Source organism: Lacerta agilis, chromosome Z, assembly GCF_009819535.1.
Source record: "Lacerta agilis isolate rLacAgi1 chromosome Z, rLacAgi1.pri, whole genome shotgun sequence".
NCBI lineage: Eukaryota > Metazoa > Chordata > Lepidosauria > Squamata > Lacertidae > Lacerta > Lacerta agilis.
The window spans coordinates 22,268,577-22,556,934 of NC_046331.1; the positions used below are offsets into that span (position 1 = coordinate 22,268,577).

Consider the following 288,358-nt stretch of genomic DNA (forward strand, 5'->3'; position numbering starts at 1 on the left):
TCAGTCATTCTTCTATAGTGGGTAAGGCTGTGTCTTTCCATCTTTGTGTACATAGCACTCTTGCTGCAGTAATCATATTTTTCAGTAATCTTCCACAATCCTTTTTCATTAGCCCTAAAAGAAAGGCCCTTGTTTTCCAGGTCATTGAGTGGGGTTTTTTTTGTTTTTGTTTCGTGGTCTACTAAGACCCCAATATTCTTTTCACATGTACTACTGGTAAGCCAGGTGACCCTCATCTTATATTTGTGCAGCTGGTTCTTCCTGTCTAAGTGCAGAACCTGACATTTGTCCCTATTAAAATTCATTCAGTTAGTTTGGGCCAGGTTCTGCAGTCTGTTAAGGTCTTCTTGAATCCCAATTCTGTCTTCAGTGGCATTAGCTATCCCTCCCAACTACCTCTCCATCTGCAAATCGGATGAGCATGCCCTCAGCCCTTTCAGCCAAGTTGGTTATAAAGATACTGAACAATGGTAAGCCTAGGACAAAACCCTGTGGCACCCAACTCGTCCCTTTCCCCCCAGGATGACGAGGAACTGTTAGTTCCTCTTTAGGTTCAGTCAGTCAACCAGCTACAAATCCACCTAACAGTTAACTTACCCAGTTCATCTTTTACTAGCTTCTCCACAAGAATGAAGGATCCCATTGTTGAATTAGCCAGACAAGGTTCATAATAGTTTCTAAGAATGAGCTCTTAGTATAAGAAAGGAAGTTGCTCTGTGCCAGAGGGCAAATGGGTGGGCCCCCTCCCTCACTGGTTGGTTGTGAGCCATTAAGAGTCGTCAACAGGTTTTCCACACCTATCAGCTGATCACCCATTCCCACCACCCTTCTGAGTAATACCCCTCCCCACTCCCTCACTATATTTAAGGATCTGGTGACTTCTGTTTCAGTGTATCTGAAGAAGTGTGCATGCACACGAAAGCTCATACCAAGAACAAACTTAGTTGGTCTCTAAGGTGCTACTGGAAAGAATTTTCTATTTTGTTTCGACTATGGCAGACCAACACGGCTACCCACCTGTAACTGGTTGGTTGTGAGAAAGACATGGCCAGTGTTTGTGAATCCAAGGGTGTGGATATGAGAGAAGCAAGACTCAGGAGATTGGGGTGGCATGCAAGAATAGCAAACCACTGTGCTGAAAGAGGCTAGTAGCATTACCTTATCTAACATGTTACTTAATGCGGCTGGCCTCAATTTCCACAGCACTCTAATGATTATCACCAGATGATTCCACCATATCCACCATCCATAGCTACATTAATTATGAACTTGCAGTAATTAAGCTATTACAGCTAATGTAGCTATGTTGGTGCCATTAAATTAAAGCTTCGGCTGTAAATAAAGACGGAGTGATGGAATGGAAGAGGGTGCTGACAAGACTGGGGTGTCATTAAAAAGGAGAGTAGGGGAGGGAAAGCACTCCTGCATAAGCCAAAATATTGGTTTGGAACATTTGTCTGAAAGATGAGCTCTTGTTTTGTGGTTTTTGCAGTTTCTAGAAGCCAGATATTCAAAGTGAAAGAAAGTGGGGGGAATTTGTAGTGAGAATACTGTTGTTTTTGCTAAAGTGCCTATTAGCCGTCATCACTTGCTTCACTTCCTCTAAAAGCAAACTCAGCTGGTGAATGCCAACAGAAAATGTCATGGTATGGGACCTCTACAGGATTACACTTATTTTAAAAACTAAGGGAGTATCCCTCCCTGGGGAACCCCCCCCCAAAAAAATACCCAGTCCAAATAGGACTGAGCACACTAAGGATATAAAAATGTTGAGTGTCAACAGAAAAAGAGAAAAGAAAACTGAAAAAAAAAATGGTTCTCTAAATAGGCTCACTTCTGCTAGCCGGAGGGGATATGCAACAACAGTTTCTTGCAGGTCCCTCTTGTGACAGCTAAAGAGGACCCTGGTTTTCAGTTGCGGCATTACAAGTGAATACAAGTTGCTGAGGATGGCTATTTCCTTCATGATCCCTCCTTTAGCTTTTCCTGTAGTGTGGACTCAGTAAAATGCTATACTTTTCAAAAGAAAATGGTTATGCTATGCTACTGTAACAAGATAGTTGCAAAGGGGAGGGACTTTTGTCTGTAATTTACTGTAATTGCTGCAGCCCAGAGGGACTTCCAGAAGCTGGTTATTTCTGGCTCTTAATCAAATTTAGGATTGTACAACTGATTACCGGTAGTTTGAATCCCAAACTGAATCAGGCCGATTTGTACTGAATTTGGATCAGGTCAAGACAGCTACAGATTACTACAGAATGGGTCAAGAGGACTCAAGTTGATTTGTAGTCCATCCCAGAGCTCAAATTATAACTGAAAAAGCCAGACAAACTGTCTCCTAAGTTGCAATTATTAATTACAACACCATATAAGGAAAATGTGAGGCGGGGGGGAGGGGGGAGGAATTGTCTGAGAGCTCACCCTTCCAATCCAGTGCTAGAATCGCACCCAACAATCTCCATTCACAGTGGTTGTGCGTTGAAGTTTTAAAATGTTGCAAGCTCACACTGCCTTCACTCTAGCTATCTCTTAGAAAGTGTTAGGTGGCATTTGTTCAGCTTGTGTTTTGTTTCCTTCACAGTAGCTACCTAACTAATCCCAGTCCCACCCTTATACTGATAAAAAGTAGACGTTGATTGTATCTTATTATTAGTTATTTAATCAGTGTTACTCTCCTTAATCCTTCCACCAATTTTGCCCTTAGTTTTTCAGGTTAGGTTTGTGTTTTTAAATAGCTGTGTTCTGTTTTATTTGTCTGCCTTCATTACTACTTCGTCTTGTGTCTGAAGGTCAATAAGTCAAGTGAGTACATTGAACACAGGTATATTATAGATAGTCAGTACACCAGCAGCACATACAATGTAATATTACATACACCAGTGCTATACAGACGTTTTAGTTATTATTAAGAAAAAGGCCACTCTCTACAGAAAAAAAACCTGCTGGATCAAGTCAATGGTCCATCTGCTCCAAGATCCAGTTCCTAGACCCTGTTTTCCGTGGCCAACCAGATATCTGTGGAAAACTTATAAGCAGGACCTCAGCACAAGAGCCCTCTCCCCTCCAGTGGTTTTCAGCAACTGGTATTCAGAAGCATTTCTGCCTCCAGTGTTGGAGGCAGAGCAGACATCATGGTCAGTGGCCTTCAATATCCCTCTACTCCTTATTTTAAAGGTGGAAGAGGCCCAAAGACAAGAGTCACAGATTTCTCATTCTGTCCTCTCATCTATAATGACAAAACATCACAAAAGAGGCCAAGCCCTAGAAACAGACAGAGGAGTCAATTATGTCTGCAACAGAAGCTTTGGAAAATGTCTTTTACCTCCCTTAAAAAAAAAAAAAAGAGTCCAGTCCTTCATTATACGGAAGAGGAGATATTGTGTATTTTAATTAGATCACAAGAATCACTGGGGAAGGGAAACTGCTTGGCTGTCAAAAATATTTTAGTTTGGAAGAAATTATTTAAACTTCAGGACAGGGGGGGTTCCATAAATCTGGTAGAACTCTAAAAACAAAACAAAAAAAAACCCCAACCTTTGTTTTATATCAATATATCAAGATAAAAGCTGGAAACCAAACATCAATATCTTTAAATGAATGAATGAATAAAATATTCCTCACCTTTCTGGGGCTTGCTATCTTAGCCTGGTTCTCATTGAGATGGTCAACCTGTTTGCTCTTTCTTATGCTTTGCACATGTCTTCAGACATGCTCATCCATACTCTCAGACCCTCCAAGTGCCCCTATTTTCCAAGGATGTCCCTGATTTAGAGAAGCTGTGCTGGTTTCTGATTGGATCCCATAATGTCCCACTTTTCCTTAGGATGTCCCTGTTTTTATTGCAGAAATGTTGGACAGTATGGAGTTATCCAACCCCTGAACAATCTGAAGGCAATCCTGTATAGGGAAGGTTGTTGTTGTTTTTTTAAAAAAAGTTTTATGTTTTATGTATGTTTGAAGCTGTCGAGAGTGGCTGGGGCACCCCAGTAAGATCTGTGGGGTATAAATAGTAAAATTATCATTATGGAATGAAACGTCCCTATTTTCATCAGAGAAATGTCAGAGGGTATGCGCTCTGTTTGTCCTGCAATTTCAAGTCACAGGCCCGAGCGGTTTCCCCCTTTTTCTGCTGCTTTCCCCAGGAAAACACAGCTATTTCCTGTTGAATCAGAACAAACATCAGTCAGGTTTTCTACAGATTGATGTTTGTTCTGATTCAGCAGTAAACAGATTTCCCCTGAAAAGTGGCAGGGCAAACATTAAACTTCTCTGACCCAGTGAGTTGAAATCCCTTGAAGTGGACAAGCCCTAAGTATGGTTTGGTTTCTCAGGAAACGAAAAAGAAATAAAAGCTCATGAGATTAACTTTTTGGTAAGAATAAGGCAACAGAGCAAGTAAAAAGGTTGGGGCTCCCTGTTCAGTCTTGAGATTTGTTGGTGGCACAAACCAACTTGGGAATGCCAGAGTCACTCTGATTTGTTATTTGGGGTAAGCACAGAGCCAATGCATGCCTCCAATAGGTTCTGTTCAGCAGTCATAATTTTCTAAGTAGTTTAGAGTTTAAATATGAAGCTCCAAGAAAGTGGAAGAGGAAAAACCAGGCATTCTGCTAAAGAATGTTGATGTCGATGTTGTTCCAAGAGGAATGTTTCAAAAAGAGGAAGATGATGGAAACAAAATTGACAATGGAAGCTTTATATTTCAGAAGAAAAGAAAAGAGGTGCAATTACTTTGGTTTATACTCTGTTATGAGAATGCCACATGGAAGATTACTTTGCAAGAGACAAGATGAAAACAGAAGACAGCATGTTTTAACTTTTGGGTTCAGGTTTTTGGGAGGGTTGGAGTGGGTTAAAAAGGTCATGTTTTTGATATCTCTCTCTTCATATGGTTTAGACGGACAGACTTGGACGCTGGTGTAATGGAGAAATGTTAAGAATTATTAGCCAAAAATTTTGAGACCGGATAGAGGGAAGGGGGTAGAAAAATAGAAAAATTTAGGTTTATAAAATTCGTTTGATTAGGTAAAATTTGATAAGGTTTTTAGAAAGGTTCAGAAGTATTTAGAGGCTGAGGTTGAGTAAAAATTATTAGGAATTAAGTTTGATGTATGATTTTGTTAAAAAGAGAAGAAGAAAATAGATTGTGATGTAAAATTAGAATTGACTAAGAATTTGAAAAACTGCTAAATAGGTTTGTTTATGAATTCAACAGGGGGGAATCTGAGGAAGTCAGTTGATAATGAAATTGAGAAAAGCAAGAATGTTTGGCCTAGGAGAAGGGCCAGGCTTAAGCAATGATTTCCTATATGTTAATTTGTTAAATTTGAAATGTATTAATATGTGCTCCTGTGAGAGGGGGGTTTGGATAATTGCTCCCCTGGTTGGGAGAGGGGGGAGTATGGAAAAATTTAACTGTTATGAAATGTGCTTAAAATTGAAAAAAACAATAAATTTTTGTAAATAAATAAATAAATATGAAGCTCCAAAAATGGGTGCAAATGCTGAATGTTCAGTATATTCAAATGACCTGCATGCTTCCAATTCTATCACAGCAGGAAAATTCTGAAAAGGCTGAACTCTCAAGTTACTTTAGCTCAGCAAGGAAGGCTTTCCTTTTTTCCCATGTGCTATCTCTTCACTATTGACAAAATATTTTATTTTTGCAGTCAAGAGCCTGCAAACATCTGGAGGGCACTTCCTATAACAGCACCATGTTGCTTACACCTGCTTGAAGAGGGTAGGAATCAAACCAATGGAGTTCAAATTAGAAGACAGAAGATTTCAGCTAAACATTTGGGAGAACCTCCTGATAGCACGAGCAGCTTGATTGCAGAACAGAGTACTTAAGAATAAGGAGAATTGTCCTTTATTAAATGCTTTTAACCAGAGATTGGATAGCTAACAATGGGGGGGGGGGGGCTGTAGCAGCAGGTTTTCTGTTTTGGCAGGGGCTTGGACTATATAGTTTTTGAGGTTCTTTTCACTTCTTTGTTTCTGTGATCCACTTTTGCTATCACTTTAGGTATGTTTCAATCTCTTATCTATGGAACTGTCTTTCTTCCTTAGAATCTTACCTTAGTCAAAATCAAAGGTAGCCTTAACATGAGAAAAGCTGAGTCATCCATCTCAAGCAACAGATTTTGTATGGCATTAAGGGAAGCAAAGTGAGAGGCAGGCAGATCATCCCTCTTGGGTTTAATTCACAGGACATTCTCCTGCACAATGGAATGTTTCTCACCCAAGTTAATTTATTAACATGACAGAGGTAGAGGCTTGTTATTTATAAAGAAAATTCTTTTTTTAAAAAAAAAAATTGAGGGGGGGGGAAATGCTCCACTGATGTTTAATGATGAAACAACTGACTTGGAAAGAGATAAGCTTCTGCCTGCTGTTCTTAAACTGACTCTTAAAATCACCTGCTCACATATATTTAGAATGAGCTTTGTACCTCAAAATAAAAGGATTAGACTTGCTAATCCCTAAAAGGTAAGAGAAAGAACAGCAAGCTTTGGAATTTTGTATATTAACATCAGCCTTAGCCTGTGTTAAATATAGAGGCACATGAAAGCTTGTGTAAAGCATGGCTAAAATACCCCACTTGGGATGGAACAATGATCTGAGCCATGGTAATTTTAATTCTGATTGGTTCAGACATACTTTAAACTTCACTGAAGGGTGACTGAGTCAGAAATGATCCATCAAGCAGTGTTGGAGTAGACCAATGTTCTTCAACTTTGGACCCCAGAAAGTGGTAAATTACAACTCCTATCACACTCAGCCATTTAAACTACTGGACAAGGATGGTGGTGGTTGTAGTCCAGCATCAGGCGATCCTTGGTTGAAAAACATTCATCTACTCCAGCAGTGTTTCCATAGGGTCTGAGAGGGTCTTTCCAAAAACCTACTCCTTTTAACTGGAGACACCAGGGTTTGACACTGGGACCTTCTGCTTGCAAAACATATACTCAGCCGCTGAACCATGTTTGCTTGCTCCATTTTATATAAAGTAAAGGGTTGGGCTGGGTACATGTAGGTATCATGTTCCAACTTAGAGCCTGCAGAAGGGATGTGGCCCTTCAGATGTTGTTGGGCTCCATCAGCCCCAGGGATGATGGGAGTTGTAATCAAACATTCTCTGGAGGGCCACAGGTTCCCCATTCCTGGCCTACAAGATAGGGTACAGTACTTCTAAGATTTACCTGAGTCCAGGCTAATTCATGGGAGATCAGGACCATGGTCAGCTCACTGCCAAACTGGGTAAGGAGTCCTTCTGTATTCAAGGCAGCAAAGATTGGCAAGCTTTAAATGTTGATCCAGCATAGGAAACAGCCAGCTGGGAGCTTAAGTAGTCCTGCAGCCAAGTTCATGTTCCCTTCGCAGTGAGCTAGAAATTTGTCCTGAAGTGCAGAGAAGTGTGTATGTGTGTGTATAGGATTCGGTTACACCTACCCACATGTCCATTTTGGCATAAAAATAAAACACCCCCCACTTCCCACTATATATATGAATGGGTCAGATATACAAATAAGCAAACATGGCTACCTACATCACATCTAATGTGTTTCTGGGTATGTGTCTAAATGCATCTGTGCATATTTTCCCACCTCCCCTGACTTACTCTCCTTTGCTAGTTTTCCTCCTCTAGAAACTAAATTTTAAAGAACAGCGCTGAACATTTTTTTCCTGTTTCTCCCCCCCCCCGCTCCAACCATATTCCATTAATTAATAATTAATTAATAATAACATTAATTAATTATGTTAAAATTAGGTAGGGGGAGAAAGAAATTCATTGGAATTTTCATGGGTGGAGTGTAGAGCTTTGTTATTTTTCAAGGTGAGAAAAGGGTTTGTGAATGTTCTTTCGTTGCTGTTGTTTATTCAACAAATCATCTTTTGGGGGGGGGGTCTGCATTGTGCAGCCTTTTTTCTGTGCCTTTGCTCACCAAAACCCCCATGACTTCCTGTAACTGTGTGAATGCAAATAGGTTGTATACATTGAAGCCCTGACACAAGCACAATCCTCAGCTACCATAACGTAAGCTCAACCCGCTAACATCTGAAGTAATTTCTAAAGCACCATGTAACTGAGGGAGAAAAATGGAAGCTTCTTTCACAGGGGGCGGGATGGGAGACAGATTTCAGCACAATACAACGTAACATCCAACTTACAAGTTAGATGTTAAGATCTTCATGATAGGACAGAGACCAATCTATTGCTTATGGTATGTGCATTGGTGGTGCAAGCATATGTGTGTGATTTTATTTTTTTGTACAGGGTTGTGGCTACTTGGCAAGTAGAAAGGAAGAGGCATTCGTACAGGTGGGAAAGAGTCCCTGCCCTGCAACAACTGGAAGCAGATTTTCATGATTTCATACAGGAATCTCTCCCAGCCATGCCTGGAGATGCCAGGGATTGAACCTAGGACCTTCTGCATACAAATGGATGTTCTACTACTGAGCTACATCCCTATCCCCCAAAAATCCTTGTTTTTCAGAGGCAAAGGGAGTACCACTCCCCTACTTATACCTAATGATTTATGATGCCCTCCATAATTTCATGATTTTCACAGGAATAACAGGTCCACATTTTGCATTGCATTCATTTTCTTTTTGGTCATACCCAAGAGTTAAACCTTCATGAAATCTGTATAGCTAAGTTGGGTTTAGAACTGATTACAAGGATACCTGGAGTCAATTTACACATTACATGGTAGACCCATGATTACTGTTTAAAAACAACACACCGCTGAAAATGCAGTTTCGGAGTGGGGTGGATGACTGAAAAATTAATCAAAACAGTATTGTTATGAAGGGGGTGCTTAACCCTTCTCCCAATGCCATATTTGTAATCAGAATTGCCCCACTTGCTTTCCCACCTGTAGGAAAAATATGGCAAATCTGATTGCAAAAATGGCACTCAGGGAATGAACTCCACACACACACACACACACACACACACACACCCCAACTGCTTCTGCAATCAAATTTCTTCCTTCTTGTGTTTCAGTAGTGTTGGGATATATGCAAAAGCATTTGGAGACCAATCAAGGTGTCTAAGCATAATGTGGTTTTTGGCATGAAATCTATGCAGCTGAAATGTTCTAATTTTCTTGTTAGATGTAGAAAGATTTATTTTCCCAAAGTGTGGGGATAGTACAGTAAACCTTTGAGCCCAGAATGGTATTTGCCACATTGCATTTGTGTCTTGAGCCTCAGAGGGAGAAATTATATACTACTGGCACCACTCACCCAGACATCAAATGATACTGTTAATATGGAGCTTAAAGGTCCCAAATACCAAGTGGTGCATGAAGCTTGATGGCAGCTGTGGTGTGACTCTTTGGTGTGAAGTTGGTTGCTGTCAGCTGCTAAGTAGTGTGAGCTGATTAAAAAATAATAATGAAGAAGAACCTATTGTGCTTATCTTCACTTATCATTTCTCTGAGCTGATGAGTTGACTTAGGGAAACATGGAGGGAGCTGCTGCATTCTTGCATGAATCGAGTTCCTGAGTGGTTCTGTCCCTCAGCATCTTTGATGAGCTCACTTCCAGGGTGGCAAGTTTTTTCTGAGCATGAAGCCTTGTTTGCCAGTTTAACTGCATCCTTCTGTCAAGAGCAAGTCTCTCAGCTCAGAGGTAGCTTCAGAATTAAGGTGTACCAGACATCTGCTAGAAACTGCACCTAAGCAAAACTGTGAACAGAGGTTAGGAAAATGATTACCGGTACCTGCCTGATACGGAGTCAGGTTGCTGGGCCATCTATATCAGTACTGTCTTCAAAGTGATAAACAGCAGCTCCTCGGGGTTTCAGTTGGAAAGTGGGCATTCCCAGCTCTTCCCGGAGATCACAGGGATCAAATCTGGGACCTTGTGCATAGAAAGCATGTCCTCTACCACTGCTCTAGGGTCCTTAAAAGATGTAGATTTTCAGCTGTGCTTTTGAGAGAAAACTACCTTGATTTCATGGGGTATCACTGAGTTTTGAGTTTCACCTTTGGTTCAAATGCAACCACTTTCTCAAGCCAGGAGGCAAGTTAAGCAGAACAGGAGCTTTTGCTTTGCTGCTTTCATCTAGTTCCAGGAGCAGGTTAATGTTGTGGAGAACAGAGGATTGTAGGAGAGGGCATAGGCTTCTAAACATAACATGCTGATTTTTCTGACTGCTACTTCTATCATAGACCTGCTTTGTTAAGACCCAGAGTAGTGTATTGGTTAGAGTGCTAGACTAGCACCTGGGAGTCCAGGGTTCAAATTCTCACTCAGCCATGAGACACACTGACTTTGGTCACCACTTCTCAATTTAAATTACCTTACAAGGTTGTTATAAGAATGAAATGGGGCCAAGGGACACCAGATATTATTGCGTTGAAATCCTTAAAAGAAAGATGAGGAAGGGGCATTCAGGTGCCCCTTCCTGGCTTCTTATGAATTGACTTATATTTTTATTTGTGCAGCTGGCTTTGAATTGTTCTGATCTGCTGGTTTTCCCTCTGCTGTCTGTTTTCGCTTCTCTGTGTTGATTTTTTTTTTAAAATTGCATTTTGATACTCTTGCTTCTGGTCACCTCCGACTTCTTCAATAACGGCTGGAAGTGGGATGTGGTACCCTCCAGATGTTGCTGGACTCCATGACCATTGGCCATGCTGGCTGGGGCTACTGAGTAATGAATGCAAACAACATCTGGATGGCCACAGGTTCCCTACCCCTAATATATGGCTTCCATCCCTTACACAAACACACGCCAAAACCAACAACCATCCCCACCTGAATAACCCCTGCTATCCACATCAGGAACCTAACATGGTCTACCTATTCTTTTTAAATGTTTGGGCTGTGGTGGCTTTCTGGGGTGTGGGGGGAGTGCACTTTAAAAGGACTCTTAGCTAAGCGAGGGTTGTGGATTTGGGCTGGGGCTTGCAAACAGTCTCTTCCTCCCCTCCTGCCCGAGCGCCCCCCCACCCGCACCGTCGATGGCGTTTTCCAGAATCCCGTGAGAGAGAAGCGAGCAAACGACCGAGAGGGCTGGATCCCAGTCCCGGCGGAGAAACGACTGGAGTGGCGGGTGGGGGCGGGGGGGGGTCGTCTCTGGTGGGGAAGAGGAGCCAGCGAGCGGCTGCTGCTGCTGCGGGCGAGACTGCTAGTCAGTTTCGCGCCTCTCTCCCCCACCTCTGCTAAGGTGGTGACACGGATCGCTCGTCTTCGGGCGGGAGGGGACGGGAGTCTCACCAGCAACCCTTTGCTGCTGTCTGCTCCCCATCAAACCCGGAATCCAGGAGCAGCAGCGGAGGTGGCGGCGGCTGTGGAGGAGGTTTGGGATTGTAGCCAATCCAGAGCGCAAAGAAGCGAAGGCTGCGTCTGCCCCCCCCCCATTTCTCTCTCTCTCTCTCTCCCCCCCCCCCACCTTGTGCCCGCTTGGCTTGGGACCTGGGTTGGAAAATGAAGATGCCGTGACGTCTAAAGGTTGGTTGCCCGATGGGCAAGTTTGGTGGGGCCAAGTAAAAGAGTCCGGTGGAAGAAGGAGCCGCGGGACTCTTCTTCCCCCACCCCGCGCTCCTCCGTCTCCCCTACTCACCTCAACGGCCACGGGGGCTGGATTATTATTCCTGTTGTTGCATCCCTGCCAAAGAGGAGCGTGCCTCACCCACGAGGGAGCCTGAGGATCACAGTCCGGATCATGTAGAGCCCCAATTGTTTCTCGCTTAGGTGAGTCTGCTGGAGCTCGAGGGGTGCGAAGGGGGGGGGAGGAGGAGGAGAGGGGTCGGGTGTGGACGGAAGCGGTGGGCTTTGAACCCCTTGATGGGGATCTGCTTTGTCTGCCATGTGCTCCATGCGCTGGAAAGGAGAGCTAAATGTTGGGGTCATGGTGGGGCCCTGTAGGGATGGTTCACGCTTAGTTAGGGGTACAATATAGGGAGGGAGGTAGGGAGGGAGGAGCCCCCCATCGTCTCTCTTAGATCATGTGTCTATCCTCGTGGATCTCCTGAATCTTGTAAGGTCTGGGAGCAAAGTCAGCCACAGTCCAATGCTCTTTAAAGAGCAATGGTGCAGACAGGTGCAGATGGATTGCAGCTGTACCCCAAGAATAAGCAGTGGAACCTGGGGGAAAGTACCCCCCTCCGCACCAACCTGATATCACATTTCTCTGTGCTCCCCCCCTCGAAATCGCACCTCTGAATATGGTGCACAACAAAAAAGAAGGCAGGAGGGAAGGGGCAGGCAAACCTTGTAGGAAGCACGTTTCTGTTTTGTTTTCTTACTCCAAAGCAAATCCATCTTAATTCAACCGGACTGACTCCCAAGCAAGTGTGCAGAGGATTTACAACTCCTTTAACAGCGTGATCCTATGCATGTCTTCTCAGAAGTGAGTCCCTTTGAATTACTCCCAGGTAAGTGGGGATGGGATTGCAGCCAACACCTGCCCTTATGGAGCAGCTATATGTTTGACCTGGACTGTGGTACAAAGGCACCACTTTGCTTTGTGGGGTTGCACCTTGAAATAAAGGCTGTTGTGGTCTCCAAAAGAGAGGGGGGAGGGAGAGAGAATCAACCTGATGAAAGAGAAAAGATGTGTGCTGCTTCACATGTGACTTTGTTTTGGTGCACACTTACATCATTTATTTTGTAAGTGTGCATCCTAAAACTGTAATGTGTGGATGAGATAGAACATGTGTTTTGGAGGAACAGGTGCCATAAGGATGCACCCCTCACAGACAGAAGACTGGGTGCAGAGCCTTGCCAACTGGTCCAGCAGCAGCCCTCGATTTGCTTTTGTAGTGCTTGCAAAGGCCCTTGAGAAGTAGCCCTATTTTCTGCTGAAGATCCCTGAAAGGCCATCTAGGGTAAAAGGGAAGAGATTGGCTTGGTTTTATGATTTGCTCATAGCCTTGCAAAGACCTGGGCTTCAAAACCAGCCTCTCTCCCCACCTCCCTTTTTAAAGACCTGGTATGATTGCTTTCTGGGCTTCCCCCACCCCTTCCTTCTCCCAGGATACCGAGTGCAAGTCTCCCTCTCAGACACTGTTTTGCCCTCAGAGAACTGTAAATCCAACACCTGTCACAGCAAAGGAAGCAGGATGAAGGGGAGGCTGCAGGTCTCTCCCCCTCTCCCTTTGATATGCATGTAGCCAGAAAATATCTTGAAGCAGGGAAGTCAGCAGGGAAGTGGATTTGACTTCTTCACCAGGGCACTCTCACTGCTGCAGCAGTTTGAAAAACCAAAGTGGCCACACATTGCATTGCCAAACTGGCCTCCATTCAGGACAGCTCAGGAGGCTGCACAAACTTGCAAAGGTGCCAACTTCTTTGAATTTTATTACCAGAGAAGGGGCAGGGAATGGCGAGGTCTTAAATCTAAGTGACAGTGTTTAATTTATAGTAGGCTTAACTGTGTGCTCAATTTTTGTTTAATGTGGTGTGGATTTTATCCCTGGCACAGGTTAAATGCCAGTATAAATGCACACCTATATTTATACAAGTGAAGAATGAAGGGAGAGGTGCATTTTTCGTGTTTTGTCTCCCTCTGCGTGTGTGAGAAACACACATACACACACACTGGAATCCAAAAGGTAGACATGATGTCATTGGGAGGTATTCTGTGCTCTAAAGGTTGCACATCAGATGCAGTTCTCTTCTTCTCTACCCTCAGTTGCCAGCTGTTCAGCCATTTGTGAGCTCCCCTGACATTTTAAAATGCACACACTACTTCTTTAAGATTACAATGACTGTTCACCTCTATTTGATTTCATGATACATGGGATTTAACTGCTGCCCTCTGATGCTTCAAAAGTTTCCAAGCATTTGAACTCTTTGCTAGTGTTATTGACACAGATGATTCAAACACGTAGGCTCTTGCTGCCAGTGCTCTTATCATAATTGGTGCTCTCTTGGGCCACCTAGAAACTACATGGACTTCTTTTTGTGTCCCAGGCTGAATCCAAGGGGGCATTGGTCTGAACTTTATTTGCTGTTCTGCCTATTTCTACTGTTGCCATCAAATCTAGTTTTGTCTGAGAACCTTCCTGGAGCAGCAGGAGCCAAAGTAAACATTGCATCAGGTGAAATTTAAACCGGGCATGTTTAGTGCACTGTCCAAGTAGTGGTAATGGAGTGGAAAGTTTAGGGGGAAAGTGTAGGGGTTCATTTTATGTAGATCCGTCAAGGCCACAATATCTGTTTTCTCTTTCCAGCAAAGATCAAGACTTCCAAATGACCTCTGGCAATTCTTTTGTTTTTCAGGTGCTTTGCTATTTCTCCCCCTGCAAAATTTTTGTTGGTGTACTTTGATGCTGGCTTTCTTAATCCTCTTTCAAGAAAACTAAAAATGCCTAGACGAATGCCTCGCTAGACGAAAAACTCGCTAGACGAAGGCATTTGTCTAGCAGAAGGCTGCCCCGCAAGACAAATTTGTCTATGGGGCTGCCTCGCAAGACGAAAAATTTTTTTTTTCCATCTAGCGAAAACTGCGGTTTGCATTGGTGCTTCGCTAGACGAAAAAACCGCTAGACGAAAATATTCGCAGAACGAGTTATTTTCGTCAAGCGGGGCACCACTGCCAGTTTCGTAGGATATTTTTCTATCCCAAGTGATTTCAAGTGTAGTATGAAATTGATATGGAGTAGCATGAAACTGACACATGTACAGGTAGTTTAGGAAAGGGGTTCTCTACCCCAAGCCAATTCAAATGTTCCCAGCAAAGACATGTGTGTCATGTCAGATGAAAGGCACTTATATCCTTCTTTGGACCAGATTTTGCTGGAAAAACTACATGGGGCTTTAAACAAAAAACACCTGAAATGGGCTGACATTATCTGGTGTAAAAAAAACTGAACAGTACACTATTGGTAAGGTTCAGCTGGTTTTCTTATAATATTTTTTTGTAAAGTGGCAGAAATTCAGGGACATTATGTATTCCTGTGCAGTTGACAATAAACTAGGATGAACAGCACGGATTCCAAACTCATTTTCTTGGAAGAAGGTTTTAAGAGAAGTGCTGTATAAATGCAAAACATGCTTACTGCTGATATCAAGCTGCAGCAGAAGCCACTATGCTGTTGATTTCTTTCCCCAAAGCCTGAAATAAAAGAATCCAAAACTTGTACTATTTTTCTATATATGCAGATCTACAAGGGCTTGGAAATCTAGCTTTATTATACTGAATAAAAAAGCACAGGGAAGAAAAGAGACACGTGCTCATTTGTTCTCTCTCTGAATATTCACATCCTGTTCTTTTAATTTGGAGTGCTTAAGTAGTAGGTAAAGGAAACATCATTATTTTCCTTTCAGCTCACCTAATGAGCACTAACTGCATCTATATATGAGAGCAAGTACATGGTTCTGTTGACACAAACATGGGCTCTTCATGTCCCCTCTCTTCTCATATTTTGATTTGCAATTATTCTTAGTTATTGTTGTTCCTCTCACTATGCCAACAATAAATGGATGAGTAAGTTATCAGGGAAATGTAGCCCACATAATTTAAGATATTGTGTTGCACACACATTCCCCATAATGAAAGAGCCCAGGTGTTGGCTTGGTTTTGAGCTGTGAAAAAGTAAGACACCAAATTGTTATAATGCACCCTGCTACTGCTGTTGATTTGATGTGCAGAAGATATAGAAAATCTGGACTGCAGAATCTTGGTGTTTTCCCTAAACACTCACTTTGTTTCTATCTCAGGGGATTATAAATTTGTTTTCCAAGTTGAGCTTCCCTTTGCCCTCTACCTGAAACAGATGGTCCTCCTCCCATCAGCTTGGAGCTGGGAGGGGTATTTTTGCTCCTGCATTTGATTAGTTTTGGAGGCACCATGAAACCCTCCAAGCTGGACAAGAGGGTAAGGGGTTCATCCCTGTTGTTGTTATGAGCTTTGAAAGTCATCCAACTTTTTCCATGGCTTTCGAAGTGATATGGAGTGGTTTTAGCATAAGATCAGGGAGGAGACCCTAGTCTTCACCCTCTTGGGAAAATCTGAGCAGAGTTCTTGGATAGCTACTAAGACTAATCCAAAATTGTGGGTCGTCACTTTAAATATATATTTGCCACACATATTAAAAATCATTATAGGCTTAATATTGAAGGCATTGGGAATGCTTCCATTTTTTGGCCTTGGGGAGGAAGGGTGGGATATAAATTGAATTAATTACAATAACAACAACAGTAACAGTAACCAACACCACTGCTGTCCACTTAGTTGGTTTTAAATTAAATTTCCAAACTTATTAAACTATGTAAGAGAAGACAAAGATTACAAGTTTCACCTTTATCCAAGTAATTAACATGTTGTTTGTTTAGTCGTTTAGTCGTGTCCGACTCTTCGTGACCCCATGGACCAGAGCACGCCAGGATTTAGTCACTACCTATTTCTTGAAAGGGTTTTTAAAAAAATGAATTTCTCAATTCTTTCAAAGTCAGTTGTCATGATTTAGTGATTTTTCCATGACTTTTAAAAACTGTTCTTCTACCAACGTAGCATTTGAAGATTCCCAAGGCTTTGCTTGTTCTCTTTTAGAAGCTGTCAATAAATTTGCCACCAATTCTGTATCTCCATTTCCCTTGCAGCATAATTTAAAATATTGCATTTGATCCATCAGGCGATACCAGTTATTCTGAAGCAACATTTACTAAAAATAACAACGTGCGCACACTTATTCTTCATGAATGGCTTGTTTCACATATCCTGAAAAAGAACAAAAATGGAAATGAAATGAGAAAGAGGACTCTTTCCCTCAACCTAATATTTCCCAGAGTAAGGCTGAATATGATTTTGCAAGAATTTTCGTTATGTGCTTTTTTTTTTTACTTTAAGGTATGGATAAATTGGCAAGTCTATCAATTTTTAAAAAATAGAATTCCATGTGCTTAAGCAAAAATAGAGTGCATATTTGAGCTCTTGGAACAGTTAAACATAGCTATTCTGTGTTCTTGAGTACCAGTATATCCTCTTGTTTAAAAGCATTAATTAGTACAGTACCTTTCTGGATAGGCTGGAGTGGGGGACCTAATCTAGCATTCTTCAGAAGAATGACCTTGCAACCAGCAGGCATTTGGAGCCCCCCACTAAACAAACAAACAAACAAACAAACAAACAAACAAACAAACAAATAAATATGTGCCACAAATGGCTCACAACAAACCAAATGAACAAAAGTAAATAGAAAAATTAAAAACATATCAAGAACAATTAAAAATAATCACAATATCAAAAATGCAGAGAAAGGGGGCTGTACTCCACAGTAGACCCATTGAAAGTAATGAATATAACTAACTTGGGTTCATTAATTTCAATGGGTCTACTCTGGAGTAGGGCTAACATTGGATACAATCCTAAATCCACACAATGTTATATAAAACAATACAAACAAGCCAATCTAATTCAACAGCTTAAAACTGAATGGGAGAGAAAACAATGCCTGGCACACAAGTAAAATGATAGAATACAACAGCTAACCACACATCTCACTTGTGAAGTCCCTCCCAGGCTCTCACCTGGGTCTGCTCTCCTAATCACTTCCCCTTCTTTCACTTGCAGAGGTAAATATTCCCAGTCCTTCTTAAAGTCACACATACCCTCACAGTTTTTATATTCTTCAATCCCTCTCTTGCTGCAACCCTTCCAACACTATCCACAAGGCTGCTCCTTTGATGAGCCCCAACTCCATCTTGAAAATTAAAGCCCCAATACCACACTCGGATGAGCTGGTCTTATAGGGCTACTGTCTCTAGCCTGCTGGTTCAGTTTGAGACAGGAATGAGCAAATCTGTATTGGTTTCTCATTTTGCCAATCTTCAGTTCGGTTTCCCATATATCTGTTTGAGAATCCTTTTTATATATTAAAAAAGTTGACGTGAAAATTCATTTTAGTATAAATGTCTCTTAATATGTACATTTTGCCTTTAAAAATGTGCAAAGCAACTCCTCATAGTATGCATCATTCTTTCTACTGCATGCATTCCATATGCACACTTTACTTTAGCATGGACATTATTACATGGCTGAAGATGTACATTGCAACATTTGGAGAAGTGCACATTTCAGACGTTGGCAGTGTTTATGTTTGTGTATTGCTTCAGAAAGTGAGACTTAGGTGGTCTCACTTTTGAGTGCAACTGAGCTGAATTTCTCCCCATCCCTAATCCCCAACCCTACATGAAGGTAGCAGCAGTTCAACACTCTGGTATCAATGAATTCTGATTGACAAGCAGAATGTTGAACTGTCAGCTATCCAAAATATCATTGAAGATATCAAATAGAGAGCCAGCCGAAAAACCAGCAGGGAGACACAGCCAAGAAATTCAGAATCAGTCTAAAATATTCCAAGTGCCACAATATTCTCTCGCAGATACGCTGCTTCAGAATTCATTGTAATGTGCTAGAAGGAGAGGGTGTTGAATGACTCAGATGAATGTAGCTCGGAGTAAACAAACATGTAAATCATTTTTTGCTACAGAGAAAGGGAGCCGGGGGAGGGGTGTGTGCACCATATTCAGGGAGAAGGCATTTGTGGTGATATGATCAGCAAAGTGTCCCTCAGTTTCAGAGAAGCTGAAATAAAAATCATGCTCAAATATTCAGCAGCCAGTGTCCTTTTCATTTGCAGTTGGGATGTTGGTGCATCTTCTTCAAAAAGCTAGTTGTTGGAAATCACACACTCAACATGATGCAAATAGATTCTGGTCCAGGTTTGAATTCCTGGATGCTGATAGGAATCAGTGGTGATCTCAAGGGCTCCACTGGCCAGTGTGTCCCCCACAAACAACCACCCAGAGGGCAGTACTGTAGATGATAGGGGCAGAAGCAAATGGGCTTGGCCTCAGCACCTGACCCAGCGTAGACATGCTGAGGCCCACTGCAGCTCTCACTAGCTGCCACAGAATCCTTTCTTCTTATTTCAAAGCACCCATACCTTAGAATGTACACTTTATAGATTCAGTGTGGTTTAGCGGTCAGTGTCAGACTAGGACCTGGGAGACCCAGATTCAAATCTCCACTCAGCTACTCAGTTCACTGGGTGACCTTATGCCAGTCACTGCCTCTCAGGCTAACCTACCTCCACAGGGTTGTTGTGGGGATGGCATGAGGTGGGAGAGAACCCTGTATGCCACTTTGAGCAACTTGTGAGAAAAGGTGGCATATAAATGCAATAAATAAAATTAAAATAAATAATCAGGGGGTAGGCAGCCTGCATGTATGGCCATATATGCATTATTATTATTATTATTATTATTATTATTATTATTATTATTATCCTTTTAAAACACCTTACCCTTTTCTACAACAAAATAGTGCTTTTTTGAGCATCAGTGCATTTACCAACAGGGCAGCAGAAGCAAATCCCAATTTATGTTTATAGTCATGATGGTGCTATATGTTAAGTGAATTTATAATGTGAAACTGCACGTGCTCAGAGAAAAAAAACAGTGTTGATGAACTGCTCTTTATGCTCTAATGTATCAGGGGTGTAAAAACAATTGTAAAGCATGATACAACCAGGAAAGTGGGCAGGAAATGAGAGAAATATGAATTGTGTGCTTCATGACTAAAGCAATTACACATGGCCATCTAAAGGATAAGGCAATTAGATTTCCTAGCTGCACCACTGATAGGAATGAACTCTCCCCCCCCCCACATTCAGACTTGGGCAGTCTTTGTTTCAGTCTTTGCCAGGTAGGAGAAAAGCGTAGCCAAAGTGGATCTCCAGGTCCGCCATCCCTTGAGGCCAGGCATGTCCAAAGTCCATTTTGGGGACATAATCTGGCCCACTGGTCGGTTTAATCTGGCCCCTGTAGCAGTTTATTACCTCCTGGGATAAAATAAAATAAAAACCTTAGCAGTTGGTTAAAAATCCTCAACAACTTCAATCCTAAAAAAAGGTCAACAACTTTGGTTGGCCCCCACGGCCCTTCACTTCATCAAATCTGGCCCTCTTTGAAAATAGTTTGGACACCACTGAAGCCATAAAGTGCATGCAGCACCATATCCTAGACTTCATTTGTTGCACTGGGATGGGAAACCTTTTCAGCCTGTGGGTCACATTCCCATCTAGACAAGGTTCTGAGAGCAACATATCAGTGGTAGGCTGGGTCAGAGGCAAAACGTGTTTTTTAAAAAAGTTTTTTCACAGCGTTTTTTGTATGCGTCTAGATTCCACCACAGTCATGGTCAAGTTAGTAGTCAGATTTCAGATCAGGAAGGCAACCTGTTCCAACTGAGGAACCAATCCTGGGACATCAGTTATATGTATAGCCAGGTAGGGCATTCCTTAGGGCATTTGTCTGGTGGGCTGAGACCCATTCATGGGTTGTGACCTGATACAAGGTGGGTCACAACAGGAACACTACCACTATGTAAATATATGGCAAAGGAATAAGAAATGAGTCCACAAATAAATGCTTGGGTTAAAAGTGGGCCCTGGGTCTGAAAAGGTTGAAGGTACCTGCCTCAGGCTTCCTGTCATGGCCAAGCTGAGAAGCTGCAGTACCCTATATGGCCACTATCAGTGTGGCACTGTGATTCGGTGAAGATTGGGCCAGTAATTCCTTTAGGGTGTGAGCTGCTTTGATGTCACAGTGGGTAGGGTGCATCACACAATCCCAAGCCATTGTACACATGACTTGGCAATAGTGTACAAGAAACTGAGCCCAAGTCAGCTGCCAGACTCTGTTGGCAGAGTCCCTGGCTTGTGTTTCTTGGTGGCTTAACAATCTATGTACAGAAAAGATAGAGACTTCCTACCTCAACTGTTCCTCATAAGGCTTGGTTTCCAGACCTGTAATCAACTTGGGTACGGTTGCCATATTTCAAAAAGTGAAAATCCAGACACAAAAGTTGTCGAGGTGTTTTTTTTGTTTTTTTGCTGCCCAAGCACTGTTTCCGACAGCCGAATCCCAGCTATATCTAGGAAATTCTGGATGTATGGCAGTCCTAAACCTGGGTGCCTTCCTCTGCTCACCTTCCAACTTGTCAACATCCTTCTTAAATTGTGGCACCCAGAACTAGGCAAAGTATTATAGGAGTGGTCTGATCAAGGCAGAATAGAGTGGTACTATTACTGCTGGACACTATACTTCTGTTGATGCAACATAGAATAGCATTAGCCTTTTTTGCTGCTGCATCACACTGTTGACTCAGGTTAATCTTGTAGATCCTTTTCATATATACTACTGGCAAGCCAGGTGCCCCCCCCCACCTTATATTTGTGCAACTGGTTCTTCCTGCCTAAGTGTAGAACCTAACATTTTTCCCTGTTGAAATTCATTTTGTTAGTTTGGGCCCAATTCTCCAATGTGTTAAGGTCACCTTGAATCCTGATCTTGTCTCCTGTGGCATTGACTACCCCTCCCAGTTTGGTGTCATCTGCAAATTGAATCAGAATCTCCTCAGTTCTTTCATCCAAGTTGTTTGTAAAAACGTTGAATAACAACGGGCCCAGGACAGAACCCTGCAGCACCCCACCCATCTCTAAGCTGTTAACAAGTCCACCCACCTAAAGGTATCAATATAATAAATATCTCTAAGCAATGTGCATAACTATTTGAGCCTGCCCAGGTGCAAAGATCCTCAGGTGAGCACCTTCTCAGCAACAGACCTCACCAACTTTTGATAGCATGGATGCCTCTGGGTGGACCTATTCTGACCTGAAGTGATGTGCTGCTGAATTCCAGGCTGATCCAAATGGGCCCAGTTCAATTCAGGATCTGAAATCCAGCTGCATCAAATGCCCTGCCCTAACTCCCAGAGGCTTCCTTGAGGTTATTTGTTGTTTATTATATAACTGAGCTGCTATCACTGTGTCAAACTTCTTTTTGGTAATTGTCCTATATATTAGGAAATCTGTGTACTGATTTCTGTTGACCGTAATGAATGGATGGTGATGATGGTATGGAATGGGCTCATTTTGGGCTATGTCTGCAAGGAATGTTTTTTCTTTGCTGCCCAGGAGTGTGGCTGTTGGGGGCATGTGGATGAAACCTGCCACAAAGCATGTCTGCACTTCAGAATTTACCACTGCATGATGGTTTGGATTATCAGATGGGAGGGGGAAAGCAGAGGAAAATGCCATGGCAAAACAGAATCTATGTCTTGCCAAGACTTACATAGCTAGGTAGCTTTTTATTTTATTTTTAAAACTGATTTGTTGGTACTAATCTATAAACTACGATCAATTATCTGTTTAAAAGATGTAAGCCAAACACAGGTTTTTACAATATGGCAAAGCAGTTGTCTTAGGAATTAAATCAGCTAGGAAACAAAAATGGAACGAACCCATTCATAGTTTCACAGCTGAGGCAACATTGTTCCGTAATGTAATAATGCAGCTATTCTTACAACTGAATCGGGTACACATGAATTGGCATCTGCTCTTTTTTCTAATTTGCTTTTCAGCAACAACATTATGATGTTAGATCCTGAAACTAAATCCTGTGCTGAATTTTTTTCCTGTTGCTTTTTTGGGGGGTGGGGTGGGGTGGGATGTGTGACCGTTCATCTACCTATTAATGCAAAACAATTTGCACTCAAGAATGATAAAAGGAGATAACATTTCAGTGATATTTCTCAGGCTATATGCAAGGGTTTTAATGTACCTAACTTACATTTGAGGGGGCTGGGGGTAATTGTGAGTGTCCTTCCTTCCATTCTACAAATCATCTCACCAGTGGTTTGCACATTGCAGGCTCCCTAGGTACTTATGCTTCGATCAAAGCCCAGAGGAAGACCTAATGAGGCGACTCCTCCCATGGGCCTTTTCCAGATCAGGGAGTTCAGGCAGCTTAGGAGGCTTTGGGGTGTTGGATAAATGTTTACTGGAATGAAAAAATATATAGGCTGCCCTTGCCCACCCCATACAAACAAGGTGAGCTGAAAGCCACACAATGAGCAGAATTCTAAAGTGTCCTGAGACACAGAAAAAATGAAGTTGCTTTTGCAGAGGAATAAAACCTTCAAGAAACCGGGGGGACAGATTTCAGCAAAGCACTGAATGAAACAGCAGAGGAACAGCACTGCCCAAAACAGTCCTAGGGCAAGATGGCTAATGTGCATACTGTCCTTTGCAGGCTTTTTTTTTTTTTTGCTGGCCGCTCTTTATTGATACCTAATAAGTCTGAAATGCATAGTGTAAAGCACTAGGATAGGGTTCAGCAACTGGAGGCCCCCAGGGAACAATCTGGCTCCCTGAGGATCACATGCTTGTTTTCCAGTCGTCAATGCAAATGCAACAGCTGCATGCAGGGAAGGAAAGCAACTGCAAAACTGCAAATACACAAAAGGCAGGGTGTGTGTGTGTGTGTGTGTGTGTGAGAGAGAGAGAGAGAGAGAGAGAGAGAGAGAGAGATTTCAGGTGCTTGCAGTGAAATTGACAGTATCCCATTCATTTGGTGAGAATAGCTGCTTAGAATATGCCCGCAAAGAAGGACTTGTTTCAAAACATGCTGGGCCTGGGGGGGGGGGGGAAATCATTTGAAGCGCCTGGAGATTTCCCCCCCCCCCCATTTTGTTATTTTTGTATGCAGGGGACCCATGGAACTTGCTTGCTTGCTTGCTTATCTATCTCTATCTATCTATCTATCTATTTATGTCCTGGACCCTATGTTGTTCAACATCTTTAAAACACTTAGATCCATGATCTCCCTGTGTAAAGCCCTCAAGTTCTTTAAATCAATGATATCACACAAATATGTGAGATATAGAGGGGGCTATTCTTAAGAGAGAATATAAGTGTCAGGGTGTGTTGAAAGCTTGGTTCTGCGTTTTGCATTCATGTTAGATGTGTGATGGTCAGCAATTAGCCTGAATCAGCTTTTCCAAGTCTTGTCTATCTTCTGCATTTCAGAATGGTGTGTTTGTGTGTATGTGATCTCCTCCTGCTTTCTGAGAAGTCCCTCAGTGACTCTAGAATGATAATTTGATGTGGAGCAGAAGATGCTTCAGCACCTGTGACTCTATGAGCAACTGGTGCTTCCTGTTCCCCTTCCAAGATGACATCCTGACTTGGTTGCTCCATCAGAGCCAAACTACAGTTAGGAGCATACACTCCAACCTGATCTGAGGCCCCAGTTTGGCCACAACTGACCTGGGCTGATCCCAGAACCACTGTGTCCAACCTGGATCTAGTCCCAAATCAGTTCAAGGATGGGGCTAATCTGGGGCAGGTTCAAAATAGACCTGTCACAATCATGGAGAAAGTGAAAGGTGGCATGGTCCAATTTTGAAGGGGGGGGGAATGACAGGTGGGTAGGGAGTGTAGAGCTCTCCCCCGCCCTGATCATTGATACCCTGCAGCTCCTCTCTGCCAACCAAATACACTTTTGCTATCAAGGGCTAAAATGAGCACTTGGCATCCTTGAGCAGTTGCCAGGGTTCCAGTAAAAACTGCTGGTGCCTGCTCTGGCTCATATAAAGTTTAGTTCCAATTTTTAATTCCCTATGGTGCCCCAGTGTGGCATTGCCTGCAATGGGAACTAGATGCAACCATCTTGCACTACTCAGAAAAGTGTTGCTCTCCACTACCAAGTAAGCTCGACAAGGTCCACTGATGCAGAGGAGGGGCCACACTGCATGACACTTTGATCAGGACTCCTTCAAACCTAGAGTCAGTTCTGCTGGTATTGCTCTGGTTAAGCAAACACTACCCACAATGTGAGATCAGCCTGTGCTGAGGTGGTGGGGGAATTCTGCACCCCTTTTGTTGTTGCTAAGACCAAGCAGACCCCCCCCCTTCCACTGCATCACTTGTTTATGCAACTGGGGCAAATCATTGTTTATACAAAAGGATCTGATGCCTTAACATCCTGAGCCACATAAACAGTGAAGCTTTCGATGTTAATTAACTAATTCAGAATTAAAACACAGTTCTACTAAGTGCTCAGTTATCTGAGGAGTTCTGGCATTGGGCGAAAGGAGGTGATAGATGGAATGCTTTGTCCCTATGACACTGAGATGGTAGTAACACTGTAAGTCCCAGCTTAACTTTTCAACAGGCATCTGTAAAATCTGAGTTTGACACAGATAGGCAGGTGCTGGTCAGATGGGTCCCAAGGCAGAAGGCATGGTCGTGGATGTCCCAGAGGTTGGGTACCAAATCAAGCAAACATGAATCAAGGGTCAGTGGCCGGAGGCATGGTGACAGATCAGCTCGTGGTTAGACACCAGATTAAGCTGGAAAAGGCAAAAAATTGTTCAGAGTGAGCAGTTGGCTTGGAAAGAAAAGATTTTTATGGCTTGGCAAACCACCATTGGTTTGTGAGGTCAGTTGAACATCTGCAGCGGGGGTAAGATAACAGGGATTGGTCATGGTTCAAAACATACAAACCCTTTACACTCTAAAAGCAGGATTCCTCCAGAGGTACATTCAATTGATTATAACCTTCAATCCTACTCATTTTACCTACTACATGTAGAATGTTTGTCTCAAGTGCCCCACCCCACCCCAAAAAGATTCAAGATCTGTGGTCAGAAAAGGTTTCATTGTCACAAATTTAATTTTTAGAATACTTAAACATACTTGAAAAAGACCAAGGAGAATTTTTGTTTGTGCGGCAGGTAGAGTTTATTATGATTTGTTTCTTCTTGCTGGTTATGGGAAATTGCAGGAAAAGGAATGCCCCCCCCCCAACTGCTTTACATTCACACAGGAAATTCAGAGGTCAGACAACAGAAAGTCAATAATACTTGTTGTCAGCATAAGATGTCAAAACATACCAAGTGAATATTTTTATAGCAACAACTTATACCTGTTTGGGCAAGGCTAGAAGTGTGGCGGCGGCGGGGGGGGGGGGAGGTTTTGAAAATTCATTACCTTGGTTATCAGTAAATGCAAACGATTAGATGTGGCATAGATGAATTCAGTTTACAAAAATCAGTAGGACTTGCAAGCAAGGGCATTTTCACATGGTGCTGGAAATGGGGTGGCGCTTTGTTGTTATTTGCATTTTCTGGTCTGCAGTTTGAATAGAATGTCAACATACGCAAGAAGGCACAGCCAGATAGAAATTATTTTCCTTCTGTTCCATGTCCACAATGTTCATGCCACCACACAAGTACCGGTAATAAGAAGTGGGGGAGGGGGTTAACTTAGTTAATGGTTCTAACCATATGACTTTTTAAACATTTTGTTTGTTTGTTTTATTTAGAGCACTTGTACACCTCTCTTCAGCAAAAAAAAAAAAAAAAAGGCTTCCCAGGTGGCTTATATGCAATCAATCATGACAAGGCTTCCCGCAGGCTTACAACCTAAAAATCCCACAACACAGAAGGAAAAGGGGACAGGGAGGGAAGAGGAAAATCAAAACCAAAGTTCAGGCGCCAGTCTTTAAATAGTTGCTCCTGCCAATGGAGGGGGCCCAGCTTTTCACCTCTCCCACTGATAGCGCTGATACTTACTTATTTAATGAATTTTTTAGCTCATCCCATATTGGGACCTTTTATTCTATAAAGAAGATAGTTTTAAGAAATGAGATTTAGGAATATTGATTCTATTCCCTTTTAAAAAACACTGAGGCTCAGACTTTGAGTGGCACATTTCACTGATGCTGCACTTTAAAGTGTTTGCTTAAATTATCTACCATCTTTGTTTGTTTGTTTGTGCTTTTCCTTTTTGAAAAATAAACCACAGGGCATTCAATCCAGATTGGGGCTGTGGTGCCTGGAGGACCCATGGTGGACTGACTACCTTCTCCTGCCCTCGTATTTTGCCCAAGTAGCTTTCCCTGCCCCAGCTTCAAAATTTGAGGTGCCAGTGAAATTCTTCAGTGTCAGGTTCAAAAAACAAAATCAGAGGCTTCTTTTAAATCCCACCTCAAAGGAGAGGAAAGCTTTAGAAGTTTCTAAATCCTTCTCCATCTTAGATTGAAATCTGAGCAGGAAGAGAATTGCTGGTTTTATTTGGACTTTATTAAATTTGACAAAGTAAGAAAAAATTAAGAGGATGCAGGAGCAGAAGAAGTTGTTGAGAGGAAGGAGCCGAGAGAACAGTGGATTCAACAAATCCCCAAATTTCTTAGCTGAATCTAGCAGTGGAAAACTTTACCCTTTCTCCATTCTCCATTATATTATTTCTTGGTGAGCAATTGGGTAGAATCCTGCCTGCAGGCTTTCAACTCACTCTTTTTTATTTTCCTCCACAAATTTGTATTTTGGTCAAATTAGAGGTGGGAGAGAAGCAGTTCCTAGGGGAATGTTTCTCCTGATTGCCATAAAGACGAATCTTTTCTGCAATCTCAAGCCTTCTGATCTCAACAACTAAGCAGGCTGAATATATTCCAAGATACATACCCGGTATATCCCAAGAGCAGGGCCCTTCCCCTGTGGCTACAACCCTGAGGATGGGGAGAGAGTAATGAAGGGAGCTACATGAAAAGGGAATTCAGTTCACATGGGAAGGCGACTCAGAGGCCATAATTTTTCATATTTCAAAACACATAGCTCATTTTTAATCTAATGGAAACAAATTAGCATTGCAAATCACAGCAGTCCCTCCTGCAACAATCCCATGATAAAGCTGAGGCAGGAAGGTAAACGGCATCTCCATGTGCTCTGGCACTCGTCACGGTCCTCCATGCATCAGTAGCGATTTAGTCCTGCTGGCCACATGACCCAGAAAGCAGTCTGTGGACAAACGCCGACTCCCTTGGCTTGAAAAGCAAGATGAGCGCCACACCCCATATTCGCCTTTGACTGGAGTCCAGGGGTCCCTTAGCTTTACCGTTACTGAATTAGACCACCTGCCCTCTAGCTCAGTATCATTTCCACCAGGTGTGGGGAACCTCTGACCTATGTGCCATTCTTGACCTCCCAGGTTTCCCCATTTGGCTGCAAAGACATTTTGGGCAAGCCATGCCCACCCACCATACAACAGATGTCATGGCGGTAAGGGCAGGCCTTGACTGAAAGTGTGGGGCTTGCCCAAAGCCCACTTTGTGCAACTCCCTAAGCACCCAACAACCAGCTGCACAAAATGGGGCATCAGCGTTATTCAGGGTGGCTCTCCCTGCACATCAGCCAAGACAAAAGGACAATGATCTTTCTTAACACTGGGCTCAGGTGTGCAGGAGAGCTCTGTGCACTCATGTCCAGTGCTAAGCAGTATTTTGCCCTCCTATTGGCTGAGTTTGGGAGTGCTAGAAAGCTCCCTGCAGGAAGATCTCTGATTCTCCCCAATCTTGGCAGGATTGCTCTCACAAAATCATAGAACTGTAGAGTTGGAAGGGACCCTGAACATCATCTAGTCCACCCCCTGCAATGCAGGAATATCATCTGCCGATATTGGGTGGAGTAGGGATCCTGCTGTGCTCTGAGCTCAGGTGTGCTTCATCATTAAGCAAGTGGGAGGCAGTGCCACTGCTGCTGTCCACTCACTTAAATGAGCAGAGCAAAAGCCTGCTTGAAATAAGCGCCCTCCAAGGGAAGGAAGAGGATGCTTGCTTCAGAGGGCACTTTGCAAAGCCTCAGAGGGAATTTTGGCAGATGGGTGGCGCCACCCATTTGTGAGTCATGTGATGTCATGATGGCATCATGTGATTGACAGGTGGACAGTCACACCACCTACTTGTCACATTTGGCCTGCGAGGCTGATTCTGAGAAGGAGCTGGTCTGTGGAGCCAAAAACAATTCCAGTCCTTGATCTGTACACACTGGCAGAAGCTCTCCAGGATTTCAGGCATGGGGCATGATGTCAGAGACTGACCTTGTGAAATGCAGAGCTTGTGCTCTGCCACTGAGCTATGACCCTTCCCCAAACAGGAAGTCCACTGATCCATCTAGCTCAGTAGCATCTAGAGCAACTGGCAGTAACTTCCATTGCTTTCAGACAGGCAGCCTGACCTGGACATGGCAGGCATTGAACCTGGAACTTTTTACATGCAAAACAGATGCTCTGTCACTGAGCCATAGCCACCCTTTCCCAGTCTCATCCCCGTGTAATCTGAATCCATTATGCAGTGGACTGGACAACAAAAGTGTTCTCACCGTTCCTCCCTCTTTCTCTTTTCCTGCCTTATTTTTGAGGAAGGGGATTGCGAAACCAGGAGTGGGTATCAGTACTTCCGAAAATCACAGAAACACAGGGCCTTTGAAGGGTTCAGAAAACGATCACATCCAACCTCACCAGGGTTCTTATTCATCAATCCCTCCACAAGTTTAACTCACATAATCTCATACATTTCCAAGGGAGTTCCTCTTAACTCAGTAGAGTTAACTGAGCAGAATTGGACCCCAGAGGTTCAGTTCTGCTTTCATTAGCATCAGTGCAAATTGGGAGTAACTGGTTAGATTTTAATGGGGCTTCTACTTGCATTTGAGAAAATAGGACCCAATCTAGTGCAATTAAAGAGTTTAGCCTCTTTGTAGCTGGGCTGATGAAAAGAGCCTGCATTCATCTTGTGGTAGATTTTATGTGCAGCATTAAAAGGAAACTCCAAAGTGTAGGTGGGGGGAATGGGAAGCCAAATTAACTTCAAAAGTTGTATTGAACAGAGTTATTTGCTAAATGTGTGTGGATTTGCAATTAGCAGCATTTTTGAAATGGAGTTGTTTGAAATCTAGCAAACAAGAATCCGATAAGAAACAAAACAAAATGACTCCCACTTTTATTTCCCTCCACAAATTTGCATTTTGCTCAAATGGGAGGGGAAGCTCCTTAAAGGAATGTTTCATTTCATTGTGCAAAAGCCACTGAGATTAATCTTTTCTGCTGCCTCAAGCCTCTGATCTTCTTGCTCATATATAACTAATCATAAAAATGATCAAATAGGCAAGTGCAGCTGTATGTGTGTTAATGGACAGCATTTTCTAGAGTGGATTAATAATTCAATCCACATGAAGAAGCTAAAGAAGAAACCGGGGCTGGACTCCTGTTAATGGTGCTGCAAGCACCCCACTTTGCGCGGTCAGGCGAAGTCCCCCCGCACCCCGGGGCAGCCCCTGAGGGAAATAAAGACTCGTGACAACGTTCTATGGGATTAAATTGGCCACAACTTTATTAATATTTCAGATGTAGGAAGACCTTGGCTCAGGCATTGGGCGTTTATCCTTCCCAGCCCCCCAGCCGGGGTTCTGGGTACCTTCAGGGTTATCCAGCATGATTGGGAAGTGGGCTAGTCTGGAGAACATATGTTCAAGCAGATAGCCCACCCCCCTATGTTCGCTGCCGCTGGAAGGGGAGGGCATTGACGACCCTGGGCGTTTGGTCAATGCCTCCCCCTGAGACCCCTTTAACGGGAACCCTGTTATCGCCGCCACAATGGGGGCTGGGGTCACCGCCCCACGCCCCCCCCAATCCTGTAAATGACTAAAGGATTCCGCCCAAGGCCTGCAACCGCCAAAGTTGTGACGAATTGCTACGGGAAAGGCGAAACCTGCCAATGCAGGAAAATTCCTTTCCGGCCCTTCAACAGCGACCTTGTCATAGCAGCGCCTGCGTGCCTGTGTGGCTGTGGAAAAAAGGTGGTTAAACCTGCAAAGTAAGCATCAGTTGAGGGAGTGGGGGGTGGGGAAGCTCTGATTCCAACGGCTGCTTCCCAGGTATGACTCAAAATCTATTGTGTGTAGTGCATAATCCCTTCCTCTACCTGGCCAATCCCCCTTTGGCAACACCTCCCAGCCGGGATTGGGCGGCTGCTAGCATAGGTGGAGTCCACAGGTATCCCAACCTGGGAAGGTGAAGCCAATCCAACTGCCAGGAGCTGCCTCCGTGATTCAAAGGGACCCCTCGCAACCCCGCAATATGCGCACCCCGTTTTGATGTGGGGAACGCTCATTTAGTAATTTGGAAATTTAAGTAATATTTATCCAGGTGCCATGTAAGGCAATTTTTCCCACTGACAATGCATTAGGACACAGATTAAAGGTAAGCAATAGGAAAAGGAACTCTGCTTTAAATTTATTATGTTTATTGTTGGAATAAAGCAAACACATTTCCTACTCTTGAGCTTCTAGTTAATGCATGTGTTCCTTTAAACCACATGAGGGCATTGTTTGTATAGCAATCTAGCCAGCACTTGTTCATATGTCTCTTTGTCTAAGTTAACTCTACCCCTAAAAGCTGAGCCATTTTGTTTGCTGTTCTCTCCAGACAAGATGCTATTTCTCTCCTGTCACCACTCACCCTGTAAATAGTTCCTGCATGAATAAATCCTTTGAACTCCAAAACTGTAAGTTATTATTCAAATTTAATTCAGCCAAGCTGCAAGGCCTGTTAACAGCTGTGAGCATAAAATGAGACTCTCCCAATAATGATCTCCATTATTAATAATATGGACGAGGTGAATCTAAGTAGTTAAGAAATGCATGGAGATTTTAAAAGAAAATACAAATAGTTATTTTGCCTTCCAGTAGATGGCCAAGTCTGACAGGAACCCAACAGAGCTGCTACACATTAATGTCTGTTTTCAGTTTCTGTGCATTTCTTCGTAGTATACACATTTTCCTGGCGTCTGAATGCAATGCAGGAGTTGATTATGTAGCGAACCTAGACACATAAGCATGCCTGAAGGATTTGCAGTTTCATGGTAATACACAATGCTTACAAGTAGAGTCACCTTGGTTTCACATTTATCAAGCTTATGCAAGCTCCAACCTTTTACCACCCTGCGACAGAAATGTCATCCTCATTTGTCTGAAGGTGACAAACAAATTGCTTGACAGTCTACAGTGGAAATTGTAGAGGCTAGCCAGAAAGAAGCCTAGTGAAAAAACAAACAAAACATCTTTGAGCATTGTGCAATGCCAGGTGATAGGACAATTCCAGGTGCACAGAGTTTGTTCAGAGAAAGGAACATTCTTTTTAAAGGGGGAAAAACTTACAGGGAAATTTCTCCACCCATAGCTATGAAATCAGGATGCATATTCCAGTCAGTAAGGAGCACTGTCCGTTTCCCAGGGAATAAAATTTGCAAACATATTCCATTTCTCCTTTGGGAATAACCTGCCAATTTATTAACCTCAGTGATTTAAAAAAATGTAAATTTTTAAATCATCGTCATTATCCATTCCTTCAGAGGAGCTCATTTTTTTAACAGTAGCCCTTGGATACAACTGGTGTGTGCGTGCATGTGTGCTAAGCTGACATTATGAACTGAATCAGCTAATAGTGCACTTGCTAAATTGTGTGTATCATTAGGTTTGAACTGCATATACTACGGGTATATTCAGATCACAGTGCTCATGGTCTGAAAGTGTCATAGGATGCTGTGCTATAGTGAGTCAGATCAATGGTGCACCTAACTCAGTATTGTCTACACTGACTGGCAGCAGCTCTCCAGGATCTAAAGCAGGAAGTCTTTCTTGTCCCTACCCAGAGGTGTTCCTCTGCATACAAGGCAGGGAGCTATAGCTTTTTCTCTGAGCAATTCAGATGCAAGTGTAATTCTGTTAGAGTTCACAACATTGGGCTCTGAGTACAAAAACAATATCAGGTATTTTATTGATGAAAACACCAAGTCATCATCACTACCTAATATTTTTGCATGGCAAAGACAGTTCAGATGATATTGCATGTGCAACAGCATCCCTAAAACACAGTTGCAGGAATGCTTAGGTAGTTCACAATTCCAAACATTAATGTGACCTCTCTGTTTCCTGTTTATTGGAAGCTTTGTGTAGCAGAAAAAGGAAGTGTGGGAAGCTTTAAGTGTCTTTTAGTAGGGTGGGAAACTTCCAGCCCATAGGTATCACCAGGCCTTGAGTCTATTTTGGTTAAGCCACACCCATTTGCCCTACCCTTGACATGGATTATGATATAAGGTATGGACAAAAAGGTGTCTATTGGGACTGGTAGGGTGAAAGGCAGAGAAGCCAACAGCAGATAGTGTCAGAGCCAATGGTAGGCAGAGCCAACTCACTCTAGTTTTGTCCCCGTCCTCCTACTCCCTGCTGAATTATACAAAGGCAACACTAGTAAGGAGGAGGAGGAGGAGGCTGACAGGCAATGCTGACAACTGGTTGTTGTAAGAAAGATGGCAGGCAGGTGGGTGGTGGGTCAGTGCCCCATTCAAAGTAATGGTCCAACCTTCACTGAGTGTGGGACAGCTTGGTCTAAAGGGGGCACCATGCATGGGACTATACAAGCTCTGACAATCAGCAGACCATCAGGGCTTCCATAACCTGCATGCAGCTTTGCTCAGGGTGGCTTTGCTAAATGAGTCTCCCAATGTAATTGGGCTTTCAGGTGATCGGCAGCGTAGGTGGCCCCACCTACCTGTCAAATTTGGCCCACATGGGCTGGAGGAGGGAGAATTGATCTAGCTTGCCAGCAGGATTTAATTCCCCACCCCTAGTCTTTAACCTTTCTCCCTGAAGTTATACAGGTTGCTTGGATACTAGCAACAAAACGAATTTCCATCAGTTAGCTTGAAAGCATGTTTCTTTTTTGGTTTCCGGTTTAATGTCATTTGCTCAAGACAAAAAATAAAATAAAATAAAATAAAATAAAAATCAACGGAAGGGCAGCCTTTCTTTGAGGCAATGGTACCAAGTGCTGCACAGAAAACAGTTATAGTGGTATAAATAACAAGGCAGAGCTATAAGAGGTAAATTATAAATTTGGATAACTTTTGCTTTATTAGTAATTTTCCCTCCTTTATTCTAAAAGGGATCAATGCAGGCGCCCTGGCCATAACTGTAGTAAGAGAGTGCTAACATCAATTGCTTGTCAGTTTGTTTCCTTATTAAACTCAAGGTGCTCACATTGATGTTGAAAGTCCTAAACAACTTAGACCCTAAATATCTGAAAGACCACATCTTTCCCCCAGGACTCTCCCATTTACCTCAGTAATATCCACACTGGCTGGCAGTGGCTATCCAGGGCTTCAGGCAGAAGTTTCTCCCACCCCTACTTGGAGATGCCGGGGATTGAATCTGGGGTCTTCCATGTGTCAAGCAAAGGCTCTACCACTGAGCTATAGACGTTCCTCTTATTTATCCTAGTGTGCTGGTGCTTATCTTTGGAGCCCTCCATGGGGCGGTGCCAAGTAACCCAAAGGAATGCCAGCTGCCACATCAGCCTGCCCATTCACTGAGATTATCATCACAGGCCTACCTCCACATCTGCTCCCCTCCCGCCTCTGGTGTGTGGTGACTGCCCTGTGTAGAGAATTCTCTGCTTAATAGGCTGTTTGGTGCTTAATTTTCCTCCATAATATATTCTGATTCAGGAGCTCTTGCAAAGTGAGACTGCTAAACTAGGGATTGGGGAGGGGATTGGATTCACTTTACATCTAGGTGAATTTATCTGATTCACACTTTCTGAAACAATGCATAAAGCACATCTGTTCTTAAAAATTTGCACTTCTCTGGATTTTGCAATACAGTTCTGCAGCTAAGAAATGTGCACAAAAAGCATTCATCAGGGTAAAGAGTACAGATAAATGTATATATTAGTGAAAATAACTTATACAAATTCATTATACATCTTTAGGTGCCAGGTGAAAATGGTCCTCTTCAACCAAGCCTATATTCTTTTAAATGTGTTTCTGGGAGGTGTTGACAGAGAGGGGGTTATTGGTTTGTTTTCTTCTTGTTTTTATCATGTATCTTGTGTGTTTTATCTTGTATTTTTATGCTGTGATCTGCCCTGAGATCTATGGATGAAGGGTGGTATACAAATTAAACAAACAAACAAACAAACAATATAGGATTCCATGGTGCTGCAGGTAAACAGGTTTGCTTTATCTCCCAGTTGGATCGCTTGGTTTTACACCACCATCCTCAATGCTTAATTTAGTATCCAGTATAATGATTTACTCTCAGCCTGACTGTTCTGCCTGCATATTTTATTTCAGGTTCATTGAACACAGATTTATGTTTTAACCTTCTCTTTGTGAAGAAGTCTAGCCATCACCTTGTTTGGGAAATAGTAGAATACCTTCTCTTCCTCAAACACTTTCAGTGTCTAGTTTTGCCTCAATTTTCTGGCAAGATTCATTATCCAGATTAAGTAGAAACTGGTCGCATATCTGATTCCTTTTATGGATCTGTATTTCTGAAATAACTTAGTGAATATTAGACAATTATGTCAGTAGTACATGCAAAAATTGTTGCTTTTTCAATAGCTCTCACTTGTCCTCGTTGTAATGGGTAGGCAAATATTACTGCCTGATGCCTTTTTTGTAGCCAAGTGTAGGCAATTCTATCATACCAAACTTTAAAGGGTTTATGTATTTTATCCCAGTGTTGTGGGAACAACTCTAGGGGGGTATTGTTTTGCTTTGCTTTTGTTCTTGTTTTTATTGTGTATTTTGTGTTTTTGTCTTTTATTTTTATGCTGTGAACTGAGATCTACAAATGAAGGATATACAAATATAACAACAACAACAACAACAACAACAACAACAACAACAACAACAACAACAACAACAACAACAACTTGTACCCCACGCATCTGGCAGGGTTGCCCCAGCTACTCTGGGTAACTTGCAATAAAATAAAATAAACATCAAGGGAGACATCAAGCATTTTTTTTTTAAAAAAAACCCTATAGAGGGCTGCCTTCAGATGTAAGAAGTTAGACAGGCACTATTCCTGCTGATGTTTTTTTTTAAATTTTTTTTTAATTTCTTGAGGTTATGAGTTTTGAGGGCTTAAATTGATGTTTTACATTTTTATATAGTGTAGGTCTCAAACCAGCCTACCAACATAAAACACACTATATAAAATATAAAAATGTAAAACATCAATTTAGCCCCCACAACTCAAAACCTCAAGAAATTAAAATCTAAAAAAAAGGAAGTAAAATATCTGAAAAGCATTAAGGATGGAAAGACTTCTTGTTATAAAACAATTTTGACCAGGTATTTGAAACTCAGTGTTAGGGAACATTTGGGAACATTTTTGGGTTGTGTGTTGCATCTGGGAAGGAAAGTGTTAACCCACCCCTCTTAGATGGTCTCTAAGGTGCTACTGGAAGGATTTTTTAATTTTTTAATTTTGTTTTGACTATGGCAGACCAACACGGCTACCTACCTGTAACCAACCCTCTCAGTGTACTTTGACTCCACCCACTCAAAACTTCTCTGTCCTGCACTACAGTTAGGCATGAAGTGAAACGGGGAGAGCAGCATGTAGTGGAGGTTGGTCCATGAGAGTGAATAGGGCACTGCCCCAGCATCCACAGTCTGTTCTTCACCAGGCCCCACCTGCCTGCCTTCTTCCTTGAAACCAGCCTAGCAGGTGGCTCTGCCTGTCAGCTTCCTCAGTGCTTTTTTTTCTTCTTAAAAAAATGTTTATGGGCACTCTCATTTTCCTACTCATATTGAAATATTGCCCCTCAATAAGGCCAAACTCAGATTCACAAAATGTTAGGGGTAGGCTATGCGTCCCCCTGCATCCCCCCAGAAAAAAGCACTGGTCCTCCTTATTAGTTTCAGTGCTCCAATTATTGAACTCAGCAGGCAGGAGGATGGGGATAAAACTAGAACCAGTTGGCTCCCCCTGTCATTGGCTCTGGCTCCGTCTACTGTTTGGGCATCCTGCATTCTGCCCCACCAGTCTTGGGTCCAGCAACACTTAAAAGTTTTAACAGGGAGAGGTGGGTAATGGTAAGTACCCGTGTTATCCTTAGCACCCTTAAGAATACACAAGTGCCATTGAAAACAGAATCAGCAAGTTAGCGGGTGCACGGATTTAGACACCAAGAGTTTTCAACAAGCACAGTGCTTTCAAATATTTGCTGGATGTAATAAAGTGGAGAAACTGCAAGGCCCTATTTGTGTACAAGGACAACAGTCTTGTTAACAATGAGCTAAACTGCCTTTGTTAAGAGGGGGAAGGAAGGAAGGTAAGGCTGTGAAAATTTATTTAACTGAAGGTGATTTATTTTAGAGATTTATAACCCAATCCTTCAACATGTTTTCAGAGCATCTCATTTAAATCATTGATTGAATTCACCATGGGGGAAAAGACCACTTTAAATCAATGATTTTAATCAAGTTTCCCCCTTTGTAATTCATAATGCTTTTCAACAAATTTGTATACCAGTTGGCTCTAGTAACAGTTTTTTTGGTTTGTGCTAAATAGAGTTTTTCTGAGTCATTATTTCGGAATCTCAGATCTTGCATAATCATGCATATCTTGCATGCAAGAGGCTTGTGACTTCTATGAGACAAAGGGGAAGGTACTAAATTAAAATGCAATCTTATACCCGCTTATCTAGGAGTAAGCCCTGTTGATCCTGGCAGGACTTACTTCTGAATAGATATTAGCATTAGTATTATCAAAGGTATTTATATACTGCTTTTCAGGTATCTCACAAAGCAGTTTGCACAAGATTATTAGAATAAGCATCATTTTATTTTAAAATCACAATAAATTAGAGAAGACAATCTGTTTGTTTAGAAGAAGCTGCTACTGTGTCTTCTTCACTCCCTGCAAGATGGTTCTGCAGAGAAGCCCCTTGTTGAAAGTTGAAGGAAGGAAGGGCAACTACTGGGAGCTGAATGGTGGCAGTTCACAAGGCTGTTTCTTTTTCTTCTCAACTCACCCCACAACATGGTTCTGCAGTCACTGCAGCAACATGATTAGAATTTTGCTAAACCACATCCCTGAGGTTTGTAGTAGGGATGGGTTAATTTATAGATTTTTTTTGCATGCAAAATGCATCCTCTGTCACAGAGCTATGGCCCTTCTCCATCTGGAGAAACATAGATACCCTCTCTTTGCATTATGAGCAAAGTGTTTGTCCAAGTGTTTAAAGAATGATGTGGATGCTGGAGTTACCAGAGACAGTTCACTAGGATAGTCTCTCTCACTGCTCATTGCAGCCCTTCCATCAGCCTGGTGGTCTTCAGCCACATTTGGACTACAATTCCCATCAGCTTCAGCTAGTATAGCTGTGGGCTGGTGGGAGTTGTAGTCCAAATGTGGCTGAAGACCACCAGGTTGGTAAAGGCTGCCATACTGAAATGAATGGGAGTTGCAGAAGAATACAGCAGTGCAGTGCCAGGTGTATTGTTCCAGGATGCTCCTCTATCCCAGCAGAGTTTATGCTGGAGATTTTCCTGGAGCATTATTTCATCTGGAGCATCCTGGAGCATCATATTTCATCTTTTCAGAAAAAAGCATCTGAGATCCTGTTTCTTTCTCATTTTCTCCCATCACTTTGATACAATGTGTTGGAATCTATAGGTGAAGGACTGTTATGAGGACTTAAGTCCTATGTTTGCATTTTGTTTTCCTGAATGATTAGACAGAGGGTGCCATATGAATGTGTGATGTCAGATATTATTCTTGTTGCAAAGCATAGTGAAATCTCCTGTTTCTTTTCCCCTGTACAAACATGTTATTGTGTTGGACTAACAGCAATATTATTTGGGGTCTTTAGTAGGGTATTAATAAGAAGCAAATCCCACACCTTACCTATTTTCTTGTGCATAAGCAGCATTATTAAATGCAGAATGTGGTGGAATAATGCCTGCTGATGATTCAGGTTCATCATGGGTTAACCTATCACTCCCATGTTAGGTAGGTGTTCCCTGGGAGGCGTAGCTAGTTGGCGTTCTAAAAGGAGGGGGAACAACCGTTGAGTTGGGGGGTTGGCAGTTGGGTGTGGAGGGTTAGAGAGAGAAAAGGAGAGGTTAGGCTTTGGGAAATGTGAGGAAAGGTCATCACCGTTACTAACGGGATGCAGGAAATATTATAACGAAGCTGAATTACATGAGAAGAAGATTTGTACCAGTCATAACCCGAGACATCCATGTTTTCAAGTTACCTAATAAAGTTAAATGTGCTTAAACGTTCGTTGACTCTGGCAGTGTATCCGTACCTTAAGAGGTGTGACTAAGAGGAGAGAACAAAGCTTTCCTGTGGAAGAGGAAACTGTTTGCTTATTCTCCTGTCATACAGAGGGCTGGACAGTGAAGCCAAGTGAGCCACTTATTTGCCTAAAGGGAAGGCAAACTGCAGTAGTTGGGAACCCTGGTAGGGAGATCCAAGATGGGTGGCAAGATGTTTTCAAACGTAGAGCCCTGAGTTGCCCCAGAGACATCTCCCGTATGAACACTGAAGGATTCATCCTCGTTGTCAGTGAAACCCAGGGAGTGTCTCTGTTGTGGAAGTATTGAAGGGGGGGCGGAATAGGATCCCTCACACAGGCCTTTCTCCATCTCTTGGCTGATGCATCTCTTGCGTGGCATTTATTTTGATTGCTAAATTCCCATCCTCAAGTCTTGAGATCAGCATTTTATTATTCTACGTAGTTCTGTGATTTCCCTTTCTTTATACCTTTCTGTGAACCTTCAAAACCTCATAACTTTCTGATTTAAGCTTTTATCTGCATTTCCATTTGAATTGTGGGTGATGCATTTTAGGCTTGTTTGATGCTGTTTTTTGGTTTTTGTGTGTGTGTATATTAAAGCAAGAGCTCACTATGGCTTTGATACTGCTAGTTAAAGACAAATGGTTATCACTGGAGGCTTGATTCTCTCTTGTGTTTTTTAAAGAAAGAGCAGCAGGGAAATCCAAGTTGTCCACTCGGAGCAACCAAGGCTATCATTTTGTGGAAACCCTTTCACGTGAGAATCAGTAAAGGTTGTCTGACTTGGGTCTACGATAAATATTGGTTGTGCCAATCAAAACATCAATCATTTTCAAAAATACAATGCCATGGTGGATGTGAGCTTGCAAGGGGTTTCATAATGGGAGCACTGTCATGATAGGCATTTGCTGCATTCTAAATAACAGTAATGCTTCTGAAATGTTCTCATTCAAATTTCTCCCTAGATTTTAAGTTTCAGAATTACCTGGTCTTATGTCTGACTTAGAAATGATGCACTAGGAATTCAATTTTTCCCATTGTGTACATGTACACAATATAATTTACTCTATTCAATTCCGCCCCTTATCATTGTGTTCACCTGCATTTGTTGTGTAAACACTGCCAAAAAAATAAGCAAACTTGATGCAGTTATATGCAACATTGCATGGAAATCATTTTTGTACAATCTTACCAATACATATGGACATTTGTTGTTGTATGCATGATTGCAGCAATATTCTTTTTGTGCAGTGTTTGCTAATGTGCAGGATTGCATGGACAATTCATTTTTTCCAAGGACCTCCTGTCCCAATATGAACTGACCGGACCCTGCGATCATCATATGAGGCCCTTCTTTATGTGCCTCTTCCACGAGAGGTCTGGAGGGTGGCAACATGAGAACGGGCCTTTTCTGCAGTGGCTCCCCATTTGTGAAATGCTCTCTCCAGGGAAGCTCATCTGAAGCCTTCACCTGAAGCTCACTTGAGTCAGGTGAAATGTTCCTCTTCAGCTAGGCTGAAACATTCTTTAAAAATGTTTAAGGGAAAATGGAGTTTTGGGTTCGTTTTGTTCTTGTTTTTATTATGCATTTTGTGTTTCTGTCTTGTATTTTTATGCTGTGAACTGCCCTGAGATCTATGGATGAACAGTGGTATTCAAATTTAATAAATGAATGAATAATTTTGTATGCAATAGCAAATGTGTTGTGCAGGCGGATGATTAACAAAATCAATCCTCCTGTCAGACTGGGAATATCCCCTCACTCACCCAAGTTTAGGACATTCCACACCTTTCCTCAGCAGAGTTTCCCCTTCTTTGAGAAAAATAAGTGGCTCATGTAAATCTAAACTAAGCTTTAATAATAAAGAAAACTATAAGAAAATAACATAATGAGAGAAACTAAATACAACCACATAAGGCAAGTCTGAGGCAAGAAGAGGCAGTTGGTGCTTCTTAACTGACATTCTTAACGGAACACAGACTGAAGGGAGGGGCTGATTCCGGAGCAAAACACACAAGCCCCGCCCACCAGGTACCAAACACTCTACTGTTCAAAACAAAATAAAAAATAAAAAAATTCCTTCCAGTAGCACCTTAGAGACCAACTAAGTTTGTTCTTGGTATGAGCTTTCGTGTGCATGCACACTTCTTCAGATCTGAAGATCTGCACACGAAAGCTCATACCAAGAACAAACTTAGTTGGTCTCTAAGGTGCTACTGGAAGGAATTTTTTTATTTTTTATTTTGTTTTGACTATGGCAGACCAACATGGCTACCTACCTGTAACTGGATCTACTGTTCAAATTAGTCCCCAGGGTTTTCTTACAAAATGCAGTTGCATGAAGAGTGTATTTTTTGTCCGAAGTTTGTCAGTGCACACATGCTTTGATAACACAGATTGGAAAGGGAAAGAGGCAAATGTCAATGTTATTACATTGCTGGTGTGCTTGCTGTCCTAAGTTCTTTCAATGGGAAAGGCAGGAAAGAAAATGAATGAATGAATTGATCTGAAAACTCACAAGACTGTTCATGATTCATTTCTGAAAGATAAAAACTTGCACCACCAAATTGCAGAAGACCATTGTGAATTTGAGGAGGCTTAAGTGATATGCAGCAATACTCCTTTCATTTCTAGAAATCCCAGGGGCCTGGGACCTTTGAATGGTTCTGTCTTTTTATTTTAGTATTCCATATGTAATATGTTCAGATGGCAACATGTGGGAGTTTAAGATAGGCTTCTGCCAATCCCATGCTGGCACCTGGAATAGGGAGCCCTGGCTGGTCTTTGAAGTTATTTATGTGGGATGCCTGCCAAGTCTGAAGTAGTTTTTTTTCACTTTGATGGGAATGGATGTGTCAACTAAACACCAGATGTAGCTTATATAGCCCCATCAGTATATAAGCCTTGAGACCACCTCTGCTAGAAAGAATCTCAGCATATGTCCTAAACTGCAGAAAATGCAGTCTACTGGCCAAACTCCAGCTCCTGCTTCTGGAGCCAAGTCCATTGTTGATGGAGTTCCCAGCAACAGCAAGGTACTATTGTTTATTTCCTATAAATTCCTGTCTGTTTGCTGTTTACAGTGGTACCTCTGGTTATGAATGGGATCCGTTCTGGAGCCCCGTTCATAACCTGTGACACGCGTAACCTGAAGCGCCGCATCTGCTCATGTGCGCGACGCGCTGACGCAATTTGGCGCTTTTGCACATGCGCATGACGTTATTTGACGCATCTGCACATGTGCAAACTGCCGAACCCGGAAGGAATGCATTCCGTTATTTCCGGGTTCAGCGCATTCGTAACTCGTGTTGTATGCATCCTGAAGCATTCGTAACAAGAGGTACGACTGTATTTACACTGCCCAGTTTGAAGTTGAAGGGCGTGAACTTAGTGAGAAATGACTGACTGGTTGTCTTGTGTGCTTCCTCAGTCATGACTTTACTTTTGGAGAGAGATTATATTGCTGGTGCAGAACAACCTTGTTTCTTGCAGGAGGTGACAATTAATATTTACTGGTAACACAGGGTTAGTGTGCTGATATTTACATTCGGTATTAAAATATCAGAATATTTACCAATGATAACTACTTCTTTCAACAACCAATCCAGGAGCTGGCACAATCTTCCAGCTTCCTCCTCCTGAATCTCAGTATGGTCATCATTGAAAGCAGCAGAGAGGAGAATGGGGGCAAAACTAGAATTAGTTGGCTCTACCTGTCATTGGCTCTGGTTTCATTAACTTTGGACCATTCTGCTGCTCACCCTATCAGTTCTAATGGACATCAGCCACCATTGGATCATATGGCTAAAGTTTAGAGCATGCGGCGGGGCGTGATACCAGCTCCTACTGGAGAGTTTTGTAGCAAAATATATATATATTATATTTTAGAAATGAAGAGGGCTGATTGTGGTCCCCCAAATGTTGTTGGGTGCCCATTAGGCTCAATCAGAGATAGTGGATATTTAAATGATGGGAGTGGATATTTAAATGGATACTGCACATTTGTAGCAACAAAGTATCATATGGGAGGGGGACAGGAAAATATAGTTGGGACAGGAAAATATAGTTGGCCCCTTGAGGACATGACAAAATGATTGTGACAGTACTTCTTCTTTATTACAATTTTAAAAATTCAAATATTTCAAAAACTATAAACCCTTCCAACAACTTACAAAAATACATCAAAAGCTTAAAAAAGGAAGCAAACCTCTTAATATGACTAAAATTGACTAAAATTCATGCAATTCTTTTTTCATCAATTCACTTAGAGCAGTGGATCCCCAACCATTTTGGAGCCGCCACTACCCCCTTTTGGTTCCATAAACATATCCCCAGTATTCAGAATAGCAGTTTGCACAACCCACTAAGGAAGATAGCACAATAAAATTGCAAACAGTAACAATTAATTGCACATTTATTCAAAATTCAGTCAAACCTATTTACAGTGGTACCTCGACTTACGAATTACTCGACATACGAATTACTCGACTTACGAATGAAAAAAGTGCCCGCACGCCTACGAATTTTTCGACATCCGAAGACATCCGTTGGCGGTTTTAGATGGGGTTTACTCGACTTACGAATTTGTCCAAATTTTTCATTTCCAATGCATTGCTATGGGGAAATCGCTTTTTTCGACTTACGGATGTGCATTCGGAACGGATTAAATTCGTAAGTCGAGGTACCACTGTAGTTTAATTAATTCAACAAAGTTGATGACCCTTATCCAGTGATATCAACTTTTCAAAGTCTAATCCATGTATACCCCCAGCACCCCCTGACACCCCCTGGCTCTTAGTGCCCCCCTAGGTAATCCCACCACTCTGCAGTGGGCAGTACTGCCCACTTGGGAAGCTCTGAGCTAGAATATAAATACATAAATATTTGCTATGAAATCTGGATTTATAGGATACTCTTTTAACTTAGATGTGGCTTCAGATATGATTTCCATTAGAGTTTCCTTCAGCTTGTGTATTAAATTATGTTGATGGAAGTGTGCCATACCATTATAGGGAACAGCTATTACATTTTTTAACAGTAGCAAGACGAATGAATGCTAAGGCATGGAAAAATACCAACAACCTCAACAAACTGGACATAATCAGGAAGTAATGAGAAGAGCTGAATGTAGTAAAATGTATGACTGTGTTATGAAACAAAGATAATTATAATGAAATAGTGGACAAATGGAGGCTGACATCGGGGAATGGACTGTCTCTCAGTAGGAAAGTGCATCCTTTGCATGCATAACGTTCCAGGTTCAATCCCCAGCATTTCTAGGTATGGCTGGGAGAGAAGAAAACCCCCTGGAACAAATACTGTAGATCACTAGGAAAACTGCTGTTGCCGGCCTCCTGGGTGTCCCAGGGGCAAAATGCATGTTAGTTTAACCTTAGGTCTTTTTGTGTTCATGCAACTATTTTAATTTTAATCTATAAGCTGCTATTGTATATTGTTTTAAATGTCTATTTCACTCTTGTAAAAGCAGTCTCAGTTGTGCTTCTGAACTGGTCTTTGACCGTAATAATAAATTACTATTTATTTATTTATTAAATTACTATAATAATTACTATTACTATTGCTATCACAAGGGACCCAGGTGGCGCTGTGGGTTAAACCACAGAGTCTAGGGCTTGCCGATCAGAAGGTTGGGGGTTTGAATCCCTGCGACGGGGTGAGCTCCCGTTGTTCAGTCCCAGCTCCTGCCCACCTAGCAGTTTGAAAGCACGTCAAAGTGCAAGTAGATAAATAGGGACCGCTCTGGCGGGAAGGTAAACGGTGTTTCCGTGCGCTGCTCTGGTTCGCCAGAAAGCAGCTTTGTCATGCTGGTCACATGACCCGGAAGCTGTCTGCGGACAAATGCCGGCTCCCTTGGCCTATAGAGCGAGATAAGCGCCACAACCCCAGAGTCGGACACGACTGGACCTAATGGTCAGGGGTCCCTTTACCTTTACCTTTATTGCTATCACTGCATAAGATCCTGGAGGGCTGCTGCCAGTGAGTGTGGACAATGCTGAGCTACATGGACCAATGATCTGACTCAGTATAAGGCAGATTGCCATATTTCTATGTTTGAGGAAGGACCATAGCTCAGTGGTACAGCATCTACTTTGCATGCCAGGTTCGACCCCCAGTGTCTCCTAGTAGTGGTGGACAAGTCCACTGCTTGAAACTCTGGATAGCTGCTGGCAGTCAGTATAGACAGTACTGAGCTGGTTGGACCATGGTTATGACTCTGTAAGGCAACTTCCTCTGTTCCTAGAGCAGCTGATTAAAAACAGAGGGTGGTATTGAACTGAGTTTTGCTCTGTAGTCAGGGTTTTTTTTTTGTGTGTGTGTGTCCCCCGAAGCTTTCCTGAAGAAAACTCATTGTTTTGCATGGAATTGGAACAAACGTCAATTCTCAGAAAACATGATTGATGTTTGTTCCAATTCAGCAGCAAACAGTGGGTTTTCAAAAAAAAAAAAAAAAAAAAAACCTTTCTCAGACCCATGTTTACAAATCACAGATCTGTGCCTAGAAATCATGACACAAATGGAAGTGTTGATGAGCCCTGAAATGAATGAACCTATTAATTTCAATAGGTTTGTTGGCATATATTTGTCTTGAGAGACAATAGAGTGTGCCTCTTGGGCAGTGTGTGTAGAGATCCTGGCAAGCTTGGGCAGTGTGTGTGGAGGCCCTGGGGTGCCCAAGCTTGCCAAGGCCCCTCTCTCGGCCACGCTGATGTTATCCAAAGGAAAGCAGAGTGATACATTTGGTACCAGCTTAGCTGCAGGTTTGCCCTTAGTCCTAACTCTGGGTGGTATCAGGAGAAGGGGTGGATTTTCCACTGCTAAAAGACATAGTGGCAGTCCTTAAAGATAGACACCCATTTCTGCCAGCATCTTACCAAGTGCATTTACTGAAATAGCAAACCGCTCAACATGTTATTTGTGAACTGGCAGATGCTACATTTTGATGTCTGCTCCAGCCTGTTTACTTCAGCTTGGATGCTCACTCAATGTCCCAGTAGGCAAGGGGAGTTGGCAGGGGGTAGGGGGGGGGCTCTTGTGTATCGGATTCTGACTTTCCTTTGGTGAGGCAGATGGCTTTTATCATGTATGAGCAATGCATTTCTGAATCAAAACACATTATAAAGATGTTTCTTGCATGTTATCAAGAAGCGTTATGATGGGCTCCACCAGCTATCAGTCATCAGCCGAAAGGAATCAATGAACAAGATAAAATTGGCTTTGCTGCAGAATTTGATAAGGAATTGCACAGCAACACAGGAATCTGTTTCAATGTCTCTGTTCTCTTCACCAGTAATATCAGTGATGGAAAATGTTTTTGCATTGTTGTTCAGGCTAAGGGGTTTTCATGCATGCATCTTGGGCTGCCACAGATTTGACACTTCTGCAAACTGTGTTTTGTGCTCCAGAATATATTGGCTGAATATATTGCAGTGTTTCTGTCTTCTATGCTGCAGCTAATGATGGGGTGCCCCATGGCACACTTTTTATACCTCCCCTCCGCGTGGTCAACATGAAGACCAAACTCCCAAAATGTGTAGTCGTTTCAATTCATTAAGTGATCATATAGAACAGGGATCACCAGCCTGGTGCCCGTGAAGGCCTTTGTTGGTGCCCATAGACACCATATTGCCCATGTGCACTGGGCTGGCTAGCTTCCATGTTTTATTTTTATTTTTTTTAAAAATGGCAGAGCAGCACAGAATAGTTGCTGGAGCTGCAATGGGCCCTTGCAGTGTGGTTGGTTTGGGAGGATGTTTGATGGTAGAGAGGGAGAAGTGGCAAGGGTGGATTCGCTGCTCACCTAGTGTTTGCTTCTTGTTTGTTGCCTGCCTCCCATGTGGACCTGGTGGTGAGCACTTGTTTTACCCCATGAAGGAGCTCTGTACATGTTTGGTTGAGAGAGATGCATGGAAGGAACGGGAGCTATTTGTGTATAAGGTGTGTTTGTGCAAAAGATGGGGGGTATGTATGAATGTGTGATGGCCTGGGAGTCAGACTCTGATGCTGAACCTGAGGGATCCCAGCCTGCACAGGATTCCCCGCCTCCAGAACCAGCTGAGCCGGGGCCAGGGCTTGAGCCTGAAGGATCCCCACCTGTGCTGGATCCCCAGGTGCAGGCATCAGCAGAGTCTGCTCTGGCTCCTGATGGGAGGGAGGACCCATTGGCTGCAGGTGCTCCACTCCCAGCCTCTTCAGAGGAAGCTGAGGCAGCCCCTGGGTCCAGTAACCCACCAGCCTCTCCTGAGCTGCAGAGGCTCAGGACAGAGAGGCGAAGAGAGCTAAGAGCCTACAGGAGGAGTGCTCACCTCCAGGCCCGGAGGAGAGGCGAGTCTCCGGAGGATCGGGGCTGCCCTAAGCATAGGACCAGATAAAAGCCAGCCAGACCCAGCCCAAGTTGCGTGAGCAACTTAGTTGCAAGCATATGCTCAACCTGCAACCTCGTGCCTGCACCTGCCTTAGACCTTGACCTGCTCCCTGCCTCCTGCCTCGCTCCCCGCCGGACTGACCTCCTTTGGACCCCTAGACCCAGGACTGGACTTGGACCTCGCTTCACGGACAAACCCTTGGGGCCAGCACAGTATGTGTGGTCTGTGTGCAGGGGTGCAATCTTGAACTATCATTATTTCTGGCAGCGGCGGGGGGTGGGTGGGAGGTAAGTCCTGCCCTGCATAATTGATCCCAACATGCAGCACATATACACCATTTGAATGGCAATGCCCATCAACTTGGGGGAGGGGAAGTGGCCCCCTCAAATATTTTATTGAGTGTAAAGGGATCTCAACCCCTAGTAGTTGGCTCCTTTGTGTGTTAGATGGAGAAGTGTGTGTGTGTGTGTGTGAGTGAGTGAGTGAGAGAAAGGTGGCGGCATGTATATTTGTATGTGTGCAGTTATATATAATGTGTGCTTTGTGAGATAGGGAGAGATGTACAGTATGACTAGCACCCACAGCACTTTCTCGAAATTAAAAATGTGCTCACAGGCCCCACAAGGTTGGCAACCTCTGATATAGAGGCATCTTCAGCAGTGGGGTATCATGACCCCTGATTATGTAAGGCCCACCTTTGTGAGGTGCATATCCCTCAATATTTGTGCTAAGGGTAGAATTTAAAGACACTCTTGTCCACCCCAGCTTTTGGTGGTTGAAGGATATTGTTTGGCAACTGTGAAGCTATTAGCTGTGAGGGGTTTGTTGTTGTTGTTTTTTAAATTCTAATTGCCTTTTAAAAATGTATTGCTTTTCTGTTATATCATGACATATTTTGGAGGAAGGAGGGGAAGCATATGTTTTGCCTGCACTGCATTGTCGGAGGCAGTGGGCAGAGTGCTCTTGTGCTTGGATTCTGCTTGTGGACTTCCGCTTTTGGAATATAGTGCGGGAGGCACATTCACAACCCGCAGCATTCGCAACTCGCAGTGCCGCATCTGCGCACACGCGGATCGCAGCTCAACACTTCTGCGCATGCACAAAACGTGATTCAGTGCTTATGTGCATGCATGAGCTCCGAAACCCAGAAGTAACCCGTTCTGGTACTTCTGGGTTTGGTGTGGCGCACAACCCCAAAACGCGCAACCTGAAGCGGCCATAACCCGAGGTATGACTGTAGTGTGTGCAGTTCTGGTTGCCTCACTTCAATAAGGATAGTGTGCAGTTGGAAAAGATCCAGAAAAAGGCAGCCAAAATGATCGAAAGGATGGAGACACTCTCCTATGAGGAAAGGTTGCAGCATTGGGGTTATTTTGCATTGGAGAAAAGGCGATTAAGAGGTGACATGCTATAAATTTATAAAATTATGTCTGACACGGATAAAGTGGATGGAGAAGTACTCCCTCATAACTCTAGAACTTGTGAATGTTGAATGAAGCTGAATATTGTTAAGATAAAAGAAGGTCCTTGTCAGGATGCTGTCAGCGGCTCCTGGCTGGTTCACCAGGAAAGTGTAAAGGCAAGGAAAAGTTTCTTACAGTCCTTTTTTATTTCAAACTTTGCAGAGAGAGGCTATAGAACCCAGCATCTTGGATAATGGCATTGTCCTGAGTGAATCTCCACCCTTCGTCTCTCTCACTTCCTCATTCCTCATTCTCATCATCTCCTCTATGCTACATGCCCTCTGTATTTGAGCTCTTTGCTTTCCTACTTTCCGGCTCTCCAGGTTCTGTGAGTTGGAGGGTCTGGAATGCTTTCTTATGACAATGCTTCAGCCAGCTGCTCTGGCTTTCCCATGATTCCCCAACTTTTTCCCTCCTCTGCCTCTGAGCTGCAACCTCCCTCAAACCCCTGTTGCAAATCTATACTGTCTTCCTCTTCCTCCTCCCTCCTCTTCCTCCTCCCTGGAAGGGTCAGGCTAGGGAGACTGTCTCCAACACTCCCCCTCTGCCCAGTCCCTGACAGTCCTTCACACAGCACATAGCTAAAACACAGAGCTCACACCCACAGGAAGCCGTGATGGCCACAAACTTGGATGGCTTTAAACGAGGATTGGATACATTCATGGAGGATGAGGCTATTGATGGCTACTAGCCACGATGGCTATGCTCTGCCTCTGCCATTGGATTCATTAATGCTTCTGAATACTAGTTGCTGGAAACTGCAGGAGAGGAGGGTGCTTTTGTGCTTGAGTCTTGCTTCAGCAAGCTCTTCCTATGTTCTTTCCATGGGTGTAGCCAGGATTTTTGTTACAGGAGCAGGCCTTTTGTAAGGGGGCTATAGGTCTTTTCTTAGGGGGGCAGAATCTCAGCTACATATTTTTATTTATTTTTATTTATTTAGGGGGGGGGAGCTGCCCCTCCCTGCTCCCTCCCTTGGCTACGCCCATGGTTCTTTGTATAAAAATCTAATACCTCGGGTTAAGTACTTAATTCATTCTGGAGGTCTGTTCTTAACCTGAAACTGTTCTTAACTTGGGGTACCACTTTAGCTAATGGGGCTTCCCACTGCCGCTGCGCCGCCACCGCACAATTTCTGTTCTTATCCTGAAGCAACGTTCTTAACTCGAGGTACTATTTCTGGGTTAGCAGGGTCTGTAACCTGAAGCGTCTGTAACCTGAAGTGTCTGTAACCCAAGGTACCACTATAATCAGAGCAAAATCTTAATGCTTTAAACTGTAAGCACTGAGGTTCACTAACCATGGCAAGGTGAAAAATAGTGGCTGCAGGGGGTTGGCACAGATGCAATTGATGTCTTGCAGAGGAGTCAATTTCCACTTGCACCCCATGAGCCACACACTGAGAACTTGCATATAGAAGTGGAAATCTGCATCTGAATTACTACGGATCAAGAGTCCTAACACACAGCTCTAAAATTAACCAGCAGAGCTGAACAAAGGCATGCCATTAATACTCTTATTTTACAAATGGGGAACACTGAATCTGAGAGAGAGAGAGAGAGAGAGAGAGAGAGAGAGAGATGATTAGCAAAAGGTAAACCATCCCAGAAAATAAACCAAATTAACATACTATTCTTTAACTACTAAAGTAGGGAACCCTTTTAGGTAACGTTAAAGGGACCCCTGACCATTAGGTCCAGTCGTGTCCGACTCTGGGGTTGTGGCACTCATCTCATGTTACTGGCCGAGGGAGCCGGCATACAGCATCTGGGTCATGTGGCCAGCATGACAAAGCTGATTCTTGCGAACCAGAGCAGCGCACAGAAACGCCGTTTACCTTCCTGCCAGAGCAGTACCTATTTATCTACTTGCACTTTGATGTGCTTTCGAAGTGCTAGGTGGGCAGGAGCTGGGACCAAGCAACGGGAGCTCACCCTGTCGCGGGGATTTGAACCACCCACCTTCTGATTGGCAACCCCTAGGCTCTGTGGTTTAACCCACAGCGCCACCCATGTCCGTAGGTAACCCTTTTAGCTCTAGTGCAAATCACCCAGGGACCTACCAATAGATCCCAATATACACTCCTCCACCTATGCTTTACAGAAGAGTTTTTCAAGCTTTCGTCCTTCAATGAATCTTTTCCACATTGGCTGATCTATCTTGTGGGACAGTGCTATGATGCCTCTTCAACTGGCATTGCTGCAGCTTACCTGGACTAGGCTGGATCAGGGGAGGACATTTGTGAGGTTGGGGTGCACAGGCATATCAACTTGGAGTGCTGGATTGGCTCTGCTGGTGTGCTTGCGCATTCCAAACTTTACCACCTCCCTGCATTGTCTCAGCCCAATCCAAGAATGCTGCAGGGATGCCAGTGTCTGGAGGGCAGTTCTTTGCCTCCTCCCTACCATATAGGATGCTACTGTAAAAAACAAAAACAAAAAACAATCCATTTATTGAAATAAGTACGATTACAGTAACCACACTCTGTGTAAAATTTCACTAGGCTATGGTTCAATATGTACCACTACAATCAAGGCAATTTCATGAGCTGCATAATTTGGGTTTATTTATTTCTTGAAATTTCCTTTTCAAGATTTATACTAGAAGCTTCAAAGGTGGCTTGCAGGAAGACAGCAATTGCAGAAAAAAATGGTTTTAAAAGCATAATTACAACAAGTGAGATAGTCCATAGAATAATTTGCAGCAAGTGTTTGGCAGGGTGTGTGTGTGGCACTTGCTCCTAATGGTCTTTAACCGCTTTGTATATATTTGGCTTAATATATCCTAAATAAAATCAACCTATAAGCTCTGGGTTACACAGTTCTTTCTATTTTTAAGAAGATTAAATCTTTTTAAAAGCTTTTAAAAAATGATCAAGAGGGTGGAGTGAACCCCCTATTAAGAAAGTAGCAGCATTTGAGATTTTTTGTTTTGGTTTAGAGAAAATACAAGTAAGAGGTAACATAATAGAAGTTTGTAAGATTATGCGTGGCCTGGAGAAGGTGTTTAGAGAAAAGTTTTTTTTCTCCCTTTTTCATGACACTGGAACTTGTGGACATCTGATGGAGCTGAATGTTGGAAGATGCAGAACAGATGAAAGAAAGCATGACATGTTTCAAATTCTGGGCCCACTGTGGGTTGAAGCCCTGGATGGTATAAATGCACGCTGGCATTAACATGGAGATGTGTGCCAGAGTGCATATATTTTAAGAAACTCAGAAATGCAACCTATAAAATATGTAGATGCAACCCAATTAAATTCAGCAAGGAGAATGTATCCACTGGGCATACAATGGAGAGAAATTGAGATAATTTTACAATATGGATCTTTTCACTGTCTCTCTCCCCCCCCCCCCCATTGTAAAGCTCCTGAGTACCATTTTTCTTTCTGGATTTATTTGTTTGACAATTTGAATAGTTTTAAGCCACTTTGGTTGCATGCCTGGATTTTAGGGTAATGATGAAGAGGCGATGATGCCTCTTAATTTCCAATAGTCAAATGACACCCACAGATCAAATTCATCAATATTCTCTTTTCAACATAATGGTGTTCACTTAAGTTAAAAGAATTAGGAGTATGAGCCAGAGTCTGTATCTACAGCATTGTGTAAGATGCTTACTCCTTACACGAATATTTTAGTTGAAGGCTGAAATTAGATTAAAATGTCTGTCTGCAAATCCCTCATTGTGTCTAGTCTAGAGCAGCCATTTCTGATCAGATACGTAAGAGTCAACTAGCAGCTTGCATAAGTTCCTTAATGTGAAGACTTTCAGGAAAGAGAGTATCTTGGACATTGCATGTGACTGTTTCCACCTAGCATCAGCTACTCGCAGGAGAGAGAGAGCAGCCGCAGGCTATTTTGCAGAGATGAATGAATAATTCACAGCAAAGAAATTCATTGGACAAATTGTGCCCCTTCTGATTCAGTGAGACTCCTCAAGTGTTTCTAGTTAAGCAAGAATGCAAGCAGTGCTGTTTTTGTGGATTTAAGGAGAAAAGAAGAGCCCCCCTCAAATCAGATCATAGGCCTATCTTATCTACAGAAGTGGCCAGTTACATGCTTCAGGGAAGCTCACCTGAATTTGGTTAACACCTGACATTCAGAGATACGCTATCTGGAGGCTCTGTCTTCTTACTGCTAGACCTACCTTGCTCCATAGCTTTGTCTGACTATTATTTAAAGCCATCAGTTACCACCACCACTGTTTGGCCAGAAAGCATTTGCCCTTCTAGATCAACTGTGCCAGACCACATGTGTGTGAGTGTGCAGTGGCAGACTTGGGTACTATGGTGTCCTGTACGAGCCCAAAATTTGACCCACCCCCCACCCCTCATGCTGCCTTCCCATAGCAGCATGGGAAAGTGCTAACTAGGCTTTGGGAAGGAAACGGGAAGACTCTATCATGCCCTATCAGAGCCTCATACCTCCTTCACAAAGCCCAGTGCCTCACTTACTGGACTGTAGCCTACCCAGTGCGTGCTCACACAGTCCTAAATCTGCCCCTTGTGTGTGTGAGAGAGAGTTTGCTTTTACTTGCATGAGGCTTGCCTTTTTTGGTGTGCCACCTGGGCCAATATGTCCTTTGATATTGTCTTCCCTATGGTTGAGATTCACTGATGACTGCCTCAGGGGGAAGGCTGCATCTGCCTCCTGTGAACCTGTGGCAAGTACTGTACCTTTCTGTGTATAAGATGCCCCCTATTTTGGGGGGATTCAAAATTAAGAAAATGGGGGGAGATGGCACAAAGTTGTTGAGCTTTTTGTGAGAACAAAAGCTCACCCCTTTGAGTTCAGACTTTGGGAGGTTCATGTATCTCCAGGGGCATTTAGGTTGAACCTCCACATGATATCCTTTTATGATTGTGGTAATTTTAATCTGTTTCAGTATTTCAACTTTTGTATTTTTAAAAAGTAGCATTGTTAATTATTATTTCATCTTTTTGTAAACTGCTTTGAGGTTTGTTTGTTTGTTTGTTTTTACAATCAAGTGGTGTATAAATTTATGAAATGAATGAATGAAGTTATTACATTGAGTATCTCTTGCAGGAAGTGTGTGTGTTTGTTTGTTTGTGTGTGTGTGTGTGTGTGTGTGTGTGTGTTCTGCAACACTATACAGTTTAGTTATTCTGCTTCATGGGGAGAAGCTGTTGCTTTAGTTCAGTTTCATTTCCCATTCCGTCTGTTAACAGGGTTGGACCAGGCAACCTGTCTATTACAGGGCTCCTTAATATTGAGAAGAGTTTCCCAAACTTTGGACTCCAGTTGTTTTTGGACTACAACTCCCACCATCCCTAGTTAGCAGGACCAGTGGTCAGGAATGAGGGCAACTGTAGTCCCAAAACAGCTGGAGACCCAAGTTTGGGAAATGCTGATACACAGCAAGGCAAGAGGACCTTTTTCTAGGGTTGCCATCCATCCAAATTTTCCTGGATACATCTGGAATACTGCAGTCGGCAGGAGTGTCCAGGTGAAAAATCGGGGAAAGTCCAGGAAAATCTGGGTGTATGGCAGCCTATGTTGGCAATGCCATTTCCCCATCAAAATAGCTTAAAAACAGCATTTTTTGCAATTTTGCCCAAAAAGCTCAACAACTTTTCTGCCTGGATTTTCACTGTTTGAAATACGGCAACCCTACCTTTTTCACCCTAAGGGTCACAATCACTTCAAGGGGTGTATGCCAGTGGTAATTGGGGCAATGGATGCAACTTACCTTTGGGTATACGTTGCAGTCATGTGAAAGTCAGTGTTTCCTACACATGCACACACATGAAACACATCTCTGCATCATGCATCTCTGTATCTTGCATCTGGGCAAGCAAGAGGCATTATCACAGTTCAATGGCACTTTCCAGCCAGGCAACTGCACTTAAGGAGAGCACAGAACTCAGATGGTGAGGGGTGTGGCCTGGGGAGTGTTCTGAGGGCCAAATAGGGGAGCCCCCAGCCACATTCCTTAAATAGAGGACTGTCTGCAAAGTAGAGCTCATGGCCATCTCATGCCCAGCCTGAAATGTCAGTTTGTTTCTTCAGGAATTGGACTGGCTCTGCAGCAACTATCTTTATACAGCGCAGGATTGTGATAACATGGAACACTGATTTGATGCCAGATGTTGACTGGTGACAATGATCTCATTGGTGGCATGAATGTGAGAGAGTGGTCTCAACTCCAATGTCCCTAGAGCCATTTTTCCTCTGTCATTTGCTTCCTGCAAACAGTTACCTTACCACCTAGTGGAAAACAAAAATGAGAAAGCATATTCCAAGGGCACCAGCAAAGAGCAATTCTGCTTTGCCACAGCTGGATTTGTTTAGAAGGATCTATGATATTCCATTTGATTTGGCCACAACTTAAAGGAAATAATCACGGCACTTAAGGACTTAACTCAATACTCCCTGGAGGTAATGATTCCCTCCACCCGTCTTCCTTCCATTGTACAGTCTATCTTGCTTGTTGGTTGGAGACCTTTCATTCCCCAGGGGACCTAATGGATACTAAGAATTGAAATTCAATTTTCAGCTTTTTGCTCAAGGGAAGAGCTTATTTCAGTAGGGAGACCATGGGGAGCCAGTGAAGCTTTTCCTTTTCCTTTTCCTTTTTTTTGGGTATACTCAAGCCATCTTCAGGTTTATTTATAAATAGAGAAAAGAGAGAAGGTTGCGCTAAAAATAATTAAACGTGTTAGAATGCAAATAAAATGATTGCAAGGTCACACAGAGTACACTGGGGAAAAGTCAGATCCGGTTCTTTTGGGGAAAAGTAACAGAAGAAACGTTTGCTCATTAGAGTGTACTGTGCTAGAACATGGAACTTTGAAGTCATTAGTGCCTATTAGCCACCTTATACCTGTATCTGGCTTGCTCAGGAGGAGGATCTGCCCCAGCTGCTCTAAAACAAGAGGCACTGGGCTAATGCACAATTTACCCACATTACACTCGACATGGGAGTAGGAATCTGCAGCACTCTGACTGCAAAGTCAGGCTCGCTTGATTTGTTCCGAGCAAATAATGAGCCAGATTGGATCAGGACTCTACATTAGTCATCTCTAGAATCAAAAGTCCCGTGGATCCTGGGATGGCTAGCACAGGGGGTCTTCTTGCTACCGTGCACTTTGAATAGAAAGGAGCCAGTCACACTAAAGCAATGGGATTTGATGACATTCCATCAAGAGTGAATTGTACCTCTGGGAATAGGACGGGGCTGTTCTCATGTAAAAACCAGCTGCCAATAAGCTTCTGAGCCTGGTTTTGAGTACTACTTTTGACTTACTAAATTATCATCATCATCATCATCATCATCATCTACCTGGTCCCTGGAACAGCTAGAATAGTTACACAAGTGTCTATGTTACTATAATGTTAATCATATCATGTTGGTGTATATGCATGGCCCCATAGCTCAGTGGCAGGACACATGTTCTGCACATAGAGCAGAGGTGGCTAGCCTGTAGACCTCCAAATATTGTCATGGGACTATGGCTCCCATTCTCCCCGAACCTTGGCCCATGCTATGGCTGATGGAGACTGGAGTCCAGCCATGTCTGGTGGGTCACAGTACTTAGCCACATAGAGGGTCCCAGATTCAATGCCTTGCATCTCTGTTTGAATTTTACCTGAGATCTTGAGGAGTGCTGCTGCCAGTCAAAGTTGGTAGCACTGGGGTATATGTACGAATGTGCTGACTTACTATGGCCAATTATGGCCAATCATATGCCCATTAGTTTTGTGGCAGAGCAGGAATTTTAACTTGGGTTTCCCCAAGTGATGCCCCAAACTCTAGCCCAGGGAAGGGAAACCTGTAACTCTCCAATGCTGTTGGACTTAATCTCTCATCATCCCTGACCATTGGACATGCTAGTCAGGGGCTGATAGGACTTGAGGTCCAACAGTTTTTAGGGGCCCACAGATTTGCCACCCTTGCTTCAATCAATGTACCACACTGGCTCAGAATTATTAGTTTTACACACGAAGAACCTACCTTCTCCCCCTCCACTGCAAATCAAAGGGGTGAATGGGACACACACATCAAGGACTTTGTGATGAGTTGTAGCTCAGTGGTAAAGCATCTGATGTGCATGACATCTCTAGGTAGGGCTGGTAGGTGCAGGTGATATTGAGCTAGATGGTCTGACTCAGTATAATGCTGATCTCTTTGTTCCTGCACAAGATCATACCCGAGTAACAAATTTTGTAGCTCCATCTGAAAGAACTGCTCTCTTTCTCCCCCCCCCCCCATTCAGGTCACCCAGTTGCTATGAACAATGGCTCAGCTGTATTACAAAAAGGTGAACTACTCGCCCTACAGAGACCGGATCCCCTTGCAGATTGTGCGGGCAGAAGCAGAACTGTCATTGGAGGAGAAGGCCTACCTCAATGCTGTGGAAAAGGGGGACTATGCCAGTGTGAAGCATGCCTTGGAGGAGGCTGAAATCTACTACAACATCAACATTAACTGCATGGACCCTCTTGGACGCAGCGCCCTTTTAATAGCCATAGAGAATGAAAACCTGGAGATTATGGAGATGCTACTGAGCCACAGTGTCTACGTGGGTGATGCTCTCTTGTATGCAATAAGGAAAGAAGTGGTGGGAGCTGTGGAGCTACTTCTGAACTATAGAAAGCCAAGTGGAGAGAAACAGGTATGTCAAGAATGAAAAGAAATGCTGCATACAATTGTTTGTCTAAATTGAATGGAGGAGAATCCTAAGATAATTCTATGAAAACTGAGCCAAGACCCATCACACCAGTTTTCTGAAAATATTGTTCCTTTGTGAAAATGGAGCCTTAATTTCCTGCAGCTTTATTGGGGTGGAGAGAGAAATTCTCTCCAAATCTTAAGGCAGTCGTTTCTACTTAATTTAAGTGAATTTAGGATTGGCATTGGATATTTTGAGTCAAATGGTTTTCAACTATTCTTGAGGGAAGGGGGGAAAGGAATTGTCCCAAAATCCAGGTAGAGAGAGGTTAAATTTATGATAGATTTAAGGATGTAGGACTTGAAGCTGAGGGATCTCCTTTTAACTTTCTTCCTTTAGTGAAGCATTTGTCTGGCTTCCTGTACTTCCTTTTAACATGAAATAAAGCTGTCCAGCTCTCAGGTATTGCAGATACAGCATTTCCAGATGAAAGCAAACGAGGAGCATGGGAGGCTGCTTCTGGAGTGTTCAACAGCTGGGATGGTTTTCCTGATGTAATGTAAAAAGGATAGCATTAGAATTTTAGGTGGGGGGTGGAATCACACTCTTCTTAGGCCAGAGGTGGGGAACCTCTGGTTCATGGACAAAATCAGGCCTTTAAGCCCCCTCTCCATTTAGGCCAAGACGCACCCACTTGCCCTTCATTTGATATCATATGCAGTATGAAGGTGGCTCAGCTGAAACAGATCTTGCAGAGGCACTGCAAGATAAGTGCTTTGAAAATGGGCTCAGCAAGGCTGAACTATCTCCCAACTGCTGGGCTTTGCAAAGTCAATTTCAAAGCAATATCTCGCAAAGCACTTTGAAAGTGCTTCTCAAAAGTTTTCTTGTGGAGTGCTATACACGAAGAACTTGGAACCTTCCTCATGAAGTGCTGATGTCTACCACTGAGCTGCTTCCCTCCCCCATGCAGTGGAGTGGAATTTAGCATCCTAGTATTTGCTGCTTGGTCCCTGCTCCTGCCAACCTAGCAGTTCGAAAGCATGAAGTGCAAGCGGATAAATAGGTACCGCTCCAGCAGGAAGGACTGCTCTGGTTCGCCAGAAGCGGCTTAGTCATGCTGGCCACATGACCCGGAAGCTGTATGCCGGCTCCCTCGACCAATAAAGCGAGATAAGCGCCGCAAACCCCAGAGTCATCCATGACTGGACGTAATGGTCAGGGGTCCCTTTACCTTTACTTTTTATTGACTGCCTAAGGGCTCACCCAGACTTTTGTTTGTCCCACTGTGTGGAGCCAGTGTGGTGTAGTGGTTAAGAGCGGTAGACTCGTAATCTGGGGAACCGGGTTCGTGTCTCCACTCCTCCACATGCAGCTGCTGGGTGACCTTGGGCTAGTCACACTTCTTTGAAGTCTCTCAGCCCCCCTCACCTCACAGAGTGTTTGTTGTGGGGGAGGAAGGGAAAAGGAGAATGTTAGCCGCTTTGAAACTCCTTCGGGTAGTGATAAAGCGGGATATCAAATCCAAACTCTTCTTCTTCTTCTTCTTCTTCCACTGCTTTCCCCTTGGGAAACCTTCTCTTTACCTCTGAACTGGAGTAAACATCAATCAGGTTTTCAGTAGACTGATGTTTGCTCCAATTCAGGGCTAAGGAGCAGGTTTTCTCGGGGGAAATTGCAGGGCAAACAGAAAACCACTCAGACCAGTGTCTGGAGAGCACGAGGCCAGTGGAAAACCAATAAAAACATTATGAAAGGAAAGGAAAGGAAAGGAAAGGAAAGGAAAGGAAAGGAAACCATTCAGACCCATGTTTTCCAGGCATAGGAAAAGTGGAAGTGTGGATTAGCCTTAAGACTGCAGTGTCAAGCCCCTTGATTGGGTCGTAATAATACTGTTCACAATGCAGTACATGTGTGTTAGAAGAAAACTCTTCCCCAGGCTTAGGGCTATCCCTTCTCCTGTAGACCATGCCTCTGTTCCAGCAGCCGGCCTTGCAGAAAGTTAGGCCTTTTCCTGGCATGGACGTAAGTAGAAAGGAAACTGTCACCTGCTACATTTTTTAATGCCAGACGATTGGCACAGAAGCAGAGCCAAATGGAAAGAGGCACATTTATTTAGGCTTCACATTTTTTAAAGAAGAAGATAACAATGCTTTATTTTTCCAGTTGAATTACAATTCTGTTGCAAATCATCCAACTTACTGTTGAAAGGTAGTATTTGTAGGGGAAATGGATATGCGTAAATATTTAATGCAGTGTTTTACAAAAGCAGAGCAGGAAGATGTGCTTTAGTAAGTAACACATAAGCTTTTAAGATCCATTCTCCTATATGCTTCTTGCTTTCCTTCCCCCACTCTCTACCCTACCAGTTTACTACAACAGTGGTGTGAATGCAGTGAATTTTTTCCTCAGCTAGATAGCAAAATACCTTGAGCCAGCCCTGGGGAGAAATGCATTTCCTCATCATTTTAAGTGTCGAAAAGCTGCCATTTCCTCACCACAGAATAACTTCCTTCAGGGAAGAAATCAGGATTCCTTGCAACAACTAGGCAATTGCAGCGGGAGTTGGGGGGTGGGGAGCCTGGCACACAAATGTGAACAAGCAAATGGACTGAAACATGTTTAAGTCTCTTGATATTGTTACAAAAGTCGGGTGCCTGCCCTTCTCTATGTTGAGCGGTGGCATGAAACCATGGGGTCCCAGGGACCCACACAGGGCCTGTGTCCCTTTGGAGAATGGAAGACACTACAGAGACTGTTGTAGCTTTAAGAAATATGGTTTATTAATCTATTTACACCTTCAGTCAGCATGGAGGGAGTCCAGATCTTACAGCATGGCTTGTACTCCACAGCAGCGCAGGCAGCCTTCTGCCAGCCTGCCCAAGATGAATCTCAGCTCTTCCTTCTTCTCCCACTGGTGGAGGAAGAGGAGTGTGGGGGAGCGCACCGCCCCGGCTGTGCAATCCCAGTGGGGTGCCATCACAGCTGCCCCCCGCCCACGCTGGGCGTCATACCCCTCCAGGTTGCGTGCTCTGCCCCTAGGACGCATGCTATGCCCCTGTGGGTGGCGCGCCATACCCCCAGGACACGCGCCATGCCCCTGGGAGTGGCATGCCTCACCCCCAGAACACACACCACGCCTCTGCGGGTGGCGAGCCACGCCCCTACAGGTGGCACGCCCACCCCCGGGACGCGTGCCAGCCCCGCCCCCACCTCTCCGCCCCCTGGTGCGGGAGCATGAAGCTCCGCCACTGTCTCCACCTTCTTCCACCTAGAAACCCTTTCTATTCAGTCCTACTGCCTGGATAGGTATAGTGATGGCAACGTTACTGGAAAATGGGTTGAGAGTGAGTGAGAGAGAGAGAGAGAGAGAGAGAACGCACGCATGCGCACACACACAAATGTTTGCTTGTAGAAGCTCCCAGGTTTAATCCCTAACACCTCTGGTAGGTCTGGGAATGACCCATACCACAAACTCTGGGAGCAGCCACCAGTTAGTGTGGACAACAGGGTCTTGTATAGCTCAATTAGATAGCTCTAACAAGCATGGTGCTGATAATGCCAATGTTGCAGGTTTGATCCCCTTATGGGACAGCTGTATATTCCTGCATTGCAGGGAGTTGGACTAGATGATCCTCAGGGTCCCTTCCAACTCTATGGTTCTAAGATTCTATGACTTGGTATAAGGCAGCTTCTGATGTCTATGTAGTCAGGGCCCTCAGGCTAGATGACAAGTTAGGTGCAAGCCACAATGTCACTGAGCAGTGATGGATTTATGGTGGTGCAGGCCGTTCCCCCCACCTAGGGCATCAAGCCAAGGGGGTGTAAAATTGAGAAGAGACATAATAAGATCTATTTGGGGCACATGGTTCCCATATTGTGAAAGATTACCCAAGTCCACCCCTGCATTGAACAACACAGCTGAGAAGCAATGTTGGGTCTTTACCTGCAACATAACTGAATGCTGGAAAAGGAGTCACAGCCAAACCACTCATTATCTCTCTATGATAATGTGACTCCAAACACGTATTAGTCACATTCACATATTAAATCCCCGCCCCCCCCAGGTATGCAACATTGTTGTTGTTATTTAAAATCTGAGGTCTAAACCTATGGAGCACAGTGTCCCTTAGGCACTTCTAAATGGGAACAGTTTGTGAGTGTCAAACTGTCCAAATCATTCAATATTCCTGACACCCAGAAGGTGACACCCACCTAGTATTTGTCCCCAGCCCTATGTTGATCAGACTGGCAAGATAAGCCTAGGAGGCACAGCATCTATTTTGCCTGAGCAGCCATCATCACACTTAGGAGTGGGGGAGAAGTTGGATTTTGTTTGCATTGTAATGAGAAACTATTTAATTTACACTTCTCGAACTATATGAGAACTCAAACACAGCTATCCTTCAAAATTCACACCTCTCAGAAAGTTGTGATGCAGTTCTCACACCAACCAATGTGTACAAAAGTATACAAAAGTATACATACTAGGGTAAATTGTGCAAAAAAAAAAAGGCATAGGTATATGAGTGAAAATAACATACAAATGTATATATTAGGGAAGATTGCTTTGCAGAAAATTTGTATATTGCTCAAAACTGATACAAAAATGTGTGTCATTCTGACAAATTTCCATGAGGATTTTTTTATTGCAAAAGGAGGTTAAGTTAAGACTGGGGGTGGGAAATGAGAAATGGGGAGAACCAGAGCTGGCAGATTTCTCCATCCCTACCCCCAATGATCGATCTTTCCAAAGAAGAGTGTCTCATTCTATGTTATGTATTCTCATTTTTTATATTGTAAACTGTCCTGTGATCCTCTGATGAAGATCATTATCAAAATTTATTTAATATTAACAACCCACCCTTGGAGGTTTTTAAGCAGAGGTTGGATGGTCATCTGTCAGGGATGCTTTAGCTGTGTTTCTGCATTGCTAGGGGTTTGATGGTTGGACAGTGTTCTCGAAACTACTAACATGAGTTTGGCCAAACTGTGGGAGGCAGTGAAGGATAGGCGTGCCTGGCGTGCTCTGGTCCATGGGGTCACGAAGAGTCGGACATGACTGAACGACTGAACAACAACAACAACAACAACAACAACAACAACAACAACAGGGGTATGAGTGCATTGCAGGGACTTGGCTCTTGTCATCTACACTTATGTGATCTAATGATTCTATAATCTGTGGAATGTTTGCATTCAGGTCAGTGCATGTTATCATGTATGTATCCTGCTCCCCAGTTGCCGAAATGCACCCCAGTTTCATGGTCTGCAAATGGGACTACAAATGTGGGAGAAGGGACACTGAGTGTCTTACATGAGCACAACATGACTAGGGATGCAAATGCATGCTTGACAATTTCTGCCCCTTCTGCCTATCAGCCTGCTCATCATCCCCCCCCCCCCAAATTATCAATTTCCTTTCTTGGAATCAGCTGAAGCATGCTCACTGTTGTGCCAAAGAACTGAAGGATTAACTTTATTTAAACACAGAAGGCACGTTTCTTTTTCATTAACAGGATCTGTGGTGTGTGACATTTCGATAATAGTAGTAAATAACCCAAAACAAGCAAAGGAAACATGTGCCAGTTCATCATAACAACCTTGAAGTAGGTTACATATCAAAAGCAACACCTTTCTACCTCACAGTGCAGCCTGTCTGAGGTCTCCTGTATGCTAACAAGGACTTGGTAGCAGGGAAAATCAGATTGCACACCCAGTAGGTGCTCATCGTTATTGCCATCTCTTGCAGGTTCTGTGAAAGCACACAGCTGTGGACCCAGGGTAAAGTATTGCAGGGCTATGTGGGATAGCTTCACAAACTGAAAAATTCAGGAAGGATTTTTTTTTTTTAAGGACTTCGCCACAAAACCCAATTAAACCATGGAACTCACTCCCGTAGGAGATAGTTCTAGTATTACAAGAGGGAGAAAAACTTCTCACTGTCCACTTTCTTCACACTTGCAGAGCAATTATATGAGACTGAGGGAGGGAGAAGCTAACATGGAGCCAAGCTGCAAAAGCCAAGCTCCTGAGAAGGAGGGGGATACATTTCTCTTATTATTATTTTTGGTTGTTTAAATCTTCCCCTCATGGGAAGGAAAATAAGCATGCCACCTCAATGGCTGGTGCATTCCTCCTCCTCCTCCTCCTCCTCCACCACCACCACCAACCATTGTGATAAAATGTTAAGAAAACAGGAGGATTTGAATCCAAAGCCTCCCCGATCTGTATTCCACCTTTCCTTATTGCTGCTGTCTGGGTTCTACTGGTGCAGCAGCAAGTGGCAGAGAGGTTATTCATTCCCACAACAGGGTGATTAGCAAGGGCAGACCCACCTGCCTGCTTGTTCACTCCTTTCTCTGGGAGCATAGAGGGAGCTCCACTCTGTCCCATGACTGCTAGGATGCCCTTTCAGGGGCCTTAAGTTTCTGCTGTAAGTTACTCAGCCAAGGGTGGAGAACCTTAGGCCCAGTGGCCAGATGTGGCCATCAAGTCTTCTCCACCTTCTCCACCTCTACCTGAATTTTGCAATGCAGTTCTCCAGCCAAGTAATGCACGAAAAAGGGAGAGTGTACTAAAGTTTTCATAAAAACAAATATGTTTATGAAAGTAACATACTTTATTCATTTATTAAATTTATATACCACCCTATACCCAGAGGTCTCAGGGCAGTTCATAGAACAAAATCAAAATTTAAAACCACAAAAGATAGAATCGAAATAAAAACAACCCAAAAACTAGCCCGCCCCCCAAAATCACCACATTTTAAATGGGCATAGGATGTCAATCAAATCAACCAAAGGCCTGGTTAAAAAGGAACGCTTTTGCCTGGCGCCTAAAGGAGTATAATGAAGACGCCAGGCAAACTTCCCTGGGGAGAAAATTCCACAGATGGGGAAGCACTGCAGAGAAGGCCTGTTCTCATGTTGTCACCCTCCTGACCTCTTGAGGAGGAAGCACTCGAAGGAGAGCCTCAGAAGATGAACTCCGGGTCCAGGTAGGTTCATATGGAAAGAGGCGGTCCTTGAGTTATTGTGGTCCTGAGCCATTTAAGGTTTTATAGGTCAAAACCAGCACTTCGAATTGGGCCTGGAAACTAATTGGTAGCCAGTGCAATTGGACCAGGATCTGTGTAATATGCTCAAACTGTCCTGCTCCAGTGAGAAAGCTGGCTGCTGAATTCTTTACTAGCTGAAGTTTCTGAACCGTCTTCAGAGGCAGTCCTACGTATAACGTAACCTAACCTTGAGGTTACCAGAGCATAGACAACAGTAGCTAGGCTATCCCTGCCCAGATAGGGGTGTAGCTGAGCCATCAGCTGAAGCTGATGGAAAGCACTCCGGGCCACTGAGGCCACTGGAGCTTCGAGCAATAGCAAAGGATCCAGGAGTACCCCCAAGGTATGAACCTGCTCCTTCAGAGGAAGTGTAACTTCATCAAGAGCAGGCAACCTCCCACCCATCTAGTCTAGGGAACCACCCACTAATAGTGCCCCAGTCTTATCTGGATTGAGCTTCAGTTTGTTGGCTCTCATCCAGTCCATTTCTGAGGCAAGACAATGGTCGAGGACATTGACTGCCTCACCTGCAGATGTAAAGGAGAAATAGAGCTAAGTGCCATCAGCATACTGCAGACAACGTACTCCAAACCCCACCCAGCAGTTTCATGTATAATAATTGCATTATATTACTGGAAATTGCATACAAAAATTTGTAAGTTAGGAGAAATCAGGGCTAAAACGGTGGTGAATTTTCATGAGGATTTTTTTTTGGGGGGAGGGGATTTAAACTGGTGTGGAAATGTGGAGAACTGATATTAAAATTGGGAAAAACATGAAACTGAGAGATAAACTCGGTGACTCTGGTACTTGAGGCAACTCGTCCAAACACATTATGATTGTTTTTGTACCATGTTGCCACTTGGGCACATTGAAGGCAGTTCTCTGAAAAAGTTGCTGCAATAGCTAAGATGATTCACATGAGAGTAACTATAACAACCTGGCGCACCACTTTGCTTGAATTAGAGGTGCTTGACAAGAAAAGGAGTTTGTATCTGAAGCTAAGAAATCCATGTTTGTATCTGAAGCTAAGAAATCCATGAGTGAACAAAAGGCCACTTGAGGGGAGCTCCAGAGGTTCTTCATCAAAAGAGTCCTCAGGGCTGACATTATGGTAGATTTCTTTTTTGGAGAGGGGACTTTTAATTTCCAATATCCTCATGCAGAAGGTCCCAGGTGCAACATGTCCAAGTAGGGCTGGGAGAGGCTCCTGTCTGAAACCTAGGAGAGCAGATGTCAGTCAGGGTGGACAATTATGAACTAGTTATCTTTCCTCTGCTCTTTCCAGACATGGTCTGCAATTTAAAGTTCTGTGTCTGGGTGCCCTGGAGCAGTGTTTCCCAGACATGGGTCTCCAGTTGCTTTGGGACTACAACTCCCATCAACCCTGGCTAGCAGGTGCAATGGTCAGCGATGATGGGAACTGTAGTCCAAAAACAGCTGGAGACCGAAGCTCTGGAGCTTCCCCCGTGAAAACCTGTGTGGAGCAAATAGCAACCCACAGAAAACTGAAGTTGATGTTTGCTCTGACTGAGCACTTAAGAGTGGGTTTCCGCAGGGAAAGCTTGGGACAAAAAGCCACACAAGCGCTCAGACACGGAGCTTTTACCGTAAGTGCAGACCCATGCCTGCAAAGAGTGGAAGAAAGGTAAGTCTAGCACACAATGAGAATATGTCCTATCTTCTGTGTAATAGTGGAGAGGACTCTGTGGTGCCCTTCAACTTTTGAGTCCTAGCCGCCTCTCTCTCATCTCTCACGGGAAGGGCTGTGACTCAGTGGTAGAGAACATGTTTCAAATGCCAGAGGTCTCAGGTTCAATCCCCGGCATCTCCAGGATGGGCTGGGAATGTTCCCTGTTTGAAACCATGGAGAGCGGCTGCCAGTTAGTATGGACAATACTGAGCTAGATGGACAAATAGTCCAACTTGGTATAAGACAGCTTCCTACATGGACCTGTTTCAGGCACTGCCACCTTCTGAGGGCAGGTGCATTGGTTCTATCGGTGGGGCTTTTCCCCTGCTTGTGGAATATTCTCCCTAAAAGTGTTTTCCTGACACTTACTTGATTGGATTGTTGCCGCCAAGTATAGACAGTTTCATTATACCAAGCTTTAAAGGGCTTACGTTATTTTATTCCTGCAATTTACTCTTTCTAGTCCTGCTTTTCCAGCTGCTTCACATCGTTTGCATGCTAATGTTTTAGTGTATAAATGCTGAAGCTCATACTCTTACTTCTTCTGCCTTTGAAGTTGGCCAGTGTTCCACCAACTTTCTGCACATACCTAATTTATAGAACTATCTTATACTCCAGGAGAGGATAATCTTTTTTTCCAGCCCATGAGCCACATTACTTTCTAGGCAAAAGCAGGTAGAGCAAAGAATCCAAATTGTATCTTTGCCCAGCAGGCTAGTTTGTACACACAGGGGTGGGGCCAGAGGTCCAAGATTCAATCCCTAGCATTTCCAGGTACGTCTAGGGAAAACCGAAGCTCTGGAGAAGCACTGCCCACTTGTGTAGCAAATATTCATCTGGATAGACTCATGATCTATCCCAGCAGGTTCCTATACTTCCTAATTGGAAGAGATATGGGTGGTATTCCTTGAGTGGCCAGATATAGTTTGCCAGTTGCTGAACCTGCCATAGACAGCACTCTCTACACTTGGATTCATAACAAGTGGTATTTAAGAAGCATGCTGCCTCTGACAACTACTACTTGAAGTTTAAGTTATCCATTCCTCCCCCCCCCCCCCCCGCTTTAAGCCACAGAGCCTTTTCTAGCTCATGTTGATTTCAGCTGATAGCAAATGTCTTCGTGGCGGTGCTATCAGCATCCTTTTATCTGTCATCAACAGCAACTTGCCCATGGCAGATGGCAGCAAATTAATATTTGGCTCGCAGATGGGTCTTGGATAAGCAGAATGTCTCCTTCAGAAAATACCAAAAGCAAGAATGAAATTGTTTCCAGTATCGTGTGTGTGTGTGTGTGCGCGCGCGCGCGCACGCTTGAATTTTGCTTCAAAGGTCAATAGGCCCCTTGAGTGTGTCATCTGGAGCTCAGTAGAGAGGCCTGTCCATGCATGATCCGGTCCAGAGGATACACAGTTCCAAGATAAATGGAGGGAGGATGTTTGTTTTGCAAAGGGTACTAAAGGGAATCAAAAGGTGAACTTTGGCAGCCTTATTGCAGATAATCCTCTAGCACTTATTAAAAGGAGGGCTTCCATTCAGTCAGTAGTGCTGGGTAACTAAAATCCGACCTTTAGCTTCAAATAAGCTTATTTGTATTGAAAGTGAATCCATCCGTCTTCTACAAGAATATTCCACAAAGGTGTCTGTCTGTGTCCGCTTTTCCCTCCTGAACTTCTTCACTGCCAGAGGAAGAAGACCCTTGGCATTATTAGCTATAAGAATATGTGACTAAAGTTTTTAACAAATTGTATTCTATTATGCCGTACTCACAGTGGACCCACTGAAATTAATAGTCCTGTATTAGGCCACATTCACACCATACTGTTAAAGCACTATGATACTATTTTAAGCAGTGATGGCTCCCCAAACTATGGGAGCTGTAGTTTGTTGAGAGTGCTGTGAGTTGTTAGGTGGCCTCTGTTCACCTCCCATGGTGGTTTAACAATCAATCGTTCTTCAAAAGGAACTGCAGCTCTGTGGGGTCCAGATCCTTAATAGCATAACATCCAGCAGGCTCTTCTTATGCTCTTATGAAGGGGTACGGGGTGGGGGGGTGGGGGAGGAGGAAGGGAAAGAGAGAGAGCACTAGCCTGGTTGCTACAGCTCAGTTTCCAAACAGCCATGCCAACTTCATTTTAAAAAAAATTGATGCAGTAATAACTCATGGCTACATATAGTGATAGGCCGTTGTCACTAAACGCTGCCCTGGAAATGGATTTCATCCAATTAAGCCAACAGAAAAAATATAGAAGACCACCTTATTTAATCATCGCTGATGCAGCCAGGAAGCACAACTCATCAAGCCTGAGATAAGTTAGAAGAGCGAAGATAAGAGAGCATTGAGGGGTTGTTTTTTTGGTGAAGCACCTGGTAGGCCACAGTAAATGTCTAATAGGCTGTGATTAATTGGGTGAGTCACAGCTTGTGCAGGACTATTTTATTGGATCTGGACAGTGCAAGTTAACAGTACTGTAGCTATGAACTAAGAAATTCCTGGTTCAGATTCTACCAGTGACGTGATCTTAGCTTGCCAAATCAGTTACACTTGCCCTTGATCCCCGCCCCATGGGATAATAACACTGACCTACCTTACAGGCATGTTGCAAGGATTACTCAGATAATGTCGCAAACACTCAGCTAGTGCTGTATAAATGCTGTGTAGGATTACTTAGGGTTTATCCACATTTACCTTTCTTCTGTGCTTCCCAGGAACAGTCCATGCTTTAAAGCTTCGTGTCCAAGTGATCTTTCTTCTTTCGTTCTTTTTTTGCTCTTGAGCTTTCTCTGCGAAAACTCGCTATTTACCTCTGAACTGGAGCGAATTGGAGCAATCCGCAAAAAACCCGGATTGCTGTTTGTCACTCGGACATGGAGCTTTAAAGTGTGGGCCTATGCCTGTAAAAAGTGGGGCAAGGGAAACACATCTTCTCTGTATTTCATTTAGTCATGGTACTGCAGAGAATGGGGAGCTTTTGGGGACAAAGCAAAGGTGCTCAACTCTTCTTCCACACACCTCTTATGTAAGAATTAATATAAATTATCAATGAGGATCTCATTTTGCATCTTTTCACAGTGGCGTGTGCAACAGTTGCCAAGTTTTGGAAGGCTTTTGCTGCCAATAATCTGGATTGTTGGTATTCCAAGATTTGGCAAAGTGCCGGGGTGTGGGGTGTGGGTCTTGCCTCAGCTAATAGTATCCAGGGGCCAAAGTGCTTAAAGTTGCTTATTTTTCATTTGTTCTGATTTCATTTTATACAAACACTTTGGTTCAATAGTATTAAGTACAAGGGATCTTTGAGAGTGTCTGGGTTTAGTCCAGCCCAAGGTTATTTTTTCAAAAAACTTTTTTGAACTACAAATTTGCAAGTTTTAATTTAGAACATGGAATCATTTCTAATTATAGACCACACAATCCTTCCCCTCTTGGTATTTTTTATTGGCAGTTGTGACAACCTTTATTTTAAGGTATTTTTTCTTTATTTCATTTTTTTTCTGAAACCTGTTGTTTGTTATTAAAATGCAATTAAAAATATTTCAAAAATTAATAAATGTCAATCAGGTTTAGGGAACCTCTGCCTCACAGTTTTGGTCAAGCCACATCCAGCTTTGTCCTACACCTGACATGATAAATGACGTCAGGCGTGGGACAGGTAAGGATGGGGCTTGACTGAAAGCCCCTTGAGCAGAGATGATCAGGCATTTGGGAAGTGCTGCAAAAAGAACTTGGCAAACCCTGGGCTAAGGATTCCCACGTACGTTTAGGAAGCACTACAGAAGGAGATTTGCAAGTTCATGTGTAATGAAGAAGAAAAACCTACATTTCTTAAATGAACTTTTTTTTTTTTTACTTTCCAAAAGAATCAGTGTGCATTCAGAGCAGTTCCCCCAGTGCTTTGAATACAAACTGCTTTCTCTGCAGAGGGGGAAATACTTCAGGTTTTAGAGCATTTTCACCTCTGCAGAGACTTCAAAGTGGGTTCCTCTAACCCACCATCAACTGATGATTGGTTAAGGGAGCCTCTTTGACTGGAGCTGGGAGCAAGTCTTCAAAGGAAGCTGCTCCACAGTGTCCTACTTTGAATGTTGACAGGTGTCAATCACCTAACACCACCAATGACATAATTAGATGATTGACAGGTAGGTAGTTCCACTGGTCTGTGTTGGCCGACAGCAGGCAGAGGAGATAAATATTTGGCCCCCATTTCTGATATAATCAAATGGTATTTATAATTTATATAAATGTGTATATAATGCAATATCATGTAAAATAATCAATGATTAATGCGGTGTTAGTTATTGGTTAATATAATGTAGGGATTAAAATACATTGCCTTCAATTATTAGTACGTTGCAGAAATGAGCAAATATTTGGCATGGGTTGTTTAATTTTTTAATACGGTTTATCAGTGTTCTGCTCATACAAAAATGAGTTCTAAGCAGCTTAGTGCTTTGCAAGCATGAAATAATATCAAAACTTCGAAAAGTAATCATCACAAGTACTGAAAGGGCAAGCTGTGCCAGCAGCAATTTATAACATACACCTAAGCAGCAGCATCAAACATTTATTACAGCAATACTTCATATGGCATCAGGGACAGCTTTTGATATATATTTTTAGCTGTCTGTCAGCAGAAACTTTAGGAAGATGCTGTAGACCAGAGGAGGGTAAACCTTTATGACCACATCTCCTTCAGGACTGTCTTCTGGGGGGCCACATGCCAGAGGTGGGTGGAGTCAAAGGCAAAAGTGGGTGGAGCAATGTATGTATGTATTTTCCCCTTTGTACAGTGGACAAGTTTCCACAGATGCTCACTCACCCATCTTTATCCTCCATCCAGGCAAGCAAAAGTCATGGTCAGAGATCAAGCATACATTCCATCCAGGCAAACGATACAAAGTTAGAGCCAGATGAAGAGTGTGACCTGGGGAGAGTCCTGAAGGCCAGATAGACAGCCTTGGAGGATCCCCAACCCTGAAATATAGACAGATGCATTTCTATTCCTTGCGTTACAACCACAATAAGTGCAACTAAGTTTGTAATAGCTGTTGAGTGGGTAACTAACGAAAAGTGAATGCCCTTTGATCTTCTGATGGTAGCTTCTTTATTATTATTATAAATAATAATAATAATAATAATAATAATAATAATAATAAGGCAGATGAGATCAAAGTGCATATGAATGTAACTTTTAGTTTTACTTAATAGGCTGGATTCTACACCTCCCCTCTGTCCTTCATCTAGGCAAGCAAAAGGCACCATCAGAGTTCAAGCACACATTCCAGCCTGGCAAAAGCCTTTGAGGAGACTGTGAAGCAGGCTCTACACCCCTTCTGTAGAGGTTCAGCTGCTGATCTTAGTAGATGGGCAAGAGACCTCAGAATAAGACCTGCCACAAGGGGTCAGTGCATGAAGATTATAAAATGCAGATATGCAATGTTTGGTCAATCAACTTTGCATACCAGGGTGGCGACCCTTGGCACTGCCCTCATCCATAGCTGCCAACTTTTCCCTTTTCTTGCGAGGAATCCTATTCGGAATAAGGGAATTTCCCTTAAAAAAAGGGAAAAGTTATGACAGCTATGCCCTCATCTCCCATCATTGAACATGCTGGGTAGAGCTGAGATTGACTGATTGGAAGCATATTGGTAGACTTCAAAAATGTCTTAATAGTTTATCGTATATCTTTTAATTTTTTTTAAATGATTTTAATACATTTGTACATAAGAGCTGCCCCAATTCAGAAGAGACTTTCTTTCCTGTGTCAAAGAGAAGGGAGGGCACCTTTTTAAAGATGTCACCTAGAATTGTAGAGTTGGAAGGGACTCTGAGGATCATCTAGTTCAACCCCCTGCAGCTGTCCCATATGGGGATCAAATATGCAACCTTGGTGTTGTCAGCACCACGCTTGAGCTCAAGGTGGTGTGTGTGATTCTCCCCATCACAAATAGGTTGGGCTGGGAGATGGTGAGTGGCCCAAAGTCACCCAGTAAGCTTCACAAATGTGTTGGGATTTGATGCTTAATCTTTCAGGTCCAATGCTCCAATCACTACCACACACTGCTTTTTAAATTGTTTCATTTGATTCAATGGGAAGGAATTAATTAGCATTGTCTACACTGACTGGCCTTGCCCATTGGTAGGCTGATTCCCTTCTTCTGGAGTACAGGATTTCTCCATATATTAGGGATGGGCAGATGTAGACAGCTGGCCAACTCCAAAAGGCAAAAGCGAGATTGAGATTGAACTTCAGCATTTAAACACTAAACCATTAGCATACCAATGATGTAAAACATCTGGAAAAGTGGGTCTGAAAAGAGTAAAATAGCAACATGCAGGAATATCATAACACAAATCATTTAAAGTTTGGGAGCATAAAGTTTGGCAAGAAAAATCCAATGAAGCAAGTGCCATCTCAGTGTTTTTAATGAGACTATTCCACTACCGGGGTGTCAACCTCCCAAAAAGCCCCACCTTTTCTCTACCACTTTCTCTGTGCCATGCAGTGCTATTTTTTCTAAGAATAGAGGGGCTGGAACTCACCATGAACGCCTTCCTTGTTCTCTTATACTGGCAATGGCACCCACCTGAGAGGGGCCAGAACTGAGTTCTGGTAAGTTCCGGCTGGAAAAGAGCCCCCGTGCCGTGCATAATTTTATAGACCTCTTATCATGTTGCCTTACTCACCTTTTACCTAAACCAAGAAGTCCCAAACACTGCAACCTTTATTTTGATTGCCCCCCTTCCTGCAAAACCTCCTATCACTTTGTAGTGAATAAACCACAATTATATTTCCCATCTTTTCACCACAAATTCTGTAGATTGGCCCTTACCAGGGTATGTAGGTCAGAGAAGTGGAAATGGCTTTAAGGAACTGAATATTCTTCCCCTGCCTAGAATAAAACAACTCCTTAAGAAAGCTGAGTAAAACTTCTGCCCAATTGGATACATATTAATGATTACCACTGGTACTCATAAAATTGCTTTATTGAGCATGTTTTTCAATTTAAAAGCCGCTTATCTGTAAAATGTACATTGTGTAAAATACAGCTATGGAAAGCATTAAGGGAATCTGAGTGGGTAAGCTCTTTAGGAAGATTAATTTCCAGTCTTTTTTATATTTATTTAAATGTACTGTTGGTTCTTTAGTCATTCTTACCAGCAAAATGCAAATTCTCAGCATTTAAATAGCTGTTAACATCATAACGAGCAAAAACAAATAAGGTCTTTTTAAAAAGCTACAACAAAGCACATACATTCTATTTTGTGGCTTTTTAATGAGAGACATCACGTGTTCATCAATATAAAACATTTATAGGCTGATTCAACCCCTTTATCATCAGTACCAAGAATGTTTCTGAAAGGCCCCCAGGAAATTGACAAGAATTCTGCTCATATTGATCCAAAGCAGAACTCCAATGTATAGTTAGAGTGGAAACTTAAGCACTTTGCAGGATTCCCCCAAAATAGACCAGAGGCAATTGTATTTCATCCAGCAGAGTTTACTACTGCTACTGAAGGTAAATGAGCATAATGGTCACAAATCTATACATTCAGGATTGGCACTGTCCATAAGAAATCCAGTTGTAGCAGACGTAACCTAAACTTACAATAACTTATAATAAGACTAAAACTTTAACACAAAGGATACTATGTACAGAACACCACACCAGAAGGAAAGACAGAAAGAAAGAAAGTGAAACTCAGGCTCCATCTGGCCTATCAATGGACGCTCGGGTTGCGGACGTAATCTGTGATGGAGGCACGTCCGCAACCCACAGTGTTCATATCCCGCAGCACTGCGTCTGTGCATGCGCATGATGTAATTTGGCACTTCTGCGCATGCACAAAGTGCAATTTAGTGGTTCTGCACATGTGCGAGCGCCGAAACCCAGAAGTAACCCGTTCTGGTACTTCCGGGTTCGGCACAGAGCGCAACCTGAAAAAACATAACCTGCAGCGTTTGCAACATGAGTTATGACTGTATTATAGATAGCATAACCCTTAGTGAAAGAGATAACAGAACCAGTTTAAACCAGCTGTTCAGCTTCTTTGAAGGAATAACCCAAACACCAGCAACCTTCTGCTTGTTTCTAGGCAGAATAGAAACTTGCTTGTTGGCTAGAAACTTCCAGCTTGCACCAGCTTCTATCATACAGAGAAGCTTCCAGAACCCTCCTGATTCAATTAGAATAGGAAAAATCTTTACACATCAGGTTAATACTTTCTTCACCAAAAAAATGCAAACTGACAGAAATGAGGCCAGATGAGCCTTTGGCTAGATTTTCAAAACAAACCAGGTGCCCCAGACTTCTGAGACAGGAAATTGCGCCTCTATGTTCAGTGGGGCTAGGGGAGGCTGACCCTATTTCCAGGGAAAGGGTTGCTCCTAGAAAAATGGATGGAGACTAACATTGTGTAGCAGTTCATGTGTGGAATATGACAGATAAGCCACACACCAGAAGTTAAAACACTACCATCCTCCCACCAACAGCTGTTGGAATTAGTTTTGGGCTGCCTCTTATTGTGAACAACTGAACTGCAGAAGGCAGGCTTCCCTTTACCTCAGAAAATAAAGAACCTTCTGGAATGACTCCACCTACCCAAACTCACCTTGTTATCAGTAGGTGCAGGGATGAATTATAAAGGGCTTCCTCTTACATCTCAGCCTTCCTCTAGCAATACATTTGACACCAGCTTTGCTGCAGGAGTTGCTCGGAGGAAGAGTACAAGGCACCATCCCAGCTGTCTTGAGGACTCCACTCCAGAGTTTAGCCTTTTCTTCTTGTGAAGATATCCCACAAGACAGCTGAGGTTTAGGATCAGAGTTTTCCTTCTAGATGGGCTATCTTCCCAGGTTGATAAGCCCCATTTGCCCCTCACTTCCCTCTACAGCATGTGCAGAAACCGCCTCCTTGATTGTTCGACCCACTAACTATGGGTCTTGTCCACTCAATCTGCTGGAGCCTATCTTTGCATGAGGGTTTGAGACCCATTGGCTACCTCACCTGACATGAGAAGTAGATGTATAGAATGGGTGTGATTATGTGCTGCTGGTGGGGAGTCACTTTTGCAGTATGCATCTGAATAATAGTTGCTGAGAGTCACAGGTGGGGAGAGTGCTGTTGCATGTAGGTCCTGCTTGCAGGCTTCCCATGCACATATGATTGTCTACTGTAAGAATGGGATGTTGGACTGAATGGGTCTTTGGCCTGATCTAGCAGGACTTGAACTCCAGTAATCCTTCTTGGTTACTAGGATGAGGGATAGTGGCAGGGGGGTTGTTTAGAAACTACCCTACTGAACAAAGGTAAAATTTACATCCATTGCTCCACCTACTTTTGTCTCTGCTTCTGTCAGCCACAGGCACTTGGCCTCCAGAAGGTTGCTGAGAGCAGAATGTGACCCTCAGTCTGAAGATGTTTCGCCACCCCTACTCTAGCATGCCTCATGTCTCTAGTCATGCTGTTTGGTTCTGAATTGTGGCTTACCCTCTGATCTTAATTGCTCATCTGTTCTGACCACTGACCTATTTTATAGTTCCTACTGGTGCTCAACTCATTATTACTCCCAAGAGACTCTTGCTCACAGCCCAACTCTGCTGCATCTACACAATTTTAAAGTTGCAATCCTGTGCATATTTGGTGAGAATCGGTTTCACTGAAATGCATGCCACCGAATAGTAATCTGTAAGACTGTATATATCTCTTCAAGATTGATCTGAGACTGTCTTTATATTATTTAAGCTTGCATTATTTTGAGTTATAGTACGTGTTGCATTGAGATATTTGCTGTACAATATACTCTTATTTCATATACAGAGTTGTGCTTGATGAGGTTCTACTCCATGTATTCCTTCATTGTTTGATACTGAGCTATAGTTCTTAGCACCCTTAAGAAACTACAGTTTCCAAGATTTTGGGGGAAGAAGTAATGTGCTTTAAAAGTGTGGTGTTATGTTTCCTATACAAGAATTGTACTTGGTTGCTTCAGATGACAGTGCAAGAACCAATGGGTAGAGATTGTAAGGAAACAGATTTCAACTAAGTATCAGGAGGAAAATTATAATGGTAGGAGATGTTCAGCCGTGGAACAGACTGGTGATATTTAAGCAAAGCCTGGATGTCCATCTGTCTGTGATGCTGTACATAATGCGATGTTCATCTTCACTGCAGTGAGTACCAGGTTGAATTAGATGATCACCGTGATCCCTTCCAAATCTTTGCTTTTATGATACCATGAGTCTTAAGGCTGTTGTAGAAAAGCAAATACATTTACTTCTCCTGAACTTCTGGTTAATGCATGTGTTACTTTAAACCACAAGAGGGTATTATTTGGCTAGTGATCTAGCCACTCCCTGTTTGTAGCCACCTTGTCTAACTCCACCCCTAAAGACTGAGCCATTTTGTCTTTCTCTTTCCAAACTAGTTGAGACAAGATGTCTGCTGTTGCTCTCTCCCTCATCACTAATCATCCTGTGAATAGTTTTTGCATGAATAAATCATTGGAACTCCAGAAGCTGTAAATGGTTATCCTTTAAAAAAAATTATATTGACTTTATTGTTTAAAATTTAAAACATTTATACGGCAAACAAGATGACACAAAAACAAAAAGATTCACAAAAAGAAAGAAACCAAAAAAATCACATATGTTAAACAATTTTTCCAAAACTTATAATACAAATACTGGTAATATTAAAATAACTTCCAATTAGTCTCACTGTATTTTACATATTGAATAAATTGTATCACACAGTTATGTATTTCTTGCTTATTTTCTTTTTACCTCTTTCAATTTTAAATTTGTTCAATACCAGGTCCAGTCTAATTCTGCCATGAGAGTTCCTTTTATACCATTGTTTATTAAGGACTCTTTAAAACTTCTCCATTCCTTATGGGCTGATTGTTTCGTTTGTCTTCTTACCCTTCCAGTAGCTTTTGCTAGCTGTAGGTATTCCACCATTAAAGTTTGCCAATCTGCTGTACTAGGTAGTATTTTGTTTTTGTTTTTCCAATTTCTGGCTATCAGTACCCTGGCTGCTGTTATCCCATGCGTGAATAATACGCTTTTTGTTTTTCTTATCTCATCTGGCACTATACTTAATAAGAATATTTCTGGTCTTTTTTTGAATGTACATTTAAGTAATTTCTTAAGCTCTTCATATATGTTGTTCCAAAATACACAGATTTCTGAACAGTTCCACCACATATGTATATAGGACCCGTTTTCTTTGTCACATCTCCAGCATGTAGGAGATCTGTTCTTGTACATGTTAGCGAGTTTTCCTGGCATTTGGTGCCATCTGCACATCATTTTTAATACATTCTCTCTGAGGTTATAACAAGCAGTAAATTTTATATTCACCTGCACAACTTTCCCCATTGTTCCATGAGAATATTATAGCCTAGGTCTTGCGCCCACCTCACCATTACTGATTTCACTTGTTCCTCCTTAACCTCCCATTCCAATAAAATATCATAAACATGTGAAATATATCTCCCTTTACTTTTTATTAATTATTTTTCAAATTTCAAATTTTCTTTTGCAAGACCCATTTTTTTTATCCATGGTGAACCTTTGGTGGATTTGAAAAAAAATTATAGCCAGTCCGATAAGTATTCTTTGACTTCTTCATATTTTTTCAGTTGCTACTCACTTTGTTTTTTTTTTCTCAAATAACACTTGGTATGTGGCCCACACTCCTTCCATATTCATTTTTTTAACTGTTATTACTTCTACTGGTGAGGTCCACAGGGGTATCTTAGGTCCTAGTATTCCTCTATACTTCAACCAGATCTTATATAATGATTTCCATACTAGATGGTTCAGAAAACCCCTGTGTACCTTTACCTTATCATATAACAAATAGGTGTGCCATCCATACCGGTTATCAAATCCCTCAAGTTCTAATACCTCCAAATCCTTTAATATTATCTAGTCCTTTAACCAGAGTAATCCTGCAGCTGCATGGTACAACTCAAAGTCAGGAAGCGCAAAACCTCCTCTCTCTCTCCTGTCTGTTAATAGTTGGTATTTTATCCTCGGTCTCTTTCCATTCCAAATAAATTTTGTTATATCTTTTTTCCACTCCTGAAAACACTTCATACTTCCCAGTATCAGTATAGTTTGAAATAAGAAGGTCATCTTTGGGAGTACGTTCATTTTAACAACCGAGATCCTTCCCCAAAGAGAGAGGTACAGCCTATTCCATACTCCCATGCTTTTCTTGATCTCCCTCCATGTTTTTATGTAATTATCTTCATATAGATCAGGCACGTCCAACAGGTAGATTGTGATCTACCAGTAGATCACTGGATGTCTGTGGTAGATCACTGCCCACCCAAAGAAGCTCAACAACTTCGGCTCCCCTAAAAAAAGCTCAATATTTTTGCCCTGTATCCCCCAAAAACTGGGGCTTTCCTTCTCCCTAAAAAAAAGCTGAACAACTTTGATCTGAATGCCTTAAATAAAGGGCCTTCTTCCTCCCCAAAAAAGCTGAACAACTTTGACCTGAACCCCCAAAAAGAGGGTAGATCACTGCCAGTTTTTAACTCTGTAAGTAGATCGCAATCTCTTGGGAGTTGGCCACCCCTGATATAGATTGATACTCTTTGGTGTTATCCAAATCCCCAAGTATTTTACTTTATTTTTAACCTCTATACATGTCAGTTGCTGTAATTCTTCTTTCTACTTTGCGTCTAGATTTTTAGTTAATAACATAGTTTTTTGATAATTTAGTTTCAGACCTGCTACTTTCCCATATTTCTTAATTATTTCTAATGCCGTTGGTATATTTTCTTTTGGATCTTGTGTTGTTATTATTAGATTGTCTGTAAAAGCTCTTACCTTACAAGATTTCTTTCCCATTACAATTCCTTTTAATTTATTTTCATTTCTGATATTTTGTAAGAGAATTTCCAAAACTAAGACAAATAGCAGAGGTGAGAGAGGGCATCCCTGCCTCATTCCTTTTGTGATCGGAAAACTTTCCTTCAAATTTCCATTTATTATTAACCTTGCCCTTTGTTGTTCATAAATTCTATTCCCATTTGTTTTTTCATAAAGTCCCAGGAGACATTATCGAATGCTTTTTCTGCCTCTAGCAGTATTAGTGCTGCCTTTTTTATCTGTCTTAAATTCTAGATAGCCCAGTATATCTACTATGTTTCTTGTATTATTCAATATTTGTCTCCCAGGTAAAAAAACCTGCTTGGTTGGGATGTATTACTTCTTTAATCACCTCTCTTAGTCTATTTGCAATTATTCCAGTGAAGAGCTTGTAGTCACTGTTTAATAAATAAATTAGTCTATAGTTTGGTATTAATTCAAGGCCTGTGTCTGATTTGGGTAGGAGGGTGACATATGCTTCTTTCCAGGTGTCTGGGATTTCCCCTTTCTCTAATGTTTGATTCATTATTTCTTGTAATGGAATAACCAGTATTTCTTCTAGTGTTTTTTTTTATAATATTCTATTGGCAATCCATCAGCGTCTGGTTATTCTAATATAATTATAAAAGGTAAAGGTAAAGGACCCCTGACAGTTAAGTCCAGTTGCGAACGACTCTGGGGTTGTGGCACTCATCTCACTTTATAGGCCGAGGGAGCCGACATTTGTGTGTAGACAGTTTTTCTGGGTCATGTGGCCAGCATGACTAAGCCACTTCTTGTGAAACTAGAGCAGCACACGGAAACACTGTTTACCTTCCCGCCGGAGTGGTACCTATTTATCTACTTGCACTTTGACGTGCTTTCAAACTGCTAGGTTGGCAGGAGCTGTGGCCGAGTAACGGGAGCTCACCCCATTTTGGGGATTCGAACCACTGCCCTTCCGATCGACAAGCCCTAGGCTCAGTGGTTTAGACCACAGTGCCACCTGCATCCCTATTATAATTATATCAAATTATATAAAGGATTTTTACTTCTCTCTATCTGATTCAGTGACAGCAAAGCAAAGCAAAGAAGCAGTTTTCTGAATGTGTGACTTTCCTCTTCCCAGTTCAAACGAAACAAAAGAAAGAGCTATATGCCAGGTTGCACAATACACATATACATCTTTAGTCCCTGTTGGAGATGTGCAAACAGACTTGTGCTCACCCCAAAAAGCATTTGCATCCCTAGTTTCTATTTACCAGTGACTGTATTTTGTGGTACCTGTCCTTACTAAATCACTGACACTTTGGGAGAGGGCGTTTATTTTGGGTTTGTTTTTGTGGGAAGCTTTTAAAACATGTTCATGTGCTTGAATGTTTGTTTCCACCTTCTCCCCCTGTTCCCTGCAAGTTAAATCTCTGAGTGGGGTGGGTGGCAAATGCATCTTGATTACAATGCACATGCATGTGAAAGGATACACAGTAACCTAAAAATATCACCGCCTCTTCATACAACCACCTAGTATCTAGATAGCAAATGCTACTGAATGTGTCTGAGTAGAAATGATTCTATAATAAGTAAGCCAGGAACATTTAACAGTCCATTAAATTTTCTTTCCTAAACCGCCCCCCCCCCAAACCCTGATATGGCTAGGTTGCTAATGCAACATATATGAATGCAGCATTCAAGAAACAGAATATTTAGCAGTGTGTGTGTGTGTGTAAGAGAGAGAGAGAGAGAGAGAGAGAGAGAGAGAGAGAGAGAGACTGCTGGTATAAGAAAAGGGTGCAACAAGAATGCCCCTAATCTCTTCCATGGCACATTGGATGCAACACTGGATCTCTTCTCTCTCTATAGCACTTGCACTTAATTGATTTCTCCATCATTCCAAATCGTCTGGGTAAAGATTGTGGTTCACTGGCAGAGCACCTGCCTTGCATGCATGAGATCCCAGCTTCAATCCCCAGCATCCCTGGGCAAGGCTGAGAAAGGCTGTGTCTGAAACTCTAGAAAAACTAGACCAGCCAGTACAGACATTGAAGGACCAATGGCTGCTTCCTGTGTTTTCTACTGAGATGAGCAAAATATAGCAATTGCACTGCTGCGGCAGGCAGGAGAGCTGAGGCGATGATTCTGATAGCTGAGGGCTCAATCTGTGATTGGTTGCCTGGGTGCCATTTTCTTCTGAAAGCACCCACCTACTTCCCTGATGTAGATTACAGCCCTGGAGCAAGGGGTGTTTAGAGTAGCATAGCTCAGTGGCAATGCACCTGCTTTGTTTGCAGAATGTCCCAGATTCAATCCTCTGCACTCCCAGGTAGGTCTGGGAACACCCGCTGCCTTGGAGAGAGATGCTATGGGTCAGGATAGACAGTTCTGAGCTAGATGGACTAATGGTCTGACCCACATTCTTACAGTATGTCTTGGTTGGTTCCCTTTCCCTCTGATCTCTCTGCCCCTGGACAAGAGTGGCCACAGTTAGGGGATGTTTCTGCCTTTCCCTTTCAACTTGAAAAGCATGTTGTCCTTGCCAAAGCCAATGGGCTTAAATTCCAGAACTGCAACTCACCAAAGAATTTCAGGCATTGTATTTCTATGTGGCATAGAGGTGATGGTGGATTAAGACCAGAGAGTTCTCAGCAACCTCACAAAAAACAGTATGTCCCTTATTGTGTGGGGAGGCTCATAGAGGAGCAAAGCCTTCTTGCTACGAAAGCTACACTAGACAAGTGTGTGGAGAAGCTGGCCTGAGCTGCTCCATGGTGGGGCAGAGCTAAAGGCAGAGCCCTGCAACCCTTAATATTCATGCTGTCTCTTCGTGCCTGTGATGCCTGAAGGGGGTTCACTTTGGAAGTTCAATAGCCTTCCATGTTGTGTAAGCTCACAGGCTCTTACATGAGTGCATAAGAAAAGTCCTGCAGGGTCAAGGCTAATGGCCCATCCAGTCCAGCCTCCTGTTCTCATAATGGCCAACCAGATGCCCATTATGGGAAACCTGAAAGGTGGACTTAAGTGCAACAGCAACTCTCCCTACCTGCAGTTTCCAGCAACTGGTATGCAGAGGTATACTGCCTCAGACATTGGTGGGAGAACATAACAGAAAATAACACTGTAGCATAACTTGTGTTATCCAAGTTGGTGGCCATCAATGCCTCCTCCTTTTTTTGTTTGTTTGTTTTTTGCTATACGCACAGCATCCACACTTCCACTTCTGCCATGCCTAGGAAGCACAGGTCAGGGGATTTTTCTGCTTGACCTTCGCTTTCTAGGCACGGGTCCAAGTGGTTTCTCCCTAACCCTCCTCCTTTTGTAGGAAAAACCGCTCTTTAGCAATAGAGTGGAACAAATGGTGATTCCGGTGTGAACCTAAATTACCATTTGGTCCAGTTGAACACTAAAGAGTAGTTTTCCCCAGGGTGGAGAGGAAGTATCAGGACAAGAGGAAGTAAAAATAAACCTGAAGATCTGTCAGGTAACTGGAGTTCTGCCTGCCTCCCCTCCCCCATCATTTTCTTTTTATTTACAGACATTTGCACCTGTGTCCCCAAGTATTTAGAACTTTCTCTCTCTCTCTCTGTCTCTCTCTGTGTGTGTACTTGTTTCATGTTCAAACTGAGAGGCCATCAAACAGCATAATTTTCTGTTACAATAATATCCAAACTATGCAACAGAGAAGTATATTTTAATAGGTGGTTGTTGCTGTTGTTGGTGTATGTTAATAATCTGGTTTAGGGGCACTGAACTCTTTTTGCAGCCTTAACAGCAAAATGGAGTACATGCTGAAAAGCTATTTTCAGCTATCTGGATTTATTTGAATGTGGTCCCGTCTGCTGTTTTTATATTACCTCCCCCCGCGCACCCCCCCACCCCACTATCTCTACATTACATAAAGGAAATACAGCAGAGGGCTTTAATAACTGGAGGAGTGGTACTATAAACCATGAAATTTGTCACTGTAATGAACTTCCCTAGTGTGTTTATTATAACAACCACTAAAATTAGAAATCATGAGCAGAAGAGAGGGTTTAGCTGTTCTGTTGCTTTAAAGCATAAGATGAGGTGCCTGCCACTTTGTAAGCTATGGGCCTTGCAGTGAAATGGAATGAAATCCCGCAAGCCATCCTCTTTATTGGTCAGGAAGTTCCCCAGTAAGGCATAGAGGAAAAACACACCAACCTAATGAAAAATGTTAAACTGAAACTTATTATGGTTGGTCCCCTTTGGCAGTGCAGGCTGCTCCATCCGGGCAAATAGGGTGTCGTCCCACCAACTGCAGTCCGCCCTCTGTCAGCTCCACCTGCCCTGCCTTCTTCCTTGAAACCAGCCTAGGGAGCAGCACTTCTCATCCTGTTAATGTGTTCCTGGTAGCCTAGCTGCTGTGCTCTGAGCTTCCATACAAACCTCAAAGGCAACCTCACATAGAGCACATTACAATACAGTAAGCCCACAATGAACAGACATTTAACTTGTGTACATTCAGTTTTACACGCTTGGCCAAATAAATAAATAAATAAATAAATAAAAGGAAAGGGGATGGACATCTGGGGCATCACTTGCCATTGAACCCAATGGTTTTTGAGTATACATGATTTTGGCTTTAGACACAATCCCCAGACTGTAGTCCCTGCATAAATTGCAGGCTTACTGAAATTCAGCCTTGAGGTTATCAAAGCTTGGGCTACTGTGACCAGGGCATTCCTGTACAGAAATGACTGTAGCTTGACAAACAGCCAAAGCAGACAACAAGGCCCTCCTAGTACTAGAGGCCCCTTTTGTGTTGTGTTGTAGTCAGCAAAGTCCCCAACTCTGTCCCCAGGTTGGAGGGAATGCTCAGATTGGAAGGTCCTTTCCTGTGGCATTTCATTGAGTGCATGAATTTAGAGCACCCCAAATGCTGAAAATGAGTGTCATGTGTAGAATGGACCTTCTAGGTAAACAGACTTTCGAATCTGCCCTACCTTACAGAGAAACAACCTCTATTTCAAGGACTGTCAAGTGGTCTGACCTCTACATTAAAGGGATGTTCCACTGCAAGATTATTTTGTTTTAAAGAGAGAAAAAATGCTGTCAGTGGCTATAAAGACAAGGAAAGGTTTCTTACCGTCCTTTTTTATTTCAATATTTACAGAGTGAGGCTCTAGAACCCAGCCGCTTGGAGAATGGTGTTGTCCTGAGTGAATCTCCACCCCCATTCTCTCCCACTTCCTCATTCGTCACTTCTACGGGTGCTGTTACGTGCCCTCTGTCTTTGAGCTCTTTGCTCTCCTACTTTTAAGACTAGCCAGGTTCTGGGACATAGAGGGTCTGAGATGCTTTCTAATGACACAATGTCAGCCAGTTGCTGCTCCGTTTCTGCCTCCCCCCATCCTCTTCCATTATTTCCCAAATTTCCCCTCATCTGCCTCTGAGCTGTGCCCTCCTGCAGACCACTGTTGTAAATCTATGGTGTCTTCCTCCTCCTCCTCCTCCTCCTCCTCCACCTCCCTTGAATGGTTAGGATGGGAGGCGGTCTCCACCATTCCTCCTCTGCCCAGTCCCTGACAAGAGCAGGCCATTTGCCACTGGCATCCAGCCATTAACACCTGGACTAAGGAAGCATACATGTCATCTGATAACAGTCTTCCCCACTATGCATTGTATTTCAGTTGAAATTGTAATAATTATTTCAACATTTGCAGTGATACATATAAATTAGCAAAGGAACATTTACCCAAATGTGTGTTGTCTTCTTTTTGGTGATGTATTTACTTCTTGGGGTGGTGCATAAGTGGCCACCCTATTTCAAATGTTGATGTTGCAGAAGGATGAGAGTGACTGGGTGACTGGGGTTAGTAGTAACTCTAGGGAGTATGGTCACATTCACACCATTCATTTAAAGCACTCTAATACCACTTTTAATGTTCAGGGCTTCCCTTCAAAGAATTGTGAGTACTATAGTTCATTGTGGGGACTGAGAGTTGTTAGGAGAGACCTCTCAGAGCTAAAATATCCAGCACCCTTAAGCTACAGTTCTCAGGATTCTTTGTGGGGTCAGTGGTATAATATTCCTTTAAATCAGGGGTCAGCAACCTTTTCCAGCTGGGTGCCGGTCCACCGTCCCTCAGACCATGTGGTGGGCCGGACTGTATTTTGAAAAAAATAATGAATGAATTCCTATGCCCCACAAATAACCCAGATATGCATTTTAAATAAAAGCACACATTCTACTCATGTAAAAACACAAGGCAGCCCCCACAAATAACCCAGAGATGCATTTTAAATAAAAGGGCACATTCTACTCATGTAAAAACATGCTGATTCCCGGACCGTCCGTGGGCCGGATTGAGAAGGCAATTGGGCCGCATCCGACCCCTGGGCCTTAGGTTGCCTACCCCTGCTTTAAATGGATGTGATCATTGGACTGGATCCACAGGTTATCTGGGTGTTGGTCTGCTTTATTGAAAACCAAGAATATGTGCAGAGCTTGATTGCTTTTTCATGTTTCATAGCAAAACATGATGTGTGAACAAAGTTACAGTTCCTTGTACATGTATCTGCTTCATAGCTAAGGCTGCTGTGTCTCCTTCAGCAAATAATTAATATGGCTGTAGCTGAAAAACATGAGCTAATTTGTTTAAATGCTTGCACATTTATGTCCTAATACAGATAAAGTGAAGAAAACATCCTAATTGCTAAATGACACACACACACACACACACACACACACAAAACAAACAATCTGCTTTCATTCCGATGGACATGATCAGAATCCAAGATTACAGGAAGACTCCAAGTAAGGAATATGTCACATTTCAGAACCCCTGATTTAAACATACCAGTAATAGCCAATGTGGTGCCCTCCAGATGTCTTGGATTACAATCCCCATCACCCTTAGCAGGCATGTCCAGTGATCAGGGAAGATGAGAATTGTTGTCCAGCTACAACCTGAGGTCACCATGTCAGCTAGCTCAGTTTTAAGTTATCTCCAGTCCCTCTTCTATTTTTTTCCTACAATTTGATTGCCTTTCTGACAGTTGCAATGCAGTATGCTAGCATATTCAAGAAGCAACCCAGAGCAACTCCAAAATCACTGCTGAAGTGGAGATAATGAGAATTTAGACCCTTGCATGAGTATTTGTATCTCAAGTAGTAGAGAAACTGTGATCACAGCCTGAACAATAAATAAATATGACATCTTTTGATCATGTAGTGCCAGTACATTTCTTAAATGCACAAATGAACAAAGCATGTTCGGGTGAGTTCTGATGCCATTGTCTGATGCCCTGGATACACCTGCTACCTCTTTCTATGTAGGCTGGTTCCAAAAGTATACTTCCTCTCTTAAACACTTGTATAAGCAGCGAAAGTAAAGCATAAGCAAACTAGTTAATATGAATAGACAATGTCTGGTCTCTTTCCCAACTTACTTTCCACATCATTCTTGCACCATCGTAGAAATCTGGGACAAAAATAGTTTATTCTTTAAAGATTTATTTTAACTCACTTAAAACAACGCTTTAAAATGCAACTATTGTAGGTTAAGTTAACTGCAACAGTTAAGCTACCACTTCTCATAGAGCCAGTCAATTTTTATTCTCAACACGCCTGTTTGTATGAGTGTCTTGGCTCTGAGCCCTTTGTCTGCTGTGTAAAATCTAGCGGAAAGCCCTTTTCTTTGTATCCCACCTGGGGCTGAGCTCACAAATGGTTCATTTTGTCTTTTAAGGTTTTTTTTGTATCCTCCTCCTCTGGAGAAAAAAACTCCAAGGGGAAAAAAGTCCTGCTTCAGATTTGATTCTGGTTTTACATCCTGGTTTATAGTAGGCTAATCGCTTACATATTGCCCCCAAAAGAGTGTAGTACACCAGTAAAAAGAGGGCAAAAAGGCCACAGATTTGCATAAAATGTAGCTATGTACATACAGGTGTATGAATGCAAATTTAGAAAAAAGATTGTCAATTAAAAATAAATTCAGTACATCTCACTGTAGCGAGGAAGACAGTAGCCAGACAGCCTCTGTGCCTTCTCAATCTGCTGACCAGGTGCCAACTACTTTGAAACTTCAATGCTATTTCTACCCTCCGTTCTTAGGGGTTCTGAATCTTTAAACTAGTCCATGCCTTACAATGAAAGCACAAGGGGTTCCCCCAAAGAATCATAAGAACTGCAGCTTGTTAAGGGTTGTGAGAATTATAGCTCTGTCAGAGGTAAACTGCAGCTTCCAGGATTCTTTGTTCACTTTTAGTCCAATAAACCATGGTTTGTTGGACTGAGATTGCTATGTCTTATCTGGACTGAAGAGAAAGAGGGAACCAGACTTTAACAACACAACTCATTTAGATGCCACAGATGAGTACATTGTTTCATAAAGCTACAGTTAACTCCCCAATGTAAACCTTTCTTGAATTTTAAGACCCCGTATATACTGATAGATACAAGATCAAGTTCTCAGAATAGTGATCCAAATGAGTACAGATGGCACTTGCTGTTACTTGATGGTGTAATGAATGGAGCAACCTTGCTTATGAAAAGGCATAAAGAATCCCATTAGACCCATGGACTTGTTTCAAATGTAATGCCAAGCCATAGTTAGGCACTACACATATGGACTTTCAATGGAACTTGGGCTCATACACATACCCCCTTAGAATATAGCCACTTAGAGACTGCTGTTATTGAATGCTATGAAAATTGTTTAAATAAATATACAAAATTTAAATAAATGAGGTGATTTCCTTGTTTTGAGGCAAACCATAGCACACCATTTTGTTTTATCCTGCAAGTCAGGAGTGGTCACCAGTGTTTGATTCTGGTATCCAATCCTGCTTGACATAGCAAGCACAAACCATAGTTTGCTAGTATGGTTGAACAGTAAACCGTGAGTTGTCTCACAGCAGCAAAGTAGGAACAGAATCACCATGCATTAATAAGAGTGGGTGTGTGAGATCTCGAGGCTCTTTTAAGGCCCGTTCTCAAATGCAAACCTTTTTAGGGATTAAATCTGTACTCAGTTAAGGTATCTTTAGGTTCCAGTCATTAGGCTGTTACTCAGCACAAAACGGCACAAACGTGAGTCTGAAGCCTGCTTGGTGTCTAACAAGAAATGATGGTGTGATCACACCCTTAGCTTGCTATGATATCATTTTGAACCCGTATGGACTCAGTCGTGTGATGTGTCAAACTACTTTCAGAGAATAAAGATGAGTGTGATAATAATAAACCACTTTGTGTACAGATGGCAAAAAAATAATAATTGAATCCAGAGCTGCTAACATTTCTAAAAAAGGTTTGTCCTCTTTTTTTTTAACATGAGATCTGACTGTGCCATTCTCTGAAGGTTCCTGCTCAACAGCTCATGTCAGGAGAAGTGGCAAAAAGAAAAGAAAATCTTATTCAGGTCATTCATTGAAAATAACCTTGGGAGAACTGTGCAGTTCTTGGAGTAAAATAATGTATTCCTCTGTCTCTGTAAAAAGAAAAAGAAAAGAAAAGAAAAAACTAAAAAGGAAAAGGAGCTGCCCTAAACACAAGCTAAACCTGTCAGAGCAGCATGGATCTATGCTCTGTTAAGAACCGAGAATTAGCAATTTACAAACTATGCTTTGTCAGATGTTGTGTTATCAGCAAAGGCTTTTTCTTTGTAATGATGGCTTTGCAACCAGGGGAGTCATTAACTGGAAATTGTGTTTGCAAACTGTCAAGACACGACATAAAGCCCTCAAAAACGCCAGAAGTGTTATAATTTTTGACCTATATGCTGTCCTTACCTTATTGTCATGGCCCCAGCCCTAGGATTTTACTGTGTGTGGTGGGTGACTCTGATGAGGGCAAGACCCAGGCTACATCTTTGGAGCGAGAGTTGTCAGTATCTTATTTACTGTCCTATTGCCTAGATGCAGGAGGTGTCCCCTGTGCAGTACTTCCATCTTGCCACCTTTGCAGGCCAGAGACTGCAAAAGCTGGCAAAGTGCTTTTAACAACTCCACCTGATTCTCCAGGAAGGCAGAGTGAACTAAATTACAGATCTTGTCATCCTTTATAAAGCTTTAGCTGGGTTTAGCTCCATGCTGAGACAACATCTTCTGATAACTACCATAGGAGGAGAAAATTGCAGCCAGCAGGGCTCATTTGGAGCTGTCCAGTGTTCTGTTTTTGTTTGCCTTTGTTTAGGAATGCTTTTGTCAAGACTTCCCTTGTCTTTGCCCAACTTTGCCTGCTTTAACTTGGCTTTGCCTGACTTGGCTAGGCTTTAGCTGCTGGATCTGACCTTTCCTACCTTGTCCATTTACTCACCTTGATTTGTCTTCACCTACATGCTTCCCTTGTAAGTCTCTGACTTACAGCACTTGGGGAAGACAAAAGAAAAGAAGACAAATATGCAGCCATACAATCACCTTAACTAACAGGGAAGGAAGCTGCAAAAGGGAAATGGATTCCACTGAAGTCCAAGGTTAATGTTGTAGTAAAGGAGTGTCATGTCTTTTCTGACCAAGTAGGGGTTCCATTTAGAGTGCACCTCTTCCCCCTCAGCCCCCAAATGTGTCTGATCGTATACAATGGAGGTGCATCTGACTTTGTTGTACACATGGAATAACTGCTGTTATAAACAATTCATTATGCAATCTTATAAGCATCTGCTCAAAAAGAAGCCCATTAAGTTCAATAGGAGTTATTTCAGCATTGTGTGTCTAGACCTGCAGTATAAGGCTACAATCATATACCCACCTACTAGGGAGTGTGCACTACTGAACTCAGTGAGCTTTCTTCTGCCTTGCATGCAAAAGGTCCCAGATTCAATGTCTGCCATCTCTGGGTAGGACTGGGAGGGACTACTGCCTGAAACTCTGGACAGCCACTGTCAGTCAGTGTAGACAATACTCAGCTAGATGGACCAAAGGTCTGACTCATACATATTTATGTTGCTAGATATGTATAGGATCGTGCTGCAAATGATCATCTTTATCAGGCTTGCACATACTCTGAAAGTGCACCAATGTATCACAACCTGATCCTGAACATAATTAGTCTTGGCCTTTGGACTCTGCTGAATTACACACTTCTACCACTACTGTATTTTCCCCTCTCCTCAAAATCTGAAATGACCCCTCTGCTGAGAAGTCTCTATCCCTACCTATCCTCCCCATTTCCCTGCATGGACAGATAAGGTCAATCTATTAGTTAAGCAAAAGGGAACAGGAGATATGACAAAGGATGAATAGACATAATAGCATGGCTTATTGTATGTGGTCTACCACAAGCCTAATTACTGTCACTCAGAATTAGAGGGTGAACAAAACAGGACACAACAGGAAAGAAAACCACATGGAATCCTGATTCATTATGATCTACACTCTGTAGGATTGACATCACATGAAAAGCAATTGAGATAGGTCTGCTAAAATGAGTGGGGCACATCCCACCAACCTCTGTCTGCTCTCAGCCAGCCAGCCTCCACCTGCCCATCTTCTAATTTACAATTGGTCAGCGGGTGGATCTGCCTGCCATTGGCTCTGTCTCTGTCTATTGTTGGTCTCCCTTCCTTCTGTCCTACCAGTCTTAATGGGCACTAGCCATCCCTAGTGGAAAGAGAGTTGGGCTGTGTGCTAATCTTGCCACCCCTGTTGTTGAATCCTCTTCTGTCCATGCAATGGCAGGAGGTCCGAAGAGAGGGGAAGCCTACCCAAACTCATTTACAGAAGGCTGTTTCAGTGAGCTGGAATTAGAAGGACAAATATGTCAGGTTTTTGTTTTTGTTTTTACATTTCCTCCCTATATGCTTACAATAACCATATAAAGTAGGCCATAGATGGGCAGACTGTTTGAGAACTTTTCAAAGGCTTGTGAACAAGCTTATGAGCTTCTTGACCTTCAGTTCATACCCTAAGCCACCATGCTTCAGAAGTTCTCAATGGTCTTTTTGATGGGCCCTCCCTCCATCCCATCAACTCCAAAGCAGTCACAAACAAGCTCTGTGTCAGAACACTTTTCCTGGACCTTTTTTTTTTTTTTTACAGTGTTCTACATATCATGTGAAGACAACCCCGGGGTGTACCCTATGGGGTAATCCAGCTAACCCTGACTCTTTCATGAATGTAATTTAATTATACGCATATTTCCAAACATGCTATTTAGTGTAGAAAAAAGGCAAGTAATGAGGGAAATTGAATATTGCACAGTGTGGGGAAATTGGATAGAGATAGTTTCCCCCCCTCAATCTCTCATAACATTAAGAACCTGGAGCAATAAAGTGAAACTGACTGTTGGGAGATATGTTTATTTTTATTTATTTAGATTATTTATGTACGACTGTCTGCACAAGCCCCGGGGCAGTTTACAACAAGTCAAATAAGAAAAAAATTCATAAAAATTGCACAACCCAAAACAGCATGTGCTGGCAGATCACTAAATGATAGTTACTAATAGTGGCAGCAATCAACTTTCTCTTCCCCCAAACACCTCCTGAAAAAGGGGTGTCTTGACTAACTGCCTAAAACCACAGAGCACTGGGGCCAGGTATACCACAGTAGGGAGGAAGCTCCACATATAAAGAGCCACCCCTGGAAAAACGTCATTTCCGGTTCCCCATGCCACATACCTCAATATGTGGAAGGACCATCATGAGGGTTTCATCCACTAATCCTCAACATGAGCAGGCTAATATGCAGAATATGTCCTTGCAAATATCAGTATCCCAAACCATTTAGGTCTTTGGATGTCAGAGTAAGATTCAGTACAGACAAAAGGAATCACTTCTTCTTGCAGCACATGGTTAAGCTAGAGGATTCATTTCCAAAATGTATGGTAAGGAACACCATCTCTTGATGGCTTTAAAACAGAATGAGACGAATTCAGAGAGGGTGATGGGTCTGTCTGTGGTTACCAGTCATGATGGCTGATCCTTCAGGATGCAGAGGCCCATAGCTGTCAACCTTTCATTTTTTTTTGTTGGAAATTCCCTTATTATAACATTGGGAAACAGCAGGGAGTGTTGACAGCTATGCAGAGGCCCCATCCAGGTGCTGGTCGGGAATGGCAAGATAAATGGCTTTTGGGGATTCTGCGGAAATGCCATGGTTGTATTTGTTGTCATTTGGCTTTAATATTATTTGTAAGCAACCTTGGGAATTTTATACCAAAAGGTGATGATAACAGGTAGATTAAAGATCATCAGGTCCCCAAAGGGATTCCTAATGCTCATTTGTATCATTGATTTGGAGGTGATTAGACAAATTCATTGAGGGTAAACCTATCATTGCCTACTAGCCCCAACAGTTATGTTCCACCTCCACTGTTGGGTGGCAAGATGCCTCTGGATGCCAGTTGCTGAGGACTGCAGGTAAGGAGGGTGCTGTTGTGCTCAGGCTCTGCCTATGGGCTTCTCTTGGTCATCTTGCTGGCCACTGTGAAAGCAGGATATTCTACTATGACGGGCCGTTGTTCTGATCCAGCAGGGTTCTACTTAGGTTCTTATATGTTGTCTTTTTAGGTGTACAGCTAAAATGGGTGAGGAAACACAGGCACTTCTCTTCTCAGTGATTGAGGTGCTGAAGCGGGATGTTCTGCAGAAGACTCTCCATAGAATGCACACTGGGAGGTGCATCCAAATGAATGCAATGGGAGTAGAACGGCAATACCTGAACATTCAAATATGCACCTGAATGTGGATCAAAATGTGAATCCAAACAAGCATCCCATTAAGAGCAGTGGAGTAACTAGATGCAATCTGCACTTTATTGTGCATCCAATTTCCACCCCTTGGAAATCAATAATAAATCTGAGGAACCTTGACTTTCAGCAGCTAGTCAAGGCTGTGGGGAAACAGGAGGGGAAACCAACGAAATAAAGGAACAGGTCTTGCACATCCCAAGTCTCAGCGATTTATATATTTTTACAGATTAAATAGTACTCTGCTGCCACTGAGATCTTTTTGACAATGCTTCCCATGAAGTACTTTTGACAGTGACAAGGCAAATGTGTGCAGCATTCACCTGCAATTAGTCACACCTCAAGGAGATGCGGCTGTTTGGTTGGAGAGGTCAGGTGATGTGCTGGGCTCTGTGGATATTTGTCGATGCTGGCAGAAAACTGAACTTGCCAGGTTACAAAATGGAATTGCTTGGAAAGGTTGCTGTGCGCTTACGTTTCAGCATTCTGAGCACCAGATGTCGATAATAAGGCCGCAACAGGGGATGCATTAAAGCCTCAGCCTTAGCTGCAAGGTACATTGATAGCTTAATAGCACAGTACTGTGGTGCCGGCAGCTTTTAGACTATTTACATCTCGTTCTCTTTCAAGCATCCCTCCCCCTACCTATTAAAGTGAAGGTGTTCAGGCAACAATTCCTTCTAAATAACAGCTTGAACTTAACACCAAGAGAACAATAAGAGTGTAAAAGGGCTGTGTAGACTTTTTGATTGGCCATTTCCCCATGTACTGTGAAGCTTCCAGTCTGATAAATCCCAGAGATATTTTTAACACTAGAACATGCGGACATCCAGTGAAGCTGAATGTTGGGTGGTTCAGGACAAACAAAAGAAAATCCTTCTTCATGCTGAGCACAGTTAAACTCTGGAACTCACTTCCAACTTGGAGGGCTTTAAAGGAGCATTAAACAAATTCATGGAGGAGGAGGAGAAGGTTACTAGCCCTGATGAATATGTTCCACCTCCACTGTTGGAGGCAGTATACTTCTGAATACCAGTTGTGGGGAACTGCAGGATGGGGGAGACTTGGGTCACATCCACACCATGCATTTAAAGCACTCTTATACCATTTTAACAGTAATGGCTTAACTCAAAGAATTCCAGGAACTGTAGTTTGTTTAGGGTGCTGACAGTTGTTAGGAGACCTATCACAGGGATACAATTCCCAGCACCCTTTATCAAAGCCCCAAGATTCTTTGGGGAAGCTGTGATTGTTGCAGTAGATAAGAGTGGCATAAGAGTGATCTAAATGTAGAGTGTGGGTGCGTCCTTGTTCTTTGCTGTCCTGGAGAACAGGGCTAGATCAAATGGGCTTAACGTACAAAAGGACAGACTTTGAGTTGAACACTGGGAGAAAGTTATTGATGCTAAGACCTGTCCGAACAAAGCAGGGCTGGGGAACATGTGGCTCTAAATATGTTGCTGGGCTAGAACTCCCACCCTTCCTATGATGGCTGGGATTGATAGGAATTGGAGTCCAACAGCACCTGAAATGCCACAGGTTTCATAGCTCCAACCTAGAAGGTTGATGGACTCTCTCCCTCTGGAGGTCTTTATACAGGGATGCTCTAGTTTAAGATTACATGCCTTAGGGAGAGGGTTGGACTGGGTGACCTACAAGATCCTCTCCAACTCTGTGACATTTTGGACAAAAAGATGAATGGCAAAATGTGCACATTATGCTCACTAGCAACAGACTATAGAATTACAGGTGCTTTTCAAAGTGCATTGGATTTCAGTATGGTTCTCTCTCGGGTATTTAGAATACCTCTTCTCCACAGTATTACAGGGATAATAATCCCATTGTGGCAATATACCTCCACCACCACCAACAACAACAACAAAAACAAAAATAACAACGATATTAATAATGCATCCCATGGGAAAAATGGATGTATAAACTGAACTCACCTCATGAACCCCTGCCAGGACTGGCATTCTGAACTCCGAACTCCATATCTTCTCTGTTCTACATCACACTGTCTCTGAACTTTGAGCTGCCTGGTAATGAAATGTCTCTTAATTTCATCAGCTACTCCAGACATTGCTTCTGCTTCTGTCAAATCAACTTAATATTGACTGAAGTGTTGAGTGAATATTCTGCAGTAATCCATTCAGGTCTTCGGGTGGCTTGGTGTTGAGATGGCTAGAGGCCCAGGCCATTGTTGGAAGGTGTTGAGAACTCAGACCAACCTCTCTGGAGGCATATAAAGTTGGTATAACATTAACGAAACTGGCAGAAGTGAGCGGTGACTGAAAGATGAGTATTATGGGAAGACTTCATCTGGAGATTTTGTACTTCTTTGGCCTGTGTGAATGGCCTATTACTCTGGAGCGTATTTGGCATATTGGTCCCATTCTTTCAGTATCTCTTTTAAACCCATGGCCTTACTAGGAATGCAGAAATAGCTAGCTCCTAAAGTCTTCTCTTTCTCAAGTTACCGCTTCCCTTTTTTGGCCAAAGTGGATGGGATTTAAAGGCACAGGAGTCTCTCTGGCGTGGACTTATCCTGCAAAATATTAGACCAATAGGTCTAGGAGCTTTTTGTAGGGGAAGTAAAAGGAATCTACTTTCCATCACTAAACTTTATGATAGGGAGAGGACTTTCCTTTTTCTTACCTCAAAATAATTAAGAGGTGGCTAAGGGACGCGGGTGGCGCTGTGGTCTAAACGACTGAGCCTCTTGCGCTTGCTGATCAGAAGGTTGGCAGTTCAAATCCCTGTGATGGGGTGAGCTCCCATTGCTCGGTCCCTGCTCCTGCCGACCTAGCAGTTCGAAAGCACGCTAAAAAGTGTAAGTAGATAAATAGGTACTGCTCCGCCAGGAAGGTAAATGCCGTTTCCATGCGCTGCTCTGGTTTTTGGTGTTCCATTGCGCCAGAAGCGGCTTAGTCATGATGGCCACATGACCCAGAAAAACTGTCTGCGGACATACGCCAGCTCCCTCTGCCTGTAAAGCAAGATGAGCGCCGCAACCCCAGAGTCATCTGCAACTGGACTTAAACTGTCAGGGGTCCTTTACCTTTACCTTTTTAAAGTTCGGTGTATTCTTGTATGTATTTAAAAATAAATACTGTAAATTACAGCTTCACACCAGCCTTTGGTTTGTGTCCAATCACAGACCTTACAATGTCAGGCTATCTAGAACACTGCCTATAATGTGAAGAGCTCTGGAGTTAAAGCAGAGGAATGTAGGATATACTTTAAAAAAAAACAACCTTAAATACAGCTTTTAACATTTTTTTTTAAAATACCTTTTGCTGCTTGGCTTAAACAAAAAGCAAAACTCAGAGCTTGACAGTGTTCTGCAGGCAATATTTGCAACAACCTCACTTATTGCAAAGCCCATAGGACCTACATAGCTATAATATATAGGAAAGTTCAGGGCTGTATCAAGACAGAAAAGTGCTGAAAAAGAGCAAGCCTGTGACTTTGGGGGTCTCAATCTGACTTGAAGGAGGGGAGACCCTCAAATTGAAGTACGGGCACCTGACATGGCACAGAATGCAGACCACTGGACAGATGATTTGTAGAGTGAAATACTAGGCATCTACAAGCACCATTCTTAGTTATTGCCAGCAGCATTGTTGAGGGAAAATAAGATGCTGGCTCCAGTAGGAAAGTGTGGCCACCATCTCTCCCCGCAGCAATGCCTCTGAAAACAATGCTACTATCCTGACATAGCATGTTCCAAGGAAGGCATTGTATGTATGTATATGTGAATGCCAGCCAACTGGTGTTGCAGCAACTGAGCTAAATAAATAATGTTTTTTTTAACCCGAAAGGATCTATGCCACATCCAGTTTCTCTGTGCCCCCAAATGTTTAGAATTTCTCTTCCTTTCTGAAAAAAGACCACAAAACACACACTCCTACACATACACTTTTGCAGTCTGATCATGAGATCCTAGGCATGGTAAGCCATTTGGACACCATGGGAAGCAATGTCTGCCTCTGGCCCACATGGGTTTTCATGCTTGATCCAGTCAGGATAGTGGTCTGCAATAAGGCAAAGGTCAAGGGTTTGAGGGGATAAACTCTTGGTGTAATTTTTCATTAAAAGGAGTACTACAGGCATTCTTAGGATAGTGCATGTGATTGTGGTTTTGAGAATACTTAGTGGTACATGCAACCTGAATGCCGGTTTGTAAAACTAGTCCTTGCTTAATGGAGCTGAAGATTAACACATTATTTTCATTTTTGCTGAGGTGGACAAATATGCTATTAGTTTTTCATTTTCTGAGAATATTCTCTACCTCATCAGAATAGAAAGTAAGGTGTTGATCTTGCATTCAGTTCTGTTCTCTCTGTTGGAAATAATTTTGGTGGAGAATTGCTAATTTTGTAGCCAGTTTTGTTTATCCTATTTCAAAATGAGGCTGAACCTAGAGTCTGTTTCTTTTTACTTGTTTTGGTTTTGGTTCCTGGGGACAGATTTATCTAATTAGTGAATGATTGAATTAATTATTGTAAATTTATTAGATGCCTGATAGCTATTGCTCTCTGGGTGTTACACAGGACAATGCTGAGACATACAATCTCAAAACCCAGCACAATACTATATGTCCTTTATATCTTTTTGATTTCCTTTATTATGTATGCTCCTGATCTGCCATGATTTATACGGTTTCTGAAAGAAATATCTTAACTCATTTATTCATTTTGTGCAGGTCCCCACATTAATGATGGACACTCAGTTTTCGGAGTTCACGCCTGATATAACCCCCATAATGCTGGCGGCTCACACCAACAACTATGAAATCATCAAGCTGCTAGTCCAAAGACGGGTCACAATCCCGCGCCCGCACCAGATCAGATGCAATTGTGTGGAATGCGTCTCCAGTTCTGAAGTAGACAGCCTGAGGCATTCCAGGTCAAGGCTGAATATTTACAAAGCTTTGGCCAGCCCTTCGTTGATTGCCTTATCTAGTGAGGACCCGATCCTGACGGCCTTCCGACTGGGTTGGGAGCTGAAGGAGCTCAGCAAAGTGGAGAATGAGTTCAAGGCCGAGTATGAGGAGCTTTCACAGCAGTGCAAGAGGTTTGCTAAAGACCTTCTGGACCAGGCACGGAGCTCCAGGGAGCTGGAAATCATCTTGAACCACAGGGATGACCAAAGTGAAGAATTGGACCCTCAGAAATGTCATGACTTGGCAAAGCTAAAGGTAGCAATAAAGTACCATCAGAAAGAGGTAAGGGCTGTTTTCCTACTTGGGGATGGTCCCAAACTCTATGCATATGTCATGGGCTAGAGGAGCCTTCCCCAAACCAATACCTCCACCCTGAAAAGATCTTGCTAGATTCCAACTCCCATCAGTGCCTGCAGCCTGCATGGCCAAAGTTAAGTAGCGATATGAGTTGTGGTCCAGTAACATCTGGAGGGCACCAGACTGGGGAAGGCTGAGCCAGCATGTATTTCCATGCGGGGTGTGACATGTTCTTTTAAAAGAAAAAGAAAAAGGATCCCAGGGCAGCTTACATACAATCAGTAAATGAAGAGAGTAGTGGTCTACCATCAATAAATATTCCCTGGGCAGATTATAACAAATGTAAATAAATTTATGATTTTGAAATTTACAATTTCTTTGGTTTATTGTCATGGTTCTTCAACTTGGGATTCTTGGTGTGGTCTTCCTGAGGGAAAAGTCATAGTTAATTAGTCTAATTTACCCAGCAACACAGTGTGGGTTGCTGGTGCCCGGGGCAGGACAAATGTTGCGCCCCCCTGGTGGACTAGGCAGCTTGGGTGGGGGCCCGCATGGAAATGGAGCCTGCCTCCAACTGACTCCTCACTCGCTGCCTCCACCCACCTTCCCTGTCACACCTCTGAATTTACCAGCTGTGTGGAAATCTACTGTGAGATTGCTGTAGGTCATAGTGATTACAAAAATCAACTCAACTGCTGAAGCTTACACCCTCTAATGCTGGGGGAAATTAGGCCCTGGGTGATTTAAGGAATAATCTATTTTCTATCCATGCCTTTTGGCATTAAAAAACTGGCTTCTGACTTGGTTCTGGGGTGCCCCATCTGGATAAAGTATCATGTTGCAACAACCATGTGTGTTTGGTGGGTCTGTGACTTTAATGGTTCATATGATAGTGAGGCATGCTACTTTTGTTATTTTTTTCTGAATCAGAATTCCTTACAGTGTCTTTTGCTTCTTAAGCTGTGTTTTCATATACAAAGGGTCCTATTTGGCTTTGTAGTCTCTTGATAAAGGATTTGTCATATATTGGTGTGGCTTCTTAGGGTAAGCTTTGGCTCCATATCTGACACTTGGCTGTTTGGTTGTTGTCACTGAGGGACTTGTGGGCTTGGGGCTCAGAGGACAAGAAGTGGATCATTGACTCTTGTCTGGGTGAGTCCCAGATCTGTTCTTCTGTGTCCAGAAGGGTGTCCAGAAACAGATCTGTGTGCCCCCCAACTCAGATTTGAGGGACAGATTTGGGGAACTTTAAGGGTTGGTGGCAGTTCCACTAGTCAGGGTTGGTTTTCCTTGGGCATCATTTGGTTAGCTGGCAGCGTTGAAACAGTAGGCTCAGCTATACAGCTGGAAATAAAACATTTTAAGTGTGTTTTAAGTGCAATATACAATGTGGCACTAGATGGCGATAGTGAGCCCTATGGAAAATTCAATGTGTTTTTAAAAATGTTTTTTAAAAAAGCATTTTCAGAATGGTTTTTATATGTGTGTAGATTCCACAACTAGCTCTCTGTAGAGGGGAGTAATACTCCCTTCTTTGTCATAGACTAGCAGGCATGAGATAGAGGCAAGAAACACTGATTAATATACCCCCGCATCCTGAGCAGAATTTCATTCATCCTTATCTATATTTATTTATTTATTTATTCCGTTTATATTCCCACTCATTTCCCCAAGGAGTGCAAGGTGGTGTACATGGTTCTCCCCCCTCCTCATTGATTCCTCACAACAACCCTGTAAGGTAGGTTGGTCTGAGGGGCAATGATGAGCCCATGGTCACCCAATTATCTTGATTGCCTAGTGGGAATTTAAACCCTAGTCTCTCTCAGGTCCTAGTCTGACACTCCCAACTACTACCCACACTGGCTCTCTACACAAAGCAATATTAAAAAAATACAAAATTCAAACTAACACGTAACAATAAGAGACAGACACTGTCCTCCACCCCACCCCAAAATTGCAGCAGATATAGCCTAAAACAATGTACATGACCTAGGTGAATAAAAATATATTCACCTGAGGCTGAAAAGGTCATAGAGACGGTGACAAGCAAGCTTCTCTGAGGATGCTGTCTCAAAGCAATCTCTGCCCCCAAACTAAGAAGAGAAGAAGAAGAGTTTGGATTTGATATCCTGCTTTATCACTACCCAAAGGAGTCTCAAAGTGGCTAACATTCTCCTTTCCCTTCCTCCCCCACAACAAACACTCCGTGAGTTGAGTGGGGCTGAGAGACTTCAAAGAAGTGTGACTAGGCCAAGGTCACCCAGCAGCTGCATGTGGAGGAGTAATTCAAAACCAAAGCTAGTAGCTATTTATTTTCATAGCCCCCTTATGAGTTCCATTTCCATGCCAGGTTTGAACTGCAGAGTAACACTGGGCTATCTCATTCAGTCTTGCAACCACATAAGAACATTAGAACGCTGCTGCATCTGAGCAAAGGCCCATTGTAGGCTAGCATCCACACTTACTTTTCACCCTGTGCTCTCTAAGCACAGGTCTGCACAATCCAGGTCCGTGTCAGAGCACGTTTTTATTTGCCCCACAGCTTTCCCTAGGAAAACCAAATCTCTATTACTGAATCAGAGCAAATAGCAATTTGGGTTTTCTGCAAGAAATGGAACTCTCTTTAAGGCTGAATCAGGAAGTGTGGATGCCCAGAAGAAGCCCATAGGCAGAGCCTGAGCACAACAGCACCCTCCCTACCTGCAGTCCCCAGCAACTGGCATCCAGAGGTATCTTGCCACCCAACAGTGGAGGTAGAACATAGCCGTTGGGGCTAGTAGGCATTGATAGCTTTACCCTCAATGAATTTGTCTAATCACCTCCAAATCAATGATACAAATGAGCATTAGAATCCCTTTGGGGACCTGATGATCTTTAATCTATCCATTATCACCACCTTTTGGTATAAAATTCCCAAGGTTGCTTACCAATAATATTAAAACCAAATGACAACAAATACAACCATGGCATTTCCGCAGAATCCCCAAGAGCCATTTAATTAAAACTACTGCACACCAATTAAAAGCCATTAAAAGCCCGGGGAAACATAATTCTTTTTGACCTAGAGCATAGTAGTAATTGACCATGGCATCACACAAGTGTGTTCCATAGCTGATGTGCTTTGACAACAGTCACATCCACTCTTATGGACCGTTTTAATGGTCATGGCTACCCTCAAAGAATGCAGCCATGAGTTGTCCACAGCTGAAGTGGGATTTGAACTGCAGGTAAACTGCTGCAGTCCATATCAAGGATACTGAATGGCTTCACATACACTGTACTGTAGCTAGAGATAACCCTCACGGGCTCAGATAGGAGCTTCAAGGAAGAATCATGCATTAGAAGTCTGAGTGCTCTTTCATTTCTGATTATAAAATGTTTGTTTGGTGCACACCTTCTGTTTGTGTCTTCCCCAGCTGTTAAAGAGTATTGCACGCACTTCTCTCTCTCTCTCTCTCTCTCTCTCTCTCTCTCTCTCTCTCTCTCTCTCTCCCCTCCCTCTCTTTCTCTCTTTGTTTCCTGCACAGTGCATAGAGCACAGGAAAAACTGCTATTCCACCAGTTTACTCATAATCAGTAGTGGCTGGTGAGGTGGTTCAGGTGGGGTAAGGTGAGCTTGGCACGGTGCAGTGCATTGTGAAGGAGCCACTGTGATGCTTCTGCTGCCATACACTACACCACATTGATTCTCACTCCTCCTTCTTAGTAAGTACCAGTGTTCACTGTGTTGGGAAGCCAGCAGAGCAGCCATGCCCCCACCCATGGAACCTCACCACCTGCTACTCCTCATAATAACAAATAAAATGAATATGCTTAATAGTGCAATCCTATAGGGTCTACTTAGAAACAAGCCCTGTTAAATTAAATGGGAATTAATCCCGAGTAAATGCATATATGTTTGCAACCATGGTTAATTTATATAATTTATTAACTCAATAATTGGTGCCAGCCACTAACTTAGATGGCTTTTAAAAAGCATTAGACACTGTGTGAAGGTTGGTGTTGTAGCGCCCCACTTGAAGGCTCCCTGGATACATCTGACTGGCTGCTGTGAGACACAGGATGCTGGACGAGATTGTTGCTCTGGTTTGAGCCAACGGGGCTCTTGCATTCTAGTGGAGGTGTAAATAATCAGGAGAATTGCTATCTCTGGTACAAGGAAGTAGTTGGGGCTCAGAGCTTCTCAGAGAAAGCAACATACCCTGTGAATGATTCAAGATATTTCAGCTGTAACCCTCTAGAATTCCTTCCTTGCCTGTGAGCAGATAGAGACTGTTGTCTCCAATGTGGGAACAATTCCCTTGGAGGTGCAAGATCTCTGTGTAGCTCCAGATCTACGATTAGTATCCAATTAGCATCAATTGTTTTGAACTTCAGTCAGCTCTAAGAATGTGTGAGAACATTCAAATGCACGTAGAGAACATGGCCAGATGGCGCTTCCTGGTCACACTTACAGTTTATTCATGTCTGTGCAACTGTGAAAACAAAGAGTAATTATTCTGAAGTGCTTCTGAACTGTAGACCAGGTATTTAAGATCAGGTTAAATATATGCTGTACAGTTTCTCTGGGACTTCAGTGGAGCCTGACAGATAAAGTGTAGTGATGCAAAGTTCAGGATCTCATGGGGTGCAGCTTAGTGAAGCCCGGGGAAGTGGGGTCATGGGGTGGCAGCCAGTAGGTTAAGGGACAGCTCCCGGCATCTCAGCATGAATATGGGAGCAGAGGTAATAGTGAAGTTGTCAGTCAGGGCTCAGCCCTACCCAGACCTCATATGTAAGGCCCGATGAAGAGCAAGGGCAGCTGGATCCTCCACTGATCTTCACATTGCCAGTGATACTAAGAAGCCATTGGGTATGGGCATCCTTGCCCCAGGACTGGAGATCCTTACTTCAGTTGCCTGGGCTGGCTGTCAGAACCACCACCGTCACCGTACTCATCACCCACAGAAAGGGCAAAGGAGATGATGAGGAACGGACAGGACAGTGAAAAGAGGGAGCAGCAGAAATGGCTGAGTGTGCTCCTTAGGCATCACATGTACCATGGAGGAAGAGATACCTATGGATGGGGCAGAAATTAATTCAGCTTGTGTTTTAATGCAAGTTTGCCAAACCAATACATGAACCTAAATGCAGCTCTCCTTTGAAATTTACACTTCTCCAATTTCTGCAGCCCAAGAAGGCATATAAAAATGTGTTTATTGGTGAAAAGCACATGAGAACATATTTATATTAGTGAAAACAGCATACAGAAATCTACTTTTTTTGGGGGGGGGAGTTTCTTACAAAACTGCTTATGTTATGAAGCATGTGTACAGAAACGCATATGAATTTTCACACAAACTTTTTTAAAAGAAGGAAAGATCTACAAATGTATGTGGATATGGAGCAAACTGAGCTTGATTGGAAACTTGAGAAACTGAACTGAAAGATTTGTTCACCACTGTCCTCAGATCAGTTTCCCAAGGGAACAGGGACAGCTTTGAGGGGCAAAACTAATTCATCCCCTTAGAGTTAAATGGTTTGGGGAGTTGATTTGGGCATGAGGTGTGTAGTGTTTATGATGGGACAGGGACAGGGACTTTATTGATTCTAGTCCTGAGTGAGGATGGAGCTTGTCCAGAGACACCTGTCTCTTAATAGGAATGGTTGCCTGGTGAGAATAGTGATTAGCTTATCGCTTGTTGCAGGTCTTGTTGAAGTTGTGATCTATGTCACCTGAGAGCTTGTGCCTCAACTCTTTTTTTTTACCTTTGTCCCTGCAAAACACAATTGTCCCACAATAATGCAGTACTAAACTGTGCTAACAAAAGCATAGTGCCCGGATCATGTTCTGCTGGTTCCTCCCCATTAGGCATCAGTCAATCTGCATCTATAGTATGGTGTTCAGCTCTGGGTATTGTTGACCAGGATAGCAGAACTTCAAGCCTGGGGGCCAAACACAGCCCTCTAGGACTTTCTATATGACCCTTGGGACTCTCCCCAGGCCACACCCCTCACCAGCCCTGCTTTGTACCTTCCTTGAAAGTTCTTTTGCCAGGCTAGAATGTGTTTTTGAACACCCAATGCTTCTTGCATGCCCAGAAGAAGGATGTGTGTCCAAGGGAGAGTCTGGGTGTCCAGACTTTGTCTGAGTTGGGTGGAAACAGCCCCAGATTGTCCCAGGCTGATTGGAGCAATCTAGGGCTATTAGGGATTGGGACCTTAGTGGGCAGGGAGATGTGGGAAACAGTGGGAAACAGTCACACTGCATTCTCCTGCAGGGGTTGTGCTGGAAAAGCAAAGTGCAGAGTGTATAGCAGACCCTTCAAGTGTCCCTATTTTCTAGGGGTGTCCCTGATTTAGAGAAGCTGACCCAGTTTCTGATTTGATCCTGTAATGTCCCACTTTTCCTTAGGACACCCCACTTTTCATTGGAGAAATGTTGGATGGTATGGTAGGATGTATCTATTTTCATTGGGGGAAATTTGGAGGGTATGGAGTTATCCAGTTCCCGAGCCATCTGAAGGCAATCCTGTATAGGGAAGGTTTTTTTAATGCCTAATTTTTAAAAATGTTTTTACATATATGGTAAAAGCCACCCAGAGTAGCTGGGCAACCCAGAAAGATATAAATAGTAGAATAGTATAAATAGTAAAATCATCGTTATGGAATGGGATGTCCCTATTTTCATCGGAGAAATGTTGGAGGGTATGGCATAGCCCTAGAACATATCCCCTTAAATATACCTGTGTTATGTATTGAAGTTCTCACCCTAGGCCACTAGGGGTGTTGTGCATATAGTTTTACTCTGCCCACCGTGGCTGCAGTTCTTACTCAGGTCCAGAACATGCAAATGAAGGATTGAGAGTGCTGTTCACGGATTGGGTAGCTAGAGAGAGTTGTTACTGTTGCAAGTTACTGAGTACTATATAAGCAGGCTGGCTGGGCCCTTCAGTTCAGTTCTGTTCCAGCCTGAGAATAAAGAGAGCTGCTTGGAGAATCACTGTGTCGTCTGCTATGTCTACCCACTACTTAATAGCCTCCATTTCATTGGATGCCCGGATTGGACATCCACCAGGATTGGACACTCGCCCTTCCATTCTGAGGAGATGCGAGGTACAAAAGATTCTTTCTGTAGGTGAGCATGGGGGTGCTTGATGTAGGTGTCGTTCCTCCCATTGTATATCAGGGTACTGGTACTTAATAGAGAGGTGGTAGACTCAAAATATTTTGCGGCGCTTTCTATTTTTCTGCTCTGTTTCTGCCCTTTTCTGTTACCGGTATGCCCCTCCCCACATCAGCCATTTTGTGCTATGCTACACCCCACAGCAGCCATTTTGTGAGTGGTGCCCATAACACTTTCTCAAAATTGCAGTGTGCCCACTGGCCCCAAAATATTAGTGACTCATGCATTATCATATGCAGCATCCCTTGCAAGACTCATTGGGACAGGGATTCACCAGGGACAGGAATGAGGGACTGACCTTGCTAAAAAGCAATATTTAGGCTTTTGGGTTTTCTTTCTGCTGCTGTTGTTGATGCTGCTACTTAATTGAATGTTTTGAGTCGCGTGCTTCTAATGGTTTGTTAGTTTTTATGCTGTTACCAGTCTTCTGGCACTTTAGATCCACAGGGAGGATACAAATAGCCAAATAAATGAACGAAAACACTTGCACACATGGGCACAAAGGCACCACCATGTAGATCACAGTCTGTAGCTGGTGAAGTTCACTTTGATCTGTACAGCATGACAACCTATTATTACAGGGCAATTTATGTTATTATAACACATTTTCAACCAAAATAGCAAACACTTTCATTTATTTTCCAATTGCAAGACCCAAACCAGTCTATGGCTAGGCTGGTTGTTGCCTGCTTGTCCGGGTACAAAATGGCAGCATGTCAGAATCCTTCTGCTCCCACCTCAGCACAAACATCTACTTAGGTAGTAAATATTATTATTTTAAAAAGTTTTGTAAGTTGGAAAAACAACTTCCCTATGCTGCCCATGCTCTTTTCTTTATCATCTAAACTTCAGCAGTGATGGAAGAGATGAGAAAGGAGAAAAAAAGACAAACAGAAAAGAGCTATGGGTACATATCCGTATGGCCAGTCTGCCCCAGGATTTCAGAATTCTGGGCCAATGACAAATCTCTAATGACAAATCAAACTATCATTCCCTCTCCATATTTGACAGCTTTAAATTTATTCTCTGAATTTGATAAAGACCTTAAAAATAAGTTCTTTTCTATCTGCCTTGCGGGGATTCTTTGCTGGAGCCTCCCGCGTGCAGGACGAGGTCAACTGCGCACGGGATTCCAGTTGCCGGGGATCTGCGGCCAGCGCCTCACATGTGTTCCTGCACGGGCGCCGGCCAAGCCTGCGAACGGGACGGCCGATATTTCCGGATCTTAAACTCACACCACGCCGTTGTCCGCCAGGCTAAATCTGAAGGGTGCGTGAGTAGTTCGGATGAAAAGAGTGCCTCGTAGATGTACCTGTAAGCACTTGCGACCTCCTAAGTTGTTCCCTTAAATTACGTACCCAAATAAAAGGTGGCCAAAACTACGGCCAGGCAAAAGCGCCAATAGACTACGAAAAATTAAATTGAGACGAAATAAAGACAGACAACCACTGTTTCTTTAGATGGCTTTGGCTGACCCGCATAGGCTATTACTTTTCTCTATGCCTCAACTGTTCTAAAACTACCTAGGCTAGCTGACTCTGAACCGCCAATTCTTCCGCAAGTTCTAGGCTAACTAAAACTAAAGCTAGCTAAGCCTAAACTGCCAATTCTTCCGCAAGCTAACCTCTCTACCTACTGCACGCGCTTCCAACCCAACCAACCCGTTCCCCAAAACCCCAACTATCTACATCTGAATCATCCAAACCCTAACTCTGACTGTCCGCCTAAAACGGGGAGCCGCAGCCTTTTATTGACAACCAAGAAGCAACGTCATGATCAATATTTTTACCAATCAGAATGCTGTTGCTGCCCTTAAAAAAGGCGGAAAGCAGATTAACTGATCATTAACAAGTTTAAACCTTTGGAACCAAAAAGTCTAAGCGGAGGGATCTCAGTGGCAAGACGCCTACTGAGCCCTGCTTTCACTTTCACTTCTACTCGGAAGAATACGTTAAATAGTACACATAATTGACATTAACTTAATACAAATAATCGCGGGTTCAAAGATACCCACGGAGTGTATTCCCACACTGCCTGTCTCGTTTCTCTTCTCTTTGTTGCTTCTTTCTGTATGTTCTTAGCCTTGACCTACCTGCAAAATGCACTGAATTTTCTCTGCCCCCCTGAAAGAGGTGGAAAAAACAACTGCTTTTTTCCATAAGGGTGAAGGGTTCAATGGAATTTGTCAGATGGAATTTAGCAGCACAGCACTTACAGACCCTCCAAGTGTCCCAATTTTCCAGGGACACCCCTGATTTGGAGGAGCCGTCCCAGTTTGTGATTTGATCCCAGAATGTCCCACTTTTTCTTAGGATGTCCCTATTTCCATTGGAGAAATGTTGAAGGATATGGAGTTATCTGACTCCCGAGCTGTCTGAAGGCAATCCTGTATAGTGAAGTTTTTTTAATGTTTAATGTCTTATTATATTTGTTAGAAGCTGCCCAGAGTGGTTGAGGCACCCAGTAAGATGTGTGGGGTATAAATAGTAAAATTATCATTATGGAATGGGACATCCCTATTTTCATCGAAGAAATGTTGGAGGGTATGCACTTATAGCAGGATAATATTTAGTGTGTGGAAGGGGGTCTTACAAATGTAATTCCCCTATTTTCTTCTGTGAGCTTTTGAAGGATATATTAACAAACTGCTGTGTTTTACCACTACAGACCACAGCAAAAGACATTTAAAAAGTGGGTTGCATCTTACTCCCGAGCTCAAAGCAATGACAAGTCCTTGGCTTTCCGTCAATAAACCCGAGGGTTATTTTTGTGCGTGAAAGACACAGTGCGTGCCACAAGAGTTTCTATTTCCACATGCCCTGAACTCATTATTCATGTGTCACTGACATTTTTAAAAGCCCCCCCCCCCTTTTAAAAAGTGGACCAAAGTGCTCCATAGAAATTCTCCAGCTTCCCTCATGGTCTTGGGGGGATTCTGTACAGCCAGGAGTAGTGCCACACTTGACAGATTCAATGCACCACAGAGCTTTCCATGGAATAGCTGGTAAGACTGCCCATATACTTCTAGGGAATATATTTCTCTCTGGTGGTTTTTGTCTACTTAAATGTCTCCAGCAAAAATTATGGCTCAGGTATTTTATCTTTGGAAGTAAGTCATGAAATGTGCTTTGAAGAGGGGTGGGGGGAGAGAATGAAAGCAGCAAGAATGTATAAAAATCCAACAAAAATTAGTTGGTTTCAAACTGATGTTGTTGCTGTTCTGCCTCTTGAAGTTGGAAATGATATTTTACTCTGTAATCCAGCATCATTCTCCTCCCCCCTCCCCAGTCCCCATGAGGCATCAGAGAGGAAGCACAATTCAAGACTGGAAATAATCCAAGGCATATTTGTGCAGGAGTATGATAAAGATTTATCTCAACTTTGAGGGAACAAATAAATACATTAAGGCAAAAGGGCTATCTTAATATATAATATTTTTGTAAGGGAAAAAAATAGTTGTCATGGTGCAGTTAGTGTGGCTGCCAATGGGTGGCCACACCAACTGCAGCATGACAGCACAACACAAACAGTACCTCAGCGGCACAGGAGGTAGAGGAGAAAGAAAGGGGCCACAAAGAAAGGCTGTAGCTGTGGAACTGCCCAGGCCAGTGAGCAACCTAGCGGACAAGGAGGAGGTATGGGAACAGGCAGGCAGATAGTGTGGGGCAGGTTTTTCAAGACTTCCTGCTCTTCCACTGGTTGTTGTTGTTGTTGTTGCTATAAAAGGACTTTCTCTTCTTCATTGCCTTCTCAACTACAGATGGCAGTGGTCCTGCAGGAAGGGGGAAAGGAGAGAAAGGCTTTCTCCCCTTCACCCCCCCCCTTTCCCGTCAGTGGTGACAGTGACAAGAAGATATTAGTAAACTGGGGGGTTTGGGATTGGCAGTGGGGTGCATAGTTAAACCATGGAACTTACTCCCCGAGGAGGCAGTGAAGGCCATCAACTTGGATGCCTTTAAAAGAGGTTTAGACAGATTCACAGAGGAGAGGCTATGGATGGCTACTAGCCATGATTAAGGCCGGGCAATATATTAATATATCATCCAAAACTGGTTTGAAGTCCATATCGTGATATCAATTTCATAGTGTTTGACCTGGCAATATATTGTGAATCATGGTGTGTGTGTGTGCGCGCGGTGCGCGTGCAATACAAAAATCAAATGTGGGGGGAAACTTGTGAAGGCAGCCCATGCCTCTACACAGCTCCATCCTTATTTCAGACATTGTCATATATTGTTATATCATGGTGTTTAGCTGGTGAAATATCACAATGTTGAAAACCAGATATCTCCCAGCCCTAGACATGATTGCTATGCTCTGTCTCCCTTGTTGGAGGAAGCAGTGCTTCTGAATTCCATTTGCTGGAAGCCACAAGAAGGGAGAGTGCTCGGGTCCTGCATGCAGGTTTCCCACAGGCATCTGATTGGCCACTGTGAGAGCAGGATGCTGAACTACGTGGACTATTGGTCTGATCCAGCCAGCTCTTTGTACAGGTACGTTCTTAAGAGAGAAAGGGAAGGCCAAAAATAGGCTGGTCTAGAGAGAGGATCAATGAGGAAAGTGTGTGTTGATGCTCAGAGGCTGTTGAGCATCTATTGGAAACCTAGAAGAGGGTCTTTTCTATCTGTCCTTTGAAATCCAAATAAGTAAATGAACGTAGGTAATATGAACACAAGATGTGCTTCAAATATAACCCTGTTTTCCTCTTTTAAGAATATTGTTATATGCCACCCCAATCTCCACAACCGTGATCAATTCCAGGGGTTTCGGGTACTTGCCTAGGGTTTGTGTTTCCTTTTGAAATGAGGCACAGCAGAGATTGTGGTGTCTTTATGATATATGGTTTATTTACACGTGTATATACAACTTGAGACTATGATGCAGGGACTTCCAACATTGCACTCCCAGAGTGTTTCTTTTCTCCCATAGATGCAGCCTTGGATTCAAACAGTCAGCCCACTTTGTGCTCTTACTTCCTCTCTTCAGCTTGCTGTGTTTAACAGACTGCCACTATTTTTCTTCCGGCCCATATCATCCCTAAATGCGATCCTAAAACAACTGCCCTCCTTCCAGCTCTACAAACTCTACTTCAAAGGCTTTGTCTTTCTAACTAACTCTGAGTTGTGGGAGGAGCCACCCCCATTTGCCCTCTGGCACAGAGGCACTCACTTTCTCACAGCTAATGACCAATCTTAAGCAGGCCATCACCGGGCTGGCTCCTGGCTTTCGTGTTAACATGCTAAATCCCATGTCTGGCACCCAGGAATTAGAAAGGGGTTCCAGGAATTGGAAGGGGAGCCTCAGCACCCCACAACCTCATAACAACATGATCTCTTGATCTTACGGACTTTAACTAGTGGAGGAAATAATTATGTGTTCACAGATGCACAACCAACTGATGAAACAAAAGGTTTTGTACTGTGCTGAAATTGCCTTATTTTTATCCACAACATGCATAAATATATCACAAGCAATTATGTCCCTCCCATCTTGTAAATAATTCATCAAATGCCCTTGGTATATTTGAAATTCATGGTGTGCATCCATCCTGCATAGGGACAGAGCTTCCAGGACCTGAAAGGCAGAGAGATAGTGAGCGTTTCATTTTGAATTTTGACATTTATAAACAATATTCTACCAAAATCACTGTAGGGCATATTGTAATATTTCCTGTATAATTAATTCTCTGCCAGTTGCATAAAAAGGCAATTTGCCTTCTATGATATATGGAAGCTTTTTTATTTAACGATAAGTATAAACATCTATAAATGCAATGCCTTTCCTTTCCCCTTCCTTGCAAGCTATCTTTTTACACCTGAGCTAAATAGTAGTATTAATGTATCACTTCGTAAAGGAGTTTATGACTTTGCAAAGTATATATAGATTTAATACTGTACTAAAAGATCACTGCGGGCAGCATGCCTTTGTTAGGAATAAAATGCTAAAGAGGAGAGACATCCCTTGCAGGGAGTACCGTATCTTCCGGCGTATAAGACGACTGGGTGTATAAGACGACCCCCAACTTTTCCAGTTAAAATATAGAGTTTGAGATATACTTGACCGCAGATTCTCCACCCGGCGTATAAGACAACCCCCAACTTTTCTAGTTAAAATACAGAGTTTGAGATATACTTGACCGTAGATTCTCCACCCGGCGTATAAGACGACCCCCGACTTTTGAGAAGATTTCCCTGGATTAAAAAGTAGTCTTATATGCCAGAATATACAGTATGTGTTGAGAAAGTCCTCTTCCCAGAGTGCTGCTTCCAGTCAGAGTATGTAATACTGAGTTAGATGGGCAATCTGGCCTGGTATGCTGTAGTTCAGTACTAGAGCATGTGCTCTGCATATATGACAGGAAAATTCAGGAAAGAAATATTTTTATGTAATGATCATAATAGAATCACAGATTTGCAAGATGCCACAAGGGTCATCTAGTCTAACCCCCTGCAATGGAGGAATCACAACTAAAGAATACAAGACAGATGGCCAGGTCTTTGCTTTAAAACATCCAATGAGGGAGAGTCCACCACTTTCCTAGGGAGTTTGTCCTGCTGCAATGATAATCCTAAATACAATTCCTTTGTGAGAAATCAAAATATGGGCTCCCAGACCTAGCCATGGCTGAATAGGAGCTCCAGGGCAGGCTTCAGCAGTGGGTCCTGCCATTGCACTGGGTCCTTGGCAGTTACCCATGGTTGCCATCTGCTGACAACAGGCTTGTTTGTAAATGCAAAAGCATTTATTAAAATAAGCTTCAGAATGATAGGTTTCATACACACACACACACACACACACACACACACACACAAATAATCAGTGAAAGTCCTTTCTTCTGCAGCCAAATTGGAATGATGATCAGGATCATTTGCAAATGACAAGGAGACACAACAATCTCGTGGCACTTCTCTTTAGGAAAAGGGTGAGCCAAGGAGACTGATTCATCAGAAGCCCATTAGGGATTTCGGTTACGATTCCTGGCTGCAGTGGTGGAGTTCTCATTGCTGCTGGGGTTTTTTTGTTTTGTAGTATGGGGTTGTTGTTGTTTTTGGTCATAATCCCCTGTTGCTTCCACACCCCACCACCCACACTGCCCTCTTGCAATGGCCATCAATCTGTCATTTCACAGTTATGATTCACCCATGCCCAAAATGAGACAGCATGGACTCCAGACATGGCGAGAACTGCTTACCCGTTTTCAGAGCCATGATATCATTAAGTGTTTTGTCCATGGGGGACAGAAAGGAGGAAGAAAACTAGGCTGCTGTCAACATGATTGCTGGCGTTAGTAATGGCAGGAAGGAAAGAGAAGAAGGTTGGATTTTATTATATTCACACACACACACACACACACACACACACACACGGAGAAGAGGGAGCAGACAGGGAGGAGGAGTGTCAGAAGCTGAAGAGGTAACAGGGGTTAGTGAGCAGGAAGAGGCTGTGGCAGAGTGGTCCCAGAAGCAGAAGCAGGGGGCGGGGGTCAAGAGGCAGTCTGCAGGCAGGTTGCTGAAGAATCCAGGGAGTCTTCCCTGCTGTGACCAGCTCCCCTTCCTCCAGTCTCCCAAATTACATAGAGGAATGAAGAGGGCTGAGCAAAGAGAGACAAGACAAAGGAGCCTCAGGTTGCTGGACCCAGGGGAGGAGTCTTAGAGGGCAGTGGGAAGGCAGTGACCCTCTGTCCTTGTAACTGCTTTATTGGGGCAATACTTGCTGGGAAGGGTCACTGTGACCACTAGAACTGAGCTGTTTTGTTTCTTTGAATATAGAGTTAACTTCACTGACATCAGGTGCCTTATTGTTTAATTTCTGACCTATGCCTGACTCCAGCTCCTGACAGAGAACCACTGCCAGTCAGTATAGGTAATATGAGATAGATGAACCAATAATCTGACTCACAATAAGGCATCTCCATATGTTCTTATGTTGTTCCTATAAAGTAGGACAAGATGGTAGAACAACTATTGGAAAAGGGGATTGGACTGGAAACTCTTTTCTCTTTGCATCAGTACTTGGAGTTTTCTACTTGTAATCCAAAATCCTCCATCTACCTCCTCAAGTCTACTGGGTCATTGCACTACATGCAATGACCAGGACTATTTTGAAACAGGGGTGCGGAAAGCTTGTGTGACCCTGTGACCCTGCTCCCACATTATTTCAGTCCGCAGGTTGGGAGATAATAATGTGATCCTCTCTAACCTCAGTTGTGTGTGTGTGTGTGTGTGTGTGTGTGTGTGTGTGTAGTGGTTAAGAGCGATAGACTCGTAATCTGGTGAACCGGATTCGCTGGGTGACCTTGGGCTAGTCACACTTCTCTGAAGTCTCTCAGCCCCACTCACCTCACAGAGTGTTTGTTGTGGGGGAGGAAGGGAAAGGAGAATGTTAGCCACTTTGAGACTCCTTTGGGTAGTGGAAAGCGGGATATCAAATCCAAACTCTTCTTCTCTTCTTCTACAAACACATATTGCTTTAGTTGTGAAGCACAAGTCTTCTTTTCCTCCCCACCTCCCACCACCACTGCATGTGCTACATCTTTTACTACATTCCTGCTGTTAGAGGCAAACAATAAACCAAAAAACCCCAGAATCTTTACATTAAAAATAATAGACCGAACTTGTGCAGTTTCACATTTTTAAAACTCCCTTCAATCCTAGCAACAGCATTACTACAGGAATAACATTGGGTTTGTTTACTTCTGTTGCCCTGATGCTAACCACATTTACTTGGGAATCAGCACCATTTTGTTGCAGAATAAGATAATAAAATGAGCGTCTGTAACCAGGCATGAGCCCAGCTGCTTATTCCCTAACTATAAAATGTTTTTAGAAATAGGAATAGGCCAGCTCCCAGTGAGCCTCAACAGGAAAGATGGAAGCGGAGCAGCACTCTCGAAACCCATGAAGATGCAGGCACAATGGAATCCAGAACTACCTGCCTCCCCCAACCTGGTGCCCTCTAGATGGCAGGGGTGGAGTTCTACAGCATCTCAAGGGCACCAGGTTGGGGGAAGGCACATACCCCTCACCTCATCTTCAGGATTCAGCTTTTTTCTCAGGTTCTCTGGGGAAGGACTGAATCTCAGGATCGGGTGCCATGAGGTTGTATCCAACAACGACCATACTCAAATTAGACTCATGAAATTAATGGACATGGCTAATTTAGGGACATCCATTTCAGTGGGTCTACTCCTAAGTATAATTTAGTATAATTCAAGTATAATTGAATGCAACCTGGGCTTTTACCACGTGGCTGGTAGCAATTTTACCATGCAGTCTTCCTGCCACTCTCCCTGCCCATCATGCTGCACCCTGAAACTGGGAGAAGCAGTATGTGGGGAGCAGGGAGAAGTCAGAAGCAAACTTCTACTGGGACAGGATATATGTCCATCAAGTCCATTATTGTCCACTCTGACAGCAGTTTTCCAGAGTCTCAGGTGCAGGTCTTTGCCATCACCTGCTCCCTCATCCTTTCAATTGGGGGTGACCTCCTGCCTACAAAGCATATTCCCTTCCTCTGAGCTACACTTCCTTATCAACTCTAGTTCATCACTGTGCATGTTAACACATACAGGTGCATGCACCCCGAAGCATCATTTTCAATGTACAAGAAAATAAGGGCCATTTCCTTGGTATATAGGAACAATTGGAGCACACGCATTAGTAGAACATGTTGTTCAAATTCAGATTGGGTCAGCCTCTCTTTCCTGTTGGAAGGCTAATGCATAAGAGGCTGCCTGCTGTGATTTGTGAGTCAGTTCCAAGAAAAGAGTGTTTTGAGAAAATATTACAGGAAACAACTAGGTATCGGGGCAGAAGTATTCAACGATGTTAGCCTCCATTTCATTTAAATAGCAAGCAAATTGGTTGTGCAGAGTTTTCAATAGCACTCGTGCTTCTTTGAGCAATGTTTTCAACTGTCATCTTCAGGAGTGAACAGCGCTGATTTTGTTGATTTTAATTTTTTTTTATTTTGGGGGGTAATTTGGTTAAAGAATAGAAGGAGAATTCCCTGGATGCTTAGATCCAAGTTTTGGAGCAGGCACTCTTTGGTGAGAGAGAGCACCTTAAGAGATTTAAAATCACAAAACATGCAAGAAAGTAAAGTGTGGAAATATAGGTTATTACACCTTTAAAATATCCTCTTCTAGGTTCTTTCCAAAGTTTCCCACTTTCCGTAGCACAGAAAGAGACCACACTTTTGGTAAGTTAAAAATGGTTTACTTACAAACTCTTCAAATGTCAGATTCATGTGCTTTTCCATACAGCACCAAGAAAAGACAGGCAGTACAACTTAGTTTCAAAAATGGTAAGAGCTTCTAAATTATGTGTATAGAAACACAAAGATGTCTTGCTAAAGCCATGCAGTCTGGTTCTTTGAGAAACCAGTCCAGACATCCATACTGGTTGGTTCACTTTGTGGAAAAGGGCTGTGGTAACCCTTCCTCCCAAGGCGAGGGTTTGTTAGCTACACAAACCTGACAAGATAGCTTACACTATGGTCTGAACACCGTGCATTAATTAGAGTTAAGCATGTTGGATAAATGAAGCTGGATATATCCCACATATTTTTGTTTTAAGCTTTAGGTCAGTACTCTGCCTTAGCTCTAAAGCTATGAAATCAGGGAAGTCTTTATGGTTTTCATTATTCTTTGCAGCCTTTCCTCCTCTGAGGAGCCATTTTCACACGTTACGAAACACTATGAGGCATGAAGGACTCTAAGGTAGATTAATACTTTCACAATTGATGTATGTAATGCATCCTGATGGCCAAAGGGGCACACAAAATATTTGACTTGTCTTGGAACACTTTGAGTAAGAGGAAAGGACCATTTATTACCCACAATTTCACTACCAGAACAGTGCATGGAAGGAAATGTTATAAGTTTCAGATAATGAGGAGATTTTGAATAATGAAGCTTTAGGCTTATCACTTTTTATTTCATTTTTAAAAGAAGTATGTACTGCCTCTAATTAAAATAATATCATGGGCAATGCACAATCAAACAATTTAATACAAAGCAACATTTCAAAGACAATTCAATGTACAGTAAAAACAACCCAATAAAAACAATATATAACATTTATGGTAGACAGGAAACATTCATTAGTATCAGTGGGCAGAGAAAGCTTAGGGATGAGCAAATCTGTAAATTTAGTTTTTTCTCAGTTTCTCTATTTTACAATATTATGTTCAGTTATCTACATTTCCACATCAGTTTGTGATTTTTTTTTAAAAAAGTCAAACAGTCCCCCTGAATAGTTCAATTAATAAAACCATTGCTCACATCCCCCCCCCCGACTTTTCCCAAGTCTAAAGTATGAAATTGCTGTCCTATATGCCAGGGGTGGCCAACTCCCAAGAGACTGGGATCTACTCACAGAGTTAAAAACTGGCAGTGATCTACCCCCTTTTGGGGGGTTCAGGTCAAAGTTGTTGAGTTTTTTTAAGGGAGGAGGTAAAATGTTGGGGTTTTTTTTAAGGGGAGCCACAATTGTTCAGCTTTTTTGAGGGGAGCCCGTGATCTACCAGTGATCTACCGCAAACGTCCAGTAATCTACTGATAGATCACGATCTACCTGTTGGACATGCCTGCTATATGCTATGCAGAACATATATCTATCTGCCAAAGTACAGTATACTGCATACCATCTATAAAACGTTTAGCTCCAAGATTCCAACAATATCACCAGCATACTGAAGAGTCTGCCAAATTGCCCTTCTTGAAAAGATATCTCAAAAACTAAAAGTATCTGAAGGGCAGGGCTCGAATGATCATTGGTTGTTGTTTTTCTGTATCGCATGGTTTTATTTCTTATATGAATATTGAGGTACACAGTCACTGTGCCAGCAGTATGTGCAAACATTTGGCTTAAAATCTAAGACCTTACAGAACCTTTATTCTTAATATTGATGGAGCTCAGAGGTGGAGAATACTTTCATTTTTATATAGCTTTATTATTTGTAATGGGGAGTTTTGTATGAGTTAATACATTATTGTGATGCACTGCAACTTTGAACTTTTGTTGTTCCAGGCTATGGTGCTTTATGGTTTACATTTTAAATTCTTTGCTTTCTTTCTCTTTGCACTTAAAAAAAGACCAATCAATTTTAAATTAAACTGCCTACCTCCTACAAAATCCTTAACCCCAAAATTCCAAAGGCATCATCAACATATGGAGGGTACCATTCTCTCAACTTCCTATTGACCACTCCCAGTGACTTCATATAGATGTTAAGCAGCATTGTGGATAAGTTGGTTACCTTCAGCACCCCACAGCATATCTGCCAAGGGATCATAAAAATCACCCATGGTTGCTCTCTGAAACCAGTCTTATAAGAAGGAGAGAAGGCACTGTAACACAGTGCTTCAGTCTCCCATCCCACAACAGGTGGTCCAGGAGGATACCATCAAAAGCTGATGAGAGAGCAAGAGTAACAGTTTTGAACTCCCCATGTCCCTCTCCCAGCAAAGGTCATCCATCAGCGCAACCAAGGCCCATCCCACCCCCAATCTGGGCATGAACCCAGAGAGAAATGGATCTCAATCAGAGACTGAAAACCCCTAGTCTGTAGGCCAAATTCAGCCTTCCAGGCATCTTGATTTGTCTTGCCCTGCCCTACCTAACTGCACCTATGATATAATACAATGTCAGGTGTGGGGCAGGTAAAGTCACGTCTGTAGGAGAACAATCAGGAATCTGAGAATGCACTGAATCCTTTCTCTTTTTTGAAGTATTTTTTATTATAAAGATTTCTTGATTTACAAAAGTATGTGCAAGGTCTCTCTCTCTCTCATATTTTTTACATGTATCATTTTTACAAATCGGTTTCATTTGTTGAGACATTGGGAATAAAAAAGGGGGAAAGAGGTGGACAGGGGTGGGAGGATGGGTGGGGGTGGGATCGGGTGACGATGTTTCTGTTTTGCTTAATATATGTAGGGTTTGATGTCACTGAATTCTAAACCTCCCTATTCCCAATGATTCCGTTGCTGTCACCCACCATGGCTTTGTTTGCTTTACCCATTGTGTTTTCATAGTTTATAGATCAGGGAAGTAAGACCCTGAGAAGTGTCGCAGTCTGCCAAATGATAAGCAATATATTGAGCTGCATATTACAAGGTCTGTGCCAAGACACCTGTGTTTGCAAAGATCTTCAGCAGCACCAGAAAATGCCTCCCCGCTTCCGTGATTTTTCAGCTCCCTTTAGCAGAGAATGTTCACTTATTCATAAACATTCCCTCACTCTCAGTTGCCCTCAATTTTATCAAAGTGATGTCATCACATGGCCAAATATGATAGGCTGTGTGGTGTTCTGCAGTTACCCTGAAGGAACACGTGGGAGGAAAACTAATTGCAATAATAAGTAGGAGAAACCATGACACCAAGCATGACTTTTAAAATCATGAATATTCACACAGAAGAAGGACATTACTTGCAGTGGGGTGGTACAAAGCCACCTACTAGACCAGTCTTCTTCTTCTTCTTCTTCTTCTTCTTCTTCTTCTTCTTCTTCTTCTTCTTTTCTTTTCTTTTCTTTTATTAAAGATTTTCTTGATTTACAAAAGTGTGTGCAATAACTCTCTCGTATTTTTTCCATGTAACATTTTTACAAATCAATTTTGGTTGTTGAGACATTAGGGAGAGAAGGGGGAAAGAGGTGGGTGGAACGGGGGAATGGGTGAGGTGGGGTGACAATGTTTCTATTTTCCTTAATATATGTAGGGTTTGGTGTCAGCAATGTTTGTGTAGGTTCTCTGTTGTTCGCTTGTGCTTCTTTGGCGGTGAGAGAGATCGGGGTTGGCGTAGGGTGTGATTGTTCATTTGTGGTTGGCTGTGGTGATCTTTGGTTTCCTGTGTGTGTGGGGTGGGTGGTACTAGACCAGTCTTACCCAAGTGAGTGCCTGCCATAAGTTTTGCTCAACTATTTCCATGCACTATAGCCAACATGGCCAATGACCAGGAATTATGGAGTCCACCCAGTCCTAACCACTTTGATTCTGAGTTCATATTTGCATAACCACAAAGGCATACACACAGATCTCACAATCCCTATAATGAACCTCTTTTTGTATGCACCTACATGCATATGCCAAGGAGGGGACCTGCTTTCTAATGAGCCCTATGGTGATCCTTCCATGTATGGTCATTGCATCTGCAGAAGGATGGATCATAGCCTAATGCTGGTGGTTTTCTGTTTTTCATTTGGGAAAAAGGGGATTAGGAATTTCTGGGTTACCAAAATTGTTGATTTCTACCCCAAATTCCTTTCAGTTAAACTATTGTGATGGACAGTGAAATATTATTTTCCTTATCCTTGATGTTTTTCTTTCCTTGTTGTAAAGTGTTGTTCAGGAAAATTAAAAAGATTGAAAGAAAGAGAGATACATTACAAAACTATTACTGGATTATGCACTTTAATATATTTTCCTTGATCTTGGTTCTTGAAATTGCAAGCATAAGAAAAGTGTTGTGAGGGGAGCTGAGTTTCCCTATAATTTTTTTGCCCAAAATGTCATGGCTTAACAGATTTGCCTAGCCTTCTAACTCTGCCTGATAATAAAGAAAAGATGGTGCTGGTAGCTGCTTTGATACAGGGTGAAAGTACATCATCTCCTCACTGCTGATTATTGAACATGTATAATTAATGCTTCGTAATTTCATTGTCGCTTAAAAGGAAAAGAAGAAAGGGCTAGGGATGCAAATGTAACTGTGTGGCTATAACAGAATGCAGTTTGCCCAAAGCATGATTGATGGAGGAAATATAAAATGAAGTATGCTCAGCATTTTTTAGTGCTTACGCTATGTCCTCCTTATTTCCTCTGCGCAAAACATTCAGCTTATAGTGAAGCCTGACCCATATGGCAGAATCATGTGGAGAATAATAGATGTGATGTTTGCAGTCATTCTTCCTTTTCCAGGGCAAATGAGGAAAAATTATAGAGCAGTATGAGAATCATGTTCGGAACTGACAGTGTCGGGAATGACACCCAAAGCATCAGCAGCACATTGGCTCATGATCACAAGAGAAGAGGCAGACACGCAGGGTAGTGGGGTGATGCCATAGTATTCTCAGGCCTGTGGCTCTGGGGCCAGTGCCAGGTTTTATCATTAACATGACATGCAAAGGCTTATTTCAAGAAAGAACTGCATGTGGGATGATAGGTTTGTCTGCAAAACACACCCCAACTCTCCAAAGCTCTTTCCCTATAACCCAAAGCCTTTGATGTGGAACAGAGCAAGCTGCCTCAGACTAAGTCAGACCACAGGTCCATCTAGCTTAGTATTGTATACGCTAACCAGCAGCAGCTCTCCAGGGTTTCTGAAATGGGACGCATCCAGCCCTACTTTGACACGCTGGGGATTGAACCTGGGACCTTCTGCCTGCAAGGACCACCTAGCTGTGGTCCTTCTTCAGATAGTGAAACACAGGAAGCTGCCTTGTACTGAGTCAGACCATTGGTCCATCTAGCTCAGTACTGCTTATTCTAACTGGCAGCCATTCTCCAGGGTTTCAGGCCTGGGTCTCTGGCAGTCCTACCTGGAAATGCCAGGGATTGAACCTGGGAGCTTTTACATGCAAAGCAGATGCTCTACCATTGAACTGCAAACCTTCCCCTAGTGCTCAGAGGAAACAATCTGCACATGCTCGTGTTCAGCCAGCCACATGAGAGGGCAGAAGCTTTCTCAGAACCCCACATAAGATCATAGAATTGTAGAGTTGGAAGGGACCGTGTGAGTTCAACCCCCTGCAATGCAGGAATCATTTGCCCAACATGAGGCTCAAACCCACAACCCTTGAGTTATGCTCTACCAACTGAGCTATCCCAGCAGTCTATGAGCGGAGTGTGGAGGAATATAAGAAGCCCCCTCCTACGGGCCCACTGTAGGTCAGGACCCCCCCCCCCCCGGCACTGTGTCAATGACTCTGAGATTCTTTAGTAGAAAAAGCAAAACTGGAAAAGCTTCTCATAAGGTTGAAATAACCCTGCTTAGGTTGCCTTTGTGCTGGCTTTCATTTTATGGTGATTTCATGCGCTCTCCCCCCCCCCTATTATTATGCCCTTTGGTTTAAAAACAATGTGTCATGATATTTAAATGAAAGCCTATTGCCAGTGACGGCCCAGAATCATGCAACTTAAGTCAATGGAGGATGTCATTTAATGACTAGAGAATAATCCAATTGCTTTCCTGCTGTGATGTGCATATTTAGTGACTACTGCTGTTCTTGGGGGTGGGGGGCATTATCACTGCTGCTCATGGCACCTTTTGGTACATTTTCTCACTAAGACTGAGATAAAAGTTTGATTAAAAGTTTAAGTAGCTATGGTTTGGTTTGGGGTTTTTCCCCCCTAATGGCTCTTCCTCTGGGTTATCACAAAGTAGAAAAGGAAGCAAAATCTTGAAAGGATTTCCTGCTTGAAATATGAACCCTCTTAAGTTTTAGTAGCAAAGCCAAGTCTGTAAAATGAAATCATTTCACTGAGGACAGCTGCAGGGAGAAGAATTGTAGAAGAGTCACATACATCTGCTGTTGCGGGTGACACAATCAAGGTGGCCACGTGTCCTGCTTTACAGAGTACAGTCCTCTATTTCAAGAGCTGTCAAGCTCAGTCCTATATTGGAAAAGGGCTCTTTGGTTCCAGGAAAAGAACACTAAGATGGGAAACCCAAACCTCTGAAGCTGCCCATCTGTAATTAGCACTTGGACAACAGACTGAGCAGGCACTCAGTAGGTCATCATGCCATCCATACTGGAAAAAGGGCAGTGGGGAGTTGGGGGGGGGAGAAGAAAACAATGCAGGCTGAAGTCTCTGCCTACATGGGCATCTGTGTTGAAAACACATCCAATACATGGAGGAGAGGGCTATCAATGGCTACTAGCCACAATGGCTATCCTTTGCTGCCACAGTTGGAGGAAGCAATGCTTCAGAGCACCAGTTGCTGGAAACCACAGAGTGCTCTTGTACTCATCATCCAGAAAATCTCTTCTTTCATTCTTGTGCTTATCCCTTGCTTTCCTTCTTTGGAATACAAAATAAAAAATAAAAAACCCTTCCAGTAGCTCATACCAAGAACAAACTTAGTTGGTCTCTAAGGTGCTACTGGAAGGGTTTTTTTTTACTTTTTATTTTGTTTTGACTATGGCAGACTTACCTGTAACTGCCTCTTTGCAATGTTTCTGTCTCAGATTCTCCCTTTCTCTCTCCTCTTTCTTTGTCTCCAGTTTGTTGCCCAGCCCAACTGCCAGCAGCTGCTAGCGACGCTTTGGTATGATGGCTTTCCCGGATGGCGGCGAAAGCATTGGGTGGTCAAGCTCTTGACATGCATCACCATTGGACTGCTGTTTCCCGTGCTTTCTGTGGCCTACTTGATTGCCCCTAAGAGCAGGCTGGGACTGTTCATCAAAAAGCCATTTATAAAGTTTATCTGCCACACTGGCTCCTACCTTACCTTTCTCTTCATGCTCCTACTGGCATCGCAGCACATTGTCAGGACTGACCTCCACATGCAGGGACCTCCTCCAACCATCGTTGAATGGATGATCCTCCCCTGGGTTCTAGGTAAACCACTGAATGTAAAAGCATGTGAGGGTTGATGGGATTTGCATGCAGATTAATTTGGTTTGGTGTACTGTTTCCATGCAAATAGGTGTATCACAATAATTTCCAAATCAGTAGCTGTTGTCTCTTCTGCAGGTGAAAAATGGTCAAATAGTCTCCTGGATTTAGCCTTTCCCCCCTGTTTTTGCTACCAGTTTGGGATGGGGCTAAGGGAAGAAGATAGGTATAATTTCTTTTCTTTTCTTTTCCTCATTAGTTTGTGCTTCTGATTAGGGTTAGCCAGATGGTACAAGTGAGTAAAAATATTTATAGGGGCAGCAGTGAAATGGTGTACACTACAGTTTGTGAGGCACACTCTGCACTGTCACACTTTGGGGAAGCACTGTGACAGAGCACTTGTTTCACATTCAAAAGGTCCCTGGTCCATTCCCTCACAGCTAATAACAGTGGGTAATGAGTAAGATCTCTGGAGAGCTTCTGCCAGTCAGAGGAGCCAATGCTGGGCTAGATAGCTTATACATGAAGGGAGGATTTAACAGTGAAGTCTCTAGGTGCAACAGAATGCCCTAGATCAAACCTGTCTTTGATTTCTGAGCCTGAACACATGGCTTGCAAGACAAGAGAAAATAGCTATTTACAATCTATGAATTATTTAGCTTGTTCTCTATGTTTATTCAAATGTTATTCTCAATATTATATTTTTTGTCAGGAGTGGGGAATTTGTGGCACTCTAGATGTTGCTGAAATACATCTCCCATCATCCTTGACAACTGTCTAATAACACCTAGAAAACTATTGGAGTCTGCAGATTTTTAGACTGCCACCAGCCCCCTAAGTAAAATTCTGTATTTGGGAATGGAAATGAACTAAGGTATTTTGAACCTGGGATGGGAAACCTGCAGCCCTCCAAATGTTGCTGGGCAATCCCCCTCAGTCCTAAGCTATTGACCAGGCTAGCTGGGACTGATGGCAGCTGGAGCTCCTGCTTTAAGCCAGTGCCATTGGCTCCCCATCCCTTCTTTAGGCAAACAGATACTGGTGGGTGTGAGCAGGCTTCTTGGCTGGGTCCAAGCCAAGGCCAGAGCGCATGGTGTGAGCCAATGGCACTGGCTTAAAGCAGGAGCCCCACGGCCAAGCTGCCTCCTTGCCTCTCAACTCCGTGCAGCCCAAGGTGGCGGCAAGGGCAGCAGCAGCTTGGGCCTGGCTTTTCCTTGCCTTGCCTCCTCCAGATACTGAACCTCCGCTCGGGACCCAGACTCCCAACCTCACTGCCTCAGGAGCCCCCATGCTGACCCCCATCTTGCCTCACAATTTCCCCTGCGACTATTATGTGGGAAATGCCCTGGGACCGATTTTAGGGTCTGAAAAGGGGGTGAATGACTATTACACGGTGGCAACCAGTATGCGGTGAAATACGGTTGAGACATTTGCACAGGTGCTGTTTCCAAGAGCTGCACCTAGAAAAACCAGCTACAAAGAGCATGAGAGCCATGCTGGATTGGCACAGTGGCATTCTGCTCTCACAACACCCATCCAGATGCCTAAGAGAAGCCTAAGAGAATCCTGCAAACAGACTGTAGGGGGACGTTTACTCCCCTTTGTCTCAAGCTTTCCCTGTAGGAGATTTTTTTCCCTACAGGTGCATCCTTTGAAAACAGCCCCTCTGCAGATGGATGGAGGCCATCATGCTCACTTAAAATAACTCATCATAATAATTCTGGCAAAGGTCAAATAATGGAATGATAATGGATGTTGTTTTAACTAAAGCTCTCAAAAACATTTTACTGGGTGAGCTGGATGATTCATGTGGGCAAAGTGTGCTTTTTTTGTTTTTCCTTTTCTCCCAGTGATTTTTCTTATGTCCACTTCAACCTGTACGCAGCACTAGTCAAATGTTAAGAGTGAAAAGCTAAGCTTTCTCAGGTATGAAGTGCTAGACATTGTCTCTTTTTGCCCTGCTGTTCTATATAAGGGGATTAGCTTAATTACGATGGGCCTGGCAAATAAGCATGCTTCCATAAACACACATATTTCTTCCCCTCTTTCAGGTTAAGCTGCCCTGACCTCAAAGCAGCTGTGAGCATATAGGAGAACTCAAGCTATGAGGAAAACATATCCAGTCATTAGCTCCCGGACTATTAGCATCATGGATGATTAGCAAGCTTTCAGCCTAAGAAAGAATGCTCCCCCAGCATTATTAGAATGTTCCAGCAGCGACATTTTTATTTGGTGGACGTAACAACCAACCACTTATGGATTTCTAGCTTATTTCATGCACTTCATGAACCCTTACACAGGAAACACAGAGGGTCACTAGACATTTTGACAGATTTAGTCTCCTTGACTGCTACACTAAACTACATCAGTGAAGAAAATGTACTGTAGATTGTGACTGCAATTTGTGCAGATTGTAGATTGTGACTGTTGCTATAAGCCATTGTCTGTTATGACAGGGACAAGCCTAGCCTTACCATGGCTGCAAAAAGAAGTTAAGAATGCCTCTTAGTCTCTACTTCTGCTATGAAAGAAGCTGCCTGTGAATAAGAGTCAGGCTATCAGGAGCTTGTGAACAGGACTGGTAAACAGGGGTGTTTGCAAGGGCATTTAGTAGCAGAGTTGGAGAGGGGAGGCCCCAAGTGCTGCATCATGGTGTGCATAGGAACAAGAGGCATGAACGGTGAGGGAGCTGCTGCAGTGACCTGCAGCACCTGTGCCATGTTTGTTTTCTTGCCTGAGCATGTACGAAGCTACACCTGCTTCAAATGTAAGTTGGTTGCCTGATCAGCTATAGAGGAAACTACAAGGGGAACAACTATCTTGAACCTGATCCTTACCAGTAGGGCAGAATTGGTTTATGAGGTAGAAGAGTCTGAAACCCAAGCCCTTTGACGAAAAGTTGAGGGAGTTGGGTATGGAGAGAGGTGATATGATAGGCATCTTCAACAAGCTAAAGGGCTGCCACATGGAAGATGAAGCAAGTTTGTTTTACGCAGCTCCAGAGGGTAGGACTTGAACCAATGGATTCAGATTACAAAATAGTAGATTTGGATTAAACATTAGGAAGAACTTTCTAATGTTAAGAGCTGTTCAACCATGGAATGGACTGCTTCTGAAGGTGCTGGGATTGCCTTCCTTGCAGGTTTTAAAACAGATGTTGGATGACCATCTGTCCGGGATTCTTTGGCTGTGAATCATGCATTGCAGGGGGTTGGACTAGACCAGGGTGGCTAACTCCCAAGAGACTGTGATCTACTCAGAGAATTAAAAACTGGCAGTGTGATCCACCACCTTTTGGGGGGTTCAGGTCAAAGTTGTTTAGCTTTTCTTAGGGAGGAGGAAAGCCCCAATTTTTGATAATTCAAGCCTAAGTTCAAGGGAGAAAGGGGAACACATACTCACCAACAGATCACTGGGGAAACAAACAGCCTCACTGAGTAAACTCCGTCTTCCATTCTGCAGATCGTGCAACAATGAAGGGCAGGATGAGTGGGCGGGGCCGATTCTTTTTTTTACCAATGCTAAGGAAATGGACCCAGCGATCAACCGCGATCTACCAAAACCTCCCGGGGAATCTACCAGTAGATTGCGATCGACCTGATGGACATCCCTGGACTAGACGACCCTTGGAGTCCCTCTAAGAGTCATCTAGTCCAATGCATTTGATGCATTATTTTTAAAACAGAGTTTTCCAGCTAAGTTGCATACAGAGTAGACCCACTGAAAGTAATGTATCTAAGTTAGACATGTCCATCAATTTCAGTGGATCTACTCTAAATAGGACTGATGTTGGCTGCTACCCAGAGTAATAGTATCACATCATCACTCAGATTTAGTGATGCAGCCAATCAGATATAGCCAAGTGATGGCACTACAAAGCCAGTTCAGAGTGAATACAAAACTTCACTCTGAATGGGAGAACACCTTCTCTCTGTGTCAAAGCCTAGCTGAAATTATGAATAAAAAGACAGGTTGATTAAAAGAAAAAGAAAAATCATCCCATTGCAGCTTTGCATTGTATTCTTACAGCTTAGCTGCACAGCTTCTAAAAACAGAGCTGAGAGTGATTATCTGAGCTGAAACACCAGAACAGCGGGAACTAAAAGAACGTGCTCTCAGCACATGCCTGCAAGCAGGCTCCTAACTAGGTAGTATTTGTTAATGCCCCACTCTCTGTCTCTGCCTTTGAGTTTAAATTGTGCAAAACACCTCTGCGGAAACAAAGGGGATTTCAGGGGAACTAACAAGCAAAGGATGAATTGGTTTTAAATAAAATGATGGTGCTTCTTTTGTTTCTTGTGTCTTTGTGCTACTGCAATCTTGTCTTTAACAGTCGGAATAAATATAAAAATTAAAAAATTGTCCATTAGCACCTTAGAGACCAACTAAGTTTGTTCATGCACACAAAACTTATACCCAGGTCAAACTTAGCTGGTCTGTAAGCTGCTACTGGACAGTTTTTTAATTTTTATATTTATTTTGACTGCATCAGACCAACACGGCTGCCTACCTGAATCTTGTCTTTAACAGGTTGTGTTTGTCTCTAAAAAGCAAAGATATAGTGGGGCTATTGGTTAAACTGCGAAGGGAAGGCATTGTTTCATTGCCAAAAAAAATAATGTATTTCCTTCTTTAAAAGGGGGGAGGGGGAGAAAATATGAAATGCCTCCTCTTAAAAAGGGAGGGAGACAAACGGAAAGAACAGTCACGTTCCATGCAGACGGCATGGCAGTAACTATAGTAACAATTCTAACAATGATTACTTGCAGTGAATGTAACATATGGGGTTCTTCATCAGAATCCACTCCACTGATTTGTTTGAACAGGCAAAAAAGAAGACAACGAAGAAGAAGATTTTGGTAGAAAAATAAAACATTCCTTAACCAGCCTCAGCATGATGATGATACTGAAATCACAGTTCAAAAGAAACTGAAAGATAAGATTTTGTTAAGTTTTCATGAGGCCAGGATGCATCCAAAGAAGTTTCATTAGTACAAGGATCTACATTTGCACAATGGACCTTCCCACCTCCCTCTACCCCACCACATGCTCCCCCAACCCTCTGGAGCAGATCTGTAGAGGGCAAGGGGTGCACAGAGGGAGGAGAGAGTGGAAAGTTCCACTGGGCAAGCAGAAATCATTGCACAAATGGAACAAGTGCAATGGATGCCACTCATTGATTCAACTCTCTCTTCCCCTGTTGTTTAGTGACCATAAGGAAATGGAAGTGTCCAACATGACTGGTTGTCTTTTCTTTTCTTTTTGTTTCATTTCGTTTTGTTTCACTTGTATTCTTGTTCGTTGTTTTTTCTTGCTGGGTGACTTGATAGAAGTCACCCACTCAGTAGGTAGAATTGATATTATATTTTAATAAAGCTCAATTAATGCATATACAGGCCTTTCAGTGATAGGATAAAAAACAATAAACTGGTATTGGTGCAGCATGTTATCCCCATTTTGGGTCTTCAAATTTTAGGCAGAATCAATGTTTGGAGGGTGAGCAGACCATTTAGGAACATAGGAGGGTGCCTATTTGGTCTATCCAGGCTGGGGACATTCCCAGTCCTTCCCAGAGATACCAGGAATTGAACCACGGACCTCCTGCATGCAAAGCAGATGCTCTACAGAGCTATATAATAATTTGCACAAAAAATGTTAATGCATGGAAGTCAGGGAGACAGATGAGTACAGTCCCAGTCTCCCCCTTTGCATTGACTCTGCATGGAATTTGATGGGGCTGCAAAGGGATATAAATGGACACACAGATATGGATAATGTATAAAGCTACCTTACACAGAGTTGGCTCACTGAACTGACCCATCTCACCATCCACTGTCCCTCTTTAACTGGCAGAAGCTCTTCAGGGTCTCAGCTTGGCAGAGGTTTTACCAAGGGAAGGGACAATGACTCAGTTGCAGAAACCGAGCACCAAAGACTCACTTCAGCATGGTCCACTGTCACGTCTCCACTGCGCAGCCTGAATGCCAAAATGGGGAAATCAAAAGCCACTATTATATGCTCGGGTCAAGAAGAGTGGCATGAACAGTCTCTAATAACTTAGGAAAGAGACTGTTTCTAATAAAAAAAAGGAAAGACACACTTTCCCCCCAAATAGCTTTTTTCAAAGTTAAACTGAATTTTCTCAAAGCAAACTGCACTTGCTGCACTTCCATCTTAATATAAAAATGGTTAAATGTACACTTCATCCAGGGGCTTTTAAGCCTTTTCCATTTGAAGCGGCGGCTCAGCTACTTACGACTGTACTAGTCCTTCCACATCAAGCCATATTTCACATCCTGTCAGAGCAGACTACATCATTATGTTTTTTCAGAAACAAAGGAGTGGCAAGAGGGGATGGCGGAATCTTGCTTCTGAGCAACCGTTTTTAAATAGTGTTTTCATAACATCCTGTTTACTCTGCTTTGGTGGCCAGTGAACGTGTCTCATGGAAATGAACTCTCTTTCCTTAGGTTTCATCTGGGGCGAAATCAAAGAAATGTGGGACGGAGGCTTCAATGAGTATGTGCACGACTGGTGGAACCTGATGGATTTTGCAATGAACTCTCTCTACCTGGCAACGATCTCTCTGAAAATTGTTGCATATGTCAAGGTATCATTACCATGGAGCATGTGTGTGCACTTGTTAGCACTGGGGTGGCTAACCTGTGACCTGCAAGTCATATTTATGCTCATAAGGTGTTTTTTTTGTAGCTCCCCCATGGCCTCCCCCCATTTGTCATTTTAAAATTAAAATCACTCAAAAAACAAAACAAAACCCCAAACACTTACCGGTACTTGGAAAATAACAGTACATGTTTTTACTGACCACTTCCATGTGTAAGTAAATGCCAAAAGTGTCTTGTGATCCCCTCCAAATCTTTTTTTTTAACCATCCACTTTGGCAAGTCTTGACATTGGGCCCAAAAACAGGTTAGTCACTCCTGCTTTAGTGTCAGGCTTCTCCAAGATAATGGATTTCTTTTTCTCTCTCCTTGCCTTCCAAAACGTCTAACACATCAAATTCTCTGTGAATTCTATGATTCTATGGTTACATTACAATTTGTGGGTATGAACAAGTTCAGGCATTTCCTGTTTGCATATCTGGAGTCTTGGGGGTGTCTGCTTCTTCACCTTTTGAACTTTTTGACACAGACTCACCTCCCCCCCCCTTGTTGGCCTCATTCGTGGTTCTTAGCATCTCGTCTGCACTAGCACTAACCACATCAAGCTCTTAACCAGGGTTTGCAAACTCAGTTCAAATAAATGCTGATTTCAAATCCTGATTAGTAGTGGAATCCTATACATGTATGCTCAGAAGTAATCCTGATTTCTGTGGGACTTACTCTCAGATGTATAGTATTGTGGTCTGCAATGTAAACTTGGTCACCATCAAATGCAGCTGTAAATGATAAACTATGGCTAGGGTGGACTTGGAAAGTGAGGATGAATGAGTAACCAGTTCCTGATCCGACACCCACTTTGCAAACCATGGTTTTCAAGAAGCCAGAGTTACACACATCAGAAATGTATCTTGCTTGTGCACCAGGTGCCCAAATAAGGATTTTTCTTCTATCCCAAGCAGCTGTGTCACTCTCTACATGTATTGATGATGGATGGTGCAAGGTGGGCAGTGGTACAACTGCATTTTAACATCAGGGGTTTGCAGCACCAAGAGATCAAAGGCAACAAAAGAAAGAGGGGAGATCTGAAACCATGCAAGTCAACATTTATTAGATAATTGTGGAGTTTGAGCACCAACCTCTCTTCAAAAGTCAAGGCAGTGCTCATCTTACCTCCTATCAGTGGCATCTCTGCACATTTCTAGGAGGGAGAGGGAGAGGGGAAGGGGCATGTTGGCTGGGAGGGTGAAAACACACCAGCAGGGTTGGCTCCACCTGCACATTAGCACCATACCAACCATCCCACCACTTATCCCTCCTGGTCAGGTGTCATGACACCAGTGATGGAAATCAAGTAAGCACAGCCACTCTTCCATACTGACCTCTACTGTACATTTCCGTGCTCACGGGTTACTTAAATTCATGAGTTACATGTGCTACCCTGGAGGTGTGACATTGGCATCTTTTATGTGGAACCTATTGCTTTGCAGAGGGTTGGACTAGACGACCCATCTTCCAGCTCTACAATTCTGTTATTCTAAGACATGGGGTGCAATTGCACTGTGCCATTATTTGCTTTAATTATTTGTGAGGTGTTATCCAAAAATCACCACATCCTAATTTTGGACCTAAACATAGGAAAAGATTGGTTTGTTTGCAGGATGAAAATGGTAGTCTTACATGAGACTAAAATGCTGAGATCAAATGGGGCAGGGCAGGGATGGAGGGATGCATATACACTTGAATGCAAATGACCTGCGTTTGGATTGTGTGAGGGCCAGAGCATGGAAAGACCATGGCTCAGTCACAGAACATTTGCTTTACATGCAGAAGGTCCCAGATTTAATCTCCAACATCTCCATATAGAATGTTCCATTCCCCCAAAATCTGGAGAGCTACTGCCAGTCAGTAGACAAAACTGAGCTAGATGGACCTGACTCAGTATAAAGCAGCCTCATTGTTTGTTGAAGGGCTGTAGCTCAGTGGTAGAGCATCTGCTTTGCATTCAAAAAGATCTCACATTCAATCCCTGGCATCTCCAGGTAGGGCTGCCTGAAATCCTGGAGATCTTCTGCCGGTCATTGTAGGCAATACTGAGCTAGATGGACCAATGACCAAAGGGAAGATCTACATCAGAAACAAGAGGCAGGAGAGAAAGATCTACATTTAGATCTGCTCACCTTGCCTCATGGGTGGGCTGGCCCTGGTGACAACAGAACCAAGCTCTTAGGTACCAGAGCTCTGCTCTTCACAAAACTTGCTTGAGGGCTTTCTGACAGTACAAAACTTGCAGCATCCAGATAAAGATGTGTCCTCTGAGGAAGAGAACAAAGCTTGCTTAATTATGGCTTGCTATTGGCTTGCTTAATTATGGCTTGTTCTTTTCTTTTGCCAAATCTTCAAAACCCCTCTGGGGACTCCTTCATTGGTGTCCTAAGTAAATAAGTAAATTAATGTGTGAAGAAGATGGAAAAATGCTATTGGGTGACAGAGAGAAGGGTGAACTGCTCGACACCTGCTTTGCCTCTTTCTTCACCCAAAGAAAGCAGTGCCCACTGTTATTCTGGTAACAGAATAAATGATGCAAGGAGGGAGCTGCAGCCCAAGATAGGAAAAGAGGTGGTAAGGGAACACCTAGCTACTTCAAGGGCCTCATGAGCTACAACCAAGGGTACTAAAGGAGCCTGCAAATGTAATCTCACAGTCTGTAATCTTTGAGAATTCTTGAAGAACAAATGAGCTCTTCGGAGGCACACTACCTGGAGGTAAACTATAGCCACCATGTCCCAAAATAGAGGACTCCTTGCAATTAAGGACCGTCCTCTTGATGACAGCACTTTGCAAAGCAGGACACTCAACTCTCAACATCCCTAGCCATTCACCATGCTGGCTGGGACTAATGGGAGTTAGAGTTCAACAATACCCAAAGGTCATCAAACCAGTTTCCCATGAGGCATGTTGCATCACTGGACACATGCAAATTATCACCAATTGAACAGTGAGCAACTGTGGTGGACCTTACGGTCTCAAATTTCAGTGGCAGCCTCTGCAATGCCAAAACTTGGAGCCCCCTACATTTTGCCTTCCATTCTACCTCATAGTTGTGGCACTCTCTGCAGCTACCCCAAGGCTCTGTGCCCAGTGTGGCCAAACCAGGCATGCTCCCTTAAATCTGCCTCAGTGAGCAAGCACAACCAGTACCTCATGTGGCAGAGATGGGCAGCCTAGCAGGAAGGGCTTCCAGTTGAGAGCACACCGTGTGCAAGCCACTTTGACATTCACTAGTATTTGGAAAGCTGCCTTTAATGATTTGGCACACAATGGCCAGAATTACTATACAGGACAAGAGAAGGATGCATCATTGATTTTTTATTTTTTTTTAATGACCCAGTTAGAATTTGCCCTTGAAGATGCTGAAGGATATAGATCTGGCCAATTAAATTACTTTGTCTTGCCTCTTCTCTTATTCTTCTCAGGGGCTTCAGCACAAATGTTGGCTAAGAGCCTCATGCTTTGTGGGAGTTTGTCAAAGAAGCTAAGCCATATCTGGCACCCACTGCTTCCCTTGGGCAGCTGTTTTCCAGGCAAACTCTACACTCATAGCTTCCAGTTAAAGGTCTAGTGAAGAGTTAAACATGAGCATTGTAAGGGCTTTCCACAAATCAAGTTGACTGAGTCTCTCCGTGACGCTCGTGGATGTCTAGAACAGTTTGAAATGTCAGAAGCAATCAGAAGCCATGCAGAAAGGCATTTGTGCAGGACTTCAGTACCTCTGTACTTGGGGAAAAACTATCATTTAAAAAAAAGAAAAGAAAAGAAAGCTTTACAGAATCCTTGGTTTCTATAAACCAGTTTAATTTATGACATTTTCCCCCAAAAGCATGAAAATTCTATTTATGTAGCCTGCAAACGTACAGACACAACCCCAGTTTAAGAGGCAAGCAACAAGTATTTACTGTTGGCTTTTATTGCATGGAGTCATGCAGCAAAATAAGTCCTCGGTGTAACACCAGCAAGCCAGCCACATTATTTTCTCTTTGCATGCACCATTACCACTAGGTTCAACCTGAATCTGTCTCACAAAATGACACAGTGATGAAAAAGACCTGCAATTTCAAAATCACTGGGATGTCATACAGCAGGGGCAGACCAAACATGCTGCCCTCCAGGTGCTGTTGGACTACATCACCTATCATCCTGACATGGCTGGGGCTGATGGGAGTTGTAGTGCACAACACTTGGAGGATACCATAGAGACATATTGGCTAGAACATGAGGCAGAGTGTGCCATAGGGTTTCATTATGTTTGCCACACCACACCTTGGTTTGGTTTGGCATTTTGCTTGGCTAATTTGTTTTTTGTTATATTGGTTTACTTGCTTGGCTTCAGGCCAGTTGTCATAAAAAGCAAGGGGCAAAGATATTCCTCACTTCCCCTCACTCTGTACACCTCTGATGATGCTATCTAAGTAGGCTTTAGACCCAGATTCATCAAAACCCACTGAGCACCTCTTTCCTTGGTCCTGCCACCATGCTCAAAGTATTCCACCACAAAGCCCTGCTTAGATACCACTAGTGGCCTTCCCCAAGTGCTCTGGGACTCAACTGAGCACCCCTTGGTCTGAGGCTTGGGCAAATCCCAAAAACTAGGCAAGGGATGTGTCTTACATTATAGAGCACATTTTGCTAATTTGGTGCCCTCTAGATGCTTTGAACTCCCATTTGCCTTAGTCAGCCCAGCCATTTTGGCTGGGGCTGCTGGGAATTGTAGTCACTTGGAATCTAGCTTCATCCTTCTCCCCACCCCTTTTGGCCCATTCCACTTCACTCCCCAACCCAACCCAACCTGCAGATCAAAGTCCCGCTCCAAGTCATTGTCTAGGGAAATCTTCTCAAGAACCTGTTCGCCCAGCCCCCCCCCCCCCAAGTTGGTGGCCAAAATTCCGCTCTCTTTTTACTCCCAGCTTTTCTGGAGCACTTTGTGGGGACAAACAAAGACAAGTAGCCCTCTTGGCTGCTCTTAACCCCCAGAATCATGGGATCCTGGATGACCTTGGTTGCTGTAGCCAGTACAGGGACATGCCCCTAACCCACAAGACCCAATGGTGTGTCGCCCAATGGGCAAAATCATTGGGGGATTTTATCTCAAAAATTCAGCAGGAGCCAAATCAGCAGGAGCCACCACTGGTGGTGCATGCATACCATCCTCTAGCTGCTCCTTGGTGTTCTCCACTGAAGGAAACGCATCCATTTCATCTGGCACAATTACCCCTGCAGCACCTCTTCTTCTGGCACCTCCTCAGGCAGCAGCTGGACTTTTTGGGTATCCACATGCACATCCAATTCATCTTCTTCCACAACAGGTTCCCAGGGAGTAGAGAAATCAATCAGAAACAGCTCTTGATTTCCAGCCAACCAGCTGTTCTCCACAACACTTTCCTCCTGCACCCCCATTTCCCATGGAAAATCAGCAGCACTTCGTCAGCCCCAGCCCATGCTCTTTCCTCCAAGGCATCATCCTTCCCCCTTCACCTACTGACTGCATCTCCCCAGACAAGGCTCTCACCTCACATGGAGTCACACTTCCTTAGCCATGGAGGCTTTTCCACAACTTTGCCAGCAGCTGGTCTGTACTATCAAACTGCTGGTTCTGCTCCATTTTGTCAGACACCTGTCCTTGCCACTGGATCATTTGCTCAAGCTGCCAGCTCTGCTGTTCTATCATCAGCTTTATTTCTTCCAGGAGTGTTGCTGCTTCTCCCCCCATTTTGGCTTCAGGTGCACCTCACTCACAGGCCTTTATGGTAGTGAGATGTGGGCAACTTTACACCCGCCAGGAACAACACCTCATTACTTTCCACATCTGCTGCATCAGGAAGATTTTGGGCATCACATGGCAACACAGAGTCTCCAACAAAGATGTGCTCTCCCAAGCCCACATTCCCAGCATGTTCATATTCCTGTCTCAGCAACATCTATTCTGGCTTGGTCATGTCCACAGAATGGAAGAATGAAGAATCCCCAAGGACATTTATTTACATGCCTGGGTCTACGATGAATTGGAAGCTTCCAGCTTCTCCCATAGGTGTTGTCCTGAGTTCAAGCAGACATCAGACATCTTGCCTGCTGCCCTGGCTTTCCTGCTCACATAACTCCTAACTGTACACTAGGCAGCCACCTAGATTGCTTCTCCATCACTGCTTACCAACTGAAAATCTTTTCCTGTAGAGCACAGCAGGGCAAACTGCAATCCTGAAACTCTCCTCCTAGCCTTTTTCTTCTACCCAACTCCAAGCTCAGGGAGGGGCTTCAACCATTTTCCAGCTGCCACAGGATCTCTGCTTTGCTAATTGCCCATCTCTCTGCCCCCCCCTTTTTTTTTTGCTTAAGGACCCAGACATTATCAGGCTGGCCTGGACACAGGAAGCTGAACCTCCAGCTATTTAAGGGTCTGATTTCCAGTTCAAGCAGTGATTAAATTCTAGCACTTGCTAAATCCAGGCACCCACAAACCCTTAACAGTATCTTCTGCCTAGGGTGAATCCAAAGAGGTGAGCCCAAGAAGGCAGGTGCTGCATCATCTGAGAGCTGTCCCTCAGAATCCCTTTTGCTGCTATAGAACATGCTCAGCCAGAAATTTTTGGCTGTATGCTATTGGTTCCCCATAATCTTTTGTGACACTGCAGGGGCTCCTGTGATGCACCTGTGATACACCCCATAGCCTTTGCCCATGCATATAGCTGATGGGAGTCAGGTGGGGCTACCGTAAACAGATAAGTACATCCAACTGGAAAGTTTTTCCTGGAATAAATTCTATCTCCCAGGGCCGCATTCTGTCCCAGGAAACCTTTTTGGGAGGCTGCATGCTAGTAGTAGGCAGGGGGAGAGGCAAACAGCGGGCAAAGCAGTAGGTCATTACCTTTTGTACATTCCAGCAACACAAAAAAACAAGAGATTTCTACACGCATGTGCCTCCTCCATCCATGCAAGCAAAAGGCATCATAGTTCAAAGACAAAGCCAGGCAAAAGCACTCAAGGAAGGTGAAAGAGTTTGGCTAGGGGAGGGGCATGGTTTGAGAGAGACCCAAGGGCCTTCTCCTCCATAGATCTGTCTAATACTCTTTTAAAGCCACCCAACAACTGAATAACTGCACCATGGGATGGAGTACTTACTTTTGTCCATCCTGACTCTCCCAACATCAGTTTCATTGGATGTCCCCAGGTTCATATTGTGAGAGAAGGAGAAATTTCTTTCTCTCCCCACTTTCTCTATTCCAGATATAGGACTCGTCCACACTTAGCTTTTGCCCCACGCTTTTTAGGCACAAAAGGAAGTATGGGGGAGCCCTTATTATTCCAAGTGTGGCCTCACCATAGATTTGTACAGTAGTGTTACGATACTGGCTGTTTTATTTTCAACCCCTTGCCTAATTATCCCTAATGAAATAGGGGGGTAGACTCTCCTGCAGTGAAGGCTGGTTGTTAGGGAGAATAGGGCACTGCCTTACCAATCTTGGTCTACCCTCAGCCAACCCCCAGCTGCCCAGCTTCCTGCTTGCAACAGGTCCAGAGGGTGGCACTGGCTGTCAGCGTTCTCTTACTCTATAGTCTCAATGCTATCCTTTGTGGAACTCAACAGAGAGGAGCAGGATGGGGACAAAACTAGAATTAATTTCTTCTGGCTGTCTTTGGCTCTGGATCCACCTATTGTTGTTGACCTCTCTGCCTTTCACCGGACAAGTCCCAAAGAGCATCAGGTACCAGTGCTCCCCTGCAAGAGTAGCACCTTCTACTCAGTGAAATTTAGCATGCATGTGTACGTGTGTGGATAATGTTCTGAAAAGTGAAATGATGTCATTTGACGTGTTGACTGCAACAATTCACCTGTATTCCTTTCCCCCCCTTCCCTATTATTTCTTGCAGTACAATGGTTCCCGTCCAAGGCAGGAGTGGGAAATGTGGCACCCCACCCTCATTGCAGAAGCCCTCTTTGCAATATCAAACATTTTAAGCTCCTTGCGTCTCATCTCCCTGTTTACAGCAAACTCTCACCTGGGACCCCTGCAGATCTCTCTGGGACGTATGCTGCTAGATATTCTCAAGTTCCTATTTATTTACTGCCTGGTGCTGCTGGCTTTCGCCAATGGACTGAACCAGCTTTATTTCTATTACGAGACCAGTGCCTCGGAAGAACCCAACAATTGCAAGGGGATCCGATGCGAGAAGCAGAACAATGCCTTCTCCACGTAAGACTCCTTGCCTCTCTTCTGTTGGTTTGTTTTCCTTCTTCCTTCTGCTCCCTGAATGCTGCTGTTTCTCCCTGTGGTGGCCTTGGCATGCTGGCCACTGCTCCTGCTGGTGTTGCAAAAATACCTTTATCTATTCATAGATGAGTGTCAGTCCATTTGTCAGGGGTTATGTAAGCCTGGCCTGAGTTATCTCAGACAGACAGTCTGCAGAAGGACAAAGCTGAACTTGAGCTTTGCAAGGGACTTGGCAAGGCAGCCGTCAGGGTGACAGGACTTTACACCCTGGCGCTATAATTCCCCTTGTTAGTATTTGCATATCACAAAAGAACAAAGCTGCAGGGACTCTCCAAGGGCTTATTCAGGGAGTAAATGCTGTCCTAAGTGTTTCCAGAGCTGCTCTTCATCAAGACTAAATCCTTAAAATGGTATATCCATTGTCAGTTAAATCACCATAACATTCCTGTTACTGAGTCATGCAAAGAATACAAAATTGCTCAAAGGAAGTTGCCCTTTAAAAATCAGAGTCACTGTGTTTGACATTATAAGCTGTTTTCTTACAAGGGATCCTGGTGTGCTGTTCCTTTCTTTAAAGCTGTATTTTGTAATGTTCTGATAAGAACGTAAGAACCTGAACCCTGCAGGATCCAGCTAAACTGGCACAGTTCCCCTGACCAAAGAAACCCAAAGTGGAAAGGGAGGAGGAAGCATTCAGATCCGTTCATGTAAAAATCAAACAGCATCTGCCCCAAATTTATATGAGAACAGAATAATAATAATAATAATAATAATAATAATAATAATAATAATAATAATAATTTACATGCCACCCACCTGACTGGGTTGCCCCAGCCACTCTGGGCGGCTCCCAACAAAAAGTAGTAAAAACACAAATGCAACATCAAACACTAAAAACACAAAACCGAACTTGGCTGCCACCATCTAGCTTAAGACTGTCTGCACTGACTAGCAGTGGCTTTCCTGAGTTCCCAGCCCTACCTGGTGATGGCGGAGATTGAACCTGGGACTTTCTACATACAAAGCAGGTGTTCTGCCATTGAACATCAGGAGAACCTCATTGCTGGATCAGGCCAAAGGGGGACCATTGAATCCAGCAGACTTTTCCCACTGAGGGCACACTCTCCCTACCTGCCCTGGCCAGCAACTGGAATTCAGATGCATACTGTCTCTGACAGTGAAGATAGAATAAATAACCCTCATTGATAGCAGCCATTGATTCTCTTTGTATTTAAACCTTTTTAAAAACCATCCAAGTGGTTGGCCATCACTATATCCTGCAGTAGTCAATTCCATAGTTTATGCAGTGTGCAGAGAAGGACTTTCTCTGCACCTGTGCTGATTCTTCCAACATTCAGCTTCATGGGGTGGCCCCAAGTTCCTGCACTATATGCATTTCCTGTTTAGCCCTGAGTACCTGCAGCTTTGTTCTTCCGGGATGTTCTTTGTCACCACTGCTGTGGCAAAAGCTCTTCTTGGGTTGATCAGTATTTGCATCAGCCTGGGTCACACTCTTTTGGGTCAACTCAGTTATGCAGGGGCAGATGAGTAAACAGGCTCCGGGGACAATGGCGTATGATATCGAGGGCTCTTTGCTCTTGGCCCAGGAGCCCATTTCCCCTTTCCTGCTTTTCTAACCCTATCATGACCTGGTGCAGTCAGAGGCATGCAGCCTCAGGAGGTCAGTGCAGGTAGAAAAAGAGCCAAGGTCCAAATGCAGTTGATGGTGTCTTAAGAGAGGATGGTGGTCTGATTCCAAGGAGGATTCCTTTCCTCGGAGACCAGTTTCTCCCAGTGGGGAACCAAGCATGGAGTAGTCATAGAGGGCTGCCCAAGCCACCTGTCTGACTGAGAGGACAGGGTTGTAGTATAGCAGCAAGGATAAGGTTGGAAGCTAGAGCTGTGCACAGCCCCTCAGGTCTGCCCCACAGCTCTGATCTGAGGGCCCCCAATCAGGCCACCCATTCTACCCCCAAAGCAATTAGGGTCAAGGGGCTTACTAAGGTCTTTCTAAACCCCCATATGGTTGGGAGGAGGTGGGTAAAGGAGGAGACACTATGTCACCTTTTTCCCCTGGCTGTGTGGGTTCTGTGGGGTGCTGCTCCTTAATGAGTGGCTTCTCCACATGTGGGGAAGCCACTCGTAAGGATGAAGCAACCAGCAACACACAGGATTGAATCTTCCCAATAACCAGGTGATAAGCAGGAAGAGTCTATCCTGCAGGATGCTGCTTCTTCATGAGCAGCTTCACTGCATGCAGGGAAGGCATTTGTGAAGGAACAGCAACTGGCACCGCACAAATTGAAATGTGAGGATTCAGTCTTGTGTGGTGCTGCTTCAGGGGGCAGGAAGAAGGAGGGGACTGACAGAAAGGGAAGGTTGGGTTCCCCCACCCCTATCTTAACCCAACTTGGTAGGCCCTTCCATTTCACGGTTTCTCCTTCCCATCTCTGCCTAAAACCCTGGCCTCCCTGAAAACCCCAGATCTCTCTGGGCCACCCAACACAGCCTGTAGTGATAAAGGACTGTCTCAACCCAACTCAATTGGTGCCTGTATCCCTCCAAATTTGGCTAGGACCTTATCCTAATCTGTTATACAGCCCTACTGGAAGCATCTACTTCCCAAGAGTTTTCCAGGTGGTGGCAGGGAGTAAAGCCAGATTTAAAGAACCCAGGCCTTGCATCTCATGACCTATAGAAGCATCTCTCAATTCCCTGTCCATGAGGCCCCACACTTGAAAATCCAAAAATGTGTGATTTATTAATGCTGTTTCTGTTCTTAAAATCCCCCTTTCTTGACCAGGCTGCTTGATTCCCCCAAAGTAAAAGCTATGAAACCCAAAATTTGATATTTTAATATTTTCACCGTATCACAATCCTCAATAGGATTGCTAACTTTTGAGTTCTAGAGTATGATTATATTATATTATTACATTAGATTTATATAGAGTACTGGGGCCCAAGGAATGGTCAGGGAATGTAGCCATATACTTTTCAGAACCATAGATCAATCCCAGAGCATAATGTTCTTCAGAAACATTTTGTGGAAGGCTTCAAAGGCTGAAGAACTGGGAAAAGGCCACAATTCTTGTGAAACATGTTAATAAAAATCATTTAGTAAGTTTCACTGTGCAATGGCTTCTGCTGCCATTTGTACACACACACAATACCAAGCATGCCACCTGTATTTTCTAATTGCCCCATTCACATTACTTATTCAGGTTTTAGCTTCTTTTATCTCCCTGTTCCTTCCTTTAAGAAAGTGGTGGGGAACCTCTGGTCAGTGGGTCAAATTAGGATCCACAGGGGTCATTTCCTCCAAACAGTGGCACTCACCTCACTGCCAACATCTTATCTGTATAGACATGACTGAAATGGAACAGTTGGGATTCTTAAAGTGTGTTCTTTGGCATGTAAGATGCTGACAGCAAGCTATGATGGGATTGGTTGCAGTACAGAGTTTCCAGATGGGAACTCCATAATGCAACCAATCTCTGTCCTAAGCAGAGCTTGCTGTAAGAGCTTCATCTGTGCAAACTTTTAAAGGTAAATTACAGAAAACTTGCTCCATTAATCAGTGCTACCAGCCAGGAAGGCAAAAGGTGGCAAGTTGTCATATTCACAGGGATACTGATCCCCACCCCCCTGGTAGGGCCATTTATACATCATTGTCATGCCATAAAGTGATTACCTAGCTCTGAAATTTTAGAACCACACAGATGCATCATCATTAGCTTAATCACCATCGCTCACAGCAGCATTTGTCTAGTTCTTGTCCTTCTAAGTGCTTTACATGCATTTGGGGTTATCCTTATAACAACACAGTATGGTAGTGTTATGCAGTCCACACTTCCCTTTTCAAGTTTAAAAATTCAGAGGTAGAGCCTCAGAGTTTAGTTTCCTTTGGATGAGAGTTGCCTTCATAATCTCTACTTATTTGCAAACATAAAAGCAGAACCCATTGGAAGCAAGTGGGCTCCCAAAAAACAAGCAGTATACCTGAAGGAGCGTCTCCTCCCCTATCATTCTGCCTGGAAACTGAGGTCCAGTGCCGAGGGCCTTCTGGTGGTTCCTTCACTACGAGAAGTCAAGTTACAGGGAACCAGGCAGAGGGCCTTCTCGGTAGTGGCACCCGCCCTGTGGAATGCCCTGCCACCAGATGTCAAAGAAAAAAACAACTACCAGACCTTTAGAAGACATCTGAAGGCAGCCCTGTTTAGGGAAGCTTTTAATGTTTAATAGATTATTGTATTTTAATGTTCTGTTGGAAGCTGCCCAGAGTGGCGGGGGAAAAGATGTGCGGGGTATAAATAATAATAATAATATATTATTATTATTATTATTATTATTATTATTATTATTATTATTAGCAACACAACCACCAATCCAACATCAGATTCCCAAACAGCTGCAGCCGAGCAAAACTGGGTTCAGTTTTAGCCAACACCAGCTGAAAACTCTTAGCCTTCTTTCTCTGCATAAATTCAAGCAATCTTCCCCCTTGGTTGCTGTCTGTCCCTCCTTATAGACTGCATCATCTTCCAAAGGCTAGAGCCATCAGGGAACATCCACCTCTCTTGATAAGTCCCTTGTCACCCATCATGTTTGTCAGGCAAAATGGCAATAGGCCCATTCAGGCTATTCAAGACAGCCAGCCTTATAACACCAGACTAGAAGCATTATCTTCACATTACAGACAGGAGCTGGGGGCAGCGGGATAGATAGTGGCTTGCTTAAGGCCGCCCATTCAGTCAGTTGCTGAGCACAGATTTTAACCAGGGATATGCAGCTTAGAGTTTATGCATTCAGTTGATGGATTACAGTATCTCTGTCTCAAAAGCCTATACTGTATTGGTCTTGTTGTGCTGAAGGCAGCCCATCGGCATGTGAGTTTTCTGTACTCCAGCAATTTTCCTGGAGACCTATGTTTCTGGAGAAGATGCTAGCTCTTACATGTACCATGAACTCTTGTACTGTGCTGCCATGGAGCCACTCGGCTTGAATCTTGACATTTCATTATGACTATAAAAAGCCATTTTCGTATCTCTAAGGAGGGCGTCAACACACAATAAAGACCTTAAGAAAATGTACGGTGAACCACTTGACAGCAACAACACTCAATGACTTGACGACAGCCTTTGAACACTCACAAGCCAACTTCGCAAACACAGGAAAACTGCCGCATATGGCAATGTGAGGGGGCTCAGACTCTGGGGAGGGGGGAGATTTGTAGGAAACAAAGAAGCAGCAGGGGGAGACCATTAGAGTGGCAGTCTCTTTACAGGCGAGGAGAGCGCTCGGCAATTGCATTTTTTGTTGGAGCCTCGCTTCAGAAGCTCACTCTACCTTGTCTTAAAAGCTGAAACAGTCATTATTAACACCCCTGGTGCCAAGTGACATTTGGCTCTTCGAACAGATGCTCAGCATGAATAACTTGCTAAGAACGGGCAGCCTGCAAAATAAGAAATTATATCTGTGGGCCGGTGTGAAGGAGCGGCATTGCAATGGGTTTGCAATCGGCCCCCAATGCTACTTTGAGTTTGCTACATTTAAGTCAGCCTTAATGGAAGAATGCAGCTGAGCAGCTTCCGTTGACTTCTCTTGGATCTGAAGAGTAGCAGCTAATAAGCTCTAGTTCTATAAGAGAACCAGGCAAGGGCTCTTGTTCCTGTTTGCACAACTTGTTTAAAATAGGACACCGCCGTACTCTTTGTTATTGCTTCCCGAAGGATAGTCTTAATCCTTTTTTTCTTTCCCTTTTTTTCTGGAGAGATCCACCTCCTGGAACAGTAATATTCTGTCGTGACAAGCAGGAGGTCAAACCATTAATAAATCTATCTTTATGGTCTGGCTTTCCTGTTCTTGGCAAATTCTCCCTTGCTTTGATAGCCCATCTGCAAAATATATTTGCAACAGAGCTGTGGGTCAGAACATTAAACACACAGGGACTGCAGAAAGCTATAATGTCACATCTAATCTTCCCTTGGCCATCCACGATGAAGGACAATGTTTAGCCAGTTTTTGCCAACCTAATGCCCTCCAGTTATTTATTTATTCATTTATTCATTCATTCATTTATAGTTTAATTAAAACTTCAACATACAATAAAAAGCAGAAACAAAACAAGAAAGAAAGAAAGAAAGAAAGAAAGAAAGAAAGAAAGAAAGAAAAGAAAAGAAAGAAAAGAAAACTACCATCAGCCCTGGTGGGAACTGTAGTCCAAAACATCTGGCAGGCACTAGGTCAGTGGAGGCTGGTTTCAGGTCCGTCTCATCATAGGGGCTGGGCGGCGCAGTGCACCAGGGCGCCAGGCCCCCCAGGGGCGCCCCGCGAGCCCGCCGGCATACCAGGCGCCCCATCCCCATCCCCATCCCCATCCCGCGCCCGCCCCCATGGGCGGGCGGGCGCTCGCGCGCCGGTGGGCAAGCTGCAAACCGGCTGCCCTCCGGAGCCCCAGCTGGAGCGCTGGGAAGGGTGCGCAAAGCCCCACGCCGCTGCAGCGCCACGCCCCTCCCCCCCGCTTGCCCACCTCCCTCCTGCGCTGGCCACCCCTCGAGGGATGAGGGGTGTGGCGCTGGAGCGGCGCGGGGCTTTGTGCGCCCTTCCCAGTGCTCCAGCTGGGGCTCCGGAGGGCGGCCGGCTTGCAGCGCCACGCCCCTCATCTCCCGCTCGCCCACCCCCCCTCCCAAGGGGCGGCCAGCGCGGGAGGGAGGTGGGTGGAGAGGCGGCCCACCAGGAGCGCTGAGGGATCGTCGCACCAGGGCGGCCGATCCCTTTAAGACGGCCCTGGCTGGTTTAACCCATAATAGTGCTGCATCCATTGGTAGAGAGGAAGTAGGAGACTGCTGAAAATTATAACATCTAGCCTCTTGGCCATCCACTGCATAAAGAACAGGGTGGTGCTGCATGCCTCCTTCCTTCCATTGGCAGGGGAAATAGGGGACTGGTCACATTTAATTTCCCCTTGGATACCTGCAACTTAAAGAACAGCTCTTAACTCACTAAAGTGCTGTGTGTCTCCCTGCTTCCATTGGCTGAAAACTAACTTCTGATTACCCTGTGGCTATCGTCAACGCAAAGGACAGCACTTAACCCATTAGAGTGCTGTGCATCCTCTCTGCATCCATTGACAGTGAGAGCGTGGGGAACTGCACATTCCAACAACACAAGGACAAGGGTAAAGGTATGGTAGGATTAAAATGTGTCCTTGCTGATGTACTTCCAGTCATTGATTGCTGTTATAGGTTGGTTGCAGTAGCAGGCAAGAATGGGCAAGCATCCCCTCCGGGGGGGAAAATTACTCTTCCTTTTCCAGAACATTATTTCCATCATAGTTTTCCTATGCACAGCAGGGTGTCCTCCTTCAAACCTACTTTAACCTCTCTCTTCTTTTCCTCCACCTTCCTTTTTTTTGGTAGTGCCATCCCTGGTAATAGGAAGGAAGGGCCTGTCTTTCCCTTCACACCATTTTTGTGTGAAGTGTGACAGATAACTGGAATGGGTTTTGTTCCAAAGCCAGTAAAAAGTAGAAGCTAACTGTGCTATTGAAATGAGATCTGACAGTCACTTCGCTCTGGGTATCTTTAGAAGGCAGCTGTAGTTTGATCCCCCCCCCCTTTTACTGGAAGTTTAGTCTGTAGTTACTGTGCTAGCTAAATAGATATGCTGTGAACTCCTCAAAATGTACTTTCATTCGGGCAAATTTTGGCCAAATTCTCCCATTTCATTGTGTCTCCATTTTCCAAGTGTTAAGGGCCAAACGGCACATTATTGTTGCTGTTGTTATTTCTTTACTGACCTTCCTCCCATAGCAGCCCAGGGTGGTGCAGTGCACAGCAACACTATAATAAAACATCAAAAACCATCAATGGAAACAATGAAAAACTTCATTTTTAAAACAGAAATTCCAAATATACAGATCAAAACAGATTATTGCTATTACTGTTTGTATTTGCACCCTACAGGATAGTTTAGGTGCACACCAATGCTAAAATGAAAAGATAACCATATCAACAGATCACAATATCTAAAAACTGCCTATCGGAAGCAATAAACCCAAATTAACATAGAAATCCACCATACCATCTGCTGGATCCTACGAGATACCTACATACAAGAAGTCTGGACAAATAGGCATGTGTTTGATGGATGTCTGAAGATTATCAATGTGGGGGACAAATACAGTTGCCTAGGGAGGGAATTCCACAATTTTATTTACTTTATTAAATTTGTAACCTGCCCTTCATCCAAAGATCACAGGGAAGTTCACAACATAAAAATACAAAATGGGGGGATTAAATAATGAAATAACACACACACACCCCAAAAACCCACAACAACTCACATTTAAAGGATATGGAATGTTAATAAGCCAAAGGTTTGGTTAAAGAGAAACATTTTTGTATGGCACCTTAAGATATGTACTGAAGGGGCCAGGTGACCCTCCCTGGGGAGAGCATTCCACAAACAGAGAGCAACTGCAGAAAAGGCCAATTCTTGTGTTGCCATGCTGCAGTTCTTTCTTGGGAGGAGGCATGTGATGAAGGGCCGCAGATGAACTGCTCAGGACTGCAACACCTCAAGGACCACCACTCCATATGAACCTACCTGGGCCCTGAGATAACCACCAGAGGCCCTTCTTCATGTGCTCCACCATGAAAGGTCCATAGGGTGGCAACACGAGAATAGGTCTTTTCTGCAATGGCTCCCCGTTCGTGGAATACTCTCCCCAGGGAGGTTTGGCTGGTGCCTTTGTTATAAATACACCTTTAGGCACCAGGCAAAAATGTTTCTTTTCAACCAGGCTTTTGGCTGATTGACATCCAATGGCCTTTTGAATGTATTGTGGAAGGGGGGGGTTATTGGGTTATTTTGTTCTTATTTTTATTATGTATTTTGTGGTTTTATATTGTGGTTTTATGTTGTGAACTACCTTGAGATCCATGGGTATACAGTGGTATACAAACCTGATAAATAATAACATGATGGTGCTGATGAGTGCAATTGGGGTGCCACCACTTGAGAAGGCCCTGTCTTGGGTAACCACCTCACAAGCCATAGCTGGTGATGGAACCACAAATAGTGCTTCCCCTACTGATTTCAAATCACAAGCCAGTAGGTAGTGGAGAAATACCTTCTGTCAAGTTCATAGTGCAGCACAGTGATAGGATCTCTCTTCTCTCCCCCCCCCCCCCATTTTAACAGAGGTGAGGGAAAACTCTGAATGTGTTTATAGCAGTAGCACTGGGGGAGGAGCATGTAACTCTCCCCCACCCCACATACCCTTTTCTTGCTCAAAAACAGCCCTCTCTGTGAAGCTACAGGGGGATATTTCAGCATTAAGAAGGAGAACATTGGAATATATTCTTTGTGTGCCTCCTCCACAAGAGGTCCAAAGGGTGGCAACATGAGAATGGGCCTTTTCTGCAGTGGCTCCCGATTTGTAACATGCTCTCCCCAGGGAGATTCAGATGGTGCCTTCATTATACACCTTTGGGCACCAGGCAAGAACGTTCCTCTTTAATTAGCCTTTGGCTGATTGCAATGATCCAATGCTCTTTCAAAATGTGTTGTGGAAGAGGGGATTATTGGGTTGCATTTGTTTATATTTTTATTATGTATTTTGTGTTTTTATATTGTAATTTTATGTTGTGATCTATAGGCATAGGGTGGTATGCAAATATAACAAGTAATAATAATAAAAACAACGACGTTTCAGTTGGGAAACAATGCATGGGAAAGGGCTAACTTCCCCACTCCAGCACCACTTCTCTGACAGACTTTGGAACCCCAAAGCTGCTTTTAAATAATAACACTGGGAGCTCTTCTGAATAATGCACAAAGGAAGAAGTAGAGAAGGGACAGGCTGGCAATTTGCACATTTTTCCATGGGTCTTTGGGGAAAGAAGGTAAAATATCTGTTGATCACATAAGGACAAGGATGGAGGAGGACTTCATTTTAAATGAATTTATACATGGAATGTGGTGGCTCCAGTCTCCTTGAACTTTGCATGCATTGGGTGTACTTAGGGGTTGTTGAGGTTAGCCTACCCAGGGGGTGTGTGTGCAAAAACCATGCCTCTCTACTCTGGCCCAGAGTGGCTAGAATCCTGCCCTGGTTCGCTCCTCCACTGTTCAGGCAGGGGGACCAATACACCTCCTTGCCAAGGGCACAAGGGAGCTGAGATACACCTCTGATTGCCAGGTGTGTTTAAATTAATTTGTCAGGTGTGTTTGATTAATTATATGCAAAACTGAGAATGTCGGAGTTGGCATTCAACAACATCTGGTTAGCCCCGGATTCTGCCATCCCTGCTTTAAAACATCTGGAGTATTCTCGAAGGCAACAGCTTTGATCCTTAGCATCCCTCTCTCTGTACTTAAACTGAATAAACGAAAGCTTTAAATGTCCAACCATCAATGACGAATGTGGCGCTCCTCTTTTGCAGGCTCTTTGAAACTCTACAGTCACTCTTTTGGTCTGTGTTTGGTCTGCTGAACCTCTACGTCACTAACGTGAAAGCCAGGCATGAATTCACAGAATTTGTTGGGGCCACCATGTTTGGCACGTACAACGTCATCTCCCTAGTGGTCTTGCTAAACATGCTCATAGCAATGATGAATAACTCCTACCAGCTCATAGCAGTAAGTCAACTGACTTTCTTTCTTATTTTCTTTGAAATATGCATTTTGTGTATATATACGTGTGCCTGTGTGCAAGAGGGACAGAAAAGTGAGATTCTGCCTGGCACCCAAGATACTTCAGCTGCAGGTTGGAGGAGAGAAAAGTCACCGCCACCCTTAGGGAAACAAGAAAGTACAGTGGTGCCCCGCTAGACGAAAATAATTCGTTCTGCGAGTATTTTCGTCTAGCGGGTTTTTCGTCTAGCGAAGCGGCAATGCAAACTGCGGTTGTTGTTGTTGTTTTGCGTCTTGCGAGGCAGCCCCATAGACAAATTCGTCTTGCGGGGCAGCCTCCCGCTAGACGAATGCCTTCGTCTAGCGAGTTTTCGTCTAGCGAGGCATTCGTCTAGCGGGGCACCACTGTATGTATCTTTATATCCCTTGTATCCCTTTGTAACACGGAGCAACTGACCCTTGAGAATCACCTGACTTCTGAAGCAAACAGATTGTTGTTACAAGCTGCAGCTGAGAACGACTTGTGATCCCACCATCCTCTCTAGCCAAAAGCAAGAAGTAGAATAGGACCTCATGATTAAATGTATGCAGGGCTGGCCCAAGACATTTTGGTACCTGAGACAAACCACAAAATGGTGCTCCACACCCCACCAGAGAAGAAGGAGTGAGTGGAGATCTACATCAAGAATGTGGGACCTTACTTGGCAGTTGAAGTGGGAATCAAAGGCAATCACAGGGCACTCTGAATAATGATGGGCCAGTACAGAGCCCAGGAAAACCCCAAGGGCAGCTCCCATAATTTCCTCCCTGCAGTGGGAGAAAATCAGCAGCACCTCCTATTCGCTGAGAGGCCACTGTAGAGGCAGAATTGGGGGGGGGGGCTGCTGAGGTGGCGACACATCCAGCCTTCAAGGAGCATGTCACAGCTCTTGTTAGAGCAGCAGCAGTAGCAGGCAATGCTTTCCTTGGAGGCTGGATCTGCTGCCCCTATGGATCCTGTCACCTGAGGCAGTTGCCTCACGTTGCCTTATGGGTGGGCCATGTATTTGTATGTAAATGTGCAGATAGAATATGCTGGAAATTCCCAGATCATTTGCTGTGTTCTCAGATGGCACTGATCATTGCAGGGGGTTGGACTAGATGATCCCTAGGGTCCCTTCCAATTCTACAATCTTATGTTTGACACTTCTTAAAAATGGACAGAGAGATGCATTAGAAAAAGAGAGCTTGCTGTCGTAGGTACCTCAGCCATTGGTATGAGACAAGGTTTGCACCAGAAATTACAAATGCCTACCAGTGAATTGAGTGCTGCTCAACCACCCCCTTAGCACCCGTCTGCCATGCTTCAGGCAGATCACTGGTTCTCTCTATCTCTCTTTCACACACAGCACTGCCTGAATATTCATATGTTTATCTGCTCATTCATTAATATATTCGTTTAACAATGGAGAAGGGAAATCAAAACCAGGGATTGAGAAGAGGTGTTTTTTTTCATGACATCACAGAAGTTCTGCCAATCAGTGCTGATTACAATTGACTTCTGTTCTGGGGATTGAGAGTGTCTTGTTTGTTTCTTGGTAAGATCACAGAAGGTCAGTGAAACAGTGCTGCATGTACAGTAGTTGGTGCCTCTTATTGGATTAAAGGTGTGTGTTTCTTGGTAACATCACAAAAGGTAAGTCAATCATAGCTGCATGCAGTTGGCTTCATTCCAGGGATTGAGGGTGTTTCTTGATGACATCACAGAAGGTCAGCCAGTCAGTGCTGTGGGCTTCTACTGCAAGCCCAAAGATACATGCTGGTTTGTTGTTTTGCCCACCATTCACACTTAGAGAGGAATAGAATATGTTTGAACTTAACATAGTGAGACTTGCTTCTAATCTGTTATCACAGATATGTTATGCCAGGCAGAAACTATTATGAGTTTCTATACCAGGGGTCGGCAAACTAAGGCCCGTGGGCCAGATCAGGCCCAATTGCCTTCAGGATCCGACCCGTCCATGGATTGGCGTGGGGATTCTGTTTGTTCGGGCTACACCCTTTTTTCTGTATCGTTTAATTTTCCCACCTCTCACACACACCGTGGCGGTCCCTCCTCCCTCCCTCCTCCTGGCTTCTTCCTGTCCTGCCTAGAGGAGGAAGGGGGCTGAGATGAGCTGGCTGAGCACCATTTTAAGCAGCCCCCCTCCAGAGCCAGCCCTTTAACGCCGCTCATCTTCCCTCCGCCGTCGCTGCCCTGGTGCTCCTGTGGGCCAGAGAGCGGAGCAGATGAGCTCGCTCTGCCTACCCACAAGAAGCAGCTGCGGTGGCGGCGGCAGCCCCAGGGAAGGTAAGCACAGTGGCTGGGGGTGGGGAATGGGGAGGAGGACTACTTGCCCCCCTCTCCCCTTCTTCCAGCTCCCCCCCCCCCGTGCCACTTCTCCGGCCCGCCGCAAGGTTGGAGGGACAGTGGACCAGCCTGCAGCTAATTTTTTTTTTTTTTTTTGCCAACCCCTGTTCCTGGAGGTGCTGCTAGTGCAGGGGTAGCCAATGGTATCCCTGAACATTGGGAATACTGAGTGGGACTGATGGGCAGTGGTGGAGCTTCATGCTCTGGCACTGGGGGGGGGGAGCAGGCGGGGGTGTGGCTGGTGTGCATCCCGGGGGCGTGGCATGCCGCCCGCAGGGACGTGATGCACATCCTGGGGGTGTGGCACGCTGCCTGCGGGGGTGTGGCGCCCAGCGCGGGCAGGGAGCAGCCACAATGCCCACCAGGACTGCGCTGCTAGGGGCAGTGCGCTCCCTCCCCCCACTCCTCTTCCTCCGCCAGTGCTGATGGGGAGTTGAATTGCAACATCTGGAGAGCATCATGTTGGTGACCACTTGGGTAGAGAGAAAGAATCAAAAAGTACCTGGTGTGACTCTTTCCTTTTCCTTACTGGATGATTTTAGAGACGCCTCAGTCTCAGCCTTCCATCTGCAATATGGGGATAACAACACAAAACTCCATGATATGATAGGATGGTAATTTTAAGGATATTGCTAAGATATTGTGATAATGTATTTTCTACATGCTAAAAGTTATATATTATGAAAATTCCAATGAAATTCCAGAATAGCAAGCTAGAATTCATTTTCCTCCACAAGTTAGAGAATAGGAAGGAACATGAGTCTTGCAAGAGAGCTACCTGATGAGCTGTTCCCTAAAACCACCCTCATTTCAATGCCTGATGGCTTGCTTGCATACCTAAATGCAGAACTGGGCAAGGCATTCTGTACTCTTGGTGACTTTGGGCACCTGGCAGGACTTCAAGAGCAGACAAAAGAAATACAATTCTCCCTCTCTCACTCCATGTGACCTGGAAAGAGCACCTGGCTCTGATTCATTATAGCCCTGACATTGATGTACAGGCAACCCTGAAGAGCTGCTAAATCTTGGGAGAAAGATTGTTAAACTCTTTGGAATAAAACAGAACATACAGATTAAGCCTCTGTGGGTTTTAGACCTTGTGGAGTGATGATGAAATGTTATTCCTACCTAAGGGATAACTGCAAAGGCACCAGTCCACATCTGTGTATTTAAGGCAGGGTAGACTGAGTGGTATCTGTACAATTTTACTGGGGGCACTGTCCCTGCACTAGTTAGCAAGCTTAAGGAGTTACTTGGTCTGATCTTCCCTGTTCTGCAGTGTCACCCTCATAATGGGCAAACAGTACTGCAGCTTATCAACTAATCCTGACCTGAGTGCATTATCAGCAGGAGCGCCCAACAAGACCAACAGTGGGCACAACAGCCAAAAAAGCAGTTTCTGCATGTGCTGTAGAGAGAAATGAGGGGCAGATGGAGCTCATCAACCTGGGAAGGTAGCCCATCTAGAAGAAGGAAAACCCTGATCTGAAACATCCGCTGCCTTGCAGGATATCTTCCAAGAGAAGAAAGGGCTAAGGACAAAATCCTACACAAATCTGGAGTCCCTAAGATGGTTGGATGCTACCTTATTTGCAACCTCATGGCAACTCCTATAGCCAAGCTGTTGACAAATGTATTGCTCTGCTTTCCTTTGCACCACACCTAGTGAGGCTGAGGGTAGGGGGTCTTGTCGTCTGGGCAGCCCAGGATCTCCATACACACTGCCCAGGCTTGCATACCGAGGGGGTCACTTTGATGCTGCTAACACAGGAGTTTGGCTTCATCCCCGGAGGCACGCTCCATTGTTTTTTGAGACAGATGCCATCAACAATATGTGCACACATTTTCCCTTTAAACAGAACTCGAAAGTTCATTCCCTATTTAAAGCCTGCTCTGTTTTGCCATTGTCTTCTAGTTCCACATTCTAATATCTTTGTCTACCTTTTCACCTAATGGCTGTTTGCTGGTTGCACATTGTAGTGATGGCACAGAGCGGCTGAACAAGAACCAATAAGAGAAGCAACTATCATAACCCCTGCATTGCTTAAGGGGAAAGGCAGCTTACTGAACTGCAATATTTTTTTCTCTCACTCTCCTTTTTGGACAAAAGCTATTTTAAACTTCAGTAGCCGTCTGCTCTCTTCAGGGCACCTTGAGGCAATGTAATTATTGAGCATTTCACTGCACCAACCTGTATTTTTCTTTCCTTCTCATAGAGTCAAAATACAGTCAATATTCAAATACAGAAATCAGCTGCTAAGAAAGCAAAATGCCGCTTAGTCAATCAGTTGAGATCAGTTCCTGTAGTAGCAGTCCCAACATCAGGATATCTCCTCACTGTGGACTTATCCACATCTAGCTTTTGCCCTACTCTTTCCAGGCAGAGGTGCACACTTAAAATTTCTGTGTCCAAGTGGTTTGTTTGGGTTTTTTTTGCTCTGAGCTTACTCTGCAAAAAAAAAAAAAACTTGCTCTTTAAAACTCAGTTGGAACAAACATCAATTCAGGTTTCCTGTGGTTTGCTGCTTGCTCCAATCAAGCTTTAAAAAAGTGGTTTTTCACAGGGAAAGCTCCAGAACCAAAACAAAAAACACCCTTGGACACAGAGCAGACCGTGCCTGGAAAGAGTGGAGGAACTGTTAAGTGTGGAGAGGTCCAGTGTTTTCTGCAAGGATGGATTTCTTCATCTCAATATTTTCAAGGCATGACAGAAATAGCTTTGCATTTTGAACAGATGAAAATTGTCATGATGTCTAAAAGGACAGTGGGATTTATCTCCATGAGGTAGGGATGGCCAAGTGAATCTATTACTCATCATCAGCAACAGTGCGCGTAATTATAATACTTCCTCCAGACTGAAGGCATTGTTCCTTGTTGTCTGGTTTGGCAACTTGGGAAAGGGTTCTCTACGCTCCTGTTTACTCCAAGAATTCTAAGTGTGTGCCTATACTCATTCATAAAAATGCACTTCTTACAGTGTTACCAACTGCAATGGGTTCAGTTGGGCATTTTCTTTCTTTAGTGGCAAAGGCATCAAATATGACATTTGCTGCAGTGCACCTATGGGGACTAAATTTGGGCTCTCATAAGAACATAAGAGCTTGCTGGATCAGGCCAGTGGCTCATTTAGTCCAGCATCCTACTGTCACCAATGCCCATGGGAAGCCCATAAACAGGCCACAAATACAACAGCACTCTGCTCACCTGTGATTCCCAGGAACTGGTATTCAGTGGACAATGCTTCTGACGGCTATTGTAAAACATTGCCGCTGCGATTATGAATTTCCCAATCCTCCTTTAAAGCCATCCTAACTGGTTGCCATCACTGCTTCCTGGAGAAGTGAGTTCCGTAGTGTGCCGCCTTTTCTTTGTTAAAGCTTTCATTTACCACATGTGTTTGTGTCTTATTTATGAACTGTCTGCTTTGAGCGCTTTGGCATCTCCTAAATTGTTGGAGGGAATTTTTTAGTCTTCTCAGAAAGCTAAGTCCATGGCTGCTGTTTATACCGTAAATACTTTTTTTGGCCCTTTGTAAAGCGGGTGTGCAGGAACTGGAGAGTTGCGAGATAAGGAATTAAAATATGCTGTACATGCCAAACAATGGAAAATTGTTTAGAAACTATAAGGAACGTTGCTTTAGATTTGTAACTGAGACTGATTCAGCAAAAAAAGTATGTTTTAGGTATATCTGTACAGGAAGGCACTGTCAAATACAGATAGGTACTGAAAATGCCTCATTGGAGCAAGGGATGTGGGCATGTCCAGTGATACATTCTTTTTGCTTTCAATATCTATTTTGTATTGGTGAAATCTTTGATATTTGCAGATGTTCAAGCACTTTTAAACTATATTCCTGTAGTATGGAGGTTAATACCACAGCAACAAAAGTGGATTCTGAATGGCAAAAATGACGTAAGGAGAGTCTACTGGATCAAACCACTTCTGGTCCAGCATCCTGTTCTGTGCTGGCAAACCAGATTTGAAAACCACAAGCAGGATTTGAGCACAAGAACACTCCTTGCCCATGCGGTTTCCAGCAACTGATATTCAGAAGCATACTAAATCTGACAGGTAGAATGTAGCCATTGGGGCTAATAGCTGTTGATAGCTTTCTCCTCCCTGACTTTGTCTAATCCTCTTTTAGAATCATCCAAGTCAGTGGCCTCACTGTTTCTATCATGTACTTAGGCAAGGCTTTCTCTTTCTCTCAGACCACACGCACACACACACACTGAGGAAAACAAAACTGAACTTCCTTGCACGGTTGTTATAAGGACTGCAACAAATTTCTATGGACCCTTGAGAGCACCATACAAGTGTTGAATATTATTCATTATCCGTGCCCAGAGAAGTGTGACACGTTCAGAGGCTTCTAGATCCCTTTGTGCTCCTGAAGACGCACACACACACCTCATTCTTCCTGGTACTATCCATTTTTTAAAAAATAGTTAGCAAGTTCATAATTATATCCCACATACTCACCAATGCTTTTGACGTGTGAGTGCTGCATTTGCCTTCGGAATTTCCTCTGGGGCATCAAAGACATGTCAAGCTGAATCCTGAGCAATGGAAAGGTCTCCCTGTGCAATCTGGCTCTGCATACCTCACTGGAGTCTAAGGAGGCTTAATTGTTTCCCTGGGAGCATGAGGACATCATGCATGTGATGATTAAGAACTGTCTCTTTCCTTTCCTTTTCCTTTTCCTGGCTTTAGCCTAACTATATCTCACCTGTGGACTTGAACTGAGCTTTTAATATTCATGGGCTGTTTGCTGAGCATCCAAATGCATCCAGGGATAAGCAAATATGGGTTGTCTCTCCAACTCTTTTATCACAAGTGGCCAATTGTATTTTATTAATATTTGGCATTGTTTCCAGGTTATGAAGCACCTCAAGCAAGAAGCCTTCAGTAGGTCCCTAACCTCATTCCCCTGCCCCCGTCCAACCCCAGCATGCAAACACCACAGCATTGCTGCCTCCTCACTTTGAGAACAAGAGCATAGAAAGTTACTTTTATACTGAGTCAGATCATTGATGCTTCTAGCTAAATATTGCCTCCACCAGCCTCCCCCAACTTGGTGACCTCCAGATGCCCTGGACAACCCACTCTCACCAGCCCCAGCTGATGGAGGCTGTAGTCCAGAACATCTGGATGCCACCAGGCCAGGAAAGGCTGGTCTACACTGGTTTGCAGTGGCTTTCCAAGGTCTCAGAGATGAGACATTTGAAACCTAACCTGGCAATGTCAGTGATTGAACATACATGCATAGCAGATGCTCTACACCCTTTACTATTTTTGCTGCCTGTTCAATTCCCCAGCAAAGTGGTGGGCAAACAAGCAGAAGAGCAAGTGGTGGTGAAGAAGAGCAACAGCTGTCACCTGCTCTGTGAAAGTGGAGGGGGCAGGTGAAGGTGAGTGCCAAGAGTCCATCGCTGGCACATCCCTGCATAGAAGGTGCCCCCCCCAGGTGTTGCTGCTTGCTGCATCTACTGGAAGAGAGCATTCAATAGTGTGGGACCAGCGACACTAAGTCCCCAACATCTAAGTTGAGCCTAGTCAGGCCTCTGTAACATGGGATACAGCTAATGGCACTCCTCTGGGGATTTGCAGAGAAGTTATACAATGCTGTGTTTCCAGTACTTTTTCCCTTCCATTTTCCTGTGTTTCCAGTACTTTTTCCCTTCCACTTTCCTGTGTTTCCAGTACTTTTTCCCTTCCAAAAGTCCAGTTTTGGGGGGAAGTGGGGTTTGCTGTGCAAGAACCCTAAATCAATGTTAGTTGTACAACCTGAATTTGTCAGTACATGATTGAACCCCACCAGACAATAGCATCAGTCTTCAATGCTTTAGCAATGTGCTCCATAGCCTTTTAACAAGGCAGCAGAGGTTAAGGATCAGAGTTTTCCTTCTCCTAGATGAGTTACCTTCCCAGGTTGACAAGCCCCATCTGCCCCTCACTTCCCTCTACAGCACGAGCAGAAACCACATTATTGATAGTTGGACCCACTATTGGGGGAAAAAGGATGAAGAACAAGAAAAGATAGTGAGAGAAGTTCACCCTAAAATGCTGATGAATTTTTATGATGACTTCTTTTTAATTGCCAACTGTTGTGGAAATGTGGAAAACAAAACTTAAAACTGGAACAATGAAGAACTTAGAGAAATGTTACAAATAAGAGGTTCTTTTGATCCATTGTAGCTGGTTCTTTAGGAGAAAGGAAAATTAGACCCAGAGAGTTGCAACTCAGCAAAACGTTTGTTTGTTTTTTGTATACATTAAAATCACAGTCCCTAGCACACGCACAGACACATCCTTAGTCATACTCTCCAACTCTACACCAGTAGCTGATCAGGCCATGACAAGAGGACGGGTGGCAGGTGTTGCAGCGCTGGGAACATGGCACACCTTTCCACTGGAAAGTCCCTTCTTTATAGACTTTCAATCAGACATTCCAGCTCTGGTGATTCACCACCATCTGTTCCTTGTCGTAGTTGTTCATCACGTTCCAGAGTTCATCACATCCTCATTAGTCAATCTTGCTCAACACACGTCCTATGTTATCAGCCTGTTTGTACGTCAAGTCTCGCGAGCTCAGCACTTCTTCCTCCACGACCTTATCAATCCCACAAGTCTTAATGAGACTCCATTTTAGAGTAGTGTTCTTCAGCCTAAAAACAGGCCTACACTCATTCATTCATTCATTCATACCATAAATCTCTAATGAATGTGATTGTTATACTCATTACATTACAGGAACCAGTATTGACCAAGATTTGCTCATCCTTACCAACACATGCCTCAGTCCCAGAATTAAGGTTGAAAATTCTCCAGGTTAAGCTGGAATTGTGGAAGAGTAGAACGCAGGATGTGTTGCTGAACAAGAAACAAATGAAATAAAGGGACTCCTCTTGCCCCTAATGGAAACTCACTGGTAGCTCTTCTTCTGCCATTTGTGCTTGTAGCAATAAATTTCCTCTCACAGATATTGAGGGTGCTTTCCTCCCCTCCTGTGTGAGATGGGCCCAACCTGCTTGCATAGCTTATGTTCCAAGTGACAGGCAAAATGGCATCCCAAGAGGCCCCTTTAATGACACGGTGGAAGCCAACGTAGCCAGAGGAAGCAGTAGAGACAGCAGCCTAGTGCATCCTCTCATCCTCAAGTCAGACCTGACAAGCAAAATTAATGTTCTCTCTTGCGGCTGAATTAATTAAGCAAAATAAGATATAGAAGGCAAGCCAGCCCCTCCTTCATGCTTGCATTTTCCTTCACAACCTTTCCTTCCTTCTCTCCTAACCCTGAAAATCAGATCTATATAATTAAAGAGATTCGCCTGGGAAAGTAGCCAAATGCTTAAAAGAAATGCTAAAAATACAACCGACAAGCGGCATTACTCTGCACCAGCTATTATTCATGATGCTCATCAGGGTTGCAGTAATCAAGGTGCTCAGGAGGTAATGGCACTTACAAAAATTTGGTCTGGCTACTGAGTAGCTGATGGCCACAATGTTCAGGAAAACAAAAGACCTGGCAGTTTGCAATAAGACCCATAAGAAGAGCCTGCTGGATCAGGTCAATGGTCCATCTACCGGTATTCCAGCATCCTGCTCTCACAGTGGCCAAACAAATGTCTATGGGAAGCCCCAAGCAGGACCTGAACACAAGACCACTCTCCCTTCCTGTGGTTTCCAGCAACTGGCATTCAGAAGCATTGCTTCCTCCAGTTGTGAATTCTGAAGGCTCACCCACACTTTTTTTGTCCCAGCACTTTCCCCTCGAAAACCCGCTTTTTAATGCTGAATCGGAACAAACAGCAATTCCTGTTTTCAACAGATTGCCCTTTGCTCTGATTCAGTGGTAAAAAGTGGGTTTTCGAAGGAAAGCATGGGTGGCGGGGCAGAGAGAGAAGTGCTCAAACATGGCCCTTTAAAGGGCGGGCCTGCGCCTAAAAATGCAGCTCAGAAGGAAGTCTGGATGAGCCCTCCAGAGAAAGGGCATGATCTCCTCTGTGCAGGATAATTGCCTTAACTCTCATGCATTTTCAATATGTAGTTATCAGTGTCTGCTTCTCAATCTCTTTCTCCCATGGAAAGGAGAAAGATCCTGTAAGATGCTAGAAAAGAGGATAGATTAGCCACTCCCCATACTTGATTGCATGCTTACCAGCCCCAGCCAGCATGGCCAATGGTCAGGGGTGATGGGAGTTGCACCACAAATACCTGGAGGCCACTACTCCCTTGCAACATTAGACTGGGGAAAGAAGGATGGAAAAAGGCCTTTTGCCTTCCACCTTTTGGGAATTTAAATTGTTCCTCTGGAGACACTGAGGGCAAAGCCCGTGAAAGATCCGGTCAAGTTCTGAGCCCCGATGGTCCTATGGGCAAACTACTATCAGGAATTTGCTATAATGAATGGACAGTCTTATCTCACAGAGAAGGGACAGTGATATACAGAAGATGTATTCAGCTAATCTATTTCTCATATGAAATTCCCTGTTGGTGCTTTCAAAGCACCGCTTTTTTTGACCTGCGACCTTCACGGTGCTCTGATTTATCTGGATATTGCAATCAAAGCAGAACACATTTGAACTGAATTCTGAAAAAATCAAAGAGCCACTCCAGGCTTCTCATATCAGGCAATCTAATAGAAGAGATTTTTTTAAAACCCCGCTCTATTCTATGCACGTGCCCTCTACCAGAGGTCCTCATTAGCTGTCATCGTTTCATTTCATGGGATGGACGAATCTGTCAGTTTTGACTTCTCTCTGGTTTTCATTTTTAGAGTCTTAGGTCCCATTCAGTTCAACACATTCACACAGTGGTTTGCCTTTAAAAATATATATACTCAAATATTTGTACGCATTTTAATTACATTTCTCTCAAGAAACACCTTTTATACACTTTCATACTACTAATACAGTACACACATTTTTGCAAGCCCTAATAGAATGAGTTTTTGCATGTTACTTTCACTAATCAATGCATTTCCCCTTACTACACTTGTGTCCACATTTTTTCATTAGCAGACTGCATGCAAAAACCAGGGAAGTGCTAATTTCAAACAATAGCTGTGTTTTGCTCTTCATATTGGTTCAGGAAGTGCAAATTTGTTGGGTTCACATTAAAATTTGAAATGATACATATTGTCCTCCATCTCTACTGGGGTTTGGGGGGCTTGTTTTGTTTTTCATAACCTTAATATTCAACTACAGAATGAATATGGACAAGAAGTTGGAGAACTAAAGCCCAAGAGAACTGGAAAGGCTACAAAATGCAACATGTGGACAATGCATTTACAAAACATTTAAAATCCTTACAAAATGGGCAGCACTGATCTTTCTGTTATTTTTACAAACTAAAATTCAGATATCAAACATCCCTCCTTTCTTATTTTGAGGGTGCCACACTTTGGAATGTGGGAGAATTCAGTGAAAACAGAAATGGGAGCAGAAATTATCAGGAATGGGAATCAATTCAGTGAATAAAATTAATATTCGCTGTTGTTTTTGTTTTCAGTCCACAAACAATACAGGATTGATTATGTCTTTTCTCCTTTTGCATTGCATTTCCTCTGCATTAAAATGAGTGGGGTGGAGTAATTTACATAATTTGTATAATGAATTCCATATGCTACATCAGTGTTTTTCAACCTTTTTTGGGCAAAGGCACACTTGTTTCATGAAAAAAATCACGAGGCACACCACCATTAGAAAATGTTAAAAAAATTAACTCTGTGCCTATATTGACTATATATAAAGTAATTTTCCCACGGCACACCAGGCAACATCTCGCGGCACACTAGTGTGCCACGGAACAGTGGTTGAAAAACACTGTGCTACATAATTTCACTAAGGCAGACTGTGAGATGAATAATGTAGATTTTAGCAGAAGTCGAACTGGAAGAATGGAAACAGTGCTGCATGCAATTAATACTGGGCAGAATGGGAAATGATTTCTTCTACATCCTTACCACCCCTTCCCAGTCAAAAACCTACAACCGCCTCCAAAGCAAGAGATGCATTTATTTAGGATACTTATCAACCAAACCATTACCGTTGCCATTGTCTTGTGCAAGAATGGGGGTGCCTGTTCTAATAATACTTCCAGGTGGCACCTGGCTTAATTTTGGGGAACTAAGAAAATCTATAAATACAAATATTCCCCCATGGAATTCTTTGCATTGGCTTTAGTCTCCTTTGGAGCTAACCTGTGACTGAGGTGGTCCTGTGGCTCCCATCTCATGGCAAAGGCTCAAGGTACAATGGTGGTGCACATTAAGATCCACATTAAGATCCAGCCCAGAGTGTCTCAGGTACTCAGAAAAGACCCCTGCCTAATGTGGTCCTCACTGCTAGAGAACTTGAGAACTTGAACTTGACTTCCTGTTTCAGCCCATATCTTTAATACTGTATGTATATCTGAGTGGTACATAGGCAGAGGAAAAGGCACAGCAGGTGAATTGCATGGCTAAGCACAAGATGAGATCTTGTTCCAATAAGCGGCATGCTCCTGTCTCTTTTATTTGAAGAAGTGGGTGGGCACAAGCCTTAGCGTGATAGTTGTCTTGGGACTGGGCAAGCAAATGGGCATCCCTGTAAGTGGGTTGGGCCTATGAGATTTGTTCACACCAGCACTGTCCTTGGAGATGGAGGTGGAGTCAGTGCTGACTCAGTATCCAACTTACTCTCAGGTACCTTCCCAGAAGGTGGAGACTCCTTACAGGCAGGAGGAGGAAACCATGGCAGCTCCACTTAGGAAGTACCTGACAAGAAGTGTCCAATAACACAAGGGAGGGATGTCTCTCTGCCCACCTGCTTAGACCCTCCAAGGGATGTCCAGTTGCAACTACCAGATCTCATCCCACTCTGCCTCAGGATCTGACTATTTCTTCCATGATATCTCCACAGGGCTCATGACACTGTCTGAGGCTTTGGAGAGCCATTGCCAGTACAAATTTGCAAATAATCTTTATCTACCTGTAGGCAGAAAAGATACCCAGACCCAGTATCTTTTCCCCTGGAAGGGTGAAAAAACAGTTTGAGAGGGCATTTTGAGAAGGAGAAATCACCTGCATGGAAAGGCTTAAGTATTCCCCCTCCTTACAGCCACAGCAGATTTCTAGCCCCCTGCCTCTTGACAATGGCATTTGGACAAGTAAGAAACCATTAAGACAAATCATGTGAGATGAACTTTGGGTCTCCAGCATCCTTTCTAGGTTGGCCTTCGAGGAGAAATCATGAGATAGATGTTGAAAGCATCAGGGACAATCAGGGTAGCTGGTCTGACATTTTGCACACTTGGAAATCCAATCCAAGTTGGCTCTTATGAACTTTATTCTTTTGAGAAAAAAACACCTACAGTTGCAAAAGCAAGGGTATGGGGAAAATTCCACTACAAATAGAGCAGACAGCTTTAAGAGTCAGGGATTTGCTAAAAGATGTCTTGTGAATTCTGCTGTCGTTTCTTCACTATGAAGGAAAACTGAGGAGAAATTAGCATTTTGTCTGCACATTTTTTTTTAAAATGTAACAGACTAACACTGTCCATTGTTTATGACTGAAAGAACTAAGTTGAAAATATCTGAGTGATGGCTAGGAAGAAGTGTGATGATGGTCATGGGACAGAGTGGGGATTTGGTCTGCAGGAGCTTGGAGAAGGGGCACTAGAATCAAACCTTGGGATTATGATAAGGTCACCACAGAAACAAGTCCATAGTGCAGAATATGTGCAGTAGCTTCAATGGTGGTTCTTTTAAAATCAGGAAACTGAGGAACCTTTACAGAAGGAAGTCAGCATGTATTTTCCCATGTTTGAATGCTAAATAAACACACGAACTATGGAAGGGATGGGGTAACTTCTTCCCCTATTGATAACCACAGTCCCTTGGGGGCCATCTGTTGGAGCCAAGGGCTGAGAGCGAGTGGGGCAGGAGCCGGCCATGTGTGGGCTCCTTCTCCTCTCTCTCTCTCTCTCTCTCTCTCTCTCTCTCTCTCTCTCTCTCTCTCTCCTAGCCCTTCTCCCACACTGATATAAGACATATAATGCATTTGAGAGGATGAGGTGCATCTCACTGTAACAACAATGTTTAATGTTGCAACATGTCCTGGGGCCTTAGGGCGAAGGGCAGGTAATTATTCATAATAACAGCAATAATTCAGCATTGTTCAGAAGTTTATTTCTGTCTTAGGAGGGAGTTGTATTCTCCTCTTCTCCCATGCTGTGGAAGCTGTCATGAGAACCATCTGCACCACAAAATTTACCACTCCTAGTGGAAGGATAATGCAAATGAAAGGGTTGGGCACACATGCAACACTGCAACACTATATGTATGTATGTACACACACAGTGTCTGTACAAATGCTTCAAGATGTTTTGCATGTGGGATTTACCCACACACATTAGAAAAACACTGCAAAAAATTAATCATTGTATTTTTTAAAAAATATATTTATTAACTTTTTCAAAACATCAACAAAATACATGCAACAAACAAACACAAATACAACTATTACAAACAAACTACAAAAACGAAAAACGAAAAATCATTCGTTAAAAACTGATTCTTTCCTTAACATTGTAGATTGACTTCCTGCATTCATTGTCATTCATCTTTAGTAATTTCTTTACATTGTACAAACCTTATTTTTCAAAAAATCCTATCCATTTCTTTAACTATATTCTTAATTCATTATTTCACATTTCTTTAACACTTAACATAATTCTAAATCTGCAGTCTGACTTTTCTTCCAAGTTCCTTCTAGATTTCAATCTTACTATACTTTTTCAAACACAATTTAAATTTCTTTCATTCTTCTCCCACTGTGTTTTGTCATGGAGTTTCCCGGTCATCTCAGCAAGTTCCATATAGTCCATCATTTTCATCTGCCATTCTTCAATCGTTGGCAATTCCTCTGTCTTCCAGAAAAAACTAATCATTGTATAACCATCTATATTGTTACCTCAAGATTGCTTTTTTTGGCATTGTTTTATCATTGTTAACATGTGCATCGGTAATAGAGGGAAGTAAAGATTGGAGAAATGAAAGAACATAAAACTGCAGCAAACTGGTAATTTACAAAAAACAAAACAAAAAACCCTAAATGCATTGGTTTCACTTCAAAACATGTTCTTGCAAAAATGTATAAATTTTTGTTGAAATTTGAAACAGAAGAAAAAAGGTCAATGGGTGCATGATTAAATTGGCAAAAAAGGAACAGTTGGAACATATGTGGACTAAGGGGTTAAAATTTACATTATGTTATGATCTTAAAGAGTATTTTTATAAAATGGTGTTATCATTGGTACTTAACTCCTGAGAAATTATTTAGAATGTTTAAAGATTTTTCAAATGTTTGCTGGAAATGCCAAGAACATGAAGGAACATTTTACCATGCTTGGTGGATGTATAAAAAGGCTACAATATATTGGATACAGCAGGTTTTAAAGGTTAATATTCAGTTGAAGCCAGAACTTTTTCTTTTAGGGTTAATGGATACACAACTGAAAAAGGACTATGAGAGATTATTTCAATATATGTTCGCAGCAACAAGACAGTTATATGCACAAAGATGGAAAGACACAGCCCTACAAACTATGGAGGAATGGTTGATAAAATTATGGGATGGCAAAGTTAGCACTTTTAAGTAGAGAAAAATAATTGTTGTCATTTATTAAGGATTGGAAACTTCTTACGGACTTTTTGCAAGAAAGAGAAAATTAATTTGTAATATCTGGATCTGAAGACTGAAAAAATATTGGCTTATAGAAAATAGAATTGTTGGATGTTAAAGAGTGAATACTATGTTTAGATGTAGGACAGAGAACCAGAAGTCTTTATCTTTTTTTATTCTCTCTCTCTCTCCTTTCTTTCCCTTTCCCCCTTTCCCTTCCTCTTTGCTTCCATTCCTTTTCAGATTAAATTTTAAAAGCATTTATTTTGGGTATGAACTTTGGTATATCTTTCGAGAAGTTATCAATAAAAATAGATTTTAAAGAAAAGGAAATAAGGCATGGTAACCTGGAACTCCACAGTCAGGGGGAGATAGTGGGTTGAGGAGAATTTCAGAAATTTCCATATGTTGCGGATTCCAACTCCCATCAGCTCCAGCCACCCTGGCCAATAGTCAAGGATGGTGGGAGTTGTAGCCCAACAACATATGGAGGTCACGAGGTTGGGAAGGTTGTGGCTTTCTTTAAGTCATACACAAGCATAACCTCCAGGGCCATTCTTAATATTCAGCCAGAGAATGCACAGTAGCTTAGGGTGTGGGCAATTTGCTGATAACAACTTTGCTGCTATTGTTTTCTTGACTTTCTCTCCACACCCAGGACCACGCAGATATTGAATGGAAGTTTGCACGCACCAAGCTCTGGATGAGTTACTTTGATGAAGGTGGCACTCTGCCACCTCCTTTTAACATCATCCCCAGCCCCAAGTCCTTCTGGTATCTTTGCAAGTGGATCCACAACCAACTCTGCCCGTCTCGGGACCCAGAGAATGATCACAAAAAGCATGAAAACCTGAAGACATTCACGGTAAGGAAGCAGTCCCTGCAGTCACTCTCAGGAAACTCTGCTTTTGGTTCTCTGCTTTTGAATGGCAGGATAATGTTGTAAGTTGGGATGGGGAAGAAATTTTATTCAGTTTGCATTTAAAGGTGTATCTCCCTAAGATGCAGTTTATGAAACAATATTAGAACTGAAACATAGCTGGTATTTGAAATTCTTCAAATTTTGAAAGTCAGTTCTCCAGTTCAGTAATGTGTACAGTAATGCACTCATTAGGGTAATGTGTGCATAAAAATGCATATATTAGTGTACATAACATACAAAATGCAGTGAGGTTTAGTGGTTAGGGTGTTAAACTAGGACCTGGGAGACCAGGGTTCAAATCCCCACTCAGGGCTTTTCCAAACCTAGCTTTTGCAGAGGTCCACACTTTGAAGCTTTGTGTCCAAGCGCTCTTTTTTTGCCCCAGATCTTTCCCAACAAAAATCTGCTCTTTAAAGCTGAAGTGCAACAATCACTTGCTCTGATTCAGTGGTGAAGAGCGAGTTTTTGCATGTGACCTGTGCCTGGAAAGAGCAGGGCAAAAGGTAAGTGGATAGGCCCTCATTTTGTTAGCTTGCACCCAGTTCTCCAATCTGTTAAGGCCATTTTGAATTCTGATTCTGTCTTCTGCAGCATTAGCTTCCCTTCCTAGTTTGATGTAACCTACAAATTGGATGAGCATCCCATCAGTTCCTTCTTCCAAATGGTTTATAAAGATGTTGACCAACAATGGGCCCAGGACAGGAACCCTGTTGTGGCACTCCACCTGTCACTTTTCCCCAGAATTAGGAGGAACCATTAGTGAGCAGTCTAGAGTTCAGCCAGTCTACTTGCTACCTATGATGTTGTTGACCACTGGCTTCAAAAGCGGGGTCAGATTCAGAGACTGTACACACATACAAACAAACAAACACACAGCCCTGTTGTGGGAGGACCTGACTTTTGAAGAAGAGCTGTAGCACAGTGGGTGGGAGGACATCTGCCTCGCATGCAGAAGATCCCAGATTCAGTCCCCTGTCTGAAACCCTGGAGTGCTATTGTAGACCAGACTGAGGTAATTGGACCAATAATTGGGGCTCTCCTTTACCTGTACCCTGGACGTCCATCAGCAAATAGCTAACTAGTTCTCATCCAGTGGGGCTCTTTTTGACAAATTGCTTTCAGCAAAAAAAGTTGGAAAATATGATGGTCACCTGTTTAATATATATGTACCTCTTTCATTTTAGGAACGTCATGCTGACAACTTGATTCAGAATCAGCACTATCAGGTAAAATGCATTCATTGATGAAGCAGTTTATTTGCATTTCCTTGCTCTGCAATGAGCTTAGAGCCAAAGAGTTTCTTAATGCTTTGCAAAAACTTTGGGTGTGGCCTGCAGATTTTTAAGAACTTTCCCCTCCCCCTATTTAAATGACAAATCTGAGATGCACAGCAACACCATACCATCAACTGCTTTAGAAGCATTTCTCTGTTCCAGTAGAGGTTTGTCACATAGTGGGGTCCTGCAAAAAAAATAATCCAAAGCTCCCATGGGTAGACAGAATGAGTTCCCTCATCGTTTGGATCCAGGTTATGACTTTCTGTTGTGCTTTCTTTTGGCATCTGGTTACAACTACAAGGAGTATTCTTAGTTCATGAGAGTTAATGCAAAAGTGTGATGAGATTCGGTTTGCATTAAAATCTTAGTGTTTCTAAAATTAGACTGTAGAACTGAGTATGTACAGTTTGCAGCAGGTTTCAGGTCACTTGGTTCATTGCACCTCTTTACCCATGTGCATTGGCAAAACACTGCAAAAAGCCGTCTGGCTGTGATCATGCAAACCGCATAGGCATGTACTGGTAAATAAAAAAAGTAATTTTTTTATTATAGCAGTCTAATGGTACAAACTCAGTGGCCAGGAAGGAGCAGGGTCCAGGTGCTCTTGCAAGACAAAGGAATAGCAATGATTTATCTGGTCCGAGAGCAAGGCTGAAGACTCAGGAAGACAAGATTAGTAGCAAGAGTTCCAAGACTGCATGGGAGCTGCAAAGCTGTCCAAACAAGTTTCCCCAACTTCCATGTGCACCTTCTACACAAACCCTGTTGAATGAACCAGAATCGTGTTATTAGAGCAGGGATGGGGAACCTCAGGTCCATGAGCTGGATGTGGCCCTTCAGACCTCTCTATCTGGTTCTTGGGACTCTCCCTAAGTCCCTCTGTCCTCTTGCCTCTGACTCTGATCACTATAGGTATGTGGTCCTTGAAGGGTACCCCATTTGGCCTCAGCATACAGAACAAGGCCTTGAGGATTTGAGCATTTTCCATCATAGTTTTTTTGCAACCCTAAATTGCATTTGTAGCCTGTTTGACATCGTTAATTCTTCCTATTAAAAGATTTACTAAGATTAAAGGATTTACCATGCCATCAGCTCAAAACACATTATGCTAGATTTTTGAAAATAACCATTGAGATATCAGAAGCTCAGATAAACTTTTAGATGTGGATCCTCCTCTGTAGCTGCACTAGGTTGGAGTCTAGCTTTTGCTTCTGGAGCAACCTAGGAGGAACAAAACATCCATCCTGGCCTGGCCTGTTTTTACCGTTACTCATGGGACTGTATCTGGGGGAAAGGCTCAGTGGCTAGAGCATCTGCTTTGCACCCGAAAGGTCCCAGATTCAACCTGCAGCATTCCAGACTGGGAAAGGCTCCCCATATGAAACCCTGGAGAGCCACTGCCAGAGCTTAGAGACCAATGGGCTGACTCAATATAAGGCAGCTTCCTACATTATTTTGCATTCAAAAAGCAACACTTGAATAGGGAGAAGTAGAGAGTGACAGGTTGTGTGGAAAATAGTTTGCCCCTTGCTTCTGGGTCCTAAATAGGGTTGCCAGGTCAGGTGCATCCCAGACCCTAAGATTTCAAAACTGAGACTTGGGAATCACGGGCGTTGCGAGGGGGGGCGGTGGGGCGGTGCGCCCCATGTTCCAGGGGAGGGGGTTACACTTGGGCCAGCCCCGCCCCACCAGCGGGCCCTGAGCAAACCATGGAGCGAAGCTGCTCCACCCCGGGGTCCACCCACCGGCTGCCCTGCGCGATCAGCGACTCGTGGGGCTGCCCCGTCTGTGCTGCTTAAAGGAGCACGGACGGGGAAGCCCCAGGAGCCGGTGCTCGCTCGGCGGGTTGCCGCTGGAGCAGCAGCGCCGGCGGGATGGACTTGCGCATGCCTGGAAATCTGGGCATGCGTAGTCCATCTCAGCCAGCGCTGCTGCTCCAGCGGCAACTGAGCGACCCACCAAGCGAGCGCCGGCTCGTGGGACTTCCCCCGTCCGTGCTCCTTTAAAGTCTCCGCCAGCGGGATGGACAGTCTGTCCTGACGCATGCGTCGTGATGTCACGACGCATGCATCAGGACGCCCTGCCTCCAGGGGGTGCCTCCATGCGGCAACACTGCCCCGGGCACCTAAGAGGCTCCCTACGCCTCTGCTAGGAATGGTCACTGTTGATGGGCCCTGGAAACAGAGGTTAATTGGAGGAGAAGTGTAGGAGGGAAGGCACACACAACCCAGAGCATCTATGCTGTAATTGACAGGGCTGAGGCTTGCAGGTGGCATGCACTGTGTTGCTTTTTATCAAAGGCCCTCCCAACCCAGTTGGAGAGGGCCAGGCAAACTGGAGACTTCAGGGACAACTTGAAGGTCCTAGCCACAGTATTTAACTCCCTACACTTGAAATCCCAAATGCTGAAAAATATGTGAGGAGATGTGGCAGCTGGATCCTGAGCTCCCCCACTCGCTACAGGCCACTCATTAAAAAAATACTCTTATTGAATTTTAACAGATGCAATACATGCAAACAAAACTTGGCTGCAAATTAGGATTTACTGAAATAAGACGTGCTATCTTTCTACAATAAAGAGTTTTGACTAGCATTTTTTGCATTATTTATAATCCTACAATATGAAAACAATATGAAACCTATTAGTTTTACAAATGCGAAACCTGCAAATAACCTCTCCATAAATCATCTGGGATAGAACTTCAACTCACATATGGCAAAAATCACCCCAAAAGCTTTCAAATTTGTCCTTTTTTGCAGCTCTCTGCAGGCCAGTTTGATAGGTAGTCAGATGCTCACCTGGCAGTCATCTGACTTCACCAACATCAGCAGGCAACAGCTCATAGAAGTTTACAACAAGCCCCATTTGGAGCATGCTGGGACCACTGTGCTACTACCAACCCCTGCAGGGCTTGCTGTCAGCAACTGTCAGCTGATCAGCACTTAAAGCAAGCCCCACTTTGGGCTGGAATCAGGCATACTACAGAGTTCCCAGTTAAGAACGCCTTTATGCAGCTGACCACCGAACAGCTGATCAGTTCTGACAGGAAGCCTTGCCTGCCAAGGAAGGGCACTTTAAGGCTCCCAATTGTTCCTTTCTAGTCATGTCTTTACTTGATCCGTGAACTCCCATCACATCATATGTCAGGCAGATGGGTGTTGTTTGCGGGAAATGGTCTTATGGACCAAGTTAGGATTTCTGCAAGGCCTAATTTGGAGCACAGGCTGTAGGTTCAACACCTACTGCCGTAAGATGTGATAAGAGATAAGGATGGGGAAGAAAGTCTTTACAGCTAGTCAACCTGGGAAGGTAGCTCATCTAGGAGAAGGAACATTCTGATCTTAAACCTCTGTTGTCTTGTGGGATATCTTCAAGAGAGGAAGCAACTAAGGAGTAAATGCTACACAAGTGCAGTCCCTAAGATTGTTGGATGGCGCCTTGTATGCCTCCTTCCAGCAACTCCTGCAGCCAAGCTGGTGCCAAACATATCACTCCACTTTCCTTTGGAAATATGCTAGGACAACATTCTGCTTCTTAGTTTCTCACAGACCCTTCACATTAAGACTAACAACCTTCATATTTGCAGCCCAAATTAGTGGAGTTTTTGAGGACCGTTCACGTGCCATTCTTATAATCATAACTCTGGTTTCAGTGCAGAGAAATGGGGGGAGGGGGCTTGTCATCTGGGCAGCCTAGGACCTCCATACACCACTGCCCAGGCTTGCGCCATGAGGAGGTCAGTCCAGTGCTGCTAATGCAACAGACTTCATCCCCAGTGCCACACTCCATTGTCTCTTGAGACAGATGGATAGCCAACAAACCCAATTTACACTTCCGAAAACAATGCATGAACCTAAACACACAGTTGTCCTTTGAAATCTGCACTTCTCTGCACTCCCAAACCATGTGTATCAAAGGAAAGTACAAGAAATACATGTATTGGTGGAAACAAGCATATAAAATGCATTATGTTAAGAAAATTGCTTCTAATCTAGTATATTAAAGAAACACACTAAAATGGTGGTAAAATTTTTCTGAGGACTTTCTTATGGCGAACTCATGCATCAATGTGTGGCAAAGTGAATTTAAGACTGGGAAAGTGAGAAACCTGAGGGTAACTGACATATTCACCCATCCCTATTGGTAGTGCCAAGGTGACTTTTTAAAGGGTTACATAAATTCATGAATATCAGGTGACATCAATGTCAATAGCTAAATGGCACTCCCGTATTCAGGGTCAGGATATCTCTACTGCTGAATTTTCAAGTACAAATGTGGGTCTTTAGCTAATATCCTGCTTGCAATGGTGGACTATTTGGACGTTAGTCTCATCCAGCAAAAATATACTTATCTTATGCTCAGAACATATTCCACTCCTTTCACAATTCCCTCCTATGCAATTTTATTCAGAAGCAAGCCCAACACATTTTGATAGCATTTGCTTCCTAGTGACTATACATATGATCATTGCAGCCTCAATGAGTGTGACTTAACAAATACAATAAACCGTGCTATATCCTAATGTAAATTAAAGCACTTAGTTTGCATAGAAAGTTCATTTGACAAAGTAACCAATAAGATAACTGAAGGGAGAAATCAGTTTCACAAAAAACTGTAAGCATAATCATTAATCATTTATATTAAATTACTTAAATCGCTCTAATAATCAAGGTTTTTTTAAGCTTGTATAATAATTTTTTTTTATGCAGTGCACCCAGTTTATTTATCACTAGACTCACAAATCAGTTAGGCATTTCAATTAATGTCCATCCCATTAACTTCACAGCCCTAGTTCAGTCTTTAATTGCAAGAATCACTGCAGTTAATTTAGCATGTTTAAGGTGATTTACAACATGAAAAAATACATAACTACAACACAGCAAAAGTAGTCATAAACAATAAATAAAACATTAAAAAATACACACAGCAAATCGAACTATTTCCACGTAAATCATATGATACAAAATAAATATATAAAAATTAATATCAGTAATAGCAACAACACACATCCTCAACAAAAACCCATAAGCAATTCTCCAGCCCAAGAGTCCATTCAACAGCCTCAGCTTTTGTAGCTGGAGTCAGTCTGGGCCCTGCCCTTCCAGGTCTGGTGGAAAAGGGCCTTCAAAGCAGGGGGCAGGTCTTCCAGGACTCACAACCAAGACGGTCTCTGGCTCTGTATGGTGTCCCCTTCCGATATACCTATTAAGTGTAGAAGAACACTGAAATGGGAGAAACACTTCCTATTTGGGTAAAGATTTCCAGAATAACCCTGGGAGCACTTTCATTTTTCCATAGATCTTTCAAAGGGTCACACTTAAAGACTTGTGTGAACTCTTATGGAGGAAATAATCTATTCCTTGTTTTATTATTTATTTAAAGTATTTTTAGCCTGCTCTTCAACAGGGAGAAGGGGTTCCCAAAGTGTCTTACATAATCAGTATGAAGGCTGGAAGTTCAAGGGGTTGTATCATGTAAATGACCTAACTGAAAGGGACTACTGCATATCAGAGGCAGCCCTACACAATAATTAGGTTAACGTAAAGCCTACTTGGTTCCAGGAGACCCACATTAGACCTTTCATAAGCTTTGTAATGTCCAAGAGGTAGGCGTTCATTCCCCAAACCCCAGGGCAACTGAAAGGTTCAGAGTCGCAGTTATACAAACAGCTTATTGATATCTCTGTAGTATCCTCAGAAGGCTTGAGTAGGGTGTGGGAGGGAGATAGGTAAAGGTAAAGGGACCCCTGACCATTAGGTCCAGTCGCGGAAGACTGGGGTTGCAGCACTCATCTCACTTTATTGGCCGAGGGAGCCGGCGTACAGCTTCTGGGTCATGTGGCCAGCATGACTAAGCCGCTTCTGGCGAACCAGAGCAGTGCACGGAAATGCCGTTTACCTTCCCGCTGGAGCGGTACCTATTTATCTACTTGCACTTTTTGGGGTGCTTTCGAACTGCTAGGTGGGCAGGAGCTGGGACCGAGCAACGGGAGCTCACCCCGTCACCTTCTGATTGGCAAACCCTAAGCTCTGTGCCACCCACATCCCTCAGGGAGGGAGATATAGGGATACAAATAGATAAATCCACTGGTCCTGCCCCATTATTAAGACAATTTCCACCAAAATACAGGAAGCCTCCTTCAGGTTTTCCTAGGCTAGCATTGGACCCTTGTTGGCTGCTACATAGTCTGAAAGATGTTGGCAAGCCTGTGGTCACAATGACACTTTCATTTATATGTGGTGGGAATGTGAAAAATTATCAGCAGTCTATATGCACAGACCATTCTACAGAAACAAACCTATCTCTAACCAAAGACCCAGTATTAGCTCTCTAGGCCATCAAAAGTGATATAAATCCCATCCTTGTTCACAAGGAGCTGCTAGCTCTTCTGCTAGCCTTGACATCCCCAAACATCAGAAGTCTGCATTAGGACCCTCTAAGGATGGAGGGCTTGAAAGGGTGTGGGGTGTTGCCTTGCTTGAGCATTTGACCTCTCATAGGAGGGTACTAAGAGGAGTTTAGAAATGAGACCATTTTGTAGTAGGTGGGCACAGCTCAGCTGGGCAGTCTAGTAATGTCTTTCCTTCCGCAGCTCACTGAACACTAACAGAGGTAAACAGGGCTGGGCTTTTGCCCACTCATAACATCTGTTCCACTTCTTTTCACTGAAGCAACCAATACAATTTATGGCTACCCAGCCTTTTCATCTATTATTGCTAGTTAACTGCCTAGCATGGATCCTAAGATCAGTTAATGTACATTCCCAACAGGAAAGTCTTTCCTGCCTCCCCCCTGCAGCCACTGTGCAATTATAATTGTGGGGGATTATCCCTCCACGAAGAGGAGAATCCTGCAACTCTCCAGAGTAGCTTCTCAGGAGCACAGATGGCTTCAATGAGCAGAGGGAGATGAACTAGGAAAACAAAAAAGTTAAATAGAATGGAATAACTTTAGAGTGAATGCCTTCTCTGTGTGGATTGTCATAGGATGAGTTAGCAGTGAACGTTCCTCACACACTTAAAGACTATGGATTAGTGGTGGAACATTTGCTTCACATGCTAAAACTTCCAGGCTGATTCCCATGTGTCTCTTCAGAGGACATGCTATGAATGCCTATCACTCTGTCATTGGTGAATGCTCTTTAAACAGGTTAGAAGACAGATTATTTTTAATTTAAAAATAACACCTATGGGCATTCTAGATAGATTTGGACTTCACATCTGAATTACAGGAAAAGCAGAAGAGGGATTGAAGCCTTGTTTGTGGAAATTGCCTTCCAAGGGAATTATGTTTCTTGTGCTTTTTCATTACAGGAAGTGATCAGGAACTTGGTGAAGAGATATATTGCAGCAATGATAAGAAATTCAAAAACCAATGAAGGATTAACCGAAGAAAACTTTAAGGTAATGATATGATACTGTCATTCCCCACTTAGTGTATTATGGCAGGCGCAACATGAAAATTGTTTGACATTGTAAATATTTACAGCATGTTCCTATGCATATCAACTCAGGTGTTAAATCCCACTGAGTTAAATCAGACTTACTCCTAGATTATTGGGTATTGTCACTTAAATGTCTTCCATTTTTTATTATATTTGTTAGGTGGGTTTCTCACAGCAGGACCCAAAGTGACTCCTCACCTAAGAAAATCCAATGAAAAGATTTTAAAAAAACCAGATGAACGGGGGGGGGGGATTAGGATTTACCAATCCCATCCCTTTAAAAAGAGGCCTCAATGCCACCCTTCAAAAATCTGTGTAAAGAGAAAAGTATAAATCCCTGGGTATAGGAGGGATAGGGAACCTGATGGAACAGGCAGCACCTTAGCAGGCTCTTAGGAACATAGGAAGCTGCCTCCCACCCAGTCAGATCATTGGTTCATCCAGCTCAGACTGCCAGCAGTTCTCCAGTGTTTCAGTCTTACCAGGCATCTTTGGGATGCAATGCATGTTTCTCTGCCACCACACCACAGCCCTTCTTCTTAGTACCTTTCATGGCTGGCTCCATATTGCCTGCCATAGGCTTGTGTACGCTTTACCACCTACTGGAGCCAAGGGGTGGCTATGGGGAGGAGGCAAGGAAGGCCCTGTGAAAATGTTAAGTGCTGATCATAGTCTGTGTGCAGTGTGTGTCTTCTTCCAAATGTTAATCTGCCCCATCAGCTCACAACCTGTGAAAAATCAAATGGTTTGGGGATGCTAAGGTTGCAGATACCATCTCACAAGGAGGTTTGTTTTATGCAATGTAGAAATTGGGCATTTAGTGTAGCGGTACCTACCCGGAAGCTGTACGCTGGCTCCCTCGGCCAGTAAAGCGAGATGAGCGCCGCAACCCCAGCGTCGTCCATGACTGGACTTAACTGTCAGGAGTCCCTTTACCTTTTTACCTACCCTTTGGAACTCTCTCCATTACACATCAGACAGGTGCTGTCTCTTATTATCTTTTGGGGCCACCTTTTTCCACAAGCCTTTTCAGTTGAGATTTTTATCCAGTCTGTTTCTGAAATTGTGAGACATCTTTGCTGGTCCCAGGTACTCTACCCTCCCCGCAAGATTTGTGCATGAAAGACAAAGGAAGTGCATGGTTAATGTTTAGATGAAGGGGCTAAATCATATTGCAGATTTTCTTTTCCTCAAGAAAAACTGCTGAACTTCTGTTCCTGATTCTAAATAATGAAAAAGATTTGTTTGCAATTCTTGTACACAGTGATGTGGAAAAATTCATTTGCATAACTTTGAACTTTGCATAGCTTCTCTCAGGAGAGTTCAAACTCTATCTCTTCCTCCACCCCCGTGACTGATAAATCTTTAGAGTTTTAACTCATTTTCCCCCTCCCTGTCTCTCACCCTAGGAACTAAAGCAGGATATCTCTAGTTTCCGGTATGAAGTCCTTGACCTCTTAGGTAACCGAAAACCCCAGCGGAGAAGTTATTCCACCAGCAGCACAGAAGTCTCCCAGAAGGATGACGCTAATGAGGACACTGTTGGAGAAACATCCAAAGCGAAAAGCGTTCCTTTTGGCACAGCCAACAAGAAGAAAGATTTCAACGTGTCGGCTCTGATTAAGACTATGTCTGGGTTCGAAATGGTCAGTGAGAAGCCCAAAAGCAATGGGATCAACAAACGCTCCTTCATCCGCAATGGAAACAGGGTCCAAAGGCTCTCTAGCTCCAAGAAAGAGTCCTTCAAGCGACTGGGCCTCCTTTTTTCCAAGATGAATGGCCACCTCCCAGAGCCAAACTCAGAGCCCATGTACACCATCTCCGATGGGGTCATCCACCATCTCATGTGGCAAGACATTAAGTATTCTCAGATGGCTAAAGAGCGAGATGAGAACTGCTCCAAGAGTGAAATTAACCTCAATGAGGTGGACTACAGTAGGAACGTCAGACATACGGGACAGAGCCAGTGCCCTGTGGTTTGTTCCAGTTCCCTTCACTGTGCTTCCAGCATCTGCACCTCCAATTCCAAACTCATAGACTCCTCTGAGGATGTTTTTGACTCGTGGGGAGACGCCTGTGATTTGTTTAGGAACCAATGGAAAGATGGACAGGAGGAACAGGTTACCACTCGCCTATAAGTACAGCTATTCAGTAACCTGCTGCAGAACATAACTATTACTAGAAACTGTTTGCTATCACAGATTATTCATAGTTAAGAGGTCTCCTCCCCCCCTTGCCCCGCCATTTTGTCTCTACTGATGAGTGCAGAATTCATATTGTTTTAGCCGCATTCTTAATTCAAATGGCCCAATCCTTTGAATAACACAAAAAACTATATAATACATCCTAAGGTTGCTTCATATAGGTTCCTTTCTTCTCCTGCAATCGCTTTAGGATTTATATATTTTGTTACAGAACACTGGAGAACCTCTCAAGCATTTGCTTCTTTTCCAACCTCACCTTGGTTAGTAGCTCTGCTTTGTGCCATTTTACATTCCATTTTTTTCTGGCCGTTTACTGCTCACTAGGATCAGCAGATGCTCAGTGACTTAGCTGGAAGTCAAGAGCCAGGCTGAGACTACAGGCAAGGCTAAAGGTTCAAATATAATGAGCTTTTCGCTTTCAAGCAATACAACTTCCATGATTTCAACTCAACTGTATGTCTTTTATTAAGGTGCATATGTTTTTCTTATTGTAAATTATTACCACCATGAGTTAAAGTGAGTTCTGGAACTTACTTGCTGTTTTCATGCATCAGATGTTTTTCAAAATATTCTGTTTTCCCATCCCTCCGCGTGCACCCCTCCATCCAGATACAGTAGTATGCCATTGCAATTGTTCCCAGGGAAATAGCAAACTCCCCCCCCCCCCACTGAAAAACAAATGGTCTTCAGCATGTTTGACATCCAAACACATGTCTATATTTTACATAACAATGGGGTTAGTGTGGATTTAAGCAATATACTTCATTCACACATACTAAACAACATGTGAACCAAAACCACAGCCATCCTTTGATTTTTTTAAGAAAAAATCTCCAACCAAATAATGTGTACAGAATGCATATACTAGGGGAAAGTGTGCATATAAAGCATATATTAGTGAAAACACTACACCAAATGCATTATGTTTGTGGAAATTGCTTGCAAAAATACGTGTATTGGGAAAACTTGCATACAAAAATGTGTATTAGGAGAATATGCACTAAAATGCTGACCATTTTTAAAACTTAAGACAACTGATGTGGAAATGTGAATAACTGAACTTTAAATTGAGGGGGGGAAATGAGAAACTAAAACTGAGAGCTTTTCCCCTCCCTAAGTTGACACACCAGCATTTTGGGCAATGAGCTAATCAGTGCATCCCAGACCAGAGGACTCTACAAGTGATTATTATTTTATTGCATTTGTTAGTCATATATATATATATAAATGTTTCAAGTGCTTAACACAAAATAAATACATACAATTTAAAAACAAAGCACAATACCAAATTCCTAAAATGCTCAGCATGAGTACAATAAGGACAAATCTGCCCTTCCCCACTGAAAGAAAAGCAAGGCAAGCCAAACTTAACCAACAGAAGCCTGAGCAAATGAAAATGTTTTAGCCTCATGCCTAAAAACTAACAATAATGATACCAGGCACATTTCCTTGGGACAGCATTCCACAAGAGTTGAGGGCACCACCGACAAAGCCTATTACTGTGTCATCAGCTTCTGTTCCTCCCTTGGATGAGACACACGGAGAAGGGATTGACAGTACAGTTTTGCCACACACAATTTCTCAGGAAATTTTCTCAGGAAACAGAGAGAACCCCATAGTCCTCCCAAGCAGGGCTGGAGCACCTCGATTATCAGAGGTCATTATATTCTCCTTCTAGCAACCCCAGGGCTATATTTTGCCACCCAAATTGATTTCCTTCATGAGATCATACCTATAAAACAAAGTATCTACCATGTAGTACTGACCATTTCACAATTAAGGAGCACATGGTTCAGGCCCAAATCAAATAGAGAACTTTAAAGCAAGAATTCTCTGTTCCATACGAATTGAAAACTCACCCCATTCATAACTGTGAGCAAACATCTTACCTTATCTGGATTAACACTTGATAAAGCTTCTGAGTGGGGCTATCAGGAGTTGAACTCCAAAACTTCTGGAAGGCACCAGGTTAGTGAAGCCTGTGATAGAAACAAAGTTCAGTGTTATTCAGAATCAATTCCTTACCCCCATTGTTGAGCAACTCTATACAGTGACTTTCCAGTCCCAGAGATCTGCCTTTCCTGAAAGTTGCATGGCAAGCATGCCTATATGTTCTCATTGAGTAGGTTTACCAAAGTCTTTCAGATGACTGCTCCGTTTTGAACCATTCATTGCATTGATCAGGAATGGAATCAGATTCTGTGCTGGCTTGTATTCCTTGCTATATTGATTCTAGAACAGCATTTCCATTCCTGGATATTTAAGGTACTTGTTCTGTCACAGTAGCTTACCCTTTCTGAACACTGCTATTCACAACAATATTCAGCTGATGCACTTACAACATGGGTAAAGTTATTGCCATGCAAGCTGTGAGAAGCTCCAGGGCTAATACCGCAGGGTTTAGTTTCCTTTGGACGAGAGCACACTTGAGGCTTCAGGTACCTTTGTAATATTTGCTTTATTTACAAATATATAAACAGAACATAGTGAAAGCAAACAGTCTCCTATGAGCAGCTGCAAATCCTGCATCAGATCCCCAGAGGACAAATTGTTCAGCCCTACAAAGCTGCATCTCCCAGTTGCTGCTAGAAATGCTCAGATTTCTATTTCTCTCTGTGTCCAATTTAAATTGCCAGCTGGATTTTGTCCTCTTTCTGTTATTCTCACACCCTCCTGCAAGAACCAATAGCAGAAGCCACCCCTGCGGGTAAATTACCCATTTAGGAAGAAAAAAACATTCAAGGTATGACACAGGGCTACACCCAACACACATACTTCAGCCCATTGACTGCTGCTTCCAGGAGTGGGGAAACTCACCATGCGATATTTCATATATTCACACATTTTGCATTACAGTACTAAATATGATTGAGGGATAATATGATTGAGGGATGAGGCACCAGAGAACTGGAGGGATCTGCAGCTTCCTGTAGCAACCAAACAGTGGAGTTCTGAGTAATACAATTTCAATAGCCATGGTAAGAATGACACCAAATGTTTCAAATATCCATTTTAGTATTGCATCCCAGAATTTACCATTAGCAAACACGCTTTAATGGGATTACAGTGTTGTCTGTAACAATTTCTGAGGACTAGCTTGATAACAAGATCAAACACATCCAATGTTCAACTTCACGGCAGGTACGTGGCTTTTCTTTTCTTTTTACATTCTTCAGGGAGTAGGTCTAGTATAATAGGTTACAATAATCTTGCATTACTTTTGCATTAACGGGAATATTTAGAGTTGTCTGCCTTACCATTTTCCATTTTCAAAAAACCTACCAGTTTTAAAAATAGGGACGTCCCATTTGATAACAGCAGCAGCATCAGCAGCAACAATGATTTTATTATTTGTACCCTGCCCATCTGACTGGACGGTCCCAGCCAATCCGGGCGGCTTCCAATGTATATAAAAACATAGTAAAACATTAAACATTCAAAAAAAAATCCTATACAGGGCTGCCTTCAGGTGTCTTCTAGAGGTTGTATACCTTATCTCCTTGGCTCAGGATTCACATAACTCCATACCCTCCAACATTTCTTCAATGAAAATAGGGGTGTCCTAAGGGAAAGTGGGACATTCTGGGATCCAATCAGAAACCAGGACGACTTCTCTAAATTAGGGATGTCCCTGGAAAATAGGGACACTTGGAGGGTCTGCAGTCAGTGTAGGCAATACTAAGTAAGCTAGATGGACCACCTGTCTGACTCAGGATAAGGCAGCTTCCTATGTTCCTATGTTCATGAGCATCTGGGGGCTGTTAGAACTACAGATGAACAGCTGGAGCATAGAAGTGGAAGGTACAATCTCTTTCTAAAAATGGCAAGAGATCAAATTACAAGAGCACTATTCAAACCAGTACATCTCATCTAGATTGTCAGCCTGTCACGTATGGGTCTGGTTTGGATTCAGACCTGGTGGCCTACCTCTCCCAGCCCACCAATATGGTAGGCATTTTCACAAAAAAACATAATCTGGTGGAATACAATGGTTAATTTCCTGCTTAGTCCAATTAATAGATAGCTACATCCTTAAACTGTGTGCATTTACTACAAAATATACCCAACTGTACGTAACAACTTTCAAGCTAGAATGTGGACTAGGAACATGGTATATTACTTAAAACCAAGTCAAATCTGTCAGGGATAATACTGTCAACGCTGATAGCAGTTCCCCAGGGTTTCCAGACAGACCTGCTTGGTGATATTAGGGAACTGAAACTAGCGCCAAGTTTCCCCCCCCCCCACAAAGCATGCACTGTACCCTTCAGCAACAAGCATTCCCATGATACAGTTTATCTGAAGGTATCTCAAAATCTCTTACTTCCTGAAGGCCAAAACCATCTCTTCTTACTGTTCTGTTGTGAACAGCCCTGTGATCTATGAATGAAGGGCAGTATACAAATTTGAATTATTATTATTATTATTATTATTATTATTATTATTATTATTAATACCCAAGGGAGAAAAACATCACCTCCACAGCAACTGTGTAAGAGTGAATGCATAACATTTGACCTTCAGGTCACCTGGTGCTGGCTTGGCCCCAAGAGCTTCACCTTGCAAGTTAACAATGCATTATATGGGTAGATGAATTTTGCAGCAGTCAGAACTAGTTGTGGATAAATTCCAAGGTATCTGAATTATTAAGCACCTCACTTCTCAACAAGAACATCATGCAAAGCCGAACCAGCCAAGAGACTCAGAATGCTGTTGCTCCTAGATGTCAAATGAAGCATCTTGATTTTTTTTGTTCCAGGAGCCTTGCTCAAGTATCTGTAAAATCCAGAACAACTCTCTCCACTCCCCCCAACACATTCTAATTTTTGCAGCAACCCACTGCAAAGTTATATTTAAACAAAATAATTAGTGGGCTCAGTGTAGTGTGTAACAAGAAACTTTACAACAATTTTTCATGTCTTTCATTAATTCCATGTTTTCAATAATTAATTTCATTAATTTCATGTTTTTCATTAATTCCAGAAATTGATAAATGCTGTAGTCTAACAGCAAACTTCATGCTCAAGTTTTAAATAGACCATGCACTGCTGGGATGTGAGGAACGTTCATTGTCAGATCTTACTCATCTACTACGTAGAAGGCAGCAGAAACTGGCTGCAGAGCTCAGTTCTTAAGGAATCATCTACAGCTGCTAAGTACTGAAGGTGTTATCTATTTATTAAATTTCTATACCTCCCCCCTCCCGCCCTTCATCTGAGGATCACAGGGTATAAAAACACAAAAATACATATCATTTTATTTATTTTTTAAAGGTTGGTGGAGGAATTTTTGGCCATTTTGGCAAAGGAGGAGCCACTTCCTAGGCAGGTTTGAATGAATGACGGACAGACACCATGGCAGAAACAAGAGGTTGTGTTTACATAAGGACTTAAGGAGGGAGTTGGGCAAGGGGTGTAAGGGTAACTTCCTCAGGGAGGTAACAGGCCAGATGTAGAAAAGCCTGTGCGTAATCAGATCTGGGACATGCTTAGGAATTTGGGAGAGGATATGATCAGTCTCATCAGCAACCTAACTCTGTGTTGAGAAAATGCATTGGTACTTATGAGGATGGGGGAAGCAGTACAAATAGCCCTCCCCTCCCACACACCTAGTTCCTTTGATTCCAACAGCTTCCCCAGCTGCATCCATTGGGACCCACACTGAGGCTGAGAGTTTCACAGGACCTTCAAAATCTTTAACAGAGTGGCCCGGTTGTTTTGGGTGCTCCAGGGGTTGTGGGTTGTGGCTTTGTGAAGTCCTGCTCTCTTGAGGAGACCCACAAAGTGGACTCCCATTGGGAAACCAGTTACTATAACCCAATAATTAATCGATATTGGAGCATCTGTAAATGTTCTGAAATCCAGCTTAGGTAAACAAAGGAAAGGATGCAGGAACAATTGTCAGCCTAAAAGGGTAAAGGGGTGAGTTTCATGGATAGTCTTTTCTCTCTCTCTCTCTCTCTCTCTCTCTCTCTCTCTCTCTCTCTCGCTCTCTCTCTCTTTAATTTTTCAAATTTTATTCCATATTGCATCACAATGCAAATATTTATCATTTAAATCCTCAATCATGGATATTTTTAGCCTAACCTACTTCACAGGGTTGTTGTGAGGCAGGGAAACGGGCAGGGAGAGCCATGTACACCACATTTACCTGCTTAGAGAAATGGTGAGATTTAAATGAAATAAATGCATACTTTAGCTTAATTGTAAACTCTAAAACCAAGGCATTGTCCTGGCACAGAACTGAAGGGAAGGCCATTCTGACCTTTGCCAATGGCTTGATGACTCTATACGGACCACTGGAAAGCTGTTTCTGGAAAGAATATAACAGCAAAGGAAAAGACAAAATGGCCCCATCCGTTGCCCAAAGGGGAAGCTGCAGGGAGCTTGCTTTCCCACTCACTGCCAAAAAAGAACAATGTGCTCTCAACAACCACCTGGCCTGGGTCTGCAGACCTAGTATAAAATCTAGAGACAAATGAATGAAAACACCACATAGGCATGTGTCCTGCAAACCCACAGACATTTAAATTCTTCAGGCAAAGTTGCACTAAGGCATTTCTGTACAGTATCTTATCCAGAACAGCGAATTACAGCTATAAATACAGCTCAACTGTATATTCAAACTTGCTCCAGTAACTATAAAACAAAGCTGACATCAGAGTCTTGCTGCCACTTCTGTTACTCTGAAGCTTCCTAAAATAGGAAGGACTTAGGTTTTTCTGCACCCCTGCTAGGGATGGGGAGAAATTAGATTCAGTTTGCATTTAAAGGCAAGCCTATGTAATACACACACAAGCAGGAACACAGCCATCCTTCAAAATTTGCACTCCAAATCTTGTACTTTTCTCCATCCAAGTAATGTGTACAAAAATATGTATACAGCAAGCCTGCAACTTATGTGCATTTAACTTGTGTACATTCAAGCTTTATGTGCTTGGCAAATTAAAAAGGGGGAAACACTTCCAGGGGTGGGTGGGAAAACTTTGACAACCCGACTTACCATTGCACCCAATGTGTTTTTGACCAAATCCGATGTTGGCTTTACATGCAATTCCTGGAACGCAACCCCTGCGTAACCGTACTAGGGCAAAGTGTGCAGGGTAAAAAAAAAAAATGCATCTTAGTAAACATGCAAACATGCATTATATTGGGAATAATGGGCTTTGCAAAAAAAATGTATTTTAGACAATACTGCATTCACAGATACTGTATGTGCATTAGGCTAAAATAGCACTAAGATGCAGGTGAATCTTCAGTGTGGTGTAGTGGTTAAGAGCGGTAGACTCGTAATATGGGGAACCGGGTTCGTGTCTCCACTCCTCCACATGCAGCTGCTGGGTGACCTTGGGCTAGTCACACTTCTCTGAAGTCTCTCAGCCCCACTCACCTCACAGAGTGCTTGTTGTGGGGGAAGAAGGGAAAGGAGAATGTTAGCCGCTTTGAGACTCCTTCAGGTAGTGAAAAGCGGGATATCAAATCCAAACTCTTCTTCTTCTTCTTCTTTTTCTTCTTCTTCTTCTTCTTCTTCATGGGATTTAAAAAAAATGATCAAACTTATGTGGAAATGCGGAGACTTGAATTTATGTTTGGGAAAATAAAACCAAAGGTGACAGATTTGCCCATCTCTCACCTGCTCTTTCACCATCCAGAAAATCCAGATGAATTTCTCTTCCAAGCTCCTTCACTCAATGAGAGACAGCCAGACTAATTTTGGGGTTTTTTTTTTTTTAATTTGCTGCTTATTAGTGCACTTTAATCCCCAACCATTAGTGCAGTAATTCCTCCCCGCAATATATAGACTTTCCTGTCCTCTATATAATAAATCATTATGTCAAATGAAACATTAAAAAGAAACACAGGAATGCTTGGCAACTGGAAATTTCTTCTTTTACACATAACTAGTTGCGCCATGTGGTGCCCTGGATCTGACCTTATGGAATGGCACAGCATTCTCCAAGAGGGAAGGTTCATGGTGCAAATGCATTAGCCGGTAGCTGGCACCATGCTGCGGTACAAAAATAGGGTTCTGGGATTCTTCGAAAAAACTTGACTATGAGCAGGAACTTGCAGTTCTGACAAGGATCCTGCACCTAGGAGAGAGAGAGGCAGGGGAAAGAGATATTCAGCATATAACACTGGACTGTATTTCTCAAGCCCTTTTATTTTGTAAAAGAAGCTGATAATTAAGAAAAGCATTGGAAAAACTACCTACTTTGTCACTGGAGATACAAACTGATTAAATAGATTTCATTGATTAATTACCTAACTTTTAAAAGTAAAACGTTTATGAAGACGCCAAAGAGAAATGTGGTCTCTTATCCAGGGGCGTAGCAAGGGTGGGTGGGGGGCGTCCCGCCCCGGGTTCCAGGGGAGGGGGGTGACACTTTGGCCGCCCCCTCACCCCGCCCCACCGGGTGGGCCCCAAATGGGGCCATGCCGCCTTTTCCCCCTTCCAGCGGCTTTTTTCCGGCGCAAGGGGCAGGCCAGCGAGGAGGGGGCGTCACGCTTGTTGCTGGCATGACACCCCCTCCTCACTGGCCCGCCCCTCGCGCCGAAAGAAGCGGCTGAAAGGGAAGGGGGGAAGCAAAGCAGGCGCGCTCAAGCACCCACTATGCTTCTCTTTTTTCCCCTGGGGGCGTGGCGTCGCACTGTGAACGTGAGTCATGACATCGTGATGCCCCGCCCCCAGGGTGCCTCTTGGCTTCCCGCCCCAGGCAGCCAAGGGGCTAGGAATGCCCCTGTTCTTATCAATTAACAAAAACTACAAACCTGTGTTAGAGACAGACTTCAGTTTTTTTACATCCCCTAAACAGCCTGAAAAAGACATGCAGACTCTACTCCCAACTCCCCCTCATTAAAAATCGCCTGATGCATAAGCTAAATTTGGTGAATTTATCTGACTCCATCTTGTAGCCCCATGCACAATGTATTGTAATTTGCATAGCTGATAAACATCAGTAATCATGGTAGTTAACATTCCTGCCAAAATGTGTATTTGCAGACTCACGGTAGAATCTAAGCAAGGCACTGACTTTATTACCGGTATTATGATTATTAGACAAAGCCACAAAATTAGATTGTTTTTAGTAATGGCAAAGTACATAGCTAATACCCAATCTAGTCACTCCAATGATTTAACGACTCTATGCACTTTAAGTTGTGCCAACATTTCCCTTAACATACATTGAGATATTTCTTTAGGTCAGCTGCCTGCTTCCCAGTTGCATGGATGTTTCTCCCAAGGATTTTCTCCCAGCTATTACTCTTGATAGAAAAAGCTGTTTTCTCATTCTAAAGGGGGAAAATATGGATAGTCTTAGAAATCAGAAACTAGCAAGAGTCGTAACTGGATAATACAAGTGGGCCTCTAATCCAAAGTAATTTTTTGTTGTTGTTCAGTCGTGTCCGACTCTTTGTGACCCCATGGACCAGAGCACGCCAGGCACGCCTATCCTTCACTGCCTCCCGCAGTTTGGCCAAACTCGTGTTAGTCGCTTCTAGAACACTGTCCAACCATCTCATCCTCTGTCATCTCCTTCTCCTTGTGCCCTCCATCTTTCCCAACATCAGGGTCTTTTCCAGGGAGTCTTCTTTTCTCATGGAGCCTCCTCATAATTAGGAAAGTCTGACTGCTCCATTGAGTGTATGGCATTAGTGATCACCAGGTTTACCCCTGGTCTTAGTGCTCCCAAGAGCAGCAATGCAGAATCTCAGGCTCCTCCGTGCTTGGGGTGTGTGTCTCTCCACAAGTCACCTTCCCTCATTACCCCAATGCCAGTGCCAGTGCTTTTGCCCCAGTTTGAACTGTGATCATGCCCCTTTGCTTGCCAACAAGAGCGAGAGAGAGAGAGGGACAAAACTAGTGACTTCTGCATGGCTGGAATGTAGCCTACTGTAGAAATGGGAAGAGTCACGCTGATTGTTCCACCCACCTTTGCCTCTAGCCCTGCCCACCACTGGCATGCAGCCCTTGCACCTAGATCTTGCCCTAGAGTAATAACACTCCCCAGTTTACTAGGGCTTAGCTGTGCCAAGACAATGAGAAACACACACCCTATACTCTACCTTGCTTAAACTAGTTACTCTACCCATTGAGAAGAGTATTTCGAAGAGTCTCTGGTGGAGAACCAAAGCTCTGAGCACTTTTGCATGCATTGAGTAAGGGAATGTGCTGTGTCAGATGAGAATGCCAATGTTTCTGCACCGCTGCATACATGCCAATGGAGTTACTGTGCAGATACTGACCACGCGCTCTGCTGTCCACAGGGATTTCAAGAAAACCACTTCCCCCTACCTTTAGTGGGAGCCTAAGGTGCAGATGGACCACATGGATGGAAAGTGCCCATTGGATGGAGTGATGGCACCTTGCCAGCATCACAGGATCTGAGCAGTTCTGGCGATAATGCTTTGAAAGTCAAGGCAATAAAAACAAGTTTTAGATAGATAGGTGATTGCAGGCTAACGCAATTCAACAGCCACCGAAACTTTGCCAGTGAGTTCTGTTCCGTATTATAGATTTGTACTCCATTTGGCCAGGGAAAGTCAATAACCCATTGCTCTTCTGTTGGTTTAGGACCACATGAGAAGTTCCCTCAATCGCACAGTGGCCCTGTCATGCTCAGTCTATAGAGAAGCATGTGAAACAAGCCACAGAAGCAGCAGGCAGAGTGCACACGCACGAGAAACATGAGGGCTATGTCAGAGGCCAAGAAGCAAGTCAGCGACTGATGTCCAAGAACAAATCAAAGCAAGACTGATGAAACTTGTTGCTTATATTTCTTATTAACTAATGTCACTACTTTCCAGTGTTGTTTCATGATTACAAGGTAATGTTGTTTGCTTAGTAGAATACGTTTTATGCATAGAAACTATTTTTTATAGCATTACTGGCATCAAAATTAAAAATTCTTGGGTTTTCTGAGAGCAGTTTATGTGCTTTTAAATCAAACATAGATTTACCAAGCTAAATGTTGTCCGATCACATAAATACTAGCAGATTTGAATTTCTCACACCCAAAACCACATTTTAAAGACCCCTCACTGAAGACTTTTGGGGGAATTTAGTTTCACTGACTAGAATGGCATGCCCTACCCCAGAGAGGTTTGCTTGGCCCTTCAGCCAAGCCATCTAACAAGAGTTGAAATTTGCCTTAGCCCCTTTACCAGAGCTGTCTTCTGAATGGACCTGGAATCAAAATGTGATTTTAAGGAGGAAAATGGTGTAGAGGTATTGAAATTAAAACTGAAGTGAATTTTTTTTTAAAGCACTTACTTAAAGGCCTAAATTGTAGAAGAACTGCACAACTTTCGGGTCTGAAGAGGATGCAGTGATTAGATACCCCCTCAGTACATGAATGAACGAACAACTGCTTCAGAGATCCAGTGAGGTGCAATGGTTAGAGTTGGTTAGAGTGTCAGATTATGATTGTGGAGTCCCAGGTTCAAACTCCTACTCAGCCATGAAGTTCATTAGGTGACCCTGGGCCAGTTACATACTCTCTTTCGGCCTGGGATCCTAACACAATGATATGACCCTACATGTGAACAAGCAGGAGGCTTTCCTAAAAAAAAATTAAAGTGGAAATAAAGATGGACCAGTACTTGTGGTCACTTTATTAACCTAATAAATAAACTCAATTTCCCCCACACTCTGTCCTACATTAACAAACAAACAAACAAACAAACAAACAAACAAACAAACAAACAAAAAGATTCTCTCACTCCTTGATAAGGAGTTGGATAAGATAGAGAGAAATAACTATACACAGAAATGCTCTCCCAATCGTCCTCACGCACCCCACCAGTAGCAAAGTGAGGGGCTGTGTAGAAAGCAATTTGGCAGCAATAATTTCACTAGGTAATTGTTTTGCTTTTACAAGAAGGGGAAGGCAATTAAGAAACTTATCTGAGGACTTAATGGGAAAATGCACAGGGAAGAAAAGCAGGATGACCCAAATGTATAAATTAACCCGAAGATGGAGAATTAAAAGGAATCTCAGATAGTTCTGGGCCAGCAATTTGGAAACTGCTATATTGGGCATAATCTGGTGCAAAATGTATAACTCAATTAAGGAGATTTCCTGTGGCTTGCCTTTAAGAAAGCTGGAGACAAGCTATGGGTACCACTGGTATATAACTCTAGCAAGATTAAATAAGGTCTTAAAATACTGATGGAAGAAATCAGCACCACAGATTTAAATGTTCTCTCTTTGATAGTGATGCCATCATATCCAGTCTTGCTGGGTTCAAGGGATTTGTTTCATTTTTTTGTTGGATTTTTATACTGAACTATTGGGAAGATAATCATCAAGGTCAAAATACTATTCAAAATCTTTTTATAGCCACAAAGGTTATTCTTTAGTTAGCTCTGGAGGTCTGTATCAATAGCAACTAGAAAAATGACTTAGTAAAGTACTGTATTACACAGAAACTGACAAGCTGAAAAGTTAGAAGGCATAGATTTGGGATCTTGGATTGGAAAGAAATGAATTTTTACAAGGTGTGAAAACAATGTGTGATAACCAGTGTTAATCATACTCAGAGTAGACGCACTGAAATCAACAAATGTAAGCAACTCAATTCAATGGGTCTACTCCGAGTATCATCTAGTTCAATATGCCCAATAAGCAGAGAATCTCCATGATGAAAGCATCAATAAACTGTTTGGATTGCTGACTGCTTGTGCCCAACATATCCGAAGCAACCAAATCCACTCATTTTCCTTGAACTCACCGACTGTTTTTCCTATCAGAAATCAATCTCTGCCCTGGATCCAGAAATTAAGCTCTGTTAATCTGCGGTTTCCTTGAGGAAATATTCTCCACCCAGCAGAAAGAAACCATTGGTGAAGTAAACCACTATAAACATGGAATTTATCTGAATAATGGGATGTGTGGACCAATATAGGTGCATTGATAAAAAGAGATTGACTGGAAGCCTTATTCTTAATGTGCTCCCCATTTCTAAGGGGCAAGACGTCCCAGGGAACACTGGAAATTCATGGTGTAGAATATTCATTTTGTTTACAAACACAGAAGCAGAGCATATGAGAAGCACATCTGCAACAGGCTGCCATTTCATAACTGCATCCAATTCCCAGGGACAGCCCCTACTACCCCCTGCAATTGTTTAACCTTTAGCCAAATCCCATATTCAAACCAGCAAAACTGACTTCACAGGGGAAGGCAGCCGCTGCTTTCCCCCTTATTTAGTGAGTTCATGCAAAAAGGAAGAACCTAACAAGGAGAGGGAAGCAGCTCCTGTTCATGGGTGGACTCTCCAGCCCATGCTACCTTTCCCACAATGCCATTCTGTCTTGATCTCACATTAATCTGCAAATTCTCCTTACACAGACACTTGCATTTAACTTTACATACTTTTCTTTTTTCTTTTTTTTAAAAAAAGCATACTTTTCTCCCAAAACATCCACTTTTAAATGTATTTTAATACATTTGAATACTTGGGAAGTGCCAAGGCTGGCAGACAGCTAAGCTGGAATCTACAAGCTAGTCTAGAAAACATAATCGGTTTGTACTGGAACTCACAAGTAACAAGTTCTTCAAGGGGTCATTAATTTGTTTGGCTTTGCTTTATTATATATTCTGTGTTTTCAATTATATATTCTGTGTTTTCAATGAGAGTTTCTTACCCTTGAGCCGGTCGCATGCATTTGGGTGGCAGGACTGGAGAGGAACAGTAACTCCCTCTCTGTACCCAGCAACACAATCAGATTGAACAAAAGGTGGTTGATACTGGGAAGGCACTGGAAGAATTATGTATATTTAAAAAGAAAAGCATCATAACCCATATGCACAGAATGTCCTTTCAAAGCCCTTAACAATTTGGGCTACCTGAAAGATGGCCTACACCACTGACCCTGCTCGTGGGCACTCACTGGTAACATCAGCTGGTAAGTAATAATAATAATTTATTATTTGTACCCTGCCCATCTGGCTGGGTCTCCCCAGCCACTGGGGAGTACACAAAACAGTGTTGGCCCTGCAATTTCCCAATTAGAATCCACTTGGCCCCTTCATTTCTGTCATTAAGGCAGGCCTTTTTTTAAGGAGAGAAGAGCTTTGATACCATCTTTCCTTAAGTAGGCTTAGGTGATCTAATTAGGTTACCCCTATGCATCTATTTCTCTGTATCCACTCAGTGCTTCACATTGTGCCAGGTGTTGTATTATTTTTACCAGGACTTCTTTCAGCAAGAACTCAGGTGGGCACCATTTCTAAGAGAACAAATGAGGCGTTCATGGTGAGTTCCAGCCCCTTTTTTTCTAGAAAATAGCAATGGTTTTTTACTTTGTCTTTCACTGGTAAGCGTATAAATCCTGAGAGGTCATGGTTCAAAAAAAACAAGGTCGCCATAGTTTTTGGCATACTTGCAGGGAAAAGAACTTATTTGAAAATGTGGGAACGAACCTTGCCACTGCATAGTCAGTTTTCACTGGAAACAAATAACCTTGATGGACAATGTGGCAGAGAAATGACTGACAAAGGAACTCCTCCATTCACAGCCGATTTGCCTACTTGCAACTATTTCACCTGAAAATGCATATTTGAAACTTGCCAGAAAAAAAACATCACTACAGCGCCATCCAGTGGCTAAAAATATGCACACACAAAAAATGGTGGGCAAGAACCACAAAGCAGAGTGGATGTGCTATTGTCAAGATTTCTTACATCCAGTGCTTTTTTCGGGGGGGGGGATGCAGGGGTACTCATACCCCTAAACATTTTATGAATCTAAGTTTGGCCTCACTGAGAGGCAGTATTTCAATGAGTAGGAAAATGAGAGTAGCCCCTAAACATCTTTTTTAGATAAAAAAGCACTGCTTACATCTGTTCCTGTAACAATAGCAGTAAGTACCACCACCATACACAATAATGCAAGGAGGGAATCATGGTTTGGATATACAGTGGTATCTTGGTTCTTGAAGGGTTTGGCTCCCTATCAAACTGGCTCCTGAATGCTGCAAACTTGGAAGTGTTCCAGTTTGTGAACGTTTTTCAGAAGCTGAATGTCTGACACGGCTTCTGCTTGACTGCAGGAAGCTCCTGCAACCAATCAGAAGCCGCACCTTGGTTTTCAAACCGTTTTGGGAGTAAAACCGACTCCCAGAAAGGATTACGGTAAGTTTGGAACCAAGGTGCCACTACTGTAAAAAGGTAAAGGGACCCCTGACTGTTAAGCCCAGTCACAGATGACTCTGGGGTTGTGGCACTCATTTCGCTTTATTGGCTAAGGGAACCGGCGTACAGCTTCTGGGTCATGTGGCCAACATGACTACACCACTTCTGGCGAACCAGAGCAGCGCACAGAAATGCCGTTTACCTTCCCACCGGAGCGGTACCTATTACCTACTTGCACTTCGTGCTTTCGAACTGCTAGGTTGGCAGAAGCAGGGACCGAGCAACAGGAGCTCACCCTGTTGCAAGGATTCGAACCACCTTCTGCTTAGCAAGCCCTAGACTCTGTGGGCCCTAGACCACAGCGCCACCCGCGTCCCTTCATAGCTAAAGCTTATGGAATGGAAATGAGCAGATGAAGGGATAAGGAGAAGTAACTAGAACCTGTGGCCTTTCAGATATTGATGAACTACACAATTCCCATCACCCCTGACCACTGGTTGGGGCTAGTCTCCTGTTTCAATTACTGTGCTGTTTTTAATGAGGTTGTTTTATTGCATGTTTTAATTACAGGTCCTTATATTTTAATATTTTAAACAAACACACAAATATACCCTGCCACCCCATCAAACTTTTGCAGTATGAAGTGATGAGAATTGCACAGAAGTGTGAGGTAACAATTGCTTGATACTTATTGAGCATTCATCCCAAATATGTTTATAACACACAATATGACTCCTGCACAGACTTTAGCAGGCATCTACACTATGACTTTATAGCACATCCAATGCACATTTAACACATATGGCTCCACTGCAAAATAATATGGGAACTGTAGTTTCCTGCTAACATAGCTACAATTCCCAGCCCCCTTAACAAATGGTGTAGTGGTTAAGAGCGGTAGGCTCATAATCTGGTGAACCAGGTTCGCGTCTCCGCTCCTCCACATGCAGCTGCTGGGTGACCTTGGGCTAGTCACACTTCTTTGAAGTCTCTCAGCCCCACTCACCTCACAGAGTGTTTGTTGTGGGGGAGGAAGGGAAAGGAGAATGTTAGCTGCTCTGAGACTCCTTCGGGTAGTGATAAAGCGGGATATCAAATCCAAACTCTTCTTCTTCTTCTTCTACAGTTCCCAGGATTCTTTAGGGGAAGTCATGTGCTTTAAATGTGTGTTGGGTATGTTTTAAATGTATAGTGTGGGGGGTGCACTTTTCTTTGCTGGGCACACCAAGGAAAAGGGATGCTGTTGGGACTCCAACTCCCATCAGCCTCAGCTAGCATGACCAGTGGTCAGGGATGACGGGAACTGTAGATCAGCCACATCTGGAACGTGCAAGCTTTGCCACCCATGCCATAGTAGTTCTCATATTGCTCAAGCCTCATGTTATTTTATTCTAGCGTATCTTTAATGAAAGCAGAAAGGACCCTCTTTTCTTTAAATTCAGTGGAGAAGTTTCTTTAGAGTAAATGAATACAGCAGTTAAAGTGGCCTTCAGCAACATGGTACATCATAACGGGGGAGGCTTGCGCTGTGATCTTTGATGTGGGTGTTACAAGCAGGTCCTGGTTTTCATCTGTAAACTGTTGGCAGGTTGTGTAAGCAATCTTTCCTTTAAGCAGTAGATAGACCTGCATGATGTACCTCCGGGTCATTTTCTGCAGAAAATTGCCAATCCGCGATTGGTTTGCACTGAAGGCTTGGTTAGCTGAACTCAGGCTTAATGTTCACGTTAACATGAAAGCTGGTAACATCATGAAAGTCACAAAGATTGAAAACATTTATCTTCTGAAGACTGCAGGTGGATTCAGATGACCTGTTACAAACTCATGGGTACAGGGTAGACATAATGCAGCGCAACTGTGGTATGATAGCAATATTTCCTGCATCTTTTCTCCTTGGATAATCTCATTTAGCTGTGATTCCTGCATTGCAAGGGGTTGGATTAGATGACCCTTGGGTCCCCTTCCAGTTCTGTGATTCTATTATTCCTCCTCTCAGTTTCAGAGCCAACTGTGCAAAAATTTACTCTTAGCCATAAAACTGAGCAGTTACATAAGAGGGTTAGCCCAATGTACAGTATGCAACCACAGTTGGAAGCAGGGGTTAAGCATGAAATTATGCTAACCTCATCTGTCATGTTCAAAGCTCAGCAGATGCTGGCACTTAGCACTTCTTTCACACACAACCACACACAACATGTGGACATTGCAATGCAAGGCTAGCCCCTGGGGTGAAGGGCAGGTAAGAGGTAAAAATAAAATAATGTTAAAGTCAGGGCAATGGCTCTGAGAGCTCTACAGGTGAATAAGACTCATGAATAAGGCTCATGCCTGCTGCTAATATATATTTAACAGAAACAGTTTTCATAAGAGATCTTACTAATCTTTTTTGAGCTTCCACTTAAGGTGCTTATATAGGCTTAATGCTGGTGTACAGGTAACTTGCAACTTACACTTATTTAACATACATGCTCACAGCTTTAAGCACATTGCCAAAATAATAATAATATTAAATTAAAAATAATGCAGAAATGGTACACAGAGTGAAAAAATAAAAGCCAGCATCCTTCACTGAGTGTGTTTGGGTGCAGAAGAGGCAGATGGAGACAAGTAATTTTTTAAATGGTTTTAAAGGGGTGTTCTGGCTTTATGTGATTTTGCTTATATGCATGATGGCCAGGAATGTAATCCCTGGCATGTTAAGTTGCGAGTTACCTGTATGTTATAGCCCCCGTTATCAAATCCTGTTGCCCCAAACATTTTCTTATCCAAATGGACACTGTCTGCTAAATGGTTTATGGAAAAGTAACCTCAAGCAAACTCAACACTGAAACGTAATCAAAAGTCTAAAACCCGAATGACATTGTGCCCTATTTGAAATAAAGCTGAGCAAAGAAGTGTGTGTTTAGAGGGGGGGGGGGTTGGTTGGTACTGCTTGCTTCCTGGACCACTAAGGCCATGTCAAAGCTACAGGCCAGTGAATTGGTTTTCTTTTGCTGCAATGCAGTCTATAATTTAATTTCATTTGCCACGGCAAGCACACATGTATGTTGGAATTATATGTACAGCTCATTTATTCAAATGCCAATTACTTTGTCCAAGAATGCAGCAAATTTTTCTGGCTGTCCAGGAGGAAAAGGCTTCAGGGTTGAAAAGTCTGATGTTTGAAGTGTCTTCACAAGGGTCCTATAGAAAAATAACAAAAAACAAAAAAACACACACACATAAATATTATTATTTTGGAAGAGGTAGTTCATTCAGTTCTTTTACCCTTATAAATAGCTATGTAAGATACAACAGATTACATTAAAGTGGTACCTCTGGTTAAGTACTTAATTTGTTCCGGAGTCCGTTCTTAACCTGAAGCACCACTTTAGCTAATGGGACCTCCCGCTGCTGCTGCGCCTCCAGAGCACAATTTCTGTTCTTATCCTGAAGCAAAGTTATTAACCTGAAGCGTTATTTCTGGGTTAGCGGAGTTTGTAACCTGAAGCGTATGTAACCCGAGGTACCACTGTAGTGACTTGCCCAAGATTACTTGATGAGCTTTCTGGCTGAGCAAATATTTAATCCCTAGACCAAGACTAGATCCACTACACCATGCTGGATCCCATGATCAATTTCACAAGCTTTCCATGAGCTGGATTTGCACATTAAAGCAGACGTGCAGCTACCATTTAAAATAAATAAATAGTAGTCCTGCTTCCCTTCTTCCTTGTAACATCCAGTAACACAAAATTTGAGATGCCACTCCATTAAGCAGCAGGTTTTCCTGCCTCTGAGTGCCACTTCACTGGCTGCTCCTTGAGGTCAGGGAAACTCACAGTGGCAATGATTCTGTGTCATACATTTTGCACTATTAGTCCTAGGTAGAAGAATGAAATGTGGAGGCTGCTTTTTTCAGTGGTAGTTCTGCATCTACTATAACATTTCAGAAGAACACAGAACAGAAAAAAATGTTTTGATTGCTTGTTTGGGTGCTTTGGGTTTGTTTTTTTCCTAGAGAGAGAACAAGGAAATTGAGCAGGAGTTTTATTTATTGAAGGGTTGTCTTCAAACTGCTGCTTTTTCTCACATATCCCCCTAAATACGCACCCAGGTGTTAGGTTCAGCAGGGGAGGCCATCTTGGTAGTTCCTCTGCCTTCAGAAGCTTGGGTGGTAGTGGCCTGGGGAGAGGGCATTCTCTGAGGCAGCCCCTAAGCTGCGGAACACCCTCCCCACAAAGGTGCTTCTGGTATCTTAATTATACAGCTTCCAACCAAGTATGGAAGTCAAGCTCAGGAGGCTGAGGTGACCCTCATGAAGTCTCAGCTTCTAAGTCCTGCTTCAGTGTTTTATGGATTTCCTTACATTTATACCCCCAGCTTCCTTCCATTATGAAATCTAAAGCAGCTTACATTGATTGGTTTTCAGGTGGTCTTCCATCCAGGCACTGACTGGAACCAGGCCTGCTGAAGTTCTGCAAGGTAGGTGGGAGCTCATGTACCTTCAGATGGCTGACCAAGAAGGGTCAGAGTGAGTATGCAGCTCCTGCACAAAAGGAGCTGTATGAACATGCTTCCTACAACATCCCCTCCTTGGGGGTCTTCCTCGTCTAGGTCAATGGAGTCATGACACCACCTGGACTCTGCTTCCAAAGCTAATGAAGAAGGGATCTCTGTAAGGATCAATGTTTATTCCTTGAAGCTGGGGCTCTGGCTTTAGCCAGAGAATGCAAAAAGTGCTGTATCTTAATGGCAGGAAAAGGACTCCTTAATTGTGAACATTCTTCTTCCTGCCACAGTCCATTGGTTTGAGACATGCATTGTTGCTTCCTTACTTCCAGGAAGGTCAACATGGATAGTTTGCAGAAGGGCAACTAAATGGTGTTGAAGAAGAGCCATGGCTGCAAGTTAGGGGGGAAGAGATGCACATTGCTTTAAACAGCCTCTGCATCAGGTAACTCAAGAGCCAATAAAGAGGGTGATTAAGATCTGCAGCACTAAATTGATTCAACAGTTTTTGTAACTTTGTGTTGTGAACTGCCCTGAGACCTACGGCTGTAGGGCGGTATACAAATTTTATAATAAAGTAAGCAAGTAAGTTTGCAGGAAAGCTTGCAACGAAAACAGTGTTAAAGAAGATCCATACCTGCAAGTGCAGTAAAAGAGGTGGCCATCCCTGCACAGCTGCCTTGCCAGTTCTAACTGGTGATTGTCCATAAGCTTGTCATTTACAACTACAAGTAGTGGCTTCCCTGCTTCCAATACTTCCAAGCAGCTACCTGCACCTGTAGTAGTAAAACAGTAGTGAAGAACAACTACTTAATTACCCACCTTTCACACTAAGATCCCAGGGAAGGTGACAACAACAAAAGCACAATGCTAAAAACAGTTTACAACAACTTACAATCAGAGAAACAAGGTATTTACACACCTCAAGTGTCAAAAGCCACGGCAAAGAGATGTATCTTCAGCAAAAACAACATTCAATTTCACACAGCAGTGAACAAGAATTCATGCTAAGGACTACCAGGGCTAGAAATGCATATCCAGTAACATCTACCTTTTGGGGGCTTTTGTTCCTCTGAAGACATCCATACTCCCATTAATTTGGTGTATTTAACATTACACTGAGGGGCATAAAACATATTAAGGAAGCAATCCTGTGTTTGGTGAGAGCGTGGCTGAGAGCCAATAAGATGCTGCGGACCTCCCCTCTCTTCAGACAAAAGACCCTCAAAAGGGCACTGGGCCAGATCTGGGGAGGCCTTTGATTCACCAGATTAAAAGCCCCATGTTATAAACAGAATATTAAGCCATCAAAATTAGGTCATGCAAGGAAAGACAACACTACCTTTTCACATAAGGGAAACACTTCTCTCCTGAAACATCACTGATGTTAGCCAAAATAAAGTGAGCCATTTGGTTGAACTTGCCCTTTTGGAAGTCTGTGTTGATGCCAATCAAGACTTTTCTCATTGAAACAGAAGTTTTACCTGCATGACTTATGACTAGATCGGCTGTTTGCACATCTTCAGAGAGTGAGTTTTTGAACCTGAACACTTCCAGGGTAAATGTAGGTGTGCTGGTTGAAACAGGGCAAACTGTGCCCCTGCCAACTTGAAGAACAAGTCTGCTGTAGCCAAGATCCTGTAAAACCTGTAGAGGGAAAGGAAATTACACTCAGACTTGGTACTGACTTAAGTTAAATGCAAGAATACCACATCAGATGCTGCGAGTGTGAGCTAATTTGCTCCTCCAAGTACATAAAGCCCAGCAAGAAGCAAAAATATATAGGCGCATTTGGCAACTTATCAGTGTGCTTGTATCCTGTTGGTGAGAGACAGTCTTTATGTATACAGTCATACCTCGGGTTGCGATCGCTGCGGGTTGCACGTTTTCAGTTTACGGACTTGCTGAACCCGGAAGTTCTGGAATGGGTTACTTCCAGGTTTCGGCGCTTTGCACATGCGCAGAAGCACCGAATTGCATTATGTGCATGTGTGCGCAGATGCAGCACTGCAGGTTACGGATGCTGCGGGTTGCGAACATGCCTCCCGCACGGATCTCGTTCGCAACCTGAGCGTCCACTGTAAACAGTAAAATGAAATTAGTGTACATCACGCATGATTAAGCTGTCATTTGCATTACCCTTAATTAGGTACGTAATGCAATCTTGTATCTGTAATCCACATATTCAATATCACTTTCTGTGAATTAGTTACTGCTAGCCTTGGACACTTTGTACTGTATTGCAAGCAGGGTGGCTGTGCAGGACTGGGACAATTTGTGTGCAAAAGTGCAAGTTTCCCCATAATCCCACTACATTCTTAATGGTGGGGATTTTGCTGTGTAATTGTACTGGTCTCTTACTAATCCTATGCAGAATTAAATTCCCTTAAACCCATTTATTCCATTAGGCTTTGGTGCATTCATCCCTGCATAGATCAGGCTGCTGCTCGACCATGCATATTCATATTTAAATCAAGGGCCACACAAGCAAACATAGGCTGATAATACACTTCTGATATTCCACCCATATCTGTTAACTCTATTAAAACAAAGATGGGAGACCTGTGGCTGCCCAGATGTTGGACTGCAGCTCCCATCAGCAGGCCTGTGAAGGAGAGGAGGCAACCAGGTACACTTGCCCTGGGCCTCAGAGGGCTAAGTCACCCACAGAGGCTCACCAGGGCTTTTGGAGTTTATTTTAAGACTCCTGCCCTGGGTCTCAGACAAGCTCTGCACAGTCTTGCCCATCAGCCCCAGCCAGAATGGTGTATGCTTGAGAATGATGGGAGCTGAAGCCCCCAGGGAAATCTGGACGGTCACAGGATCCCCAGCCCTGCATTACAACTATAGTAATGCTTATTTCTGGGGATAAACGTGACGTGGATTGCACCACTGAGGTACATTCCACTAGCACTACCACCCCAAAGAAGTACAATGGGAACTGTTAAGGATGCTCAGATTTGCTAGAAGACCCCACTCCCATGTTCCCCCTCATGGACCTACAATTTTTAGAGCGGTTTACCAATTAATAATACCCCCTACCCAGGAAAGTCTAGCTGTGCGAGGGGAAGTGTGTACATGTGTCTCCCAATAACTCTCGGCGCTCTTAACCAAACTGCTGCTTCCAAGACGTTTTGCGGGAAGAAGCTATGCCTGCTTATAATGTGAATGCACAGTGCAGTCTCCTCCATGGATCACTGTGGAATTTACTTCTGAGTAACCCAAGCTAGAGGACGGGCGGGAATCATCCTGCAACCTTGTCTTTCTTCACCTATCACGTTCGGCCCCCCCACCCCCAATATCCTTCCATGCAAAGTGCGGAGCAACACTGGGGTTCCCTTTCTTATTGGAAACGACAGTCCAGACAGGGACTCAGAAAAACGTAAGGCGCGCAGAACTCCCAGAAGACGCCGGATGTGACGCCACACTGGCTACACGGGACGTTTCCGCCCGTCCGTCGCTCGCCTCCGGCGGTTGCCTAGCAACGACGGCCAAAGCCGGGGGAAGCGGGAAGAAAGAGGGGCCAAGAAGGTGGAAGAGCCTCGCCTGCAGAGCCTCCGGAGCCGTCACGGCGGCGATGAGGTCGTCGAAGCTGGTCGTGCCCACGGTGACAAAGGCGGATTTCATGGCCGGCGAAGAGACGTCGTGACCATAGGGAAGGAAAGCTAGAGCGGAGGTCACGTAACGTCGTGGATGGGAAAAACCTCCTTCCACCCCACGCCCCCCCCCATAGCCGGCGTCCTTCTGGAACGAGCAGTATCTATGGTAATCCCAGTATGCTTTGCGGAGGGAGCTCGGCGTGGAAAAGTCTCCAAGAGATAGGAAAGGGTGGAGAAACGCATCTCCTTGTTCAGTGGGTAATTTCAATATCGTATTGGAAACCATTCTTTTAGACGCAGGATGGCGGCGACAAAAGACGGTGGTAGGGTAGCTGTTAGAGTTTCTGACTAGGAATCTTAGAGGTGAAGGGTTCGAATCCACTCGGCCACGAAATTTATTGGATGACCTTCGACGCCACTCACTGTTTTTCTCAGCTTTACCTACCTCACAAGGTTGCTGTGAGGATAACAATGAAGAGTGGATAGAGCCATTTGGAGCTCTTTGAAGAAAAAAGAATTAGTCAAATTTGACAGGTGAGCAGGGTTGACCACCTCCTTGGCGATCGCTCACATAGCTGAGTAAGATTGTCTTCCATGAACATGATTTTAACAGAGAGTCCATAAGTGACTGTGGAGGCCAATTCTGGACCCACACGTCCTCCCACAGTGGGGACATTGGTTCCCGGGCTGGAGTTGATCATGGTGTGGATTTGCCAAGCGTGCCTTCCTCTTAGCACGTTTCTCCCTTGCATCCTGAGTTTGAGTGTCTTCAAAGTCCATGACACCTTTGGTAAAGGCTGTTCTCCAATTGGAGCGCTCACAGGCAAGTGTTTCCCAGTTGTTGGTGTTTATACTACATTTTTAAAGATCTGCCTTGAGACAGTCTTTAAATCTCTTTTGTTGACCACCAGCATTTTTAAGTTCGGAATAGAGTAGTTGCTTTGGAAGACAATAATCAGGCATCCGCACAACATGACCAGCCCAACGAAGTTGATGTTGAAGAATCATTGCTTCGACACTGGTGACCTTTGCTTCTTCCAGTACACTGATATTAGTTCGCCTGTCTTCCCAAGTGATGTGTAAAAAAATTTGGACACACCATTGATAGAATCTTTCAAGGAGTTGGAGTTGTTTATAAGTGCTCCATCTTTCACAAGCATACAGTAAGGTTGGTAGTACAATAGCTTTATAAACGGGCATTTTGGATTCCCTGTGAATATCCTGGTTCTCAAACACTGCACTTCAGTTGGGAGAAAGCCGCACTCACAGAGCTCAGGCGATGCTGGATTTGAGCATCAGTGTCAGCCCTTGGGGAAAGATAACTGCCCTGGTAGGAGAAGTGATTGATACTTTCCAATGTTACACCATTGAGTTGGATTTGTGGCACTGCAGATAGGTTGTTTTTGTGCTTGTCAGTGCAACACTTTGGCTTTTTGAATGTTGAGCTGTTGTGTCGTGGGTACGTGGAAACAATAATTCCAATGACACGTCTTCCTGAACAGCTCTTTTATTGTAAGGTAACTGACAAGACTGGGGAACGGGGGCAGGGGAAGCTCTATTTAAGGCACAATGGTACAGGGAGGATAGATACATTTAAGCGGGAACCAATAATTAACTTTCCGGCAGGACCCAACCAGACTGTGGATTGTACTTGTACCCTTAACTGACAAATGACATTACTCTGCCCGGCTGACAGAACGTTTACTTAATACACAACAGAGCGATAGGCCAAGCTTTTCATAAGCTTCTGTGAAGATATTTAGGATGGTTTGGAGTGTGCACACACTACGTTGTCATCATCATACTGAAGCTGAATGATGGAAGTTATGGTAACAAATTTATCTGGGCAGCCAGTTTTCAGAAGGATATTCCACAGGGCATTATGATTTCCAGTGTCGAAAGTCTTAGTCAGGTCAATAAACGCCATATACAGGGGTTGGTTTTGCTCTCTGCATTTTTCTTGAAGATTTTGAGTGTTGAGTGGTGAAAATCATGTCCACTGTTCCCCTAGAAGGTTGAAAACCATTTTGGGATTCAGAAAGTGTAGCCTCGGATATCGTTAGAAGGTGGTTTGCTAAGATCCTTGCAAGAATTTTGCTGGCCGCATCTAATAAAGAGATGCCTCAATAGTTTATGTAATCCATTCCATCACCTTTTTAAAATAGATTGATCATTTTGGCATCCTTAAAGGCTGCTGGGATCTCCTCTCTCTCCCAGATTTTTTTCAATGAGCTTGTGAAGTTGTTGTTGTGTAAGTTCAATTCCACCCACTTTGAAGACTTTGGCAGGTATCCCATCAGGTCCACTGGCTTTGTTGTTTTTCATTTGGTTAATAGCTGTACACAGCTCTCCCAGATTTGGAGATACTGCAAGCTCATCTCTAATTTGTTTTTGTGGAATTTGTGAAAGGATCTCAGCAGCTACGGCGGAGCTGTGGTTAAGGAGATGCTGGTAATGTTCTTTCCAGCACAGTGCAATAGCTTCTTTATCTTTTAGAAGTGTGGTACCGTCTGTTGAGTGTAGGGGGCATATGCCATGAGTTATTGGCCCATAGATGGTCTATGTGGCTTTAAAGAAATTCTGTGCATCATGAGTGTTGGCTAAGTGCTGGATCTCTTGAGCTTTTTTTATCCACCAAGTGTTCTTTAGTTCTCTGGTTCTTCTCTGAACCTCAGCCTTAGCGTTGGTGTAGGGTTTTTTTTCTTAGTGGCGCAGTTTCTTTCTTCCTTTTCTTATCAGTCATGCATTCAATCACACTGTCATTCTCATCAAACCAGTCCTGGTATTTCTTGGTTTGGTATTCAATATTTTGTTCACAGGCTGCAATAATAGATGTTTTTAGCTTGGTCCAGTGTTCCTCGTTGCTATCAGGGAACTCTGAAAGCAGATGGCCCTTAAGAGTCTTTTGGAAGCAATCCAATCATCTATCAGTCACCTGACATCACATTTTCCTGACATTACATTTTCCTTGCCTCTGTGGTTTGAAATTGAACACTGGACAAAGGAACAGCACTTTGCAGCACCAACCATCATGGCTACTGTTGCAAAGGCACCACACTAACAGCATAACACAGTAAATAAAAATCAAAAGTCAATGGCTTTTGAAAGTTATGGAGATAAATATATACTTTCTTCCCTTTGAAAAACAAAGGTGCACCTGCAAACAGCTAATCGGTTATGATAAACTAAAGATCTCGGGACTGAAAGTACATAATTTTATCCATCCACTAGATGACAGTGTTTGTACACAAGGATAAATCCAAAACCAGCAGAGGTATGGTAATGTTACATGGACCAACTGAAACATCACAAAATAAATAAATAAAAATAAAATGAGCAAACCTTTACTTCAGAATAATAATTATTCTGTCTAAATGTTGTTGTTGTTTTTTTAAGATAGATTTGTGGGGTGGGGTAAGAATCTGAATGAAGAGTCCAGACAGACTTAATAGATGAAGTAATGTTCACACTGAAGCTGGTCTAAACACCCAGTGGTAGAATAAAGTAAACACACTTTTTCAGTCCTCCCTGCTGCTAGAAAACTAGTACCACAGGGAAAGGGTTGAGTTAGAATCCTCATTTCTCTCCAGATATGCTAGTTTTCTATTTCCAGGTAATTTGAGTGGGCAGGAGGGAGCTATCATAAGCAGCATACCCCAATTGTAACCTTAAGTAGTATCATTCCCGCTATTTCCAGTGTTTGAGTTGTGAGTGCATCTGCTTATCCAAGCACAAGTGCACAAGTGGGAATTAGCAGCAGGCTTGGAGGGACCTCCAAGTTTGCAGAAGTACAGAAAACCTTAAAGAAAATCAAGTGAGTCAGATGAGAACTGAGCATGCTCGCAGGCCACAGAGTGCTGGCTGGCTGACTGACTGTTGCGGGGATGGGGGTGAGATGGGGTGTTCTGGGGGAGGATATGATGGCTGGCTGGCTGGCTGAAACAGTGAAGAAACCCAGGACTTCTCCCTGCTGCAACATTTGGTCGTAGGCAGGGCTGGCTCACCCATGAGGCAAGGTGAGTCAACTGCCTCAGACAGCAAGATCCATAGGGGTGGCAGATTCATTTTTAAATATGTGGACTGAATCAAATTCCTTCCCCATTCCTACCCAATAGGTGTGCATTGCTGAACCAATCATCACCGTCTTCATACACCAAGTGCATGAAAAATTATTTGTTCCTCTCTACTCATTTGCCCTGCCACTGCCTCCTTATAGCTTAGGTAAGGAGGATTGATTTTCAGTGCTGGTGTCCAGGCTGCAAATGTGTGCAAAAGTTACTTCAGCTCTTGTCATCATACTCTGAAGGGATCGTTCTTGTTGTAGTGCATCCTTTTAAAACTGGAATGAAAAGTGACAGTTCTTGATTCAAATAGAAGCAAATTGCCCTCTATTAAGGTTTAGAGCTTGATGCAGTTAGTTGTAGGTTTTTAAAAAAGCAAGTTTCATATGTGCATTTTGGGTTCTGAATTGGCAGCTGTAAAGAAAATGTTATTCCACAGAACAGCAGTCACTCACGTAGCAGAGCAAAGTTAGCCTTAGACAAAGTGTCAATCAGTGCCTTTCTCCCTTGACCAGATTGTGAAGCCCACAGTGACCCTGTTATCTGTCCAACATACATTGGGGTATGCATTCTTATATGTTAACTCACTGCATTTTGGGCTGTCCTGGAGTCGCCATAGCTCAGTGGTAGAGAACATGCTTTGCATGCAGAAGGTCGCAGGTTCAATTCCCTACAATGTAGGCTGGAGTTGGGAATGCCCTCCATCTGAAACCCTGGAAAGTTGCTGCCAGTCAGTGTTGACAATACTGAATAGACTAATGATCTTACTTGTTATAAGATAACTTCCTGTGGTCCTGTGTCCCATCACGTATCTGAAAGAGCAGGCCTAAGCCTGGGTAAAGCCTACAGAGGTGTAGCCCAAGCATGGCTGACCTGTGGCCCTCTGGGCGATTTTGGACTCCAATCCCCATCAGCCCCAGCCAGCATCGCCCATAGCTAGAGATCTGCATGAAGGTGGTCCTTGGTTCAATCCCTGGCATCTCCAGGGAGGGCTGGGAATGTCCCCTGGAGTGCCACTGCCAGTCAGTGTAGACATCACTGAGTTAGATGGATCAGTGGTCTGACTCATCACAATATAAGGTACCTTCTTATCTTCCTTGGGGCGTGTGGGGGTGCTATCTGTATGTTGGCTTCTGTATGTAGAACGGGGAGAGGGCACAATCTTGCCCTTTGCCTTTGACATGAAAATGTCTTAGACCTTGCCGAAATGGTGCCTGTGGCAACTTTTGAGCAGATTTTCTGAGTATGATTCATTCCTTTAAAAATGGGGAAGGCCAAAGACATAGCAAAGAAAAAGATCTGCACAGTGTACTGCTGGGGATATATGTCATGTTCCTTATTGTTTTCTGTTTATAAACTACTTGCCCCAAGGTGCTAATTAGCTGCAAGTGTTACATACCGTGATGTGTGTTTGTTTCCATACACAGACAGTGGTGGTCAAGGTGAGTGAATCCTTTTAGTTCATTAACATTCCAGATTCTATGGTGGTTTGTCACTGCTGTTGAGGCGATCTTATTTTGCTGGCGGTTTTGTCCCAGATCAGGAAAGTTTGTCTCTTTCATCAGAGTTAAGATCCTTAATTCTTCACCGTGATGCTACTTACTGTTGATGTACTAAGCACAGTAAACCAGACTCAATAACGGTGCATTACTTCAGCTTTTGGAGGAAGCACCCTCTCCTGTGTCTCTTTTGCATTCATTATCCCAGATAAAATTTGCCTTGCATCTCTGTGAAACAGATGCACATCATGCTACATTCTAAACTGGTTCCTTGTCTGCGCACGGATCCTGTGCAACGTACTTTAAATGCCCTTCAGTTGCATGGCTCCATCCCCATCCTTCCCCTCTTAAACCCTAACACATCTCTCTCTGTGACCATCTCTTATCCTGCTCCACCAGCCTCAAACACCATAAAGTGCCATGCTCCTTTCTCTCTGAAAGCCCCTTGCAGTAGGTTGTTGTTGTTGTTTACTCATTTAGTTGTGTCCGACTCCATGACCCCATGGACCAGAGCACGCCAGGCAGCCCTATCCTTCACTGCCTCCCGCAGTTTGGCCAAACTCATGTTAGTAGCTTCGAGAACACTGTCCTACCATCTCGTCCTCTGTCGTCCCCTTCTCCTTGTGCCCTCAATCTTTCCCAACATCAGGGTCTTTTCCAGGGAGTCTTCTCTTCTCATGAGGTGGCCAAAGTATCAGCTTCAGGATCTGTCCTTCCAGTGAGCACTCAGGGCTGATTTCCTTGAGAATGGATAGGTTTGATCTTCTTGCAGTCCATGGGACTCTCAAGAGTCTCCTCCAGCACCATAATTCAAGAGCATCAATTCTTCGGCGATCAGCCTTCTTTATGGCCCAGCTCTCACTTCCATACATCACTACTGGGAAAACCATAGCTTTAACTATACGGACCTTTGTCGGCAAGGTGATGTCTTTGCTTTTTAAGATGCTGTCTAGGTTTGTCATTGCTTTTCTCCCAAGAAGCAAACGTCTTTTAATTTCGTGCCTGCTGTCACCATCTGCAGTGATCATGGAACCCAAGAAAGTAAGGTTACATTCACACAATACATTTAAAACACTCTTTTACACTTTAGCTGCCCCCTCCAAGAATCCTGGCAGTTTGGTAAAGGGAACTGAGAATTATTAGGCAACCTCTCACACAACTACAGTTCCCAGCACCCTTAGCAAACTACGGTTCCCGGGCCTCTCCATGGGCTGTTGAAGTGGCATATGAATGCTTTAGTAGGAGTGTCACCATTGTTGTTATAACCACCTTGCTCCCATATTGTGGAAAGGCAAGGTAAATGTGTTAGAATTCTGGATACTCCAGCACAAGGGTAGCCAATGTGGTGCCCTCCACATGTTCCTGTACCTGGACTACAACTCACATCAGCCCATAGTTGGCATGCCCAATGGCCTGGGGTTCTGGGAGTTGCATCATGTTGACTACCCCTTCTCCAGCAATTGTTTTCAATCCTGCATAAATGTAGCACCATCAATGAGCATTGTGTTTTACATCAAGGGACAGGCAGATTTCAGGATTGCAGGACCTACTTTGAGCAGTGAGCTCCACCAACCAGGCTTGATGCAAAACAGTAGCTGAGGGTGTTAGAGGCATTAGTGCACCCCATGTGTCATGCTGTGGAATAACCTTATCCAAGTATTAATCTACATCTGTGTGATGGCAGATTGGAGATCCTAATGCAGAACTAACAAAAAACAAAAAACGGCATCAAGGCCTGCTTGAAAGCAACCAATTTATACTCCCATTTCATAGGCTAGGTAAACTGAGACTATGTAATGATTAAACAAAGAAACCAACAAAAAAACCAACTTGCAATTTTATGAAACAAAGTTGTGCCAGCACCTTAAGCATAAAGTTCCAGTTTAAAGGAAGGCAACACTGAGGATCAAAGAATAGAGAGTTCGTCTATAAACCAGGCTGGTAAGCTTGCATAGGAGTGTGTCTTAGTTGTTGCTCTGCTTGTGTTCTACTGCAAATTGCCCAGAGATCTTCCAGTAGATTTTGATGTAGCTCCTGCCCTCCCCTACCAAATGGAAAAATTCCTACCTGAAAGAGCTAAGCTAATGCTATATGAGACATTCTTCCCCTAGTTTGGCCTCTCCATTAAAGTGGCTGTGATGAAGAGAACCAGGATGTTGTCTCTGTGGATTTATCTGGCACAAATGAGCACCAATTACAGTGTTTACTCACCACTGGGGGTTTAAGCCATCGTTTTGTCTAATTATGGTGTGAATGGCACACTGAAAAAAGCCATCCTTCTTTAAAGAACAAATCCCCCAGGAAATCCTTCAAACCTTGAATACCAATTATAAAACAGTTCCCAGCCTGCCCATCAGAGAAAATATGTGCCAACCCAGGATCACCTTTGTCCCCAGGTCTATGTGAGCATCACTTGAGCATAAACAAGGGTCCTCCAGATTGGTTCCCCCTCCCCTGTGTATTTTGCAACATGTTATTGATGCAATAATAGTTCATTAGAGGTAGATTTATACTGGATCATCCACACACCATTCTACTTTATTTGTTGTTCCATGTTGCTTCTCCAAAGCTGTTTCATTATTTCTGTCTGAAGGGTCACCATCTATTTATTTATTAAATTTATACCCCTCTCTTCCTCCCCAAGGGGACTAGGGCGGCAAACAGATACACAATCTAGAAGCAAAGACAAAGCAAAACGTTCTAAAACTGTCAGATCAGGTCTAAAAACAATTACAATTAAAAACATCGAAAAGAAGTTATCGTTAAAAAAAAACCTTCTTTCATTCCATGATCTTGTCGTTGCCAGGAACAGTATTCATCAACCTTCAAATGCCTGGGTAAACAGGAATATTTCCACATTCCTACTGAACATCAATAATGATGGAGGGCATTAGTGCACCCCATGTGTCATGCTGTGGAATAACCTTAACTAGTGAGGGCATACCACAACCAGGGAACCACATCTGTAAAGGCCCTGTCATATAGGTCAGTGGCAATACACATTTCATTCTGCAGAAAATCTGCCCTGCAATGGAGTACGGTACAACCAACAGTTCAATGGTAATTTACATCTAACAGATTTGATGGGTATCTGAAGAAGTACAGTATGCATGCACACGAAAGCTCATACCAAGAACAAACTTAGTTGGTCTCTAAGGTGCTACTGGAAGGAATTTTTTATTTTATTTTGTTTTGACTATGGCAGACCAACACGGCTACCTACCTGTAAATGGTAATTTACATTTACCTGGTTAAGAAGCCTCCAGAATCTTCAGTGAAAGGTTCAGGTTGCCTGTACCCCTGGAGAGCGCCTGTCAGGCAGAGTGGACATGCCTGTGCAACATTTCCTTATTATCCATTATTTATTTAGAGCAGTGGTTCTTCCTAATGTCATGACCCTTTAATACAGCTCCTCATGTTGTGGTGACCCCCAACCACAAAATTATTTTCATTGCTACTTCATACCTGTAATTTTGCTACTGTTATGAATCGTAATGTAAATATCTGATATGCAGGATGTATTTTCATTGTTACAAATTGGACATAATTAAAGCATCGTGATTAACCATTCCATTTGCCGTCCTCAAAACGGACCGCCCCCTCCCCCCAATCTTCCCCGCTTGCACAGACCAAAGAAATTCCTGAGCCGCTAAACACAAAATGAGAAAATAAAATGAGGCTGCAGCCACAACAAATCGAGGATTTCCCAGGTTGTGCTCCTTTCTGGGTCCATTGCACACAGTTGCCTGCGATCCTTTCCCTGCTCTGGGTTCGAAGGCGCGGATTAGAGGTGACTTTTAGAAGGAAGGAAAAAGGGGAGAACGAGCCTTCTGCTTCCTATCTCTGCCACCAGTGACAGACTGTGTCTTCATTGCGCCCAGGGCAACCAGACAGATTGGAAGGGCACATGCCTGTTGTGCCCTCCTCACACCACCCTTCCAGTGTCCCCCAGAAAAATGTGTCTGGGTCCATCGCCCCAGCACCGCCCCAAGCTACTTCCCTGTCTTCCACTGAGGCATTTCTCTCTGCTGGGGGACAGAGCTAACTACAGCCTTTTCCTACTCAGGACTCACCTTTAAATCAAGCATGTATTTGAGGACCCATTTCTTTTTTCTTTTTAAACCAAGTGTTTGTATGGTGGTAGTGCTGTTCTTGCAACCCACCTTACTTCAGGTCACTCCCTAGTAGTGGCCCCAACCTACCAGTTGAAGACCAGTGCAGTAGAGGTTGCCATCTTGCTTTGATATATGCTATCTGGCTTGCTTTGATACTGTGCTTCTCTGTGGACCTTGTGATGCTGGGCTCTAGGCCTAGAGAGGGGAAATGTTTTGGATAGCTGCCACCTATGGCCTCACGAACCAGGTGTGATGGGAGGTTCTGGGCAAACTGAGGTATCCTTCTCTGTGCATAAAGGATTTATGAACGTTTGCTTGGGTGTGGACAAGTGATGACAACCTCTCATTGTTGCAGTGCCTGTCCTGCGTCTGTAAAGGCAGTGAGGCTCTTTCCTGCCTTACTCAGAAAATACACCCGACACCCTCTTACAATTCTCCATCCACCTACTTCCCCCCCCCCACCCAGATTGGTTAAAACTTCCCTGTTAAACAAAATCCAAAACTTGCTGCCAAGCCCGTTTCTGATTGTTTGATTCCTTTTGTGGGGTTGTATTTAAATTCTATTTTAAGCTGCCCTGAGTGATTGCAAATGCATTGGAAGGGCCAATTATTTTCCAAATAAAGAAATGATAGAAATAAACAACAACAACAAACTGTCCCAAAGGAAAGGTGAACGTTCTTTGGAAGCACATGGTGGATTCCCAATGTAAGGAGATTCCCACCCTATCACCTCATTGGAATATACACAAAAGACTGGACTGAAGAATGGACCTTGCCCATATACATATCAAGGGGCAATATGGGTCCAGGTGCCTCGAGCATTTGGTTGACTTTTCATCCTAACCTGACGTTCCCCAGCATGGTGTTTCGAAGGCTCACACTATGCGGTGACCAACCTCCCCTAATTCACTAAAGGACACAATACGTTAGACAGGAAAATATGGATATTTATAATGATAAATAGGATTGTAATTTCTGACAGTGTTAGGTATTAATTCTGCATACAATATATAGTTCAATATACAATCAGATTTTTTAAAATTTACAATAGGAAAAACAAATCTCACAGGTAATTCTCTGATGGTTACAGTATATGAAAAAGCACTCCTTGGGTTGAACCAAGGAGCTCCTGCATGCTAAGCAGATACTATGGCCCTTGGCTTTCTTTCAGTGCTTTGGAGACCGAGCTTAGGCTGCACAGAGGTAATTGCTTATCAAAAGGGTTGCATAAAGCTGGTGCTATGGATATAAATAGGAGCAGCTGTATTCTAGTAGTCCCCCACCCCATACACAATATTAGCCCATACTCCCAAGGGAAAAGAAGTATCACCCCACCAAGAATGAACCACGTATATGTGTGTGTATTAAAAATAGTGGTTGAGGGGAAATTAGCATTTAAAGGCAAACCTGCCTCATTCAGATTTTCCAGAACAATAAGCAAACCCAGTCATCTCTGAATTTTGCAACTCAGATCTCCAGACAAGTAACATTGTACAAAACTGTATACTGCAGCAAAGTGTGCATGACAATGCAGATATTAGTAAAAAATAATATACACAAACGTATTAAGTTAGGGAAAACTGCTTTGCAAAAAAAAAAGTGTCTTGGGCAAAATTGTATACAAATGTGTATATTGGGAGAAATTCCCACTAAAATGCTGGTGAATCTACACAAGGACTTTAAAAATAAATAAATTACAAACTAATATGGACATGTGGAGAACCAAACTTAGGACTGGAAAAAAAAATCAGAAACTGGGAGGAGAAACTGAAATGGACAGATTCACCCATCTTTTGTTTGAAAACAAAACAAAACACACCATAATTTCCAGAGCGTTGGATGAAACATGGTCTTGTTATTGTCATAAGCAAGAGTGTGTGTATGACTGCTAATTTTAGCATGGCTCAGGTTTGGGGAATTTGCACTTCATGGAGAGAGGGGAATTGGCAGATGAACGCTATATAGTAGAATACCCTCTGGGATTTTATTTCTAGGCTAGAATGCAAAATGGAGCTGAGATTAGTTCATGTCCCTGAAATGTTACACACCTAACACAGATGGCTTTGCAGATATCACCTTCTAACAAAAAAACAAAGAGGACTGTGTTAGCTGATTAATTAGTGTAATTCATAAGCACACGACTATACAGATGGATTCTGTTGTTGCGTAAGCTTCAGGTGCTCACTCTGAAAGAACACTTAAAAGAGATATGCTTGTATATTGGCAATAATATCTCTATTCACCTGCTAAGAATAACCTCCTGAGTGCTGCCCCCTCCAGGACCCATTATAGTTTAAAGACTTTTCTCCACCTTGTATATTCATTTATTTGGCAGTGCCAGATTTCCAGGGTAGGCATTGTTGGGTGCTTATCAGGCCCCATTCCCCAGAAGAGACCCCATTGCCCACTTTTACAGTCCCCAGGCTCTCCTCCATTCCTTTTTGCAGTCACTGCCCATTCACCTTGTTCAGCTTGCTTTCCAGCAAGGGGTGACTAGTCTTACACACTGATGTCGCGTTGTGTTTTAATTTGTTGGAAGCTGTCTACAGTGGTTGGGGTAATCCTGTCAGATGGGTGGCATATAAATAAATAAATAATTTATTATTATTATTATTATTATTATTATTATTATTATTATTATTATTCCCTGTGTCTGTTTTTATGAACAGGGTCCACACAAAAGAACACATGGACAGGGAGTTGCAGCAGTAACAAGGAGGAGCACCAGCTGTGGGGGCAGAAGGGGCTTCAGCTCCCTCAATATTTATAGGCAGGAGGCTGAGGGCCCCCCCCCAATATTGAGGGGGCCGCCATCCCCCCACACACCCCAAGCAAGTGCTCACACCCAGCCCCAGCTGTGCTCCTGGGTCAGGTCGGACCTGGGAGGCAGAGAGAAGCAGGAGAGTTGTAGCTTTTTACTGTTTCCAGTATCAGAGGTGGCATGCCAAGAGGGTGGGGTGCTGGGGTTTGGGATCACAAGTGGGGAGAGTGCTTTTGTGCTCATTTCCTGCTCATGGGCTTCCCATTGGCTGGCCACAATGAGAATTGGGTGCTGGATTAGATGGGTCTTTGGTTTCACCCAGCAGGGCTGTCCTTTCAGAGGAAACCACAAGGCACCAATTGGTACCATAGTCACATCAAAAGCCAAGAGGCCTCAAAGATTTGGGGAAGGAATGTGAAATAGAGGGAATAGTATCCAGATGGATTAAAGAATGGGTGTATTTTAGCATTATTATTTTTCAGTTGGAGCCAGTGGAGGTTGCCCAAATCATTGATAGATTTGCAAATTAGTGTCCAAAAGTGTGAATGTTAATTTTGCCAATCTAGAGATCAATATGTATCCCGGTGCATAGGACACATACACAGCAGTTCCTGTTAATTTTAGTGGAACAAACTAATCTGTCCAATGGGGATTGGCTCCTGCAGTTTAAGAGTGAACCAGGAACTCATTCTTTAGAGTTATTCTGGTCTTGGAACAGAATGCTGTACTGGAATGTGTATATTGCAGGAAAGCTAGATTTTGCAAATCATTTGAGAGATAAAGATTTAGGCCTTCCTTGCTTTCCTGGGGTGAGCCATGCAGAATTACTAAGCCACGGTTCATGTTTGTTAGCAGAGACCGAATCTCTTTGGGTGCAAAGATGACCTTCAAGAATACATCTCACTCACACTTTAGTTCCTGTATTATGCACTGGTTCTTATTATAACCAAGAAAAGCTATGAAGCTATATAGTATTTAATCTTGTGGTTAATGCTCATATTGCTTCTCATGCTCTACTGAAAAATTCTCCTGCATTTCTCCAAACCAAGAAATTGCTTTATAAAGAATCTGTGGGGAGATTTGTTTTTGTTGCACTTACCTTCAAGGTTGTTTGTGAGTGTGCTTTATATCACTCTACAAATCATCTCCCTAGTAGTCTGTGCTCTGCAGCCTTCCTGGGTGCCCTTCCTGACAACGCCATGACATCATCACCTGGGCTTTTCTTAAGGTATGGGAAGGTGAGGAGGCTGCCCACTGTGCACCTGCCAACTTCCCCCCCCTAAGTGAAGTCTTTGTACTTTTTAAGAAATCAGTGTGGAAAGGTTAAAAAGGAATACTTCTCTTAGAAATAAAATCTGCAAGCACAGCAATGTCAGGTACTCAGTAATAGCTTTCCTAGGTTTCCCATGCTTCAATTAAAACCCAGAAATAAGTCATGAAGTAGTTTCTCCCATGGGGCTCTTTCAGAAGCACAGGCAGCTAGGGAGGCTGCAGAAGCACCGATAAGTGTTTATTGGAATGAAAAGCTCCCACACCACCCAAGGCCACCTCCCGATAATTAGGGTGTCTCAGTCCTACAGCTACCAGAATTTTGATGAAATGCTCAAATGTCCTGAGAATGAGGCAGATAAACCTGCAACCTCTCTCACAGAGGGAGAAATAGGCAAGCAGGTTTTGATACAGTGCTAGTTCCTCCTATTGCTTTTATTCATCGTTAAGTCCAGGAGTCCTCTATTTTCTCCTGCAAAAAAACAGTTTTGTTGAGTCACCTGGGCTGTTTTGGAGAGCTCTTACCAGTCCAGAATAATGAGTACAGGGCCAGATTATACCAGCTCATTATAAAGCAGCTTCATATGGCTATATGTAGGTTGTTTGAAACCAAACGTCTCAGCACATGCTGCTTACAGCTCTTGGTGTCAAGCTAAGTTTGCAGGATAATTGTCTTGCCATTTCCAAGGCAAACTGAATCAATGAGTTGGAAAGGACCTCAAATGCCATCCAGGCCAACCCTCTGCCAGTCCATCCCTCAAGGCTGTCCAGAGTTTGTACTCCAGAAATCTAGAATACGAGAGCAGAATCTTCCACTCCACACACTCCAACATATGAAATTGGTTTCTCTCTGCAGACAATCTTTTTTTTGCACCCAGTTGCTTCCCAGCCCCCAGCCCACTAGGTACTGGGGATCCTGGCATGCATTTCAACATCTGTAAACTGCTGGATGTTCTCGGTGCTCTCTGGAGATGTGGTAATAGGGGAGATGACATGTTTCAGGCGCAGGAGCATGGTGAAAAGTAGAATGAGTAGGATGGCCAATAGGGTCAGAAACAACCCTACATACATATACAAGTTGGAGTATTTATCTGCATTTGACACTCCTGTAGCCAGGGTTGGGGGTGGGTGGGCACGACCAGTAAGATTTCCACGGAATCTGAAATAGACCTCAGTCATTTCTTACTCAGGCCTTTTCCATTTTCTCTGTTCACTCATGAATTCCTTACTCCTTTTTTGATAGTGTCTTAAAGATTATATTAGGAGGTGATTCATGCATCAATATTGGATGGACTGAAGTCTTCGCCTTGTATAGAGGAATAGTTCTCATCAGAGGGTCATCTTCTCACATGGCTTTGCCTAAGGAAATGGCAGAATCAATCAAATGTTCTTTCTGGGTGGTGTTTTTTTCTACTTTTTAAAAAACCTTCCTGGTTGAAAAATATTTGTGTTCTCTTCAGTAAGGAATAAACATCACAGTGGAGTTTGGGTGTAAGGATCTCCTACCAACAGTGTCACCCAATGGCTCACAGATCCATGAGTTATCTTTCAAAAGTCTGCTTTGGTTACTTTTGGAAGCAGACTCCTGTCTTCTCTTCATTAGAAGGCAAACATCAGCGACTTTATTCAGAAGAACTAGAGTCTGGTCTTTTTCCACTTCCCACCTTCAGATGACCAAAATGACAGCAGTACCAGTAGCCAACATGATATTTCTATAAAAAAGACAGACAGAGAGACTATATTATTAAGCAAACTTTCACATAATCTATTTGATTGCAGAAAATCTCTTGGTAATAAAAGGAAAAAATACTGCGTTGCCAAAATGTGTACTCGCAGTTTCTCATAAGTTCTCTTCCTCAGCAAATAAGGCTTCAATTTCTCTGGTTCATTCTCACAGTATTATTTTTTAAATTCCTTTAGAACTTCCTTCAGCCTGGGGTATTGAGCTTCCCTTATCACTGCAATGTGGTCAAAGGCTAAACATTTATCCAGTGCTCTGCAGGTTCACATGCTGCCCACAGTTCCTGATCTGAGAAAGCTGTCTAGGAGGAGTTTTCTCAGGGTATTTTTCCCATGAGCTTTGACTGAAGCATGAGCACCCTAAGAAAGCCTGTTTAGCGCAGACAACAGGAGGGATGATTTGCCAGAATGAAAGTTTTGCATCCAACCGAGTTCTCGGAGTAGGCCTGCTGAATTTAATGTCCTTAAGTTAGCAGTCTCCATTAACTTCAATAGTCTACTCTGAATAGGGCTAGCATAAGATACAACCCAAATAAATGACACTTGCATGCACCTCTCAGCCAACTCAGTAATAACAGAAGCACACCCAAAACCCTATACCCCATCCATTAAAATTTTACTGATTTCCCCCCTCCCCCGTTGGATGCAATTTCTTCTCCCATTAATTGGTGGAGAATCAGGGGCAGGGTTTGTTGTTCACTTTTTCTTTTGCACTGCATTAATTAAAAGATATAGGTTGGCTGGCCAGATTCCAGTTCACACTTGAAAATGAGCACATGTAGGAGGGATGGGATCACACCTATTGTCCCTGCTCTTGCACACATATACAAACTGTTCTGTGTGTAGGCTCCATACAAAGGGTCTGTTCCCCCTGTCATACTGACGGAGCCCATGGATGTACACTCTGTACATGTATAAGCTTTTCCAGATGTTTTTATGAATGTCTGTAGGAAGCAGGAGCAAAGATGAGCTAGCGAGGAGTTCAGCCTTGCTGTCATTTTAAAAATGCTTTTGAAGGTTAAGCGCAGACTTGGGACACAAAGAACAAAGTTATAGTTTGAACTTGTGACCCTCCTTAGTGCATAAACCAGGAGTGAGTCTTGGCAGTAATACACGAGAACTCCTGGATGTGATAGTACTTTGATTATTTGCCTGCTCTATACCGCAGTTAAGTCATCCAAGGCATCTACCTAATCTAGCCCTGCCAGAGAAAACTCTGTTTACCTTACTTAACACACTGGTAAACACATTCTATATGCACGAAGCATCCTTATGCATTCTTAAAGGCATGGCTCCTACAGCTCAGGTAAAGGTAAAGGGACTACAGACCATCAGGTCCAGTCGTGTCCGACTCTGGAATTGCGGCGCTCATCTCGCTCTATAGGTCGAGGGAGCCGGTGTTTGTCCGCAGACAGCTTCTGGGTCATGTGGCCAGCATGACAACGCTGCTTCTGGCGAACCAGAGCAGCGCACAGAAACGGCGTTTACGAGAGCCAGTGTGGTGTAGTGGTTAAGAGCGGTAGACTCGTAATCTGGGGAACCGGGTTCGCGTCTCCACTCCTCCACATGCAGCTGCTGGGTGACCTTGGGCTAGTCACACTTCTTTGAAGTCTCTCAGCCCCACTCACCTCACAGAGTGTTTGTTGTGGGGGAGGAAGGGAAAGGAGAATGTTAGCCGCTTTGAGACTCCTTCGGGTAGTGAAAAGCGGGATATCAAATCCAAACTCCTCCTCCTCTTCCCGCTGGAGCAGTCCCTATTTATCTACTTATACTTTGATGTGCTTTCGAACTGCTAGGTGGGCAGGAGCTGGGACCAAGCTCAGGTAGAGAGTACTATATCTACTCTCTGAGATCTAGCAGTGTACTAGATATCTAAGGACTTGCATAGATAATTGAATTACTATCTAGAACATGCAGGTTAAAATGGCATAAATAAGTGTACCCATTCAAATATGGTGGTCAGACCTCAAATCACACAGAGACAGCAAACGGGATCTGCAACAAAAGTTTGCAGTATTGTTCCCTAACAGGAGCATGCTTTGAGTCCTTTTCAGAGTTGCAGCCAGCCATGCCTTTCTCCATCATACCCCAGCTGTGTTGGGCTCAAGCCAGCTCATTCACATTCCTCTAGCTGCCACTGAAAATGGTCAGTTGACATTAGGTTGTTGTTGTTTTTTTCCCAGTACTTCTGCAAAATTCAAGGTTCCCTTGAACATCTTGGTGTCTTCCTCTTGTTTCCCCTTGCTAACAAAGGGGTACCAAGTTTACTATTGGAGGAAGCAATTGGATCCTATTGAATATCATGATATGGGTTGCAATATGGAGAGGTAAAATGTGGTTGCAAAGTTCAGGTGTTTTTGTACATCATAAGCATATATATCAATAGATTAACTAAGGTAAATACATTGGTAAGCATAGGTAAGAGCCAGTGTGATGTACTGGTTAAAGGGTTAAACTAGGGCCAGGGTTCAAATTTCCACTTAGCCATGAAGCTCACTGGGTGATCTTGGGCCAGCCACTGCCTCTCAGACTCACCTACCTCACAGGGTTGGTGTGGGAATTAAATGGGGGGTGGGGGTGGGGAGAACCACCTTGAGCTCCACCTTGGAGAAAATGGCGGGATATAAATGCAATAAATAAATAAATAAATAATTTAAAAAAAATTAAATTAGAGGAACTAAGATGAGAGAGGGGGGGTGAGTTTGGAATGCTGATAGTGAGCGGTGATTGGTTGGGAGTTTTGAAAGGGAGTTTGAATACTAGTGTGAGAGTTGAGTTGACAGCGGAGTTGCATTTGGGGGAGGGTGGTATATTGTGTGAGAGTTGATGGCGGATGTGAAGCTGGATTAGTCATCTAATATAGTATCAGTATTATAGTAGCTACTGTTGTATATAAAATAAAGCAAGAAATAAGATAAACAGATTGAAACCATGTGCTTTGGTACAATCTGCAATCACACAGCCATTGTTTATGATTCCTCTTCAATAAATTAATTGCTTTACACCACATGCCTCATACTTTGCTAACATTAGGGGAATTATTATTATTATTACAACAACAACTACTACTATTATACCCGACCCATTTATTCAGATAAATATTATTTGTGGTGGAAGCAGGTTATAGAATTACCCATAAGAAACACAGCTCAGAACCATACATCTTGTTAAGAGTGAGAAGTTGTACAGGGTAGTTTTGGGTGGTGGCAGAGCACCCCCTGGCAGAGGAAGGTGTGTGGCATGACAGTGGTGACAGCCACCTCTCTTGTGTTCTGCAGCTCTTTCTGCTGAAAAAGGCAGAACTTGCATCGAATCCTAACAGACCTTTTTTGGTAATGAAATAATATGCGTCACAGATGTTACTTCTGAAAATTAGGTGGCATTATGTTAAAGTTATTAACCTGAAGTTCATGTGTAATAATCAATTACGAAACAAGAGCCCCAAATTAATGAGCCTCTACAAGGCACTTCTAATAAATGGAAGAGATTAAGGAGTGGAGATAATTCAACGAGGCTTGGAGTTTAGCATGGATGCCTGTGGTTAGTTTTACGCTCCAGTCTTAAGAGCAGTTGCTCAGTTCCTTGCAAGGGAAGAATCTGATTTGCTCACAAACCTATGTGTGTGCATGGACTTCCTGCCTTGTCTTCTGTGTCGGGGAATGCTCTGTGATGAGGGCAAGAGGGATTCTTCATGCAGAACACCTCCTGACTTGTAGAAGATTATAAGGAATGCCACAGGGGAGGCTTTGCACATACAGATCAGATAAATTATGGGGGAGTCAAATCGATTTGAATGAATAGACCCAGCTAAAAAGTCTTTGCATGCTTCCTTGTTTTCTTTTGCCAAAGAGCCCATTTCTTCACATACAATAGAGATTTTTTTGTGAACAGAGAAGTTCTTGTAGGGCTACAGATAAACCCACTCTGCAAATGTTCTTTTCTGCAGAGGAACCAACTAGATCAGAAGGGCCAGGGGCAGAAGCCATAAAAGGTGCTGGATCCAGACCCTGCCACCAATCCTGAGCCAGAGTCAGAGTCTGTTAACCAGAAGTGCCTTGACCCACAGACACTCGTCTTGGAACCCCCTGAGCCAGATCCCGCAAGGACAGTATAGCCACATGTCCTACTTTGCATGAGGAGTGAGGAGTCCAGGTGTTGTTGGACTCCAAGTCCTATCATGCTTGACCATTGGTCATTCTGGGGCTGGTGGGAGTATTTATTTACTTATTGTTTCCGTTTATAGACCACTTGCTACCAGAAGATCTTGAAGTAGTTTATAGTGAATAAAACACACACACATTCTAGGGGTCCCAGTGTTGAACTCGGAAGAGATCCAGGTTCAGATCCTCACTCAGTTATGAATCTCACTGGGTAACCTTGGGCCAGTGACCTTCTCTCAGTTTAATTAACCTCATGGACTTGTGAGGATAAAAGAGGAAGAACTATGAATACTACTACAACACGACACCTTTATCCCATATTCCAAGATTTGTGGATCTTTCCGCAAAAGTAATCCTCAGTTAAGCAACTCACTGGATGCCTAACTCTATAGTGAGAATGCAGAACCTGCGACCCTCCAGATGTTGTTAGATTCCAACTCCCATCATCCCCCAAAGGTTGGTCACACTGGCTGGGGCTGAAAGGAGTTGGAGGCTTCCTTCAACATCTTCTGGAGGGTTGCAGGTGGTCCACAACTCTGCTTTAAAAAGATCACAATTTCCTGTGCTCCTGAGCTAATTGCCCCTGAATGCCCCTACATACAAATGAAGAGGGGGGATATGATTCCTGCATTGCAGGGTGCTGTACTAGATAACCCTTGGGGGTCCCTTCCAACTCTACAATTCAATTTATTTATCCCCAGCTCTAGAGATTGAATAACAAGACTCTTCTTGTTAGCTAAGCAACTGCAGTAAACATCTTTCTTGCAGTTACAAACAAGTCAGCCTATCTTGTCTTATTCTCACCGAGCACAAACAAATTAACCATCTTTTTAAAAGGACCATTTTCAACATTTTAGGTTAACTCAGATTGGGATGATTTTTAGAGTGGACAGCATTGTATTATTGTGAATATTTGGGAGGCTAGAAATTAAGTCGGTGCTGCTTGCAGAAAAAGTTAGTCAAAACACTCTGCTGTTGTAGCATTTAGTGTGTTTTTAAAGGCCACCTGTTCCCAAAAAAAGCTGTCTGGGCTTGATCTGACTACTGAAATCAATACTCTTGCTTAGCTCATTTATAGCACACATAATCTCTTTACTTCCCACTGAAAAAGCACAGACACCAAGAAAATTGATACCTTAATGCATGCTTTAAATAAAATAATCATCAATTGGAAGTACTAGCTTTCCTTTTTTGGTGGCAGATAGTCTATTTTCTCCTTTCATATCAAATGCACAAAACAGCACATTCTTCTAACTAAGCCTTGGCACAGAGATAAAAACAGTTGGATTCTGACAAGTGCAGCCAATTACCTTTCATCGTAAGCAGGAGCAGAGGAGTGACCCCTCAAGACACCTCCTTGGTAGGTGTACCCTAGACTGCTTTCTGCAAGGTGTCCTGGAAACATCCCCTCTAAGATGCAGGTGCTTTGGAAGAAAAAGAGACCAGCTGTTGTTTTGTCGCTTGAGCTGGAAGACTAGGCTTTCCAATGAGAAAGTACACTTTCCTCTCGTCTCCTTTGCACGCCAGGGTTTTGCATTGCGACAGGCAGAGGGGCGCTGCTTAGTTCCTTAGACGCTGGTTGATGGTCCTGCTCTCACTGTGCTGGTGATAGTTTTCCTGCACGAGTGAGACAGATCCATATATCTTCTGGACAGCTGAACCACAGCAGCCTCCGTCAACCGTCTCTCTCTCTCTCTCCTTCTCTCCTCCTTTTGCTTCTATAGGCAACAGACACAGTAAGCTGGGGAAGGTATCTCTCCAAGCGCAGCTATGCTTCATCAGTAGGGAGAGAGAGAGATGAAAAAAAAAGAAAGCTGCCAACAACAGGAGTAGCAAAGTTTCTGTAAGCCTTTTTTAATTCCTTCCATGCTGCAGGCTGGTCCTTTTACCTCTAGGCAGCCAGCCACAAAGCAGAGGCTTAGATTTGAAGGCAATGATCACTCTCTCATTATGATTTCTTTTTAAAAAACAAAAAAGGGGTTTAAAAAAACATTTTGTAGGATTGGAGGCAATCTTTTTAAATATATAGTCAAACAAGGCATGCAAATCAAGATGTTTTTCAGGGTTCCACCCCCACCCCCAGGGCTTTGAAAATCTTCAAAATAAAGTAACTGCAATACATCTCAGCCAATGATATTTGTGCAATATAACCTTCAAGTTCCCTCCCCTTCTGTTTGTATGCAGCCACATTTGACAGAATGAAATCCTGGTTGCTTTCAGGAGTAGAGCCCTTTTCAGCTTCGGGGTTCCCCGTTCACTGCTATAGCATGACTCTGGGTCAATAGAAAACACTGTGAGGAAACATTAACAGACCAAAAATGCCCACTACATGTAGATGCCTATCTGGACACAACCCATTGGCCTGGTTTTGGGGAGGGGAGTTCAGAAAATACTGGCCCAAGGTATTTTGCTGCCTGAGAGAAGGGGAAACAAGCAGGGCCTGCTGGCGCTGGGAGTTGGCAACAGACCCTTGGCAGGCGTATGGACCTCTGCAGATGCCCAATGATGCTGACCATCAATTGGAGGGTGCAGGAGACAGACAAGGAGAGGAAGGGAGGAATGATTCTTGAATGTTCTCAAATGCCATTACATATACATGCAGATGGGTTACTGTGGGAAATGAAAAAGCCAAGGATTGCATTTGATAAAAGGCAATAGCTCAGAGGCCAGAACATCTGCACTGCATGCAGAAAGACCCTGCTGCCATTCACTATGGACAATACAAGGCTAGGCAGACCAAGAGTCTGACTCCCTGTGTTCCTATGAAATACAACATGGTATCCCCTCCCATTCTATGTGCAAAATCGAACCAGACTGGCACTACAATCTTATTTCAGCACTGGCAAAATGTGATAATGATATCCCACATCACCGCTGAGCGCAACAGGCTAGCTTAGCTTAGTAAGGGACTCAGGAGGAATGGTTAGAGGCTGCTGCCGCTTCTAGTATCTATTGCCTGAGGTAGGTGCCTCATCCTGCCTAAGGGTAGGACCAGACCTGCTTTCAGAAGTAGGTGACTGGTACAGGCTCAGCCCAAACGTCCTGCAGAGAGCAGGTACACCCAAGCACTATGTGATTTCCTACATAAGAGACTCATTGCTCCCAGTTTTATTGGAAACTAGTTGAGATTTGGGTGGTATCATGATGCCTGAGGTATTCTTGTTAACATGCAAAAGAAAAGAAAAAAGAGGTTATCTCACAGCAATCAGAAAGTAAAAATGATGCACTTGAGGTAACAAAGGAAGAAAATGCATTCTGTACAAAAGTGACACATAAAGACAATTTTACATTAAAAACAGACCAATCCAGGAGTTCTTGTTCACAGTAGGCAATATGTTTCCCTCAGTAAAAACATAGCAGCTCATTGGAAGCTAGTCACATCACCTGATTCAAAATCTCACTTCATCATCAGCCCAATTGTCAGCAATCCATATTTCATATAGTAGGTGTATTTATCATATATTTATTACATTTACATCTCACCGTTTATCCAGGGAGCTCCATGTGGTATGCATGGTACTTCCTCCCCCACATCTTACCCTCACAACAACCCTGTGAGGTAGGTTAGGCTGAGAGAGAGCCCCAAGTTAGCTAGTGAGTTTTATGACTGAGTGGGAATTTGAACCATGGTCTCCTATGTCCTAGTTCAACACCCTAAGTAGCCCTACACTGGTTCTCATTCAGTGTGGTAGCCATCCTGTAGCTTCCCAGTGCTGGCAAAAAATAAACCACTCCTCAGAATTTATTCTTTTTTTTTTAAACTACGACATTCTTCAGAAGATTGACTGTCATCAACAGGCAACCTTTGGAAATGATTTTCGTTCACTCACAGATTCAGTTCAGTGGTTGGATGGCTTTTTAGAGCTCACAGATTCCTTAAGGAACAAAGTGTGCCAGCTGATATGTTTGGTCTTTTGGGTGTCCATCTGTCATATTCTCTCTCTCTCTCTCTCTCTGAATACAACCAGCCTTTCCTGATGAGTTTTTGTTGCCATTGCTGACAGACCTGTATGGTGATTCAGGAGCAGGAATACTTCAGCACCCACTTACAGCCAGTAAGTTGGTTGAAAGATAAGTACCATTCTTCTTTCCTTATTTCAGCTGCAAACCCACAGTTTCTACCCACAATGATAGATTTGTGAGTTCCAGAAAGAAGCCTTCAGTTGCATTTTCCTGGACATAGAAGTAGAAACAGGGTAGCCACCTGTCCTAACGTATAGAGGACAGTCCTTTATTTCACAAAGTGGTTTAAAGGGTGAGGAAAGGCCACTGTAAGCCACACCAGGAGACTCTGTAAGACTCACCAGGAGGTGATCTGACCATGACACAGGGGCTGGTTTAAAGTCCCCCACCTTCAAACCACCCTCTCCTTGCCTGCTTGAGAAAACGAAATCCAGAGTGTGCTAAGCTACATATACTGCTCTGATGAAATATTGGGATTGTCCTGAGCTACTCCAAACAATATGGCATTGGTGTGAATGTTGACGTCTCCCAAGACGAACAGTCTTCCTTAGTAAATTATTTTTATTGAGTTTTGGAAAACATAAAATGAACATAGAACAATGTAGACAAAGTACATTAAAGCAATGTCTATAATCTCACTTGAGGTGGTACTACAAAAGTTCATATCGCAGAATATCAGAGGAAGTACGGAGTGAGTCAGAATATAAGAGAATTTAGAGTGTGTGCCCAATATAAGCAAAAGTTCTCACACACAATTTTGGCTATTTAAATATACACAGTCTAACCTGACACATTGGAGGTTGTAGTAAATGTCCGTCCTTATTTTATTTAATTATTTCATTTCATAAAATTTTTATACTGCTTTTAAACAAACAAACAAACAAACAAACAAACTCAAAGCAGTTTACAGAAAGTGATTCTTATCCTTGTTATAAGAAATAAAAGGCCAGAATATTGCATCAAATTTCTCTCTTTTTTAGTTATTCCTCAAACCACATGATTCTGGTAAGCTAATCTTTCTGACAATGCCATATTTTGTCCAGACAGCCTCTTATAGAAAGTCCAGCCAAATTCCAGTGATTGGCTATCTCCAGTTATGATGCTGCCAGCAGAAGAACCACCAGATCAGGTTGGCTTAGCTGAGGGTCATCAGGAGATCAAATAATTAAAAGCTCTAGCGCTGGATCTGATAGGATAATACTGCCTGTGATTTTTTGTGTGCAAATACTGCCACTAACAGTCCTGATGTCTTTAGCACCATGCCTAAGATCACCCCCATCACTTGGACAAGAAGGCTGTTGAGCATGAGGAGCACTAACTGATCCCATGGCAATAAATAGGCATCTGAAAGTATCCCCAAAGACTGCACTGTCACAGTTGTAACCTTATTGGGTTCTACAAAAAAGAAACCCAGGCATCGCTCTTTTATCTGGCAGAGTGCTGACGAGATTGCAAAATATTGCAGCCAGATACATATGCTCATACTGATTGTTGCAAATTATTTTTTTATGCTTTGTTAATGTATTTCCCCACCTTCTGAGCATGGCTCAGGCACTGCACTCTGCGCCTTCAAATACAGCTTTCAGCATAGCTGCAATTCACTGAGGTACCTGTGCAGCTTCCAGGTCCTTGGCCTCTCTTGCTCTTCTCTTTCAATGGTTTTGTTTTACAATCTCACACAAAAGCAGAGCTTCAAGTGTGTGTTTGGGAGGCTTCTTTTGCTGCTGAGAATCTTACTCTCAAGTGAGAATCACAAGGCTTTGAGGCATTTACATCCTCAGAGCTGTAAAATATGTCAGGTCAAGTGTTGTGTTGTAAACAAGAAGAGTTGTCATTTGGCAGAGCTGAGGCTGGGAGAGACACAACACATGTGAGGATCTTTGCCCAGCTTGCAACCTCAGTCTCTCCTTGTGCCGATGACCACCGCCCCCAGATGCCCCCAAAGAGAGCTGGCACATATTCCTCAAGTCACCAAGGAAGACTCTCAACAGCAGAAGTTAAACCTGGCATACACAGGGGTAAGGAACCTGTGTCCCTCAATGCATGGTTGGACTCCAGCTCTTATAAGCCCCCACCTGCAGGGCCAATGGGAGTCCAACAAAGTCTGGAGAGATACTGGTCTCTGATTCCTGGTATAGACAGTAGCCATAGATCTGTCAGCTGTACTGGTTCCCTGTTGTTTTCCAGAATCAATTTAAGGCGCTTACTTTGATGTCTGAAGCCCCAAACAGCTTAGGACCAGAGTGGTTAAATAATCACAGTCCCTCCAAATGTCCCTATTTTCCAGGGACAGTCCCAGATTTACAGACACCATCCCAGTTTCTGATTTGATCCTGGCATGTCCCACTTTTCCTTAGGACATCCCTATTTTGATTGGAGAAATGTTGGGGTGTATGGAGTTATACGACCCCTGAGCCAAGGAGAAAAGTAACTATACTATACAACCTTTAGAAGACATCTGAAGGAAAGTTTTTTTAATGTTCAATGTTTTATTATGTTTTTATATATGTTGGAAGCCGCCCAGAGTGGCTGGGGCAACCCAGTCAGATGAATGGCGTATAATGATGATGGTGATGATGGTGATGGTGATGGTGATGATAGAACAGGACATCCCTATTTCCGTCAAAGAAATGCTGGAGGGTACGTAATCAATCCCACTTCCAAGGTAATTCTGGGAATTGCAGCTTTGTTAGGGGAACAGTACCCCCCCCCCCAGAACTCTCAGCACCTTTAACAACTTGGGTACAGGAAACCTTAAGGACTGCCTGGTTCCTAATATCCCTGCCTGATCACTGAGATCTTCTGGAAAGTCACTCTTAGCAATTCCTCGTGCCTTGGACACTCAGCTCAAGGAGCTGTATGTTGTGCATTGTGGACCCAGTTTTGTAGAACTCCCTCATCCAGATGAGATGAGACATACCCCCTTCCTGTTCAAGCTCTGGTGTTTGGTAAAGACTTGTCTATTTTGGCATGTGTTTTAGGTAATCTTTTCTTACTGCATTCCTTTTCTAACATCATTGTATGCTGCTTAGAAACTACAGTGTTAAGCAGAATATAAATGTTTGATGTAAGTAAGTAAACACACACCAATGAGATCTGTGGGCATTTTGCATTTTTAAAACTCAGCCTTTCAGCATATGGCAGTGTCACTGGAATGTCATACAGATGTCAAAGCAGGGCAAATAAATTAACAGGAATTTATGGAGTGCTCTTTCTTCCCCAGTTTGTATATTCTTCTTTCATCTCCTGGTTGTTATTATTAGATGTAAATGAATCCCACAAGCCTTAGGAAAGAGCAACCAGAATCTTCAGGTTTGGACTAGTTTCAGACTAACTGGGTTTCCTGTGACCTCCAGTATGACCCATATATCAACCCAGACTTGATGGAAAACTAAGCCAGAAGCATTTCAGACACAGACTGCCCTTTGACTATCCAATTGTCCAGGAGTCATGGGTTGAGTCAACTCTGAATGAAGCTTACAGTAATCTTCCCTGTCCTGCAGTTGAGTCATTTCTGGCTAACAGCATATGATTTAATTCTGAATATGCCTTTATATCCTAACCCCATAAAAAACCTGACATTAAAACACAGACTAGTGTGTTCCAGAGTATTGTATCTGGAGGACTTAAATCTAAACTTCTATATCTGTTTATTCTATGTATGATACTTTTTCCTTTAAAGGCTCTGAAAGGATTTTATCCTGTTCCACCAGATTTCATTAAGTACTAGCAGCCCCATACCCAGTATTGCTCAAGAATTCTATGAAAAAGAAAAATCAATGAAATTGTGAAACCAGTGGTTAAAATCAGTATACCTTTGAAAGGTTCAGTCCACCATTTTGATTCAAAATGGCATCCAAATGTTCTGAAAATAATAAAAGTCTCAGGAGCCATCTTGAAAAAGTTGGTTATGACATGTTAATATATGTCTAAGTGCATAACAGGCAGAGAACTTTCCAAAATATATAACAGGTATTTATTACTTTCCCTCCTACTTCCAAAGAGCTGAAGATGGCATACACTCTCATAACATCATCCTCACAACAACCCTGTGAGGTAGGTTAGGCTGGAGAGATACCGACTGTGTGTAACTTTTAATTTTCAGGGTTTCTTTTTGTTTTTTTGTTTGCAGTTCTAGAGATGGGGTATCTTACTGCTCAAAGCTTTCCAATTAGTGACTCAATGCTGGAACTCAGAGCCTTTAAAATCTGGTAGTTCTAACCCTTACAGAGACTCAGAGTAAACCTTTTCATGTTTAAGAGAGTTTGAAGGCTTCTCCCTGGGTGGTTTTTTTTTTTTATTATGCCTGCCTCTTAGCTGCCAGATGTTCAGAAAACGCCTTGTAGACCCTTTGTTGGTGGCGGTGGAAGAAATGACTCACATCTCAGAAACTGAATCAACAGGTGTGGATTCTACTATCACCTTTGTGATGAGAGCATCATGCTCCCTCACTGCATTCTCAACCTTCACTACACCTCTGGATCTCATGTTGCCATTATCTACCTGACATTTCTGTTTAGGCCACTCTCTGACTTGTATCCAAGGTGGCACAAATGAGAGACAGTGTGATGCAGTGGTCAGATACCACTAGGACCAGGACCTGGGTGGCCAGGGTCACAAAACCCCACTCAGTCACGAAGCCAATAGGTGACATTGGGCCAGTTACTTCCCCTCAGCCTCACCTACCTCACAGGCTTGTTGTGGGAATTAAATGTGGAGTGGGGGACACACTACCGAGCTCCTTTGAGGAAAAAGGTGGGATATAAATGCAGTGAGTCAACAAAATATAAAGTGGGGGTTCAAACAATCATCTAGTTGGTCACTGTGAGGACAGAATGCTGGATGAGGTGGCCTGACCTAGCAAGGCTCATGTTATTTTCTGGATCTTGAATAGTTGGAAAGGCAGGTCTTTCCATTCTCTTCCTCATCCTGCATCCAAGGCAAGCTAAAGCAATTGCATCAGTGTGGCAGGTTGGGGACAGAAAGGAGAGGTGGCAGATCGGCGCCTATGAGGACCCCCGCCACTTCCTGTGCCACTACCCCAACTCCTCTGCCCTCCCAATGCCGAATCCTCCCCCACTGCCACCTTCTCCCCCTCCCCACTGCTGCTGTCAACTCCCCCCCCCCCCGGCTTCCTTTTGCTTCCCTTTTTCTCATAATTGGAGAGGCAGAGGAGTCGGTGGGGCAGGGAATGAGTCAGTGATGGCAGATGGCAGAGAAGGAGTTTTAAATATGCAATTGCTTTAACTATCTTAATATATATACAGGTGAAACTAGAAAAATTAGAATATCGTGGAAAACTCCATTTATGAAAGCAATTGTTTTCATTAGCTACTGAAGTTTAATATATGAGATAGACTCATGACATGCAAAGCGAGATATGTCAAGCCTTTGCTTATTATAATTGTGATGATTATGGCGTACAGCTGATGAAAACCCCAAAGTTGAAATGGTTAAGTTGGGGTTCTCATCAGCTGTACGCCATAATCATCACAATTATAGCAAATAAAGGCTTGACATGTCTTGCTTTGCATGTCATGAGTCTATCTCATATATTAGTTTCACCTTTTAAGTTGAATTACTGAAAGAAATGAACCTTTCCACGATATTCTAATTTTTTTGAGTTTCACCTGTAGATGTTTTATTTTTTCCTATATTGTTATACTGCACCCCAAGAGCAATTTAGGACTGGGGAAGTTGCTATCATCTCCCTGATCAAAATGCTCAGGGAGCTCTTGAGATGAATAATGAAATCAAGGAAGCACCCAAAAGAAAAAGACAAAACATTCTTGTAATAACTTTAGAGTTCAATAACTTTAGAAAAGGTTCTCTTGTAAGGAAATGTCTCTAAATTACTGCAATCACAGCCGTGGTTGCAATGGGTGACTTCAACGACCCTCACATACACTGCTGTTTTTCTAGAAAAAGAGGTGCTGGAGCTCACCACGAATTTCTCCCTTGTTCCCTTAGAATGGCAATGGCATTCACCTGAGACGTGCCGGGGTTGAGCTCCAGTGAGCACTAGCTGGGGAAAAAGCCCTGTGTTCCCGTCATGGCAAAGAGGTAAGATGCCTAGCTCTTCAGGTGGGACAGAAACAGGCTTCTCCCTGAAGCCCTGGAGAACTGCTGGAGGGTGTAGAGCAGGGGTCAGCAAACATTTTCAGCATGGGACCGGTCCACTGTCCCTCAGACCTTGTGGGGGGCCGGACTATTTTTTTTGGGGGGGATGAATGAATTCCTATGCCCCACAAATAACCAGGAGATGCATTTTAAATAAAAGGACACATTTTACTCATGTAAAAACATGCTAATTCCTGGACTGTCCGCGGGCCAGATTGAGAAGGCAATTGGGCCGCATCCGGCCCCCGGGCCTTAGTTTGGGGACCCCTGGTGTAGAGAGTTTAGCCAGGGATAGCCAGCATGCACAATGATCAGGGAAGATGAGAGCTGCAGTCCCAACATCATGTGGAGGTCACAACATTCTCTACCCATGGCTTAGGCAGGATTGAACTAGATGGGCCAGTAGTCTTGTTCAGTATAACACAGCTTCCTATCTTTCTATCTGGCTTGACAGAGCCAAGATGTGCTATTTCTGAAGACAAATGAGAAAGGTTTGATGGTGCTCTTGTAAAAGTGGGCATGTTCTTTGCATTTCATAAAAGGGAAACAGAATAATGCAGAGAGTGGTGGCTTCCAATGGCATCCGTTAGCATTCAGTACCTTTGAAAAGCAGGTATCAGTTTTTCTGGAATCCTCATAAATTAAATCAGCCACAGAACCCGGATGGAAAGGGTTGCATATTCCCTCAGTACTAATTTTGCGCAACCTTCATGTATCTCCAGCCACATCTGCTTCTCATGTGATTTCCAGCATAATTGTAAGGCAATTTTTTTTTAAAAAAAAAAAAAGCCCTGTGGGCTTCTCTTTGACTCTTCTTTGTGGCATGACCAGCACTAAATTTGGCCACATGATACATTCCTATCAAAACAAAGCCCCTTCATTTTAGTTGCATTGGAACAGGCAGAAATACCAAGGTTTGCATATCCTGATGCAAATGTAATGGGAATGCTAAGCACCCTTGCATGTAGGGCAGTGTGGTCCAATGTGCAGGACAAGGGCCACATGCAGCCCTTGAGGCCTTTTTTGGTGGACCTCTGCAACATTTGATGCCCTGCTCCTAGCTCTCACACTGCCTTCTCAGAGCTGGATAAGTGAGGTGCTGGTCTTTGGGAAGGAGGAAGGAGGGTTCTGACAGGGTCCTTGAGAGCTCTTGCCTCCTTCCCAAAGACTTTATTCCACAATACAACGTTCTGATATGATAGCTGGCTTCAAATATCACATGGATGATGGAAAAAGCCCGCTCACATTTTCTAGGAAATTGAGCCAAGACTTTAACTGTCCAAGCTGCAGGAATAGCCTTCTTTTCAAAATGTTTATTTTCCATCAATCCATGCTCAGGTTTCTTGGTTAAAATGGCTTTGGAAGGATGGCATAGACATAACCTCCCAGCTCCTGAGAAGCACAAACCTATAACTTTTGATATTCTAAAGCAGATTTGGAAAAAGCTGCCGGCTATTTGCTGGTCCCGCTTTGAGTATAGGCTCTTCAGGGCAGCATATTCTGCGGCATTCTTTGGAGCACTAAGAGTGGAGGAATGCGTCTGAGCAAAACAGACCGGGCCAGGCGAGACAGCAGCCTGGAGCTGTGTGATATTGCTGTTACCCAGGGGTCAGCAAACTTTTTCATCAGGGGGCCGGTCTACAGTCCCTCAGACCTTGTGGGGGGCCAGACTATATTTTGGAAAATATAAATACCCTGCAAGCCAGTCCCGCAGCTGCCTCCGGACTTGGAGGAGGAATGCACTCTGCATGCGCTCAGGAGCATGTCTCGGTACTGCCTGCTCACCGGCGTTGTTGACAAGCAGCAGCAGCTCCACCGGCCTGTCCCCACGGAGCTCCCAGACAGCATGCACCACGTGCTGCGGCCTGTTGTCCGAGGCCAGGTCGGTGGGTAGGCCACGCATGTGGAGCGCTAGGCAGGCAGTGTGCAGCTCACCCTCCAGCTGCTCCAGCGCGGCCACTGAGTGCGCCAACAGCAGCAGTGCCGAGCTGGGCACCAGGCACACCAAGCTCTGGCTGAAGTCCCATGACACACCCGTCACAACGCCCACACCCACCACCCACCCGCCTGCCTCTCCATCCATGGCCATACCAGGTTTACCTCAGCGCGTGGGCGACAGGGCTTCGGATTGGCTGCAGGAACTTTCTGCAGCCAATCTGAAGCTGTGCCAGTGTTGCTGCCCACCCAGAAGCTGTGCCAGCGATCCGGAAGTCAGTCCCTGCACGTTGAGGTGTCCGCAGCGTGCGGGGACTGACCGAGCAGGCAGCAGGGTAGGAATTATTTTATTTTTTATTTTGCATTAACACCCAGGCATCCAAAACAGACCAGCTAGCCAAGGGTGCTGCCATCTCCCTCCCCACATTTGGGAGTGCTGGCCCATGCCCTGTTAAGGACGTTAGGTGATTTCTGCAGCTGCGCCCCAATGTTCAAGGCCCCCTTTTCATTCATGAAGATGGACCCCTCCCCTGTCAGGCATCAATTCTCTAGGGTCTTGCGTAAGGCAGTTGCCGGGTGTGGCCTGCAAGCACAACAGTTTGCCATGCATTCATTCAGAATTGGGGCAGCAACCATTGCCTGGAGCTTGGGTGCCTCTGCTGAGGACATAAAGACCATGGGCAGATGGCAGTTGGAGGCCTACAAGAGGTATATACGTGGTCAGAAACAATACCTTACACACTACTCTGCTCCAATTTCATTCCAGGGTCATCTAGCAAGAACATTTGGATATGCTGGCACAGTATTGTGCTTTGGGCACAGATTCAGTCCATCACCACTGGCTTGGGAGCTGCGCTCAGCCTTCCAGTGGAGTTCCTGATTCATTGGCTGGGCCGCCAGGGCATGAAATGGCAAGAGTTTATGCCCTTGATCATGGTGAGAATCGAGTCACAAGGGCCCCCATACACCTTGATCATCCATTTGGGGAAAAGCGATTTGGGCCAACGTAAGGGAATTAACATGGGCTATAATCGAAGACTTTCAGATGCTGCACAACTTGTACTCCACCATATGCCTTGGCTGGTCCGATATGCTTGAGTGACGTCAATGGCGAAACCCTGACCCAGTGGGAGTCAACCGCATTCGGGGGGAAAGGCTAACCGTGCAATTAGGTACTGCATATTGCAGTGGGGTGGCTGGGTGATTCAGCACCCCAATATTACATTCTTGGAAGAGACTCTGTTTAGGCCTGATGGCATGCACCTTTCCTCCACAGGAAATGATATTTGGTTAGCGGACACTGTAGCAGGTATCAGGCTTGGATGCAGATGTAAGTTGTTTGGCATTAAGCATTTTCCTCAACTGGCGGTTGGGCATCAGGGCAATCTTTTGTCTTGGATGGAGGGGTGGTTGTAGCCTCCGCCAGCCCCTCCGAACGCTGGGGTATCCTGTTAAAGGGATCCAGGGGGGAGTGATCATGTCTGTGTGCCCAGGCAGGGCCAGGGCCAATGGTGCTCCCCCTGCGGGGGTCACCCTATTTGATGTAAGTTTTTGGAACCCTCCACCTGGATTGACCTATGCATCACTTCCGGTGGGCAGGCTGGAAGTATATTGATTGATTGATTGATTGATTGATTTGCAAATAAATAAAAGGAAAACAAAGAATCTGATTAATAAGATTAAAATGGAAGGAAAAGTAACAGATAATCCAAAAGAAATTAGGAAACAATTTATAAAATATTTTACAGATTTATACCGTGCAGGACTAGAAAAGAAAGCTGAAATTGAAAGATATTTAAGACAAAGTGCCCAAAATTCCAAATGAAAAATTAACAATATTAAATGCACCTATTAATATTACAGGGATCTCAGATGCCATTAAACAAGCTAAAATAGGTAAAGCACCAGGACCAGATGGATTAACAGTGAAATATTATTTTTAAAAAATTGCAAAACTATCTAATTCAACCCCTACAAAATGTTATGAATCAAATTATAAATGCAGGACAAATACCAAAAACTTGGAAAGAAGCCTTTAATTCCAAAGCAAGGAACAGACTTGGAGGAGGTTAAAATTAAAGATCAATTTCATTTTTAAATAATGATTATAAATTATTCGCAAATATACTAGCTAACAGAATGAAAGGCATCTTGCTAGAAATAATTCATCAAGATCAATCAGGATTTCTTCCAGGAAGACAGATGAAAGATAACATAAGGAATATAATAGATATAACTGAATATTTAGAGGTAACGAATGAAAAACAGGCGGCCATGATGTTCTTTCCCCAGCATTGACTGTATGAGAATCTAGGAGCTGGAGCATCAGTAGAACAAACAAACTTTCAGAGCAACCAAATCAGTTCTTTTTCTTTCTTTCTTGTCTCTTAAAAAAAAAAATCACAACAATTAGCTCTCTGTTTTTATTTTATCTCATTGATGATCACAGAGGCTCCTTCTTCAGCTTAGTTATTGAGTAGATTAGGGCTTCCCCCATTAACAGAAGCTCTGTTATACAGCAAAATGCACAAAATAAGAATTGTTGCACATGCTGCTTTTTGTTCATTCCTGGTGTTTCACTCTTTGAGATTGCTCAGCAATATGCTTCCTGATTCTTCTTCAGACGCCAGAGCTGCCAAAATCAATATATAAAACAGCAACAGTAACATGTAAGGCCTAGTGAGTGGACATTTTACAGCCTTGTTCCCCAGAGACTTCATTAGGTTCCTTTGCCACTAAAAGACAGGAGCTACTGACTGCCCAGCTGCCTGGGGAAATAGATGCTCCACCCAGTATTGACCAAAATGTCTTGTACTATGTGGCGCTGGTTGCTAGGTAACATGCACCAAGGTGTGGGACTCTCCCCCACGATCACCATTAGAGAACAATAGATGCTGGAACAGCAGTTCTCCATCCAAACAATGTGTATGAAAATGCATACCAATATATAAGCAGACAGTGTGCATCGAAAGTGTATGATAATGGCATTATATTAGATAAAACAGCTTCCAGAAATGGAGATGGTACCATTGATGTGGAACTTCAGGTGCAGGGCTCCATTGGAACTCTCCCCAGGCAGTGCCCCGTCCCCAACCAGACTTGTCAGTGTGGTCCTAATTCCCACTCTTTTCAAGTGCTTTTGCATGACTGGAATGTATTATCAAATGGTGATGTTGCCTCTTGATTGCCTGGACGAAGATGTGGGGGGTGTGGGTGTGTGTGGGTGTGTGTCTGTGTCTGTGAACCTTAAACTTTTGCTTGGCTGGAATGCAGCTTACTATGCAAAGGCAAGAATCACATCTCTTGTTCCACCTGCATTCGGCCCCTGGTCCCACCCACCCATTTTCATGTGGCCCCCAGAAGGTGTTCAGAAGGGATTTGACTCCTGGGCTGGAGAAAGTGCAGCACTTTCCACTACTTCTCATGGGAGTATGTTATGGACTGGGTGTCTCTTAATAGATAAGTAGAAAGCAGACCCAAACACTTACTTGCACTCCTTAGGTCGTATTCAACATAGAATTAAGTGGATTGTTTCCCTCTCCTCCCCTTGTGTATCCACTAAATCTGTTCTGGGCTTTTCACCAACTCTCTGGAGCAGATTTGGGGGTGGCATGAGGCACACGTGAGGGAAGGAGAGGGGAGAAACCACAAGGCACTAGTGCTAATCCAATTTAATTGAATACCGTCCCTTGTCCTTTTATTGACAGTCCACATATTAAAATAATTGGGGACAGATTTTAGACAGAAAGTGAAGAGTGACCTATTCTCTTTGAAGAAATGCTACCTGCCACATATGGTAGGCACAGTTGCCATATTGTATTTAAGGTACTTGATAACTCAAGAGAAGGTCTTTTCTGCACATTTTTTAAAAACCATCAAGAAAGATAGACCGATTTACAATATGGCAAAATTCAAAAGAGCAAAGACACTTTTCACTACTCCCCAAATGCCACATTATCCAAAAATACTACTTTTACAATTGTGAGGGTCAAGTTCATCAACAAGATAAGATTCTCAGTGAAAAGATGTTAGAAGGAAACAATACTAATTGAGCCGCTGTTATTACATTCAGCGTTTTTGGTGGTCTGAAGATCCAGACTCAAAACACAATGGTAAAGGTGATAACAAGATGAAGGGAAGTGGCACATCCCTGCAATGGCAGTTGTTCTGTCACAATAGGAGACAAACTTTTAGGGAAGGTGCTCTAGCCTTTTGATCATTTTAGGTATCTTGGATAGAGATAATGTTTTCTGACTTTTGCATGGCTGGCATGTAGCCTAGGAAGTGACTTGCGTTGAATCAGACCGCTAGGTCCATGAAGCTTGGAACTTTCTTCATGGATTCACAGTGGATCTCTAGAATTTCAGGAAGGGGGCATTCCCAGCCCCCCCAGGAGATACCCCATGACTGCACTGTCAGTTTGCATTTCTTAGTACAGAAAGTATTGATCTGATGTGTAGAGGTCTTTCCTATTTGGATTCTAGAAGGTTTCTTCTCTTTGTGAAAGAAAGGTTTCTTTCTATCTGGAGGAAACAGGAAGAAGGTTTTCGTTTGGGTTATTTCTGCTGGGAAGCTGAGCTACAGCTGGCTTAAACTGGTTCAAGATCGTGCTGACTATAATAGTAAGACCAGGACAGCCTGGGTCTCTCTCTCTCTCTCTCTCTCTCTCTCTCTCTCTCTCTCTCTCTCTCTCTCTCTCTCCCCCCCCCCCCAATGTTCTGTTTTCTGTATGCTGTAGTGTTAAGTTTTAGTCTTGTTATAAGTTTTTGTAAGTTTTATTGTAATTGCTGCAACTGGATTTTTTATGGACTGTGCAAATCCTGAATGTACTGGATTAGTGACCATTATGTTCATTTGCAGGGGATGCAGGTGGCACTGTGGAATAAACCACAGAGCCTAGGGCTTGCCTATCGGAAGGTTGCCGGTTCGAATCCCCCTGATGGGGTGAGCTCCCGTTTCTCGGTTGCAGCTCCTGCCAACCTAGCAGTTCAAAAGCACATCAAAGTGCAAGTAGATAAATAGGAACCGCTCCGGCGGGAAGGTAAACAGCGTTTCCGTGCGCTGCTCTGGTTTCGCCAGAAGCGGCTTAGTCATGCTGGCCACATGACCCAGAAAAACTGTCTGCGGACAAACGTTGGCTCCCTCGGCCAGTAAAGCGAGATGAGCGCCGCAACCCCAGAGTCGTTCGCGACTGGAACTTAATTGTCAGGGATCCTTTACCTTTACCTTTTTATGTTTGTTTGTCTTCAGTAGCAAGTAAAAGCTCAGCTGCATGAAGTACAATTGCCTCTGCTTTATTTTTGGGAACTCTGCTACGTGTTTGAGTTTTTTCCTCCCCAGAAGAAGCATGGAAGGCAAGAGCTATGGCCCTTCAATACAAAGATGCTCTGGACACTTTTGCCTCAGGCCACACCCACTTTTGTGTGATTGGCTGCAGAGAAACCACGAAGAACTGAGAATTCCTTTAAGATTATTTTTTAAAAAATTATTCAAGCTTTAATCGCAGCTTTTTTTTCTTTCTTTTTTGGATTTTACATATCGTGCATTTTTGCAATTGTGATTGTGTTAAATGTCTCACAGTGTCATGAAAGACGGCATATAAATTTGCCAATTAAAAATAAATAGATTAAAATAAAATTGAACACATTTCTGTCTTTGATGTTTTTAATTGGTTTTGATGGGTTTTCAATACAATTAAATGACTGACAGTATAATTGATACGCCATTTTGTTACATCTCTAGGGATGTGATCCAGTTGGTTTTCTTTCCAAATGGGATTGTTTTACAAATTTGAGCCATATTTGCAGTCACACACAACCCCAGGGATTTTACTCATTCATCCGGGCATGGAGCTGTGGAAGAAAAGAGATAATGTCTCATAGGAAGATGTGGAATTGGGACCAGGGAGCAGAAACCTGGCAACTAGCTAATAGGGATACTCTAGCTGTATGGACACCTCAGCACTAATAGACACACTGATTCCTTCATACTCTTTCCTTGTAGAGAAGATGCCCTAGCCATTTGATCATTTTAGGTGTTCTTTCTGTACAATGAAAGTTGGCTTAAAAGAACCAGCAACACTTTCACCATTAATTCACAGGCAGTGTTGGCACCACAGCTGAAGCCGAAGCCCACACAGGAGTAGGAGGCCCATTGTAAGACCTTGCCGGTTCTACTGCTGGCTTTTCACCTGCACTCTGCAAGTGGGTGAGTAGCAAAAGGAGCAAGGAGAAGAAAGACAACGTCCATTGCACACCTCCGCCACACTGATTGGATCCAGAGCGAGAAGCAAGCAAATGAGCAGCAGGACTAATGGTGCAGAAGAGGTAGGCCCATTTAGGAAGGGGAGCACATAGAGAGCGTGTTGCTCAAGACACCCTAGAGCCAGAAGACACCCTAGAGCCAACACAGCTTACACTGCTGAGAGAAACTAACGTAACAAACGCTATAGCCTGGGACCAGGATATATTGAGAGATGCACTTCCCGTTTTAAGCTGTTTGTGCTTGATCAGATCAATGGCTGCACCTCTGCTCTCTGATCTACCTCAGTCAGATGCCTGATTGAGGTAAAGGAGGCGGGTCTTTTATATTCAAGTAACCTGACTGTGGAATGCCCTGCTGGACAGATCTCCCTGAACCCATCGTCTGTTGCTTCTATCAGGGCTATTCAAATTCACCTGTTCCATTAGACATACTACTCTTCATCAGGCAATGACTGATGCAATTGAGGTTTTTTAAAATATATATTTTTATCTGCCTTTCCTTTATTTGGTTGTGCTGTTTTTATATATGTTGTTTAATGCTATTTTCCTTAACTTAATCTAATTTGTGTTCCATAAAGAAGGAAGGAAGGAAGGAAGGAAGGAAGGAAGGAAGGAGAGAAAGAAAGAAAGAAAGAAAGAAAGAAAGAAAGAAAGAAAGAAAGAAAGAAAGAAAGTGCACCATTATTTACCCCAAACTGAGAAATAATAGATGACAACTGCTCTTACCAGATCTGTGTAGATAGATAATCTTGTCCGTTGGCAAATCCAGAGATTCGGCGACAGCCTTGTATATGTCTATTATGTCAGCTGATGGTTCTGGTTCCCTAGCTTCAGACCCCCCAAAAGATGTCACATTAAGAATTAGGATGAGGAAAGGGAGGGGGAAGGAACAGACATATTTTGGATTGGGAGCACATAGCTAAAGAGGTATAAGATAAATCCTTATTAGCTGCTATCATGATTAAGTGAAAGATTAATAAATTTTCAACAAACATAGTGAGAATCTAGTGAGCTTCATAACATGCAGCTTTCTGAACAAAGCTCTCAGAAAGCCATTCAGGTTATTTATCCTGCAATGTTAATCTGTTATAACCTTGGTTTGAGTACACAAAACCTGCATAATCCTGAAACCAATCATTCGTTGTTGGGAGTAGTATTATTATGACCTACCATAAATGAATGGAAACTAGAAACATTCCTAGGGTAAAAGAGTATGCCTTTATGCAGAAAACATGTCTGACAAAATGTAATGGTATCTAACCCCAGTTTCAGGGACCTGTTTTTATAAGTAGTCTTGCATGTTGTAATTCTATCAATGCTTAATTGTTTTTTAATGATGGCTTTTTCTATGTTTTTTCTTACTTTTAATTTGTAAGCCACCTTGAGTCTCTGTCAGGGAAAAATGTGAGGGCATAATTAATTAATTAATTAATTAAAGCATGGGATTCACCACCAAAAGGATGGCCAGCCTTAAAAAGGGAACATAAAAAAGGTAAAGGGACCCCTGACGATTAGGTCCAGTCGCAGACGACTGGGGTTGCAGCTCTCATCTCACTTTACTGGCCGAGGGAGCCGGCGTACAGCTTCCAGGTCATATGGCCAGCATGACTTAGCCGCTTCTGGCGAAGCCAGAGCAGCGCACAAAAATGCCGTTTACCTTCCCGCCGGAGCAGTACCTATTTATCTACTTGCACTTTGATGTGCTTTCGAACTGCTAGGTTGGCAGGAGCAGGGACCGAGCAATGGGAGCTCACCCCATCATGGGGATTTGAACCGCCAACCTTCTGATCGGCAAAGCCCTAGGCTCTGTGGTTTAACCCACAGCGCCACCCGCTGTGGACATGGACAGCCTTAAAAGGGGAACAGGCCAATAGAAAGTACCATTTAACCAAACCTTAACAATGGAGACACAACGTATAATAGCGCATAAATCTGTTCTAAAATATCTAGCTGTGGTGGCTGAATATATCTTTCAAATGCTAACTGTACCACAGCAGTAAAATACAAAGGGCTGCTCACAACCTTGAAATCCGGAAGATGCAGACAATGTGCAGCAGGCATATTTCTGAAAACAGGTCAGATATATTTTAATTCATAAAATCTTCAAAGGCATATAGTTTATGAATGGCTTCTGCTTGTGCATGAAGCCAATTCATATAATGTATTATGCTGCTGCATATTCAGAATTTGAGAATAGTGATCTGAAGCTCTTTTGTAATGCAGCAGTGCCCAAGCGCCTGCAACTCACATTGATTTAAGATGACGCTCAGTCCATCTTAAGTCCTGGATCTGCTCAAAAAGTTTGGCTGTGTTCTCCATGTCATTTTTCTCTAGAGGTCATAGAATCATAGAACTGTCAGGTTGGAAGGGACCCTAAGGATCATCTAGTCCAAGCCCCTGCAATGCAGAAATGTGCAGGTGTCCCATACAGGGATTGAATCTGCAACCTTGGCATTATCACCAACACACTCTAACCAACTGAGCTATGGATAATGTTTTGTAACAATAAGGGCTAATGAGTAGTACTAGCTGAAGCACTGGATCAGCTCCACGGCTTCAAGCAAGTTCCATTTTCTTAGGTTTCAGCTCATACATTTCATTCTTTTTAAAGAAGAACTTGGGAGAAAGTGATTTTAGTGGAAATGAAGAAAGAGACATATTTTCCTCTCCCCAACAAATTCATTTCCAGTTCAGATTGTACTTCAGTGAGTGGAACATCTCTGGTGGATTTAAAGAAAAATAACCACTGTATATTTTTAGTTGGCAGGTATACCTGACACATCCAATAGCACACACGCACCAGTGCACTCCCCCCCCCCATCCACAATGGCACATACTGAAAAGATGAAGGGCCTTCATTACTGATGTGTCAACGAGAACCATGTGATAACTGCTGTAATCTGCTTTCACGAAATAAAAGGTGCTCTGCCCTAGATGTGAAAAAGAACCACACAAAAAATCATTTAAGGGTACATATATCACTTTTCTCTATACAGTTGCTAGATCTGAAAAGTATGTAGCCTTTTGACTAAATAGAAACCTTATGAGTTAAATCTAATCCCCAATTAATGCAAACCCTTTGGAACAATTAAAACTTATGATGGAGTATTAAAGCTCCAAAACTGAAATATAAAACGAACTTACTTTGTTCAATTCCCAACAAGTTATTTTATATACTCATTTTAACCATATGAACACCTATTGATATTTATTTATTTATTTATTCATAAAAATTGTATATTACAATTTTATAAAACAAATAGCGAAACAGTTTACCACATTTTTTCTAATATGTAGTTAGACTCACTGAACACACTGCACTCAAGCATATGTATGTTTACACCAAATACAGTGGCACCTCGGGTTACATACGCTTCAGGTTACATACACTTCAGGTTATATACTCCGCTAACCCAGAAATAACACTTCAGGTTAAGAACTTTGCTTCAGGATAAGAACAGAAATCTTGCTATGGCGGCGCAGCGGCAGTGGGGGGGGGGCGCCATTAGCCAAAGTGGTGCTTCAGGTTAAGAACAGTTTCAGGTTAAGAACAGACCTCCGGAACGAATTACCGGTAAGTACGTAACCAGAGGTACTACTGGTTACCGGTAAGTACGTAACCGAATTACCGGTAAGTACGTAACCAGAGGTACTACTTGGGTAAGTCCTTTGCCCAAGTGAAAAACAAGTAAGGACATTTGTATGTTGCCCAGCTAACTGTTCCAAACCAAACCCTCTAAACAATGAAAATTGTACAAGAAGTTATTTAAAAGTAGGCAAAACAAGACTGCATGCAAGATGAATGATATACATAAATAACTGGGATCTCATTGACTACATTCTGTTTCATGCTTCAGAAGAACAAAATGGCACAGCCTCATTTGATTTTTCAAAACTGCATTGATCTATGTTCATTTAAAATAGTGTAATACAATAAATAACTTCACCCATTTGAATGTCCAGGGCAGCCATTTAAAGTATGGGCCTCAAGAAGGGCATTCAAGATGTATAGCTGCGCTGGAAGCCCCTCCCACTTTATATCCTTTGGAGTAGTATGGTCCCATGAAGAACTGGTTCTACCCCCACCCCTGCATATGGGCAAAGACTTCATGCCATGTTTGGTTTGGTTTTAGTTTTTAAACGTTTTATCACTTTTTGCAGCATCCACAAAATGTTACTGGAATCAAAATGGCAGCAATCCTCTCTCCCCATTGAATCCATATTTATCACTTCTCAGAGGAAATCCAAAGTTTAAAAAGTCTCTTGCCTACAATCTATATGTGATTATCTCAAGGACCCAGCTGCAATATTAAGCCCCCATTAGGAAGCCCTAACTGGTGGGGAGGGAGGTAGAGAGAGCAGAGGTGGTTTGAGAACAGATTGGTTTCCCATGGAGGTAGGTAAAATATTATAATTTCCCTCCAGCCTAAGGGAGGAATGAACCACTTGCAGTTACCTTTTGTATATATTCCAGGCTGCTCACCCGGAGTCAATCGACTCACTATCTTTTTGCATTCGTTATCTCTGTCAGGGGGGGAAATATATAAGATCAGTAAAGTGTCTGCAGCAGCAAACATCCTCCCACCCTATCCATGCCTGAACCAACTGAAATTCTGGTCTGGGGAAGTCTTGTGAGTCTATGTAGGGAAATCCTTGCCAATCCAGTGCCCTCCCAATGTTCTAGACTAAACTTCACCAGCTCCAGCCAACATGGCTGCATGAAACAGAAACTAATAAGAACATGACTGGACTGGTTGGGGTTGATAGGGACTGTAGTCCAAAACATCTAGAGGGCATCAGGTGTTTCTTGACTATGAAGCTCCGAGATGGTTCCACTGCAAATGGAATGCTCCTGAGTGTTCTTGCTACCTTTGGGCTAAGTTCTTGGGGTTTGGGTGTCTGGTAGAGCGTGAGAGTCCAGAGCACTTATATTTCAAGTGATGAGTCAATAAGTCCAATCCAAAGTGGGAAATTGCTGGGCAGGACCCTGGATAACTTTTCTGGGGCATGTTTGCCCAGAGTTCTCTCAGAATCAGGTATTACCCCAGCATCATGCTGATGCCTTCTGAGGTCTTATTATGACAGGCTGGTCTGATAGCTCTTGAGAAGGTGTGGAGCCGACAGACAGTGTACTGTACATTATCTAAAGGCCTGTTGCCCTATTCTGCATCTGCTTGCTCTTACAGTAAAGAGGTGAGAAGGACAGCCTAGGAAGTGTGTGTTCTGACATCACATCCTCTGACCTGGAGGGTCAAGGGGGGTGCCTCCAACTCCCCAGGTATTGATTCCTTGCCCAACCTGATGGGCAACACAAGTAGCTGCCTGGGGAATAGTGTTCTGGAGATTGTGATGGCTAATGGGGAACCCCGCACAGAAAACATTTTGCCATCAAAATGTAAAGAGAAGGATTTAGGGGTGGGAGGAAGGTGGGTGAACATATCTTCTTTCAACATGCATAATATTCTGTCCCTACAAACTTGCAGAATTGCAGCTGTCCAGACTCTAGAATTTTAGTGATTATCCCACTTCAAAAAGTGTATTCATGAATCTTCAAGCACAAAGAAAGGTGCTTCCAAGAGAACTTACTGATAAGCATCTGTTACATAAACCATGTCTCCATTGTTTTCAGGCTCCACTGTAATAAGACGTCTGTTGTAATGTGTTGGTTCACCTTTAGCTATTGCCAGTGCAATGAGATTCCATCTTCCAGCCAACTAGAAAGAGAAGTTGGTATAGTTTGTTTTTTTCAGAAATGCATCCAAGGGAATTATCATCTTTCCACTCGCATCAGTCCAGGCAGCAATGCCCACTCTGTTTTTCCCCCCTTTTCCTTAAGGCACCTCAACTAGTGTAAGATACCTTAGCTTGGAAAAATCAGAGGATACAAACGAAACTGTCTCACATAGCTTATGACCTTCTTGGATCCTCTGTGCAAAGGGGAAATGGTGTCACTGATGTGGTGGTGGCCTCTTTTTAGGATTTATGTATTTTTCAGCCATGGCAATAAAGGGAATTTTTACAGCTCTCCAACCAGAGGTAGGTAAGGGCCGTGTTATCAGTCAGCTAGCCCTGTGAGGGCCACATGGCAGTGCTGGGTGTCACCTCTCTCTCTCTCTCTCTCTCTCTCTCTCTCTCTCTCTGTCATGTGTGTGTGTGTGTGTGTGTGTGTGTCCAGCACACATACACACAGCACCACAATTTCAGTCTCCCCCCCTCTCTCTATCACACAGTTTACAGCTACTGGAAATCTGGTCTTTTTCTCTTCCCAGAAAAAATGTGTGAGAAGTGTAAAACTGTGTTTCTACTCTTCTTCGTCACAGCACTTTAACCCTTCATATTATAGATAGGTTTTGCTTTGTTTCAGTTGTGTGTTATTTGAAAAGCAATAAAGATTACTATGCAATGATGTGGAGGAAGATGCCATGTAGAAGCATCTCCTTCTGACACCATGGGATGGGTGCGTGGCAGAGAGAAGAGAAGAGAAGAGAGAAATGCTGCTTTAGTCTGAGATCACATCAGCCGCAAGAGGTACATGAATGTAGCAAGTGCTACAGAATTACTCTTAAGTAAGGAAGTAATTTTTGCTTTGCATTGTGGAGACTGGAGACAGTGTTTAGTGGGATGGGGCTTCATTATGAACATTATGAAATAGTCACAGACTTTTTAAAGGAAAAATAAAGGGCTTGGTAGCAGCAATGCAGAAATTAATTTGTTTATTTAAAATCTGTAAGAATTTCAAAATTGGGAGATCTTTGGCACAACAACAACAACAAAAAACTCCCTTGGGGAGACAAATCTGGCCTGCAGGCTGCAAGACCCCAACATAAACAAAGACAGTAGGAGCTGGAAGTAAAATTCACACAAGTTCAAAGCTATATTCAGAATCCAAACCTGGAAGTTTGTGATTTACAGTGACCAAGTAAATAAGAGACTACCGGTATATCCCAGAAGCTAGATATGTCAAAGATCTCCAGATGGTGCTATTTAGGTAATTCTCCCTTGTGCTAAAGGATTGTTGGAATATCTACCTGATCCTATCAGAAATATGCAAAGGAAAAAGCGTCTCAAAGTGCCAAAATTCTGACACGCTTTTTCCATACAAAAGGTGGCAATTACATATCATCAGCCCTTGAAGTGTTTAAAGCTAAACCCCTAACAGTTATTATATGGGGCTCAGATATGGACAGGCCCTCACCTTGGATCTACAGAAGCTATTCAATCTAAGATCCTAAGGCAATTTTTTTCTATTCCATCCTTTGTTCCAAATGCTTCATAGCACTTGGAGGCTAATCTCCCCTCTATTGAATTAACAGATTTGGTGTAGGACATTTATTTATTGGCTTTGCCTAAATTTAAACCCCACTGGTGTACTACACTTCATATCGCAAGATTGTCATTCTTGGACTAAAATTGTCAACCAAAAGCTTTACTTTTCTGCTTTATCACCAGAACAGTTATTAATGCTGGGCTTCAGTAAAGCAAATAATTTAATATAATATTGAGCGACAGAATAATTTGGCCACAGTAAGGAATTTTTATCCATGGTATGATGATTTTCCACCTTGACATTTTGGCACCCTATTTTGCAAAAATTAACAATTCCAAAATACAGACACGCTTTCCCTTTTGCAAGATTGAATATACTGCCTTCAGCTGTACTTGAGGGTCGATTTCAAAAAGTTCTGCTGAAAAAAAATGGTTATGTCCAGGTGGAGATGGCAGTATTGAGTCAGTGGGTCATGTACTTGCACTCTATTTATAATGATTTGAGGAGTGAGGTTATTATCCCTCTGTTATTGTCCATGCCACGTTGCTCAACCATTGCTACTGTGTCCTTTCTTTTAGATGATCAAGATGACAGTAAAAACTGCAAGGTTTTTAGCGGGGGCAATTAGAATAAGATCTATTATTTGATTAAGCGTGTTCTCCTTCATGGAGAGCACGTGTTGCGGTGGGGGCTAACAAGTCACCCCTCGGCTGCTGGGCGGGTTAGTTTGGATGGCCACTACTGTGATTGGGCTCTGGCTGTCGTTGGGGAGATTCATATGTTGCAATTTGTTGATGGACAGCCCAGAGCCTATAAATGACCCCGCACTCAGCGTCGGAGCCCTCCTGGCTTCGTGCATCGGATCGCCCGCCCTCCCGCCCTGTTATTAGGCCTCTGCGTTGACCTTGCTATGCCTGTCATGGGGTCGTCTGCGTTGAGCAGGGGCCTGGTAGGAATTTTTGCCACTTGGCTGATTGGAATGTTGCCATTTGGTTTTTCGCCTACTGCGTAGCAATCAGTCACAACTTGTAAGGTTGGCGGTTAGGCATTGGTTATATATTGATTTAGGAGGGGCAGAGTTGGCTGTGGTTGCCCCTCCTATGCTGCGAAGGGGCAGGTTGGCTGTGGTTGCCCCTTCAAAGCTGCTGCTGCGAGGGGAATTCCGTTACAGGAATCCAGGGGCTCACCATGCTTGTCCGTTTCCCCCCGCTTGGGGGACAGGGCCCACGCAAGAGCCCCTGGGAGCATTTGGGGAGAACGGGCGCACATTCTCTCCCCAAAGTGTTTTCCCCTATACTGACTCAACAGGCGGGTGGATGTCAGTTCTGTTCCCAGAGGGACAGATAGTCTTAACCAATGCCTAAGCAACCACTCACTTAATTTGTATTCAATAAAGTTGTGGCCAAATTAATGCCAAAAACCTAAAACTTATATCTGGTGTGAAGTGTGATTTACTTGAGGGGTGGTTTGAGGACCTCGACACGCAATTGATGTAAACCTCCAAAATATATTTTGTATAGTTAAGTTTTTACCTCTTTCTTCAGTACATTTTATTTTATTTTATTTTATTGCTATGGCTAGTGGCTGATGAAAATAAAGATTCTTCTGATTCTGATTCTACCTGATCATTCCCCTACTCTCAGGCAAGCAGCCAAAGGCAGGTGGCCATTGTGCCCCAAAATTCAAGGCCCCCAAATGGCAGTGCCAAATTATTGCCTCTCCTTGAACTGTTGCAGTAAAAGGAGAAATTCGACACTCATCTTGTTGCCACAGTCCTGCACAACTGACATTTGTAAGGAACAAGAGCTGTTACCTTTTGAACATCAAGGTCTGGCTGAATGTCGATGCTGTCTGAAGCTTGAAGCAAGTATAAGGAAGTCAACACCAAATTTAACAGCACACCTTTCATCCTTGTAATGGGCTCGCCTTTGCAGATTTCTCTCTCTCTTTCTTTCTCTCTTTCTTTCTTTCTTTCATGATGGCTCTTTATAACCTTCAAAGTTTATCTAAGCATATCCACCTCTATGAAGCTAATTATTCACAGGGAAACAGGATAACCAGGTTATTTTCAGAAGAAATGGTTTCATCAGTAGCCATATTCAGAAAGCTCTAGCACACTATGCTCATCACAGCTTGTCCCGCTGGAAATCTGAAGAGTCAGTCTGTTACTGGAGCCCACTCCATGAGTGGGGGGAATATTGCCAACTTTTAGTGTGTGGGGGTAAAAATGCTCAGAACTCTGAAGTGGAGTGGGCTTACTTTTAAAGATGAGGTGGCCAAGGATTTTCAGCACACCCTCTTTTTAACAGAAGAAAGCACTGGTGCAAATGCAAGTGGGGCCTAGCTTGCCATCAGCAACATGGAACTATTATGATTTGTTGATTTATATATTTATTTTGTCATTTATATGCTTATTTATAATAGGGTTAGATGTAGGGGGTGAGTGGTGTCAGCCTAGGTGCACGACTGGCAGGCCCATGAGCCTTGCTGAGGCAGTCACCTCAGGCAGCAAGCTGGGGACAGTTGAGAAGGCTGGCAGGTCTGAGGAACCTCAATAGCTGCCTGCCCACTAAGACTCTTTTCCTCCTCTTCTGCCCCAGGGAGCAGACTGCTCACCACCACCTTTTCTTCTCCAACCTCATTTTTTCTCCCCTGCCTTCAGCACACCAGGGTTTCCCCAGGCCGCCTCCAGTCGCTTCATGTGGAGGAGGAGGATGTGGGTGCCATTTTCTATTTTGCCTCAGGCGGCAAAATGTCATCTTTTTGGCCCTGCTTAGGTGGGCATTTAGGTAGGTAGAATATGCAGGTTGGTGTTGTTTTTAAGGCATCTCACTAGAGACAATTTTCACAATGTTAAAAATATAAGTAGAATTTATTTTGCATCTATTTAATATTCTGGGATGAGGGCCTGGAGCCAGTGTGGTGTAGTGGTTAAGAGCGGTAGACTCGTAATCTGGGGAACCGGGTTCGCGTCTCCACTCCTCCACATGCAGCTGCTGGGTGACCTTGGGCTAGTCACACTTCTCTGAAGTCTCTCAGCCCCACTCACTTCACAGAGTGTTTGTTGTGGGGGAGGAAGGGAAAGGAGAATGTTAGCCACTTTGAGACTCCTTCGGGTAGTGAAAAGCGGGATATCAAATCCAAACTCTTCTTCTTCTTCTTCTTCCCATACATCCTTGGCCCTCATGTAGGTCACAAAGCCCAGTGCTCCAATCCTTTGCTGAATCCAAACTCCCCTTTGTGGTCAGCAGAGTGACTGTCTCCACCACCTACTGAGCTGGAGAAACCCAGATGACTACCCTTGTATTGTTTTATTTGGTTATTTCTCTGTGGAGAACAGGTTGGTGTTTGCGTCTGCATAAAAACACACAAAAAGAGCCCATTTACTGGATCAGAGCAAAGACCCATCTAGTCCAGTGGCCAACCAGGAAGCTCAGAATCACGAGTCCACTCTTGCTGATTGCCTTCTAGCAGGTGGTAGATTGCCCCTGAACCAGGGTATTCTATATAGCCACCATTGAGAACAGCCATAGGCAGGCATCTTCTCCCTACCTCAATGAATTTGTGGACTCTTGTTTTCCAAGCCTCCAAGTTAATTGGCCCCATCACAGTTTGTGCCTGTGAATTCCACAAAGCGATTAAATACTACATGAAGAACCTTTTCCATGGTCTGTAATTTCCCCATCAACGATAGTGGATGTCCCAAAGTTCTAGTATTAGATGAAAGAAACTCCCCCTCTAACCACTTTCTGTTCAAGCCCTTGATCTTCTTGGCTGCTGCCTTCTTGTTCCTTTTAACTGCAGAGATAATACATGAGGCTTTGTTTGCAATTAGAAAGTTTTAAATATTTTAGGCCACCCACATTTCTGTTCTGTTTCTTCCACAATGAGTCCGGGGGTGCCAACTTGAATAAAATATTTGGGATGGAGCAAGTCCCATCCTGCACATTTGATCACATGCATGCAAATGGTATCATTTGAATGGCAATACCTATCCATTTGGGGTGGGGGTCTGGACTCCTTAAATATTTTATGGAGGGGACCACGGCCCCTAAGAGTTGACTCCTATGAATGAGTCTCTGTCTTCTTTAACACACACCCCACACACAAACAATAACATTTCTGGTATTTTTGGTTAAAGGCCTCCTTTCCTCCTGATCTGTTCCAGATCCAGGCAACTCCAGGGCTTCATAAGGAGGAAGACTAATAAAGTTAACCCCTATGGCTTAGAGGATGCTAAGACAACTGAGGTCCCATCTCAGTTCCAGCCCCTCTCAGGTGGACACCATTGCCATTATAAGAGAACAAGGGAGGTGCTCAGGGTGAGTTCAGGCACCTCATTTTCTAGAAAAAAATAGCACTGCTCCTTGTTGCAGCAATCCCATTACTAAGGCAAGTCAGGCAGGGAAGAGTGTCACTTAGATGTTCAGTTATGAGGTACAAGTAGGAATAACATTTAAAAGATACTAAACGGTATACTTTCAAACAGGGAAAAACAGCAACAGCAATGTTTCCCAAAGTATAGTGAGGGGAAAGAGAAGAAACCTCTGTCTAATGTGTGTGTGTGTGTGTGTGTGTGTGTGAGTGAGAGAGAGAGAGAGAGAGAGAGAGAGAGAGAGAGAGAGAGAGAGCCACCTTTGCACAATAAAGTGAGGAGAACTGGCAGTCAGCAAATGTAGAGAAATGCTATACATCGGACAGGCTGAGGTAGAAAAGGCAGCTTACAAACTATCCATAAAATAAGGGGGGGCAATCAACAAGCAAAGAAGGGAAGGTTGCACAGCCACGTATGCACAGAGAAACATGGTTTAAAAAAAAGACTAGGGAGGACTTGTGAATAAAACTGGATTTATTACAGAACAAAGTGGAGTCATTGAGCAGAAATAAGGAATTGTTGTATGACAAGAGTTTACCATCTAAGTGTTGTTTTAGTAGACAATTTACCTTATATCCAGGTTGCCAGATCTCCAGGGCTGACCTGGGGTGTCCAGGCATTAATGCACCATAGAGGCTTGTTTAGGTCATGTGTGTCAATAGCTGCTTCTCTGAATGCTGCAGCTGCTTCAACAGTCAGTTATAGACCAGGAGACTCAGGTCCTGTCCACACTTCCATTCGTCCTGCACTTTCTTAGCACTTGTATTGCATCAGTAGCACTGGACCAAAGGTTTTTCATTTATATCTCAATACAGAAACCCACATACACACTAAATGCTTTTTTACCGCTGTATCAGAATGAACAAACAAAAGTACCTTAAAACTTGAAGAGAAATTTGTTCCCCTTCCTATCTGATCCTTTTGGGGGCTCTGGAACAGAGAAACACACACTTTCTCTTGTGGCACATTGTATGGCATTCCTCTTTAATCTCTTTCACCTCCACACCTTCGGTCTCCATCCATGCCTAGAGTAAAATTTGTGAGTTGTCTCCAGAGCCCATGGTTGTGTGCTTCTGGTTCTCTGCCCCAGACACTATTTTCTTTAAAATGTGTCCCTCTTTTGCACTGGCATGGGCATTGTGATGAACTGCATACATATGAGAGAAAGCAGTTTCTCTTTCCAGTGCCAATGTGTGTCAATGTGTGACCACAATGCAAAAGCTGAGAATGACTGGCTATTGTACAGCACCCAAAATCGTCCCTGCTTTCTTGGGTGCAGGGGTGATGTCTTTTGCCACAAACTTTCTATATTATGGGCTGTGTGGATGGTCTTCCTTTAATGGCAATTAAATTATGGTCTATTTTTAACTTGTGCTTGTTGGACTCCCACTTGAGGGTTCCAGAGAAGCAATAACAGTATGCCTTGGAATGCCAGTTGCAGGAACATGGGTGTGAAAGGACTATTGCAATCATGTCTTGCTTGCAGGCCTCCAATTGGGACATCTGGCTGGTCACTGTAGGAAACAGAATACTGGTCCAGATAGACCTCTAATCTGATGCAGCTGGGCACATCTTATGTGGTTGTGAATTCAAATGCGCGCGCACACACACACACACACACACACACAGCATAATGGGGCAAATGAAATGGATTTGAAAATTTTGCAGAAGTGGCACCTCAATCTATTCCATCTGGCCACCGTTAGTGTTGCCCACCCACTCCACCTTATTAGTGTGGGTGCACGATATTGGGTTCCCATCAGCACATGTGGTACCTATGATACAATAGCCACATTCTGGAAGTATTCAGAGAAATCAGGGAGATAACTGGACGTAGTCAAAAGCTCAGCATTTTTTTTGTTTAATATTTGCCTAGGGAATAATATGTAAGCATCTTTTTGGCCAGCTTTCATTTATCAGCAGCCAGGCTATTAATACTGGGCATACTTAGAGGGTGGGACACTGACCCCATGCAATGAAGAAGCCTGGCAACGAATACTCACTTCTCTGATTGTGGGCGCCCTTTACGGGACCCGCACAGCCGTTGGGGGTTCCTGCCAAACCCCGGTTTGAATAATCCAATCGGCAGCATTGGTGGAGGCGGGGCCAGCTGAGCAGACCGTGAGTGAGTAGGCTTCACTTCAGTCCGCTCAAGGCATATATAAGGGGGCGGAGCCAACAGCAAAGCATGCAGTCGGCTCCTGAGCTTCAGGAAGAAGGAAGACTTGGGAGAGGCGTGTGACATGGGACAAAAGTGGTGAGTATGCAATGGAGCTTCACACACCCAACCCTCCTTTTGTCTAATGCTTGATTGCAGGTTCACTTCAGCGGGCGTTGCTACAGTCTTATGATGGTGGTTGTTAAAGAACCGGGAAGGGATTTTTCCCTGCTCCGCAGGTTTTGCCTTCCCCATAGCAATTGTCACAACTTTGGCAGTTTTAGGCCTTGGGCGGAATCCTTTAGTCTATTTTCCATAAATGGGTGAGAGGGTGTGAAGTGGTGACTCACACCCACACCCACACCCACACTCGTGGTGGCGATTCCAGGGTTCCCTATATAAGGGGTTTGTGTGAAGGGAGTCACTGGCCATACACTGAAAGGTTGTCAGTGAACTCCCCTGGGTTGCATGGAAGAGGGGGCTGGCTGGCTGCATAAACAAATGTCTTGCAGTGCTCCCTCTCCGGATCCAATTAACCCTGATGTGCCTCAGTCCCCCCAGCTGTGGGGCTGGGAGGATACACGCCCAATGCCTAAGCCAAGGTCTTCCTACATCTGAAAGTGTTAATAAAGTTGTGGCCAGTTTTAAATCCCATAACACGTCATGAGTTATTAATTCCTTCTGGTGGTCTCTTGGATCTCCCCCTGGGCACGCAATTATCACTAATAGAAAAATTAACCACAAAACCACAAACTTTTGGGTAGGTATGATTGCATGTGGTAACTGGAACTGCCACACAATTGCAAATACAGCAGTTTAAGGAATGTACGCTCCAAAGTAATCTTACCTCACATCTTTGCAAAAGGTGGGAGGGTCCTTTTTTTGTTCTATAGCGGTACCTCAGGTTACATACGCTTCAGGTTACATATTCCGCTAAGAACTTTGCTTCAGGATAAGAACAGAAATTGTGCTCTGGCGGCGCAGTGGCAGTGGGAGGTCCCATTAGCTAAAGTGGTGCTTCAGGTTAAGAACAGTTTCAGGTTAAGAACGGAACTCCGGAACGAATTAAGTTCTAAACCCAAGGTACCACTGTACTACAGTTTCTTGTAACTTGAGAAAATAATTTAAAAATATTTTCTAAAAAGTGTGTCAAATGGCTCTTGTTGGTCTTGCTGAACAGTTTCTATATGAGCGAGAACCCAAATGCAAAGACCGCTGACTAGTTGGCTGCCTTGGGAATGGTAACTGTGAGTTACACACAAGGTCGCTATGCAGCTAACCAAGACTCCAGAGGCTGGTGCTCTGAGTCAAAAGGGAACCCAGAGCAAGAGAGCACGGCTGTCCAGGTAAGCAACTCAGAGGTGTTCTCTTGAGCGCAGAGGGACTGGCCTTTATCCCGAGGGCTTTGCTTTCTAGAATTTCAAGCCATAACACTTGTGGAGCCCTTTTCACAAGGACAGAGAAGCGTTGGGTAAGAAGCATCAGCTCTCAAAGGAGGGAGAAGAGAAGCAGAGGTTGTGCTTTGCAAAGAAGAATTGGCTTGCAACTCTTGCAGAGGCTCATCTTTTCTCGCTTTACACATGTGCATTCACATCTGTGATATTGCACAGGTGCTGCTGATAGGAACAGCAGTCAAAGTAGATGGGGCACGAGGGAACAATTCCTCTTTCTTACCATTGGGTGACAAAGTCCAAAAAAAATAAATCAAAGAGGGCTACAACTTTAAAACAGAGTTTTAATGTGCAAAGTAGGGCAAAAACCTCAGTTCGCATAAAAGTGCCATACAAACCTAAGCCTGGTGGGGCAGTGTAACAGGACCACCATTTTGTTTCTGCAGTGGTAGTCCTGCCTGGCTTGGGCAAAGTCCCACATGCCCAGAAAAATAAAAAAAAAATAAAAGAGAAGGAGATTTGGCAGGAGATTATCTTAATGCCCAATTCCCTTTAATTGTGCAACCTGAATTTGTGAGTATTTGACTGAATCCCATAGGTAATATAATAATAACCTGGAAGTATCCCTCATTCCTTCTCTGAACACCCACCTCTGACAAATAGAAAGGGTCCCTCCAGAATGATGCAATTCCACAACGTGTCATTGACACACAGTGCGTTAGTGGTGAATTTGCATTAGACTGCCCGTGCATCCTTGTGCTTTACTAATTGTTCTGTGATGTTTCCCCAGTGTTGCCACATTATTGCCATATGGAGGGACACAACGGAAGTGGGAACCCCCCTAAAGAGTTTCAGAAAACTTGTGAGATGAAAATTTACAGGATTTTAACAGGAAGTTGCGGGACATGCTCAAGCTGGGAAAAAAAAGGGTGTACATGTGCCCCAAAACATTTGCAGAAGCAAAAGCTACTGATAGCAGGATTGAAAATAGTTGTGAATATTAAATAAGAAGGACGTCCAGAGAGTCCATAAGAAAGATAAATGGTAAATTACCATAGTCCTTTCCCAGAATATGCAGCTCTCGTAGAAAATTAAAAAGGAAAGACTCTTTAGCCCCTTTTCCGATGAAGATGTAAGCAAAGTGGTGTGGACCACTTGGTCTACCCAACTGTCCCTACACCTCTTTTCAGTATGTCAGCCAAGGAATGCAAAAGCACTGGGGTCATCCACCTTTGTCACCAGACTGCCATCTTGTGGGTTAGATGTGCAACCCTTAAGGTAGTCTGCCAATTCTTGGCAGTACAAAGAAAAATGACATTAAAACACCAAGTTGGGGGGAGAGTGGTTTTCCGTCAAAGCAGTTGCTCCAATTGTACCACTGATAATCCAGTCTGGAACAGCCAAGTCTCTCAGGCCATAGCCCAGGGGCAGGGAATTGGAGGAATGCTGTCGACATATTATATCTTGATTTATTAAAATAAATTTTATTAAGATTTATACAGTGGAACCTCGGGTTAAGTACTTAATTCGTTCCAGAGGTCCGTTCCTAACCTGAAGCATACTTAACCTGAAGCACCACTTTAGCTAATGGGACCTCCTGCTGCCACTGCGCCGCCAGAGCACAATTTCTGTTCTTAAACGGAATTCTTAACCTGAAGCGTACTTAACCCGAGGTACCACTGTATTGAAAAATGAAAAATTTAATATATTTTCCCTGTTTTTAAACTAACTAACATTTTTATCTAGATACAATAAAAACATGTGAAGTGGGAGGGTGTGTGTGTGGAGAAATTGAGGAGAAAGAAAGAAAGAAAGAAAGAAAGAAAGAAAGAAGTTAAAAGAGATAGAAAAAATAAGATTCAGAAAGTAAAGAATTTCCAATTCTTCATCTGTCTGTTATATAAAAACAATATTCACTTCTTCCAATCCAATATAACAACCAACAAACATAGTATATCTTTTAATAAAAAACTAATTGATATTTTATTGAAATTTTTTCAATTATAAAGTAATACAGTGGAACCTCAGCTCCTGAACGCCTTGGGAGCCGAACGTTCTGGCTCCCGAACAAACGAAAACCGGAAGTAATTGTTCCAGTTTTTGAATGTTCTTTGGAAGCCGAATGCCCGGCACGCCTTCTGCAGCTTCTGATTGGCTGCAGGAAGCCAATCTCGCTGTGCTTAGAGTAAACTTACTCCAATACATCTGTTTCCATTTTAAAACACTTTACAGTACTTTGGCCTTGAAGGACATTAGAAGCTATGCAGAAAGTTTTCAGAAGAGAATGGAAAAACGCCTCAAGCAAAAGAACCCCAAAACTTATGCTATCCATTTTCCAACTAGTCTGCTGCAAAGGAGCGAGTGGTGCTGTGCTCTAAACCACTGAGCCTCTTGGGCCTGTGGATCAGAAGGTCAGCAGTTAGAATCCATGTGATGGGGTGAGCTCCCTTTGCTTGGTCCCAGCTCCTGCACACCTAGCAGTTTGAAAGCATACCAGTGCAAGTAGATAAAGAGGTACTACTGTCGCGGAAAACTGAATGGTGTGCTCTGGCACTTGTCATGGTTCTAAATGCGCCAGTAGCACTATAGTCCTGCTGGCCACATGACCCGAAAAGCTGTTTGTGGACAAATGCCAGCTCCCTTGGGCTAAAGCAAGATGAGCGCCGCAACCCCATAGTCGTCTTTGACTGAACTTAACCATCTAGGCTTTTTTTACCTTTACCTTTTTACCTACTGCAAGGTAAAACCATAATACAGAAAGACTACCCATTGTGTAGACATTTTTTCATGTATGCAACTACAGCAGTAAGAATGTTACTTGCCAAAAAATGGAAAGAAAAAGAAGTCCCAGCAAAGGAAGAATGGATACAAAAAATTATGGAATATGCAGAAATGGTGAAACTTTTAATAAATGAATGGAAATGGTTTATACAATAATAACACATAAACGTTAAACAAAAAAGATCACTGGCAGAATGACTGCATTAACCAGAAGTTTTATAACAGTATATATTTAAAGTATATGAAGTATATACTTAATCAGCAAATTCAGCTAATTTGGATATGCAGAAATACTTTAGAACCTCATTGAATATTTCTGGCGTTTGTTCCAATCTGCAGGAGGAGGAGAAACACAAAAAGTGTTACATTTCTAATATGGACCATGATCAAACATCCAGGGAAGCATCCTGGCTCTTTTACTGCAACGGATATCATACATGTAGCAGCATTCTGCAGCTGCATAAGCATTGCTGGGGTCTACCATGGGCTAAGGCAAAAGTGCTCAATAGACTCTTGCATACTTGCCAAACCCCAAAACTTTGCTGCCCAATCCCAGCTAGTCTGCTGCAAGGTGAAACCATAATACTGAAAGAAAGAAAGGAGAACAGAAGGAGAACATAACGGTTATCTCACGTATTGAAACTTACTGTTTAGAATCCTTAAAGCCTCCTTGGATGTTTCTGGCCTTGGTTCCAAACCCTCTGAATCAAACCTGACCCTCCGGTATCTTGTAAGCCTTTGTATTTTGGGGGGTTGTGGTGGTTTTAGTTGCAGTTCTGCAAAATGCCTCTCATTTGCCTGGATGACCACTATTGGTATCGGACCTGTGCTAAAATTAATACATAGTTTTTGTTGGGGAATATCTATGATTCTAGAAGTCGATAGAGCTTGAGATCTAGTAAGAGAAAAAGAAAACGTTGTTTGCATTATCCTTATTGATTTGCATTTTTGGGGGCTAGAGACTAGAAGATGAGCAACTACTCTTTCTCTTTGATAACCTAGTAAAAGAAGCATCTTGTCAGGAATGCAAAATGGATCGAGCTCATTGCATGCCATATCTGGAATACAACAAACTGCCACTTACCCTTCCATGCAAGAGAGAAAGTCAGCCTGTCTGAACAAACCAAATAAAATAATTTCTTTATAGACACAGGGCAAAACTTGAGCCATAAGTACTGATTGAGTGTTGCAATGGACAACTGTGTAGTGAAGAACTGATTTTTAAGTGAGTCTTTCTGGGGTGCATGTTTTTATAATTGCTATGCCCTCGTAGGCCGAGGCACAAAATGGGGGAAATTATCAATGTCAATTGAACAACAGGCATGCTTTAAATTTGCAAGGAGGGATTAAAAATATTTTATTGAATTGCAAACTTTAAAAAGAAAAAAAGTTGCATGGTCCCTCCATAACTTTCTGTTTGCACAAGGTGGAAGTGCACTGTTGGGAACACAAGGAAAGGTGCAGGCTTTTGGAGTGTGCATCTCGGTTGGGCTCACAATAAAAGTGACTGCACAGAAGCAGCGTCAATATTGTCCACCACTTTTGCAAAGACTTTATGTGAAAAAAAACTTACCCAGTAGCTTCTTCAGAAGCCACACTCAGACCTGCAGCAGGAAGAGAGACACAAAAACGTGTTACATCTCCAATATGGACCATGATCAAACATCCAGGGAAGCATCCTGGCTCTTTTACTGCAACAGATATCATACATGTAGCCGCATTCTGCAGCTGCATAAGCATTGCTGGGGTCTAGCATGGGCTAAGGCAAAAGTGCTCAATAGACTCTTGCGTACTTGCCAAACCCCAAAACTTTGCTGCCCAATCCCAGCTAGTCTGCTGCAAGGTGAAACCATAATACTGAAAGAAAGAAAGGAGAACAGAAGGAGAAGATAACGGTTATCTCACATAATTGAAACTTACTGGTTAGATGCATTGAAGCCTCCTTGGGTGTTTCTGGTCTTGGTTCCAAACCCTCTGAATCAAACCTGACCCTCCGGTATCTTGTAAGCCTTTGTATTTTTGGGGGGGATTGTGGTGTTTTTAGTTGCAGTTCTGCAAGACGCCTCTCATTTGCCTGGATGACCACTATTGGTATTGGACCTCTGCATAAATTAATACATAGTTTTCGTTGGGGAATCTCTATGATTCTAGAAGTCGATAGAGCTTGAGATCTAGTAAGAGAAAAAGAAAACGTTGTTTGCATTATCCTTATTGATTTGCATTTTTTGGGGCTAGAGACTAGAAGATGAGCAACTACTCTTTCTCTTTGATAACCTATTAAAAGGAGCATCTTGTCAGGAATGCAAAATGGATCGAGCTCAATGCATGCCATATCTGGAATACAGCAAACTGCCACTTACCTTTCCATGCAAGAGAGAAAGTCAGCCTGTCTGAACAAACCAAATAAAATAATTTCTTTATAGACACAGGGCAAAACTTGAGCCATAAGTATTGATTGAGTGTTGCAATGGACAACTGTATAGTGAAGAACTGATTTTTAAGGGAGTCTTTCTGGGGTGCTAGGGACCCAGGTGGCGCTGTGGGTTAAACCACAGAGTCTAGGGCTTGCTGATCAGAAGGTCGGCGGTTCGAATCCCTGTGATGGGGTGAGCTCCCGTTGCTCGGTCCCAGCTCCTGCCCACCTAGCAGTTCGAAAGCACATCAAAGTGCAAGTAGAGAAATAGGGACCGCTCCGGCGGGAAGGTAAACGGCGTTTCCGTGCGCTGCTCTGGTTCGCCAGAAGCGGCTTTGTCATACTGGCCACATGACCTGGAAGCTGTCTGCGGACAAACACCGGCTCCCTTGGCCTATAGAGCGAGATGAGCGCCACAACCCCAGAGTCGGACACGACTGGACCTGATGGTCAAGGGCCCCTTTACCTTTTACCTTCTGGGGTGCATGTTTTTAGAATTGCTATGCCCTTGTATGCTGAGGCACAACATGGGGGAACTTATCAATGTCAATTGAACAACAGGCACGCTTTAAATTTGCAAGGAGGGATTAAAAATATTTTATTGAATTGCAAACTTTAAAAAGAAAAAAAGTTTCATGGTTCCTCCATAACTTTCTGTTTGCACAAGGTGGCAGTGCACTGTTGGGAACACGAGGAAAGGTGCAGGCTTTTGGAAGTGTGCATCTAGGTTGGGCTCACAATAAAAGTGACTGCACAGAAGCAGCGTCAATATTGTCCACCACTTTTGCAAAGACTTTATGTGAAAAAAAACTTACCCAGTAGCTTCTTCAGAAGCCACACTCAGACCTGCAGCAGGAAGAGAGACAGAAAAAAGTGTTACATCTCCAATATGGACCATGATCAAACATCCAGGGAAGCATCCTGGCTCTTTTACTGCAACGGATATCATACATGTAGCAGCATTCTGCAGCTGCATAAGCATTGCTGGGGTCTACCATGGGCTAAGGCAAAAGTGCTCAATAGACTCTTGCATACTTGCCAAACCCCAAAACTTTGCTGCCCAATCCCAGCTAGTCTGCTGCAAGGTGAAACCATAATACTGAAAGAAAGAAAGGAACACAGAAGGAGAAGATAACGGTTATCTCACATAATTGAAACTTACTGGTTAGATGCATTGAAGCCTCCTTGGGTGTTTCTGGTCTTGGTTCCAACCCCTTTGAATCAAACCTGACCCTCCGGTATCTTGTAAGCCTTTGTATTTTGGGGGGGGATTGTGGTGTTTTTAGTTGCAGTTCTGCAAGACGCCTCTCATTTGCCTGGATGACCACTATTGGTATCGGACCTCTGCATAAATTAATACGTAGTTTTCGTCGGGGAATATCTACGATTCTAGAAGTCGAGCGAGCTTGAGATCTAGTAAGACAAGAAGAAAATGTTGTTTGCATTATCCTTATTGATTTGCAATTTTTTGGGCTAGAGACTAGAAGATGAGCAACTACTCTTTCTCTTTGATAACCTATTAAAAGGAGCATCTTGTCAGGAATGCAAAATGGATCGAGCTCATTGCATGCCATATCTGGAATACATATGACTAAAGTCCAACAAACTGCCACTTACCATTCCATGCAAGAGAAAAAGTCAGCCTGTCTGAACAAACCAAATAAAATAATTTCTTTATAGACACAGAGCAAAAATTGAGTCCGAAGAATTTAATCAAGTCAATATTGCAATGAATGACTGCGTAGCTGAATTGAAAACCCCTAGACCAATTAAGTGATAAATATTAGGACTACAATCTATTGCTTATAGATCAAGCAAACCTGCGCCTGATTAAGTTACTGGGGGGCAATATTTATTTTGAAGATTTATACTCTCCATTTGGTTTGAGAGTAGCTCTGTGTATGTTGTGACAGACTACTACAGTGGTACCTCTGGATTCAAACGGGATCTGTTCCGGAGCCCTGTTTGCATCCAGAGCAGAACGCAACCCACACCACTGCTTCTGCGCACACGCAGGTCGCAATTTGTTGCTTATGCGCATGCGCGTGATGTGATCATGTGCATCTGCTCATGCGTGAACCGCAGAACCTGGAAGTAACCCATTCCGGTACTTCCGGGTTTGGCACATTCGTAACCTGCGCCATTCGCAACCCGCAGTGAACGCAACACGAGGTATGATTGTATAAGAGATCATGCAGCACACCGACAATCCAGCACTTATTGGGCTGATGGACAGGGTTGGAGAGTAGGCTTTCCTTCATATTTACCCAGATTTACCCAGGACACGTGGCAGTTTGAATAGTTCCTTATTGGTGGGTCAGGGAAAGGGGTTAGTTAAGCTTCCTGCACTTGCTCCCTTCTTAGTTGAAAGATGAGGTTAGGAAGGTCATACCCTTGCTGTGCTGTGCTGTGCTGTGCTGTGCTGTGCTGTGCTGTGCTGTGCTGTGCTGTGCTGTGCTGTGCTGTGCTGTGCTGTGCTGTGTGAGGCAGTGCATGCCAATCTCATAGGGGGCTGTTGTTTTTATTCTATTGAAAACATTTCTTTCCCAATTCCAGAATAGGTTACAAATTAAAAGAAATCAATCATGCTCATCATCATTTATTTAATTTCTATGCTTCCCTTCATCTGTTGATCCCGGGGGGGGGGGGGTTTACAATATAGAAACACTAATTACTACTACTACTACTACTACTAACAACTAAAATACATACTATAGTTACAAACAAACATAATCCCCGTCCCGTCCCCCCGCCGCCCCACCATTGTGTAATTAGCCGAAAGCTTGGGAGAAGAGCAATATTTTTGCCTGGCACCTAAAAAGTAGGTAATGCATTCCAAAGCTCCAGATGACCCCCATTCAGCGGTTTCATGTAGATATTAAGCAGCTTTGGGATAAAACTGAACCCTGAGGAAGCCCACATTGAAGGCCCTACGGGGCAGAACAGCACTCCCCAGAAATCATCATGCAATCAAGACATGTCACACAAGTATAAATGAAAGCAAGGCATTGCCACCATGCAATGCTCACATAAAAGCAATCCTCACTGTTGCTCATCAAAATATAGACATTTTTGTGCTTTGGAGATTTAAGCTGGATGAAAACAGGAAAAGTTTACTTATGAATTAAAAGATACATGTATCTCAGTAGACATTTCCCCTCCTATGAAAAGCTGAGGGGCAAGCTACTCCAGGATGGGGCTGCCACCCAGTGCTTTTTTACACATTTGTATTAAGAATGGTTTTATCATCAGCGACAACAACACACGTCCAATAATGAGGGACATATTTTCAATCCAGTCAATGTTGCAACCTTAATCTAGAACCATCTAGGAATGTTAAACATTATTCTTCAGATTCCTCCCCTAGCAGAGACCCCAAACAAATACATCTCATCTATCTCTCTTTAGCAAATGGTTCATTCTTTCTTACCGGGTTTGTTTGTTTTTTAATTACTTTTAATAAAGCACCAGCTCAGCTTTGATGCTGGAGCTGCTGTTTGGACATAAAAGAGATAATAACAAAAGTTTTTAATTCTGCTTTGTCAAGTGTCTTTATCCAGGAAAATTACTGAGCACTAATTGTTTTTTTCTTATTTCAATCCACACAATAAATGCTGTGGGATTTCTGACCCAGGAACAGCATCACCCTGATGCAATAAAATTGTGCTAGCTGTCCTGAAGGATGAAGGATAAGAAGGTTGGTGGCTTGAGGCATTCATAGGGATGGGTGAAGAAGTGAAAGCAAACCTCTCCTTCCTCCTTTCTAGTTAGCGGCTGGTATGCTGCCTTGATAAATTTAAAGCATTTTCTCTTGCTCTTTAGGTACCGGAACAGCAATTTATAAGTTTTGTTGATAAGCAGATTCCCAACCTAAAAAGACAAACGATGTTGGATACCCGCAGGGTTGGCCGAGAGATCCCTCAGTTTGAGCGTGTTAGAGGAAAAGGCAGGGTATAAACATGAGAAATAAATAAAACTAATTAAGAGAGTTGAGTAACAGAAGCTAAAAAGAAGTCAAGTACCCCCCACAAGTTTTACCTATACATTTCTTCCTCTTTCAAAGCAGAAGCCGTCCACACTCGTCTGCCAAGACACCTTGCAGCTCCTAATGGTGCCAAATTGGTCTGTGGGTGAAAATGGTGGTGAGTAAACATGCTTATCTTCTATTTTCAAGGTCCTTCCCAGTTTTCATTTGTTTTGATTTTGAATAGTTTTAAAGCCAGCTGAGTTAGCAGATGTGTTCTCACCAAGGCAGACTAGAGGAGGGGACTATTGCTTCCCTCGAACAGCACACTATACTCGTTGATGCAGCCTAGAAAAGCATTAGCTTTTTTCACTGTTGCAGTGCACTGGGGTTTTTTTTAATCATTTACCGAAAAGTTGCAATACAGTTACAATACATTTTCAATCAATATATAGTGGTACCTCAGGTTAAGAACTTAATTTGTTCTGGAGGTCTGTTCTTAACCTGAAACTGTTCTTAACCTGAGGTACCACTTCAGCTAATAGGGCCTCCCGCTGCTGCTGCCACCGCCGCACAATTTCTGTTCTCATCCTGAAGCAAAGTTCTTAACCCAAGGTACTATTTCTGGGTTAGCGGAGTCTGTAACCTGAAGCATCCATAACCCAAGGTACCACTGTACAGTTGTATCTTGGTTGCTGAACATCTTAGTTGCCGAACGTTTCAGCTCCCAAACACCGAAAACCCGGAAGTGAGTGTTCCGGTCTTCGAATGTATTTTGGAAGCCGAACGTCCGATGCAGGTTCTGTGGCTTCCGATTGAGTGCAGGAAGCTCCTGCAGCCAATCGGAAGCTGCACCTTGGTTGCTGAACGGTTCCGGGAGTTGAACGGAATCCTGGAATGGATTAAGTTTGACAACCAAGGTACAACTGTATCCCCCTCCACAGACACCTCTGTGATGATGGTGGCATTAAAATATCCTGTTCTTCATTTTAGTAAAGCAAACAGTCTAATTTGTCAGCTCCTAAATGATATTGAGCATCAGAACAACTTGGTCATAATAAGGAAATTTTGCCCATCGTATGACTATTTTCCACCTTCCCATTTCGACTCTCTAGCACCCTACCTGCATAACCTAGCAATTCTAAAATATAGGTGCACTTTTACCCTTGCAGGATTGAATGTATTGCCTTCAGCTGTACTTGAGGGATGATTCCAACAGATTGCACATGAAAAACGCTTATGTCCCTAAGGAGATGGTAGTACCGTATCGGTGGCACATGCCCTTCTGGCTTGCACTCTTTATAAAGACTTGAGGAATGAGATTATCACCCCTCTTTTACTGTCCATTCCAGGTCGCCCAACCACTGCCACAGTGTCCTTTCTCTTGGCAGATCAAGATGAGCAGGTGACAGCAAAGGTTGCAAGGTTTTAAGCTGGAGCAAGCAGAATAAGGTCCACCATTTGACCATTCATTCAGGACCCTAAAGTGTGTTTTATATAATCAACTTTTTATTTCTGTTCTTTGTATATCACGTTGTTGTTTTGTTGCTAGGGTTGATGGCTGACGCAAATAAAGATTCATTCATTCAATATCCTGTTTTTCAATAAAAGAGAAAAAAGGAGACCAGATCGTGTCAAAGGTATGTTTTTTGGAGATGCCTTTGAATAGTTGCCGATGGTGTGTGAGGCATTCTGATAGAGCAATGCTCCAGATGTTATTAACCCATGTTATTGGGGTATTAGAAGTTTCCTTCCACCATTGGGCAATAACTAGTCTAGCTGCTGTGAACAGGATGGAAATTAATTATTTAGATTTAAGGGTAGAATTTGGGGTCAAATCTATTTATAAGCTTGTGGTCATGTTAAACTTGTGTTCTCTGCTAGATCCTTTTCACATGTGCTGCTGGCAAGCCAGGTGTTTGCAAACTTGTATTTGTGAAGTTGGTTATTCATTGCGTTAGTTTTGGCCCAGTTCTCCAATATGTTAAGGTCACCTTACATCCCGATTTTATCTTCTGCAGCACCCCTCTTTTCTTAGTGTCATCCGCAGCTTGGATGAGCATCCCCTAAATTCCTTCATCCGAAATATTTATTTTAAAAAAGTGGAACAAAAACCGATCCAGGACTGAATCTTGTTAGTTTTTTTTTCCAGGATGCTGAGGAAACATTTACCCACCTCCAGTCTACAGGGACCTTCGCTTGTTCTCCAGTATTATAGACAAAGGCTCTGAGATTGCATCCAAAAGCTCCTTTAGTACCCTTGGATGCAAATCCTTAGACCTTAGAGACCTGAATTCATTGAAAGTAACTAAAGTCTGCCCCCCCCCCAATAATTTTGCTTTATATGCATTTTGTTGTAATGTTCATGAAATGAAATACCAACATGAATTCTTTAAAAGCATTAATTCTATCATGCAATAGCAAGCTATCACTCAGCTTTGGAACACATTTTTAAAAGAAAAGCACGGCCAGCTTTTCAGATACCTTTCAGTTGAATAACTTTCTTAAAAATGAAATTTTGCAGGTAGCTCTTAAAAATATCAAATAATCAACTTTTTGGGAAATTTTAAATCATATTTTTAAAATCACTTTTTACATTTTGGATTTTGTAAAATTTAAAGTAAATGTGTGATGTGACATATCACATTAAAGCCCATGAAGTTCTACAGAGATTGGTGTTTTTAGTTTTGACGTATCTCAATTCTGGGCTGAACTTTTAAGGTTTTTGTGTAGTCCAGCAAGGCCAGAATTGACTTTTTTTTTAAAAAAAATTAAAAATCATAACTCACAAATGGGATGAGATAAAAAAATTAAAAAAGTAGATTTAAATTTAGTTTTGATCATTCAACAAGTTTATAGAATATTAAGAAAATTGGCTGCCATGAGATAAAAAAGTTGGATCACTTGATATGGAAAATTACCAGGGACAAATGTCTTTTGCGCTCATTTGCTGACATGCTGAAAAGAGGTGTGGGAACTGCTGGGTAGACTGCTGTCCACACCACTTTCCTTGTATCTCCATCAACGGAACAACAGGCACGCTTTAAATTTGCAAGGAGGGATTAAAAATATTTTATTGAATTGCAAACTTTAAAAAGAAAAGAAAGTTGCATGGTCCCTCCATAACTTTCTGTTTGCACAAGGTGGCAGTGCACTGTTGGGAACACGAGGAAAGGTGCAGGCTTTTGGAAGTGTGCATCTCGGTTGGGCTCACAATAAAAGTGACTGCACAGAAGCAGCGTCAATATTGTCCACCACTTTTGCAAAGACTTTATGTGAAAAAAAAACTTACCCAGTAGCTTCTTCAGAAGCCACACTCAGACCTGCGTTTACTCATAAGTAATTTCAAACGTATTATCAATTCTGTAAAGAATTACAGTCTTAAACAACAAATAGTTTCATATGAAAATTTTCTGTAAAGTCTTTTAGAGATGGCTGTCAGGGCTTCTCCAATGCGTGTCAGGTGTAAACCAGGGAGACCAGGACAGGGCCCCGTTTCGGCATGGATGCCTTCTTCAGCTTGTTTTTTGTGGTGGAAGTATGTGAAAAATAAAAATGGTGTGTTTCTTTGATTCCTAAGAGGATATAGCGTCTTAGAAGTTTTGCTGTATTTTTCTCGCCAGAAAAAAACAGAGAAAAATACAGCAAAACTTCTAAGACGCTATATCCTCTTAGGAATCAAAGAAACACACCATTTTTATTTTTCACATACTTCCACCACAAAAAACAAGCTGAAGAAGGCATCCATGCCGAAACGGGGCCCTGTCCTGGTCTCCCTGGTTTACATCTGACACGCATTGGAGAAGCCCTGACAGCCATCTCTAAAAGACTTTACAGAAAATTTTCATATGAAACTATTTGTTGTTTAAGACTGTAATTCTTTACAGAATTGATAATACGTTTGAAATTACTTATGAGTAAACGCATGTTTTTTTGTTAAAACTTTGGCCAGAGTTCTTATTTGGATTCATTACAGTGTATTTGGCAATAAGAACTCCAACTTCTTTCACACTCAGACCTGCAGCAGGAAGAGAGACACAAAAACGTGTTACATCTCCAATATGGACCATGATCAAACATCCAGGGAAGCATCCTGGCTCTTTTACTGCAACGGATATCATACATGTAGCAGCATTCTGCAGCTGCATAAGCATTGCTGGGGTCTACCATGGGCTAAGGCAAAAGTGCTCAATAGACTCTTGCATACTTGCCAAACCCCAAAACTTTGCTGCCCAATCCCAGCTAGTCTGCTGCAAGGTGAAACCATAATACTGAAAGAAAGAAAGGAGAACAGAAGGAGAACATAACAGTTATCTCACATAAGTGAAACTTACTGGTTAGATGCCTTGAAGCCTCCTTGGGTGTTTCTGGCCTTGGTTCCAAACCCTCTGAATCAAACTCTTCCTGACCCTCCAGTATATTGTAACCATTTGTGTTTGTTTGGGGTGGTGGTGTTTTTTGTTGCAATTCTGCAAGACACCTCTCATTTGCATAGATGACTACTATTGGTTTTGGACCTCTGTTTGAATCAATACATAGTTTTGGTTGGGGAATATCTACAATTCTAGAAGTGAAGGGAGCTTGAGATCTAGTAAGACAAGAAGAAAATGTTGTTTGCATTATCCTTATTGGTTTGCAATTTTTTGGGCTAGAAACTAGAAGATGAGCAACTACTCTTTCTCTTTGATAACCTATTAAAAGGAGCATCTTGTCAGGAATGCAAAATGGATTGAGCTCATTGCATGCCATATCTGGAATACATATGACTAAAGTCCAACAAACTGCCACTTACCATTCCATGCAAAAGAAAAAGTCAGGCTGTCAGAACAAACCAAATAAAATAATTTCTTTATAGACACAGGGCAAAACATGAGCCATAAGTATTGATTGAGTGTTGCAGTGGACAACTGTGTAGTGAATAATTGATTTTTAAGGGAGTTTTTCCGGGGTGCATGTTTTTGGAATTGCTATGCCCTTGTATGCTGTGGCACAACATGGGGGAACTTATCAATGTCAATTGAACAACAGGCACGCTTTAAATTTGCAAGGAGGGATTAAAAATATTTTATTGAATTGCAAACTTTTAAAAAGAAAAAAGTTGCATGGTCCCTCTGTACAAGGTGGAAGCGCACTGTTGGGAACACAAGGAATGGTGCAGGCTCGGTTGGGCTCACAGTAAAAGCGACATTTTTATGTATAGGAAGATTTTTTTTAACATTTAGAAGCTGCCATTCTGGCTCATGTCTGAGCATGTAATGCTCATCTACTTCATTCCCCTGCAGTGAGGAATCTCAACACATGGTTCCCCCAACCAATTTGAAACCATGCTGGACCCCGCTTAGATTTGCTAATGTGCTAGCAGCTTTATCGCTGCAGTCTGAACACTAACTACACCAATACAAAATAATCCCGGCAGTAATGCAAATTAACACTTTGGATGCACACTTTGTTGTACGATCTAGACATATCTACTCAGAAGTAAGTTTCTTTATGTTTAATGGGGCTTACTCTCAGGTGAGTGTGTACAGGGATTGCCCCCTCTGCTTTCTCAGGAGGAAGCGGTAGGAACACAACTAAACTTTTATGAACGAAATGAAATGTACTCTGTAGCATTTTGAAATCCTGTTAATTATCTCAGTGATTTTAGCTGTGGGGGTAGAATGCTGGAAAGGGAGGGTATATCTTCTTCTTTTTTGCTGAGAACTTAGGAAAATGTGTCTTTTTACAAATTTACCTGTAAAATTGAAATAGTGAATAAATGAATAAACTATTTTTTAAAAAATGAAAACAGCTCACTATGCTTTCCATAGCGCACCCAAAGTCGGGTTTAGAGCAATGTGACTGGTTCCGCCATACTAGGTGCCAAGCCTAGGAGGCGGTACAGTGCATCACAACTATTATGCAGTGAATTGAGAAGAACAGAAGATGAGAGGTGGGGCAGCGGCACTGAATTAGGCCAGATATTGTCTTTTGAGCTAACCTTCATCACATTTTTGTGTGTGAGCATAAAATGGAAAGAGGGAGAATCACATATGCCACCTTGAGCTTCTTGGAGGCGGAAAATGTGCAATAGAAATGTAATAATAAAGAAATAAAATTAATTTTTAATCCAGTATTGCAATTAAAAAAAAACAACCAACCCGTAATTAATCAGACAGGGGAGGGTTTTCATCTAATGTGATTAATAAGAAATTAATACTTTTGTCAGTATTAATTTTTAAATGCGGCATCAATCAACTATTTTGTTTCATGCAATATGCTTTGTATGCTTGTCTTTTTTTGCTTTGATACTTTTCTTCCTGGTCAGACAGCAGACATAACATTTTAATAGGTTTAATAGCAAATTGCTCACAAAATGAAGAGGAACACAGAGGCACAGAAAGCTGCCTCATAACAAGAAAGACCTCTGGTCCATTTAGCTCATTGGGGTTGCCATATGTCCAGAATTTCCTGGACATATCTGGAACACTGCGGTCAGAGGCAGTCTCCAGGTGGAAATCGGCAAAAAAAAAAAAAAATGTCCAGGAAATTCCGGGTGTATGGCAACCCATGTTGGCGGTGTCATTTTTGCTGAATTTTCTTTAAAATAGCTCAAAAACGCCATTTTGTGTGATTTTGCCAAATAAAGCTCAAAAACGTTTGTGTCCGCATTTCCCCTTTTTGAAATATGGCAACCCTAGTCTACACTGATTGGCAGTGACTTCCAAGGTTTGAGTTGGAGGTCTCTCCCAGTCCTACATGGAACCAGTGTCAGAAGTGCCTTTTCTGGGGAAAAGGGGTGCCAGTAGTACTCACCATGAAGTTGTTATAGTAAGTGCCACACTTTAAACCATTTTCGTTGGGAAGGGAGGAGGTCCCGGCACTGAGACCTTTGAATGCCCCCAGAAAAAAAAGCACTGCTTTTGTTATCTTGAATCAGTTGGCGCCATCTATTGTCTGCCTGTTCCATTCACATCACACAGAAAGTATTTGGGCAAATTACACGTTCCATTTTATTTTCCTAGGAAAAAATGATGAAGTATAAATGCTGGGTCTGGTGTGTGTGTGTGTGTGTGTGTGTGTTGCTTAATAAGTAGGAGGGAAACCAGACAACCCCAAGTTCTTTGTGTATTTTGCTAATGTGAAGCAGGGATTCAATATTCGCTTTTGTGGAGAGAAAGGGCAGCAGCCTATCATTACTTCCACCCACAGCAGAAAGTTGAAGCAAACTGAACCTATCTTTGCCATGGTTTCCAATAATGTGACCTTGGTGCTGCTCCGCTGAAATGCAGAGCCCTGCTTCCACTTAATCTGTTTCCCCAAGTTTCTACTTTCTTTCATTTATTCATCTTACAGGTTAACTCCTGATAAAGGTGTGTTTAATAGGGTTGCCATATATTGAAGAGCAAAAAAGAGGACAGTCTGAGCCACTGCCAGCCAGAGCCAGGGATGTGCAGAGGCATGGGTGCATGGGGCTAGGCTTAGGCTGGCAGCAGCCGTGGCATGCTGAGCAGCCCAAGCCCCTGCTGCCCGAAAATCCCACACATTTCTTTTAAAATGTAAAAATCCCCTGGATGGGCATGTTGCATGGGCGTAGCCAAGATTTTTGTTGGGGGGGGGGGGAGCAGGACTTTTGTTTCTATTGTTTTACTTGATCTGGGGGGGGGGCAGCTAGTAGGTCAGTTATCACATAGGAAATTGTCTACATCTGGTACCATTGTCACCAAGGAAGGTTCATATTCATCTGTGAATCATCCTGCCTCATCAGAAAATCTGATTATAAAGACCTTTCTGGTTGGCCGCAGATGCTCTCATCATAATGAGTTTCATTTATTCAAGATAATGAAAAAAGCACACTTAGAGTTTAAATCAGATATTACAGATCCCTGCACCTGACATCATACAACATTAGGTGACTGGCAGATGGACATGGCTTGGCAAAATGGCATTACTTAAATTCAGAGACTTGACAGCAATCTTTACTCCATGGTTGCGCCAGGGCAGGAAGTGAGTTTCGGCTTTCAACTGTTCTTACCTCTTCAGAAAAAGCAGCACTCTAGTGTGAGTCAAAAGAACCTAAAAACAAAACAAAGCCCAAAGGAGGTGTGCAAAAATAGCATTCAAGCACACATTATAAATACATTGTCAAATGCAATAAAAATGCAATATAATGCCTACTTCTGATTTATTGTTTATTTTACTGTACTGCAATTTTTTTTATAAACCTCTTGACTGTAAAAAAGAAAAAAGAAAATTCAAAGCATTTTACAAAGGGAATTAAACAAAATTATCAGTACAAAAAAACTTCCCTAAAACATTCAAAACATAAAATGAGCAATAAATTTAAAACAGATTAAACATACATCAACGTTCTACTTGTCTGCATAATCTTGTCTGAAAAATGTTTTTAGGAAGCGCCGGAAAGAGTATAGTGATGGCACCTGCCTGATGTCAATAGGCTGGGAGTTCCAAAGTGTAGGTGCTGAAACACTAAAAGGTTGGTTTCTTACAAATGCAGAATGGCACCTGTCACACCTGTAACAGTGCTGGTTCAGCAGAACAAAGCAGTTGAGTGGAGATTTATGGGGTAAGTCGATCTTGCAGGAAACGGGTCCAAAATTGTTAGGGATTTTATATACTAATAGAAACACCTTGAATTTGGCCTGGTGTTATATGCTAAGGAGGTCTCACTCCTGTCAGCAATTGTGCTGCAGCATTCTGCACTGTTATGGATGATAAATGAAACAGTTACCTGACTTAGGTTTGTATATTAGTGTTCTTGGAAGTGACTTGATAAGGGATGGTGTAGATCAGGGTTTCCCAAACTTGGGTCTCCAGCTGTTTTGGGTCTCCAGCTCTGATCATCCCTAGTCAGTGGACCTGTGGTCAGGGATGATGTGAGCTGTAGTACAAAAACAGCTGGAGACTGTTGGAGCAGCAGCAGTGGCAAGGCACCTCGGAGCCCACACAAGTAAACTGGGCTGGGGGGGGGGGAATGAGCAGGGCTATGTTGCCCTCAGTGTCACAGCGGGATGGTTGTGTGCTTCGGCACCCTAGCATTATGTTCAGTGGTGATATCTTATTCATAGCAGAAGGAGTGCATTTGTCACTAGCGGGGAATTAAGTCTGGTCGCTGGATTTAGCTGAAGGTGTTTGAGATTGGTTGCAGACGTGAGTGGTTTGGTGGTGACCTGCCATGTGGAGGATAAGGCATTGGGTGGATTCTTAGTCTAGGTGGTGATGAGACGAGGGGTGGGCCATTACACTCTTCCAAATTTTTTTTTAAAAAAATCTGATTTTTTTTATTTTTTATTTTTACTATGGCAGACCAACACGGCTACCTACCTGTAACTCTTCCAAAAAGGCAGTTCTGGAGGGATGCCCTGATGCGATGGCCATCCTTGGCTGACCCTTAACCCCGAGGTGACCCAGCCAAAATTATCAACCAGCAGACAGGCTGCCCGCTATGCCCTGCCCTTCCTACGCCACTGGTTGCATCCAAGAAGAAAAACCTCCCATGCCAGAATGTTCTTAGCCTTTATTGGCATAAATTTAAATCATAAAACCACACAGTGTCATCCAAATACATTGATAATCCAAACACATACAATATACAATAAAAGACTAGATAGCCACCATTGAATAAATCAGGCAACTTTAGGTTTAGCTTTTAAGATCTAAGCTAAATACCCCGAGACAATCTTGGTAGTTTCGGAAGTATCACCCCTCAAAAAATATTGGTTTACAGACTCTTTGTAAAGCAACATTTTAAACAGTAAGGGAGTCACAAGATCTCTGTGAAGGGTGTCACGAAGAGGGCAATCCAGAATTATGTGATACATTGTATCTGGTGTTTTCTTACTGCAGGAGCAGGAAGGGGATTTTTTGAAACCTTACTAACAAAACGGATGAGAGGGGATGCATTTAGACGAGCTAGCATAAAAGCTCTGTGATGCAATGGAGTTTCTAAATTATAAAAGTAATTAGGCATTACTCCATGGTGGGGCTGCAATCCTAAGTAAGCAGGTGAACATGCAAAAGGCTGGAAGGGGTAGGGTTTTTGGATTTCATGGTCTAGCAGTCTCTGCTTGATGAGAGAGAAGATTTGTGTCTCATCCGATAGAAGGGAATCTATTGCAATCCCTATTTGCCTGAAAACAATGTAAAATTATGTGTGTATCTCAGTAAAGTTAGTAGACTTTCTGGATCTGTGTTAAAATGAATTTTTAGTCAGTATTTGAAAGTCATAATCCAGCCCCTAGATTCTAAGAGATGCTGGCCTAACTCTGCACACATAGCCAGATAGGAGGCCTGTACACCCTCAACTTTGTTGTTAAAGTCAATTATCCATAAGGGAATCCCATAAAGGACTTGTGAAACTTTTTTTTGTGCTATAGGCCCTAACCACTGCATGCACATTCTGGTTACTATCGAAAAAATAGAATTGATTAATTCATGATGAGGAAGGGTTTTCTTTCTCCAAATTTCTGTCTCTATCCTTTTTTTGATGCACCCTACCTAAGCCCAGCATGAGGTGGAGCTGTAAAATAGATTCATTTTAAGGGCCTAATCCATACATCTCTGGCAGCAGACCAGCCTTTCTTGGGATGCTGTTAAAGGTAAAGGGTAAAGGGACCCCTTACCATTAGGTCCAGTCACAGACGATTTTGGGGTTGTGGCACTCATCTTGCTTTACTGGCAGAAGGAGCCAGCGTACAGCTTCCAGGTCATGCGGCCAGCATGACTAAGCCGCTTCTGGTGAACCAGAGCAGGGCATGGAAACGCCATTTACCTTCCCGCTGGAGCAGTACCTATTTATCTACTTGCACTTTTGACGTGCTTTCGAACTGCTAGGTGGGCAGGAGCAGGGACCGAGCAACAGGAGCTCACCCCGTTGCGGGGATTCGAACTGCCGACCTTCCGATCGACAAGCCCTAGGCTCTGTGGTTTAACCCACAATGCCATTATAATGACTTTCTTTCTTTTCCTTTAAAAAATGTGACACCAAACATATACATGGTCTTTGGAAGAGACTCCTTGGACTCAAGCTGCAAATTAAGCGTTTTGTGTTTTAAGTGCAATATACAATGTGACACTAGATGGCAATAGTGAGCCTTATGGAAAATGCAATGCATTTTTAAAAAATGCTTTTTTTAAAAAAAAAGCATTTCCAGAAGGGTTGTTTTAAATGTGTGTAGATTCCACCCCGGAACATTTTGTTTGCTTACCTTTATTTCCCAGTTTCCGTCCATCATGGAACCTGAGGCAGCACACATGTTTCTAGGCAATTGTGCATTATATGTTGAGACACCAAGCCACTGCAGTACTGGAAATGACTGCTTTGTATTTTTATTCTTTTGTAACCCGACTTTTGTAACACTATTTTTAATAATAATAATAAAAATATCGCTTTACAACACTTTAAAATATCAAATAAAACAATCCAGAGCAAAACAAATGCAAGAATCAATGGAAATATTTCAGATCCTTCTCTAAGTCACATTTTGCTTTCCCCATATTTATTTACCTACTCAATTTATATAGCAGAAGTACTCTATGAAGCCAGTGCGTGGTGTAGTGGTTAGCGTGTCAGACCAGGACCTTGAGAGATCAGGGTTCAAATCCTCACTCAGTCATAAAGCCCCCTCAACAGATCTATAGGTGTGTGCAAAGTTATGTGCAAATTCCTATATATGCCCAGTATGCAACAAGAAGATCCTCAGTACTGATGTTCCTAATTTTCAAAATTGCTCATGCACCCCAACCCCACCAACTTGGTGTTTTGAGGACATTCATCTCTGCACTGCCAAGAATCGGCAGATTTTCTTAAGGGTTGCACATTTAACCCACAAGATGGCAGTCTGGTGACAGATGTGGGTGACCCCAGTGCTTTTGACTCATTGCCTGAAATGCTGAAAAGATGGGTAGGAATAGTTAGGTGTGGAGTTTTTGCAGAGGAATATTGTTAGAGGGAGGGACTGGTGGGTTAATCCATGGGTAGGCAAACTAAGGTTCGGGGGCCAGATCCGGCCCAATCGCCTTCTAAATCCGGCCCGCAGACGGTCCGGGAATCAGCGTGTTTTTACATGAGTAGAATGTGTGCTTTTATTTAAAACACATCTCTGGGTTATTTGTGGGGCATAGGAATTTGTTCATCCCCCACCCCCACCCCCACCCCCGATATAGTCCGGCCTCCCACAAGGTCTGAGGGACAGTGGACCGGCCCCCTGCTGAAAAATTTGCTGACCCCTGGCCTTAATCCCTCCCTTCTACATGCCCGTTTGGTGGCATTTCCAGCTTCCCTGCCCCTCTCACTAACAGCTTTCTCTGAGGACCAAAATAAGTTTCAGAGTGGGAGAGCTGGGGGGGGGGGCTTCTGGAAAGGAATCCAAAGATTTGGGCAGGGGATAGGAAGGGGTTGAGCACCCTTGCTATTCTGTTCAACAAATGTGCCCTTCACATTACCATCAACTGGCCCCCCTGAGTTAGAATAATGTGTGGTTTCACCTCAGTCCACAGAATAGGTCAGGGATGGGGGAACTTTTTCAGTTCGAGGGCCACATTCCCTCCTGGGCAAACTTGCAGGGGGCCACATGCCAGCAGGTGGGCAGGGCCAGATGCGAAAGTGGGTGGAGCAACACATGCCAATTTCACCTTTCATTTGGATAGTTTCTACACCCACCCACCCAAAGTGTTATCAGATTTCAAGTCTGACCTAGGCAAACACACTTCAGGGCAGTGAGAGATGTAGCTTGGGAAGAGAGGGTGTGCTTGGGGAGGGATATACAGCCTGGGGAGAGTCCCAAGGGCCAGAGAGAGAGAGACCATGAGGGGTGCATTTGGCCCTCAGGCCCCCTGCTCCTGGATCAGCTGATTCTTAAACTCCAATATTCAAGGCTCCTGCTGGGAATTTCTTGGATTTTGTGTCTTTGGGCCCATGCAGTTTATTATTCTTCTATTATTGAATGGAATCTAACTGGAATAAAAACCAGATGCATCCCCCACGTTGTGTTGGCACATAGCTTGGAGTCAAGATGAATGGCAACTGGGCATTTGGGAGCAATTTAGTGTAGGGGGTTGGATGGTTCTGGTAGAACGTCCATATTTTCTGAGCAGAGCTTGCTTTGCTTCATCTATTGATTAGATCAGCAAATGGGCTTGTGAGGCATTCTCTCTCTCTCTCTCTCTCTCTCTCTCCCCTTTGTTTCCATGTGGATTCAGTGCTCTTCCCCTTTCCTGCTGGTTGTATTTTTCTTGATTGCAAACTGAATTCATTGCTTAAACATGGCTCATCTGTAAATGCGTTCCTCTGCTCTTTATGGTATGTGTGTGTGTGGGGGGGGGGGGCAATGTGGGTGATCATATCAAGAGCCAAATTTAAAAAGAGGCAGAAAGGAACACACCCTGCCTGGATTTTTCAAGAATTGAGAGGATGTTTCCTTTGTCATTCTTTAATTCACCTTTGAATTTACATGAGAAAATTGTAGTTTAGCTATTGCATTCCTTAATAAATAGTGTGTGTGTGTGTGTGTGTGTGTGTGTGTGAGAGAGAGAGAGAGAGAGAGAGAGAACAGAGAGAGAGAGAGAGAACGAGAGAGAACAATGGGATTGGAAGAACAATGGTGATCTGCAATTTTGGTGGAGAAATTCTGCATTGGTGGCATTTGGCAGTCACCATACTGTAAATGAGAAATAAAGGAGAACGCTTTGAATGGGAGGGGGAGTCTGACTGCACACCGCTCCTTAAGTCTGTTTTTGGTTATCGGTTCAAGCTGTTTGTACAGTCTTGGTTTCTCAGCTGTTCTTGCCGGTAAAAGGAGGATAGGCTGTGGAAGCAGAACGGCAATTATTCCTAGTATGTAACCTGACAGCCGTGTGTTTTGCGCACAGCAGCTGAGCTCAACCAGAATCCACACACTCACGACTGATTACTCATCTCCTGCCAACAGAAAGGTTTCCTCAGGGCCTCACTGCTATCTTGGGGAATGTCTGGCACCCATATTCTCCAGCCTGAGGATACACATTGATTCAGCATTACAAACTCCAGTGCAAGTTCAACTGATAATGCTTCTGTTTCACCAGGGATATGGGAGTTAAAGAGAACTCATAAAATTCCGCAACCAGTAAATTATGTGATTGGAACATATATCACTAGAACTTTGGGGCATGCAGTTAAGCTGAATCCTGGAAGCTTCAAGGCAGGCAAAACGAAGTCCACAGCACATAATTAAAGTAACAAATTTGCTTCCATAGAATGTAGTGGTGGTCATGAACTTGGATGCTTTTAAAAAAGAGTTAGCCACATTAATGAAGGCTATAGCTGTCAAAGACTATTAGCTACAATGGCTATGTTTTATCTCCACTGTTGGAGGCAGTATAGCTCTGAGTTGCTGGAAATCACAAGTGCGTAGAGTGCTCCTGCACTCAGGTCCTGTATTCAAGTTTCCCACAGGCATCTGGTTGGCCACTGTGAGAACAGGATGCTGGACTAGATGGGCCTCTGGCCTGATCCAGGCTTATCTTACGATCTTAGTTGCCTAAGTGGATCTTAGTTGTAGATTTGCTCCTGCTGGAGAAAATTATAGTGGAAATGGGCTTGCTTGACTGGGTTCCCTGTAGTCAAGGGTGAACAGTGTAGAGCAGTTGCCATAGACTGGCTAAATCCAGAGGAGTGGTGGGAGGCACCAGCCAGGGAAACCCCTAGAAAGAAGGCTCAGTGTCAGCGGATTGGTGGTGGGACAGTGATGAGTAGTCAGAGCGAGAAGGAGCAGACTGGGAGAAGGAGGTGCCAGGAGCAGACAAGACAACAGGGTTTAGTGAGCAGGAAGAGGCTGTGCAGACTCCAAGTTTGAGTGTAGGCAGGCTGTGGAAGAAGACAGGAGGTCTTGCTCTCCTGCTGCGGCCAGCTCCCCTTCCTCCTGGGCTCCCAGAACACACAGAGAAGTGAAGAGGGTGGAGCAACAAGAGGCAAGAAGGTGAAGCCTTAAGCTACTGGGGAAGGAACCGGGGTGGGGGGGTGGGGGTGGAAGTCTTAAAGAGTGGAGGGAAGACACGAACCTTCAGTCTTCACAGCTGCTTCATTAGCGTAACACATTCTGGAAAGAATTGCTGAGACTATTAGGCATGAGCTGTGGTTTGTTTCCTTGAATAAAAAGTTAAATGGTCTTGGGTGATTTACTGTTTTATTGCTGACCTACACCTGACTCCAGGCCTGACAGCAGTGGAGGGCAGATTTCAGGCTTGCAGAATCTGGTTGTTTTTTTTTACTAGACTTGAAAGATCCACCAACTGTAGCTGGTTCCAAAAGACATACCGGTAACACTTGGAATTTAAAAAAAAGCATGAGACTAGAAATTATTACCTTTGGTATCAGAATTGAACTGAGATGATACTGCTACTACTACTACTACTAATAATAATAATAATACATGCCAGACATTGTATGAATGTGACAAGTGCTATCTGAATAAACTTATAATAAAGGTACAGTACTTTGGAAGCTAGACTTGGATAGTTGCAAACCCAGATATGCTACCAAATAATGGATGGCAAGACCCTCCTTATAAGTTGTACGATCAGGGCCGTCTTAAGGAGATCGGCCGCCCTGGCGCGGCTATCCCTCCGGCGCCCCCGCCATGCCACCTCTCCGCCACCTCCCTCCCACGCTTGCCGCCCCTTGGGAGGGGGGTGGGCGAGCGGGGGATGAGGGGCGTGGCGCTGGAGCAGTGCGGGGCTCTGCGCGCCCTTCCAGCACTTCCGGGACGGGAGGTGAGGGCGGCCGACTCGCGCTCCCGCGCTCTGCCGGGCAGCCTGATGGCGCGGTGCGGCTGGCCGGCTCGCGCTCCTGTGCTCTGCCGGGCAGCCAGAGGGCGTGGCATGGCCGGCCAGCTCCCTTGCTCCGCCGGGCAGTTGGAGGGCGCTGCCGGCAGGCGCTGCCAGCGGGGCTGGAGGGCGAAGGTGCCCTCCAGGCCATTGCGCCCTGGTGCGCCGCGCCACCAGCCCCAATGGATGAGACGGCCCTGTGTACGATGTCAGGGCTATTGCAGCTTTGGAGACATCTGTTTCCCATAAAATGAATTGTTATGACTCAGGTCTGAAATTTATGCTTTATTTTGGTGGGTCATTTTTTATTAGCTCTTAGCAATGAATCATGGCCATTAGTGCTCAAGAATGTGCTAAAAATAGCAGCTTCACCCAAGTGGGCAGCAACTGAGCTGCCAGCAACACTTGTAATAGGTAGGAATGGACAAGTCGAATAAATTTTGGTCCTTCTGTTTCTCATTTGTCCAGACTTAAGTTCTGTGCATATCATTTTTGTATACATTTGCAAATATGTTTTGAAAGAGGGGGAAAGTCTGCCTGAACTCTCCTACACATTTTCATGTGTATACTAGGGCTAATGTCCAGATCCTGAACTGAATTGAAACAATGCAGGCTAATCCAGTCTTGGTTTGAGACAACCCCAGGTGGCCTTGGGTCAGGTCAGCCCACCCCACCCAGGGTGATGCAGCACTGTCAAAAGGAAACGTACTGGAAAAAGAGCACCCAGCAAGATCAAACTCTGCACTCACCAGGTGGTAGTAGAAGGTTCAGTCTTACTCTCTGCGGTACAGTAGAGGGGCAGGGGAGTTTCCTCTTCCCTCTCCCCATTCCCTCCTAATCACATGTTTAACAGGGTTTGGAACCCTAAGTGAACATTAGGGCTAGGCTCCTGAATTGCTCTGGGGCTTGGATTTGAGTTGGGTCAGCCTTGGATTGAACTGGGGGACCCTATACTGAGCCTGACCTTGGTCCATCTAGCACAGTGCTGTTTAGACCAACTGGCCGCAGGTCTCCAGGGCTTTAGGTAGATAATGTTCCCAGACCTATCTGGAGATGCTAGGGACTGAGCCTGGGATCTTCTGAATTTAGGGCAGATATTCCACCACTGGCGATATGACTGTTATGCCCATAATAACAACAACTAAGGGATGGAGAGCAAGCATTATCCCAAAAGAAAATAAAAGAAAGAGACCAAGGGCCTCCTCTTTTTACCTACCCTTCTCCATGATTAGTGATGGGCAAATGTGACATTTTCATTTTTTCTGTTTCTCATTTTTCCCACCTTAAGTACAGTTCTCCATATTTCCACGTCAGTGTGTGAATTGTTATTATTATTTTAAAAGGCATCACACTAAATTCATCAGTATCTTGATGCGATTTTCTCCCTATGTGCATATTTTTGTATGCCATTTTGCCCAGTATAGACTTTTATTTATTTATTTTTGCAAAGCAGTGTTCCCTGGTCTAATTCACTTTCTGCATACATAATCAATGCATTTTCATGCACACTTTACCCTGTAAAATGTATTTTCGCACACATCGCTTGGCTGGAGAACTGCATTGCAAAATTTAGAGAAGTTTAACTCTCAAAGGATGGCTGTGTTTCAGTTCACGTATTCTTTCAGAAATTGCAAATTAATTAGGTTCACTTTTAAATGTGAACTGGATTGAATTTCTTCTCCATCCCTATGAGCATAATGTAGATGACTCTGTTTCTTAGCCTAACACGTATGCTTTCAGGGGCTAGTAACCGCAGAAGCCTTTTTGCAGCAGAAATCTCCTGGCTCTGCCCAAGCAGCAGCCTACAAACAGCTTATGAGTCTTAAGGTATTACAGTTGCTAATGAAAAGAGCTATACATCTCCAAATCCATCATGCTTCGTTTTGTGTTATCATTCAGTGCAGCAATGCCCAAGAAAAGGCAATGTTTGAAAGGCTGATTACAAATCACTAAGAAAAGGGATAATTGGGAGAAACGCAAGTTCCTCCTGGAAATTAATGGCAGGCTAATGAGCCATTGTCAGAAATTGCAGCAGGGTGGGTAGGTGGGAAATCCTGGGCCAGTACAGTGGTACCTCGGGTTAAGAATTTAATTCGTTCTGGGGGTCTGTTCTTAACCTGAAACTGTCCTTAACGTGAGGTACCACTTTAGCTAATGGGGCCTCCCGCTGCTGCCACCAGAGCATGATTTGTGTTCTCATCCTGAAGCAAAGTTCTTAACCCGAGGTGCTACTTCTGGGTTGGCGGAGTCTGTAACCTGAAGTGTCTGTAACCTGAGGTACCACTGTAATTTCTTTTTGTGTCTGGATCTGGATCCGGAGAGCCAGAATAAGGAAGGATAGTTAAAGGTGAATTTCATGGAAGATCCCATACTGTCATAAATTCGCATGGCATAAAATATGTTAAAATGTTGGCTTTGTGGTGCTGGCAAATGGACTTTGATTTATTATTATTATTACTTTGGCACATTTGATGGACTGAGCAGCAGCCATTCCAACAGGCTGTAAAGCTCAGGGAGTGGAGGGAACTTTGGTTCTGCTTTGCTCCTTTGCTCTCCCCTCAACTGGCACCTGGCAGCAGCCTTGTCATCAGGCTACCCTTTTCATGCCTAAAAGAACTGTAACTTTAAGAACGTCTCTCTGAGTTTGCTTTTTTCTTCCTCCTTTCCCATTTCTTCATCCTTTTGTGTCACATTTTTTTAAATGTATGCCTGAGGGCAGGAGACTGTCTTGTTTTGTTTTGTTTTGTTTTGTTTGCAAGTCCTTCACGGCTAAAGAGTGGGGTAAAAATGCTCCCAATAACCAGCTGGAAAACAGCTGGGGTAAAAATGCTCCCAATAAACAGCTGGAAATGCTCCCAATAAACAGCATGTGCCACCAATGGGGGCTACCACCAGATTATCTGCTTGCACATTATCTGGTGACCTTGCTGTTTCTGACCTCTTTGCCACCGTTCTATCAGTGTGACTACCTGTCTGGCCCAGTATTTGCTATCTCTTAGACCTTAATGTGTGGTATCATTTTTTCTGGTGGTGGGAAACTTGTGGTTTGTGGGCCCAGATAGACCCACAAGCCTTCTGCAGGATGGCTGTCAGCTATCTTGGGGGAGCCATGCCCACCTTTAGCACACATGACATCATATGATGTCAGGCCCAGGGAAGCTAAAAAATTAATTCAAATCATGACTGTGATCCTGAAACTTAATTTGCTTGAAGGCTGGCCACTTCTGCCCTGGCCCTCCAAACGCAATTGGTTCCTCATCCCTGCCCTATGTAGAAATACTGTAACAATCTTTTGCTGAGTCACTTACAGATTGCCTGCCATAAAATTGGTCCATTTTGAAATAAGTAGTACCTCACAAACCTTTTAGTATCACTAGCAGCAGGGCTTTTTTTTCCAGCCAGAACTCGCAAGAACTCAGTTCCGGTCCCTCTCAGATGGGCACCATGGCCTTTATAAGAGAACAAGAGAGGCATTCATGGTGAGTTCCAGCACCTCTTTTTCTAGAAAAAATAGCACTGACTAGCAGTCATACAAATTTAGATGAGAGTTACAGGTGGGTAGCCGTGTTGGTCTGCCATAGTCAAAACAAAATAAAAAATTCTTTCCAGTAGCACCTTAGAGACCAACTAAGTTTGTTCTTGGTATGAGCTTTCGTGTGCATGCACACTTCTTCAGATGAGAGTGTTTGGATTGGGCAGATCATGGGCTCTCCAGGTTTAGCCAGAGCTGTGCCAGAGTAAATCCCTCACCCCAGTTCAGCCAGTTGAACTGGTGGCATTCAAGCCAGCATAATTAATGCCAGTGACCACACCCAAAAGACGAGTTCTGGGGGCATGGTAGGGACATGGTGGGGAGGGTTGGTGTTGGTGGGGTGAGGAAAGGAGACTTAAACCCTATGTGCCAAGTGTCCTGGAAAAAATGGGGCACCTCATTTTTTCGTGTGAGATCACAGTGGCCATTTGGGGGGGGGCACAATCTCCCCCCCCCCGGAAGTGCTTTCTTGGGGTAAGATCACAGTGCAGGTCATGTGATTCTCCTGGAGCACAACCTGGAAGACACGCATCCCAGTTTTTGATCTGAAAAAGTTGGATGGTATGCTTAAACTTATTCCACATCACTTTCAGGTCATCTTTTTGTGACTTAGCAAGGTAGTGGGCCTTAAGCTGGCAAAAGGGGTGGAATAGGGATAAATTACTCCAGCAAAACTTTTACTGGTGCAAGTTAAACTGGCTTTGTTCAGTTAGGGCTGCTATGTTAGTCAGTTAAACGGCGGGTGCTTCATTGACTAAAAGTTATTCAGTATGTTGACAGCCCTCTTGATAATGCATGCAATGTAGTGTGAACAGAATCCATGCCAGTTATAAAAATCTAACCCATTGTGGGCCTCTCCTGATATTTTTTTTCCCTGTCTTGCCAATTTTTTTTACTACTTCAAACTCCCTCTCTCTTTCCTCTGGAATCTATTTCCCTGGGATATGGAGTACAACTCAGCTGATTTTTTGTTGGGGTTCCACAGACAAGAAATGCTGCATCTGGTGGGAATTACGCTGCTCTCCTTGAAGCAAAACCGCTGCCTGTGTAGGATAGCCTGCTTCCATGATTCTGCAGATGACATTTCAGCCCCATTGTAAAGAGTACACCACTAGGAAACTGTGATTGATGATACATTGGATCTGTGCTAGATGGGAAATAATTCACATTTCCAATGCAAATGCGACATGATCCTTTTTGATGGATTTAATGGGATTTTCTTTCCCGTAATTTAAAATATAACAATAGAAGAATCATTCAGTCTTGTAGCTCAGTAACAATTTTGTATGATCATGCATCTGGCACAGTTTCTTTTTGTTATCAAATTACATGGTAGTGTTTTAAGAAATTGTTTTATTCTTAGAGTTCAAAAGGCCAGGGGTGCTAACCTGGGCTCCAAATTGTGGGTGCCCAGTAGTGCACGTGACATAACATGGCGTCATAATGTGGGACATGACATGGTGTCACATTACGTCATGCATGCCACCTCAGAACCCCAGAAGTCGCATCTGAGGCCCTGCGTGGCTTCAGACACGACTTCCAGTTTCTCTTGGAAGTTGACACGACCTCTGAGCCCCGCAAACAGGGGCATAGCAAGGGGGTGGAGGGAGCGGGGGCCCCCGGGCAGCGCCCCTACTGGGGGTGACACATCAGGGGGTGGCCCCGCCCCCTGGGTTTTTGTTTTTATTTTTTAAAAAATTCTTTTAAGCCTATTTTCGGCATTGCCGGGGTGGATCCGTAGGGGCGGCCAGCGAGGAGGGGGGTGACCCCACTCCTCGCCTTCTGTTCTGCTCAGTTCACTGTGTCGTAGTTGTGGCACTCTAGGCTCAGCGCCCAGTGCAACAGAACCGGTTGCGCTGCCCTAAATCCAACTCTGCTTCAAATGTTAATTGTTAGACTTCCGGCTGGCGACGCCATAGCGGGTGGTCGGGGCTGCTTCGGCTGCGAGGCGCCCGATCCATCCCGGGGGTTAGGAGCCGCGCTACCGCAGCGCGCGGCTCCGGTTGGGGTGCGGGAAGAGCGTCCCGCACCCTGGGCTCCCCGGCTGTGCCCGTGGAGGCTCCGAACCCTTCCCCTACCCCCCTGTAAAGGGGGAGTGGGGGTGAAGGGACAACGGAGCCGGGCTTACGGGGATATGCCCCAACCGGGATGCAAATGCGGCGGCAAAGCCCGCGGTGAGCGTCCAAGTTCTACCTGTGAAGAACGGAGCTAAAGGAACCCGGTGGTCGTGAGTAAATAATCTTGGCAGAAATCGTGTTTTTGGAACGATCCGGGGGGAAGGAGAATGGCAGCCTGCCTCCCTCCCTTCGAGCCTAAGAACTAACCAATATCAGGGATTGCTGCCAAAGAACTGGTTATAAAGTATTTAAAATCGACACATGAGACTGGCAAACTTTTTCCTTGGGAAGCTAACTAGCGGAAAATATCTCTATTTAAAGTTGCGGTGTTTGCGCTCCAGCTCAGGAAAATGGCGACGAACAAAGAGACAGGAGAAGAAATATGACACCCACTTCCTCCTCCTCTGCCAGTATGCTGGGTTTTGTCCTTGAACTGGTATTGAACTCTGGACTAACGGATGAACAAAGGCTCACTGCATTGAAGGTGGAACTAATTTACAGAAAAGTTAAAGTCTTGTGTGGGGGTCTGAAATGGAACCAACTGCCCACAGAGGAGGCTAACAAAACTTTTGACACTTTGGAAGGAAATCTTGTCAAAGAGCTGAGAGGATGGATGGAAAGATGGGAAGAAATGAATGAGCTACTTCGGAGAAGAAATTCGCTTGTTGGGGGTGGCAGCCCCAAGGCGATGTCAAGATTTGCTATATCCAGTCCCCGAGGTGTGAGCTCGGGGGCCAGGGACAGAGAATTAAGGTATTTACAAGAAGAAAAGGAATGTTACAAAGAACCGGAGAAGCTGAGAGAGGGAGAGTTGGATACCTCGGAGCTCGTGGCAAGGAGAGTGTTGGACTGTGCCTGGATTTGTGGACGTTGGGAGAGGGAAGTTGCATGGAAGTTCAGTGCTGATGCCATCAGGAGAAGAAGAATGGACAGAGGGGGTGTGGGGTGAAGCACTAAGTAAAAGCTAAAGCAATCTGTTATGGTATTTTGAAATCGGAGGGTGAACACTGTCAACAATAGTTTGTTTTATTATTTGGTTGAATATGAAAAGAGATATTTCAAGTTTCTATGTTATTAGCAGCAGTTCAAAGGATAGAAGAGATAGATCTGATGAGGATGATTTGTGAGGATTTATGAGGATGTAGTATAAATGAAGTCATTTTAAGTGGTTTAAGTTTATAGATTAAGATGTTTAAGACTAAGATGAAGATTAAGATGAATGCGTTATTTTATATATATAGTTAAGTTAAATTTTTTTTTTAAAAATGAAGAGGTTATGAAGTAGATTATGGATATAAACTCGAAGGTGAAAAGGCAGGGGAAGTCAATTGTCAAGATTGGAAAAAGAAATTTTTTTTTTTTTTTTGCAGATGTTCAATTAAGAAGAAAAATCATGGCAATCTTTGTATGTGTAATTGTATTTGTTTTGTTTGTGTATAAATGTAGGTGTGGTGAAGGTTGTATGTTGTTATAAGTAAAAATGTCAATAAATTCTTATAAAAAAAAAAACAAATGTTAATTGTTAGGAGTCTAATTTTAAATCCTTAATTTCTTTTTCTTTTTTTAATTGAGAAAGTATGGCCTCTACATTCCAAGGACATATTCATTCACTGCCAATGCATGCTGATTTGAAGCTATAGCTGCAGTGCTGTTATAATTCATCATCTGCTGAAACTCTCTGCTTCCTTACAACCATTAGCTCCTATGGCAACCAGTTACCTACTCGGCCAATTCATAGTCATGGTGGGGGGAGGTATACTTAAAAGATTATGCTAAGGCAATTTGCCAGGAAGTGTTTTGACTATTGCAGCAGTCTTTGTTTTCTGCATACATTGAATTATACATGCATTATGCTTATGTGTGCATATGGGTATATTATATGCGTGCAAAATAATGTTGCATATTTTAATAAAGCGAAGGGGAGCAAACTTGCTTCAGATAGAGATAGAGGAGTGAGATGGGAAGTAGAAAAAAAATCTGTGTGGATTAACTTGACAATTAGATTTTCAGAAACTTCCATCACTAGGTTCACCCTATTTCTGCTTTTTTGTTTTGAAGTTAGCATGAAAATACATATGCAGTTTTGTATGCTTTTAACACAATATAACGCTTTTTGCATGTATCTGTTTGAGGTGGGGAAAGAGAAATCATGTTACCTTTCTAGTTTTTGGAGGGCAATCCATTAATAATAATAATAATAATAATAATAATAATAATAATAATAATAATATATTTATACCCCGCCCATCTGGCTGGATTTCCCCAGCCACTCTCGGTGGCTCCCAACAGAATATTAAAAACACAATAAAACATTAAAAACTTTCCTAAAGTAGGTGCCAGATAGGTTCATGGCCTACTATGCTAAATGACTTCATCTTCATTATGAAAAAACTGGAAGAGCCTCATATTTTTTTCTTGCCAGCTCCCTTCCCTTCTTGGAAGTACCTTCTAGCACTACAGTTCCCATCATCCCTGACCACTAGTCTGGCTACCTAGGGTTGATGGGAGTTGTAGTCCAAAAACAGCTCGATCTTTATTGAACTACATGACTGGGAAACAGGGGCATAGCAACTACTTATATACATTTCTGAAAGCCTGGGCCACTCCCAGTCCCAATGTGTCTACACTTCCAAACTGCGAATCAAGACTTAAGAGTTCAAGGGCCAATGGCAGAGGCCCAAATCCTGAACTGTTCTTTGATTGGACAACATGTATTGAATCGTAACACAGGAGCTCAGAATCCTTAGTCCAGGCTTCCTCAAACTTGGCCCTCCAGATGTTTTGAGACCACAATTCTCATCATCCCTGACCACTGGTCCTGCTAGCTAGGGATCATGGGAGTTGCAGGCCAAAAACATCTGGATGGCTGAGTTTGAGGAAGCCTGCCTTAGTCCATACTCAAGCTCAAGCAAACACAGACCACTGAATACATAACAAGACCCACATTTGGGAAACCCTACTCTAGGAAGAGAAAAGGGAAAGTTATAATTTTAAATAGTTTGTTAGGAAAGAGGAGGCTAAGGGATGGAGTGGGCTGCCCCAATCAGAGGAACCAACTCCTAGGGGCTGAGGCACTATGGGGACCCCCTTTGTTCAGAGGGCAGAGGAGGCTGGATGTGGAGCTGGGCTGACTTCCCCTGTCTTTTCCTTGCACAGGTGGGGCAGGGGGAGGACGAGGCCACCGGCTACTGAAGCCATGTGCTGCCACTGGGTTCAGCTCCACTCCCTGGCTCTCATTAAATTGCACACATGATGTCAGGTCGTTGCATGACATTGCATGTGTGATGTCAGGACATTGCGTCAGGCCCCCACAATCTTTTCCAGAAGTTGATGCTTCTGATCTCAGTTGTGTAATCCCACCATTTACAGCAGGGGTTGTCAACCTGGTCCCTACCGCCCACTAGTGGGCGTTTCAGGATTCTGGGTGGGCGGTAGGGGGTTCTACGGCACAAGCGGAATCCTCCTTCCATTGAGCACTGGTGGGCGGTAAGGAAATTTTACCATCAAGAAAGATGCATTAGTGGGCAGTAGGTATAAAAAGGTTGACTATCCCTGATTTACAGCCTGCTCTCACTGTGAATTGGGAAAGGAATTCACTGCTATTAAAAGCTAGGTGTTAGGACTTGGCTGGAGAAATGCTGTGCAAAATTCTGATATAATTGTTTTAGAAAGTGAGTATCAGGGAGGTTCATCTTTAAATGTAAACTGAATCAAATTCCTCCCCAACCCCTAGTTTCTACTTGTTCAGTAACAGCACTTGTATCTTATAATGCACAACTCTTACAGACCATCAGACGTCAACACTAAACGATTGATTCCTTGAAAGTCTGGAATGAATATTGTCTTGTAAAAGCAGCAGTTACACAGGGCAGAGTTGTAGAATGGCGATCCTTCAAGTTAACATTGGTTTTTTTTGAAAGCAGGCTTTATATATAAACCAAAATCTCTTAAAAGTCATGTCAAACTAAGATTTGGACATAACTGTATCTAAAGTGTCTCTATGGTTACTCCTTAAGAAAACATCGAGAGTTCGTGAAATTTATGCAAAAATGTGCATTTTATGATCATGCCATGCAATGACAGAACATAGTATCTTAATGTGTGCGGGGGGTGGAGTGGATATTGGTTTGTGGGTTTTTGTTTTTTGTTTGTTCTTGTTTTTATTATGTATTAGGTATCTTTATCTTGTATTTTTATGTTGTGAGCCGCCCTGAGTTCTACCAATGAAGGGCACTGTACAAAAGTAATAAATAAGAATAATTATAATCCTGCAAATCTCAACATAATATTTTTTTAATTTTGTAGAAAGCTCCATGTTTTTAGCTCTTGTGGTTGCAAGAATGAGCTTGATAGTGATAGAACTGAATGAAGACACACCTCTTCCAGCAGACATTAACATGAGGGGAATTATAACCGTAATAATTTATGAATAGTTTCCTCCTGCTGCTGCTTTTATGAAGAGTTGTCTGTGGCCTTTTCATGAAGGGTGGCACACACATCTCATAAATAAATAATGCAAACTGAATTTCTCCCCCATTACTAGCATTTCCCCCATAACACTTAGCATAAATCTTAATTTATGCATAATGAAGGACCAATTGTCAATCACACACTGGTGTTGTCCACACATTATCTGGTTTAACTCCACCATTTGGAAGCTGCTGTGATGACTTGAGTTTGTTTCGTATCATAAATCCCATCCAATCAGGTATGATGTACAGTAGGGAACAGGAGAATGCCATGAAAGCATGAAGTCAATCGGATTTGGAAGCCATTGCGACTCAAGTTTCATTTCTCTAAAAGAGTAATGATACATAATTTATATCCCATCTCAAGGTCATGTTCATGGTTCTCTGCCCCTTATTTCACAACAGCCCTGTGAGATGGTGACTGATCACCCATTGGCTTCCACGGCTGAGTGGGGATTTGAACCGCGGTCTCCCAGATCCTTGTTCAGCACTCTAACCAACTACACAACATGCACATCTCTGCGTAAGATGCAACACTGTGTGTACGATGTATACTGCTTGATAAATACATAGTAGTGTTCAATTTCCCTGAATAGATCCTTCCAGTTTTTCTTTGCCCAAGGCCACCTGGCATGTTTATTAAGGTGAAAGCTGATTTCAGCCTTCACATAATCACCCCCAAGCAGTTCTGTGTTTAACCAGGAGGTCACTGTCTAGGCTCTGTTTTGTGGTATCTCTCCATTCATCACCATATGTACTGTCACCAGTGGACAAACATAGACCAAGTAATACCAACTACTCACATCTCAACCATCCTTTGCATATCTGAAAATGTGTATCAAGTAGTTCAGGTGTCATCAACCTTTTCATGCCCAGGACCCACTTTTAACCCAAAAATGCATATGTGGACCCATTTCTTAATGAGTTACCATGTATTCACAAGGTGTTAGTGCTCTTCTTGCATCTTGTTGAAGCCCAGTGATGTAGCTCATTCAGCCATTACTTTTTTTAATGAGGTCCATTCCTAGGATTTGGGCACTTAACTTGGCTGGGGCCATGGGGGAAAGCCAAGCTGACCCAGTGTGGCTGGAAGG

General features: G+C 43.3%; 3 protein-coding genes and 1 long non-coding RNA gene across 4 annotated transcripts; 1 reads left to right on the forward strand and 3 right to left on the reverse strand.

The window, feature by feature from the left end:
- The first annotated feature begins 11,391 nt into the window (after positions 1-11,391).
- Positions 11,392-176,047, forward strand: TRPC5 (transient receptor potential cation channel subfamily C member 5). The gene is made up of 11 exons (XM_033137473.1): positions 11,392-11,706; positions 56,826-57,224; positions 97,194-97,715; positions 122,122-122,458; positions 128,926-129,065; positions 136,999-137,321; positions 147,788-147,983; positions 164,692-164,898; positions 166,140-166,181; positions 173,547-173,636; positions 175,087-176,047. The coding sequence occupies exons 2-11, from the start codon at positions 56,847-56,849 to the stop codon at positions 175,813-175,815; spliced, it is 2,964 nt and encodes a 987-aa protein (XP_032993364.1). The 5' UTR covers positions 11,392-11,706; positions 56,826-56,846; the 3' UTR covers positions 175,816-176,047.
- Positions 176,048-194,063: 18,016 nt separating this feature from the next.
- On the reverse strand, positions 194,064-199,219 carry ALG13 (ALG13 UDP-N-acetylglucosaminyltransferase subunit). Its single transcript, XM_033137879.1, has 4 exons — positions 199,058-199,219; positions 196,996-197,158; positions 196,149-196,287; positions 194,064-194,203 (listed from the first exon to the last, which is right to left on the reverse strand). Exons 1-4 carry the CDS (start codon positions 199,136-199,138, stop codon positions 194,095-194,097), a joined length of 492 nt encoding a protein of 163 aa, XP_032993770.1. The 5' UTR covers positions 199,139-199,219; the 3' UTR covers positions 194,064-194,094.
- Positions 199,220-213,143: 13,924 nt separating this feature from the next.
- On the reverse strand, positions 213,144-220,534 carry SERTM2 (serine rich and transmembrane domain containing 2). Its single transcript, XM_033138076.1, has 2 exons — positions 220,026-220,534; positions 213,144-214,527 (listed from the first exon to the last, which is right to left on the reverse strand). Exon 2 carries the CDS (start codon positions 213,992-213,994, stop codon positions 213,716-213,718), a length of 279 nt encoding a protein of 92 aa, XP_032993967.1. The 5' UTR covers positions 213,995-214,527; positions 220,026-220,534; the 3' UTR covers positions 213,144-213,715.
- A 17,160-nt stretch (positions 220,535-237,694) lies between these two features.
- Positions 237,695-241,496, reverse strand: LOC117040207. The gene is made up of 3 exons (XR_004425827.1): positions 241,453-241,496; positions 239,834-239,926; positions 237,695-237,824 (listed from the first exon to the last, which is right to left on the reverse strand). It is a non-coding gene; the product is annotated as an uncharacterized LOC117040207 (long non-coding RNA).
- Positions 241,497-288,358: the final 46,862 nt, after the last annotated feature.

Excerpts from the sequence above, each read along its gene's own strand:
- ALG13 (XM_033137879.1), bottom strand. The coding sequence starts at position 199,138 with ATGAAATCCGCCTTTGTCACCGTGGGCACGACCAGCTTCGACGACCTC. Across the intron at positions 196,288-196,995 it reads TCTAGTCATAAGTCATGCAG|GTGCAGGTAGCTGCTTGGAA; the intron begins GTAAAACTTCTG and ends TTACTACTACAG. Across the intron at positions 194,204-196,148 it reads CTCTTTTACTGCACTTGCAG|GACCCTTGTGAAGACACTTC; the intron begins GTATGGATCTTC and ends ATTTTTCTATAG.
- SERTM2 (XM_033138076.1), bottom strand. The coding sequence starts at position 213,994 with ATGACTGAGGTCTATTTCAGATTCCGTGGAAATCTTACTGGTCGTGCC.
- TRPC5 (XM_033137473.1), top strand. The coding sequence starts at position 56,847 with ATGGCTCAGCTGTATTACAAAAAGGTGAACTACTCGCCCTACAGAGAC. Across the intron at positions 57,225-97,193 it reads AGCCAAGTGGAGAGAAACAG|GTCCCCACATTAATGATGGA; the intron begins GTATGTCAAGAA and ends CATTTTGTGCAG. Across the intron at positions 147,984-164,691 it reads ACTCCTACCAGCTCATAGCA|GACCACGCAGATATTGAATG; the intron begins GTAAGTCAACTG and ends CTCCACACCCAG.